Source organism: Anomaloglossus baeobatrachus, chromosome 3, assembly GCF_048569485.1.
Source record: "Anomaloglossus baeobatrachus isolate aAnoBae1 chromosome 3, aAnoBae1.hap1, whole genome shotgun sequence".
NCBI lineage: Eukaryota > Metazoa > Chordata > Amphibia > Anura > Aromobatidae > Anomaloglossus > Anomaloglossus baeobatrachus.
In genome coordinates this window covers 511,379,030-511,667,387 of record NC_134355.1, presented here as the reverse complement: position 1 = coordinate 511,667,387, position 288,358 = coordinate 511,379,030, and the positions used below count along the sequence as shown (strand labels likewise).

Genomic DNA, 288,358 nt, shown 5'->3' with positions numbered 1-288,358 from the left:
ACTCCTGCAGTTCGTAGCGTTACCTTTCGGGCTGGCACAGCCCCTCGGGTCTTCACCAAGGTCATGGCAGCAGTAGTAGCTGTCCTGCACTCGCAGGGTCACTCCGTGATCCCGTATTTGGACGATCTACTTATAAAGGCACCCTCTCAAGAGGCATGCCAACACAGTCTGGACGTGGCACTGAAGACTCTCCAGAGTTTCGGGTGGATTATCAACTTTTCAAAGTCAAATCTAACCCCGACCCAATCACTAACATATCTTGGCATGGAGTTTCATACTCTCTCAGCGATAGTGAAGCTTCCACTGGACAAGCAGTGCTCTCTGCAGACAGGGGTGCAATCTCTCCTGCAGAACCAGTCCCACTCCTTGAGGCGCCTCATGCATTTCCTAGGGAAGATGGTGGCAGCAATGGAAGCAGTCCCTTTCGCGCAGTTTCATCTGCGCCCTCTACAATGGGACATTCTCCGCCAATGGGACGGGAAGTCGACGTCCCTCGACAGGGATGTCTCCCTCTCTCAGGCAGCCAAGGACTCTCTCCGATGGTGGCTTCTTCCCACCTCATTGTCAAAAGGAAAGTCGTTCCTACCCCCATCCTGGGCGGTGGTCACGACAGATGCGAGCCTATCAGGGTGGGGAGCAGTGTTTCTTCACCACAGGGCTCAGGGTACGTGGACTCAGAGAGAGTCCACCCTTCAGATCAATGTTCTGGAAATCAGAGCAGTCTATCTTGCTCTGCGAGCCTTCCAACAGTGGCTGGAGGGCAAGCAGATCCGGATTCAGTCGGACAATTCCACAGCGGTGGCGTACATCAACCACCAAGGGGGAACACGCAGTCGGCAAGCCTTTCAAGAAGTCCGGCGGATTCTGACGTGGGTGGAAAACACAGCATCCACCATATCCGCAGTTCACATCCCAGGCGTGGAAAACTGGGAAGCAGACTTTCTCAGTCGCCAGGGCATGGACGCAGGGGAATGGTCCCTTCACCCGGACGTGTTTCAGGAGATCTGTCGCCGCTGGGGGATGCCGGACGTCGACCTGATGGCGTCACGGCACAACAACAAGGTCCCGGTTTTCATGGCACGGTCTCACGATCACCGAGCTCTGGCGGCAGACGCCTTAGTTCAGGATTGGTCGCAGTTCCGACTACCTTATGTGTTTCCACCTCTGGCATTGTTGCCCAGAGTGCTCCGCAAAATCAGGTCCGACTGCCGTTGCGCCATTCTCGTCGCTCCAGACTGGCCAAGGAGGTTGTGGTACCCGGATCTGTGGCATCTTACGGTAGGACAACCGTGGGCGCTACCAGGCCGTCCAGACTTGCTGTCTCAAGGGCCGTTTTTCCATCTGAATTCTGCGGCCCTGAACCTGACTGTGTGGCCATTGAGTCCTGGATCCTAGGGACCTCAGGTTTATCTCATGATGTTGTTGCCACCATGAGACAGGCTAGGAAACCATCCTCCGCCAAGATCTACCACAGAACGTGGAAGATATTCTTATCTTGGTGCTCTGCTCAGGGAGTTTCTCCCTGGCCATTTGCATTGCCTATTTTTCTTTCCTTCCTGCAGTCTGGGTTGGAAAAAGGTTTGTCGCTTAGCTCCCTTAAAGGACAAGTCTCTGCGCTATCCGTATTCTTTCAGAAGCGCCTGGCGCGACTTCCTAAGGTACGCACGTTCCTGCAAGGGGTTTGTCATATCGTTCCCCCTTACAAGCGGCCATTGGAACCCTGGGATCTGAACAAGGTTCTAATTGCTCTCCAGAAGCCACCTTTCGAGCCTATGAAGGAGATTTCCTTTTCTCGGCTTTCACAGAAAGTGGCTTTTCTGGTGGCGGTCACGTCTCTTCGGAGAGTGTCAGAGCTGGCGGCGTTATCTTGCAAATCTCCCTTCCTGGTGTTTCACCAAGACAAGGTAGTACTGCGTCCAATTCCAGAGTTTCTTCCCAAGGTGGTATCTTCCTTTCATCTCAATCAGGATATCACTTTACCATCTTTGTGTCCGCATCCAGTTCACCAATTTGAAAAGGGTTTGCATCTGTTGGACCTGGTGAGAGCACTCAGGATCTACATTTCCCGCACGGCGCCTCTGCGCCGTTCGGATGCACTCTTTATCCTGGTCGCTGGTCAGCATAAAGGGTCGCAAGCTTCCAAATCCACCCTTGCGCGGTGGATCAAGGAACCAATTCTTCACGCCTACCGTTCTGCTGGGCTTCCGACTTCTTCTGGACTGAAGGCCCATTCTACCAGAGCCGTGGGTGCGTCCTGGGCATTACGGCATCAGGCTACGACTCAGCAGGTGTGCCAGGCGGCTACCTGGTCGAGTCTGCACACTTTTACCAAGCATTATCAGGTGCATACCTACGCTTCGGCGGATGCCAGCCTAGGTAGACAAGTCCTGCAGGCGGCGGTGGCCCACCTGTAAGAAAGGGCTGCCTGACAGCCCGATCACGAGGTATTCTTTTACCCACCCAGGGACTGCTTTTGGACGTCCCAATTGTCTGGGTCTCCCAATTAGGAGCGAAAAAGAAGGGAATTTTGTTTACTTACCGTAAATTCCTTTTCTTCTAGCTCCAATTGGGAGACCCAGCACCCGCCCTGTTTTTTCTTAGGGTATTTGCTTTTCGGGTGCACATGTTGTTCATGTTGATAAGTTACGTTCTCCGATATTGTTATCGGATTGAATTTGTTTTTGAAACAGTTATTGGCTTTCCTCCTTCTTGCTTTTGCACTAAAACTGAGGGACCCGTGCTCCCACGGGGGGGTGTATAGCCAGAAGGGGAGGGGCCTTACACTTTTAAGTGTAGTACTTTGTGCGGCCTCCGGAGGCAGTAGCTATACACCCAATTGTCTGGGTCTCCCAATTGGAGCTAGAAGAAAAGGAATTTACGGTAAGTAAACAAAATTCCCTTCTTTTTAAAGAAAAAAAAATAACGCATAATATTATATGTAACTATATCAAATATGTATCATTAAAAGAGACGACCAATTCTGAAGAGAAAAAAAAACCCTACGAAAACTGTATAAATGGAAAATAAACAGGGTGCATTGTAGAATAAAACTGTTCAGGTAAAACACACACACACACACACACACACACACACACACACACACACACACACACACACACACACACACTTCACTATAGGCTGACGCTTCCGGTTTTCTGGAGATCCCTCCTCTGCAGCCTTCCCATCATTACAAACAGTATAAGGCGTCACCTGTATATAACCCCCGCTCGCACCATTCACAGCCGGTGGTGGTCACAGCTCATGGGAGCACTTTCTGCACATGCTCAGGGAATTTGGGTTTCCTATGGGTTATGGGAGCTGGATTACCTATTTGGTAGCTACTTCATACAAACTTGTATAAAAAAAAGTATCTGGTTTTAAGTCGTAAAAAGCATAAATGATTCTCATCTCTGAGCTTTTTCTCCTTCATAAAGAGACTCTGGCTGCCCTGACAGCCATGGTCCATGTACCTCCAAAATGTCAGTGTTGCCCCTATAGCAACTACTCATTTTGACAATGAAAGTGATGTGATTGCTGTGGTCCCAAAAAAATTTTCTGAACATTAGTTTTTTGTATATCGCGTTTGGTCATACAGGTTCTTGTTTTCTTGTAGGGTGACTGTCGCTCTTATAGCTATGTTTGTGGGATCTCCAGTAAAGACGCTCCGCACTGGGAGTCTCTCATGTACTTAGCCAGACTAATTCCTCGAATGTGCCACAACATTAACAGGTAGGTCATGTGCACCTGCTCCTCTGTGTGTGGTGGTCCGCTCTCCTCGAACACCCAATATCTTCCTTTCTGATTATTTTATTTGGGGTTAGATTAACCTGCTGTGCACATTTTTCTTTTGCAGAGTTGTATATGTGTTCGGACCACCAGTGAAAGAGCCCCCCACGGATGTCACTCCTACCTTCTTAACTACAGGAGTGCTCAGCACCTTGCGGCAGGCCGACTTTGAGGCACATAACATCCTTAGAGAGTCTGGTGAGATCCGTGTAGAAATGCAGATAACTCATTTGGTTATGTTCTTGTGTTATATTTCTGCCATATTTGCTATAGATTCCAAACATACGGGGCTGTATGCAGTTTCTAATGGAGAGGAAGATTTTTATTTTTAAGTGTAGTCAGTAGTGATGAGCGAGTCATACTAATGAGCAGATCGGATGCTCTAACAGGCTTGACTCGTGCACCAAGTATCATGGTAGTCCATGGGGAATGCTAGCATTTTTCCAGATTATCTTCTGGAAAACTACTCGAATTGCCCATTGACTTCCATTATACTTGCGTTTAGCCCGTCCGAGCTTCTGACCTGCTTGTTACGATTCCCGAGCATGGTAGTCCTCGTTCATCACTGGTAGTCTGCTTTGCTGTTATAGTTATACTGATACATAGTCTTCTAACATGTGATAAAGGGAAACTTTTTGGGTATTTGTAATAGGCTATATAATTTTTTTTTTTATTTTATTTTATTTGCCAAAGGGGTCTTTTGTGCAAATATCGATGACCTATCTTAGTAAAGGTCATCAATATCGATTTTGGTGGTAGTCCGACACCTCAGTGTTCAGCTGTTTGCTCTAGCGGTGGCAGGAGTAGGATTCGTAGTACAGTGGAACCTTGCTTAACGAGAACAATCTGTTCCGGGACTGTGCTTGTTAACCAAGCTACTCGTTCAGCAAAGAAAGATTTCCCATAGGAAATCATTGCAATGCAGACGATTCGTTCCACAACTTGTTAAATGTCCGATCCTGGTCCCCTATTCTGTCATTCCACACATGCACAAACGCACACAAACACGTACAAACACACACAAACACGCACATATTATATGCTCACCTTACCTTCCGTTGCATCGTCGGTCTGCCGGGATTTGCTGTTCTCTGGTACGGGGCCGGGCTATGTATTGGGTTACCATAACGACGAGGGAGGAACGTCTGCGGCCAGAGCGCTGACGTCAAAGGCAGAGCCGCTTGCCTCTGATTGGCCAGCGCGCTGCCTTTGAGTAGCGTCTGACAGGAAGTTCCTGCTTCGTCGCTATGGATGCTGATGCACAGCCTGGAGAGGAGCGGGGTGGCGAACTACAGGACCCAGGAGGCCGGCGATGAAACGGAAGGTACACTATATTATATGCTCACCTTACCTTCCGTTCCATCACGGGCCTCCTGGGTCATGTAGTTTGCCGCGAGCACATCACGATGTACCCGGGAACTACAAGAACCATGAGCCCAGCGGTGGAACGGAAGGTAAGGTGAGCATAATACTGTATGCTTGTGTGTGTTTGTTTGTGTGGACTGCAAGTGCGGATTAGAGCACGGTGGATGTACGGAACCGGAAGTGTGTGCGGTGAGCACAGCAGAGCTTTCTCGTAAATCGAGTTACAAATTTACAGAAAGCTTTGCTTGTTAAGCGAAATTCTCGGTAAGTGGGTTACTCGTTAAGCGAGGTTCCACTGTACTTGGCATCTCTAATGCAGCTTCGTTCAGTGTATACAACTGCCTGCCAATGGTGCTAGTAGCAGCTGATCAATGGCAGTGTCGGACCCCCACCAAGTTAATATTGATGATCCATCTGTATAGCTATGCCATTAATGTCACGGAGGGTCTTTAGCGGGGTTGTGTGTTTCTGTGTTTATTTTTATAGCTTATATATAATATAGAATTCTGCATTTTTTTTATTTTTTTTTTTTATGTAGAATCCAGAAATCCTATATAAACCTGCCTGGTGTGTCTAATTTTTCTACATCTACACTAGGCTCTGCTAGAAGGACACTTTTTTCTTCTACGTTCCTATGGGAGACCCAGACCATGGGTTTATAGCTTCTGCCACCGGAGGACACACAAAGTACTACATTAAAAAGTGTAGCCCCTCCCTCCTAGCATATACACCCCCTGGATAACCAAATATAGCCAGTTCAATGCTTTGTGTTCAGGAGGCACACATCCACACATGCATTCTCATCTGATTTTGATTTTTGGAAAGAGTTGGAAGAAAAGCGGGTCCAAGTCTGGACTCCCGGCATGTCCCTTCTCACCCCACTGTGTCGGCGGTGTTGTTAAGGTTGATTTCAGGACTAGAGCCTTACATGCCGCGCTCCTTCACCATCCCTCGGGCTCTGGCTTGAAGTGGGAGCCAGCACGGTTTTCCCTGCCTTGCAGGAGACCGGTCTCCATCCGCAGCCCTTTCAGGATCCTGCCGGATGGAGCACTCATCCCTCAGGGACCTGGCCCTGCGTCTCACAAGCTAAGTATCTGAGACGTTATTATCGGGGGTCCCTTGTACTTTATTGTTGGGGAGAGTGTGCTGTGTATCTATTGTGACATTTCCGGCCGGTTCTCTGGTTTTCACCTGAGAACCGCGCCGATGGTGCCTGCTCGCCGGCCGCATCGTTAAATTTAGGCCCCGGCTTCGCCTGAGGCCTAGTTTCATTTTCACTGCCCCTGCATGCCAATCATGCAGAGGGACAGTGCGGCTCCGCCCAGCGACCGTTCGGCACAGGGGAGGGACACTCCTCTCTGAGGTAATATTCCCTCCCCTGTATATCTCCTTGGCCCTCCGGATCCCGCTCTTAGAGTAGACCCCGTCCCCTCTCCTCGCTCCGGCGCCATTTTATCAGCGTTCTTATGCATGTCTGCATAACCACATTGTGACAGCGATTGGCGCTGGCCATCTCACTGGGGGTCCGGGCTGTGGGATCTGGAGGGCACAGAGATATCCCAATGTCAAACGGTCTGGCAAGCCACAACCTCCGGTTGTGGACCTGCTTATATACTCTGCGTATATACTCTGCTGGGGGTCATTCTGGCTCAGAGCCCCCACTTCAGCAGCATGTCTCACACGAGGAGCAAGGCTGCAAGGCTGTACTTAATATGCACTGCATGTAGGCTCATACTGCCTGTACTGAGCACATAACCACATTGTGATGCCTGCTCTAACATGGTGGTGCCTCAGCCTGGAGGCTCATCCCCAGTGGTCCCTCCGGCTGCTCCGGCTCCGGTGGCTGAACCCCCGCTTGGGTAGAATCCTTCTTTCCAGGGGACAGATGTCCCGGACACTGCTGAGCATGCATCAGCCTCCTCTCAGGGCTCTTCTGCTGCTACGGCTCGCTCAGCAAAGCTCACAGAGGATTCTTCATCTGGCTCAGACCCCGTCCTCCTAAAATGGAGACGCAGGGCTCCCTCTCCTTCCTCGTCCCGCGGCTCTGATTCACGAGCTGACTCGCAGGACAAGGAGGATGCCTTTACTGGGGGCTCGGACGCTACCTCCATGTACCCCATTGATCTGTCCGAAAGTGACGCAGATGCTAGTGATTTGATTGCGTCCATTAATTTTGTACTGGACCTCAATCCGCCTGTATCAGGGGAGCACCCCTCTCTGGCAGAAAAGCATCAGTATACCTTGCCTAAGTGAACAAGGAGTGTGTTCCTTAACCACTCCAGTTTTCAGGCCACTGTGACCAAGCCCAGAGCCTGTCCTGACAGACGCTTCCCAAAGCCTGGTTCTGATGACCGTTTTCCGTTTCCACCAGAGGTGGCCAAGGAGTGGGCTCATTCACCACAGGTAGACCCTCCGGTGTCTAGACTCGCAGCCCGGAAAGTTGTATCAGTGGCTGATGGCAACTCTCTTAAAGGGAACCAATCATCAGGATTTTCGTGTATAAGCTGCAGCCAGTGCAGTACTGGCACTATCATGCACAGTGTGTACATACCATCAGGGGGCAGCTCGGGTGTTTAGGCAGTGAAATTCATCTTTATAAAGTTTGAAATTTCGTGCACTTTTTCATTGACGTGTGCACCTCTGCAGATAATGTCCAGGCGGGTTATGCAGGAGTTCCCCTCCCCCCCACCAGCCTGTTCCTCCCTCCCTCCCTCTGGCTGTATGTAAATATCTAATCTTCAGAAACATGGCGCCGGAGTGGGCCTCTGCGCATAGCGCTTATCTCCGGCGCCATGTTTCTGAAGCCCCCGCATTACACAACTTGGTGTCTGAGAGGGCGGCGCCACAGCGATGTCCCACCGGCTGGTGTGTTGGCCCGGTGTCCTGGGGCGGCACGATACAGGAGCATAAGGTAATCGTGTCCTCCGATCACCTGTTCTGCAGTCCTGTTGTGATCGCGCTCGCTCCTGCGGTCACAACGGGATCTGAAGGAGCGAGGGCGCATGCGCCGCCCTCTAACACCAAGCTGTGTGATAGGGGTTCAGAAACATGGCGCCGGAGATAAGCGCTATGCGCAGAGGCCCACTCCGGCGCCATGTTTCTGAAGATTAGATATTTACATACAGCCAGAGGGAGGGAGGGAGGAACAGGCGGCGCGGGGGGGGCGGGGAACACGTGCTTAACCCACCCGGACATCAGGAGAGAGGGAGGAACAGGCTGGTGGGGGGGCGTTTAACTCCTGCATAACCCGCCCGGACATTATCTGCAGAGGTGCACACGTCAATCAAAAAGTGCACGAAATTTCAAACTTTATAAAGATGAATTTCACTGCCTAAACACCCGAGCTGCCCCCTGATGGTATGTACATACTGTGCATGATAGTGCCAGTACTGCACTGGCTGCAGCTTATACACAAAAATCCTGATGATTGGTTCCCTTTAAGGATTCCAACCGCCATCTGTATATGAGGCGGCAGGGGCCTCGTGCTCCCCATCTTTTGCAGCAGTGTGGGCTTTCAAAGCCATCTCTGCTTCTCTAGAGGAGATGCATTCCCTCACCAGGGACTCTATGCCCGAGATGGTTGCCTTAACTTCCAGGCTTCAGCCTTTTCATCCTATGCCATGTCTGCCATGCTGGAGGCTCCGCACTGCGGTGGCTTCGGCCAATTCTCTCGCTATCCACAGGATCTTGTAGCTTCGAGAGTGGAAGGCAGACGCTTCTTCAAAGAAGTACCTTGCTGGGCTCCCATTTGCTGGGCCCAGGCTGTTCGGCGAACAACTGGATGAAATTATTCAGGAAGCTACTGGCGGGAAGAGTACTTCCATGCCACAAACCAAATCCATCCAGGGCAGGACCAGTCGAGGTTTCGTTCCTTTCGTTCCTCCAACTGGTCGTTCTCTAAGCCCTCGGCCTCGTCCACTAACTCAACCAAGGACCAAAAACCCAACTGGCGCACGAAGCCGCGTCCTCAGAAGACGCAGGAGCTGCTGCCACTAAGGCAGCCTCCTCTTGACTATCTGGCCGCGCCAGCATCGTCCTTGGTCGGTGGCAGGCTTTCCCGCCTGGCGACATGTGGTTTCAACACGTCTCCGATCAGTGGGTGCGGAATATCATCTCCCACGGCTACAGGATAGAATTCTATCCAGCCCGCCAAACAGATTTTTTCTGTCAACTCCCCCCTGCTTCAAGGCCGCCGCCTTCTCTCAGGCCGTGGCATCCTCGCAGGCCAACGGAGTAATTGTACCGGTTCCCGCCTGGGAACGGTTCAGAGGTTTCTACTCAAATCTCTTCCTAGTCCCCTAAAGGGACGGTTCCTTCCGGCCCATCCTGGATCTCCGGCTTCTCAACAAGCATGTTCAGGTGCGGCATTTTCGCATGGAGTCTCTGCGATCAGTCATTGCCTCAATGACCCAAGGAGATTCCTTGCATCCTCGACATCAGAGATGTCTATCTGCATGTGCCAATTGCAGTTTCACGCCAGCGTTGGCTACGTTTTGCAATCAGAGAGGAACATTTCCGATTCGTGGCTCTTCCCTTCGGGTTAGCCACGGTCCCTCGAGTATTCATCAGGGTCATGGCAGCTGTGGTTGCGGTTCTGCCCCTCCAAGGGTTGGCATCTCTTTTCCTGGACGGCCTTCTAGTCAAGGCTTCATCCAGTGCAGACCGTCAGCGGAGTGCTTCGCTCACTCTCGCCACTCTAGTCCAATTCGGGTGGCTTGTCTTTTCCCAAGTCCACTCTGACTCCGACCCAAAAGCTCACGTACCTAGGGATGCAATTCGAGACTCTGCAGGCACTTGTGAAGCTGCCCTTAGTAAAACAGCAGTCCCTTCACTAGCGGTGCGCTCTTTGCTGAGGCCCCGCCGTCTTTCCATCAGGCACCTAATGCAGGTGCTGGGTCAGATGGTGGCGTCAATGGAAGCGGTTCCCTTGCCCAGTTCCATCTGCGTCCTCTGCAGCTGGACATTCTCCGCTGTTGGAACAGACTTCCTCCTTGCACTGGTTAGTGGCTCTGTCGCCACAGACCAGGGGCTCCCTTCAGTGGTGGCTTCGGCCCCTCTCTCTTCAGGGACGCTCCTTCCTGGCCCCGTCCTGGGTGATCCTCACCACGGATGCCAGTCTATCCGGCTGGGGAGCAGTATTTCTCCACCACAGAGCGCAGGGCACTTGGACTCCGTCCGAATCAGCCCTCTCGATCAATGTGCTGGAAATCAGAGCTGTGCTTCTAGCTCTCTTGGCCTTTCACCAAGTTGGCGGGCAAGCACATTCGAGTCCAGTCAGACAACGCCACTGCGGTTGCCTACATCAACCACCAGGGCGTGACACTCAGCCGCCTGGCAACGTTGGAGGTTCAACGCATCCTTCGGTGGACGGAGGATTCCAGGTCCACCACATCCGCAATCCACAACCCAGGCGTGGAAAACTGGGAGGCAGATTATCTCAGCCGTCAAACCGTGGACAGCGGCGAGTGGGCTCTGCACCCGGCAGTGTTTCGGTCAATCTGCCGCACTTGGGGCACTCTGGAAGTGGATCTTCGCTCCCACGATCCTCAGGCCTTGGCAGCAGACGCGCTGGTTCAAGATTGGTCCCAGTTTCGTCTGTCTTACGTGTTTCCCCCTCTAGCTCTTGCCCAGAGTCCTGCGCAAGATCAGAATGGAGGGCCGTCGGGTCATTCTCATTGCTCCAGACTGGCCCAGGCGAGCTTGGTACCCTGACCTGCTCCATCTGTCCGTTGAGGTGCTGTGGCATCCCCCGGACCGTCCAGACCTTCTCTCACAAGGTCCGTCTTTCCGCCAGAATTCTGCGGCTCTCAGATTGACGGCGTGGCTCTTGAGTCTTGACGACTTCTGGTATCCCTCCTGAAGTCATCTCCACTATGACTCGGGCTCGGAAGTATTCCTTGGCCAAAATCTGTCACAGGACCTGGAGAATTTTCCTGTCCTGGTGTCTCCCTTCCGGCCATGCTTCTTGGCCTTTTTCCTTGCCGACCCTCCTGTCCCTTCTACAGTCAGGTCTGCAGCTAGGACTAACCCTCAAGGGAGAGGTCTCGGCTCTGCCAGTGTTGTTCCAGCGGCGTATCGCCCGGCTGGCTCAGGTGAGCGCCTTCATACAGGGTGCATCTCACATCATGCCGCCTTCCGGCGGTCTTTGGATCCCTGGGACCTTAATCTGGTCCTCACGGCTTCCAGAAACCCCCCTTTGAGCCTCTTAGGGAGGTTTCTTTGTCTCGTCTTTCTCAGAAAGGGGTCTTTCTGGTGGCCATAACTTCCCTCGGGAGAGTCTCTGATTTGGCTGCACTCTCTTCGGAGTCACCTTTTTTGGTTTTTCATCAAAACAAGGTGGTTCTCCGTCCGACTCCGGACTTCCTCCCTAAGGTGGTGTCTCTTTTCACCTTAACCAGGACATTTCCCTGCCTTCCTTTTCTCCGGCTCCTGTTCATCGCTTTGAAAAAGCGTTGCATACTCTGGATCTGGTGCGGGCGCTCCGGATCTATGTGTCTTCCACCGCTGTTCTTAGGCGGTGCACCTCTCTTTTTGTGCTGACCACAGGTCGGCGTAAGGGCCTCTCGGCTTCTAAGCCGACCCTAGCTAGTTGGATTGGGTCGGCCATTCCCGATGCCTACCAGTGTACTCAGGTGCCTCCCCCGCCGGGGATCAAGGCACACTCGACCAGAGCTGTCGGTGCCTCTTGGGTTTCAGGCACCAGGTTACGGCTCAGCAGGTCTGTCAGACTGCCACTTGGACTAGTCTGCATGCCTTTTCGAAGCACTACCTAGTGCATGCTCATGCTTCGGCAGATGCGAGCTTGGGCAGACGCACCCTTCAGGCGGCTGTCGCCCATTTGCGAAGTTAGGTTTCGCCTACTTCTCAGTTTTCTGTTTATTCCCACCCATGGACTGCTTTGAGAAGTCCCATGGTCTTATGGTCTGGGTCTCCCATAGGAACGATGAAGAAAAAGAGATTTTTGTTTACTTACCGTAAATTCTTTTTCTTATAGTTCCGTAATGGGAGACCCAGCACCCTCCCTGTTGCCTGTTGGCAGTTTCTTGTTCCGCGTGTTATCACCGGCTGTTGTTGTAGACAGAGGCTCCGGTTGTTCTGGTTCTTGCTCTATCTCTACTTGTGGGTGGCTACTCTCCTTCAGCTTTTCCACTAAACTGGCTATATTTGGTTATCCAGGGGGTGTATATGCTCGGAGGGAGGGGCTACACTTTTTAGTGTAGTACTTTGTGTGTCCTCCGGAGGCAGAAGCTATACACCCATGGTCTGGGTCTCCCATTACGGAACTATAAGAAAAATAATTTACGGTAAGTAAACACAATTCTCTTTTTTTTTTTAGTTTTCTTGTATAGCCCTGATAATTTTGGTTTATTTTTTACACAGGTTATGCCAATAAGATAAGCCAGATGCCTGTTATATTGACACCATTACATTTCGATCGAGATCCCTTGCAAAAACAGCCGTCATGTCAGAGGTCTGTGGTTATCCGCACTTTTATTACCAGCGATTTTATGACTGGCATTGCTGCTACTCCAGGCAATGAAATTCCAGAAGAGGTACTTTTATTTTGTTTTTATCTTTACTTTTTAGCCTTTTTTTTTTCTTTTCTGTATGTTTGTCATAAATTAAGCCTAGGCCACAGTAACCTTTTGACAAATTCTATCTCCTATATGTATTGTAATGTGTATAGAGCAAAATGCCTGCACAATTTGGGTATGAACTCAACTTTAAAACACAGGATAAATCGCCCTATCACTTGGTGTGAAATGCAAACAATTAAAAAAAAAAAACACACAACTTTTTGTGTCTCCAAAAAACTGCATAGTTAGCACCGTAATTTAGATGTACCTTGAAATGATACACTTTCTAGCACATAAAACGAGGCCCCACAAAGCAAAGTCAGGAAAAAAATGTCTACTGAAACATGGTGAGTAGAGATGGGCAAACAATGAAATATTCAAGTTCAAATAACAAACCTAATGCAAGTTAGGGGGGAACCCAAGCATTTTTCTGAGAAATTTTCAAGAAAAAATGCTCGGATTCCCCATTGACTTGCATTAGGTTTTATTATTCATGACGAATATTGGAATAGTACACTGCATTCCGATAGCATAATCCTAACCCAAATACCGTATTTTTCGGATTATAAGACGCACTTTTCCTCCCAAAAATTTGGGAGGAAAATGAGGGATGCGTCTTAAAATCCAAATATAGCTTACCGGGGGGGCTGTCTGTGCGGCGACCGGGTGCATGCTTGCGGCCTGGTGCCTGTGGCTGCGTGCGAGCGGCTGGGTGCCTGTCGGTGCCAGCTGCCTCTCTGTCCTGGAGGCCGGCTGCCTCTCTGTGCGGGTGGGCGGGCGGCATGCTGGCTGCCACTCTGTGTGTGAGGGCAAGTGGCTGTGTGGACTGCGGTGGCTGTGCGGCAGGTGTCCCAGTGTCAAATGATGGCATCGGGAGTCAGCGCATGCGCAGATGGAGCCCTTAGATGAGAGCTCCATCTGCGCATGCGCCGCTCCAGGTGCCATCAATTAAACCGGAACCGCGGACAGACTGGGACACTCACCGCATCGGCCTGCTCCACCACTGACTCGCCGCTTCCACTACTGACCTGCTGCCACTACTGACCCACCACCGCTGTTGCCACTACTGACCCGTCACTGCTGACGCCACTGACTCGCTGCTGCTACCGCCACTGACCCACCGTGGCTGCCAGCACAACCTTTGCCTCCTGTGACCCAGTTTCACCACCACTGCCGCCCCCCTCCGGTAAGACAACACCAGAGTATAAGACTGACCCCATTTTTATTGTTTTTTTACCTTTTTTATCTCTAAATACGAGTGTGTCTTATAATCCGGTGCGTCTTATAAAATAAAACGACTCGCAGATGCCCTGGATCGGAAGACTGAAACCGGGTTAATAAAAAGCCCGGTTCTGGCCTGGTATTGATCCAGGATATCTGGCCGGACGCTGGTTCCCATATAATATGGGGACCAGAATTCCGCACTTAAAAATGGTGGTGGAAAGAATAGAGGGATTGGAGCGGGCGCGCTATACTTGCCTAGGTACCAGCACGGCTGTAATCCTGGCACCTCCTTCTACTTCCGGGGCTGCTCATTGGCCTCATGCATATTCACTGCTTTCCCCGCCCATCGACATCTGTGGTTGGTTGCTTTCAGACGCGCCCCCACCCTGTGTGAGCGGGTCTGACTGCTTCCAATCTCAGATGCTATGCAAGTCTAATCGAGGTATAAAAATAAATTAAAAAATGGCGTACGGCGTACGGTCCTTCCATATTATGATATCCTGCACAGATAAAGCCTACGGCTACAGGCTGCAGTCCCCAGCTGTGTACTTATCATCGTGGCTGTGTATCAAAATAAGAGGAACCGTATACTTAGCATGCTTTTTTTAATTTACTTAAGTAATTAAAAAAAAAAATATTTCCCCCCCAATTTTGATACCCAGCCAAGGCAAAGCCCAACAGCTGGGGGCTGGTATTCTTAGGCTGGGAGACCCATACTTATTCCCCCTCCACCTAAAAATAGCAGCCTGCAACCGCCCTGGATTGTCACATCCATTACAAAACTCCCACTTTTCACACCTTTGCTAACCCCAAATACACCCAGGTCTGACGTAATCCACACAAGTTCCCACCACGAATTCAGCATTGCTACATCTGAATTCACACCAAGCGGCCATAGAATGTGACTGACTGCTGTGAGGTTCAGGCAGAGACTGAGTGAGCCGCTTGATCAGCAGTGACATCACTTAGGTGATTTGCAGTCACAGGTGGAGGACCTTGGGAACCTCCAGCTGTGACCGCAAATCACAATATTTATTACCAGAGTGCCAGATCCAGATCAATCCTGGCTCGAGCCTGGCACTTTGGTACTTTTTGAATTCCTGCGAGTCTGGACTTCTTCCAGCCATCACTACCAGAGGAAGTACTAAAAAACGCTATAAAAAACGCACAAACGCCTGGCCAAAAAATGCAGAAAAACCACCAGGAGACTTCCTGCCACAAGATAAGGTTTTACTGTGAGAAAAAAAAAACCTGCAAAAATGCCCTGTGAGAACAAAGCCATAGTACACTAGGCGAATACGCAGTGGATCTTTTTTTCTGGAAAATATTTTGCATCTTACGAAAGCTCTTCCACTTGCTGAATAGAAAATCTCTACTGAATGTGACCATTGTAGATGTGAAATCTACCTCTGTCCATTTATTCTGAAGATTTCACATTTTGCAATGATAAGTTTAAATAATCTGCTTTAAATGTGCAACAGTTTTGGATGAAAATGTCCACAATTTGCAGAGTCCACCACCTATAAGGCCCTGTGCACATACCCTAAGAAACGGGAGCAGACATTTTACAACTTAGTTAATTGGTTTTGTGTTATTTGGTCATTGTCAGTCAGGTCTGTGTGTTCATTAGAGATGTAAAGTCATATGGCTGTGCTCAAATTGGTGCATATGACCTTGTCACATCGCCTGCCATACAGAAGAGAGTGGCAAAAAGGTACAGTCAACCTGAACAGTAAAAACTGTAAAAATATTGTTAGAATTTGGTTCTTGGTCCCTTGTATTTCCTCGCTTCCAGTGAACAAAGTAGCATGGTCAAACATGCATGATACAGTCCTATGGACAATGATTGGTGCCGCATTGCTCAGGCTCAACTTTGCCACAGAAGTAAAAAAAAAGGCGATCGGAACCCCTGCTGTAGTGATCAATGGATAGTTCCACTGTATTTGGTGTGTGTGTGTGTGTGTGTGTGTGTGTGTGTGGGTATGTGGGTGTGTGTGTGTGTGGGTATATGTGTATGTGTGTGTATATATGTTTATATGTATATGTGTGTGTGTGTGTATGTATATATATATATATATATATGTATATGTATATGTATATATGTGTATGTATGTTTATGTATATGTGTATATGTATGTATGTGTATGTATATATATATATATATATATATATATATATATATATATATATGTATGTATTTATTTAACCTTTTGTTTCCACTTTTTTTATTATTTTTAGGTTGTTTTGAAAATGGTGACAGAAATTAAGAAGATCCCAGGAATTTCTCGAGTAATGTATGATTTGACATCAAAGCCACCAGGAACTACTGAATGGGAGTAACAAATTGTGTTTTAATCTGGTGTATAAAGTACTGTGTGCAGCTTGAAATTCTATCAGAAACCATTCCCAGTGTTGACATGCAGTACTGTTGTTCAGTTGACCGGAGCTGCTACTGTACATGACATCTGATTCCGTTCTTCAGAGCCTGCACCGAAACTAAAGTCTTGTTGCATTCACGGTGCAGAGGACTTGTACGGGTAACAATGGCAGCAATTGCCTGAGTGCAAACAACTCATCCTGCTTTGCCTTTTGTCTTAACGGAATCCGCCTATTCTTTTTTTCCATGTTTTTCTGTTGTTGATCTTTTTGTTTTGTTTTTTTTTTTCTTTTTATTTCCTTTTGTAAAATGTACAAAAAAGCAGTTTGTTTATATACGTTTATCAATACCATTGTAATAGCCCAATAATGTACAATGAATAACTGATGTGACCAACTGCTTTTGAACAGATTTATTATAAATAAATATTTTGCCAAATGGACCCATGGACGTCTGTACATTTTTACAGCATTTTATGAAATCACCTGTGGAAATGAATGATGAAGCTAGGATTGTGTAAAACAAAACAAATTATTTTTTGAAAGACTTGTGCAATGGTAGGTGCATGAGTGAATGTCACAGAAATGTAAATTAAAAGGAACGTGTGTGCGTGGATGCACATGTATTTCAATTTGGTGTGTGTGAGATATAAAAATAATATATATGTATATGTATGTATGTGAGTGTTGTATGTAACAAAAAAATGCACTATGAACAGATTCCTACCTGTTCACACTATTGGTAGTGCTGTCAGTCTTCTCTTTTTTTATAGTTATATGGATACTAGAAGGTTGCCCGATTCTAACATATCGGGTAGTCTAGAATGTGTATGTAGGGTAGCAGATTGAATAATAATATATCAGCAAGTCTTGAATAATGATGGTTCATTTCTTGCTCATTGGTCTCCTGCTGTGCAGCACGCATCGGAGTATTTGACAGTGAGAGACCAACGATCTGAATGGGCAGGGAGCCGGCGTACACTGGTAACCATGTTACACAATTGGGTAACTATGCAAAGCGCTTTGCTTAGTTACCCGATGTGTACCATGGTTACCAGCGTACGCCGGCTCAAGCACACATGTGCCGGGGGTAAGGTGGTAACCATGGTACACATTGGGTAACGAACGAAAGCGCTTTCCATAGTTACAGGATTGTGTACCATTTGTTACCAGCGTACGTCGCTAAGCTGATAATCATGGTAGACATTGGGTAACTATGCAAAGCGACAGTGCTGGTTTATTTTTTGCTTGTTGGTCTCCTGCTTTGCAGCACGCATCGGTGTGTTTGACAGTGGGAGACCAATGATCTGAATGGGCAGAGAGCCGGGGTAAGCTAGTAACCATGGTACACATTGGGTAACTATGGAAACCACTTTGCATAGTTACCCGATGTGTACACTGGTTAACAGCGTACGCCGGCTCCGGCACACGTGTGCCGAGAGTCGGGGTAAGCTAGTAACCATGTTACACATTGGGTAACTAAGCAAAGCGGTTTCTATGGTTACCCGATGTGTACCATGGTTACCAGCGTACGCCGGCTCCGGCACACGTGTGCCGGGAGCCGGGGTAAGCTAGTGGTTTCACACATCCGGCTTTTCTTGACTTTGTCGGATGCTGCGCGCCCTAGAGAAAATATATGGGTCTTTTTAAAAATATTCTCTATATTTACTTCTCTCCAGCGATGTTGTCTCCGGCTCTGCTGCCTCCCGCTCCTTATCGCTGCTCATTATACTCACTGAATATTCAGTGCCCTGAGGAGCTGGAAGCAGGAACAGCGCTGGGGACTTCAGTGCCGGGGACCGCATCGCTGGGGGAGTGTACAGCAGAGTGTGTGTGTACATGCATGTGCGCTATGTGTGTATGCGCTTGGTGTATCCATGTGTGTGTGTGTGTGTGTGTGTGTGTATACATGCATGTGCGCTGTGTGTATGCGCTCGGTGTATCCATGTGTGTCTGCTGCGTGTGTGTGTGTATATATACATGCATGTGCGCTGTGTGTATGCGCCCAGTGTATCCATGTGTGTCTGCTATGTGTGTATATGTGCTCAGTGTGTGTGTATACATGCATGTGTGCTATGTGTGTATGCGTCGGTGTATCCATGTGTGTCTGCTATGTGTGTATATGTGCTGTGTGTGTGTGTGTGTGTGTATACATGCATGTGCGCTGTGTGTATGCGCCCAGTGTATCCATGTGTGTCTGCTATGTGTGTATATGTGCTCAGTGTGTGTGTATACATGCATGTGTGCTATGTGTGTATGCGTCGGTGTATCCGTGTGTGTGTGTGTGTGTGTAACCGTACACTGTACAGGACAGTGGCTGCGCCGCAACTTCCTGGTCACATGAAAACACGTGATCGGAGGTTGTCGCTCGGCAACTGTAGTGTACACAGTGCACGGGAGTGCGCCGGATGCGACAAAGTGGAGAAAAGGTAAGCGACAGTGCTGACGTGTGCCGGGAGCCGGGGTAAGCTAGTAACCATCTTACACATCGGTAACTAAGGAAAGCGGTTTCTATAGTTACCCGATGTGTACTATGGATACCAGCCTACGCCGGCTCCGGCACACGTGTGCTAGTGGCTTTTCTCCACTTTGTCTTGCGGTGTGGGCTTCGGGTGCTGCAGCAGTCACCTGGGTGTCGGGCGTCTCCGTGTGGGTTCGGGGAATGCGTGCGGGGGGACGGGGCCAGGGCGAGCATCCAATGCGTGAGGGGGCGGGGCCTGGCCAAGCGTCCAATGCGTGCAGGGTGCCGGGGCGAGCGGCCAATCCATGGGGGGGGGCTATATATATAATATATATATATAATATAATATAATATAATATAATATATTAGAAGGTGGCCCGATTCTAACGCATCGGGTATTCTAGAATTTACGTATTGTGTAGTTCATGTATGATTTTTATATATGATATATATAGATGTTGTTGTGTGTAGTTACCAAGTGTTTGTGTAGGGCGCTGTACATGTTCTGGGTGTGGCGGGGGGTGAGAGCGGTGTTTGTGTGTTGCGTTGTTTGTGGAGCGCTGTGTCTGTAGCGTTGTTTGTGTGGGTGTGGGGTGTGTCTGTGTGTTTTGAGGGGAGGTATGTTTTGTGCAATGTGTGTGTTGTGCGGTATGTGCGTATATTTGTGTGTGCTGCGTTGTGTGTGTGGGTGTCTGTGTAGGGCAGTGTTTGTGGAGCGCTGTGTGTGGTGTGTTGTGCAGTGTGTGTGTGTTTTTTGGGGGGAGGTGTGCACCCCCCATCGTGCTCCATCCCCCATGCTGCGCACCCCCCATCGTGCTCCATCCCCACTCCCCATTGTGCTCCACCCCCCATGCTGTGCATTCCCCATCGTGCTCCATCCCCCATGCTGCGCACTCCCTATCGTACTCCATCCCCCGTGCTGCGCACTCCCCATCGTGCTCCATCCCCCGTGCTGCACACTCCCAAACGTGCTCCATCCCCCATGCTGCACACTCCCAAACGTGCTCCATCACCCATGCTGCGCACTCCCCATCGTGCTCCACAGTCACACATCAGACAGTAAACACGCACACATCTGATCGCATACACTCACACACACACCCCACTTCTCCCTGTGCCCACCGGTGGGCGGTCCCAGCAGCTGTGCTGCACGCCGTGCTCCTCTGCCGACACTCACAGATCCGATCGCATACACTCACACTCACACACATCCGATCGCATACACTCACACACACCCGATGGCATACACTCACACACTGACGATATCGCACATACGCGCTGACACAATCACAACATCCGGAGATACCACATGCTTCCGGCCATGTGATCCTCCGGCAGGTCCTGGAAGATCACAGCACAGTATCGCCGCCGAGAAGCAAGCGATATCACGGGATGTTGTGAGTATGTGACTGCGATCTGATGTGTGTGTGAGAGTGAGGCTATGTGCGCACATTGCGTAAATACATGCAGTTACGCTGCGCTTTGTAGCGCAGCGTAACTGCATGCGTCCTGCGTCCCCTGCACAGTCTATGGAGATTGTGCAAGGGCCGTGCGCACGTGGCGTCTTAGAGCACAGCGCACCCGGTGAAAACAATGAAGATGTCATCAATGTATCGTTTATAAAACGCTATATGGTTACGGAACAGCAGATGGGTATACACAAACATAGACTCAAAGTGAGTCATATATATGTTTGCGTACGGTGGGGCGACATTTGAACCCATCGCTGTACCTTTGATCTGAAAATAAAATTGATCCTGAAAAAGGAAATAATTTTTATGAAGAACAATGGACAAAAGGTCAAGGCAGAATTCTTTTTGAACAGAAGAGAAATCGCTATATTGGTCCAAAAACCAAGTGACCGCTGAAATACCAAGGGAGTGATCAATGCTCGTGTAGAGGGAATTGACATCCAAAGTGATAGGGACGAGCCAGGTGGGAACGGACTAAGGGCCTGTAGCTGATGTAAAAAGTCCCCCGTATCACGTAAGTACGAAGGAGTTTTCGAAACCAAGGGTGATAAGATACGGTCCAACGTTATTGCTAGAGGTGATAACAAAGAGTCAATAGCAGCCACTATAGGTCGTCCAGGTGGATGCCACAAATCTTTATGTATTTTTGGCAAAGTATACAAGACTGGAGTGACAGGATTGACTTTGTTCAAATAAGTAGCCAATTTAGAATCAATAATTCCTAAAGTGGAATAACGTTGGATCATATCGAAGATATTTTTCTTAATGTTACTAGATGGATCATGTGATAATGGTAAATACGTGGATTTATCAGCCAATTGTGTTTTAATCTCAGAGACATAATAGCTCATGTCCATCACCACCAAGGACCCGCCCTTATCTGCTGGTTTTATTATAATTGCGGAATTATTCTAAAGAGACCGCAATGCTTGGGTTTCACCTGGAGTGAGATTTTTCTTAATCCGCAATTCCCCATTTTTGACAGTATGAACAAATTGATCAACGTCTGACTTGACAAAAGAAATAAAGGTCTCAGCAGGATGGTAGGTTCGCGGAGGCATGAAACTACTAGACATTGTTAAGTTAAGTTTGCTAAAGGAAAATTGAGTAACAGGCTGGGAATCTGGCAACACAGGGTTCTGATCTAGAGATCCTTGATTAAAGTGGACCTTAAGTCTTACTGATCTATAAAATTTGTTTAATTCTTGTTCAAGCAAAAAGGAATCAAAATGAGGGGTAGGACAAAAGGTTAAACCTTTTTGTAAAACCTGGGACTCTAGGGGGGACAGGGTGTAGGAGGAGATATTGAAAATGAGGTCCGTCCTACCTGTGATCTCGTTGTCATGCGATCCCCCAACAATTGATCTCCTCTGCCCCCTCCTCGTCTTCTTTGTGGAATTGCGCGACGTGGTCCTAAAAAAGGTGCTTGGTGCCATTCCATATCACTGCCAGAACTTGCAGAAGAGGAAAAACCAGTCCTGGGTTGAAAACGTCTGCGCTGAGGAGGCTCACCGCACCGCCACCTGTATACCTGACCACGTTTATAGTCCTCCTCATCACGTATAAACTTATTACGTTTCCGTTCTTGAAGAACTTTCTTGTAATCCAAAATGGTTGAGTCCATTTTGGACTTCATATTTGATAGATCAGTAGGAGAAAATGTATTCGATAGCTGTCCTTCAATGGATGATATTTGACTTGAAATAGTGTCTAGTTCTTTATGTAGATAATCAATCGTAAGAGTCATTAAGTCGTATGAACATTTGTTCAAAATATGTTCGAATGTTGTACAGAACTCCTGGTTGTCAGAAAACAATGTGGGTCGCAATGATACACGCAAACCTCGTGGTATCCTCCTGACCTTATAATATTCAGCGAGAGTAATAAGGTGGAGCTCTAGGGCTACCTGGCGTCTCAGCTCACGTTCATATTCCTTGGTCCGGGATTCTTCGCTTGGAGTAAACAAAAATTGGCCAGAGGTAGTAACTCTTGAGTGAATAGCTGATAATTCTTCTTCATTGTAAGAAAAAATATTAGAAGCCATAGTAGATATGGTACGTCAGGAGCTCAGACCAAAAAATTGTAGCAAAAAACTGAGTGAAAGTCCGGCTCACTGATTTTGAAGGTGCTCAGGGGAAATAACGTGTAATTGAAAGTAGAAAACCCCGGCACACAATGATGAAAACGTGGAATATATTGTTTTATTCAGTTTTTATTTTGACGTTTCGTGAAAAAAAATGCCTTTTTCAAAACTAAATGAAAAAAGGTGAAAACATATACAATTATAAGTACCATAAATACATAAGATATTATCAGTCATATCTATATAAATCATGGTAACATCATATGTACCTAATTCAGCCCAAGAAATTATTTTGTCTTGTGAAGAATATCTTTGGACTTCGCAAAGGTTTTTGTCTAGAACAAAGGCCCATATATTAGATACAAAGGAAAAGAAAAAAAAAAATTTTCATATGTATAAAAGAATTTTACATATATATGAATTCTCCTAAATGGAGCATACATCTGAAAAATTTCTCAATCAAAGATCTCCCCATAAAAAAGAAGATATTTTATGACGTAATATGGTGTAGTTTATCTATGGGACAAAGATGAAACTTATACATAAAAAGAAGTAGCAAAGGAATACATCTGCATATAGCGGTAAACTTATTAAATTACCTCAAATGGCACAAAAGTGGAGAATCCTAGTGAGGATGTGAGAAGCAAGTACCGCTAATAAGGTAACTGGAAGGTAAAAACATAGCGGTCAAAAGTAAGTAAAAGGAAAAAGATCCCATAAAGAGACAGAGCGCCAAACCATTACCTGTGCCTTGGGAGATCAGTGGTTGAATGGAATGAGACAGAGCCGCAGTGAAGTTTAAATACCTAATGAGGGCGGGCCAACTAATTGAATTTCCTAAGGAGGAACGCATAGTGAAACGCAAGCTTGCGCATGCGCAGTAGAGTGCGGAAGTACGCGCATGCGCAATAGCAGAAGGGAAGCACTCTACTGCGCATGCGCAAGCTTGCGTTTCACTATGCGTTCCTCCTTAGGAAATTCAATTAGTTGGCCCGCCCTCATTAGGTATTTAAACTTCACTGCGGCTCTGTCTCATTCCATTCAACCACTGATCTCCCAAGGCACAGGTAATGGTTTGGCGCTCTGTCTCTTTATGGGATCTTTTTCCTTTTACTTACTTTTGACCGCTATGTTTTTACCTTCCAGTTACCTTATTAGCGGTACTTGCTTCTCACATCCTCACTAGGATTCTCCACTTTTGTGCCATTTGAGGTAATTTAATAAGTTTACCGCTATATGCAGATGTATTCCTTTGCTACTTCTTTTTATGTATAAGTTTCATCTTTGTCCCATAGATAAACTACACCATATTATGTCATAAAATATCTTCTTTTTTATGGGGAGATCTTTGATTGAGAAATTTTTCAGATGTATGCTCCATTTAGGAGAATTCATATATATGTAAAATTCTTTTATACATATGAAAAAAAAAAATTCTCTTTTCCTTTGTATCTAATATATGGGCCTTTGTTCTAGACAAAAACCTTTGCGAAGTCCAAAGATATTCTTCACAAGACAAAATAATTTCTTGGGCTGAATTAGGTACATATGATGTTACCATGATTTATATAGATATGACTGATAATATCTTATGTATTTATGGTACTTATAATTGTATATGTTTTCACCTTTTTTCATTTAGTTTTGAAAAAGGCATTTTTTTTTGCCGAAACGTCAAAATAAAAACTGAATAAAACAATATATTCCACGTTTTCATCATTGTGTGCCGGGGTTTTCTACTTTCAATTACACGTTATTTCCCCTGAGCACCTTCAAAATCAGTGAGTCGGACTTTCACTTAGTTTTTTTTTTTTCACAACCTCAAACAGTCACACTCCAAACTCCACTATGGCGAAGACCAAAACGCTGTCGAAGGACACCAGAAACAAAATTGTAACCCTGCACCAGGCTGGGAAGACTGAATCTGGAAGAGCCAGCTTGGTGTGATGAAATCAACTCTGCGAGCAATAAAAAGAAAATGGAAGACATACAAGACCACTGATAATCTCCCTCGATTTGGGGCTCCACACAAGATCTCACCCCGTTGGGTCAAAATGATCACTAGAATGGTGAGTTAAAATCCCAGAACCACCCAAGGGACCTAGTGAATGACCTGTATAGAGCTGGAACCGCCGTAACAAAGGCTACCATCAGTAACACACTACGCCGCCTCAGATCCTGCAGTTCCAGACATGTGCCCCTGTTTAAGCCAGTACATGTCCGGGCCCATCTGAAGTTTGCTAGAGAGCATTGTATTATCCAGAAGAGTATTGGGAGAATGTGATATGGTCTGATGAAACCAAAGTAGAACTGCTTGGTAGAAACACAACTCCTCGTGTTTGGAGGAGACAGAATGTTGAGTTGCAGCCAAACACCATACCTACTGTGAAGCATGGGGGTGGCAACATCATGCTTTTGGGCTGTTTCTCTACAAAGGGACCAGGACGACTGATCCGTGTACATGAAAGAATGAATGGGGCCATAGATCGTGAGATTTTGAGTGCAAACCTCCCTCCATCAGCAAGGGCATTGAAGATATGTGGCTGGGTCTTGCAGCATGATAATGATCCCAAGCACACCACCAGGGCAACAAAGGAGTGAGTTTGTAAGAAGCATATGAAGGTCCTGGAGTAGCCTAGCCAGTCTCCAGATCTCAACCCCATTGAACTCCTTTGGAGGGAGTTGGAAGTCAGTGTTGCCCAGCGACATGCCCAAAACATCACTGCTCTTAGAGGAGATCTGCATGGAGGAATGGGCCAACATACCACCAACAGTGTGTGCCAGCCTTATGAAGATTTACAGAAAACGTTTGACCTCTGTCATTGCCACATGAACTTTTATTATTGACCAAATACTCATTTTCCACCATAATATGCAAAAAAATGTTGCCAAATCAGACAAGGTGATTTTCTGGATTTGTTTTCTCATTTCGTCTCTCATAGTTGTGGTCTACCTATGATGTCAATTACAGGCCTCTCTTTTTAAGTGGGAGAACTTGCACAATTGGTGGCTGACTAAATACTTTTTTTTTTCCCCACTGTATGTATGTACTGTATGTATGTATGTAATACAATACATTTCAAAGAGTTAAGGGTGCTTCACACGCTACGACATCGCTAACTATCTCGTTAGCAATGTAACACGCCAGATCGCACATACGATTTGCAGAGATCGCACATGTGACCAGCGCTAAAAAAATTACCGATCTCTGCAAATCTGCAAATCTTATCTGTGATCTGGCGTGTCACATCGCTAACGAGATCGCTAGCAATGTCGCAGCGTGTAAAGCACCCTTAAGTTATAAAGGGTCATCCACTACTTTTTACATTAAGGGCTTATCCTTAGGACAGGTTATCAATGTCTGATTGGCCTGGGTCCGACACAAGGCAGTCTGATCAGCTCTTTATGGTGGTGGCAGAATGACCAAGAAATGCTAATTTCCGGAACGTTCTGATGGCAGCCGGATACTGTACTTCTGCCTCCTATTGATTTGAATGGGAGGCGGATGTACAGTACTTGGCCCGAATCAGAAGACTGGGCAGCTCCAAAACTGAGCATTTCCGGCTGCTGACGCCTGCATAAAAAAAAAAAAAAAAGCTGATCACCCGGTGTGAAGGGTATCGGACCCTTGCCGATCAGACATTGATGACCTATCCTCGACAATAACAAAAGTTTGAACCTGTTCTACAAAAAATAAACTCTTATATGGCTGTGTTGACAGGAAAGTAAAGGTGTATGCCTGTTTTTAAAAACTGATTTCACTTGGATCCATTTTGTTAACATTTAAAGTCTATGGAAAATGGAACCATTAATTAACCATCTGGGGGGTTTTTTATTTGAAAAGTGGTTTTTTTTTTCTTACTGAATCAGCTTCAAACGGAAGAAAACAGATGGTAATTTACCAAATCTGTTTTCCATAGTTTTCAATGTTAAAAAAAAAACAAAAAAAAAACGATCTAGCGGAAAGTAGTTTTGTTTTTTGTTTTTTTTTAAACCGACAAATTTCTGTCTGCACAACTTTTTTTTTTTTTGTCAAAGTGTTGCTGCTGGATCTTTTGTAACAGGCCATTTTCACATGTCCAGTTATCATTTAAGGGGTACTTTGCACGTTGCGACATCGCTACTGCGATCTCGTCTGGGTCAAATCGAAAGTGACGCACATCCGGCGCCGGTAACGACGTCGCAACGTGTAAAGCCTAGAAGCACCGATAAACGATTGCAAAAATGTCGAAAATCGGTGATCTGTGTAGTGTCGGTCATTTCCATAATTTCGCTGCAGCGACAGGTACGATGTTGTTCCTCGTTCCTGCGGCAGCACACATCGCTGTGTATGAAGCCGCAGGAGCGAGGAACATATCCTTACCTGCGTCCCGCCTGCAATGAGGAAGGAAGGAGGTGGGCGGGATGTTTACGTCCCGCTCATCTCCGCCCCTCCACTTCTATTGGCTGCCGGCCGTGTGACGTGGCTGTGACATCGCACGATTCGCCCCCTTAGGAAGGAGGCGGGTCGCCGGCCAGAGCAACGTCGCAGGGCAGGTAAGTGCATTTGAAGCTGCCGTAGCGATAATGTTCACTACGGCAGCTATCACAAGATATCTTCATCTGCGACGGGGGCGGGGACTATCGTGCTCGGCATCGCTAGCATCGGCTAGCGATGTCACAGCGTGCAAAGTACCTCTTAGTCTGAGTATACTATGGAGAATGAAAGTGCCTTGTTCTTACTCTGTGGAGCGGTCAGTTCACCCCAGACCATGCTATGTATAGGCTAAATTTTTGTACTATATTATTATGTATACACATCCTGCAGGTCTTCCCCCTTTTCCATTTCTTCTGTATGAAAAGGCTTCCTGAATCCTGATCCATATAAAATAGCCTCTGTAAAGCTTGTACTGAAAAAATTAAGAATGAACAACCTCCTAATTCTGAAGATCATGGGGTGCTTTATCAGAAGGGAAATTGAGGCTTCAATTTCATCTTTAAATATTCGGCCATGTCCAAGTTCTTGTGAATCAAAACTCAGGTTATGTGTCTTTTTGGTGAATAAATCTGATGAGGATAAAGATGTGGTACAGATCCTTGTAAGGAAGATAGAATTTTTTTTTTTATATATTTTTTTTGTGTCTGAGAACACTGATGTTCTTTTGAAGGCTGGCTGTGAATATTGAGGATGATGAAAATCCAAGGCCTATTCAAGATGAAATGCATGTGGATCTCGAACCTTGAAAGCATTTTTGCGATTAATGAAAATATTTAAAAAATTTAAGATGACTTTTTACAGGGAGACGCTTGATTTAGTTCTAGTGCCTTATTATGGCAATGTGCCAGGCAGTTAAGTATAGCATGATCTACACTCATCCTTCTTCATACAGGTATAAGTTAATTTCATCTGCTGTTTTAACCCCTTTCAAGACGACATATTCACTTCCATCTCTGCAAGCTTCAATGGTATCAGTTCATTTCATTTTCCTGTGACTGTTCCTAAATGATGTAATGTTATCTCACATGCTCAATAGACCTTATAATCCATGTTGATCTGGAAGCTTTTGTCTTTTTTTTATTATTATAGCGCCATTTATTCCATGGCGCTTTACAAGTGAAAGAGGGTATACGTAAAACAATCATTACCCGTACAAAACAGACTGGTATAGGAGGAGAGAGGACCCTGCCCGCGAGGGCTCACAGTCTACAGGGAATGGGTGATGGTACAATAGGTGAGGACAGAGCTGGTTGCGCAGTGGTGTACTGGACTGAGGGTTATTGTAGGTTGTAGGCTTGTTGGAAGAGATGGGTCTTGAGGTTCCTCTTGAAGCTTTCCACGGTAGGGGAGAGTCTGATATGCCAAGGTAGAGCGTTCCAGAGTATGGGGGAGGCACGGGAGAAATCTTGTATGCGATTGTGGGAAGAGGAGATAAGAGAGGAGCAGAGAAGGAGATCTTGTGAGGATCTGAGGTTGCGTGCAGGTAGGTACCGGGAGACTAGGTCACAGATGTAGGGAGGAGACAGGTTGTGCATGGCTTTGTATGTCATGGTTAATGTTTTGAACTGGAGTCGTTGGGCGATGGGAAGCCAGTGAAAGGATTGGCAGAGTGATGAGGCTGGGGAATAGTGAGGGTAGAGGTGGATTAAGCGGGCCGCAGAGTTTAGGAGTTTCATCTTATTGCCTCCTGCTGTCTTAAGTTGGTTGACAATGGGTTAAATTAGACCTACATCTAAGCACAAACTTCCCTAGAAATTTAGACCTAGCCAGGAAAAAGTCACTTTGTGCAGGGGCACTTGTGTCAGACAGCTTGACAAGGCAGGAGACAGGTAAGCTTTGCAAGACATTGAAACAAACGTCTCAAGATCACTAGTTCTGCCAAATGTTTATACCATATTTATTTCTATTGTTTATGTTCTAGCTGCTACATTCTCTCAAATCCCTGAACTCCAACCTTACAACACAAGAGATGTTCTCACAAATCAATTGTCAAGAGGAAGACGAGAGACACCAGACCTAACAATGCAGACGAGCTGAAGGCTACTATCCAAGCAACCTGGGCTTCCATAACACCTCAGCAGTGCCACAGGCTGATCACCTCCATGCCACGCCGCATTGATGCAGTAATTCATGCAAAAGGAGCCCCAACCAAGTATTGAGTGCATTTACTATACAGACTTTTCAGTCGGCGCCAACATTTCTGAGTTTAAAATCATTTTTTCAGTTGGTTTTATATAATAATCTAATTTTCTGAGATAATGACTTTTGGGTTTTCATTGGCAGTAAGCCATAATCATCAACATTAACAGAAATAAACACTTGAAATAGATCACTCTGTGTGTAATGACTCTATGTAATGTGTTTCCTTTTTTTGCATTGAGTTAATGAAATAAATTAACTTTTTCTTGATATTCTAATTTATTGAGATGCACCTGAAGCTCAGCATTGAAACTACTATCGATTGTGGTCAAGTATCAAACACTTTTGGCTGTGAAACAACTTATCATCAGTCTCCTCCACTGAACTTGAGAGTTCCTTCAATTTCTGGATAAGTTACTCTTTTTTTTTTTTTGTTTCTTCAAGAACTATTTACACCCATCAGAGCCTCACTTTCACCTCATCGCTCCAAATCTCCCATTTCGAATCTTCTTCACTTTTTGTATTTTTTGCAAACTTGAACCAGCGTTTCTTGTGACGATATTGAAATTGAGGCTTCTGCACCTTTTTTTGGGCCACCATTCCAGACTTGTGTAATGTGTGTTGCAATGATTGCATGGACGTCTGTGATCTCCCTATTACGAAGCATATGAACCACTTCCTACCGTGTTTGTTGCTGTAGAGCTGATAGACCTTCTGATGTGGTGACCCGTTGACTCCAATAGTTTGCCTGGATATCCAACTCTTGGCTTTTAAATGGATGGATGGACTTAATTTCTTATTATTCCAACTGTCATGGTACTCACATGATGCACTTTGGCAATTTTTGTAGACCAAGAGGCCGCTATCGATGAGCTGGATGATGCTGTTCCTCTTTTCTTGGAAAATCTTCATGGCTGCTCCTTGATTCTAACCAGTGACTTTCGCTTGGTAATCAACCTAGCAACGCTCTGAACTATTAGGGAATGTGAGAGCAGGTTGTAATTTGTAGTATACAGGAAGAAAAATTTCCACCTTCAGGAGCAAAACAGGAACACTGCAGTGACTTAATAAGAATCTGCATAGCTAATCATATGTAATATAGTTGCTAGTCAAATTTATATATGAGATAGCCAAGATGATTTTCTATACAATGAAAGTAGCCTCACGGTTCAAGCTGTAGTGGCTAGTGAGATATTGGCCCTGAAATTTAAAAGTTCAAAACAATGTTACCCTTTTGCTTGCCACTATAAATAGCATCAAAGGAAAAAATATATAAATGACACAATAATTTTGTGTAAAGGGAAAATAGTATTAGGAATATAATATTGTGATAAGTTTGACAGTCACATGGTTAAAGGGGTTGTCCAGGCCTGGGACCAAAGTCTGTAAACATCATGTTACTGCAGACTTTCGAATACCTGCTATTGCGTCTGTGACCAGGTGATCACGTAAACTGAATTTGAGGGTAGCCAGGTGAGTCTAGTTTCCATGTTGCTGCAAGTATTCAGATTGCATATATAAGGCAACATTAACACCTACTCCCATATGGAAGACCGGAAAATCGACACAGTTTGTGGATGATTCGACAGTCTGCAGTCACATAGTGCTTGCAAACTTTTGCATTAGCCAAGGCAACCCCTTAAACTGCAAAAAGGGCCACAAAATCTCTTATTACAGGTCAGGAGGCTAACAGGAATTCAAACCAAAGGAGGTGTCCATGGGACTACCAAGTGTGTCATTCCTGAGCCTGGGCATCATAGGATGGGCAGATGGTCATATGTAGTCAAGTTGGACATCTCCCATTTCCTATAGGAAGGGGTGGATGAAAGAAAACAAGCCATTTAATATTCACTGTACTTGTCTCCTTATTAGCCCATGATCCAGTTAAAGACCTGCTATTTTCCTATTAAAATATAACAGAGAGTAGAGGAGAGATGGTGTTTACTTGCCGCGCCAACGGATCACTTAGACAGATGTTTAGATTAATGTCACTAATACCAAATAACATCAAATCATTTGGTATCTGATGGTCCTGATGAAGGGGGCAGAAGCTCCAGAAACGCGTCGACCTATATGAAAATAAAAGTGACATTAATCTAAACATCTGTCTAAGTGATCCGTTGGCGCGGCAAGTAAACACCATCTCTCCTCTACTCTCTGTTATCTGCTGTTTGGTGGCTGCAGCCGTGGATCGATATTACATGCTGTTATAGTAGTTGTGACTCTCACAACTACATCTGGTGAGTGTTACTCCCCCCTCCCCTCCCTATATTTTTTGGGGTAAGACCCTATTTGCGCTTTCTTTCCACAGCCTCTTCTCGCCTATTAAAATATAGACCACCCTGGAAGCTTGAACTCAGGGCTAGGCATATAAAAAGATAGATTTAACAATGGAAGGCATTCACATGATTGGGATCAGCCAAACTGAACATGATCTATAAACCTCAAGGAAACAGAAAGCCCATCATGCATGCAAATGTTTAGGCATTTCTGTTATTTCTTCTTTGGTATGTTATAACTGTTTTCCGATTTGTGTGTCACCATCTTTTTATAATCATTTTTTGAGAGCACTGTACTTTTTATATAGAAGCTTAAAACTTAAATAGGTTTGGTACTTGTATTCTCTAAAGAATCCATTGCCCGTCCTGTAGAGCATGTGGCCTTTTGACTGTCGGGCAATAGTGTATATTATGGGGGTTTATTACCCCGTTTAGGTGAGTGGTGGCAGTGTGTTGTGTGTGGACTGTGTTGGGTTGTGATTTGTGCTCACTTAACCTCCGTTGTAGACTGTAAAGTGCAAGATTATATGAGAGAAGATAGATTAACCCTTGTAGCCGCACCCCTTGTCACGTGCTGAGAAATCTGTATGTGACACTTTGTGTTACTGTTAGTCTGCTATTTTTGTGTTATACATTTGGACAATGGCATTTTGCATTTAGATCCTAGTCATTGGTTTTCTCAATTTCCTGCTGCATTAAAGTTGTTGCAATCTTTCCTATGATTGCCATAAGGGTGAGCTTCAATTCCAGCTCATTAAGTTACATAATAAAGCAATGATTTCAGCTAAATTAAGTGCAATCCCTTAAGGATATTTTAGAAATGTTATGCTAAGCATCCAATTTATTCAATTATATCCTAACAACTATTTGTTGTAATATTCAAATTAATATTTCTACATAGTTGTTAAAAAAAATCCAGACTCTCTTCACATTCCCATTGTGGCTTACATTTATGAACACGTGCTTGTCTATACATTTTTTGGGGTCCTGGATCGCGTATTATGTCAATTCCACTCTAAACTCTGAATATGTATTTTTTACTGGTCAGTCACAGAAACTGTGTGTTTTAATGTCTGAATCTGTGTGTACACAGACCTCCAGTATTGTAGTACAGCATGTTGGACACACATATAACCATATAACACTACTTCACTTGGCACAGAGGTTCACTGAACTGAGAGAATATGATGGGCCTCTATCAGGTGTGTGGGGTCAATATGTCATCGTCAATACTCACTTCTATTAAGGAAATGAGCGTTCCAAGAAAACCACCTTAAATCTTATAGTAACAGGTAACCTAATTTGTCTACGTCAAAGAGATGAATAGTGGAAAGGAGAAACGGGGTTAATGCTGCGCTGCTGGCGAAGTCATAGATTGTTGATTTAATCAGTTCTTTCTTATTTTACAGGTCTACATGTTTCAGAGGTCAAAGCCTCCTTCATCAGGATAAAGGAAGAATCAACAATGTCATCAACGACATTGTTGATTTTTCCTTTGTCCTGATGAAGGAGGCTCTGACCTCTGAAACGCGTAGACCTGTAAAATAAAGAATTGATTAAATCAACAGTCTATGACTTCAGCAGCAGCACGGCATTAACCCGTTTCTCTTCTCCAGCATTGAAGTTTAACCTATCTCAGGCTGTGGTAGCCACCATTAGCTCAGGCTTGCATAGGGGTTGTAATAAGGAGGGAAGCTCTGCGTCACTGAATTATAGGTGCTCAGGGAAAAATAACAGTCAAAAATAGAGACAATCCCGGCACACTATTACTCCCAAATAAGAAAAATCATGCAACTGTTCATATGCAAATTTCTTTTTATTGATCAAATTGTGTTGAAATTCAGGGAATATGGTTCGTCCAAACAAGTCGACGTTTCGGCTGTAGGCCTTCGTCAGACTGGACTTTATTTTATCACTGAGAGTATGATAGAATGCAATCACGCCGTAGCATGAGCCAAGAGGCAGCGGAAGACAATGCGTCAATAATGATATGCGCTGTTGAGTGTGAACTTGTAGCTCAAGGATTATTAAGTAGATATATGAAATGCATGCGTCACGTGCTACGTCAGTAAAAAGTGTCTCCCCAGGGATTAATGGTAGGTTCCTGGATCTAATGTTGAGGGTAAGAAATGAAAGAATCACCATCACTTGACCCGCTTATATTAGTCGGATTATTGTGGAATCCATATTCTGCATGTCAGTGGGAGGAGGTGTAGCTGGAGACTGCTCTGATGCAGACCAATATACGGTGGGTAATATAGATGTTTCCTAAGTTGTGGTCAATTACATGTATTATTGCCGGTGGGACCGGAAACATCAGAGAACGTCACCTGTAATATATTTGGCGGCAGAGATAGTGTTGCTGATTAGTGAGGAATATCCGGCCGTTCTAGTGTAATATCACCGGTAGGACCGGAATCAGTGGTGGCCGTTTTCACACTGGTGCTGGACGTGCGGTCTGCAAGTGGAGGAGCCTCCTCCCACTGACATGCAGAATATGGATTCCACAATAATCCGACTAATATAAGCGGGTCAAGTGATGGTGATTCTTTCATTTCTTACCCTCAACATTAGATCCAGGAACCTACCATTAATCCCTGGGGAGACACTTTTTACTGACGTAGCACATGACGCATGCATTTCATATATCTACTTAATAATCCTTGAGCTACAAGTTCACACTCAACAGCGCATATCATTATTGACGCATTGTCTTCCGCTGCCTCTTGGCTCACGCTACGGCATGATTGCATTCTATCATACTCTCAGTGATAAAATAAAGTCCAGTCTGACGAAGGCCTACAGCCGAAACGTCGACTTGTTTGGACGAACCATATTCCCTGAATTTCAACACAATTTGATCAACAAAAAGAAATTTGCATATGAACAGTTGCATGATTTTTCTTATTTGGGAGTAATAGTGTGCCGGGATTATCTCTATTTTTGCATAGGGGTTGTGACTTACACAACCTTTTTAGCTGAGTGTCTCTTTATGTACATCTCCCTATAATATCTGGTAAGACCCTATTGGCGCTCTTTTTCACTTCAGCTTTCAAAGAGATCAATGGAAGATAGCTTTTCAGGAAGGTCCACAGAGGACTCAACTGCAGCTAAAACTGCAACAATGATGAACGTAAACACTCTGACACATGGGTAATGGGAAAAGAGAAGACTTTGTACAGGGAGAAGCTGCACCCGTGCCCAACTAGTTCTTGTACAGACTAGAAAGATCCTAGCTGCACGACTGAAACACTGCCTTGGCCTGACTCCCTAAAATGTTGTTGAGGACTTTCTTGTACCTTCTGAAGAACCAGAGGGAAGGCACCAATACACTGCCAAAAAGGGGAGAGGAAGGTGTGCAGGAAAATACAAAAGCCAAGTGTGAGATAATTAAAATATGTTTATATAAGGTAAAGAGGAAAACTAAAGAGAGCTACAAATAACTGGCCAAGTAAAATCTCCCAGAAACCTAAAAGAGGTGAAAGGAAAAGGTGCTGGGAAGGGAAACAAACTGAACTCAGTGCAGGAATTAAACAGGTGCTTACGCAATAGCTAAATGGTTGGAACTGCTAAACACAAGTCCACCTAGAGGTATAGCCAGCAATGAAGTGCAGTGAAAGGTGAACATATAAAACCCAACCCAAAATATGATATTGCAGAGCAACATGGGAAAATGATAAACACCTGAAGAGGAGCAAACCAATAGGAGAGAACAAAGACAACTGGAGCCATCAGCATTTGTAAGGGAAAGACGTCACATCTCCAACAGAGTCTGCGGCTGTGATTTCTTCTCCAGCCACCTGCATTCCCACAGTGGGCAGTGGTGGTGAAAGAGGGAGTCAGTACCAGTAGCTCTGGTGAGCGTAGTCTCTGGTCATCTACCAAGCTTGGTAGGCCTGGGACTTGCATTACCACTGGCTGACTGTGGTGGTGTGTGCCTTCCAGGTGAAATTATCAGCTCCAGCCTATTGGAAGGCATCACACCCTTCTTATACTTTCAGTCTGCTGCTCCCTGTCAGATATATTCTAGTTATTACTACTTGTGTATAGTTCATGCCCTGCTCTATATATTTGTTCCTTGTGTCTAGACCTCTGCCTGTTCTCTCACAACTCTCCTGCTTGCCGTTTTTGTACTTCGCTGCCATCTGGGTGGCACGGTGGCTTAGTGGTTAGCACTGCAGCCTTGCAGCGCTGGGGTTCTGGGTTCGAATTCCACCAAGAACAGCATCTACAAGGAGTTTGTATGTTCTCACCGTGTTTGCGTGGGTTTCCTCCGGGTACCCCGGTTTCCTCCCACACTCCAAAGACATACAGATTGGGGCTCACAATCTAAATTCCCTATCGAGATAGCATTCCTGATGTATGTGAAGCGCTGCGGAATATGTTAGCGCTATATAAAGATTTATTTATTTTTTATTTTATTTATCTTCGGTTTGACCTTAGCCTGATTTCCTGACTATGCTCTTGCCTGACAATTTTGTCCCTTTTCTGTGCCTCCTGGTTTGACCCTGCCTGATGACTATTCTTCCCTGGATTGCAGCCTTCCATGGGCAGCGACTTGCTGGACCCTGTAGTAATTCCAGATCCCTGTATAGGGGTTAAATGGTTTTGGGGTTCTCGGGATCCTGCTTGGTGGGCAGCTTGCCTCTAGTCTGTCCGTGATAGCCATCCTGAGACTCTGGTCCCAGGCATACATTACAAAAGAAAAGTCAATAGCTCAGCAATCGACCATGCAGCAACACATCACTAGATCGAATCCCCAAACTGAGCCATGACAACAACATTATCTGCAGCAGCCAAACCAACTGAGGATTTGCTTCATGCATTGTATTTTCTTAAACTTGTTATTACTATCTATATGTCCTTAAATTTTGTAATGCATGATTTCAAGATTTGTTAACTACAAAACCTAATAAAATCATTTGAATAGAATAGGGAATATTGTTCCTGCTGATGGATTATGCGTAGACCCCTCTATGGTGCAGACTATACAAGGATGGATTAACCAAAAACCTTAAAAGGTGTGCAGAGATTTATGGGGTTTGCTAACTATGACAGAAAGTTAATCAATTAATTTTTTTGAATTTGTTGAACTGACTGAAAATAAATTATTGCTTCTATTTTACTTAATGGGGTGCTAATATCAACAGTCTTTGAAGACATAGCCAAAACATTAACACTTGTTAAAATCTCCCTGAATTTATCCCTGCAGGAAAAAAAAAGTGTGTGTAAGTACATGATTGACTTTAAGTAGTCCAAGAGATTCATGATTTAGTGTTAAATAGGGACTTGATAGTTTTAGGAAATTGTTGCCGATATTCATGTCAGATATGGAGGCCATCTTATCTGCAGGATACTAGGGCCTGTGAAAATATTCCTCTTGTACATGTTGGTCTCCTGTTTTTCCAGTTAGTTCTACGATTGTTACTGCTAGATGGATTGGAGAGTCCTTCCAGTACTTAACTCATTTGACAATATATGGATGGGCAAAAGAAAAGATTATAGGCTAATATGCGTGAACTTCCAAAATTTATTTCAGATTCGATGCAACACAATTAAAAGTGCTCAAATCATAAAATTCCTTTGAAAATGTGTGTATGACACTCGGGTCTCTTAAGACTTTTATCCAACCCCTTTCAATCCCTTTAATGTAAAGACTGCCTCATTAATGTTATAGTGACAGCAACATATAAGCATCAAGCGATCTGTTCAAGTTTAGCAAGATATAGGGATATGTAATAAATAGGGATGAGCAAATGTATTCGCCACTATTCGGTATCCGATGAATAAAACAGTATCCTCTCCGATACTTTCAGTTTCATTTCTGACTTCCTGGCACCTGTTTTCCAGCCATTGAACACATCTGATGTTGCTTGCCCTCACAGTAATGTCGGAGCCATCTTTGTTGTGGTGTTACTGTGATTGGTTTGGCTGCATAGCGTCATAGGGGCTATATAAGCCAGTGGGCATTAGAGAGAGAGAGAAAGAGCGAGAGAGATGTTTCTGCCTTTTCCCATCCATTTCAGCCTTTTCCTCAGTCACCACAGCTCACCGTTCGGTCCAACGTGAAATTATTCGGGTTTCCCATAGACTTACATTGGGTGTTGAATATTCGCGAATAGCAGCGATGAATTCGTTGGATATTCGGCGAAGCGGATATTTTGGTATTTGATCATCCCTAGTAATAAACTGTAATTCAGTGTTCCATTTCCAGGAATTGTCTGGTTCCTTCAAGTTGGCACACTGGAACATGGCATTTAGTGAATATTTTTTTTCTATGTTGTAACCAACTGTCTTCGAGAAAGTACAGGTTTCTCTTTAGATTCCTCACATTTATCATTGCTCATGCTGGCTTCCATACACTTACATTGAGAAGTGACTACTGGCTTGCCCATCAAACACTGGAGCAATCCAGCAGGTTACAACCAGCTGAAGATGACCTTATCAGTGTAGAGAAAAGAAGAAGATGGTAGGGGCAGAGATCATGTATTAGTAATACCACTCCAACGATAAAATTAAAAAACAGTGGTGTTGAAAAAAAGAAATAAAAAAAAAGTGTTGATATATATTTTTTTATAAATTAACAAAATGGATAGTGAATGACCAAAAGAGAAATCTAAATCTAATCAATATTTGGTGTGACTATCCTTTGTCTTCATATCTGCCTCAATTTTTCTAGGTACACTTGCACAAAATCCAGAATATCCAGCTCACCGCCACCTGACTTCACCACTTCTCAGTCTCGGACACCGGCCCTGCCCTGGCCGCAAAGCAAGAAACAGAACATTGATCCAGCTGAGGGCAAATGGTGATTTATTCGTGCATGATCAGACAGTGCACAGATAACGTTGAACGTTATCTGTGCACAGTCTGATCATGCACGAATAAATCACCATTTGCACTCACCTGGATCAATCTTCTGTTTATACACTTGCACAAAGTCAGGGATTTTGTAGGATTATAGGCAGGTGTATATGAGTTACCAATGATACAATACAGATCATTTTCATGTGTAGGTTGAAATACAGTCATTGACTGAAACATAATCCGTTGCATAAATGTTGCAGATGCACTGGTTGGCCAAGGAAACTCAATGAAGTAGATGAAAAAAACATTTTGCTTACTTCCTTTGAAAGCTGAACATGTCCAGCAGTGCCATCAACTCAGAACTGACAGCAACCAATTACCCCCATTTACTTTTTTTGATGTGTAAAATACCAATTTCTAGTTAGCCATCAGTGGTCCACATTTGTGTGAGAATTTTTTTTATATTATGGTATCCCAAAGATAATGTTATTTCTTATAGGAAACAAAATATTTTCTGACAAATTTGTTGAGGTGCACACATTAATGCTGAGCAGTGTATATTCTCTTAAAATACTAGAATATGAAATATCATTCTGCTTATAATGTTGACGTGTTTACCAAGGTGTCCCCTTGTGTTTCACTATTGGTATTAATACAATTTCACTTCGAACACATCATTTCTACATCTATACTGTGTATGTGGCTTTTTTTTTTTTTAAAAAAACATTTGTAACACTTATCCTTATGTTTAATTTAGCAAGAAAATCTCTCTGGTGAGAAGTCTGCACTTATGTCAAGAATAATTAGGACTGACAGGAAAAACTCTTGTCAGTTTGTGCATCCGTATTGGAACCTCCCAGAGGGCCTGACAACAAGCTTTTTGGACAATTAAACCTGAGTAGACAAGTGTTCTTGAGGGTATAAATGGTGGCCTTGTGTAGTAGATCTCATAAAGCTCGAAGATGTTTTCTTACATACTGCTCTTGCTGTTGTATCATGTATGTTTTTGTGAAGTAGCATTCCCCTCCTGTAAACTAGATACAAATGTAATCCCAGGCGTATTCGGCTCCGGAGATATAGTCATCGGAGGAGTCTTCCCAGTCAAAAGGTCCAGCAATGTAGATATTACAAAGTTTACCTCCAACCCGGCATCTCAAATGTGTGATGATAGGTGAGTGTTTGTATCATATGGCCAATTTTTTACTTAAGTTTGCTGAAGGACAGAAAGAACTTTACATTGTCCATATTCAAACACACATATATATTTTAATAATTGTATCTATGCGATAGAAAAATAATAAATATATATATATATATATATATATATATATATATATATATATAAAAACTATGTTTTTGAATATATATTGGCACAGGAAAACTGGAGACCACTTTGGGCCATCGTACTAAACTAGAACTAGATCTAGACTAAGCTGGGATTTTAAGAAAATGTGAGGAACAGAATTTGAGGGGAAAACTGAGAAAAGGGAAAAAAAGAAGTAAAATAAAGGTTGAATATTTAAGGATGTCAGAGAATGGAAACAGACTAGAAGATTTGGGGGAACTGTAATCCTCTTGGAAAAAGGTCTCCTCATTAGGTCATATCCTATTGAAATATTACAAAGTTGCAAACCCAAGAGTCTAAAATCTGTTTCCCTACATTTTTGGAGAATGTTATATACTCAAGTTTTAGATCATGTAGTCTGTGAAATAATAATATATTAATAATATACATATTTTTATACATATTTATCTTCAGCTTTGATTTTAGGAGCTTCCGTTGGATGAGAACGATGATCTATGCCATAGAAGAGATAAATAATAACACTCACCTCCTTCCTAACATATCAGTAGGCTATTCATTGTATGATACTTGTGATAATATAGCAGAAGTCACTAAACAAATGTTCACGCTGATCTCTGGATCCGGACCTGAAGCAAAAGGTATTCCAAATTATCAATGCCAGGAAAACTCTACATTATCTGCTGTTATTGGGGAATCAGCTTCTGTTATATCCATAGCAATGGCAAGGATATTGGGCACATACCACTATCCACAGGTAAATTTATGGTAAAATGCATGTTATATATAAATATATATATATATATATATATATATATATATATATATATATATATATATATATATATATATTTTATATATATATATATATATATATATATATATATATATATATATATATATATATATATATTTGCACAGCTGGTAAAATAAGTATTGAGCATGTCATCAATATTCTAAGGAAATATATTTCTAAAGGTGCTTGACATGAAATTCTCACCAGATGTCAGTAACAACTTATCCAATTCCACACAGGCAAAGAAACTGAACCAAAGATTTCCATAAATTAAGTTATGTGTAATAATGAGAAATTACACAAAGAAAAAGTATTGAACACATGCAGAAAGAGAGGTGCAAAAGCTATGGAAAATCATGACCCCAGCGGAAATCTATTAGAAATCTAAAGCAATCCTGCCACCTATTGAAAAATAATATCAGCTGGTTTAACTGATGGCCTATAAAAACATATCTCATTACCAAAGTGCCACAAAAGAAACATCTCATGATGTATAAAACCAATAAACTGTCTTAAGACGTTTGCAACCTTTTAAACATACTGATGGAATTAGTTGTAGAATTTCCAAACTACTGAAAGCTACCAGTGAGCACTGTTGGGGCCATAATCCGGAAGTGGAATGAACACCATTGCACCATAAACCGGCCACAATCAGGTGTTCCACTCAAAATTTCAGACAGAGGAGTGAAAATAATTATCAGAAGAGTTGTCCAAGAGCCAAGAACAACCCATGAAGAGCTACAGAAAGACCTGGAATCAGCAGGTACCATCGCTTTGTTTGTTTTTTGTTTTGTTTGTTTGTTTTGCAGTAATGCAGTAATGTATACACACCACACAAGACTCCATTGCTGAACAATAAGTATGTTTAAGTGAGTTTAAAGTTTGCGCAACAATATTAAGACAAGCCTGTGAAATGCTGGGAGAATATAGTCTGGACAGATAAAACCAAAATAAAACTCTTTGGATGCCATAATATACACCTTGTTTGGAGGCCTTTATCACCATACCAACAGTGAAGTTTGGAGGTGAGAACAACATGGTTTGAAGCTGTTTTTCAGCATATGGCACTGACAAACTTCATATAAAGGAAGGATGAATAGGCAAATGTACTGATATATTCTTGATAAAAATCTGCTGCCATCTACCAGGATGATGAAGATGTAACAAGGGTGGACATTTCAGCAAGACAGATATGTCAAACACTCAGGCAAGGAAACTCTCAATTGGTTTCAGAAGAAGAAAATAAAAATGCAAGACTGTCCCAGGCAATCACCTGGGCTAAATCCAATAGAAAATTTATGAAAGCAACTAAAGCTCAGAGTTCAGAGAAGGAGCCCCCATGTAACCTTCAGGATTTGTAGAGTGTTTGTGTGGAAGAATGGGTCAAAATTTCCAGAATCCATCCCTTTCTCAATTCTCAAACTATGAAAATGCTAGTGCATGCCCTCATAATCTTCCACCTCGATCATTGCAACATCCTCCTCTGTGGCCTCCCTGCTAACACCCTCGCATCTCTCCAGTCCATCCTTAACTCTGCTGCCCGACTGATCCACCTTTCTCCTTACTATGACCCCATGACCCCACTTCTCCCCTCTGCAAATCTCTCCATTGGCTCCTAATCCCCCACCGTATCCAATTCAACTACGAACACTGTCCTACAAAGCTGTCCATAATCTGTCTCCTCCGTATATCACTGAACTAATCTTCTGCTACACTTCAACACGTAGTCTGCATTCCTCCCAAGATCTCCTTCTCTCCTCCTCACTCATTCGCTCCTCAAGCAACTGACTCGCCCACCCCAGGGCTATGGGACACCCGGCGCCGGGCCGGACAAGTCCGGGGGTCGTCAGTGGTGGCGGGGCCCGGCTACGTGGCCCTGGTGGGTGTCAATTAATATGGCTGGTGACGTAGGGGTAATTAAAGTGTATGTTCGTGACGCCACCTGTGGTATGCGGCTCTAAAGCCGCCGCTGCTGTATGAGGCCTATGGGGTGATGGAATGGCAGCTGGTATGGTACTGCTCCCCACAGGTGGAGCGGTGCCCCGGGGCACAGTTGGTGCTCGTGAGAGTCTATGGTGTAATGGAAGTCTATGCAGGCGACAATAACTGAGACAACATCGGAGGGTGCAATTCCAAGATCTTTACTCACAATTCCTGGTAGGTGCACACTGGTGCCTTCGGACGGCTGGAACCCACTGTCAGGGACCTCCGCCGTTTCTGGGTGATTTCTGGAATGAAAGCCGGTACCCTTCTCTCTAAAGTGTCTCTGTCTTCAGCTGTCTCCTTAAGCCTAGCTCTTTTAGGATGAACCTGGCTCGGCCTCCACAACAGCCTCCGGGCTGGGAGCTTGCCTGTCGGTTACTTGCCCCCTTTCTAGAGGTTCTGCTGTGGGCTGTGGCCTGGGGAGTTTGCAACTTTCCCTGGGCCTCGGTTTTCACTGTTGGAGATGATTTTTCACTCCTTCTGTTTCTAGGGACCGTCCCCTGTTGCAGCTTGATCCCTCCACCGATGTTCCTGTGGAACAGGCCACCACAGCTCACCAGCTATCCGTGGCCCTGGAATCCCTTCGTTCCCTGCTTGGTGTCACCTGGACCCTCTGAGTCCCAGGATCTTCACCAGGAAGAGTCTCTTTCTTTCCTTAGCTCCTGTCTGACTAGAGCTTTCTTTCTGCTTCTCCTTCTCGTCTGCCTCCTGCAGACCTCCTCCTCCTTTCCCTCACTCTCATCAACTTTTTACACTTGACCTTCCTTTCTCTGACTGCACTCTGGTGGCTCCTCCCACCTCCCCAGTTGCTAAGCTGTACCCTATAGGAGCAGGGATGGGTCTTACGGCCCCTCCCAGCATGCAGCATGGGAGGGTTGCTGCCACTATCCCTGGTCCCAGTGTGTACCTAACAATGGGTGTTGTGTAGATTTGCCAGGGGACCGGCGTACACTCCTTTCCTCACCCAGAATGGGACATCACACCGCTGGATGGGGTGCAATGTCCTGTGGCGACGGAAGCCTCAGGTGCGCCACACTACCACCTCCTAGACTTCTCCCGAGCATCCCCAGTCTTCTGGAATTTGCTGCCTCAGCATGTCAAATTATCTGCTACATTTGCAAGCTTCAAACGTAACTTGAAAACTCATCTGTTCAGAGATGCCTATAATCTCCAATGACCCCACTGCCTCATCACCATGCCTGAACTGCTGCCCCACGAACACCACACCTAATGTCTCCTCCCCAATATCCTATAGAATTTAAGCCCGCAAGGGCAGGGTCCTCTTCCCTTTGTACCAGTCTGTCTATTGTAACTTGTATATGTACTCTGTATGTAACACCTTCTCTTGTAAAGCACCATAGAATCAATGGTGCTCTATAAATAAATAATAATGATAATAATAATAAAATCAAACCTGAGCAATGCATGTAGTTTCTCCATACAGAAAGAGTCTGGAAGCTGTCATCACCAACAAAGGCTTTTGTACAAAGTATTGAATAAATTTCAGCAAGCATGTTCAATACTTTTTCCCTGTGTCATTCCTCATTATTACATTATTAGACATAATTTATGGACATCTTTCTTTGATTTTTTTTCCTGTGTGGATTGGATGGATTGTTACCGACATCTAGTGATAAATTCGTATCAATAGCACCATTAGAAATATATTACTTAGAAAATTGGTGATGTGTTCAATACTTATTTAATCGGCTGTATATAAAATTGTGTAATAGTGTACAAAACTCAAATATATATATATATATATATATATATATATATATATATATATACACGGTATAGTCATAAAATGTAAGTGCCATGGCAAAATCACACTCTGTATATTGGTGAACTACTGGACTCTGTATTTTGGCTTGCACTATTAAAGTACAAGTTTAATTTCATTCTCTTATGATTCCCAGGTAAGCTATTTCTCCTCCATCAATGTCCTGAGTAATAAATATGAATTTCCTTCCTTCTTTCGGACTATTCCAAGTGACACATTTCAAACCACTGCCTTGGCGGCCATAGTTCAACGCTTTGGCTGGAAATGGGTGGGAACCCTGGCTGAAGACAATGACTATGGGAAGGTTGGAGTTCAGCTCTTCACTGAGCAGGTGGTACGAATTGGAGTCTGTATTGCGTTCTCAGAGACAATTCCCTTGGTGTATTCCAAGACCAAATACTTGCAGATTGCTGACACTATAAAACAATCCTCAGCTATTGTTATCATTGTGTTCTCGGGGGACACCAATTTATTGCCACTGGTTTGGGAAATAGCCAAGCAAAATATTACTAGTAGAACATGGCTGGCAAGTGAAGGCTGGAGCACATCTGCTTTTGTAATAGAAAAAGAGCACACCAGTTTTTTTAGTGGCACATTGGGGCTGGCAATACCCACGGGGAGAATTCCAGGCCTTAAAAATTTCCTCTTTCAGCTGAACACTCAACAGGGCCCAGCAGATATTATAACTAAATCATTTTGGGAACACACATTCGAGTGCTCCTGGCCTGATCCTACAAAAATACTAAATAATATGACGATTTGCACAGGTAATGAGGATATTACATCGGTGAACAATTCATATACAGATGTGTCACAGCTGAGAATTAGCTGTAATGTCTACAATGCGGTATATGCTATTGCACATGCGCTCAACAGCTTATGGTCTTGTCACAATGAGCCATGTACAAGAGGGCGCAGCCTGCAACCCTACCAGGTAATGGTAACTCACTGCTTTTTGTTTTATATTGTATGATTAATCATGTTAGTATTTATCATCTCAAATTTTACCATTGAAAATATAATAATATCCATTGCATGGATATTTGTTCTTCACTGTTCAGTTTTCATACATATTACACTCACAGATGACTCCTTTTTTATATTTTATAATCATTAACAGGTCTAAGAGGTCCAGTTAATGTATGCAGTTTTAATTATGATATCTGGTGAGAGTTATTCCTTGAACACCTTTATCTAAAGGATTCAGCCATCTAATGTTAAAAAGTTTCTAAGAATCATTCAAACTTAACTTTTCACCTTTTCTCCAATGACTTGTTCTCCACTCTGACTTGACTTGACTTGTGGAGAGCCAGCAGCACCAAATTATTTGATGTTCCTGTTGACCTAGTTCCCAGTAGTTCTTTTAAGTACTGATAAAGCCAAAGCTTCATACTTTTGTCTTCCTCCTCTATTTCTTGTGCTGATCCATGCTATTTGTTAGGGTATGTGCATACAATGTCTTTTTCAGGCGGGTCTACTATGAAACCGCAAAACAGTTAAAAGAAGAGGACTTGCCATTTTTCAGATGGCTTCCGCTTAGAAGCTGCTCGCTAATTTATACCTGATGCTAAAAAAAAGCAGCAAAACAAGACAGGAGAAACCAAAAAAAGGGTACTTTAGAAAAAATACTGCCTAAAAGACGTCACGTGCACATAATCTAAGAGGGGGAATTATGCAGTCAGCTTTACAGCCTATAAGTAGTTGAAGATATGCAGGAATTTTCGACAGTGCATGTGTGATCACCTTTGCTGAATGTTGAAGGCAGAAGAAGATGTACAGCACAAAACAAAAATTACTGTGGACTAATAACTGTAAGTTATTTGTACACCAAAAACTAATTTTAATACATATATATTGCACAGTGACTTTTTATAGGCTCTTTTACTGTATACATAACTATACTTCATTGGTAAGCCCCCCCTCATGAATCAAATGGAAGGACAATGTTGACATCAAATATAAAGTTAATACAGTAATACCTTGACTTAAGGTTGTCAATTTGCTGTTTTGTCAAATTTAATTTCCCCCCTTAAAATTAATTGAAATGCTATTGTTAAGGCAGGCCATAAAATTACAGTGATGCAATCTAATTGTGCATCTACCTTAACCCTGTCTGCATCCAAATCATGAGTCATTTGTTAGTAGCATGCATACTATTCTTCCATACAGACCGACCAGAGAAATGACATGGATCTGCATAGAAAATATATGACTGGTTTTAATACGGAAGTTGACAAACATTTAAAAAGAATCAGTTGGCTAGGGGCCAATAATATGTAACATGTCTCCAATTGGATAATATGAATCCATTCCAGCCCCTAGTTATGGCCCAAATCCTGGTATATGATCCCCATCTTGGTACTATATATATGATTCCCCCATCCTGGTTCATGGCTCCCATCCTGGTACAGTATATATGATCCCCTCCTGGTACATGGCCCCCATCCTGGTACATGGACCCCATCACGCCACACTTAAAAAAGTATTATACTCAGTCACCCTCCCTCTGCTTCTCCACAGCACAGCGTCCTCATCTCATGCAGGCAGCTGATCAGCTGAAGCACTCTCATACGCCGTCAGCTGCTTCCATGAGATGAGGACATCGTGCTGCGGGGGACCGGTATGAGGGTGAGTATGAGTTTCTTTTAAGTGTGCAGCATGATGCAGACAGCTGATCAGCATGTGAGTGCTGCTCTCCCACATGCTAACAGCTGTCGGTACTCACTGCTCACCACGCCCAGGATGATGGGGGCAGCAGGAAATATTCAGTTAGTTTCTTGAGCGGGCATACATGATCATGCAGCAGCTGCTCATAACTTAGATTTGTGCTCGCATCATGAAGCAAAGAAGATACAGAGCGACGAATTGTATCTTGAAAAATTTGTAAGTTGGTGCACTCGTTAATCAAGGTACTACTGTACATTACATATCATGAAAACATCTTTTCCACCATGTAGTTGCTAGATCTGTGGTGAGGAAAAACATAATTTTAGCAATGCAGGTTTTATTCCAGTTCTTCACTTAATTAAATCTATGAAATAAAGAGTAAACATGAGCATGTATAATCTATAAATATTTGGGCAGTACATGACAATGTTATCTTTGTCTAATTGAGGCCATCTATGTCATTCTTATCTGTACGTCCAGATGCATAAATGTTAACGTAATGATTATAAATTAGAACCACATTCTGGGAGTTATAGTGTCTGATGCCGCAGCACATCACGTTGCCTGTGACTGTATAAATATCTATTTGCTGTTCTTTGTTCTGTGCAGTTGGTTGAAGCTTTAAAAGCTGTCAACTTCACAGATCCAACAGGAAACTATCACTACTTTGACAAAAATGGAGATCCACTAGCAAAGTATGATATTGTCAACTGGCACATAGGAGAAAATGGCTTTCTAAGCTACAAAAAGGTTGGGAGCTACTATGGCAGCACATTTATGGACCATCAGCTAGTGATTGATGAACACAGTACCTTGTGGAACGGAGATGAGTCTCAGGTTTGGATTGTTTTTTAGCTCTTTTTCATTTTGCTTTGTCTACTATTCGAAAAAAAAATGTTTGCATTACAGTTTCCACCATTACTTTAAACTGACAAAAAATAATGTGATATCTCTTTGGATTAAGGCCGCTTTACACGCTGCAATATCGTGACCGATATCGCTAGCGTTGGTACCCGCCCCCATCGGTTGTGCGACACGGGCAAATCGCTGCCAGTGGCGCACAACATCGCGTGGACCCGTCACACTACTTACCTGCTCTGCGACGTTGCTGTGACCGGCGATCCGCCTCCTTTTTAAGGGGGCGGTTTGTTCAGCGTCACAGCGACGTCACAGCAGCGTCACTGAACCGCTGCCCAATAGAAGCGGAGGGGCAGAGATGAGCGTGACGAACATCCCGCCCACCTCCTTCTTTCCACATTGTGGGCGGGAGGCAGGTAAGGAGAGGTTCCTCGTTCCTGCGGTGTCACACGGAGCGATGTGTGCTGCCGCAGGAACGACGAACTACATCGTTACTGCGGCAGCAACGATATTCGAGAATGGACCCCCATGTCACCGATGAGCGATTTTGCACGTTTTTGCGACGATGCAAAATCGCTCATAGGTGTCACATGCAACAGCATCGCTAATGCGGCCAGATGTGCGTCACAAATTCCGTGACACCAACGAGATCGCTTGAGCGATGTCGCAGCGTGTAAAGCGGCCTTTATTGTGCACTTTGCAGTAATATTTTACTGTAATTCCTTTGTCGTAGCCTCCGCTATCAGAGTGCAATAAAAGCTGCAAGCCTGGATTTAGAAAAAGTATTTTGGAAGGACAGCCAGCCTGCTGCTTCAATTGTATTCCATGCCCAGATGGGGAAATATCCAATGGAACTGGTAGAAGACTTTTACTTTATTTTCATAGTGTCCATAATAATGTGTAGTGGGGTGGCATGTAAATTTAGGTGGGTGGAGATGTACTGCTGTAACATAAGGGGATTACTACTGAGTACCTAGTACTGAGATGTGAGAAGACCATGGTGGGGAATAGTATCAATGAGAGCAATATTATCTGTAATCTCATAATTCATTATCCCTTCTTCTCATTACCTTGTTGTTGCACCAAATCGCATAAAATATAATCAAACACCTTTCTTCAAGCATAATCCAACAAAAAAATGGAGTAACAAAATGTAAAGTGGGCGCTCACAATCCTTAATAAACAAGTCTTTATTTACTCATATTTTAAAAGTCCAGGCAAGGCAGGAGAAAAAGAGAGACACAGAGCGAATGGACTACAGCCGATTTGCGTGTCTACCATGCTTCTACTGGACCACCATGGTGGACCAGTAGAAGTGTGGTAGAAAGTTACAAACTTATGGCTCTTGGAAGTAAAGGAGGAAAAATTGAAAAAAATGGAAAAGTTCATTTACTACCTTTCTTCATGTCCCCTGTTTTTTGATCCAAACAATATTCAAATTATAAATACCCTAATATCACAGTACACCCTGTGCAGAAATATTAGGCAAATTAGTATTTTGATCACATAATTTTTAAACATGTTATCCTACTCCAAGCTGTATAGTTGAGAGCCAACTACCAATTAAGTAAATCAGGTGATGTGCATCTCTGTAATGAGGAGGGGTGCAGTGTAATGATATCAACACCCTATATAAGGTGTGCTTAATGATTAGGCAACTTCCTTTCCTTTGGCAAAATGGGTCAGAAGAGAGATTTGACGGGATCTGAAAAGTCCAAAATTGTGAGATGTCTTGCAGAGGGAGGCAGCAGTCTTGAAATTGCCAAACTTTTGAAGCGTGATCACCGAACAATCAAGCGTTTCATGGCAAATAGCCAAGAAGCGTGTTGGGCAAAAAAGGCGCAAAATAACTACTCATGAATTGAGGAAAATCAAGCGTGAAGCTGCCAAGATGCCATTTGCCACCAGTTTGGCCATATTTCAGAGCTGCATTATTACTGGAGTATCAAAAAGCACAAGGTGTGCCATACTCAGGGACATGGGCAAGGTAAGGAAGGCTGAAAAATGACCACCTTTGAACAAGAAACATACAATAAAGACTGGGCAAAGAAATATCTTAAAACTGATTTTTCAAAGGTTTTATGGACTGATGAAATGAGAGTGACTCTTGATGGGCCAGATGGATGGGCCAGAGGCTGGATCAGTAAAGGGCAGAGAGCTCCACTCCGACTCAGACGCCTGCAAGGTGGAGGTGGGTACTGGTATGGGCTGGTATCATCAAAGATGAACTTGTGGGACCTTTTCGGACAGAGGATGGAGTGAAGCTCAACTCCCAGACCTACTGCCAGTTTCTAGAAGACAACTTCTTCAAGCAGTGGTACAGGAAGAAGTCGGTATTGTTCAAGAAAAACATGATTTTCATTCAGGACAATGCTCCATCACATGCATCCAACTACTCCACAGCATGGCTGGCCAGTAAAGGTCTAAAAGATGAAAAAATAATGACATGGCACCCTTGTTCACCTGATCTGAACCCCATAGAGAACCTGTGGTCCCTCATAAGAGATGATCTACAGGGAGGGAAAACAGTACACCTCTCGGAACAGTGTCTGGGAGGCTGTGGTGGCTGCTGCACGCAATGTTGATCGTAAACAGATCAAGCAACTGACAGAATCTATGGATGGTAGGCTGTTGAGTGTCATCATAAAGAAAGGTGACTATATTGGTCACTAATTTTTTTGGGTTTGTTTTGGCATGTCAGAAATCTTTATTTCTAAATTTTGTGCAGTTATATTGGTTTACCTGGTGAAAATAAACAAAACTATCTAAAAAAAATCCACTCCAACTTCCAAAAATATTAAACTGTGATATTTATGAGTCTTTTGTCTTGATTGAGAACATAGTTGTTGATCAATAATAAAAAAAATTCTCTAAAATACAACTTGCCTTATAATTCTGCACACGGTGTATTACTTTCACCCTTTTTTAGTCTAGTTCTACCATCTTCTCTTATTAACCTTTTCAATACAACCTTGCTTACTGAATTTCAGTTTAAAAATAATATTAATGGTGAGCCTGTACTACTTAATAAAATCAATAGATTCATACTCTAGATAACAAAGAGTAAAACTGACGAGCACCTAGTAACATAATGAGATTAACGTAGAGGGGTAGCTTGCTATGACTTTATTGCTAAAGCATTGAAACAAGTAAACCGCACTCTGATTCAGTACACTAATTTTTAACTGCATTACTGCTATGTAGACTACAATTCTAAAATTGAGATTCTTAGCACACAGTTTGATCAAATGATATGGCCCATCTGTAAATTACAAAGAAATACTTGTGGATGGTAACCTGTTATGATCAGACTTACCTCTCTTGGTCCTTAACCCACAATTTAATGCTCAGGTAACATCCAGCTCTAATTATAAAGAGATTTGGACGGATGGCAGGAGTGCTCAGTCACTTGTTGCCAAATGTATATGGCAAAAAATGAAACTTGCAAACACCTATTAGCAAAATGAAATGTAGAGGAGCAAGTTGTGTCTGCATTGCTACAATATACAAACAGATACAACTGTACTCTGAGTATACTAAACTACCTGTAGTCTATATATGTGAAGCCCCTCCAGTGTTGTGTCGGTGCATTACCTTCAGGGACTCCACGCAGCTGGATCTTGTCACAGGTAGGAGATCTTCTATTTAGGATTGTCGTGACGCCACTCTCAGAATTGCGGTCAGTGGGGACCGCCACTGCAGATTAAGGGATGCCTGGGGCTGATGGTGGGTGCAGTCAGTTGTGATAGCCTCCTGAGAGTGAGGCAAGCCCCAGGGACCTGTGTAAGTGTGTGGAACCACAAGGCGCAGAATAACTCCACACAAGCAGAAGGTCTTTCAGGGGTTTTACTCACAGAAGGTGGCAGAGTGAGTAACCCGGGCGTAGCTGGGATGAACCAGGCTGGAACCAGGTGTCCTTCAGGCTGACTGATGAGGGTGACTACCGACTCGCCTTCCTTAGCCCTTCTGTGGTTTGTGGTAACCCCGACTTTTAGTCCCTATGGGGGTCACCCAGGGAAGTAGCTACTCCCCTCGTTTGTTTGCCGTTTGCTTGTCGCCTGGACCAGATCACTCCAGCTGCTTGCCTCCTGTGAACTATGGGCCCTAACTGTGGCTACGTGGCTGCGGCTTTTGGGGTGTTGTGGCGTGGGCTTTGAGGTCCCCACACCGGCAGGTTTAGCAAGGAAAGGTGGATCTATCCCCGCACCGGGATCTGCCGCCCGTTTGGGCCTGGTACTCCCTGACAGTCTCCGTACTTTCCACTACGCGGCTCTCTCTCCAGCTGTGTGTGGGGTTCAGGCAGCACTACCAGGTGACCATTCTCCCCCGTCGGTAGTCACTGCGCGGACGCTGTTAGACTGCAACAGCTCCAGGGTCTGCTCCTCACGTCTGCTCTTCCTGGACTGCACACTAAACTGGCTCACTCGTGGGACCTGCACTGCTGCTCCTGTCTGAGCTCCACTGCCATGCTCCTCACTCCTCCACACTCTGCTTCAGACTGTTTACTCCTCCCACTCTTTTCCCTTTGTGCCTGCCTACGCCACCTAGCAACCAGGCTCTCTACCACACCCCTTGAGTGGAGATGGAGGCTTCGCCCCCTCCACTCCTCAAGTGGAGGTGAAGGCTTTGCCCCCTCCTGGGATCCCCAGGGGTCCTCTCAAAGGTACATGTGTGAGACCTGATCACTATGCGCCTGTGTAGTCACACCTCGGTCAGCCTTCTGGATTACCTGTATTGTACTGTCCCCAGCATGGGTGCAGTACTCAGTGGTGCCTGACCAGGTCAGGGGCGCCACATTCCCCCTTAGTTATCACCAGCACGTCCTCGGGCTGCAAGACAACATTTAAAAATGCATAAAACATTAAAACATGGTAAAACGTTTTAAAACCACCAGGTACCATACATCACCACCCTCCACCCACAAGTCCGTTAACCCACCCTAAACCCTCTCTCGTTGGCCGCGCCTTCAGCCACTTCTGGCAGGATGTAGAGGCGGCTTTCATGGGCTGGTGGTCTTCAGGGCATACCTGGCCTGGTGAAGCCGCGCCTTCAGCCACTTCTGGCAGGATCCAGAGGCGGCCTTCACGGTTGGTGCTGACCAGGTACCCTCTTTGTGGTGGAGAGCCAGGCCCCATAAACAGGCGTGCTCCCTGGTTGCAGGCGAGCCAAGGCCCCATAAACGGACGTGCTCCCTGGTTGCAGGTGAGCCAAGCCCCTAAACAGGCTGGCTCTGGTGGTGGTACCTCTGGGGTAACTATTTACACTGCGAGAGTTTGTGGCTATAGCCAGTTCATAGCCTTAAGGTTCATGGGTTTCTCACATTAGTTCATGTGGGCACATTTCTTGAACATTAACGTTGCAAACTTTTCAAAACTTGTCAAACTGGTAACTTCTGTACTTCTTTCTTTACTTTACATAGATTCCTCCTTACCAGGGCTTGGGCCTGTAGGGCTGCGGCACCTGTTGTTTTCTTCATTTCTCTCATCATCGGAGGTAGTCTCATCAGTGGGTCCTTTATCTTTCCTTTCTTCTTCTGTATCTGTTTCTTTTTCTTGTGGTATGGAGACAACTGGGTTGCTATAGGAATCTCTGGTACATGGCGTAACGTCAAGTGCATACCATCCTCTTTCTCCCTGATGCATTGTGAATTCCACTGTATCTCCCATCTGTAAGTTCCTTCCCGGATGTCCTCTGGGCAAATGGGCTCTAACATCAATTCTATTCACAAATATGCCTTCTTTTATACCAGGAGCTACTATGAAACCATATCCACTCTTCAAACTGAAATCCTCTACTACACCACGACAAAGTGGACCTCTAACCTGGGATTTGGCCCTTCTCAGGAACCGTTTCTCTTCCAAGTCTCTGGCCATGACTTCGTCTTTCTGCTCTGGAGACTGCGGTGCAGGGGAAAGCTTGGTTCTGCTACGGCGCCGTGTCCTACGGGCTGGGTTCTGCTGGGTTGTTACTTCACTGCCTGCAGGCTCCCAGGTGAGGTTTCTAGGCAACTCTTCCTCTTCATCCCAGCGGGAATACGGCAGCATCTCTGGCTCTGGGCATGGATCCACGGCTGATGGCTCCGGGGTCAGCTCCTCAGCTTCCTGGCCTCCTCTCCCCCTTAGTTCTTTTGAGCACTCCTGTGGTGGCAGCGCCGGGGATGGGTGGTCATCAGCAGGCCCGGGCGGGGGACTCTTTGGCGTGGATGTTGCAGGAGTCGCCTTGGGGGTGTGCGGAGGGAGAAGATACCGATCCACCATCTCCTGTGGGAACTGGGCCTCTAGGTCAGCCTTCAGCTTCCAGTATTCGGGGTCCTCTCCTATCAGGGACTTCCTAGCAGGGACTTCCTTAGACTGGGGAGCGGTGTCTGCTCTGGCCTTGCAGGCCGGGGTAAACAGAGGTACATTCTTGTCTTGGCGGGCCGCGCCTGACATGGCGGCGGCCTGGTCTTGGCGGGCCGAGCAGGGCATCGCTGCGGCGGCCTGAATTGGCGTCGCAGCTGCGATGGGATCTGTGCAGGCTGGGCTGGGCGTCGCTGCAGCGATCGGAGCTTGGCGGGCCGCACCTGGCGTGGCTGCGGCCTGGTCCAGCACCTCACTTGCGGCGCGGACGGGCGTCGCTGCTGCGGTGGGGTCTTGGCGGGCCGGGCCTAGCATGGCGGCGGCCTGGGTCAGCGTCACACCTGCGGCATGGATGAGGGTCGCGGCGGCAGCCGGATCTTTGCGGGCCGGGCAGGGCATCTCTGCGGCGGCCTGGGCTTGGCGGGCCGCACCTGGTATGGCTGCGGCCTGGTTCAGCGTCGCCGCGCCGGGCATCTCATCAGGGACCGCGGGCGTGGCAGCAGGGGTCGGGGCACTCGCGCTGGCAGGGGCAACACTGGACTCACCCATCGGTGGCACCATCGGGGTCTGAGTCGTCGCCGCTCGGTCTGGCACTCGTCGCGCAGCTTTTTCCTCATAGGCCTTCACCGCGGCAGCCATCTCCAGAAGCTCCATGCGTTCCTCTCTGATCTGCTCCACGACCCGGGTCTCCAGTCGGTCGCAGAACTGGGCAAGCTCCCGATACCACCAGGCAGCGGAGCCTGGTTCTGGGTTTCTGCGTTCAGACGCCATTTCCTCTGCGCCTTCTTCTGCACGATTTCCCAGCAGTGGACTCGTCGCTGCCTCCAGTTGCAGGCTCTTCAGTTTCTGCTCTGCCTCTTCCAGCAGCAGGCTTCTGGCTCCCTTTCTGTCCCGACGTCTCTGAACGCCTCCGCTCTCATCACTTGCGAGGTCAGGACTCTGCAGGGGATCTCTGGGTAGCCACACCTCTTCGTGGGCGGTAACTTCTCCCAGCGCGGGCTGCTGTTGTTTTTCAGCGCGCTTTTCATGGTGGCAATATGGCGCCGCTTCCAATTTTCCAAGCGGACCGCCCAGGCACATGGTCACCTGTCTGAACAGGTCTAGTCCTTATCCTGTTCGTGACGCCAGATGTGAAGCCCCTCCAGTGTTGTGTCGGTGCATTACCTTCAGGGACTCCACGCAGCTGGATCTTGTCACAGGTAGGAGATCTTCTATTTAGGATTGTCGTGACGCCACTCTCAGAATTGCGGTCAGTGGGGACCGCCACTGCAGATTAAGGGATGCCTGGGGCTGATGGTGGGTGCAGTCAGTTGTGATAGCCTCCTGAGAGTGAGGCAAGCCCCAGGGCCCTGTGTAAGTGTGTGGAACCACAAGGCGCAGAATAACTCCACACAAGCAGAAGGTCTTTCAGGGGTTTTACTCACAGAAGGTGGCAGAGTGAGTAACCCGGGCGTAGCTGGGATGAACCAGGCTGGAACCAGGTGTCCTTCAGGCTGACTGATGAGGGTGACTACCGACTCGCCTTCCTTAGCCCTTCTGTGGTTTGTGGTAACCCCGACTTTTAGTCCCTATGGGGGTCACCCAGGGAAGTAGCTACTCCCCTCGTTTGTTTGCCGTTTGCTTGTCGCCTGGACCAGATCACTCCAGCTGCTTGCCTCCTGTGAACTATGGGCCCTAACTGTGGCTACGTGGCTGCGGCTTTTGGGGTGTTGTGGCGTGGGCTTTGAGGTCCCCACACCGGCAGGTTTAGCAAGGAAAGGTGGATCTATCCCCGCACCGGGATCTGCCGCCCGTTTGGGCCTGGTACTCCCTGACAGTCTCCGTACTTTCCACTACGCGGCTCTCTCTCCAGCTTTGTGTGGGGTTCAGGCAGCACTACCAGGTGACCGTTCTCCCCCGTCGGTAGTCACTGCGCGGACGCTGTTAGACTGCAACAGCTCCAGGGTCTGCTCCTCACGTCTGCTCTTCCTGGACTGCACACTAAACTGGCTCACTCGTGGGACCTGCACTGCTGCTCCTGTCTGAGCTCCACTGCCATGCTCCTCACTCCTCCACACTCTGCTTCAGACTGTTTACTCCTCCCACTCTTTTCCCTTTGTGCCTGCCTACGCCACCTAGCAACCAGGCTCTCTACCACACCCCTTGAGTGGAGATGGAGGCTTCGCCCCCTCCACTCCTCAAGTGGAGGTGAAGGCTTTGCCCCCTCCTGGGATCCCCAGGGGTCCTCTCAAAGGTACATGTGTGAGACCTGATCACTATGCGCCTGTGTAGTCACACCTCGGTCAGCCTTCTGGATTACCTGTATTGTACTGTCCCCAGCATGGGTGCAGTACTCAGTGGTGCCTGACCAGGTCAGGGGCGCCACATATATCGCGTCTTGGCCTTTTGGCTAAGATCAAGTGTAGCATCATTTCAAAAGGCGGTTTTGTAGAACCAGCCTCCTTAGTAGAATGATACATCATACACACCGGGGTTTTAGCACTTGCTAGTATGCTGGGTGGCTCAAATAGCCATCCAGTGTAAACCATGGCTCCCCCAGGATGGATGCCATTAGGATGGATAAGTTTGAAAGCCCGAGGTGCGACGTGCTCCAGGACTAGTGACCCTGAGGTGTCTTAATTCACGTCGTGTGGGAACCCACTTGAATTATGGCACTTTTGCTCAATGCACTTCAAATTTTCATTCTTATATAAGCACACACCCTTACTCTGGACTTTCTGGCAAGGAGAGGGAAATTATTCAATTCCTGGTTGAAGGTCCGGTCATCATTATCCTGAGAACACTTTCACTATTTAATTTATTTTTATCATTGTTTTGTGTGTACACATTACACGTGTGTACACATTACACGTGTGTCCTTACACTCGGATTTTTGTTACTATGTGGTCCCCTCATGGGTTACTCTCCAGACAAGGATTAGGGGAAGTATGTGGCCTATTCCACTCCCCCCTGAACCCTAGACTCTTCTCTCCCAGGAGGGGAGTCAACTGTTGGAGGTTCCCAGTTCTCACCTTGGGTGGCAGCCAGGGCAGATGCTGGGAGTACAATTGGGCCTTTGCTTGGCTTCAGCTGGGGAAGGCTATTAGTTCCTGACCCTTGCTGTGGCCTTCTGGCTCGGAGTGATGGGCAATGGTTTTGGAGACCCATTTCCTGTTGAAGAGGGTTTCAAGTAGACCTTTTTAGTGCACTCAGGTGGAAAGCACAATCTTGGGCTTTCAATAAATAAACTAAAACCCTGTAGTCTATATAGCAGCAATACAGTTCAAAATTCATGTATTCAATGTTCTATATATACTTTAGCGCACGCAGAGTGCGGTTGTATATATTTGTAGTAGGCAATACATACTATTGTATATAGATTAAAGGGGTTATCCAGGCTTGGGTTACATTCTGCAGTCACTCTGTGTGATGTCACACCTGAGAATAAGCAAACGGGTGCGTAATTGCAAGTACCCAATTTACAAACATGCAGTCACTTGCTGACTAGACGTGTGCGGTTTCGCTAAGTACAAGTGAATTGAGTGAGGCTGAACATGTCTGATCAGATTGAAGTCGCCAAAAGTATGCAAATTGCATAGTTGTGCTCACATGACCGCCTGCTCCTGGAATTGACACTGGAGATCATGACTCCGCACAATGTGTGCTGTGAGGATTCACAAATCTACAGTCAGATAATGTGACTGCAGACTCAAACCCCAAGGCTGGACAACCTCTTTAATAAATACTGTATATTGCCATAGCCTACTTTTTGACATATATTCTATTTTTATTTTTAGATTTTACAGACTGTATGAAGTGCCCACCAGACTATTGGTCTAATAGGAATAGAGATGCATGTATTCCCAAGGAGGTAGATTACCTGTCTTTTAGAGAACCACTTGGCATCACCTTCTCTACAGCTGCTGGACTTGGTATTTGTCAAACTCTTTTGGTCATAGTGGTGTTCATAAAAAATAGAAATACCCCAATTGTCAGAGCCAACAACCTAGAAATGAGCTTCCTGCTCTTAACGTCATTGACATTGTCTTTCATTGGGACCTTCACTTTCATTGGAGAACCCTCCACTTGCCTGTGCATCCTTAGACAGGTAGTGTTTGGCATAAGCTTCGTCTTAACTATATCATGTGTCCTAGTAAAGACGTTAGTTGTCATTCTAGCGTTTACAATGTCAAGGCCCAACCAGGGTGTGATGAAATATTTCCACCCTTCTCATCAGAGAATATTAGTTGGAATCACAACAATAATTCAGATTGTCATCTGCTTTGGTTTCTTATCAGCCACTTCTTCATTCACAAGGAAAAATAGAGAAGCTGTAATGACTAAGATAATTGTAGAATGCAATCGGGAGTCCGAGTTGGCATTTCTAGTTTCGTTTGGATATATTGGCCTATTGGCAGTAATTTGCTTCATCCTAGCCTTCTTGGCCAGGAACTTGCCAGACAGTTTTAATGAGGCAAAGTTCATAACATTCAGCTTATTGGTGTTTGTTATGGTGTGGGTAATCTTCATTCCTGGTTATGTGAGCACAAGTGGCAAATATGTTACTGCAGTGCAAATATTTGCTATTCTTTCTTCTGCTTCTGGATTGCTTGCTTGTATTTTCTTTCCTAAGTGTTATATTATATTGCTAAAGCCAGAGAAAAATTCTAAGAAAAACCTAACTTCACGCCCCTACCTTGGAAAAGGAATGTGAAATGGCACAAAAATACGTTCATTCATTTTCTACTAACTTGGAGGAAACTATGGTAAAAAAATTAGTTTTTTTGTTTCTTTATGGGTCAAGAGCTTTATGCGAGTCTGAAATAGTTGAAGTAAATGAGAGATCAGGAACATTTGTAAATGTACAAGTTGTACAGACCTGAAGGCAAATAGACAATACATATGTATATAAACATTGCTTTTAACTCTTCTGGATTCAGCTGGATTGTCCCAATTTGAGGGGTCAGTCCCGCTGTCCTGACACGTCAGGGATTTGTCCCGACTTCAACTCACTATAATTAACTGTTTCTATAGCCTTTCCTCCTCGGAGGCAGGGCCTTCATCTCTCTCTGCATGAACATAAATCAAATATATGTTTTCTCTTGTGATCTGGTCTACCTGATACTCAAATTCACAACCTCCAAGTTTGCATACACTAGCTCTAGCCATTAGCCATAGCCCACAACGATGAAGATATTGATGAGGATGAATCATCAATGATGAAGATATGTTGCATAGCAAAATTTGGTAATTTTGACGCTCCCTTGCAGACAGTGAACCCAGAAGCAGATTATACTAGTACATAGATCTGGACATAGTAGTGTATTTCTATGTCCCTGTATTCTAGAGGGGAAGAAAAAATCCGATTTTTTTATTCCTATAAAACTACCAATATAAAATGAAAAACAATTACAAAATTGTAATTTTTTCTTTTTTGTGAGTCTACCTGGGACTTCAATGCACAACCTACAACATTGTAGGCAATGTGGTTTTGATGTGTTTTTCTGCGTGGAGATGCAGGTTTAATGCAGATTTCTACAACAAATGTATCTGCACCTGCATCTGCTGGCAGAAAAAAAGCATCAATACGCGATGCGGTTTTGATGCGTTTTTCTGCCAGGAGATGCAGATTTGCTGCAGAAATGTCTGCACCCAAATACTTAATGTGTACTCATTACCTAATCCAGTAATCCCGCATTGAATTAAATTACTTCACCTGAGTTGAGGTCACTGAATTCACTTCAGATGGGTTCACCTGAGGTCTCAGCTGGAGTACCTTGGGAACCCCAGCTGTGAACTTGGGTGAAGTCAATGAATTCAATGATGGTTGGATTACCGGATTAGGCAATGTGGGCACAATGAGTATTTGGTGCAGACATATCTGCATCAAAAGTGCTTCTCCAAGCAAAAAAACTGCATGAAAACCATATCAAAACACATGCAGTTTTGGTGCGGTATTTTGCCAGGAGATGTTGTTTTGGTACAGAAATGTCTGCAACCAAATACTCAATGTGCAGACTTTGCCTAATCCAGCAATCCGACATTGAGTTCAATGACTTCACCTGAGGGGAGGTCACTGAATTCAATGCGCTCAACTCAGATCAGTTCACCCGAGGTCACATTTAAGGTACCATGAGAACCTCTAGCGCTGCCCTCAGGTGAACACACTGTCTTCACCGTTCACAGCTACTGCTCCGTTGGTGTGTCCCTGAAGCCACAGTGAGAGGTCATGTTTTCAAATGTGACAACGCATTGCGACCTCAAATGTAGCAGAGCCGGGATTGTCATGGGACATCGTGTAGATTATGTCGAACCTGCAGGGGTGTTTTTAGGGTTAATTGGAGAATGTTGGGAAAAAAAAGAAGAATTCTTCACTGTGTTTATTTATTTTTACCTACAGAATTAGTAATGGGCCAGTCTGAGAATACCAGCTCCCAGCTGTCTGCTTTACCTTGGCTGGGTAGCAAAATTGGGGGGGAATGCATGCCATTTTTTTAAATTATTTATTTAAATAATTTAAAAAAGCCACATGGGGTCCCTCGTATTTTGATACACTGGCTAGATATCACGCACAGCCTGTAGCTGTCTGCTTTATCTGTGCTGGGTATCAATATACACTGAAAGCAGTGTGACAGCCACATGGGAGACTTTTTAAAGTATAGCTGTCCTGCTTTGCAGCCCCCTAGCCTTTTCTATTACCATTGTAAAGCCAAATGTTCAGGTCCCCATAGACTTTATGGGGTTCGGTGTCCGGGCAGATGTTCAGGTTCAAGTCCGGTCCCGAACCCTTTCTTTTAAAGTACGGCTAGTCCCGCCGAACCCAAACATCTGCGACTTCACGCATCTCTAGTGGTGAATTTTCCTAGGAGTAGCCGACTGACCAAAATTACCCCAAGAGCACAGCGACAACTCATTAAAGATGTCACAAATTACCTCACAACAACATCCAAAGAACTGCAGACCTCACTTGCCTCAGTTAATATCCATGTTCATGACTCCACCATAAGAATGACACTGGGCAAAATGGTCTGTATGGCAAGACAAAAACCACTGCAGAGCAAAAAGAACATAAAGGCTCTTCTCAGTTTTGCCAGAAAACATCTTGGTGATCCCCAAGGATTTTTTGAGAATGCTCTGTGCACTGACAAGACAAAAGTTGAACTTTTTGAAAGATGTTTGTCCCATTACATCTGGCATAGAAGTAACACAGCATTTCAGAAAAGAAACATATTGCTAATAGTAAAATATGGTTGTGATAGTGTGAGGGTCTGGGGCTGTTTTGCTGCTTTAGGACCTGGAAAACTTGCTGTGATAAATGGAACCATGAATTCTGCTGTTTACCAAAAATTCCTGAAGGAGAATGTTCGGCCATCTGTTCATGACCTCAAGGTGAAGTACACTTGGGTTATGCAGCAGGACAATGAACCAAGATACACCAGCAACTCCAGCTTGCAGTGGGCTAGTCAAAGTCCTGACCTTAATCCAATTGAGATGCTGTGGTATGACCTTAAAAAAGGCAGTTCATACTCGGAATCCCTCCAATGTGGCTGAAATCTGCACCAAATCTGTATCTTCTGGCAGTAAAAGGAAAAAAATGTGATGCGGTTTTGAAGCATTTTTCTGCCAGGAGATGCAGTTTTGTTGCAGAAATGTAGCTGCATCTCCTGGCAGAAAAATACATCAAGACCGCATCACCTGCATCACATTTTTTTGTGCATTTTTGTGCCAGGATATGCAGATTTGGTGTAGAAATTTCTGCAGCAAATTTTTGCAACAAATTTCTCCACCAAATCTGCATCTCCTGCAAAAACATGTCAAAACCACTTTGCAAAAACACACATTTCTGTACCAAATTTGCATCTCCTACCAGAAAAATGCACCAAAAAAGCAATTTGTGTTTGACTACATGTTAACGCGTTTTTCTGTTTGCAGAAGCAAATTTCTGCACTAAAACTGCATCTGCTGGCAGAAAAATGCATCAAAACAGCATTGTGTTTTTGGTGCACTTCTCTGCCAGGAGATGCAGATTTGGTGGAGATTTCTGCAACAAATTTCTGCACCAAATCTCCATCACCTGGAAGAAAACCACATGAAAACCACATAACAGTTTTTGTGCATTCTTCTGCTAGAAGATGCAAATTTCCTGTAACCAAATACTCAACGTGCTGGTAATCCAGTATTGTGTTCATTGAGTTTACCTCAGGTGAGTTCATAGAGTTCACCTAAGGTGAGTTCACTGAGTTCATTGAGTTCACCTGAGGTCACAGCTGGGGTACTGTGGGCACAGACTGCTGTGACATCAGGTGAACTCACTGACATCAACTGTTCACAGCTGCAGCTTCATCAGTGTGTTCCTTCGGTCACAGTGATCTGTTGCATTTTCTAATGTGACCATGCACTATGACATCAGATATAGCATTGCCGGGATCATCATGGGACATTGTGGTGTGGATTACCTGCAGGGCTGTTTTGGGGGTTAATAAATTGGAGAAACTGTTTTTTTGTTTTTTTAAAGGATTTTTATCTGCGTTTTCTGTTTATTTATTTTTTTATACACGAATAGTAATGGAGGGGGGTCTCCTAGACCCCTCCCCATTACTAACCTTGGGCTTGATGATAGCTGTGATTTTTTGACAAATCACAGCTGTCATTAAACCCTTATATTACACCAATTGCTTCAGGGCAATCGGGAACGGGTACGGTTTCTCGCACCCGGCTGTCACTTCAAGGGACCCCACGTCTTTGGGGGACCCCTGTCCCCCGGAGGATAGCCACCGGTCCTGGTGGTGGCCGGGCCCCAGCCTGCTCTGCTGCGGGCCCTTCCTCCAATCTGCCTCTCCGGAGGCGGCAACGGCTTCCATCCCATGAAATTATTTACATGCCCACCAGTTCGTGGGTGGCCTGCCAGTTCTCGGCCAAGTCCATGAGTAGTCTCTCATGCAGGTGGTACAAACACACAGAGAGTCCCTCCGGGGACAACTTGCCGGCAACGGCCGGGATAATCAGGTAGACAATCAGATGAAGTTCACGGTTGATTAATGTCATTCATTTAAACTGCTGAGGGTCCCAACGGGGGACAACTGCTTGCAACAGCGGACTGCTGCCACTACTGGAGATCACCATCACCACTCGCTTTCTCCGGATCCGCCCTAGGACTGTATGGCGGAAGAGGTGACCGGGGCTGCTCGTGGTCATCATGGCTCACCCTTCTCTGGACATCCAGGGCGAACCAGCCCCTCTCTCCCCGGTGACAGGTATATGTGACCAATTCTCCCGCACAAAGGTCACGCTCCGGATGGCTCAGGGACAGCTGGCTGTGCACATCTCGTCTGGAGAAGAACGCCTCGACCCCCAGGCTTGGCTCGTGAATAAACCCCCATCCATGCCGGGGGGAAGAACTGCCGGACTTGACCTTCAAAGATCGGGCCCCGAGCTTTGGGAGAGGCTCTCCGGAGAGCGTCCTTTGCCTCTACGGTGCGGGCCAGGATAGCAGCCTTCTCTTTCTCCCGGGCCTCTGTCTCCCGGCCCATCAGGTTTGGCTGCCGCTCCCAACATGGTGGCTCCTCCAGCGCGGGGGTTGGGCCCAGCTGGTACCCCCTGATGCGGGCCACGACCGGCACCTTCTGGTTAGGGGGGCACCGCTGTGTCGCGGCCTGCTTTGCTGCCTTGCAGCAGCAACTCTCCGCAGCCTCAGCCGAGGCCTGGAGTTTGAGAGCGGTCAGCGTCACCTTCCGGGCTTGAGGCGGGCTACCCTCCACCTCTGTACTAGCCGGGCAGACTGCCGGGGCCTCTTCGGGTGCGGCCGCCTCCGAGCTGGATGGCTCCCTTTGGGGAGCGGGCACCTTCCAGGGGAGCGGGGTCGGGGCTGGCCGGGCAAGTTGTCGTTCGCGGGCAGCACCTGCAGGTGGATCTTCGCAGGCGGGAGTGATGTCATCTGTTGTCAGGTTCAGGAGCAGCGGGCCGGCCAGCGGGGTGGCGCCGACCAATATGGGCAGCGGGGAACGCAGCAGGCTGAGCAACGGGAGACCGGGCCCCTCGGCCGCAGCGACCGGTCCGTCTGGGACACAGGGGCGTGGGTCACTCACCCGCTCCTCCAATTCTGCTTTCGCCTCACGGGCCTGCACGGTCATCACCACTTCCACCATTCCAGCCTCCCATTCTTGCACCAGGAGCTGGAGCCGGGTCTGCAGCCTGCGGCTTAACTGGGCCACCCGAGCCTCCACCCACGCCGCTGTCTCGGGCGTGGGCCTGCTGGACGGGACGGACATCATACTTGCTCGGCCTCCAGGAACGGGATATCTTGCAGAGTCCTGGCGTCCCCGCTTCCTATAGCCTCGGCTACAATAGACAGACACACACCCGCCCCCCCTTGGTTCTCTTCAGCACTTCCGTTTGTTGGGGGCGGGGCTTCGCTTTCGCGCCTTCCCTGCTCGGAGAAGACGCTCGAGCGGGAGATTTTCGTGCCAAGATGGCGGCGCTTCAAAATTTTCGGCTGGACACCGCCGGCGGAGATCACAAGGCGCACTTCTACTGGTAAGTAGAGGGGTTCAATCCTGTTCATGACGCCAAGTAGTCGCGGGCAGGGAGGATGCCGCCGCTGCTGCGCGCTCGCTAACGCTGGGTCCGGCGCTGCTGCGACTGCTCGGTGGCTCGAGCGGTGGGCCGGATCCGGGGACTCGAGCGGCGCTCCTCGCCCATGAGTGAAAGGGGTGGTTGGTTTGGGGGATTTTGTCCATGACGCCAACCACGGGTTGTGGTGAAGATGGGCACCACCGCTGCTGGTGACGGGGATCCCGGGAGCGTTGGTGGGGAGCAGCTGGGATGTTGTTTTCCCCCTCCGTGGGTAGGGGTCGGTGGTCCCGGTAATGTGACGGGGAGGCTGGATGGCTGGGATGCAGGGTTGCAGGGGCAGCGCGGCGCGGTGCCGGATGGCACTGGTGTACTCACTCAGGCAGTCAATCACAGAGTCTCTGGTAAACCAAACGGCTGGATGGACGGGTCCCGCAGCCGGCTGCAGTGTCTCTCCCCGGACAGGTGACAGGCTGTCTTTCCCTGCACCTTGATGTTCTCAGTTGACTACTATGGATCCCCAACGGTAGTCCACTCCCCGGTGGATGGATGCCGTAGAGCCCGTTTGCCCGCAGGCGCTGGCCCTTGGGTCTCTAGCCTTAGGCGGTAGCTGTATACCCTCACGGTGTGGGCGGTTGCCTTCTATCGGGTCTTTGGTTGTTAGGAAACCCCTGGGGTTCTGGTCACATTCGGATTTGACTATTGTCGGCGGCTCCAAGCCTGGTCGGGGTCCGATGGCCCTGCCTGTGTGTGCTAGCTTCACTTCGCTCCCCAATCGGTACCGGCGGGGCAACGCCTGACCCCGGTCCTACGGTTCCGCGTTGCTTCACCACTCCTGCAGACGGCCACCACCATCTGCCAACCTTGCTGTCAGTGTCTGGGCCACAAACCCAGACACCCAAGTGCTTGCTCCTCTCACTTCAAACTCCAACACTGAACTGTCACTTTTCCCGCCTCCAGGCCTGTGAACTCCTCTGTGGGTGGGGCAACCGCTTGGCTCCGCCCCACCTGGTGTGGACATCAGACACTGGAGGGAGGCAACAAGGGTTTTTGTTTGGCTGGTGTCCCTGTCTAATGGGGGTGGGGGTGTTTGAGTGTTATCTGTGATGACCTGGCTAGTCCAGGGCGCCACATATGTCTTTGGAGTGTGGGAGGAAACCCACGCAAACATGGGGAAAACATACAAACTCCTTGCAGATGGTGTCCTTGGTGGGATTTGAACACAGGACTCCAGCTCTGCAAGACTGCAGTGCTAACCACTGAGCCACCGTGCCGCCCGTGCACAGACACTAAGTAAATTAATAAACTATTGTAAAGATCTTAATAAATTTGTCTTTTGATATAATTCAACAATATTTTATGGTGTTGCAGACTATGTTTGTTCTATGCTAGTTTCATCATGTCTCATGAAATGAAATGGATAACACGAGTCTTATTACCTACCCACCTATGCAGGTAAATGACTGTATAAAGATCTGCTGTCTAGTTCTATCATGGACTATTTTGCAGGAATTTAAAGCCCCCGGCACACAGCGAGATTGCTAGCGAGATTGCTGAAATGTCACAGGTTTTGTGACGTATCAGCGACCTTGCCAGCGATATCGCTGTGTGTGACAAGCAGCAGCGACCGGGCCCCTGCTGCGAGGTCGCTGATCGTTACAAAACGATCAGGACCATTTTTTGCTCGTTGGTCTCCCGCTGTGCAGCACGCATCGGCGTGTTTGACGGTGTTTAACGATCTGAATGTGCAGGGAACCGGCGGTATGCTAGTAATCATGGTACACTTCAGGTAACTATGCAAAGCGGTTTGCATAGTTATCCGATGTGTACCATGGTTACCAGCATACTGCCGGTTACAGGCTGCCAGACGCCACCTCCCTGCACACGTAGCCAGGGTACACATCGGGTAACTATGCAAAGCACTTTGCATAGGTACCCGATGTGTACCCTGGCTAGCAAGCACAGCGTCGTTACAGCGTTGCTAAGTGTGATGGTACCTTTAGGGTTCCATCATGTTCCAGCAATACCACCAGTGATCCAACCTGGCAGGGATCGCTGGAGCATCGCTACATGGTCGCTGGTGAGCTGTCAAACAGGCAGATCTCCACAGCGATCAGAGATCAGCCACCAGCCACCAGCGACCTGTGTAACGACGCTGTGCTTGGTAACCATAGTACACATCAGGTTACTAAGCAAAGCGCTTTGCTTAGTAACCCGATGTGTACCTTGGCTACGTGTGCAGGGAGCCGGCTTCTAGAAGCTGCGGACGCTAGTAACCAAGGTACATTTCGGGTAACCAAGCAAAGCCTTTGCTTGGTTACCCGATGTGTACCTTGGTTACCAGCGTCCACAGAAGCCGGCTCCCTGCTCCCTGCACATTCAGATCGTTGCTCTCTCGCTGTCAAACACAGCGATGTGTGCTTCACAGCAGGAGAGCAACGATCAAAAAAGGGTCCAGGACATTCAGCAATGACCGGCGACCTCACAGCAGGGGCCAGGTCGTTGCTGGATGTCACACACAGCGACATCGCTAGCAAGATCGCTGTTGTGTCACAAAAAACGTGACTCAGCAGCGATGTCGCTAGCGATGTCGCTTAGTGAGACATGGCCTTAAGGCTACTTTCACACATCAGTTTTTTGGCATCAGGCACAATTAGAAAAAGATCTGATAAAGGAGGGGGTAGCTAGATAACAATTTGTATAAATTGCTTAAAGGAGATCCAGTGGAGACAATTAAAAGGGAAATAGAAGTTGTTCTACAAAAAGGGGTAGAGATAGGTGCTATTGACATGAATATGAAAAAATTGTTAATCAATAATAAACCCAGAACTAAGATACATAAAAGTTTAAGAGACCTCTTGGTAGGCCTATAGTATCTGGGGTTAAAGCGGGATTTACACACTGCGATTTCGCTAGCGAGATCGCAAGCGATCGTACCCGCCCCTGTCGGTTGTGCGACATGGGCAAATCGCTGCCCGTGCCGCACAACCTCGCTTACCCCCGTCACACACACTTACCTGCCCTGCGACGTCACTCTGGCCGATGAACCGCCTCCTTTCTAAGGGTGCGGTTCGTGCGGCGTCACAGCGACGTCACACGGCAGGCGTTCAATAGAAGCGGAGGGGCGGAGATGAGCGGGACGCAACATCCCACCCACCTCCTTCCTTCCACATTGCCGGTGGAGGCAGGTAAGGAGATGTTCGTCGCTCCTGCGGTGTCACACATAGCGATGTGTGGTGCCGCAGGAACGAGGAACAACATCGCTAATAAGCAGAAAACGATTTTTAGTTTCAGGACGACCTCTCCGCGGCAAACGATTTTGACTGCTTTTGCGATCGTTTAAGGTCGCTCATAAGTGTCACACACTGCGATATCGTTAATGACGCCGTATGTGCGTCACAAACACCGTGACTCCGACGATAATTCATTAACGATATCATAGCGTGTAAACCCCGCTTTAGTCTGTATTCCAGCAGATTGCTATTTACATTGATAATTTTTTTTACAAAACATTATGTAGAAGCTTCTTAACTGCCTTAGGGATACAAATGATTTTCTGATGAGATTGGAGAAAATTAATCTAGCACATGTTAAATTCTTGTTCACATTTGATGTGTCTAGACATAGCACGAATATACCTAAACACAAAGGGATGATCAATTAACAGGAGGATCTGGAGATAAGCAATGCTCAAATCTACTTCATTCTGTCCCTCCTAGAGATTATTCTAGAAATGAGCTACCGCAGATTTGGGGATGATTTTTACCTTCAGCTTCAGGGGACTTCGATTGTATCCCCTGCAGCCCCAGGTTTTACAAATATTTTCATGGTGGATTTGAAAAAAGATTTATTCTCTCCAGCAACTTTGTGCAATTCGTTGTAACATGGGTCCGTTATATGGACGACGTTTTTGTATTATGGTCAGGGTCAGAGGAACAAATCCTATAATTTAATGAATACATCTATTCTCTATGGAAAAGAATAAAAAAGAACTTAAGTTCCTTGACGTCATGGTTACTGAGGATAAAGGTGTTTAAAACTAATGTTTATAGGAAAGACACAGATGAAAATAGTTTATTGCACAAACAAAGTCATTTTGACTCACAGGATTTTAAGGGGATCCCAAAAGGGCAATTCTCTAGGCTGCTTAGAATCTGTTCGGAGGATAGGGACTATCATGAGAATAAAGAAATATTGATAGGTAGGCTTGTGCAGAAAAAGTATAATTGGGAAATGTTGACAAAAGTGGGGAATGAAGTTGGTCTGAAAACAAGGGATGTTATAAGGCAGAAAAAAATATAAATGTGACGCCCTGGCGCCGCCAGGTGGTCACAGAAGAATAATTCACCTGACATAACACCATCCCACACTAGGTACCATCTGCCACAAAATCCTAGCCACCCCCCCTCAGGGTAGGAAGGACACACCAGGGAGCAGGACCAGGTGGATTGGGAGCGCCCACCTAGGGGTCTTGAGGATCCGGGGGCGGGAACACAGTAGTAGTTTCTAGCTTGGAGTTGAAGGTGGAGGTCAAGTGGAGCGGAGTCTTTGATAGTGACAGACTGTGCAGGTCAAGGCTGAGTCTAGTGGAGGGTAGCCAGGGTAGTGGCCCTGGTCTACTGGCTAGGTGGCAGGCAGTGGACCGTGTACAAAGGTGACGGGAGTCCGGTCGCAGGAAATCCAAAGTGGACCGGGACAGGGTTGGAGCCCGCCGGTACCGACAGCGGAGATCCGGTCCGGAAACCGTGCACAGGCGGGGTACCTGGACCCTAGTTAGAAGACGGTTGCAAGCCCCTTCTCTAATTCATCAGGCCGGTAGCAAGGTTTCAGACATTGGTCCAGAAGTGTTAGCCCAGATAGAGCGAAACGGCACCCCACCACGGGGGATAGGTTATCCGCAAACACCCACTGAGATCCCAAGGGTCAGTTTTCGTGGGCACGTCTCCCAACCAGACCATACCGGGAGCGGACTTCCCCGTTCCATACGGAGTTGTGCAGAAGTGAGGAAAATTACAGAGTGCCGGAGGAAGGGACATCGGTACACCTGCCGGGTGTGGGACCCGAGTACACCCGGACGCGGCAGCCGGCCACTGACACCTTGGTCTACCAACAGACCCGTGTGCAATTATTCAACATTGAGTACACCAACATTCCCAGGTCCGGCCCGGCGCGCCACCTCCGGTCTATATCACTTCCCGTGTCCTGGACATTGAGCCCCGGGGCATCCACCCCCACCCACGGAGGGGTTAAACAACCAGCTGCCACCCCATCGCCCCCGGATGCTTACCAACAGCAGCGGTGGTACTCCATATTACCACACACCAGGGGTGGCGTCACGAAGTATCTATTCTATAGCAATCCCCATACATATATGTCCCCTTTTATTTGAGTGTCCGCGCGACCCCCTGGTCCGGAAACCCCTCGAGCCACTGCGGATCCGGATCCCAGCAGCCCGACTGCTGGCGTGGTGGCGGCACATAAATAAAAGATGAGAGTTGTGCTTTTATATCAGTCTATGACCAACACTCAGATCTCATTAAAAAGACAATTAATAAGTGGAATGACCCTAAATATGGCCTTCTCTTTAAAGATATGTCACTATTTATTTATACGAAGGAGAAAACCCTGGCTAATAATCTGGTGGGATCAGACATTAATTCCCATGAACGTGTTTGTGTAATTATCCATGAACATTTGGACATGATGAAGCTATCTGCAAAGTGGGCCCCCAAATGTTTGGCAACAGATCAGAGAAGCATGCGAGTGAAAACTTCCCGGTCCATTTTTCGGTGTTTCCGGACTGATCAGAACTGATCAGAACTGATCAGAACTGCGGCTTATATATGAACTATACTAAGATTTGTATTTTCATGAAGAAAAGTATTAATGGAGTGTCAGTTTACATGGAATATCCAGTCTTATTTGAATACACTGGAATGAATCGGGTATTATAGACTGTGAAAGGATTATCCTGTTTTGTCCCTCGAATGCTATACTTATTATTATTTTTAAATGTATCACATAAAATGAAAAATATAAAAGATAGATATAAAAAAATATTTTTGTCTTTGGAATACCGTTTTTTTTTTTTTGGACTTCATGTCTGCAGTATTGGAAAAACAGCAGTTGAACAATTTAATACAATGCAATTAATTATTTAATATGTAGATGTGAGAACCAATTATACTATTTTTACTATCTGTAGGGCTATTTGCAAGTCATCATACTATTTGCAAGGCAATATGGGCAGTCATAATACTGTTTGGGGGCTATAGTACTATTTGGAGGGCCATGGGGGCATTATTTTATTTGGAGGTCTATCATTCTATTTGGGGCTATTGTTAAGGAAAAATTCCAGTTTTGGGAAATGTCCTTCTTAACAGTGAATGCCTGCTAAATCTCAAATTGAAGGTCACTGAGAACCGGCAGAGAAATTCAGACCACACAAATACTGCTGGTATAAATTTCTTTCTCTGTGAAGGTACACATGTGACCTGCTTTATTGTTACAAAGCCTTTTTATAGAGCAGTAATGGGTTAATATTTTAACAAAATTCCAAAGTATGCCATTGGTTATATTAAAAGCATATGCAGAAAGCTGTGATTTTTTTCCATTTTGGGACTTCCTCTCCAGCCCCTCCTGTTTTCCGACTCACCATAACTTGCAAAGTCTTTGTCACGTAACTCACAGTCATAAATTTGGAAAAATAAAAACAAAAATCAGCCAGCTTACCGTAAATGGTGTCCGTTGGATATGCTGCTATTTCTGTAGAAAGGCTCAGCGTCGGATTAGATGGCAGGAGCTCATGCCAACATTCAATATAGAGGAAAGAAACAAAATCCAGCCAGCTCCAAGATTGGTGAAAAAGTATAACAAAAATTTGGTTTTATTCCATATGAGCTAAAATCTCAAAAAGCAGCATATGTCAAATTATTCAGGCAGAGGTGAAAATAATTCCTGCCTTTATCACTGTCATGATATGTTTCTTTAGTCATAAATTTGGACTTGCGCAGATGCAGCCGGCCAATGTTATCAACATCTTCATTCTGTTCCCTTGTCTCATGAAATCAGCTGCTCACCTTGGTGTACACATGCTTACAGGCTCTATCTTTTTATATAGAAAAAAGCTTAGTTATAGAGAAGGCCTATAGAAAATGATATTGTATTCTCACAGTAGAAAAGCACATACAAAAATATATTGTATTCTCACACTATCATACTATTTGGAGGGCTTTTTTGGGGTCATCATATTATTTGGGGGCCATCTTGCTGTTTGGAGGGCTATTTTTGGGATTATCCTGTAGTAATGTGCTCCAGCCTGGTCTCCTTCTTGTAGTAATGTGCCCAATCCTGGTCCCCATCTTGTAGTAATGTGTCTATCTTTGTCCCCTGTAAGAATGTTTCCATCCTTGTCCCCATCCTGTAGTAATGTGCCCATCCAGGTCCTCTTGTAGTAAGGTGCCCATCCTTGTCCCTATCTTGTAGTAATATGCCCATCGCGGTCTCCTTCTTGTAGTCATGTGCCCATCCCGGTCCCCATCTTCTAGCAATGTGCCCACCTTTGTCCCCATCCTGTTGTAATGTGCCCATCCTGGTGCCCTTCTTGTAGTAATGTTCCCATCCTTGTCCCCATCCTGTAGTAATGTGACCATCATTGTCCACATCCTGTAGTAATATGCCCCATCCTGGTACCCTTCTTGTAGTAATGTTTCCATCTTTGTCCTCATCCTGTAGTAATGTACCCATCCTGGTCCCCTTGTAGTAATGTGCCCATCCGTGTCCGCATCCTGTAGTAATGTGCATATCTTTGTCCCCATCCTGTAGTAATGTGCTCCATCCTGGTCCCTTTCTTGTAGTAATGTGCCCCATCTTTGTTCCCATCCTGTAGTAATATGCCTATTCTTGTCTCCTTATAGTAATATGCTTATCCTTGTCCTCTGTAGTAATGTGCCCATCCTTGTCCCCTTGTAGCAATGTGCCCTATCCTGTAGTAATGTTCCCATCCTTGTCCTCTTGTAGTAATGTCCCCATCGTGTAGTATTGTGACCATCCTGGTCTCCTTGTAATAATGTCCCCATCCTGTAGTAGTAATTTCCCCTTATATGCCGTTCTTCATATATACATAAAAAAAGATTCTTCTCACCTGTCCTCCATTCTCTCTGTGACTTTTTTCTGCTTCTTGTGGCCCGCAGGACCTTGGACTCCGTGATGACCGGGTCCGGTGCCCACAGTAATCAGCGCTTCATTTCATTTTAATGAACTGCTGGCCCTGTGCAAAGCTCTCTACAGCCTCAATCCAATGGCAGTCACCGGCCAGAATCCAGCGCTTGACGTTATATCACTACGTCAGCTGATGGTCTGTGATCGGCTGACGACTGCCTTAGATATGGTTCTGCAGAGAGCTCTGCGTGCAGTGTGCAGCGTCAGCAGTCCACTCAAATGAAATAAAGCCGTGACTACTGCAGCTCGCGGCACCTGCTGCAATTGTCACGGGGTCAACGGGCCTGCAGGCCACAAGAAGAAGCCTGAGGAGCTGCATTCGGCACGCAGGCCGCGTGTTTGAGACCAAGAAAAGAGTACTTCTTTGTTATCAACGTGTGATGCCCTGGCAAAGCCAGGTAGTCACACAATAGGCCCCCGCATAACACCATCCCTCACCTAGGTTACATACAGCCGACCTGAAACCCTAGTCACCCCCCCTTAGGGCAAGACAGGCAACCCAGTGGGCGGGACCAGGCGGTTAGGGAACGCCCACCTAGGGGTCTAGACAGCCCGGGGTGGGAAAACAAGCAGTTCGAGTTTGTAGTTCAAGTTGAGAGGAGTGTGGGCTTGAGCTAGGTGTAGCTCCAGCAGAGGAGAAGTTCAAGTTGAACGGTACCAGGGTCAGAGCCCTGGTACTTTGGCTAGGTTGCAGACGGTGGTCTCCGTCAGCAGGAGACGGGAAGACGACTCGGCAGATCTGAGGAGGAGTGGAGCAGGGTTGGAGCCCGCCGGTACCGACATCGGAGACCCGACCGGAAACCGTTCACAGAGGGGGTACTCGGACCATGAAGCCAGGACCGGAACCAATGGCCTAGCTAATCAACCGATTCAGGGCAGGATTACAGGTCCTGTCCCAACCAAAGTCCCAAAAGCAGACAACCACCCACAGATAGGGATAGGGCAACGCCAGGGCCCATAGATCCCACGGGCCAGCGTCACCGGGCACGGCTCCTCAGGCACACAGAAAGCCAGGAGCGGACTCCCATGTTCCACACCGGGAAGTCCAAACACACAACCACAACCAGTGCAGAGTAAGAGACGGCGATCACCAGGGTGGGGGACCAGAGTACAACCGGCCGTGGCGGCTGGCCACCAGCACCTTGGTTTACCAAAAGACTCGTGTGATTCATTTACTTGTGAGTAACCAAACATCCCCTGCTACGTCCGGGCGCGCAAGCCCCTGCCACCACCATACCCTGTACAGAGACACTGGGTCCCAGGGCAACCATCCCTACCCACGGAGGGGTTAACATCCGGCTGCCATTACATCTCCCCCGGGCATCCCACAGCAGCAGTGGTGGTGTCCCACTTCACCACACACCGTGGGTGGCGTCACGAACTAAATACGGTCAAGGCCGTACAACTATGTCCCCCTTTTCATTTGGCGTGTCCGCATGACCCCCGAGTCTGGAGGGTCCCTCGAGCCACGCAGCGAGTCCGGATACAAGCAGCGCCGGCTGCTGGCACAGGGGCAGCTATATTTAGGTAAAAGACTATGTTTTAAGAACTGGCAGACTCCTTCTGTGCTTATGTTAACATCTGATCCTGGCCAGTCAATGCCATTGGCAGCATGCTGTCTGCATGGGTGAATCATCCTCATGACACATATTCACACACTCAGTTGTAATGACCCAGTAGGGGCCATTACAAAAGTTTGCGCATTCGTAGGAGAATAATTTATGATTTGATGTATTGCCTCGTGCCATTGTCAAATTAAATGTAAGTTGTTGCTCTGTAATATCACTGGCGACCAGCAGGTAGTATGTGTTGGCAAGTGACTGTATTGGAGGATATCTGATCAATATCCTCTATAGCCTGGTCACTATGGTAACCAGGGAGCATTGACAGTTGGCAGTTAAGAGAAGCTGGGCTTGAGGTGATGAGCAGTTTTCAAGAGCTTCTAATGTCCTGCACTTCACCAGACAGTATTTTCAGAGGCCATTGCAGCAAGGCCAAACCGCAGATATAGATTTGCCATTACAGAGCACCAGTCCAGTTGCCATCCAACCAAAGCCTGTATGGAAATGCAATGTCGCAGCTAAATGCTCCAGAAGATGGGAAGCATCAGTGTTACCCAGTAAAGAGTTTGAACTGTTCATACCAAGGTGCACTCTGCTATATTGCTACCTACCTACCTCATACAGATGTACCCTGGGAATGCATACCTCCCAACTTTTGAAGAAAGGAAAGAGGGATAAAGCATGCAGTGCGCCCAACGTGTGCAGCGCGCCACGGCTAATTTTGACCACGCCCCTAGCCACACCCATTTGGCAGTAAGGGTCATTCAGCAGATGCCCCGGACTGTTCATTTATAGTCATAGCAGCCAGAATTCTCGTATATTTATATGTGTCACTACATGACATGTTGCTTATTTGTGCCTATAAGGCCGTGGTCACACGTTGCATAAATTCTGTTTCTTTTTGTTTCTGTCTGCACCAAACTACACAATAACAATCTTCTCTGGTTTTTCCATTTTTTGCTGCATTTTTTCTGGCTTTTCTGCATTATTTAATGCGTTTTTGGTTCAGATGTCAATGTGCATTTTAAAGTGTTTTTATTGTACAGAGAAGCTTTTTCCTGCATTTTTTTAAGCTCCACATAGAAACCTCCAGAGAAATAAAAAAGCAACAATACTGCAGAGTTCAGTGGCGTTTTCTCATAGAATCCACTTTACTTGGACAATTAAACACAGCAAAATATCTGTGCAAAAGAACAGCAGAAACAAATGCAGCATTTACACCACATGTGAACACGGACTAATTGTCCAAGCAAAGTGGATGAGACGTAATGAAATCTCCGCCCCTTTTGCGTCTAAAGTCACTGCTGAACCGTGCAGATTTGGTGTTTTTTTCTTTAGAAGCTTCAGGATTCACATCTGCTCCAAACATGTATCAAATAAGGGGGACAATGCACAAAAAATACCGCAAACACGCAATAATCAGAGAAGAATGTTATCGCGCTTGTGGTGAGGACAGCGGCAGAAAAAAACGCAGCATTTACGCTACGTGTGAACACGGCCTCAATAATACATTTTTATTACATTTTTTATGGGTTTTAATAAAGAAAAATAATAAATTGCGCCATTTTTTTCCACCATTTACCGATCCCCATAAATAACCTGATCGCTGTGTTGTTCGGGTCGTTACGATTACAGGGACACCAAATATGTCCATGTTATTTGCTTATTTGTGATATTTATTATTTTATAAAAAAGTGTAATAAAATTACATTATTCTATTTTTTTTATTATTTTTAGTAATTTTATTGGAAGAAAAAAAAACAAACCCTCTTTTCCTCTCCCTCTAGAATATAGGAGATAGAGACGCTGCTTTATACAATGAAGCTCTGTGTGTTCTGTGTAATCAGAGGCTGCATTGTGGGTTTATTCATATAAAATCCTCCTGCTGACATCATCAATTCCTAATGGCTCACTAGCCAGAGCAGCTAAAAAAGCTAGGATGCTGCTCAGCACATGTTTGAAAGTTACTGGTTTGAATCCAAGGTGGTGAAAAAAAAATTGTATTTGTATTTCTTTTGCTCATTTCTTTATAGTAGTTTTATGGGAAGAAATGAATCTGACTCTTTCCTTCACCTACAAAGAGATACAGTATTCATCTATCTATCCCTCTATCTATCTATCTATCATCTATCTATCCTCTATCTATCTATTTATCTATCCTCTATCCTCTATCTATTCTCTATCCTCTATCTATCCTCTATCCTTCTATCTAATCTATCCTTCTATCTAATCTATCCTCTATCCTTCTATCTAATCTATCCTCTATCCTCTATCTTCTATCCTTCTATCTAATCTATCATCTATCCTTCATCCTCTATCCTTCTATCTAATCTATCATCTATCCTCTATCTTCTATCCTATGTAATCTATCCTCTATCCTTCATCCTCTATCTTCTATCCTTCTATCTAATCTATCCTCAATCCTTCATCCTCTATCTATCTATCTATCCTCTATCCATCTATCCTCTATCTATCTATCCTCTATCCTTCTATCTAATCTAGCCTCTATCCTTGTATCTAATCCATCCTCTATCCTTCATCCTCTATCCTTCTATCTAATCTATTCTCTATCCTCTATCCTTTTATCTAATCTATCCTCTATCCTTCTATCTAATCTATCCTCTATCCTTCTATCTAATCTATCCTCTATCCTTCTATCTAATCTATCCTCTATCTTCTATCCTTCTATCTAATCTATCCTCTATCCATCCATCTATCTAATCTATCCTCCATCCATCCATCTATCTAATCTATCATCCATCCATCCCTCCATCCCTCCCTACCTCCCTCCCTCCATAAATCCCTCCCTCCCTCCATCCATCCATCTTTGCAGCAAGATAATCTGCTTCTGATTTCTCTATTGCAATTTAGAGGTCAAGATTACCAAATTTTCCTTTATTTTTCAATACGGGCAGTGGCTCAATGGTAGAGCTGCTGCCTGTGGAACAATGCGATTTCACAGTTTGCGGTTTTGAGTACCGGGAGCCCCGATAATCTAAACCCAATGAGAAATTAATTTATTCACTGCACTGAGGGGAAGAGTTGGGACATCAGCTGTGAGCCGCGGGAGTGCGGGACACACCTCTAAAATCGGGACAGTCCCGCAGAATCTGGGACGGTTGGGAGGTATGAGTATGGTATGGTATGGTTTGGAGTGCCAGGAACCAGGTAGCACCATGACACCACAAACTGCACAACACCGCTTGGCACCTACAGTTGGGCCTAATAGTGCCTCCTGCACCTACTACCTGGGTGTGACGTAGTTGCACAGCCAGGACCACCTCATCTTTCCTGTGACTTGCTGGGACGCGAGAGAACAGCAGCTCGTCCATGACTACTGCCGTGTGTCACGCTACAAGCTGATAGCAATATAAATATTACTGTATACTTTTAACATGTGTGCAGTGATTAGTAGATACTTGGCCCTGAATTAATAAGTTTTCTTTGCCAAAAGTATGTCAATGTAATGACAATGTAAATTAAAGAAGCAATATACATTGACTGCATTTGCTTTACGAGCGCCCTCTACTGGTACTGATCTGACAAAGTGATACTGAAAATAAGGAGCTGGTAGAATATGCTTGCAATTGTGAATATTGTTAATAACCAGGAAATTTATACCTGAACAAAGCACGCAAAAATCACACATTACAAAGATATATATAATGCAACTGTTAAATATTTAATTAGGATTTTCATTCAAAACAGCCATAAATTGTAGCCAATTTGATAATTAGATTCTCTATAAATGTTATTTTTCTGTTGGGGCAGAATTGAGAACAGTGCAATCATTTTCTTAGAACAACATTGGTTGTCACTTTTGAAATAGCATCTTAGCGATTAGATCTTAGAGTAAGGGGTACTTTACACACTGCGACATTGCTAGCATTTGCTGGCGATGTCGAGTACGACAGCACCCGCCCCCGTCGTACGGTCGATATGTGGTGATCGCTGCCGTAGCGAACATTATCGCTGCGGCAGTGTCACACACACATACCTGCACTGTGACGTCGCTGTGACCGGTGAACCGCCTCTTTTCCAAGGGGGCGATTCGTTAGCGTCACAGCGACGTCACAGCAGCGTCACTAAACCACCGCCCAGTAGAAAAGGAGGGAAGGAGATCAGCGGCCGGAACATGCCGCCCACCTCCTTCCTTCCTTCTTTTCCGGTGGACGGAAAGGTGATGGTTGTCGTTCCTGCGGTGTCACACACAGCGATGTGTGGTGCCGCAGAAGCGACGAACCACATCGCTACTGAGCAGAAAACGATATTTTGATTTAAAATTACCTCTTCATGACCACCGATTTTTCCCTCTTTTGCGATCGTTTATGGTCGCTCAGAGGAGTCACACGCTGCAATCTCGCTAACGACGCCGAATGTGCGTCACAACCACCGTGACCCCGACGATATCTCCTTAGCGATATCGCAGCATGTAAAGACCCCTTAAAATTGAGAAAATGACAGATCAAAGACAATCTGTCATCAGGGTTTACACACCAAACTAATAACATGTAATTGAACGTTAATGTTGCTTAAATCTTTACCTTTCTTGTATTGATGTAAATACTCATAAAATCCTGATCTTTAAGATTCGTTCACACTGGTGTATAACATGGCAGAGTGCAATCCAATGTCTTATCGCAGGGGTGGGGAACCTTTTTTCTGCCGTGGCCATTTGGACTTTTCTACCAACCTTCGGGGGCCGCAGAAATTATCAGGTTGAAAATTACCCTAATATATTTGGTCAAACAATTAATAAACTCACCCTTACTGTGGTGGCTGTAGCTGCTTCTCTTTGCGGCGGCTGTGATGTTCGGTGATATTGATCATGTTGCTTCTCACCACTGCTTTTCCAGGTTTGTCTCGGTCTGGAGCGCAAATACAAATACATCACATAGGAGACACTGGTGGTAACTACATCACAGGAGGGGCTGGGGGCATATATACATCACAGGAGGGGCTTGGGACCTAGACATCACTGGAGAGGCAGAGGCGGAGTCCTGCTTCCCGCAGAGGAGCAAGAATCGGACCGCTTACCACAGGGGACCTCTGCCTGCCTTGAGCGAGAACTAGCAAGGTTCTGTGTCCGGGTGCGAGCTCAGTCGCTGCAACAAGTGCTAGATTGGAAAGCGGAGATCCGGAGAATGGTGGCCGTGGTGTGGGCCCACGAGAGTCGAGCCACCCAGACGGCGCCGCATTGGGAGAGAGGAACAGAGACCCTCCCAGCCTCGCTGACCTGTCCGGAGCCGGAGCCCGTTCCCAGCATGGCCGAGGTGCGCCGGCCGACACAGCTACCAGAAGTAACAGCACTACCACCTCCGTTCCCGATGGAAGTCCAGAGCTCCGGAATGTACTGTGGCTGGTCCAGGGATGCTGTTCCCAGAGTGCTGAGTGAGTCGTACGGCCCTATGCAGCAGTGGTAGCAGAACCCATAAGTCTACCCCTAGAAGTTACAAGTTACCAGTTACAAGTTGTGAGTTGACTGTTTAAAGAACCCACCACCCTTGTTGACTGTCCTCATGTTCCGGAGGAGGCCATCTGCGCAGCAGGTGGAGGCTGGCAGGGCAGTTGAAAAGTTGACAGTTGGAGCTCTATTCTTGTTGAACGTCTTCCCCCTGCTTGTTGAAGTGAAGATGCCATCAGGGGTCGGAGCCCCTGGTGGAGGATGGAGCCAGATCTGGAGGAGCAGCTGTATCCGCACCATTGGCAGCAGGAAGAAGGAGTTCCAAGACAGTGCAGCACCGTGAGTGAAAGTGGCATTTTAATCCGTGTTGTCCGAGCGGTGGTCTTGTGGGAAAGCTGCAGAAGGAGGCTGCATCGGCAGCAGTATGTAAATGTTTTAAATGACTACCTTCTTGTTACACACCGTCCATTCTCTGGAGAGGCAGATTGGAGAAAGGGCCTGCGGTAGAGTAGGCCGAGGCCCAGTCGCCACTGCAACCGGTGACAAACCTCAAGGCCAGGGGTCCCCTGGACTTGGGGCCCTTGAGATGGACTGCCGGGTAAGGAACTTTTTACCCGGCCCGTGTGGGTGTCACCCGGACCCATTCCTGGACTTGGGCAAAGGGGTGTGCACCAGTGCTTAGTGGTGGCACCAGGGAACAGGTTGTTTTGGGAGGGTGCAATGAGAAGGTGGTCCGTTCCGTCCTGTTCCGTTTGCAACGTTTAAGATATGTGCCTCCCGTAAAGGGAAGAAATTGTAAAAATGTTAGTATACTTGTATTCCTGTTTTCTACTTTTTTCTAGTTCCAGTAAAAATAAACGTTGGTGGTCGGACAGCCCGCGAACGGTCTGTATTAAACCAAGGGGAATGTGACGCCCTGGCAAAACCAGGTAGTCACACAGATAGGCCCCCGCATAACACCTTCCCACACAGGGTTACATACAGCCGACCTGAAATCCTAGCCACCCCCCTTTGGGTAGTATGGACACACCAGTGGGCCGGACCAGGTGGATGAGAAACACCCACCTAGGGGTCTGGAGAACCGGAGGGCAGGAAAGCAGTTCAGTTCAGTTTGAGTTCAGTGGAGTTTGGAGTTGGAGTTGAGTGGAGGAGTTTTGAGGTGCTAGTTGACAGGCGTCGGGGTTGGAGCCCTGGCGTACTGGCTAGGTGGCAGACAGTGGCCAGTGTCAGCAGGAGACGGGAAGACGGCTGCCGGAGATCTGAGGTGCACTGGGGCAGGGTTGTAGCCCGCCGGTACCGACACCGGAGAAACGACCCGTAAACCGTACACACAAGGGGGTACTTGGACCCTGAAGCCAGGACTGAAACCAACGGCCTAGCTAATTAACCAATTGAGGGCAGCCCCAACCTAAGTCCCGAAAAGAGACAACCGCCCACCAAGAGGGATAGGGCATCTGCCAGGACCCGGTAGATCCCAAGGGTCAGCGTCAGCGGGCAAGGCTCCCAACCAAAGGACTGGGAGAGGACCCCCGTGTTTCACACCGGGAGGTCCAACACATAACACAAAGCGTGCAGAGGAAAGAGACATTGACTACTAGCCCGGGTGTGGGATCAGATACATCACTCCGCGGCCGGCCACCAACACCTTGATTTACCAAAAGGACTTTGTGTTTATTGACTCCACACATCAGTGCAACTTCATCCAGCACCAGGACAACCGAACTGTAAGTTTACTGGTCCCTGCAACCCTGCACAACCCTGGGCCCCGGGGCATCCATCCCTACCCACGGAGGGGTTAATATCCAGCTGCCATCCCATCGCCCCCTGGTACCCCATAACAGCAGCGGTGGTGCCACATCTCACCACACACCGTGGGTGGCGTCACAGACTAATTACAGCGAATCCCGTACAAATAACTCCCCCTTTTATTTGAAGTGTCCGCGCGACCCCCGGGTCCGGTAGAGTCCCTTGAGCCATATCGCAGATCCGGATCCGAGCAGCACAGCTACTGGCACGGGGTTGGCACATATACATCTTTTTTCACAATATCAATGCACTAGTATTTTTTTTCCCATTTTCCAGTACATGATATGGTAAACTGAATGGTGTCATTCCAATCTACTACTTATGTCACAAAAACCAAGCCCTCACACAGCTATATCGACTGAAAAGATAAAAAGTTTTCTTCTTGGAAGAAGGGAAGGAAAGTGCAAAAGTGTGCGTGTCACAATTTTTTTTACATGTCTGTTTTACTAGCTAAATTTTACATGCATATTCTCTACACTAATACAGCAGACTGTTGCAGGTGATGGCTTTGTGGTTGCTCACTTTGGGTCAGATGGTTGTATTATGTTGAAAAAGAAATAGACATCTATATATATTTGTTTTTTCGCACCTGTTTTAATAGTCAAATTTGTCAACCATACAAGCGACACCTATACTGTGAGTCATTTTGCTTTCTGTACATGGACCTAAATACATGTGTACTGCCCCAGTGCGAGCAGCCGGGTTGTTGGCGCCGCTCGAATCCGGATCAGCGGTGGCTCGAGGGGTCTCCGGACCTGGGGGTCGCGCGGCCACTCGATTAAAAGAAGGGGGGAGATATGTACAGGGGGATTTTGGAAAGTTCGTGACGCCACCCACGGTGCGTGGTAATGTGAGGGACCATTGCTGCCGTTGGGGAGCCCGGTGCCGATGGTGCGGCAGCCTGATGTTTAACCCCTCCGTGGGTAGGGGATTTGTGTCCCGGGTCCCGTTGGTGATGGATGGTGTTTGGGTGCCATTGAGGGATAGGTGCAGGGGGTTTCCAATGTACTCAGTCCCAGAATAAAAACACCGACAGCTTGTAAACCAAAGTTCTGAGCACCACGGTAGTCTGCGGGAGCACGCCTAGATTCGTGCCCCTGGTTTTGTTGTTGGTCTGTGGCCCTATCCCTGGCACCTAAGTCTCGAATGGACCCATTGGTATGAAACTCTCCGGGTCACCCGTATGGCTAACGGAGTGAGCTTGCTCTCAGGGTTAACGCGTAGGATTTCTTTGGACTGTAGGGGGAAAGTCCTATCCCATCGGTGCGCTAGTACCCCGGTTTTGGAACGGGTTGGGGATGACACTTGAAGTATTGACCCCCGTTGGGTAAATTACCAGAACGCATGAAGCTACTTTATGGCCTGTCGTGCCCTGGCCCCTGCCCTTTGATAGCTCAAGGCCGCCGGCTTCCCTTCTCAGCAGTCCGTGCCCCTTGACACTGTCCCCTGCGAACGGGGCTCCAGCTCCTACCAGGCCCAGACCAACGTCTGCCACCTAGTATACAGGAGCTCTCTTCCGTGGCCTCTCCTCACGAGAGCCACTTCACCTCCTCTCTCCTTCACTCTCAACTCTCAACTCTCAACTGTCACTGTCTTCACTTTCTCCTCACCAACCCCCCATGTGGGCGGCCCTATTCCCTTCAGGCCCCCCAATGGTGGGTCTGGTAGGTTCAAGTGGGAACTGTTCCTAGGATTTTAATTGGTCTAGCTGTTAACAACACCGGAGGACTGGGATCCGTTAACCAAGGAGGGTGGATACTGTGCAGAAGGACAGATTGCACAATACCCTGTGACGACCTGATAGGCCAGGGCGTCACACATACTGTAGCATTTCTTTTTCCATCCTTTTTAGCAAGGTTTGAATAACTGGAATTGAAATGTTTGTCAGAAATTAATTATAGTATTATATGAGACCTTTCAATCACCTCTAGTGGCGCTGAAAAGAGCTGGCCTTAGGGACTAGTCCCTCGTCTCCCTGTGGTCCTCGGACAGCGTTTCAGAGAATAATATACCTGACTTTAATTGTCCAGCCAGTTGCGAGTCATGATGATCATGGTTTCGGCAGCCTGAATCACGTGACTGGTTCTCATTAAGTGACATTAATAGCCACCACACTGCAGGTAACATGACAGCTGCTTTTTTGAGGCTTTTTGCCATTTTTTATATCTCTGCTCTGGTATCCACATCAACAAAATCATCCTGCGTTTTTTAGGTAATGGGGAATAGTTTAATGTAATTTAATGTAATTTTACAAATGACGTTTTCATGATTTTTGAGGCTGTTTATCACTATGAATGGATTATAACATTTCTATGGAAACCATTTACAACACATGCAAGAGTTACTGCATCACATTCAGCATGTGCCGTGTTAATAACAGGAACATATAATTTATCCGCTATTATCTCCGTCCCCTGACAAACAAAACATTAGCATCGCTGGCAGGTTCAGGTGTTCTCTGTTGCTGGAAGGGAAAGAAACAAGTAATAACAAGTGAGCCTTATAGCATAAACCAGCACAACGTGGTCAAATGGCACATTCTGGTAATACCTTTATCTATAAGCAAAACTACAAGACACATAAAACAGAGATGAACATATAAAAAATGTGTTACAACTAGATCATGAGAATAGACCTAATGTAGAAATAGACCCAATCAATATTCCATACTTATGGATCTCCTCATTTTCCCATTTCTGACATTTTGGCATACTCACACATCAGTTAGTGAAACATAAGTTATCTGAGATAAAATACATGTAAACATGCTATGATGAATACATTACACGTATTGCTCTGAATGAAATAATTGGAGGACAAGAAGATCCCTGATGAATACAAATGCACTATGTACCACATAGCCTGAAGCTCCAGAAGCAAGGACTAGGGGAAACTATAAGCAGATGGGTAATCAATTGGCTAAAAGATAGGAAACAAAGAGTCGTCATAATTTGTACATTCTCTAAATGGGTTATAGTAAAGCGTGGGGTAACGCAGGGATCTGTGCTAGGACCAATTTTTTACTAATCTCTTTATTAATGACCTTGTGGATTTGATTGAGAGTAAAGTGTCAGTCTTTGCTGACGACACCAAACTATGTAGAATATTAAAAACTGACCTTGTAGCCCTGCTCCACCACCGCTGCCACCCCCTTCTGGTAGAATAACACCGGAGTATAAGACGAACCCCATTTTTTTTCTTTTTTTACCTTTTTTATCTCTAAATTTGGGGTGCATCTTATAATCCGCGGAGTCTTATAAAACAAAAAATACGGTAATTCTCCTAGGAACGAGTAATATTATTGCTGTATATACAATAAATTGAAGTAAACTCGGACTACAGAACAGGAGAAAGATTTGGGTATTTTGGTTACAAGTAAGCTGATCAGCAGCACTCAATGTCAAGCAGCAGCTGCAAAAGCAAACAAGATTTTAGGGTGTACAAAAAGAGAAATTAGATCCCGTGATCCCAACGTATTGTTACCCCTCTATGAATCACTTGTAAGGCTACATCTAGAATATGGGATCCAGTTTTGGGCTGCACATTTTAAAAAGGACATTCAGAATTTAGAGTCAAAGGCAGGCAATTTATTAGAAGTGTTGGAAGGCCTCCCATATGATGAAGGGTTGGAAAAGTTGAGATTATTTAGCTTAGAATAAAGACGCCTCAGAGAAGATCTCATTTAGGCCTGTTTCACACGTCAGTGAAAAACACAGACATTTTCACTGATGTATAAAAAACGCATATGTCCCTCCGTGTGCTGTGATTCACGGCACACATGGATTGTCCATGTGCAATCCGTGATACGTTATCCATTATTGCACATGGACGTGTACTCACCTGTGCCCGCTCCTGCTGTCCGTGGTGCTGAAGTCTCTGGCTCTGCAGCATCCGGCCGTCGCTGTGACTCACCTCTGCATGCCATAATCAGCCGGCTAGGAAGAAGCTGAGAGCAGCTGCCGAACACAGCATCACTGGAGAAGGTGAGTTGAAAATGCTTTTTATTTTTAATATACGTTTTTTTTCTGGTACGTGTTTTACGAACCACACCCTACTGTGGTCCGTGGGACATCAGTGATGCCAGAAAAAAATGGACATGTCTCCGTGTGGAGCAAACAGACACGCGTGAACACAGCATGGAAACATGGTCAGTGAAAAATCACTGATGTGTGTGCAGACTCATTGATTATAATGGGTCTGTGTATGTCCGTGATTCTGGTACGTATGAAAACTAGCACATACGTACCACAATCACTGACGTCTGAAGCAGGCCTTATATGTATAAAGAAATAAATGCAAACTTCCAACACATTGCTAATATCTCTGCCTCCAGAGTGATTAACACCTGATACTACATGGAGAATCCTAGGTGTGGATTCCAAAAGTTCAAATGAAATAGAAATTTTTTTTCCAGCGGATCACAGGCATGGCAAGAATAAAAACTTACATCTTTATTTTCACAGTTTTAAAATCCACTTCACAGGTGGTATCCACAGTACAGTAACATAGAAATCAATTCATTCACATGATTTCTATGTTATTGTACTGTGGATACCACCTGCAAAGTGGATTTTAAAACTGCGAAAATAAATATGTAAGTTTTTATTCTTACTGTGCCTGTGATACGCTGGAATTTTTTTTCTATTTTATATGTATAAATACATGTGTCGTCAATATAAAGGACTGTCACAAGACTTATTCCTTCCAAAGACATTACTAAGGACCAGGGGCACTCATTAAAGGTGGAGGAAAGGCTAATCCAGCAGCTAAATAGGAAAGGGTTCTTTACAGTTAGAGCAGTCAGACTGTGGAATGCCGACCACAAGAGGTAGTAATGGCAGATACTATAGCAGCTTTTGAAAAATGGCTGGATGATTTCCTCAGTACACACAATATTGTTGGTTATAGATAATTTAGTAATAATAATAATGCATTATATTGGTGGAGGAAGGTTTAACTAGATGGACCTAGGTCTTTTTTCAACTTATGCAACTATGTAAGAGAGCAGTATCCTTGAGCCTGATAAAGCAGAGGAGGAACTGGTGGGCCACAGTGTCAGATACTGCAGAGATCCAGGAGAATCACCAGGAAGTGGTGAACATTAGAGTTAGCTGTTAGCAGATTGTTAGAGACTACAGCAAAAACAAAGCAAACATCTCCAGCACTCACTTCAATTGCTCCAGGAAATATGTCCATGTGCCTTCCACTTGTGACCACAGGTAAACCATGAAAAAAAGTGTATAGGATAGGCACCAGGATAAAAGAATAAAGTTTATTTTCACAAAAATTAATATCAAAACATTTTAAAAAAGCATGCTGGTACTCTCTTCTCGTGCGCTGTTAGTTATAGATGATAGAGACTTTAGTAAGGGCAGTTTCTGTAGAGTGTAAAGAGGCGAAACCAAATTATAAAGGGTCAAGAAGAGAGTTGTCTGAAAGATAGTGGATTAGGCTAGAGAGGAACAAGTGTTCCATGAATTTAGAGATAGAGTGTTATGTTCACAGGACGAGCATACGGTTAGTGGGTCCACGGGACCAAAGGTACCAATCACTGGTCTGGAGGAGCGAACTGGATCAGCCACCAAATCTTCACTAAAGCCAATATAAGTGGCGATAGGCATACATGCTGGTAGGCAGCCAACATAGGATAGCCTGAGTGGATTAACAGTGCTTTGGCAGCTGGCGTCACAGATACAATACATCTCTGGATGTGTTGCGAGTGAAGGACAGACCACAGCAGGGGGGCTGCTCAGGACGCGCGGATCTGGGCGGTTGCTGTGGCTCGAGTGGCAGCTGGACCCGGGCTCGCGCAGCAGTCCGTCGCCCACAACTGAGAAAAGGGGGTATTTACAGGGGAGAGTTTGTCAGTGACGCCACCCGTGGGTTGCGGTGATTGTTGGTGACACCGCCGCTGCCTTGGTATGGGGTGCCCGGGGCTGATGGAGCGGGGCAGCAGGATGGTATTGTGGCGCCCTAGGACCTGGTCGCCACAGCAGCATTGCCCTCCCAAAGGGTTAATGCTGAGCCTGGAGGTAATTGGGAGATCCATTGGCCAGCAGGTTTAACACCCAACACAGTTCTCCCTCCGGCCAGCAGGGGGAGCTCTGAACCTGGAATTCCAGGGAGCCTTCCTCTACCTGACCAGAGGGAGGAAGTGCAGCCAGTCTGTAGGGAGTAGTGGAAGTGAACAGACGCAGAGTGAGCTGTCCTGTGAATCTGGGGCCTAGAGCTGGAGCAGCTTGGCCCAGAGAAGCAGGAATAGCTGAGAGGCAGCAGAGAGACTCAGACATCGGAGTCTGTGGTTGCCAGGGTATAAAATCCGCCCCTGGTAGCCGAGTCCGAAGGGCAGGAGAGCTGCAAGCCCCTGGCCCAGAAACATCCAAGGTACAGCTGCAGCATCAGGGCCCGGTGTGGACTCCAGCGGAGAAGCACCAGAGAGAGGGTCTGCGCAGCCACCTACAGAAAGAAGGGACGTGCCATCGGTCCCAGCAGCAAAGAGGGCCATTGCTGGATTCAGAGAAGCAGGGTCCTATCATCACAAAGCAAAGTACAGGAGTAGGCCTCATACTCAGCTGGCCAGAAAGATCATCCCAAGTACTTCCAGGCCGACCGGATCCCCATCACCACCTGTAACGGTCTCCCAGGACTGGACTGTTCCCAGAGTAAAAGAGGAGAAGGTAAAGAGACTGTTGTTTGTGCCTGGTTCTTTCCTCGCCTGTCGGCCCTGCACCGTGTTAGCCACACAACACCATAGACTTTCACGGGCACCAACTGTATCCCGGGGCATCGCTCCACCTGTGGGGAGCAGTAACATCATAGCTGCCATAACATCACCCCGGAGTTCTCCCATAGCAGCGGCGGCTTAATAGCCGCATACCACAGGTGGCGTCACGAACATTAACTTCAACTCATCAGCCACATATTCAACTGACACCCACCAGGGCCACGGAGCCGGGCCCGGCCACCACTGACTACCACCGGACTAGTCCGGCCCGGCACCGGGTGTCCCCTAGCCCTGGGGTGGGCGAGTCAACATTTGGCGTCACGAACAGGATTTCGTGCCCGGTTCCACCGGGTACTGTGCGCCTGAATAATTGCGCTTTAAAGACTGTATTACTGCGTGTTTCACTGTTTGAAAACTGCCGCCGCCATTATCCTCACTGAGCGCAGGAAGAAGGGGGGCGTGCCTGACAAAGAGCGCGAAGGGAGCGCGCCATCAGAGCAGAGCGCTGTTAACCCCGCGCGACCCGGAAGGAAATTTGAAAAGTGAACGGAGCCTGGTAAGGTTCACTAAGGGGGAGGAAGATGTCCGACGCAGAGGGAGGGCAGGTGGCTGCCATAGCCCGAGACGCCGCAGCGCCCGCCGAAGCGATCCCTGTCGCCGTCGCCCCATCCCCCGCTGTAGCGCCGGTAATGCCGATCACCATGCCGTACATACCGGGCGCAGAATGGCTGCCGCAGTACTCCGGGGAGTCCCATACCTTGAGCGACTTCAGAGAAAGCCTGCACAGCTTATTCCGGGTGTATCCGCTGACTGAGAGCCAGAAGGTGGGCATATTAATGGGACAGCTAGCCGGCGCAGCCCAGCGTGAAGTGAAGTCCTGGCCTGATACAGATAAAGGGACAGTAACCCAGATACTGGCCAAGCTAAAGAGTATTTATTAGAATGTAAATAGTTATGTGAAAAGTCTGTAATGTCGTGTACAAAAATGTTTTTTTTTGTGATTGCGAAAATGGACAATTGGGCCACTGGACTATGGGTGGCCAACACCTAAATTGTTTATAGTTAGCACCAGTGTGCTCAACACCCCTGAAGAAAAACCCGTCCGGCGTGCATAGAGTGGGGTCATCAATGCTCTGACGCACGCCCAGAGCCTACGTTGGGGGTTTGATCGCGGCGGGTCCCCCATGGAGCAGTGTAATGGACACCCGGCAGGGAGCCACACTGGACTCTTATAGTACTGTCTGAAGTTGTAACGTTAAAAATAATGTGCCTCCCATATTGGGATGAAATGTATGACATGTTATGTTTTGTTTCCACAGTCCGGGAGTACTGAATTTAACTAAGGGGGAGTGTGGCGCCCTAGGACCTGGTCGCCACAGCAGCATTGCCCTCCCAAAGGGTTAATGCTGAGCCTGGAGGTAATTGGGAGATCCATTGGCCAGCAGGTTTAACACCCAACACAGTTCTCCCTCCGGCCAGCAGGGGGAGCTCTGAACCTGGAATTCCAGGGAGCCTTCCTCTACCTGACCAGAGGGAGGAAGTGCAGCCAGTCTGTAGGGAGTAGTGGAAGTGAACAGACGCAGAGTGAGCTGTCCTGTGAATCTGGGGCCTAGAGCTGGAGCAGCTTGGCCCAGAGAAGCAGGAATAGCTGAGAGGCAGCAGAGAGACTCAGACATCGGAGTCTGTGGTTGCCAGGGTATAAAATCCGCCCCTGGTAGCCGAGTCCGAAGGGCAGGAGAGCTGCAAGCCCCTGGCCCAGAAACATCCAAGGTACAGCTGCAGCATCAGGGCCCGGTGTGGACTCCAGCGGAGAAGCACCAGAGAGAGGGTCTGCGCAGCCACCTACAGAAAGAAGGGACGTGCCATCGGTCCCAGCAGCAAAGAGGGCCATTGCTGGATTCAGAGAAGCAGGGTCCTATCATCACAAAGCAAAGTACAGGAGTAGGCCTCATACTCAGCTGGCCAGAAAGATCATCCCAAGTACTTCCAGGCCGACCGGATCCCCATCACCACCTGTAACGGTCTCCCAGGACTGGACTGTTCCCAGAGTAAAAGAGGAGAAGGTAAAGAGACTGTTGTTTGTGCCTGGTTCTTTCCTCGCCTGTCGGCCCTGCACCGTGTTAGCCACACAACACCATAGACTTTCACGGGCACCAACTGTATCCCGGGGCATCGCTCCACCTGTGGGGAGCAGTAACATCATAGCTGCCATAACATCACCCCGGAGTTCTCCCATAGCAGCGGCGGCTTAATAGCCGCATACCACAGGTGGCGTCACGAACATTAACTTCAACTCATCAGCCACATATTCAACTGACACCCACCAGGGCCACGGAGCCGGGCCCGGCCACCACTGACTACCACCGGACTAGTCCGGCCCGGCACCGGGTGTCCCCTAGCCCTGGGGTGGGCGAGTCAGTATCCCCTCCACGGGTATGGGAGGTGTATTCCCGGGGCCCAGGTGTAGGTGGAGTGCTGGGACGCAGTCTGCAGGGCTGGACCAGATGATACTGGTGTACTCACTATTTTGAATAAAGTCACACAGAGTCCAGATAGTAAACCAAGTGCCGGAAACCAGTAGCCTCCGGAGGGGTGTGCTCAGGTCCCGAACACCGGTAGGCAGGCCAGGGGCCCTTCCTCCTGCACTTCTGTGTTGCTGTCTTGTGTATTGACTAGTCCGTATGAATCGGGGAAAGTCTACTCCCGGTGACTTTTCTGTGGGAGCTGTGGCAAGCGAGATCTGACCCTTGGGATTTTAACAGGCATTTGCAGACGCCCTATACCCCACGTTGGGCATACCGTCTCGCTCTATCTGGGCTGCTAGTGGGACAAGACTTGGAATGTTGTCCCCTGCTGGTTAATTGGAAAGGTGTAAATATATGAGGTATTGGTAGGTAATATGGCCATGGTACAGAAAGCCCACAATCCACATCACGGATCCTCATTTTTGTGAGTCCCTACACTATTCTACCCTACACTTCCCAAGGAAGCACCGAAACGCGAGCGTCAGGGGAAGGCATCACAACCCACAGCCTGGTGTCTGGTGTCCCTGTAACATCTAGGTAAATACACTTTACTATTGTTTATACTTAAAGCGCCAGCACCTTAACGGCGCCAGCACTGATCACTCCTGTGATCAGATGTTTGTATGCATTTACATTCAGCTAGCAACCTCATTACTTATGGTGATTTAATCTCCTGCTACACATGACACTTTACATTATTCCTTTCTTTCTTTATGGTAATACAATGGTTTTCCATTACTATTGTGTAATGCATTATATTATTTATTGATTAGCACTTTACTCCATACAGATGTATATATAAAATACACTATATTCTATATTGAGAATTACTTATTATATATTTTTTATATATTTTTTTTTATATACATACCTTGGTTCACTATGTATACGCCATAAATACTTTGTCATACAGCACAGTTTTATGAAAATATATTTATGATCTCATATATTACTCTGTGCATGAATTTGGCTATTGTTGTGACGACTTGTTTCATTCCAGTTTATGGCTGGTGTCTTATGAGAATTTTTATGTATTTTATATTTAATAAAGGTTGTTATTATTATAGATCTTTTTTCGGTCTCCCCCCTTTTTTGGTAATAATGTTCCCTGTTGTGGATTCCATGATGAGCAGATCTTTCTTCTGTTTCCTTCGCCTATGGTGAAGGAAACAGGTGGCCCAATGTAGTGACATCATTGCGGCATCTGTGATGGGACTCTGATGTGGGCTGCTACTGGGGACCACTAAAAGGCCTGGATCTTGAAACTGTAATGTGTTACACTGTGTTAATGTGAACCTAGCCTTAAATTCTCCAGAAGTCCAAAGCACTAGAGGAATTCATGAAAAAGCTTAGTCTAATTTAGTCCATAAAAAAAGACTTTGCAATATTTCGACCAAAATGGCCTTTATCAAGCAAAAACTGGCAAAAACAAATACAGCACATTTTTTGCTTCAAGTGCAGTGGGGTTTTTTTTCTTGTCCATTTTTACCTAATAAAGACCATTTAGGCCAAAATGTTGCAATGCGATTTGTTTGTTTTTTTTTGTTTTTAATTAATTAAGAAAACACCTAAGTGTTTTTTTTTTCAAAACCTCTGGTGCCTTTTACTTCGGGAGAATAAATGTTAGTTTGACTTGTTACGGAAAAAAAAGGAAAATCAAGGAAAGTTCACACAGGGGTTCACTGAGTCACTGTTCTGTCAAGTTTTAGAGCAGTTATTCTATTAGTAAGGCCATTCTTGATACCTAAGACCTTAATACACAATAAAAAAAGCTAACATTTTAGGGATCCTCTGGTATTACACTATTATGTGGGTCCCTTACATGTACTTTGATCCTATTCAACCAATTATTTAAAAAAAAAAAAAAGGCATAATGAGGAATGAAAAAGGGGTGCAAGGACCTTAAAGTTAAAAGGGTTGTCCACTACTTGGACACCACCTTCCCAATCTGAGTGTTTCCACTGTTAAAGTAAAAATGTTTATACCCACCTCCGGTTCCGGGCACCATTCCATTGGTATCGGCAATCGATCTCCCGGGGCTCACATGACGTTGTTACGTCATGCGAGCCCTGGGTCCAATTAGTGCTGGCTTCACTCTCCCCACCTTTGGATGAATCCAACATCAAGAAGAAGTTAGAGCTGTGGGCCACTCACTTTCTAATGATGATTGATATGTCCAAAGGCGGGGAGAGTGAAGCCAGTGCTGAATGGGTGCGGGGCTCACGTGATGTAACAACCTCACGTGAACCCTGGGAGAACAAGTGCTGCACTGCCAGAACGGTGCCAGCACCGGAGGTGTATATAAGCATTTTTATTTTAAGGAGAGCAAACACTCAGCTTGAGAAGGGGTTGTCCAAGTTGGGGACAAACCCTTTAACACTAGAAGTCCCAGAGAGGGGTCATTTGACATTTCTACCATTGGAACCCTATGGAGCTCGAAATTCCTGGGACTTCTAGTGTTAAAGAAGATGTCTTGGGCTAAACAATTGATGACCAAAACATTGGTTGGATGTGACATCGGGCACCCCTATGATCAGCTGAAATCTACTCTTGTGGTTGGTGGATATACAATAAGCCATGTAGGTGACGGAATACTTCAGCCATAACATTGTATAGCGGCTATTGAGGAGTACTGCATTTTGCATTTTATCTCCTATTTATTTAAATTAGGTAATCAGAGATCAGATGTCCGACACACACCAATCTCCTGTGGATAGGCCATCAATTGTTTTGTCACGGACTATATTTTCAGTAAAATATTAACCCACCTAAAGTATCCTTGGCCATTACACTTTATAATATTTCATTCACAATGAAGATCCCTTCTCAGATACAACCTGGTCCATCCCTCAGCTAAAAGTCTCAATGCTAAGTCTCTTGGTAATAACCCTATTGTGACAACCCCTATATGACGTGAACATGAAGCTCACATATAAATCCACTTAATATTATATTAGGAAAGTACATCCTGAGCAATTTGCAAATGTAATATTATTATTGAAATGTGGGTCTTTACAAGCCTGCCTGTGTGACTCCAACAATAGTATTATATTGCGTAGCTGCAAGGATTGATATAACATATGCTTGGTAACATCTGATACTTGAAACCTTTCATTCATGACTTACGGTTCTTACCAATCCAGAAAGCAGAGGAATCCCTTAAGAATACTTGTAGGTGTATTTAACATAATGAACAGTGAAGCATCGAGATCACTACCTGCTGACAGCTGTTTCTCTCAAGACTGACAAATGTGCCATGTTCTGCGTGAGGAAGCTTCAGGCCTTCTTATCCCCAGGGTCACCATATTATTTCCAAACAGGTCAACAGCTGTAAAAGTGTCTTTATTGCGAAGCTCAATTTTAACTGAGAGCCTCTGATATTGATCACAGCAGTGGGTTTTTTACCATATTCCTCATCATCATGAAGAGAAAGTTGAGGAATCAGAATCTGCTCCCTGTAGTAGTGGCTTTGGTCATAAGTCTACAGAAACAACATTTGGTGTGTGGTCAAGAGTGCAGGCTGATAGGAAAATTTGACTTACATGGATTTGTAGAATCTAAGAATCATGAACTCATTATTGGCGGCATGTTTCCCTTCCACTGCAGGACCATCTTGAATAATGACACCGATATGGAAGAACCCAAATCCCCGAAATGTGAAGGGTAAGTACTTTTGTCACTATTTAGCAGAAGCGACTTAGAATAAATCATCAATATCATTAAGGAGATCGGGTAGTAGCCACTCTTTGTATTCTTATCTGATGTATAGAAATTGTGTCTTTAGGTAATATGCTTTACCAGTTATTCACCAAGGTGAAGAAACATAGGAGGGTTTCAATAAAAGTTAAATAATTTAATGATTTGATAATGATTTGGAACTTGAATCTCACGTTTAATACCTTTGCTGACTGGTAGAGTATAGGCGGTTAGGTTGGGGATGCTACTGGTAAATAGCATCTTCAGGGAGTTAATAGCTGTTTTTCCCATTTGCTGTGTAAGAGCTCGCTCACAATGTCATATTTTGTGTCTGAGTGCGATCCGACAAAACATCGAATCACACTCCAACCAATGATAGCCTTTGAAGACATTCACATGTCAGCTTTTCCGAGTAAAAGCATGCTCGAGTTTGTTCTGCTATTCAGACCACACTCTGCCATTCAAGTCTATTGGTGCATTAGACTGCACTCGGATGACATCTGAGTGCAGTCCGGTTTCTGTGCTGTTGATGATTTTTTGGATTTGCATTTCAGCACCAATTAACTAATAAATGTTACTTGTATTGTTACTTGTATTTTGTTATTGCAATTTTTGTGTTTTTTTAACATGCTCTTATATAGCTTGTTTTTTTCCCGCTGCGCATTGTCTTTGTTTTTTGGCATGCTGTCGTATTTCAAATAAATTAATGTTTTAAAAACTTCCTTTTTGCTGAGCTACTTAGCTTTAAAAACTCTTATTAGTAAAGATATGTACAAACTGCTTGCATTTTCCCAGCATTATATATATATATATATATATATATATATATATATACATATATTATATATTAGTGCCAATTCGCATCCTATCTATCAGTATAATCTGCAGGACCCTCATAGCAGAAAATATTGCTTTTTTGTTGGTCGGCTTTGCTGTGTTTAAGGTATGGCAGATTTTAGTGCAGTTTATTTTTAACCAAAGCCAAGAGACTATCTTAAACTAAGCCTGGGTTAAGACGGCAACATTGAAAATTAGACTATTTGTGAATGCAACTTGTCCACATTGCAGGCTGGTGCAGTCTTTCGATTGAATGTATTATTCTGGTCCAGGTCCATGAAATGGGCCAAAGTTGTGCATGCTGCAGTTCTTTTTCTACCAATGGTCTATATGGAAAATCGACTATGTGCTCTGACACACTGGCTATAATGGATCCGTGTGCTCTGTGTATGCAGTATGTAGCGCACATGGACAGCACAAGAACTAATTATATGATCGTCATAAAAGTCAAGCAAGACTTCTCTTTTCTTTTGGGTCCAATCTTTGATTTGGCCAATAAGAAGATGCAACTAAAAGTCCCAGCCCAAAATTCATGGACAGATCAGTGTCCATAGATCTTTTATGGGTCAATACTAGCTTTAGGCCTTACTACTAATACTTACTACTAATACTTAATACTAGCCTTACAGGCTTCGTTGTATTTTGCATTATGATGGCGCATGCCTTTTTTCTTTTTGTTTACATTGCATTGAGTATGATGAAAAAAGCCTTCGGTATGGGGCATATAGGCGTTCAATAGAGATATAAGGATACAGTCCACTGCAAAATCCATTGGATACATAAGACATTGTTGCATTAGTCAAATACTCTAGAACTGTAGAAGTCTCCCAAAATTTCTAATTGATTCTTTAAAACTTTTTGTAATTTTTTTTTCTTTTAACTTTCTGTTTTTATTCAGCTTTTCTTCTAAAACCTCATGTCTATTAACAATTAATTTATAATCAAATCCATGGACGGCTTGCATGGTCACATGGTTCTGAATAGCAACTTGGTTGCATAGTATCCACTCTGTCACAACTAAATAGGACCATAGCCTAAGTGGGTAATACTTCTAATCCCCCTTATGATAATTGTTTGCGTTCCTCATTCGTTTGTGTTGTCCCATTTGCTTTGTCTCCATTGTTGTCTCTTATTTGAATTGTGTGCCTATTCACCTTGTTGTTAAGGGATGTAAGGGCGATGTACATGAAAATGCTGCCAGAGATAGGTGGTATATACCAAGGCTTAATAGCAACTTTTCGAGAATTTATGCTGGTGGAAAGACTGAGGGACATTAAGGATATGAGCAGACAATGTCTTTCTCAGGCAGATTTTACCTTATATCGCCCTGAAAAAGTTCTTAAAATATGCTAAAAAGACTGAATATATGCATAGCAATGGAAAAACTACTTCCTATGCATATATTTAGTCTTTTGAGCTTCCTCTAACTACATCAGGCTTTGAAAGCCGTGAAGTTACTACAAGCAGTGACATTAGGTGACTTCACTTTGGAATAAACTCACTAGTTTCTATATACAGTTAAAAAAATAGTTGCTGGCACCAAAGCCACTGCAAAAATGGCTATAAAGATGCCAAAGAATATGCTTCAGGGAAAACACTGTTTTCCTGACGCGTCTTCTGCTTAAAAAACTCAGCAAGTACATCAGCCTGTAAAGATGTTGTGTGCACAAACTCTAAAGGGGGCTTTACACGCTATGATATCGCTAGCGATATCACTAGCAAGCGTACCTGTCCCCGTCGTTTGTGCGTCACGGGCAAATTGCTGCCCGTGGCGCACAATATTGCTAACGCCCGTCACACATACTTACCTTCCCTAGCGACGTCGCTGTGGGCGGCGAACAACCTCTTTGTTAAGGGGGAGGTGCGTGCACCGTCACAGCGACGTCACACAGCAGCCGACCAATAGAAGCAGAGGGGCGGAGACCAGCCGCATTATCGACACACCCACCTCGTTGCCGGAGGACGCAGGTAAGCTGTTGTTCGTCATTCCCGGGGTGTTACACATAGCGATGTGAGCTGTCTCAGGAACGATGAACAACCTACGTCCACAATGACCAACGAGATTTTGAAAATGAACAACGTGTCAAAGATCGACGATTAGGTGAGTATTTTTGATCATTAACACTCGCTCAGAGCTGTTACACGCAACGACGCCGCTAACGACGCCAGATGTGCTTCACGAATTCCGTGACCCCGACGACATATCGTTAGCGATATCATTGTGTGTAAATGGTCCTTAAGGCTATGTGCGCACGTCCATGCTGAAATTTCTGCAGCGATTTGGCAGCATATGAGCGCTTCAAATTGCTGCAGAAACACTGCATAATGGATGCAGTGTGTTTGCAGCTTAGATGCTGATTTCACGTGCTCGGGATGCTGCCTCTGCCATAGAAAGAGTGGGAGCAGCATCCATAGCGCACGAAAGAAGTGACATGCTGCATTTTTAAACGCAGTGATTTTGTCACATTTTTGACACTCAAATTGCTGCGTTCAAAAAAACATCGTGCGCATGGATTATGCACAATCTTCATAAATTGTGCAGGGGATGAAGGACGCATGCATTTATGCTGCAGTGCAATACGCACGCAGCATAAATGCATGAAATTACGCTACGTGCACACATAGCCTAAGAGGTATCGCCTGGTCAATGTGGGCTTTGACTGGCCTCAAAGCCTGTGGAGAGATTATTTTTCCAATTCTGTCATATTTAAGGCCTTTATTGTGACTATTAAACTTTGAGGACATCTCAACCGAACTTAGATTATTGACATACAGTTCTGTGGTGATGTAAGTTTGGTTCAGCAGAACTTACAACCACAAGACTTTAGAATGCTGGCATACTACAGATACTTTCCAGGACATACAATGGGTCAGAAGAATACGTTCACACACCTCTACTTGGTTCTTACGATATTGGCAGCCAAGCCTTGGCTACTCACATGCTAAGGCTGGAGTCACACTTGCGAGGGACTCACGTGAGTCTCGCATCACATCACCCAGCACGACCTGCTGCTTTCAGGACACGAGCGTGCAGCTGCATAGAAATTCATGCAGCCGACCCGCTCCCATCAGGAGAGTGTGCAGCCGTGCTGGGTGATGTGATGCGAGACTCACGTGAGTCCCTCACAAGTGTGACTCCAGGCTAAAATCTAAAACGTAGCTGAGTGCTTCTCTCCACAGGGCCTTTAAATGGTCTCATAGACTTTCTGTTGATCCAGCCTTCAGACTCTGACGAGAGCAGCATCCGACTAAGCACTTCTGCCCCTTTGGTTTTAGCTATTGGTGGGTGCCTTTGCACCTTTTCCTCCTCCATTAAAAGCTTTTGACAAGACATATAAAAAAAGTGCAGGTTAACCACTAGGACCTGACTTCAAATCTTTATCTGTGTGTTGAAACAAGTATCACATTTTAACATTGAATTTTTTTTTTTTTAGCTATATTACTTTCTCTGCAGAGATTACAATATGTGACAATTTTTACGAAACTTCAGATTTCCCTGTACTACATTTTTATATTAATTTTTGCAACCTCTGCACCCATTATTACCCTTAATATGCAAAGACTATGGCCGGAGTCACACTTGTGAGTGTGTGTCGCCCTGGGCAAGCCAGGGGTCACAGGTCACAACACCACCACACCCCACACTCCAGGTAGGCACATCACAGCTAACCAGAAATCCTTGTTGCCTTCCTCCAGAGGCTGATGATTCACACCAGGGGGTGGGCCAGGCGGTTGGCTCCGCCCACCAAGGAGATCACAGTTCTGGAGGCGGGAGAAACCAGGCAGTCCAGTGAGGGACATGAACGAGTGAACAGCAGAGTAGCCCGGGGAGGGCAAGAGTAAACAACAAAGAAGTAAAAGTGAAGGAAAGAAAAGTGGAAAAGGAGGAAAGCAAGAAGTGGTGACAGAGCAGAGAGTGTGCAAAGCCTGAAGGGTCCAGCTTTGTGGAGGGCCAGAACAGCAAGGTCAGCGACGGCGGTGACTGTCTGGAGGGGGACCATTTGGAAGTTCCTGGAAGGACCCCGTTGGCTGTGTGCCCGGTGGTCTGGAGCAGTGTTCCGAAGGACAGTCAGCACCAGGGCAGGGGCCTCTCGGACCCCGGCAAGGCTAGGAGTCGCCAAATTTGCCGAATCCGTCAGTGAAGGGGACGTAGATCCCCCAGCAACCAAGTCCCGATTGACGGCAACAGCCCAACCTGAAGCAGAGAGACACCGCCACCGCCAAGGCACCAGTTTCTCAGGGCCAGCGCCTGCGGGCAAAGTGTAGAGCTCCTCCGGCCCAGATTGCAGTCGGGGAGCGGGTAACCGGAGGGAATCCACCGCTACCATCAGTCAAACTTAGGTGCAAGGAAGAGGGACATCACCGTCACCTACCGGGAGTGCAGGTGCAGCCGTCTGTGGGACCGTCCTACCAGCCGTTTGGTTTACCGTACAAACTGTGTCCATGTCTCAGGCTGAGTGAGTACCACAGTGCCGCAAGGCACAGCGCTGCCCCCGCGTCCCTGCGCCCACCAGGCCCCGCACCTCACCACCCATCACCGGGCCCCGGGATCACCAACCCCTACCCACGGAGGGGCAACACAACACCTGGCTGCTCCCCATCACCATCCCCAGGATCCCCACCCAGAGCAGCGGTGGTGCAATCACCACAACCGTGGGTGGCGTCACGAACTATAACAATCCCCCACACCCAACCACAAATCCCCTTTCACTCACGGGCGAGGAGTGTCGCTCGAGGAACCCTGGGATCCGGCCCACGGCTCGAGCCACCACTGAGCAGCTGCCGGACCTGAGCAGAAGGGGTGAGCGTAGTGTGCCGACACCCTCCTCCCCGCCCGCGACAACTGCCTCGCGTGTAACTCGCGCGAGTCTCTCATTGAATCACCCGGCATGGCCCCACACTCTGCTGACAGGAGCGGGTCAGTTGCATGTATCTCTATGCAGCTGAGACGCTCCTGTCCGGAGAGTGTGCAGCCATGCCGCGTGATTCAATGAGAGACTCGCACGAGTTACACGCGAGGCACTCACACGGGTGACTCTAGCCTATGAAATATCTTACCAACACATTTTACCATCATCGTTGATGACGTCAGATTTACCCACAGTAGTGTGATCTGAACCTGGTATATATAATACAGCACGATATTAGGAAGGGAAAAATATCAGTAGCAAGTTCCAAAAACTGCACTGTTAGTCACAATATGTCCATGTATTAGCAGTTTCTTATTTATTAGCCTAGATTGAAGTCTTTAATTTTTATTTGATTTGCATGAAAGAAAATTGGACCAGATGGTTAAATAGGTTTAGTGTTATTGACAGGCAGAGTAACAGCAGCGACAGCTGTGAAATTCAGGTGAGACGTGATCCTAATAACCCCAGCTCTATAATCAGGAAGGATAACCCGCAATTAAAAGGTGGGATTAGGCACTTCCACTATCCTTGTCTATAAAAAGTCTACCATATCCTTCATCCCTGAAAGTAATTCAGGTGAGACAATTTTGATGAGCCACATGTTGTCATATTTGTTATGATTTTACTATTTCATCAGTTAAAGGGGTTTTCCCATAATGGATACTTATCTTCTAAAAAATGAATAGTTAAAAAATGTTAGACTGCTCGGATCCACAGTAATCACTAGCATGGGGCGCTCAGGACCCCCGAATGATCACAGTGGTGAGACGTTTGGTGCTGTAATCAGATGTCTTCTGTGCTTCTCCATGCTAAAGGCCCGAGCAATCAAACACTTTACAACTATCATGCGAAAAGTTTATATTTGTCCATTGTTGGACAACTCCTTTAATGTTGAAAACTCATTAGGATCTATTCACACGTAGAACAAAAAAATCCACCTCACCGCAATCTTTATCCAGGATACTTGGAGCACAGAGTCGTCTATGCTCAGACGTGAAAATCCAAAGGTAAGGAAAGGTGATCCAGCTTCACAAGTAAAATTTCCTTTATTGTAGATGTATTAAAAAGTCCAAAAGAATTACAAAGATTACAAATCAATTAATGTCCATGGCACTCTTGACGCGTTTCAGGTGTGTGAACACCCTTAATTGATTTTAATCTTCGTAATCCTTTTGGAATTTTTAATACATCTACAATAAAGGAAATGTTACTCGTGAAGCTGGATCACTTTTCCTTACCTTTATACTCCCACGTACAGGCTTCTGCCCCAGTGAAAATTCTAATTTTCATAGCAAAATGATTGGGATTTATAAAAACGCAAAAACATAGGGGGACATCTACATAATGCAGTTGTCCCATGTTCATTAATGTCATTAATGGTTATTGTTACAAATGGCCTAAAAACACAAGCAAATTTGGATTAGCTTCCTATTAAAAATCCTCTTCATTCTTAAGAACGGACAGATTTTTAATTCTATAGTCTATCAGAGATGGCCAGTTTCTTGGCAAGTGATCCAGCTCTACTTACAGGCTGCAATCACAAAGCTGCCATTGGAGTGGACAAGAGTCAGGCCAGCAGCGTGACGATGCGGTTGGTCTAAAAAGTCACTCTTCGGCAGAGATCAGCGCACACAAGTTTCAGACCGGCCATAGAGTACTGTGTGCCAGAAAAGAAAATAGCAAAGTCACGGTCTATAAAAAAACAATGCACACCAAAGTTTATCAACTTCGCATGGAAACCAAATTTTTTAAAATAATTTTATTTATCTAACACCAATAAATTCATAAGAAATATGGGCACGGAAAAATATAAAAACACCTAAAAAAATATCCAAACAAATGCGAGACATCGATTATGTGGTAGGGGTTATAACAAACCCTCCACAAATACACACAAAACATCACAACCACCCATAGCCAAGTAAGCTGGACAGGACTCACTGAAACCAAAAAATAATGATAAATGGAAAGAAACCTTAATAAGTTATAAAATATATTAAGGGGAGAAAAAAAGGTAAAGCAATAGTTATAATATGTACTTAGTGTTACTTGAGGATGGACGAGGGTGTGAAGGACCCCACATGTATCACGGGTAACAGAACAGCTTCCTTAGGGGTTTTTGCATTTTTATTCTTGTATGTGTCTTCTAATGAGTATTATCTGCACTCCTGTATGATATTGTGATTGTGACATTCTTTTTTTCACTTTATATTGAACAGAAAATTTGGTTTACCTGCTACACTCAATTCACATGCTCCAATGTAGAATCAGTAATAAGCAATGATTGTTATTAAAGAATAATTCAGTCAATCATAAATTACAAAAACATGAATCAATATTCACATATAAAATAAAAAGGGGTCTGTTTCTTCCCCGGTGCATGCTGACTGTCTGCAATAGTCAACAGTGCACCAACTATTCTGAAATCTGCATGTACATATCTGATTGGCTGTAACTGGGAGGTGGAAGGAATATATAAAAAAAAGAGATGGGAGAAGATGGGGAGAGAGAAGACAAAATCAGAAATAAGTCTAAGGCGGGCTTTGGGGTCAAATCGAAAGTGACGCACATCCGGCGTCGCTGTCGATATCGTAGTGTGCAAATCCTTTTACATACGATTAACAAGCACAAAAGCGTCATTATCGTATGATCGGTGTAGGGTCCGACATTTCCATCATTTAGCAGCAGCGACAGGTACGATGTTGTTCCTCGTTCCAGCAGGCAGCACACATCGCTGTGTATGAAGCCGCAGGAGCGAGGAACATCTCCTACCTGCATCCCGGCTGCAATGCGGAAGGAAGGAGGTGGCCGAGATGTTTACGTCCCGCTCATCTCCGCCTCTCCTCTCCTATTGGCCGCCTGCCGTGTGTGACGTCGCTGTGACGCCGCACGACCCGCCCTCTTAGGAAGGAGGCGGTTCGCCGGCCAGAGCGACGTCGCAGGGCAGGTGAGTGCATGTGAAGCTGCCATAGCGATAATGTTCGCTACGGCAGCAATCACAAGATATTGCTGCTGCGAAGGGGGCATGGACTATCGCACTCAGCATCGCAAGCATCGGCTTGCGATGTTGTAGTGTGCAAAGTACCCCTAAGGCGGGCTTTGCACACAACGACATTGCAAGCCGATGCTTGCGATGCCGAGCAAGATAGTCCCCGCCCTCGTCGCAGCAGCAATCTCTTGTGATAGCAGCCGTAGTGAACATTATCATTAACGGCAGCTTCACATGGACTCACCTGCCTTGCGACGTCGATCTGGCCGGCGACCCGCCTCCTTATTAAGGGGGCGGGTCGTGCGGCGTCATAGCGACGTCACACGGCAGGCGGCCAATAGAAGCGGAGGGGCGGAGATGAGCGGGACGTAAACATCCCGCCCACCTCCGTCCTTCCGCATTGCCGGCATGAGCCGCAGGACGCAGGTAGGAGATGTTCCGCGTTCCTGCGGCTTCACACACAGCGATGTGTGCTGCCGCAGGAACGAGGAACAACATCGTACCTGTCGCAGTCACGTAATTATGGAATTCCCGGACACTACACCGATGATACGATTACGACGATTTTGCGCTCGTTAATCGTATCATCTGGGATTTACACACTACGATGTCGAGTGCGACGCCGGAAGTGCGTCACTTTCGACATGACCCCTCCGACATCGCACCTGCGATGTCGTAGTGTGCATAGTGCCCCTAAGGCTATATGCGCACTAGAAAATGGACTTTTTTTTTAAGAAAAATCCGCACCCTCTGGCAGAATACCGCACCCGCGGCAAAAATCACACTCGCGGTTTTGCCGCGATTTGAAGCGTTTTTGCCGCGGATTTGCAGCAGGTTGGTCCCGACGGTTTTTTACCATTATCTATGGCAAAAACCGCAGGTACTAGCAGAAAAGAAGTGACATGCACATTAATTCCGCAGCAGAAATTCCGCCGGTAAATCTGCAGGTATAAAAAAACGCAGTGTGCGCACAGCATTTTGTTTATACCCATGGGTTTTGCTGGGGAATGACTGCAGAAATGATAGACACACTTTCTTCAGCAAATCCATGGTAAAATCCGCAGTAAAATCTGCTGTAAAATCCGCGGTAAAACAGCGTGCGCATATAGCCTAAGGCCAGATTCACGTCAGGTTTTTTTTTCATACATGAAAAATGGTGGGTTTTTTTCAGTGTCTGCAGAATCCACTTTTGAGTAATGTGCACACTGCAATTTATTCAACGCTAGTGCCGCTGCCAACTTTTCCTAGGCAAAGCTACTTCAGGAAACCACCGGCGGACATTCTCCTGAAGCGGCGTCACCAGCGGTCCTGCTGTTGTGCCAAAGAAAAATGAGCATGTCACATCTTTTTACCACTTCAGGGTTTGTGATCTTTGAAGCAGTTGAGAGAAGTGACATCAGACATTGCTGGGCATTATGATCATTTTATTAAGTGCTCCTCCGTTGTTTTTTCAGGGGGGTTCTAAAAAGAATCTGCCTGAAAAAAATGTGCTGTGTGCACATAGCCTTGGTCTGTGTGTCAATCTGTTGCATCCGACTCATTCACATGTCTGTGTTGCATGTACATGTTGTATCATTTTTTCATGGATGCAATATATACCCAATATAATATAATCTATGTTGCTATTCACATGTCTGTGTTTTTTCGCTGACTCTATGACCAAACACACATGTCCGTTTTTTTCGGTATCATGGATGAAAAATGCCAATAAAAGTCTATGAGTCCGTGCAAATCACGTACATGGATAACATGAGTGTACAATCCATGGGCTGTCCATGCTGAGCATTGCAAAGGATAGGAGAAGCTTTGTAATTCATTTATTTCTTTATCCATGTGTAAAAAACCCTAATGACACGCTGACAAAAACGTAGGACGTCTCCATTTATTTTTTTCAGTCAATCAATCTGCAAAAAAAAGCACATGTGAAAAGGCACATTCATTATAACACCAAAAAAATCAAAACGCACACAACATATATAAAAAAGAGAGCAGTGAACATTCATGTAATATGCAAAATATAAGACTCTTTATTAAATGCAATTGTACAGACCAAACAAGACAAACATCAATATAAATTAAAAACAGATAAAAACAGTCATGAATGCATAGGATAAAAGACAAATAGTCTGTGTCCAAGCAAAACGTCCTCCACCTTAAAAGCAGATACTCCAGCAATATATGCATGTCACGGGGTTCTTCTCCCATATCACACAATCAACAGAGCGAGAAATGGCGGTACAATCCAAAGAGCATTTATTCCAAGCAAATCAAAACGGTCCATAAAATTATCCACAAAACAGAGGGTAAAATTAATCCAGTAGCACAAATATAGTCCGGTAAGCGATAAATGTCCAGGTCTCTCTCTGAGAAGTCTCAGCTTCTACCAGAGGATCAATCTTCCTGCTTCATTCTTGAAGTGCTCCGACAGACTGCCTGAATCTCCCAGCTAAGCAGAGAGTTTAGTTGAATCACTGGACCCTTCCCCCAGACCTAGGGACGGAAACACTGTAGGGGGTGATTATCTACAGACAATAGAATGTACACATAAGCAGTACAAATAATGGATAGTGAACCACGCCTAAATATGAACCCACATAAAATGGTACATGACCCACAATATCCCACCATCACAATGCAAATAAGGGAAAATGGGATCATCCAAAACTTCCATAGGACAGCATCACACCACTATCATCAAGTGCTGTCCAGGCACACAGATGTGCCAAAATTAGGACAATATTTAGTCCAAATAGAAGACAGATTTTAACAGCATTATAAGAATTCCTTTAGTCTTCCATCTTAATTTGAGGTTGACAGCATCATCTCAATTCCAACAAACAAATAGGGTTTTTGTTGGCATAACCTATATGTATGTTGGGGTTGAAACATTGCTGCCTGCCTGTACTTCTGACAACTGTAGGTAAGAGGCACCGGAAAGCCTGTAAACATCACTCAGCGTAGACTTAAGGCCCCGTTACACGCAACAACACCACTTACGAGATGTCGTTTGGGGCACGGAATTCGTGACGCACATCCGGCCTCGTTAGCGATGTCATTGCGTGTGACACATACGAGCAACCGCTAATGATGCAAAATACTCACCAATTCGTTGATTGTTGACACGTCGTCCATTTCCCAAATGTCGTTGCTGCTTCTGGACGCAGGTTGTTTGCCGTTCCTGAGGCAGCACACATCGTTACGTGTGACACCCCAGGAACGACGAACAACACCGTACCTGCGTCCTCCGGCAACGACGGGGGCGTGTCTTTCATGCGGCTGCTCTCCGCCCCTCCGCTTCTATTGGACGTCTGCCGTGTGACGTCGCTGTGACGCCGCACAAACCGCCCTCTTAGAAAAGAGGCTGTTCGCTGGCCACAACGACGTCGCTTGGAAGGTAAGTATGTGTGACGGGTATTAGCAATATTGTGCGCCATGGGCAGCGATTTGCCTGTGACGCACAATCGACGGGGGCGATTGCTTTCACGAGCAACATCGCTAGCGATGACGCTGCGTATAAAACCCCCTTAATATGTACGACACTCACCAAAATATGTTAATTCATTAAAATCCATCTATTAGGGTACAAAGTGCAAGATAAGGTATAGTCCAGGACCCAAGTGTAAAAGAAGAATAGCCTGTAAGGATGGATGCACACGATCCACAAACACTGAGTCCTGGATGCAGCTTGTCTTCTCCTGCGAAGACATGAGTGTTCTCAATAGGAGAGCACAGCAGTCTGTTCCCACAATTAGGGTTTGGAGCACCGCAAATTTTTGCTGTGTTCTCCCCATTGAGAACACTTGTGTTTCCGCAAGCATAAATTGACATGCTGTAGCTCGTAAAGCTGCGCCACATGTCAGTTTATGCTGCGAAGATTAGAAGCACAGTGAGCATGGAATTTCTATAAATCCCATCCAATGTGCTTTTACTGTACAATACAGCATTTTGGATACAGCAAAATCCCTCTGCGTCCAAAACGCTGCTATTCCTGATAATATCACCCACCCTAATAGGATATCTGCAAAGGAACTCATTACTGACAACCTTGAAGCTGATTCCTCTGGATCATGATATACTGACCCAAACAACTACTCAGTAATCTCATAGATATATATTAGATTTTCTGGACATTCAGGACAGAGATATAGACCATTTCAATCTATTGTGGCCAGTTATGGTGCGTGCAGTGTATTTTGACTGAATTCCTCACACTAAATTAGAAATTTTACCGGGAACATGATCTTACAAGGCTTAAGCGGGCTTTACACACAGAAACATCGCTAGCAATGTGGCTGGTGAAAGCACCCGCACTCGTCGGTTGTGCGTCAGGGGCAAATCACTGCCCATGGCTCACAACATTGCTAACACCCATCACACGGACTTACCTGCCTAGCGACATCGTTGTGGCCGGCGAACCGCCTACTTTCTAAGGGGGAGGTTCATTCGGCGTCACAGCGGCGTCACTAACCGGCCGCCCAATAGAAGCGGAGGGGCGAAGATGAGCAGGCCGAACATCCCGCCCACCTTCTTCCTTCCTCATTGCGTGCGGCCGCAGGTACGGGGATGTTCCTTGTTCCTGCAGTGTCACACATAGCGATGTGTGCTGCCGCAGGAACGACGAACAACCTGCGTCCTGCAACAGCAACGATAATCGGGATTAGAACGACCGGTCAACGATCAACGATTAGGTGAGTAATTTTGACCGTTAACGGTCGTTCGTGCGTTTCACACGCAACGACGTCGCTAACGAGGCCGGATGTGCGTCACGAATTCCGTGACCCCAACGACATCTCGTTAGCGATGTCGTTGCATGTGAAGCCCGCTTTAGTCATAGTTTTAAATTACAGCATGTCTTATTCTACGTTGATTGGCATCATTTTACTGCTCATGGTCCTGGTCCTTGAAAAATATTAATTAAGACAATGATATAACAAATCATACACAGCAACATTATTTCATATTCCTCATATTTAGTACACACCGAGTACCTTCACTTGATGTTATATTTTTACCTGCCTCAAGTCTATAAATCTTTTGCATTGTGAGATTTTGGAAGTCAAACATAATCTTTATTACAATATTCATGTACTGTTTTTTATTTTATTATAATTATTATTATTTTACTTTTGGAAACTTTATTGTTGTATTTTTTTATATATATATAGTAGACCCAGCCATAAGGGAAACAACTACAAGGGACGCAGCCTTGATAATTTAACCTACAGGGTAGACGCAACAGCTTTCTCAAGTGAACTGTCTCTTAGGGTCCCGTTACATGTAGCGACGTTCCAACAATCCCGACAACGATACGAACTGGTCAAGATCGCTGGTACGTCGCTACATGGTCGCTAGTGAGCTGTCAAATAGGCAGATCTAAGTAACGATGCAGCAGCTACACGGCAATCCTTGGCAGTCGTTGGGACCCTGTCACACAGCAGCTATTCTGACGGGCGTTGAAAAGACAAAGCAAAAACGCAGCGATGCATGCTGCCCAGTGGGACACCAATGATCAAAATATGAACCATGTCGTTCAGGTACAATCGGCGATATTGCAGCGGAGGGGGGGTGGTCGCTGCTATGTGTCACACATAGTGAGATCGCTAGCGAGGTCTCTATTGCATCACAAAACCTGTGAAATTTCAGCAATCTCGCTAACGACATCGCTATGTGTGATGGGGGCTTAAGTCATTTCTGGCTGCTCCTCTATTGTATAAGTAGTGCTATTTTAAAAAGGTATTGCACATTTATGTATGGTAGATGCAGATCTCATGAATGAAACTCACATTCATCATAAATGTTTTGTACATGCCTTGGATTTGCCATAGGTGTATGAGGTGGGAATGATTCTTCAGCATAATTCTGTCAACAACCTTTTCACCCCTCCCCCCCAAAAAAAACAAACAAAAATTTAACAACAATCTGTGCAGGTAGTTTTTTTAAAGACCAGTCCAGCAATACCTCTACATGGCCAGTTTTTTCCTATGTTAATGAAAAATCAATGTTTGAATTGATAAAAGAAGCTGATGTATTATTTGTACATCTGAAGCCACTGTCACTCCAGCTCTATTGCCTGGCCAGCGCCTCTTACTTGGTTAACAGCCTGTATGCCCTGGCAAAAAAGTCATCAGTCAAACAGGAATAGGTGGCGCTAGGTGGTAAATAGAGATGGAGTGACAGAGGCTTCAGAGCTACAGCTTCTTTTGCATATTTTACCAAATATCCATCTGGAATGCATTTTTACCATTATATCACATGTATATGTCGCGCTCAGGGAAGGGGGTACTCGATCCCGGGCGGTTGCGAACGGGGATGTCACTCTGGTGGCCGTTGCCCGGTCCTGTGCCCTGGGGCTTCTTTTGTAAAAGGGGGTATTTACATAGGAGATAAGAGTTAATGTTCATGACGCCACCTGTGGGTTGCGGTTAATGATGGAGAACCGCTGCTGCTAAATGTGGGTACTCCCGGAGCTGGTGGTAGTTGCAGCAATGATGTTAGGCCCTCCGCAGGTAGGGCCGTGCCTGGGAGATGTAACGGAGTAAATAACGGAGACCACACCAGGTTGTCTTGAACAGTCTCTACTCACTCAAACCCTTGGATTACTGGTTCAGGTCCCTTGGAGTATCAGTGCCAATGTAGTGACCCAGGTTGCTCTATCCCCGGGACTCTCTGTTGGTTGGGTCCCCACAGCGTGGAGTGTTTGGGGCCCGACTGTCCCTTTTGGGGTACAGTCTCCTTCTCCGTACAGCGGGCAGTGCGGACCCTGTGGGAAGGTAAGTGTCCGAACCTGAACCTAGTTTACTGCTGATGCCCCCGGATTATTTGGTTCGGTGAAGTCCATGAAGGTGTCTTCACCGGGCAGGTATTTATCAAGCCATGTAGAACTTGTGCCTGATCTAAGGCCCTGTGCCCGGTGCGTGCTCCGGTCCCAGCAGTATCTCCGGTACCCGACCTGGCGACCTCTCTCCCATGCCTCGGGGTCACTGCTGCACTGACCCAGCTCCAGCACGTCTGCACACCTCTCTGTATGCCTCACTTTTCTAGACTGACTCCTTACCCCTCCCACCAGACTGGCTAATCCTTGGACTCGTTCCTTTCCATGGCGACCATCCCCTTACATGGTTAACCCTCTATGCCCGGTGTGGAGTGGAGAACTAGGATTATGGTTGTGCTTTGGTGGTATCGGCACTGGTACTCCGGGTCCCAGGGGGTAGGTCCTGCATCCCCAAGAGGATGCAGTTCCTTGTAGTGCCCTGAGTGGCTCAGGGGCGTTACATATATACAAAGAAATATATTTTTTTTATAAGATAACTTGCTGATTGTTGTGGACTTCCCTGATGGAACTCCCATTCATCCTGTTAAAGGAGGAATTCTCAAGTTATAAAATTGGTACAGTTGTTTAACCAGCATGAAAATAAGTAAGTTTTCAATTGACATGCTTTTTATATCTGCTATGGGAGTGTTATCTTACATAGTGCACAGCTTGTTTCCAACAGATCAACCTCCAGAGCCAAACCCATTATGCGCAGTAGTTATATTTAAGGCAGAGAAGTCAACTCCTCAGATTCCAGTCAACTCTCCCCATCCATCTGATTTATGTGTAGTATTTAGCTGTCACCTCCCTTCTTTTCCGTCACTGCTTCCGAGCTAAAAATTATTAGTCTTGAAAAATCACAAAACCCCCAGCCCCTAACATCAGCAGTTTTCAGAGCAATTCTCCCATTCCCTGCTCTCTTGAGCAAATATAATACATAATTGAGCAAATATAGTAATAATTGTGTAGACTTATTAAAAATAGATGGATATAACCTGAGTGAGTCACAGTAGCAAGATGAGCTCAGTAGAACGATAAAAATACCAGAACTGTCACTCAGGTGACATCAAAGAAGTGGAGAGATAAGAGAGCTGTGCTCACCTGAAGGTACATGTCGAGAATATCCCTTTAATTTGGCTCCACAGTTCCCTGTTTGAGTACAACAACGGTCCAGTATGGACACCACTGCTTCAATCGCTGAGTACGAGACTGTTGTAGATAGCGACACACTGTCCCATTGAGCTGTAGAAATAGAACCAGAAAGAGAATTATAAATACTGTATGTATTTTAAAAATTATTAGCAAAGTGTACTATATACCTTTAGATGAAATAATATTATATGTCAAATTATCCCTTGATTACCATAGAGCACCCTAGATAATGAAATAAGTTACTTTAAGTTTACCAACCTAAACTATCTGAAACAGTAGGTTTTAAAGAATATGAAATACTATTCCTGTTCTGTATGATCAGTGTGGGTGCAACCTCTAACTGATCCTGACAGTGAAAGGGGCTCAGTGCTGTCTTGTCTATACTATTAATGTATTACCTTCATTCTCAAGAATAGTGTGGCTACGACCTTATAAATACAGCAAGTGATATAAGTATTGAACACGTCACCACTTTCTAAATACAGTGGAACTTCGCTTAACGAGTAACCCAGTTAGCAAGAATTTCACTGAACGAGTAAAGCTTGCTGTAAATTTGTAACTCAGTTTACGAGAAAGCTTTGCTGTGCGAGCAAAATCCTCACCGCACACACTTCCGGTTCCGTAAATCCACCGCGCTCTGACCCGCTCTTGCAGTCCACACAAACGCACACAAACAAACACCCACGCACACACATACAGTATTATGCTCACCTTACCTTCCGTTCCATCGCCGGCCTCATGGTTCTTGTAGTTCGCCGGTACATTGGGACGAGGGAGGAATCCTTGTGGCGAACTGCAAGATCCAGGAGGCCGCGATGGAATGGAAGGTAGGGTGAGCATAATATGTGTACTGTACCTTCCGTTCCATCGCCGACCTCCTGGGTCCTGTAGTTCGCCAGTATAGGCTGTGTATCGGCAAGCATCGCGACGAGGCAGGAACTTCCCCTGTAAGCCGCTACTCAAAGGCAGCGCACTGGCCAATCAGAAGCAAGCGGCTCATGCCTTTGACGTCAGCGTTCTGGCAGCGGAAGTTCCTCCCTCGTCGTGATGGTTACCCGATACACATCCTGTACCGGCGAACAGTAAGTTCCAGCAGGCCGGCGATGGAATGGAAGGTAAGGTGAGCATAATATGTGTGTGGGCGTGCATGCTTGTGTGTTTGTGCATGTTTGTGCGTGTTTGTGCGTGTTTGTGTGTGTTTGTGCGTGTTTGTGTGTGTTTGTGTGTGTTTGTACGTATGTAGAATGACACAATAGGGGACCAGAATGGGACATTTAACAAGTTGTTGAATGAATTGTCTGCATTGCAATGATTTCCTATGGGAAATCTTGCTTTGCTGAATGAGTAACTTGGTTAACAAGCACACTTCCAGAACGGATTGTTCTCGTTAACCAACGTTCCACTGTAAGTATATTTCTAAAGGTGCTATTGACATGATTTTCTCAACAGATGTCAGTATCAACCCATCCAATCCACACAGGCAAATAAATCAAACTATATATGTCCATAAATTATGTTTAATAAATATGCAAAAATGACACAGGGAAAAGTATTGAACACTTGAAGAAAGAAAGAGAGGTGCAAAAAAACGTGGAAGTCATGACACTACCTGAAATATATCAGTAAATAGAAAGTAATCCTGCAACTTAGTGAAAAATTATATCAGCTGGTCCACTGATGGCCTAAATAATTGACATGCTGCATTTTTGTGGTCACCACAAAAACGCAGCTACAAAAAAACGCTGTGTGCGGACAGCACTTCTGAAAACCCATAGACATTGCTGGGGAAGCAATGTCACTGCGTTTTCAGCACAAAAACGCGGTAAAAAACGCCGCTAAAAACGCAGCAAAAACTCCTAGTGCGCACAAGGCCTAAGAGGTGTCTCATTACCAAGATGCCACACAAGAAATATCTCCTGATGGGTAAAACAATTGAGGTGTCCCAAGACCTTTGCAGCCTTATTGTTGCAAATCATACTGATAGCGTTGGTTACAGAAGAATTTCTGAACTATTGAAGGTTAGTTGAGCATTATTGGGGCCATAATTCGGATGTGGAAAGAACATAATTTCAGCATAAACAATCCACGACCAGGTGCTCCCTGTAACATTTCAGACAGAGGAGAAAAAAGAATTATCGATAAATTGATTAAGAGCCAAAAACCACTTCACGTGTGGAGAGCTACTGTGTTCCTCTCACTTCCTCTGCTAGACTCTTTCTGTTTTGTTCCCTCCCCTGACACCTCAGGACACCTAGGTGGGCGTCACCATCTGCCTGGCCTGTCCACTGGTGTGTCCCCAGGGCCGGCTCCAGGTTTTTGTGGGCCCCGGGCGGAAGAGTCCCAGTGGGCCCCATAAACACGCAGACACACACACATACACAGATACATACACATACATATACATATTTAAAGACAAACTCACAAAAATACATATAAACAGACAAATCTATACAGTCATATACACTGACATACATAGATACACATCATACATGCATACATACAGAGACACACACTGCTATGCTGCATACATACATATAGACAGACACACACATACTGCTCTGCTACATACATACATACATACATACAGACACACACATACTGCTCTGCATGCATACATACATATAGACAGACACACACACACTGCTCTGCTACATACATACATATAGACAGACACACACATACTGCTCTGCTGCATGCATACACACATACACACACACACACTGCTCTGCTGCAGACATACATATAGACAGACACACACACACACTGCTCTGCTGCATACATACATACAGACAGACACACATATACTGCTCTGCTGCATGCATACATACATACAGACACATACTGCTCTGCTGCATACATATATATAGACAGACAGACACATACTGCTCTACATGCATACATACATGCATACATACATACAGACACGCATACTGCTCTGCTGCATACATACATGCATATATACATACAGACAGACACACATACTGCTCTGCTGCATACATACAGACACGCATACTGCTCTGCTGCATACATACATGCATACATACAGACACGTAAACTGCTCTGCTGCATACATACAGACACGCATACTGCTCTGCTGCATACATACAGACACGCATACTGCTCTGCTGCATACATACATGCATACACGCATACTGCTTAGCATGCATACATACAGACACGCATACTGCTCTGCTGCATACATACATGCATACATACAGACAGACACGCATATTGCTCTGCTGCATATATATATACATACATACAGACACGCATACTGCTCTGCTGCATATATACATACATACATACAGACACGCATACTGCTCTGCTGCATATATACATACATACATACAGACACGCATACTGCTCTGCTGCATATATACATACATATAGACACGCATACTGCTCTGCTGCATATATACATACATATAGACACGCATACTGCTCTGCTGCATATATATACATACATAGAGACACGCATACTGCTCTGCTGCATATATATATACATACATACAGACACGCATACTGCTCTGCTGCATATATATATACATACATACAGACACGCATACTGCTCTGCTGCATATATATATACATACATATAGACACGCATACTGCTCTGCTGCATATATACATATAGACATACAGACACGCATACTGCTCTGCTGCATATATACATACATATAGACACGCATACTGCTCTGCTGCATATATATACATACATATAGACACGCATACTGCTCTGCTGCATATATATATACATACATACAGACACGCATACTGCTCTGCTGCATATATACATATAGACATACAGACACGCATACTGCTCTGCTGCATATATACATACATACATACAGACACGCATACTGCTCTGCTGCATATATACATACATACAGACACGCATACTGCTCTGCTGCATATATACATACATACATACATACAGACACGCATACTGCTCTGCTGCATATATATATATACATACATACAGACACGCATACTGCTCTGCTGCATATATACATATAGACTTACAGACATGCATACTGCTCTGCTGCCTATATACATATATACATACAGACACGCATACTGCTCTGCTGCATATATACATACATACAGACACGCATACTGCTCTGCTGCATATATACATACATATAGACACGCATACTGCTCTGCTGCATGCATACATACATACAAACACACACCTTGCTCTGCGGGGCTCACACACACGGCTCTGCGGGGCCCACACACGCGGCTCCGGGGGCCACACACGCGGCTCTGCGGGGCCCACACACGCGGCTCCGGGGGCCACACACGCGGCTCCGGGGGCCACACACGCGGCTCCGGGGGCCACACACGCGGCTCCGGGGGCCACACACGCGGCTCTGCGGGGCCCACACAAGCGGCTCTGCGGGGCCCACACATGTGGCTCAGCGGGGCCCACACACACACGGGGGATAGGGAGGGGCGGGGAGGGAGTGATGTCCCACATACTGATCAGGTCACGGTGCAGATGGGGCCCACACAGCGCTGGAGGGAAGCGATGTGCTGGGGGTCGCTGGCTGGCACTGTGACTCCTTCATCTGTGTGACCGAGCAGGATGCCGGGCGGAAGCTCTGCCCACAGATGATGCTCAATGCAGGAGAACACAGTGAACGCTGTGGTCTGCGGGCCTTAAAGGGCCGGCAGCCACAGTTTCCAGTGCCAAGGACTGCTGTCCCCGGAACTCGGCCCGGGGGCAGCAGAACTGACGAGGCCGAGTGGGCCCCCCCAGCTCTCCAGGGCCCCGGCATTTGCCCGGGTATGCCGCGTGCTGACGCCGGCCCTGTGTGTCCCTATTGTCCTTGGGGGGGGGGTGACTAGGCTTTTGTGGCTGATGTTTGTACCTGTGTGTGGGGTTGTGTTGGTAGGACAAGGAGGAGAGAGTCCTGCATCTGCAAGATGGATGCACTCTCCTGTGACAACCTGATTTTGTCAGGGCATCACACTTGCTCTTGTTTTCCTCCTGAATCTCTTATTGTCTTATGTGTGTGCATACTAGGTGATAGAGTTTTGGTTTTTCCCTTATCTGTCTTTTTCTGTGGTTTCTACACACTCCTGTCCCAGCCCTCTCTGGGGCAGCGGGAGGGGGAATTAGATCAGGACTGGTCAGGAGCAGGGCCAGGAAGGAGACTCAGGCTTCTCCACAATTAGGAGTGTTCCCTATGTTAGGGATAGCGTAGGGTTCCTTAGCTTGAGAGACAGCTCAGGAGCCATAGTTCCCCGCTATCCCAAAGTCACTGTGACATCAATATTAAATACCCACAAGGGATGAGTTTTAGATATGATACTTTATACATTTATTAATATATACAATTAGTGCTTATGGTGTTTTATGTACATAATCGAGAATAATAATTATTTATAATACTATTGCTGAATCTTGCTTTCTGTATGCACGTGATTATATCCATTATATATTATATTCTTTCCAATGATTGGTTATTTTATGTTTTCCCATGACTCAGTTCTTCATTCAGTGATTAAGGACGAAAATGCCAGAAATGCTTTGAGTGGTTTCACGTTGCCATTATGGAAATTTTTGTATAACTATTATATCCTAATAAAGTTTGAAGATTTTATTCACTGACCCCGTTCCTCTGTAAATGGAGCTATTCTAGGAAAATCTGTGCTCCAAAAATCAAATAGTCCTTCTTCCCTCCTGAGCCCTGTAGGGTGGCCAAACAGTACTACACAGTCACATGTGAAGTATTGCCACATTCAGGAGAAATTGTGTAACAGCTATGTGGTCTTTCTTACCTATTCCCCTTCTGAAAAGTTGAAATCTGGAGTTAAGAACAACATTTTAGTGGTAAAAATGTAATTATTTTTTATTGACCGCCCAATTAAAATTTTGTGATACACCTGTAGTGTCAATATGCTCACTGCACTTCTGGATGAATTCATTGGGGGGTGCAGTTTGTAAAATGGGGTCAGGGCCGGCTCCAGGTTTTTGTGGGCCCTGGGCGAAAAAGTCTCAGTGGGCCCCATGCGCACACATAGACGCACATAAACAGATACGACAGATACGTACACATACAGGCATACATATGCTGTATATACATATTTGAAGATAAATTCCCTAAAATACATATAAAATGAAAAAATATACACAGTCATATACAGTGACATACATTGATATACACATCATACATGCACACACCATAGATACATTTGAGATATTATTAATATGGGGAAGCTGGCAGCAGCCTCACTCACCTCCCCGCTTGTCTTCGTCCAGCTCCTCCTGTGCATAGGGCCGTGCAGGCTGCGCTACATGACAAAAATTACTTTAACAGAGATGGCCACGCACAGTGAGACTGCTGTATATACATCCCCGGGGAGGCTGGGGGCTACAGTATATAAATCACAGGGGAGGCTGGGAGCTACAGTATATACATCACAGGGGAGTGTGATAGTGGAATACGGGGGGTTGTGTATAATTTTGTTCCAATATTTGAGAAGCAAAAATGCACTCACCGATTGCACTCACCCGTAGAAGCATCGGCAATCGGTGCGAAACGGCCGTAGTTTCTGTGCACGCCATCCCAATACCCTCCCCCTATGCCTGAATAAAGGATACATCTGATTTTTCTGCAATCGGTGAGTGCTTTTTTGCTTCTCAAATATTGGAATTTTCTGTTACTAAAACTTTGGATTTCACCCTGAGCAACAGATCCAAGTTCAGGCTGCACGCTAAATGTTCACACAGGTTTGAGATAGATTTTGTTCATTTTTTCACAAGTAAAAATAGTGCCCAGTGTTCCTTCTATATTTCTGGATGTGTATAATTTTGTGTTAGAGATGAGCCACACCTCTAGTGTTCCAGTTCGGTTCGGTTAGTCGAACGGCGGGTGTGTTCGGCGAACGTTCGACGAACACCTTCAAACCCCATTGAAAACAATGGCAGGCAAACACAAACACATACAAACACATAGGAAACACCTTTTAAGGTGTCCAAAAGGTGACAAACAACTCACAAGACACCACAAACACATGCAAACGTGACAAGTACATATACTCATGCGAAAATAAAAGAGCTGGACGAGTAAAAGGAGGAGAAGACACAGATATAGGCATGTCATGCCTTTCTAAAATCATATAAAACACAGCAAGTGGACTCCAACCAGAGTCTCCATTTTTTTCAAAAATTGGGCCACAGACACCACTTAAGTGGCATCAATTGTCCCCCCGTTGCAAACTTGACATGTTGATTTTCATGAAGCACATTCAAAAATCCACAAGCCTTTAGTCTCCCCAGGATGACACAGGGGTAGAAAAGTCCTTGCGGATCCATGAATTGTTTATCTTGATGAGCGTTAGTCTGTCCACATTGTCACTGGACAGACGCGTGCACTTATCTGTCAGCACACCCCCAGCAGCACTGAAGACACGTTTCGAGAGAACGCTGGCTGCGGGACACGACAAGATCTCCAAGGCGTAAGTGGCGAGCTCAGGCCATTTTTCCTGATTGGAAGCCCAAAATGAGCAAGGCTCCAGTTGCAGAGTCATGACATCGATATTCACTTGGAGATACTCCTGTATCATCCTCTCCAGGCGTTGACTATGTGTCAGACTTCTTGTGTCTTGTGGCCTTGCAAAGGATGGTCTAAAAAATTCATGAAACGATTACATAAAATTGTTGTTACCACCAGATACGGTGTTGCTGGTACGGTTTGACTGATAATGACTCGACAGTCCCATGGTTGGCAAGTTAGAACTGTGAGATTCACTCTGTGCACCACTGGTGTTTAGTGGAAAAGCCAAGCTAAGATTGCATAACAGCTTCTGCTGATTCTCCTGCATATGTGCGTCCCTTTCTAAGGCTGGAATTATTTCGCCAAATTTTGACTCGTACCGGGGATCTAAGAATGTGGCAACCCAGTAGTCAGCATTACTTCTAATTCTGACAATCCGAGGGTCATGTTGTAGGTAGTGCAGCAAGAAGGCACTCATGTGTCTTGTGCATCCAGGAGGGCCAAGTCCTTGCTGTGTTGGTGGCGGCGAGATGAGAATCATGCTTCCTTCCTCTGACCTCTCCCCCCAACCACGAACAACAGAAATGTGATCAAGGTCTCCCTCATCTGCAGAGTCTTCCATGCCCATCGCCAGTTCGTCCTCCATTTCTTCCTCGGCTCCCGCACCTTCCTCAACAGTTTGGTTGCTACCATGCACCCTTGTTAATCCCTCTCCCCCACCGTCCCATGCCTGCCGCCTTGGTGATGCTGACCGTCAGGACCTTGTAGATTTTGGTATCCCTTCCGCGTATGAATCCTCCTGTACTTCCTCTCCTTCCTCTTGTCCCACTACCTGACTCCGAATACTGTTTAGAGTGTGCTCCAGCATGCTCCACAGAGTGTGCCCTGTGCAGAAGCCCATCTAGGCTGGGATAGTGGGTTAAAAATTGCTGGACAACAAGGTTCAACACTTGACCCATACAAGGCATGTGTGTCACCTTGCCCCGGCGAAGGGCCGCACCCAGGTTTGCAGCATTGTCGCACACGGCCTTCCCTGGCTGCAGGTTGAGTGGAGACAACCATTGACAAAACTCGGTCTCCAGAGATGACCACAACTGGTCAGCTGTCTGACTCACATTTCCCAGACATTTCAACTTAAAGACCGCCTGATGCCGTTGAGCTCTGCTGCCAGCATAGTAAGGAAGTGTGCGGGATTCCTTGTGCGCAGTTACAACGCAGGTGGCCTGACCAGACAGGCTTTGGGCGGAGGTGGAGGACCCAGACGAGGTGGAAGAGGCAGAAGCAGTTGAGGGACTTTTACATACAGAGGATTGACGCACAACGGGCGGCAAAACCTGTTCAACAGACCCTTCTCCATCTCTCACCATAGTTACCCAGTGCCCAGTCAGCGACATGTAATGCCCCTGTCCATGCTTACTGGTCCAAGTATCTGTGGTGAAATGCACCCTGTCACACACAGAGTTTCTCAAGGAAGCGGTGATGTTGTGTGCGACATGCTGGTGTAGCGCAGGCACACCTTTCTTGGAGAAGTAGTGGCGACTGGGCATCTGGTATTAAGGCACTGCGATGGACATAAGGTCTCAAAAATCCTCTGTGTCCACCATGCAGAAAGGCATCATTTCTGTAGCTAACAGCTTGCAGATGTTGAAAGTCAATCTCTTAGCTTTGTCATGGCTAGGAGGAAATGGTATTTTACTTGTCCACATCTGAGGGACCGAGGGCTGGCTGCTGTGCTGAGACGGCGTTGAGTACAGTGTCCCTGGAAAACTGCTGGTCTGTGAGGAAAGTGCAGGCGGAGACATAATGCTGCCTTCATCCAAAGGTGGTGCTCTCGATGTCTGAGAGAGCTCAACATCAGCAGCGGTTTCCACTTCTAAAACAACTGACGACCTGCCAATCACACTGCCTGTTGCGGTTAAAGAGGTGGAAGGTCTGCGTCCAAAAGCATGTGTGACTGCTGTCCCCACAGTCATAGAGGATGAAGAGCGCGCGGATGCACTTGAAGGGGCAGATGGTGGTTGGCCCACTCTGCTAGGCCGTATTGTAGCGCAGTGAGCTTCCCACTGAGACTTATGCTTCATATCCATGTGACGGTTCATGGACGAAGTAGTCAAGCTATTGAGGTTTTGGCCTCTACTTAGAGATTGGTGACAAATCTTACAGATGACATGAGTTGGGAGATCCTTTGCGATGTCAAAAAAGGACCAGGCTAGGCAAGGCTTAGAGCCCATGCGACCTACAGAGCCACCCCGACTTGTGCTCAGAGGCAAAGTTGTGGCTGAGGATGCAGTTGTTGACGTGCTTCCAGTACTCCATCTGTGTCCAGGAAGGCGCAAGCTAACCTCCTCGTCAGTCGCATCCTCCTCCACCGCCTCTGCTGACCTCATTGAGTGCCTGACTGTGGGTTGACAGTAAGTGGGATCTACAACCTCATCATCACCCTGTGTGTTTGCACTCCCCTCGTCCTCAGAGCCAACCTCTTCCTGCCCTGACCGAATAGTTAAGTTGTCGTTCCAATCAGGTATCTGAGTCTCATCATCATCAGCATGTTCCTCATTGTCACCACCAAGAGGAGTGAGTTACAGTTTGGGAATGAGGGTCTACATTATGCTCAGAACCTTCTTCATCTGGGCCTGAATCTGACTCACAAAGCTTCTGGGCATCACTGCAGATCATTTCCTTGTCTGGACTCACTGTAGCTTTGGAGCAGACCTCTGATTCCCAGGCTATAGTGTGACTGAACAGCTCTGCACACTCAACCATCTCTGTTACCCCATACTCTGCAGGGCGGGTGGAGACTTGAGAGCTGGTAGAAAGCAAGTGCGATTGGGGTGACAACTCAGAAGACTGGAGTCTTTGGGATGTTGAAGTAGAGGTGGAGGAGAAGCCACTTGATGGAGCACTTGAGATCCATTCAAGCATCTGCTGTTTTTGTGCCTCATCTACCTTTGGTAGCAATGGTCATTTCTGTAACAAAGGCATCATATCAGATTGTCCACGGAAAGTAGTAGACATCTTACTTTTGCTGGAAGATGGTCTTTCTTCAGCAAATGTTACGTTGCTTTACCACCAACCCCACGGACACAAACTTTTTTTCCCTTTCCAACACGCCTGTTCCCCTTTCCACCAGCATCTGGCCTTTTGCCACTCATTTTGTTTGTGAACAAATTGGACACTGTTTGTTGCACTTAAAGTTGCGTAGCAGAAATGGAGCGGTGGTGTAGAATGCAGAGGTGGTGTAGTTTTGTTGTCAGCAGAAGAACGTCACTGACTATCCCAGACAATGATACTATGCCCCAAGGAACTGCCTGCACTTATTGCACTTAAAATGGTGTAGCAAAAATGGAGAGGTGGTGTACAATGCAGAGGTGGTATAGCTTTCTTGTCAGCAGAGGGACCCTCACTGACTAACTATCCCAGACAATGAAACTATGCCACTAAAACTTCCTGCACTTTTTGCACTTAAAATTGCGTAGCAAAAATGGAGAGGTGGTGTACAATGCAGAGGTGGTCTAGCTTACTTGTCAGCAGAAACCCTCACTGACTATCCCAGACAATGAAAATATGCCCCAAGGAACCTCCTGCACTTTTTGCACTTAAAATGGCGTAGCAAAAATGGAGAGGTGGTGTACAATGCAGAGGTAGTCTAGCTTTCTTGTCATCAAAGGAACCCTCACTTACTAACCCAGACAATGAAACTATGCCCCAAGGAACTGCCTGCACTTTTTGCACTTAAAATGGCGTAGCAAAAATGGAGAGGTGGTGTACAATGCAGAGGTGGTCTAGCTTTCCTGTCAGCAGAGGAACCCTCACTGACTATCCCAGACAATGAAACTATGCCCCAAGGAACTGCCTGCATTTTTGCACTTAATATGGCGTAGTAAAAATGGAGAGGTAGTGTACAATGCAGAGGTGGTCTAGCTTTCTTGTCAGCAGAGGAACTGTGCTGCCCCCGTGCCAGCAGCCGAGCTGCTCAGATCCGGATCCGCAGTGTGGCTTGAGGGATTCTACCGGACTCGGGGGTCGCGCGGACACTTCAGATAAAAGGGGACGTATTTGTACGGGATTTGCTGTAATCAGTCTGTGACGCCACCCACGGTGTGTGGTGAAGTGTTGCACCACCGCTGCTGTTGTGGGGCACCCGGGGGCGATGGGATGGCAACTGGATGTTAACCCCTCCGTGGGTAGGGATGGATGCCCCGGGGCCCAGTGTCTCTGTGCTGAGGGTGGTGATTGCAGGGGTCGGCGTGCCTGGTCAGACCGGGGAATGTTAGTTTACTCATGATTGAATGAATTACACAAGTCCAATGGTAAACCAAGGTGCTAGTGGCCGGCATGCTGCGGCCGGGTGTATTCTGGTCCCACACCTGGGCTGATGGTCTGTGTCACTTTCCTCTGCACTGTGTTTTTGGTGTGGCGATGTGAAACACAGGAGTCCGCTCCCGGTACTTTGGTTGGGAGCCGTGCCCGCTGAAGCTGGCCCTTGGGATCAACCGGGCCCTGGCAGATGGCCTATCCCCTGCGGTGGGCTGTTGTCTGCTTTTGGGACTTTGGTTGGGACAGGACCTAGAATCCTGCCCTCAATTGGTTAATTAGCTAGGCCGTTGGTTCAGGTCCTGGCTTCAGGGTCCAAGTACCCCCTCTGTGCGGTTTCCGGGTTGGTTCTCCGGTATCGGTACCAGTGGGCTCCAACCCTGCCCCAGTCCACCTCGGATCTCCGGCAGCCGTCTTCCCATCTCCTGACAGACACAGACCACCGTCTGACACCTAGCCAGTACGCCGGGGCTCCAACCACGACGCCTTTCCTTTCTGACTCCGCACTTCACTTTCTCCTCTAAATTCCTGTCTCCTTGAACTCCAACTTCAGCTACTGCCTTTCAACTACTGCTTTTTCCTGCCCCGGGTTCTCCAGACCCCTAGGTGGGCGTTCTCCATCCGCCTGGTCCCGCCCACTGGTGTGCCTTTCCTACCCTGGGGGGGTGACTAGGGTTTTGTTGACTGTGTGTAACCCTGTGTGGGAAGGTGTTATGCAGAGGCCTATTCTGTGTGACCACCTGGCGGTACCAGGGCATCACGGAACCGTCACTGACTAACTATCCCAGACAATGAAACTATGCCACTAAAACTGCCTGCACTTTTTGCACTTTAAACGGCGTAGCAAAAATGGAGAGGTGGTGTACAATGCAGAGGTGGTCTAGCTTTCTTGTCAGCAGAGGAACCCTCACTGATTAACTATCCCAGACAATGAAACTATGCCCCAAGGAACTGCCTGCACTTTTTGCACTTAAAATGGCGTAGCAAAAATGGAGAGGTGGTGTACAATGCAGAGGTGGTATAGCTTTCTTGTCAGCAGAGGAACCCTTACTGACTATCCCAGACAAGGAAACTATGTCCCAAGGAACTGCCTGAGCTGATTTAGGCAGACGCTGTGATAAACCCTTGCACAGCGCTGGCACAGACCTGCCTAGCAAAAATGGCTATGAACTGCTGTAATGTAGCCCTGAAAAGGGCTGAAATCACAAGAAGTCCCTAATCCCTAAACCGATATGTAGATTGCACTGCATAAGGCCCGTTTCACACGTCAGTGAAAAACAGTGACGTTTTTCACTGGCGTGTAAAACACGCACATGTCCCTGCGTGTGCCGTGATTCACGGCACACGTGGGTTGTCTAAGTGCAATCCGGGCTCCGTTCTCTGTGGCCTGTGATTGCACTTAGAAAACAACTCACCTGTGCGCGCTCCCGCGATGCAGCATCCGGCCGGCGCTGACCCCCGCAGCAGCTGCTTCCGGGTCGGCTGTGTCACGCATAATGAATATGCGCGACAGTAATGAGCCGGCTCAGAAGCAGCAGGGAAAACGGGCTGCAGAGGACATCGCTGGACGCCGGGTGAGTAAAAATGATTTTTATTTTAAAAGCACGTTTTTTTCTAGCACGTGTTTCACGGATCACACCACTGCGTGGTCCGTGGAACATCAGTGATGCCAGAAAAAAATGGACATGTCTCCGTGAGGCAATCACGCACACGCGGGTACGCCGCACGGAGACACGTGCAGTGAAAAATCACTGACGTGTGAGCAGACCCATTCATTATATGGGTCTGCGTATGTCAGTGATTCTGGTACGTTTTAAAAAAAAGCACAAACGTCCCAGAATCACTGACGTGTGAAAGGGGCCTAAGTGTATAACGCACACAGCAGCAGCAGCAGCGGGAGCGGTGACTGTCACCCACCCGCAGCAGAGATATAATGGCGGTGATGGGGAAAATGGCCGGATCTTATAGGGCAAAGGCATGTGACATGCACAGCCAATGACACATGCCCTTGCTTGTTTGGTAAAATCCACTTTGCTGTGTGTGTGTCTGTGATTGGCTGACAGCCTGGCCCGCCCCACTGTACGCGCAGTTAGGAAAAAAAAAATGGCGATCGCCATTCTTTCAGCACTCAGCAGCACTGATCTAAACCACCCCCCCACACACATTATACGCTGAATTTTGATAATATCATTAGTAACAGTGACTGACAGTGTTACAGTTGAAAAGCCAGCTAGTAACTAGCTACGCTTTTGGTGATCGAACCGTCATCGAACGGTAACTTGAACGGCCGAACTTGAAGCAAATCGTTCGAGTTCATTGAATGACTCGAACACCGCCCAAAATAACTCAAATTTGAAATTTGCGAACGGTTTGAATCGAACATCGCTTATCTCTATTTTGTGTAGGTTCATATTTTAGGAGCCATACTCCATTCATTCTGTTTATTTCTTATCTTGTCTGCAAGTTAATTAACTTAGCTCAGTTACCATTTGCTTTCTTTTTGTTAAACCCCCATTTCTTGACTGTCCATTTTTTACTCCCCAGCTCTCCAAATACTGGGGCTCACCCTCTACAGTATTTCTGTCCCTAAGTTTGGGGGAGGGGGGCCTGGAATCCAACCAAACTCTCTGTTTTGCCTGGAGATTATTCAGTCTGTTTGAGAAAGATAATGATTGATCCTCTGGGGAACAAGCTGCAGCTACAGTCAGCACCCCAGAGAGCCGTTGAGAAACCCCGATTTCCCTGGAAAAGGACTGCTGGAGGACATTTATCCCATTACTGGACTATTTTCCCTTTGTGTGGTGGATTTTTTGATGGACATTCTGGATTACATGGAATAAATATTTTTTGGATTGTTCAATTATCTCTCACTCTGTTGATTATATGATATCGGAGAAGGACCCCGTGACAGGGAGGCTGAGGGCTACAGTATATACATCACAGAGGAGGCTAGGGCTACAGAATATACATCACAGGAGGGGCTGGGGGCTGCAGTATAAACATCACAGGGGAGGCTGGGGCTTACAGTATATACATCAAAGGAGGGGCTGGGGCTACAGTATATACATCACAAGGGAGGCTGGTGGCTACAGTATATACATCCCAGAAGGGGCTGGGACTACAGTATATACATCACAGGAGGAGCTCGTGCTACAGTATATACATCACAGGAGGGGCTGAGGCTGCAGGATATACATCACTTGGAGAGGCTTGGGCATGGACAATACTGGAGGGGGCATACACATTACTGCGGAGAGGCATACACGTTACTGAGGGGCATACATGTTACCAAAGGGCATACACATTACTAGGTGGAAATACATTAAGATTGTGTAACAGCTTCTGCTGATACTCCTGCATACGTGCGTCCCTTTCTATGGCAGAGATTATTTTGCCAAATTTGGCCACAGACACCACTTAAGTTGCATCAATTTTCCCACAGTTGCAAACTGAAAATGGTTATTTTCATGAAGCACATTCAAAAATCCACAAGCCTTTAGTCTCCCCAGGATGACACAGGGGTAGAAAAGACCTTGCGGATCCATGACTTGTTCATCTTGATGAACGTTAGTCTGTCCACATTGTCACTGGACAGACACGTGCGCTTATCTGTCAGCACACCCCCAGCAGCACTGAATACACGTTACGAGAGAACGCTGGCTGCGTGACACGTCAAGATCTCCAAGGCGTAAGTGGCGAGCTCAGGCCATTTTTCCTGATTGGAAGCCCAAAATGAGCAAGGCTCCAGTTGCACTGTCATGGCATCGATATTCACTTGGAGATACTCCTGTATCATCCTCTCCAGGCGTTGACTATGTGTCAGACTTCTTGTGTCTTGTGTAGAGTTGAGCGATGTTCGAGTCGAACGGTTCACCAATTTCACGCTCGAATGATTTTGGGGGGTGTTCGAGTCGTTCGACAAACTCAAACGATTTGCTTAAAGTTCGGCAGTCCGAGTTACTTACGTTCGAGAATGGTTCGATCACCAAAAGCGTGGCTTTTCACAGTAATGCTATGGTGCGCATGTTGCGTATCTGCATGCGTGCTGCGTCCCCAGCACAATCCCTCTCTCTTTCCTACTCACCGATCACGGGCGCCTCGCTGCACGTCTGTCACAAATCTCCGGCGGCTTTTCCTCTTTTAAAAATGGCTGCCGCTTCATTATTCAATCAGGTATTCCCTGCCTTCCCCGCCCACCGGCGCCCATGATTGCTTGCAGTCAGACATGCCCCCACGATGAGTGACAGCTGTCTCACTGCAACCAATCACAGCCGCCGGCAGGCAGGTCTATATCGTGCAGTAAAATAAATAAATAAATTATTAAAAAAAAAAAACCTGTGGTCCCCCCCAAATTTGATACCAGCCAGGATAAAGCCACACGGCTGGAGGCTGGTATTGTCAGGATGGGGAGCTCCACATTATGGGGAGCCCACCACCCTAACAATATCACCCAGCAGCCGCCCTGAATTGCCGCATTCATTAGAACACGAGCGCTTTGTGTCCTCTCCACGCAGCACCTAAAGTGAGCCGCACTGTCACCGGAGATTTCCCTCTGCATTGCAGAGGTCAAGATAGCCAAATCTTCTTATGCTTCTCATTAGAGGCAGTGGCACAATAATTAGAGCTACTGCCTAAGGAGCATTACTTCACGAGTTCAAGTCCCGGCTGTCCTGGTAAAGAATTTAATTTATTTTTAATTTTAAATTATAATTATTGGTTATTTATAATTATAATTTAATTTAATTTAATTTAATTATGCACTGAGGGGAGGAGTCGGACATCAGCTGTGACCCGCGGGACACACCTCTAAAATCACGAGTTCACGAGTTCAAGTCCCGGCCGTCCTGGTAAAGAATTTAATTTATTTTTAATTTTAAATTATAATTCTTGTTTATTTATAATTATAATTTAATTCAATTTAATTATGCACTGAGGGGAGGAGTCGGACATCAGCTGTGACCCGCGGGACACACCTCTAAAATCGGAGCAGTTGAAGGAATGAGGCTTCATTGCTCTCTCCTCTCTCTTTCTCTCTCTCTTCTCTATCTCTTTTCTCTCTCTCCTCTCTCTCCTCTGTCTCCTCTCTCTCTCTCCTCTCTCATCTCTCTCTCTCTTTTTCTCTCTCTCTTTTTCTCTCTTTTTATCTCTCTCTTTTTCCCTCTATTCTCTCTTTGTCTCTCTTTCTCCCTCTCTCTCTCTTTTCTCTCTCTTTGCTCGCTCTTTTCTCTCTCTCAGACCTGGCGATAATCAGCTGATGCAGTCACCTGACGGAATCAGCTGACACTATAAGTCGAGCGGTGAGGCCGGCTTTTTAACTATCAACTGCTGTTCTCGGACAGGAGTCTGCACAGAAGTGTGTAGTTTTTTTTTTTGCACTGATGCATCAGCTGATTGTATAAAAGCCGTTTATAAAATCAGCTGCTGTGCCATGTGATTCAGGCCCTTGAACCTGACACATAATCTGATCACTTTGCCTTCCAGTAAACCGATCAGATGATATTGGATCCAGATTGGACGGCTCGGGACACTTGGCCCATGATTATTGCGGAGGGGGATTCTTTATTTCAATAAAGATGGAGTCACTAATTGTGTTGTGTTTTATTTCTAATAAAAATATTTTTCTGCAGCTGCTGTCTGCTCTCCTGCATACACTAGTGAATGGAGCGTGCTGAGCCTTGTAGTTCTGCAGCTGCTGTCTGCTGTCTGTATGTATGGAGGAGAGCAGACAGCAGCTGCAAAACTACAAGGCTCAGCATGCTCAATTCACTAGTGTATGCAGGAGAGCAGACAGCAGCTGCAGAACTACAAGGCTCAGCACGCTCCATTCACTAGTGTATGCAGGAGAGCAGACAGCAGCTGCAGAACTACAAGGCTCAGCATACTCCATCCAGGACTGTATGCAGGAGTTTTTGCCCCCCAAAAAAATGGCGTGGGCTTTGCCATATTTTTGTATGCTAGCCAGTTGCAGCAGGCAGGTTCGGCTGCCCCCAACCCCCAGCTGCCTATCTGTATCCGGCTGGGAACTAAAAAATTAGGGAAGCCCTTTTTTTAATTATTTCATGAATTTCATGAAATAATGAAAAAAAAATCAACATGGGCTCCGCCCCATTTTGTGTCCAGCCAGGTACAACTAGGCAGCTGGAGATTGGAATCCGCAGAACAGGTTGGCCTGAGCTTTCTGGGCCCCTCTGCTGCGAATTGCAGTCCGCAGCCACCCCAGAAAATGGCGCTTTCATAGAAGTGCCATCATTTGGCGCTGTATCCAACTCTTCCAGCAGCCCTGAAGCCGGGTGGCTTGCTGGGTAATAATGGGTTAATACTAGCTTTGTTTTACTAGCTAGTATTAAGCCAGAGATTCTTAATGTCAGGCAAGTTTGATGCAGCCATGAAGAATCTCCAATAAAGGGTTAAACAAAAGACACCACACAGAGAAAAAATACTTTAATAGAAATAAATACACAGACACACTTAGAGACTCCATGTTTATTACTCCCTCTCACCCTTCCACGATCCTGGTCTTCTGTCTTCTGTCTCCTTCAACCCATGCAGCTCTGCTACATCAGACAGCACTGCATGGGATGAAGACGCTGCTGCTCCCTGTTTAGTCTAATCCCTCAGTGAGAGTGAGCAGAGGCTGCAGGCTGTAAACGGTAACAGGCGGTTACTATAGCAACAGTGCTCCGATCACTTGATTTACGGTGCCGCAATTCACCGGCTGTGGCAGTCAGTCCTTGCATGTGGCTGACTCTGTAAAGAGCGCCCACATGCAGGAATGGGGAAGCCGACCATGTGCCAGAGCATCTCGCCGGTACACGGATATGCACAAACGAGCACCGCGTACCGGAGAGATGCACTGACAGGACCTAGCATGACGTCTAGCCATGTGACCAGTCTGTAGCCAATGAGATAATACACACGTGACTGGTCACATGCTATTTTGACGTCACGGAAGGTCCTATCATCAGTGCTGATTATCGGGAGGACGCAGCGATTATCGGAAGGAAAAACGGCGGGAGACAGAGTGCAGGACGCGTCGCGGGGACCTGTAAGTGTAATGGCAATGTTTATTAACTGTATGTGTATATGTAAAATGTGTTTTTATGTGGTTCTGTTTTCCTGCCATTGTCTTCAATGGGGTTCGAAGGGGTTCGTCAAACGTTCGACGAACGTTCACCGAACGGAGCCTCCGTTCGACGAACCGAACCGAACTCGAACTCTAGGGGGGTGGCTCATCTCTAGTCTTGTGGCCTTGCAAATGATGGTCTGAAAAATTCATTAAACGGTTCCATAAAATTGCTGTTACCACCTGATACGGTGTGGCTAGTACGGTTTCAGTGATGATGACTCCACAGTCCCATGGTTGGCAAGTTAGAAATGTGAGATTCACTCTGTGCAGCACTGGTGTTTAGTGGAAAAGCCGCTCTAACATTGCGTAACAGCTTCTGCTGATAGTCCTGCATACGTGCGTCCCTTTCTATGGCAGGACTTATTTTGCCAAATTTAGTCTTGTACCGGGGATCTAAGAGTGTGGCAACCCAGTAGTCTGCATTACTTCTAATACTGACAATCCGAGGGTCATGTTGTAGGTAGTGCAGCAAGAAGGCACTCATGTGTCTTGCACATCCAGGAGGAACAAGTCCTTGCTGTGTTGTTGGCGGCAAGGTGAAAATCAGGCTTTCTTCCTCTGCGCCCTTTCAACCCAACCTCTCACAACAGAAATGTGATCAAGGTCTCCCTCATCTGCTGAGTCTTCCATGCCCATCGCCAGTTCGTCCTCCATTTCTTCCTGGGCTCCTGCACCTTTCTCAACAGTTTGGCTGCTACCATGCGCCCTTGAAAATCTCTCTCCCCCACCGTCACATGCCTGCCGCCTTGGTGCTGCTGACCATCTGGACCTTGGAGATTTTGATATCCCTTCCGCATATGACTCCTCCTGTACTTCCTCCCCTTCCTCTTGTCCCACCACCTGACTCTGAATAATGTTTAGAGTGTGCTCCAGCATGTAGATGACCGGAATTGTCATGCTGATAATGGCATCGTCAGCGCTAAACATCTTTGTCGCCATTTCGAAACTGTGAAGAAGAGTGCATAGGTTCTTGATCTGGGACCACTCCAGCAGTGTGATCTGCCCCACCTCTGGATCTCGTTAGCCCAGGCTATACGTCATAACATATTTCACCAGTGCTCGGCGGTGCCGCCACAGTCGTTGCAACATGAGCAGAATCAAATTCCTGCCTGTCGGCACATCGCATTTCAGGTGGTGAACCGGCAGGCTGAAAGACTTCTGGAGCGATGCAAGTCATTGAGCTGCGGGGTATGAACGGCGGAAGTGAGCACATAGCGAGCGTGCCCTCTGCAGAAGCCCATGTAGGTCGGGATAGTGGTTTAAAAATTGCTGGACAACCAGGTTCAACACATGAGCCATACAAGGCACGTGTATCACTTTGCCCTGGCACAGGGCCTCACCCACATTTGCAGCATTGTCGCACACGGGTGTTACGTCACCACCGGAGTCTGCTCCAGCGACTTCTACTCCGATCGTCAGGTGACGCCGTGTTACTTTTGTGGATAGTGCTCGTGATGGGAGAGGAGTCGATGCCAGCGGCGCCGGTGGGCGCAGGCTCCGCTCATCCACTGGGCTGGGTTACCTTGGGATCTGCAGTACCACTAGCTGACTGTAGGTGGTGGGTGTCTCACAGCTGAAGTACAATCATTCAGCTACAACCAATGGGAAGACACCACACCCTTTTTTAATGCCTCTCCTGTCTGCTGACCACTGCCAGAGATAGTTCTGAACTTCTGGTTCCTGTTCCGCCCTGTTCTGTTTTGTGATTTTGTATGCTGACTACCGCTTGTTTCCTGACTATGTCTCCTGCCTGCTGTTTATATACCTCGCTGCCCGATCCAGATTTGCCACCGCTTGTTTCTTGACTACATCTCCTGCCTGCTGTTTATGTACCTCGTTGCCCAATCCGCATTTGACCTCTGCTTGTTTTCCGATTACGTCCTTGCTGGCCGATTCTCTCCCTGTTCCGCAATTCCTGGTTTGACCCTGCCTGACTATTACTCTCTCGGACTGCAGCCTTCCACAGGTAGTGATCACCTTGGGCCCTGTGTAATTCAAAATCCCTGTATAGGGGTTAAAGGGTTTCAGGGTTCTAGGGGTCCTGCATGGTGAGTGGCTTCCCTCTAGCCTATCCTTTACAGCCCGTCTGAGTCTGTGGATCCAGGCAGGCGTTACACCGTGCCCTCTGCAGAAGCCCATGTAGGCTGGGGTCAGTGGTTTAAAAATTGCTGGACAACCAGGTTCAACACGTGAGCCATACAAGGCAAGTGTGTCACATTGTCCTCGCGAAGAGCCGCACCCAGGTTTGCAGCATTGTCGCACACGGCCTTCCCTGGCTGCAGGGTGAGTGTAGACAACCATTGATGACACTCGGTCTCCAGAGCTAACCGTCCACAACTCCTCAGCGGTGTGACTCACATTTCCCATACATTTCAAAGTAAAGAGTCGACTGCATGATGCCGTTGAGCTCTGCTCCCAGCATAGTAAGGAGGTGTGCGGGATTCCTTGTGCACAGTAAAGCTTGCTTTACACGTTACCATTAATCGTGCGATCGCATTTGCGATCGCACCCGCCCCCATCGTTTGTGCGGCACGTGCAATTTGTTGCCCGTGTCGCACAATGCTGTAAGCCCCCGACACACGTACTTACCTTCCAAACGACCTCGCTGTGGGCGGCGAACATCCACTTCCTGAAGGGGGAGGGATGTTCGGCGTCACAGCGACGTCACACAGCGGCCGGCCAATAGAAGCGGAGGGGAGGAGATGAGCGGGACATAAACATCCCGCCCACCTCCTCCCTTCAGCATTGCCGGCGGGACGCAGGTAAGCTGTGTTTATCATTCCCGGGGTGTCACACAGAGCGACGTGTGCTGCCTCGGGAACATTGAACAACCGGACGTTTGATTTTTAGAAAATGAGCGACGTGTCAATGATGAATGAGAAGGTGAGTATTTCTGCTCGTTCATAGCTGTCACACGCTACGATATCACTAACGATGCCGGATGTGCGTCGTGACCCCGCCGACATCTCATTAGATATATTGTAGCGTGTAAAGCCCGCTTTTCAACGCGGGTGTCCTTACCAGACAGGATTTGGGCGGAGGTGGAGGACCAAGACGAGGTTGGGGAGGCAGAAGCAGTGGAGGAACTTCTACATACAAAGGATTGACACACAACTCATGGGAAAGGCAAGACTTTTACAGCAGACCCTTCTCTATCTCTCACCATAGTTACCCAGTGCCCAGTCAGCGACATGTAACGCCCCTGTCCATGCTTAGTGGTCCAAGTATCTGTGGTGAATTTCACCCTGTCACACACAGAGTTTCTCAAGGAAGCTGTGATGTTGTCTGCAACATGCTGGTGTAGCACAGGCACACCTTTCTTGGAGAAGTAGTGGCGACTGGGCATCTGCTCTTGGGGCACTGCGATGGACATAAGGTCTCAAAAATCCTCTGTGTCCACCGGGTGGAAAGGCAGCATTTCTGTAGCCAACAGCTTGCAGATGCTGAAAGTCAACCTCTTAGGCATGTCATGCCCTTCTAAAATCATGTAAAACTCAGCAAGGGGACTCCAACAAGACTCTCCATTTTTTTCCAAAAATTTGGCCACAGACACCACTTAAGTGACATCAATTGTCCCACAGTTTCAAATTTAAACTGGTTATTTGCATGACGCACATTCAAAAATCCACAAGCCTTTAGTCTTCTCAGGATGACACAGAGGTAGAAAAGTCCTTGCGGATCCATGACTTGTTCATCTTGATGAACGATTACCTAAAACACAGCAAGGGGACTCCAACAAGAGTCTCCATTTTTTCAAAAAATTTGGCCACAGACACCACTTAAGTGACATCAATTTTCCCACAGTTGCAAACTTAAAATGTTGATTTGCAGTAAGGCGTAAGTGGCGAGCTCAGGTAATTTTTCCAGATCTGAAGCCCAAAATGAGCAAGGCTCAAGCTGCACAGTAATGTCATCGATGTTTACTTGCAGATACTCCAATATCTGTATCTCCTCCTCCTTTTACTCATCCAGCTATTTTCTTTCAGCATGAGTAAATGTACTTGTTTCTTTTCCATGTGTTTGTGGTATCTTGTGAGTTGTTTGTCACCTTTTGGACACCTTAGAAGGTGTGTTCTATGTGTTTGTATGTGTTTGTGTTTGCCTGCAATTGTTTTCAATGGGGTTCGAAGGTGTTCGTAGAACGTTCGTCGAACGTTCGCCGAACACACCCGCCGTCCGACGAACCGAACCGAACTCGAACACTAGGGTGGTGGCTCATCTCTAATAGTGAGCTGGCAGTCTGTTTTGATAGTTAACTGTCAGTCTGTCTTGATAGTGAGCTGGTAGTGCATCTTGATAGTGAGCTGGCAGGTCATCTTGATAGTGAGTTGTCAGGCCATCATAATAGTGAACAGGAAGTCCATCTTGATACTGAGCTGGCAGTCCATCTTGATAGTGAGCTGGCAGGCCGTCTTGATAATGAGCTCAGGCCGTCATGCTAGTGAGCTGGCAGGCCGTCTTCATAGTGAGCTGTTAGGCTGTCTTGATGGTGAGTTGGTAGTCTGTCTTGATAGTGAGCTGGCAGGTCATCTTGATAGTGAGCTGGCAGGCCATCTTCATAGTGAGCTGCAGTCTGTCCTGGTAGTGAGCTGGCAGTCTGTCTTGATAGAGAGCTGGCAGGCCGTCTGGATAATGAGCTAGCAGTCTTTCTTGATAGAGAGCTGGCAGTCCATATTGACAGTGAGTTGTCAGGCCGTCTTGATAGTGAACTGGCATTCCGTCTTGATAGTGAGCTGGCAGGTCATCTTTATAGAGAGCTGGCAGTCCATATTGACAGTGAGTTGTCAGGCCGTCTTGATAGTGAACTGGCATTCCGTCTTGATAGTGAGCTGGCAGGTCATCTTTATAGTGAGCTGGCAGGCCATCTTCATAATGAGCTGCAGTCTGTCTTGATAGTGAGCTGGCAGGTCATCTTGATAGAGAGCTGTCAGGCCATGATAATGAAGTGGCATTCTGTCTTGATAGTGAAATGGCAGACTGTATTGATAATGAGCTGGTAGTGCGTCTTGATAGTGAACTGGCAGTGCGTCTTGATAGTGAGCTTTCAGGCCATTTTGATAGTAAGCTGCAAAGCTGTCTTGATAATGAGCTATCAGGCCGTCTTCATAGTGAGCTGGCAGGCCATGTTGATAGTGAGCTGGCAGGCAGTCTTGATAGTGAGCTAGCAGTCTGTCTTGATAGTGAGCTGGCAGTCCCTCTTGACAGTGAGGTGTCAGGCCGTATTGATAGTGAACTGGCATTCCGTCTTCATAGTGAGCTGGCAGGTCATCTTGATAGAGAGCTGTCAGGCCATCTTGATAATGAAGTGGCATTCCATCTTGATAGTGAGCTGGCATTCTATTTTAATAATGAGCAGGCAGGCAGTCTTGATAGTGAGCTGGCAATCCATCTTAATAGTGAGCTGTCAGGCCATCTTGATAGTGAACTGGCATTCCATATTCATAGTGAGCTGGCAGTCTGTCTTGATAGTGAGCTGGCAATCCGTTTTGAAAGTGAGCTGTCAGGCAGTCTTGATAGTTAACTGGCATTCCATCTTCTTAGTGAGCTGTCAAGCTGTCTTGATAGTGAGCTGGCAAGCCGTCTAGATAGTGAGCTGGCAGGCCGTCTAGATAGTGAGCTGGCAGGCTGTCTTGATAGTGAGTTGGCAGTCCATCTTGATAATGAGCTTTCAGGCCATCTCGATAGTGAGCTGTCAGGCTATCTTGATAGTGAGCTGGCAGTCCGTTTTGATAGTGAGCTGGCAGGCCATTTTGATAGTGAGCTACACTCAGTCCTGGTAGTAAGCTGGCAGTCTGTCTTGATAGAGAGCTGGCAGGCCATCTTGATTATGAGCTGGCAGTCTGCCTTGATAGTGAGCTGGCAGGTCATTTTGATAGGGAGCTGTCAGGCCATCTTAATAATAAACTGGCATTCCGTGTTGATAGTGAGCTGTCAGGCTGTGTTGATAATGAGCTGACAGTGCGTCTTGATAGGGAGCTGTCAGGCCATCTTGACAGTGACAGTGAACTGGCATTCCGTCTTGATAGTGAGCTGGCAGGATGTCTTGAAAGTGAACTGGCAGGCCATTTTGACAGTGAGCTGTCAGTCTGTCTTGAAAGTGAACTGGCAGGCCATTTTGACAGTGAGCTGTCAGTCTGTTTTGATAGTGAGATGTCCGGACATCTTGAAAATGAGTTGGCAGTCCATTTTGATAGTAAACTGGCAGTCCATTTTGATAGTAAGATGGCAGTCTGTCTTGATAGGGAGCTGGCAGTCCATCTTGATAGTTAACTGTCAGTGTAATGCCCCTGTAGCTTGGTCGTTACAGGTTATTAATTAATATCCTTCCCGAGCAGGATGAGGCACCCTGGTAAGGTTTCACACGCACACCAGCAGCCACCAGGAAGGAGTTAATACTTTTCCAGCACCTAGCTTAGGTTTGCATAACACATCCTGTCTCCTAAATGAGCAGGAAGCAGGTGCCTTCACACAGACAGGTCCCCATGACAACGTGGTGAATTCTTGTGAGGGAGGGGGCCTGAGCTAGGATACAGTGCAGAGCAGACAGGAAATCTGGTTAGAACCAGCTAAGATGTGAAAGAGCACAGACCTCTGCAGGGACAGCTCCTGCAGAGGGGAACCGGCCAGACCAGGGCTAGTAACACCCGGAGGAAGGGAACACGGACAGGTACTGAGGATCGTGGAGAATGTACCTGGTGGTGCCTGTAGGTCTCAGGGGAGCTACCGGAGTAGAAGGGAGAGAGAGAAAGGGGTCGAATCCCCAAGAAGCTCCATGCCATGGGGACCGCACAATACGCACACGAAAGGAAGACCCTCAGGTTACCCTACAGACCCTGCCTCTGACCGGCCCGGGACCGACCAGAGACTACAACAGTGAGGGCCAGCACCCGGGTGCGATATTGGAACAGACCAGTGAATAAAAGAACCTGGAACCCGCACCCGGGGACTTTTGTGAGTAAATGCCACCGCCCTGTGCCGTGGTGCTCCCGTGAACTGCCACCCCCAGTTCTCATTACCTTCCCGGGGCTTACCTGCTCCACCCGTAACACCTGCCCTGGAGAGAGACTGTGCAGCGTCGGCTAAATACCTGACCACATACCACGGGTGGTGCTGCTAGCAAACCCCGTTCCCGTCCCATACTGTTCCTAAGGGAGAGAGGAGTTGCAGGGGGAGGTGGTCCACGGCAGAGGAGACCGAGACTCCAGTCGTCGCTGCAACTGGTGACATGCTCCCCTGGAACCCCGTCACCCTCCTTCCATTACCCCTTTATCACTCTGGACTATCGCACTTTCTTTTATTGAAACCCACCGGGGTCACGGAAGCCGGGTCGGGCCACTCACAGCTTGACCCCGACCACTACCGGCCCGGTCACCGTGTCAGCCCTGCAGGCTCCAGCGTGGGCGTTTCATCAGTCCATCTTGATAGTGAGCTGGCAAGCCATCTTGATAGTGAGTTGTCAGGCCATCATGATAGTGAACTGGCAGTCCGTCTTGATACCGAGCTGGCAGTCCATCTTGATAGTGAGCTGGCATACTGTCTTGATAGTGAGACGTCAGGCTGTCTTGCTAGTGAGCTGTCAGGCTATCTTGATAGTGAGCTAGCAGGCTATCTTCATAGTAAGCTGGCAGGCTGTCTTGATAGTGAGCTGCAGTCTGTCCTGGTAGTGAGCTGGCAGTCTGTCTTGATAGAGAGCTGGCACGCCGTCTTGATAATGAGCTGGCACTCTGTCTTAATAGTTAGCTGACAGGTCATCTTGATAGGGAGCTGGCAGACCGTCTAGATAGTGAACTGGCAGGCATACTAGATAGTGAACTGGCAGGCCGTTTTGATAGTGAGCTGGCAGTCCATCTTGATAATGAGCTGGCAGGCCATCTCAATAGTGAGCTGGCAGGCCATCTTCAAAGTTAGCTGGCAGGCCGTCTTGATAGTGAGCTGACGTCTGTCCAGGTAGTGAACTAGCAGTCTGTCTTGATAGTGAGCTGACAGTCCATCTTGATAATGAGCTGGCAGGCTGTCCTGGTAGTGAGCTGGCAGTCTGTCTTGATAGAGAGCTGGCAGGCCATCTTGATAATGTGCTGCCAGTGTATCTTGATAGTGAACGGACAGTCTGTCTTGATAGTGAGCTGTCAGGCCATCTTCATAGTGAACTGGCATTCCGTCTTGATAGTGAGCTGCAGTCTGTCTTTGTAGTGAGCTGGCAGTCTGTCTTGATAGAGAGCTGGCAGGCCAACTTGATAAGGAGCTGGCAGTCTGTCTTGATAGTGAACTGGCAGTCTATCTTGATAGTGAGCTGGCAGGTCATCTTGATAGGGAGCTGTCAGGCCGTCTTGATAGTGAACTGGCACTCCATTTTGATTATGAGCAGGCAAGCCGTCTTGATAGTGAGCTGGCAGGCAATCTTGATATTGAGCTTTCAGGCCGTCTTGACAGTAAGCTATCAAGCTGTCTTGATAGTAAACTGGCAGGTCATCTTGGTAGTTAGCTGGAAGTCTGTCTTGATAGTGAGCTGGCAGTCCATCTTCATAATGAGCTGGCAGGCTATCTTGATAGTGAACTGGCATTCTGTCTTCATAATGGACTGGCAGTCCATCTTGATAATGAGCTGGGAGGCCGTTTTGATAGTGAGCTGCCTGCCGTCTTGATAGTGAGCTAGCAGGCCAGTTTGATAGTGAGCTGTCAGACCGTCTTGATACTAAGCTGGCAGGCCGTCATGTATTAAGGAACATGGTGTTTAGCAGTTCTTCATAGTGAATGATGAGTTTAGAAGTCAGCAGAAACAAAAAGTTGGTCAAAGGTGCGTTGAGAATAAAACCATTATCATTCATTATACTGTGGATTTTTTGCATATCTTTTATTCTATAACGACCAGCAGTGTATTGAATGAAAGATTTCTATGTACATATTATTCTATATATTACAAAAATTCTTATGCTTACCTGTAATATTGAGTATTGCAAAGTGTTTGGAAGCATCAATGAAACATCAATGATGACTGACATTAGTGTGACGCCCTGGGCTAGCCAGGTAGTCACAGACATTACACCACAACAAACACCCCCTTCCCTAGACAGTCACAACAGTCAAACAAAAACTCTTGTTGCCTCCCTCCAGGGTCTGATGTCCACACCAGGTGGGGCGGAGACGGCCGGTTGGCCCCACCCACCGATGAGTTCACAGGCCTGGAGGCGGGAAAAGTGTCAGATTCGTTTTGGAGGTGAAAGTGTGAGAAGTAGAAACTGCAAGTGTCTGGGTCGGAGCCCAGGCACTGACAGCAAGGTTGGCAGACGGTTGTGGCCATCTGCAGGAGTTAGTGGATCTTTGCAGAACCGTAGGACCGGGGTCGGGCGGTGGCCCGCCGGTACCGAACGGGGAGTGGAGTGAAGCTAAGCACATAGGCAGGGCCATCGGACCCCGACTAGGCTTAGAGCTGCCGACAATGGTCAAATCCGAGTGTGACCGGAACCCCAGGGGTTTCCCAACAACCAAGACCCGACAGAAGGAAACAGTCCACACCGTGAGGATACACAGCCACTGCCATAGGCTAGAGATCCAAGGGCCAGCACCTGCGGTCAAAACGGGCTCCTTCGGTATCTATACACCGGGGAGCGGACTACCAGTGGGCAACCACAGGAGTCAGAACATTCTAACAAGGTGCAGGGAAAGAAAGCCACCATCACACTGTCCGGGGAGAGCACAAAAGCACTGCAGCCGGCTGCGGTACCCGTCCATCCAGCCGTTTGGTTTACCAGAGACTCTGTCATTGACTGCCTCAGTGAGTATACCAGTGCCATCCGGCACCGCGCCGCGCTGCCCCTGCAACCCTGAACCCCAGCCATCCAGCCTCCCCGTTACACCACCGGGCCCCAAGATCACCAACCCCTACCCACGGAGGGGACAACATCCTAGCTGCTCCCTACCATCGCTCCCGGGATCCCCGTCACCAGCAGCAGTGGTGCCCTTTATCACCACGGCCCGTGGGTGGCGTCACGAACTATCTCCCTAAACAAACCACCCCCTTTTCACTCGTGGACGAGGAGCACTGCTCGAGTCCCCGGGTCCGGCCCACCGCTCCAGCCACCAAGCAGCAGCAGAAGCCCCGGACCCGAGCGTGGTGAGCGCGTCCCCTCCGCCGGCGACATTAGCGTAACTAGAGTCCGAAGGCCCCTGGTGCAAACTGTGGACATCCACCCTGGTTGCACCCTTGATGACAGATCAACACCTACCTTTTTTTATCTGCATGAAACAATGTAACTTTATAACAGTTAGGGGCACTTTGCACACTACGACATCGCAGGTGCGATGTCGGTGGGGTCAAATTGAAAGTGACGCACATCCGGCGTTGCAGGCGATATTGTAGTTTTTTAAAGCCTTTTTGATACGATTAACGAGCACAAAATCGTCATAATCGTATCATCGGTGTAGCGTCGGTCATTTCCATAATTTGGAAATGACCGATGTTACGATGTTGTTCCTCGTTCCAGCGGCATCACACATCGCTGTGTGTGAAGCCGCAGGAGTGAGGAACATCTCCTACCTGCGTCCTGCGGCTCACGCCAGCTATGCGGAAGGAAGGAGGTGGGCGGGATGTTTATGTCACGGGCGGAGGAGGGGACGCTGCGCTCACCCACTGCTCGGGTCCGGCTGCTGCTGCTGCTCGGTGGTGGCTCGAGCGGTGGGCCGGATCCCGGGGACTCGAGCGGCGTTCCTCGCCCGTGAGTGAAAAGGGGGTTTGGTTTTGGGGATTTATTGTCCGTGACGCCACCCACGGTTGTGGTGAGATTGGTGACACCACCGCTGCTCTGGACGGGGATCCCGGAAGCGATGACAGGGAGCAGCTTGGATGTTGGTTCTTCCCTCCGTGGGTAGGGGGTTGGTTGTCCCAGGGCCCGGTGATGGGGTAGGGATGGATGGCAGGCGGGTTACGGGGCCTGGTGAGGTGCAGGGTCGCGGGGGCAGCGCTGTGCCGCATGGCACGGTGGTACTCACTCAGCCAATCATGAACACAAAGTCTCCGGTAAAACAAACGGCTGGATGGACGGGTCCCACAGACGGCTGCGGTGTTTCTCCTCCCGGCAGGTTGATGGTGACTGCCTTTCCCTGCACCTGTGTAGTGTAGACGGTTCCAATGGGTTCCCACTGGTAACCCGCTCCCCAGCTTGGATATGTGCTGAAGGAGCCCCTTTTGCCCGCAGGCTCTGGCCCTGGGAACTGTAGCCTTGGCGGTGACTGTGTTTCCCTCTAACGGTTGGATTGTTGCCTTCTATCGGGACTTGGCTGCTGGGAAACCCCGGAGGTTCCCTTCGCTAACGGATTTGACAATTTCAGCGGCGACTCCTAGCCTTGTCGGGGTCCGTAAGCCCTGCCGGTTGGTGCTGGCTTCTCTTTGCGTACCGGTCCGGTACCACCGGGCCACCGCCCGTCCACGGTCCTTACGGCTAGCTCCAATAGGCCTCTCCTGCAGACGGTCACCACCGTCTGCCAACCTTGCTGTTCCGTCCGGGCCACATACCCGGACCAACTTCAGACTGCTCTTTTACCACCTCACTTCTCCACTTCCAAACTAATCTGCTCTGCTTTTCCCGCCTCCAAGACTGTGAACTCCTCGGTGGGTGGGACCAACCACCTGCCCCCCCCCCTGGTGTAAACATCAGCCCCTGGAGGGAGGCAACAAGGATTTTTGTTTGACTTAGGTGCGCCTGACCGGGGTGTGGGGTGTGTTGGTGTAGTACCTATGACGTCCTGGCTTGTCCAGGGCGGCACATTCCCCCTTAGTAAAATGCAGACCGTCCGCGGGCTGCTCGTCCATCACCGGTTTTATTTTCACAACTGAAAAGAGATAAAACGGTAACATATAATACAAGTGTATTAACTTTTCCCACATCGGGAGGCACATTTCTTAAACGTTGCTAACGGTAACGGCTTCCGCTCTCTCCCACCCAAGCAACCTGGCCCTGATGCTGCCCCTAAGCAAATGGGCAGCACCCCTTGACCCCAGTCCAGCACAAGTTACCCGAGCGGGTTCTGTCCTTTTCAGGGGACCCACGTCCATGGGGAACCCCTGAAATCCCCGGAGGATCACCATTGGTTGCGGCAGTGGCGGGCCTGGGCCATCCCTTTCCTCCAGGCCCATCCTCCAAATCAGCCTCTCCGGAGGCGGTAATGGTAAAGCCATAAAAACATATCTATTTACACACCACAAGTTCGTGGTTGCCCTGCCAGTTCTCGGGCTTGTCCGTAGCAGTTTCTACGCATTGGGTTGTAAACAGTCCCCACGGGGACAACAGTTGCCGGCAACGACCGGTTCAAATCAGGGTTGGTCAATCAGGTAACATCTTTGGTTAATCATTTTCACTTATCATTCACAAACTTTCAAAACGGTACTTTCAACACACAAAGTCCCCCTCTACAGAGGAGTTTCCCTGTACCTAAGTGGGGGTCTACCTAGGTTGGGACGAGTGGACCTTCGAGTTCCAGTATCAGTGGTGACAGGCAATGGGAGAACAACCAGTTCCTCCTTCCCACTATCATGGGGGGCAGGCGGAGGCGTAGGGGAGCTGGGTACAGGTTCATCCCCGGACACTGGTTCATGGTCGATCACTTCCATTACTCTCTCATCCACGGGTTGTGGGATTAGTATCACTGGAAGAATCACCGCGCCATTCTGCGTAGGCCAGTCTGCCGGGAAATCACCCATCATGGTATGGATTACCTCCTTTCTTTCCGGTCTGGGAACTGGAGTTTCAGCCGCTACCCTCAATGCTGGTGGGCACCTCTTTAGATGGTCTCGGGAAACCGTGGTCAAGGTTCCTCCTTGGTCACGGCTGATCTGGTAAGCCTTCCCATCTTCCCATCCTGTGGGTTGTATTACATACGGGGTTCGTTCCCATTGATCATCCAGCTTGTGGGTCCTCCTTTTTCGCTTCAGCACTACATCTCCAGGCTGGAAGGGACCAGCTGACGCCTTCTTGTTGAAGCACTGCTCCTGTTGTCCCCGACTCCAACACAAGTTCTTTTCAACATACTCCTGGACCTGTCGGTACTGCGCCCTCCGCTGAGTGTCCCAGTCAGCCGTTGAAGGGAGAGCTTCCGGGGCTTCCAACCCTATTTCTAAATCCACGGGTAGCCGGCCGGGGCGAGCCCTCATCAGGTATGCTGGAGTGCATTTCGTCGAGCTGGAAGGGATGTTGTTATACATATCGACCAAGTCAGGTAGCTTCTCTGGCCACAGGTTCCGCTCTTCCAGCGGCAATGTTTTAAGGAGGTTCAGGACCAGGTGGTTCATCTTTTCACACATGCCATTGGTTTGTGCATGGTAAGACGTGGTCCGGATTTTCTTGCAGCCGTACAACTGGCAGAACTCTTGGAAAACTTCTTCTTCGAAGGCCGGGCCTTGGTCGGTAAGCACCTTCTCGGGGTACCCATGTGGTCGGCAGAAATAAGCCTGAAATGCTCTGGCGGCGGTACGGCCGGTTAGGTCTTTAACTGGGACAACCACCATGAACCTTGAATAGTGGTCTATAATGGTTAGAGCGTAAATGTACCCACTTCGGCTGGGAGTGAGCTTTACATGGTCAAGGGCAACCAGCTCCAGCGGTTGATGCGTAACAATCGGGTGTAGGGGTGCCTTCTGGCTTGCCTCATCCTTCCTTCTCAACACGCAAGGGCCACATTCTCTGCACCAGGCCTCTACAGATTCCCGCATTCCACTCCAATAGAACCGCTCTCTCAACAACATCTCCAGCTTCTTCCACCCGAAATGCCCAGCACCATCATGGTATGCTTGCAGGATGGTGGGCACGTTAGCCTGGGGGATCACCAGCTGGCGGACCTTCTCATGGGTTTTCGGATTAATCAGCTCACGATACAACTTTCCCTGGTGGAGGTACAGCCGGGTCCGTTCTCGCCACAGGCATTGGGCTTCGGCAGGGGCGGCAGGGTCTATCCCAGCAGAGCCCTGTTCCACCAGGGTCTTGACCAGGCGGACAGCAGGTGCCTGGTCCTGAGCTTCCTGCCACTCCTGACTGGGCAGCGGGTCCAGGTTCAACCGTTGTTGATGGACATACACCTTCTCAGTCAACGGCCGGTGAAATGCAGGCAACTCGATCTCTTCGAGGTCATCGTCCTCCGGCCCTTCTTCCGACAGGTGGGGCAACCGGGAGAGTGCATCGGCATTGACGTTGGTACGGCCGGCCCGGTACTTGATAGTGAAATCATAGTTGGCTAACCTGGCCACCCACCGCTGCTCCAATGCGCCCAGCTTGGCCGTATCTAGATGGGTCAGCGGATTATTATCTGTATATGCGGTGAACATGGCTGCTGCCAGGTAATGACGGAACCGCTCGGTGATAGCCCACACCAGAGCCAAGAGCTCCAGCTTGAAGGAGCTGTAGTTCTCAGGGTTTCTCTCAGTCGGTCGGAGTTTTCGGCTAGCATAAGCTATTACCTTTTCCTTTCCGTCTTGGACCTGGGATAGAACAGCCCCCAAGCCCACATTGCTGGCATCCGTGTAACAATGGACAAATGGGCGGTTGTAGTCAGGGTACGCTAGGATTTCCTCCCCGGTCAGGGCCGTCTTCAGCTGACGGAATAATTCCTCATGCTTATCTTCCCACACCAATGGAGCTCCTAGGGGTCTACCACCCTTGGTCTATCCCACGAGGAGGTCTTGCATGGGGGCAGCCATCTTCGTGTACCCCTTAATGAAGCGACGGTAATATCCCACCAGGCCCAGAAACTGCCTCACTTCCCTCACCGTGGTCGGTCTCGTCCAGTCCTGGATGGCGGTAATCTTCTCGGGGTCAGGGGCGACACCTTCTGCACCAACCACATGCCCTCAGTACTGCACTCTGGGTTTCAGCAGATGACAATTTGAGGGCTTCAACTTCATCCCATATTTAGCAAGGGACGCGAACACCTCGGCTAGGTGCTCCAGGTGGACTTCATACGTCTGGGAGTACACAATCACATCATCCAGGTACAGCAAGATGGTCTTGAAATTTAGATGCCCCAGACAGCATTCCATCAGCCGTTGGAAGGTTCCAGGGGCATTGCACAGCCCGAACGGCATGCTATTGAACTCGCAGAGTCCCGTAGGGGTGGCAAATGAAGTCTTCTCTCGGTCTTCTGGCGCCACAGCCACCTGCCAGTACCCACTGGTGAGGTCAAGGGTGGAAAAGTAGTTAGCGGTTCTCAGCGCAGCCAGGGACTTCTCAATGCGGGGCAGAGGGTAAGCGTCCTTATGCGTTATCTGGTTAATTTTTCGGTAATCCACACACATCCGCATGGTGCCATCCTTCTTCTTAACCAGTAACAAGGGGGCGGCCCAGGGACTACAGCTGTCCCTAATAACCCCTGCCTCCTTCATGTTCCTCAACATGTCCTTGGCACATTGGTAGTGTGCAGGGGGAATAGGCCTGTACCTCTCTTTAATAGGGGGGTGCTCACCGGTGGGGATATGGTGTTGGACCCCTTTAATCTGCCCAAAGTTTAGGGGATGTTTGCTAAAAACTCGCTCGTACTCCCGTACCACCCGGTATACCCCTTCTTTGTGATGTGCAGGGGTATCGTCAGTGCCTACGTGTAGCTCTCGGCACCACTCATCTAACTCCCCCTGGGATGGGTGAGTGCTGGCAGTAGGCGGTGAGGTGGGGGGAACGGCCTCATGGATGGTGTGGGGATCCAGAGTGAGCAACTTGGCAAGGGTAGCGTACCGGGGAAGCCTGACTTCTTCCTCCCCGCAGTTCAGCACCCTCACGGGCACTCTCCTCTTCTTTACGTCTACCACCCCTCGGGCGGCCATTACTGTGGGCCAGTGTTCAGAGGGCATGGGTTCTATCATGGCGGGGTAGTCACGCCCCTGGGGCCCCACCGTTGCCCTACACCAAATCATCATCTCGCTCCTGGGAGGTACAATCAAAGGGGCAACATCCGTCACTCTCACCCCACCAATCTCTACTCCTGTCGAGTTCACATGTTGGCGGTACATCAGGGCTCGGATCTCACGCTGCACAGCTCTCTGTCGGCTCCCCACCGCCGTGGCGGCCAGCTGCTGCAGTAGGGTCAGCACGTCACTCATACAGTGCTCCATCACGTTAGTCCCTAGCACTACCTTCGGGTTATGATCACTGGATTCATTCATTATCACAATCATACCCTAGTGTTGCAGTTCAGCTCGTCCCATAGTCATGGCCACTTGTTTGTACCCCACTTGGGTCAATGGGAGTCCATCAGCAGCAATCAGTGTCATACTGGCGTCTGGGGGAGCCAGTTCGTCTTTTCCCCAATACCGTTGATACAGTGTGTATGGTATGGTGGTTACCTGTGATCCAGTGTCCAGAAGAGCCATTAGCGGGATACCGTCCACTGCCACGGGGATGATGGGTCGGGCTCCAATGTACCGGTCCCGCCAGTCTGGGGGGCCATGGGGTTCTACTCCTGAGGATTGGCCCGTGGCCCCAGGGGTTGCTCGTTTAACGGACACCGTCGAGAGTAGTGGCCAGGCTTGCTGCACCTGTAACAAATAGGGGGCCCATACCGTGGGTCATTGGCCCTTCTCCGCTGCATCCAGGGGACGTCCTCGGGGCTGTCAGCGAGCTGCATCTTTGCCGGGGGCTGGGACCTGGTTGGAGGCTGGAGTGAGGCAAGGATTTTGGCGAGGTCCCCATTTATGCGGCGGACTTTGGCAGCCAGCTCTTCCATCATGCCGCTTGGGGTTGCAGGTACTGAAGGTGTTGGGAGGACAGGGGCCACCACGACGGGAGCCGTCTCAGCTGGCCATGGGGCTGCCTCAGGGACTTCCGCTGCTGGAGGCTGCAGGGCTTTAATGGCCCGTTCCTTTAACACGACAAAGCCAACATCAGGGTGTTCTAAGGCCCAGAGCCGAAGTTGCTTGCGGTCCTCCGAGGACCTTATCCCTTGTACAAACTGTTCCACCAGCATTTTGTTGCTGTCCGCATCGTTGATGGGGTCTACCCGCTTCAGTGTGCGGAGGGCGGTTTGTAGACGCAAGGCGTAGTCCCGAATGCTATCCGCAGGCCGTTGCCGGCATTGGTAAAACTGCATCCGCAGCTCAGCTTCGGTACGGGTCTCAAAGGCAGCCTGTAACTTCTCAAAGATGGTGGCTACAGAGAACCGGTCCCCCTCAGCCCAGGTCTCCGCCTCCTGCTCAGCCGTGCCGGTTAGCTGCCCCAGCACTACCTCTACACGTTGCTTATCGGTTAGGGGGTACAACTCTAGTAGCGGGCTAATCTTCTTCCGGAAGACCTGCAACGCATCAGGTTTCCCATCGTACTGCGGCAGCCAGGTAGCTCCGGGCACATAGGGCAAGGAAAACGGCATCACCTGAGCGAGCGCTGGGGCCACAGCACCTCCCGCCAGCGCGGCCGGCACCTAGGCGGGCCCATTCCCATCTGCGGGTGCCGCCGCGGCTGCGTCCGCCGCTCCTCCAGCGGCTCCGTCGGGCGCAGACATCTTGTTTCCGTCCCCCTTAGTCTTTTCCCGACTCCTCCTCTACAGGGGCGGGGTTTTGATTTTCGCGCCTCCACTGCTCGAGGAAACGCTCGAGCGGGGACTTTTCGCGCCCAAGATGGCGGCTTCTCAAATTTTTCGGCTGGGCACCTCCGGCAGTCACAAGGCGCACCTCTACCAGACGGCAGAGCGGTAAGATCCTGTTCGTGACGCCAAGTTGTCGCGGGCGGAGGAGGGGACGCTGCGCTCACCCACTGCTCGGGTCCGGCTGCTGCTGCTCGGTGGTGGCTCGAGCGGTGGGCCGGATCCCGGGGACTCGAGCGGTGTTCCTCGCCCGTGAGTGAAAAGGGGGTTTGGTTTTGGGGATTTATTGTCCGTGACGCCACCCACGGTTGTGGTGAGATTGGTGACACCACCGCTGCTCTGGACGGGGATCCCGGGAGCGATGACAGGGAGCAGCTTGGATGTTGGTTCTCCCCTCCGTGGGTAGGGGGTTGGTTGTCCCGGGGCCCGGTGATGGGGTAGGGATGGATGGCAGGCGGGTTACGGGGCCTGGTGAGGTGCAGGGTCGCGGGGGCAGCGCTGTGCCGCACGGCACGGTAGTACTCACTCAGCCAATCATGAACACAAAGTCTCCGGTAAAACAAACGGCTGGATGGACGCGTCCCACAGACGGCTGCGGTGTTTCTCCTCCCGGCAGGTTGATGGTGACTGCCTTTCCCTGCACCTGTGTAGTGTAGACAGTTCCAATGGGTTCCCACCGGTAACCCGCTCCCCAGCTTGGATATGTGCTGAAGGAGCCCCTTTTGCCTGCAGGCTCTGGCCCTGGGAACTGTAGCCTTGGCGGTGACTGTGTTTCCCTCTAACGGTTGGACTGTTGCCTTCTATCGGGACTTGGCTGCTGGGAAACCCCGGAGGTTCCCTTCGCTAACGGATTTGACAATTTCAGCGGCGACTCCTAGCCTTGTCGGGGTCCGTAAGCCCTGCCGGTTGGTGCTGGCTTCTCTTTGCGTACCGGTCCGGTACCGCCGGGCCACCGCCCGTCCACGGTCCTTACGGCTAGCTCCAATAGGCCTCTCCTGCAGACGGTCACCACCGTCTGCCAACCTTGCTGTTCCGTCCGGGCCACATACCCGGACCAACGTCAGACTGCTCTTTTACCACCTCACTTCTCCACTTCCAAACTAATCTGCTCTGCTGTTCCCACCTCCAGGACTGTGAACTCCTCGGTGGGCGGGACCAACCACCTGGCCCACCCCCTGGTGTGAACATCAGCCCCTGGAGGGAGGCAACAAGGATTTTTGTTTGACTTAGGTGTGCCTGACCGGGGTGTGGGGTGTGTTGGTGTAGTACCTGTGACGTCCTGGCTTGTCCAGGGCGCCACATTTACGTCCCGCTCATCTCAGCTCCTCCGCTTCTATTGGCCGCCTGCTGTGTGACGTCGCTATGACGCCGCACGACCCGCCCCCTTAATAAGGAGGCGGGTCGCCGGCCAGAGCGACGTCGCAGGGCAGGTGAGTACATGTGAAGCTGGCGTAGCGATAATGTTCGCTACGCCACCTATCACCATGATATCGCAGCTGCGACGGGGGCGGGGACTATCGCGCTCGGCATCGCAAGCATCGGCTTGCAATGTCGTAGTGTACAAAGTGCCCCTTACAGTACATGGAATTTGACACAAGATGTTACGGAAAATAATATATTGGTATCAATTACAAGCATGAAAAAGCTAAGCGCAGGTCTTACTAGAAAATACAATAACTGCTATGGGGAACCGAGGAAAGCTGAAGTGAAATATATGAATAGTAACATTAAAGTCTACTATGGAGGACTGATCCTTTTGACTTTCTATGTTGTTTCATAATGCATATATAGCAGTCTAAACATCTTGAACATTTACTTTGCTTTCTACCATTATAACTAACTAAAGAAAGATATATATTTTTTCCATATGCAGGTTCAATTTTCGGGCATTACGTTGGACCAGAGCCATGATGTTTGCTATTGATGAGATTAATAAAAGAAAAGACATTCTACCAAAAATTACTTTGGGTTACCAAATTTTTGATACGTGCTTTACTATCTCCAAATCTGTTGAAGCGACCTTAACATTTCTTACTGGACAGAATGAAACCCACCCGAACTTCCGTTGCAGTGCAGGAGCACCATTAGCGGCAGTGATTGGAGCAGGAGGATCAGCCTTGTCCATTGCTACTGCCAGAATACTGGGGCTCTATTATTTTCCACAGGTAAATTCTTAATTTACTTTAAATGTATATTATGGAAATTGAAAAATAGAGCTAATTAAATGGTGTCCATCACCCCCAAAATACATATTAAATGGGCTATACAGTGTTGTAGGGACTTAACCCCTATAACAACCATACTAGCCCTGTACCTAGCACTGGTACAGTGCCTGAGAAAATATCTTTTAATTCATATACAAATGAGGAGGTTTTGGCACACCCTTGGTGTGGCCAAGAGTTTGGTCCTCTTATGATTGACAGTATTCTCTTTCTAGAGCGAGCACTGTCTCAACGCTGCCGACATGTGTGTGACCACGCTCGCATACTGTGGCTGGGTATGTTCTTCTACCTGTCTTCCTACTTTTGATGATGTTAGCAGCAGTTCCTGGTGTTTTAGTGTAGAAGCAGGCAAAAAGAAAGAAGAAGCAAGCTCGGTCAAACATAAGCGGAGAAAGGGCCCCAATATGCAAATGAGGAGGCTTAATGGTGCACCAATATCTTGGCCATGTGTGATGCCCTGGGCAAGCCAGGGGTCACAGGTCATAACACCACACGCACCCCACATTCCCTGCAGGTACACACTAAGTCAAAACTAAAATCCTTGTTGCCTTCCTCCAGGGGCTGGTGTCCACACCAGGGGGTGGGCCAGGCGGTTGGCTCCGCCCACCGAGGAGTTCACAGCCCTGGAGGCGGGAAAACCAGGCAGATTAGCTTGAGAGTTGAAAGTGTGAGGAGTAAACAGTGAAGTGGAAGGAGGAAAAGTAGAGAAAGTGAAGAAAGTGACAGCAAAAAGCCTGAAGTTGGTCCGGGTGTGTGCCCCGGACTGAGACAGCAAGGTTGGCAGACGGCGGTGACCGTCTGCAGGCGAGACTGATTGGAGGTTGCCGAAAGGACCGTGGACGGGTGGTGACCCGGCGGTACCGGAGCGGTATACGAAGATTAGTCAGCACCAGGGCAGGGGCCTTTCGGATCCCGGCAAGGCTAGGAGTCGCCATAATTTGCCAAATCCGTCAGTGAAGGGGACGACTGTCTCCCAACAACCAAGTCCCGATTGAAGGCAACAGTACAACCGTTAAGGGGAGACATCGCCACCGCCAAGGCACCAGTTTCCCAGGGCCAGCGCCTGCGGGCAAGAGTGGAGCTCCTGCGGTTCATATCCAAGCTGGGGAGCGGGTTACCGGTGGGAACCCATCGCTACCAAAGAACAACACATAGGTGCAGGGAAGAGACCGTCACCGTCAACTGCAGGGGACATCGGCAACGTAACCGTCTGAGGGACCCGTCCAACCAGCCGTTTGTTTACCGAGAACTGTGTCGTGTTTACTGGCTGAGTGAGTACCTCCGTGCCGTGCGGCACAGCGCTGCCCCTGCGCCCCTGCACCTCCACAGGCCCCCTAGCCCGCCTGTCCACCATCCCAACTCCATCACTGGGCCCCGGGATCACCAACCCCTACCCACGGAGGGGCAACACAACAACTGGCTGCTCCATACCATCACTCCCGGGATCCCCAGCCAGAGCAGCGGTGGTGTACACTCAATTACCACAACCGTGGGTGGCGTCACGGACAATAAACAATCCCCACACCCAAACCCCCTTTCACTCACGGGCGAGGAGCGCCACTAGAGTCCCCGGGATCCGGCCCATCGCTCGAGCCACCGAGCAGCAGCAGGCCGCAGCAGCCGCGGCAGCCGGACCCGAGCAGTGGGAGAGCGCGGCGTCCCCTCCTCCGCCCGCGACAACTTGGCGTCACGAACAGGATCTTACCGCTCTGCCGTCTGGTAGAGGTGCGCCTTGTTACCGCCGGAGGTGTCCGGCCAGAAAATTTCAGAAGCCGCCATCTTTGGCGCGAAGAGTTCCCGCTCGAGCGTCTTCTCGAGTAGCAGAGGCGCGAAGGCCAAAACCCCGCCCCGAGAGAGGAGGGGCCGGAAAGAAGCTAAGGGGGACGCGATGGCGGCTGGCTTCATGTAAACGCAGCTATAAAAACAGGGACACGAATGGAGAGATGGCGGCGTCCTCGAATTGGAGCGCGGGAATCCCCGCAACCGGAGCACCCAAGCTCTGGGGGAAATAAGGAGGAGTAGCCTTTGAAGACTGCGGCCCGGGTGAGCTCCCCGCCGGGACCGCTGAGTGGCTGGAGCGGGAGTTGGGTCGGTTCTGCTTGAAGGTGAGGGCGCAGAGCTTGCAGCAGTTGATGGATTGGAAGGCGGAGATGCGAAGGATGGTTGCCGTAGTGGGGGCCCGTGAGCAAGGGGCCGCTGCAGCCGTGCCGCGTCGCGATCAGTCCACCCAAACCCCAGAACCGGCCCTAATTGAGTGGGAGACGGACATCAGTACCGCGGCCGGGGGTCCGGAGAGAATGTCGTTGATGGAGGAAGAGGTCCCAAGTATGCCGCCTCCGCCGCCATTCCTAACGGCTGTCAGTGATTCGGGGTTGAACTGCCAGTGGAAGGAAAACCCCATGTACCGCTCGGTCCCGGAGTGGGCCGACCCCCTGCGGTGGTAGCCGCCTCAAGGTCAGCGGATTCCCGCTGCAGTAGTCCCCGTTGGGACCACCACTCTGTTTGTTTGCAAGTTATAAAATGATGATAAGCAAGATGATTACCGAACAGTTACCTGATTAACCGTGATTGGAAAAAACGGCCGTTGCCGGCACCGTTGTCCCCGTGGGGACCGTTTAAAAAGTTGCATAAGGGACTCCTTATGGACAAGCCCGTGAACTTGCAGGGCAACCACAAACATTAGTGGGATGTAAATAAAAATCTGTTGTTGCAGCTACCGTTACCGCCTCCGGAGAGGCAGGTTGGAGGGAGGGCCCACAGTAGAGCCGGCTGGGGCCCAGCCACCACAGGAACCGGTGGCTACCCTCTGGAGGGGAAGGACAGATCCCGCTCGGGTAACTTGTGCTGGACTGGGGTCAAGGGGTGCTGCCTGGGTTTTAGGGGCAGCATCAGGGCCAGGTTACTTGGGTGGGAGAGAGCGGAGCCGCAACCGTTAAAATGTTTGCAACGTTTAAGTACCGAACCTCCCGATGTGGGATGATGTCATAAGTTGTATTATGTTTACCGTTTTTCTATTTTCACAGAAAACAAAAAGGAAAATAAAACTGGTGTTGGACGGGCAGCCCGAGGACGGTCTGCGTTTTGCTAAGGGGGAATGTGACGCCCTGGGCAAGCCAGGGGTCACAGGTCATAACACCACACGCACCCCACATTCCCTGCAGGTACACACTAAGTCAAAACTAAAATCCTTGTTGCCTTCCTTCAGGGGCTGGTGTCCACACCAGGGGGTGGGCCAGGCAGTTGGCTCCGCCCACCGAGGAGTTCACAGCCCTGGAGGCGGGAAAACCAGGCAGATTAGCTTGAGAGTTGAAAGTGTGAGGAGTAAACAGTGAAGTGGAAGGAGGAAAAGTAGAGAAAGTGAAGAAAGTGACAGCAAGAAGCCTGAAGTTGGTCCGGGTGTGTGCCCCGGACTGAGACAGGAAGGTTGGCAGACGGCGGTGACCGTCTGCAGGCGAGACTGATTGGAGGTTGCCGAAAGGACCATGGACGGGTGGTGACCCGGCGGTACTGGAGCGGTATACGAAGATTAGTCAGCACCAGGGCAGGGGCCTTTCGGATCCCGGCAAGGCTAGGAGTCGCCATAATTTGCCAAATCCGTCAGTTATGGGGACGACTGTCTCCCAACAACCAAGTTCCGATTGAAGGCAACAGTCCAACCGTTAAGGGGAGACATCGCCACCGCCAAGGCACCAGTTTCCCAGGGCCAGCGCCTGCGGGCAAGAGTGGAGCTCCTCCGGTTCATATCCAAGCTGGGGAGCGGGTTACCAGTGGGAACCCATCGCTACCAAACAACAACACATAGGTGCAGGGAAGAGACCGTCACCGTCAACTGCAGGGGACATCGGCAACGTAACCGTCTGAGGGACCCGTCCAACCAGCCGTTTGTTTACCGAGAACTGTGTCGTGTTTACTGGCTGAGTGAGTACCTCTGTGCCGTGCGGCACAGCGCTGCCCCTGCGCCCCTGCACCTCCACAGGCCCCCTAGCCTGCCTGTCCACCATCCCAACTCCATCACTGGGCCCCGGGATCACCAACCCCTACCCACGGAGGGGCAACACAACAACTGGCTGCTCCATACCATCATTCCCGGGATCCCCAGCCAGAGCAGCGGTGGTGTACACTCAATCACCACAACCGTGGGTGGCGTCACGGACAATAAACAATCCCCACACCCAAACCCCCTTTCACTCACGGGCGAGGAGCGCCGCTAGAGTCCCCGGGATCCGGCCCATCGCTCGAGCCACCGAGCAGCAGCAGGCCGCAGCAGCCGCGGCAGCCGGACCCGAGCAGTGGGAGAGCGCGGCGTCCCCTCCTCCGCCCGCGACACATGCAAAAGGTTCACTGAAGGCTCCTCATTTGCATCTGAATTAAAAGTTATTTTCTTATGCATTTTGGGGTGTAATAGACACCCTTGACCAGTATATGACATTGCAGTAGAGTTAACATCATGTGTTTGTGACCTAGTGTGATCTAGATATGTGAAACACTTGCCAGCTCCTGACTAGAGATGAGCCACCCCCCCTAGCATTCGAGTTCGGTTCGGTTCGTCGAACGGAGGATCCGTTCGACGAACGTTCGACGAATCGTTCGACGAACCACTCGAACCCCACTGAAAACAATGGCAGGCAAACACAAACACATAAAAACACATAGAAAACACCTTCCAAGGTGTCCAAAAGGTGACAAACAACTCCCAAGACACCACAAACACATGGGAAAGTGACAAGGACATATATTCATGCGAAAACAAAAGAGCTGCATGAGTAAAAAGAGGAGGAGACTCAGATATCGGAGTATCTGCAAGTGAACATCGATGCCATTACTGTGCAACTTGAGTCTTGCTCATTTTGGGCTTCCAATCTGGATAAATTGCCTGAGCTCGCCACTTACACCTTGGGGATCTTGTTGTGTCCCGCAGCCAGCGTTCTCTCGGAACGTGTCTTCAGTGCTGCTGCGTGTGTGCTGACAGATAAGCGCACGCATCTGTCCAGTGACAATGTGGACAGACGAACATTCATCAAGATGCACAAGTCATGGATCACAGAGGACTTTTCTACCCCTGTGTCATCCAGGGGAGGTCAAAGGTTGGTGTATTTTTGAGAGTGCTTCATGCAAAGCATCTTTTTAAGATTGCAACTGGGGGACAACTGATGCCAGTGAAGTGGGTGGTGTGTGTGTGGCCCAATTTTCGGAAACGAGGGAGACTGTGGTTGGAGTTCCCTTGCTGTGTTGTACATGATTTTAGAAGGGTATGTCATGCCTAAAAGGTTGACTTTCAGTATCTGCAAGCTGTTGGCTACAGAAATGCTGCCTTTCCACCCTTTTTACACAGAGGATTTTCGAGACCTTATGCCCATCGCAGTGCCCCAAGAGCCGATGTCCAGTCGCCACTCCTTTTCCAAGAAAGGCGTGCCCGCGCTACACCAGCATGTCGCACACAACATCACTGCTTCCTTGAGAAACTCTGTGTGTGACAGGGTGCATTTCACCACAGATAGTTGGACCAGTAAGCATGGACAGTGGCGTTACATGTCACTGACTGGGCAATGGGTTACTATGGGGAGAGATGGAGAAGGGTCTGTTGTACAAGTCTTGCCATCCCCACGAGTTGTGTGTCAATCCTTCCTCTGTATGTAGTAGTTCCTACACTGCTTCTGCCTCCTCAACCTCGTCTAGGTCCTCAACCTCTGCTCAAAACCTGTCTGGTAAGGCCACCCGCGTTGTAACTGTGCACAAGGAATCCCGCACACCTCCTTACTATGCTGGCAGCAGAGCTCAATGCCATTTAGTGGTCACATTTTTACTTTGAAATGTATGGTAAATGTGAGTCACACCGCTGAGGAGTTGTAGACGGTTAGCTCTGGAGACCGAGTTTCATCAATGGTTGTCTCCACTTATCCAGCAGCCAAGGAAGGCCGTGTGCGACAATGATGCAAACCTGGGTGCGGCCCTTCGCCGGGACAATGTGACACACGTGCCTTTTATGGCTCACGTGTTGAACCTGGTTGTCCAGCAATTTTTAAACCACTATCCTGGCCTACATGGCCTTCTGCAGAGGGCACGCTCGCTATGTGCTCACTTCCACCGTTCACACCCAGCAGATGAACAACTTGCATCGCTCCAAAAGTCTTTCGGTCTGCCTTTTCACAATCGTGCGATTTGCCGACACGCAGGAAGTTGAATCTGCACATGTTGCAGAGGGCACGGTGAAACGCCTGCCTGGATCCACACACTCATACATGCTGTAAAGGATAGCCTAGAGGGAAGCCACTCAACAAGCTGCACCCCTAGAACCCTGAAACCCTTTAACTCCTATATAGGGATTTATAATTACACAGGGCCAAAGGTGATCAATACCTGTGGAAGGCTGCAGTCTGAGAGAGTAGTAGTCAGGCAGGGTCAAACCATGAATTGAGGAACAGGAACAGAATCGGACGGCCAGGACTAAAGCAGGCTTTACACGCTACGACATCGCTCAAGTGATCTCGTTGGGGTCACGGAATTTGTGACGCACATCCAGTCACTTTAGCGATGCCGTTGCGTGTGACACCTATGAGCGATTTTTCATCGTCACAAAAACATGAAAAATCGCTCATCGGTGACATGGGGGTCCATTCTCAAATATCGTTACTGCAGCAGTAACGAAGTTGTTCCTCGTTAATGCGGCAGCACACATCGCTCCGTGTGACACCACAGGAACGAGGAACCTCACCTTACCCGCGTCCCGGCCACAATGCGGAAGGAAGAAGGTGGGCTGGATGTTACGTCCCGCTCATCTCCGCCCCTCCGCTTCTATTGGGCGGCGGTTCAGTGACGCTGCTGTGACGTCGCTGTGACGCTGAACGAACCGCTCCCTTAGAAAGGAGGCGGTTCGCCGGTCACAGCGTCGTCGCAGGGAAGGTAAGTCCGTGTGACGGGTCCGGGCGATGTTGTGCGACACGGGCAGCGATTGGCCCGTGTCGCACAACCGATGGGGGCGGGCACGCACGCTGGCGATATCGGTACCGGTATCGGAATGTGTAAAGCGGCCTTTAATCAGAAAACAAGCAGAGGTCTAATGCGGATCGGGCAACGAGGTACAGCAGGCAGGAGACGTAGTCCGGAAACAAGCGGTAGTCAGCACACAAAATCACAAAACAGAACTGGGCGGAACAGGAACCAGAAGTTCAGAACTATGTCTGGCAGTGGTCAGCAGAAAGGAGAGGCCTAAAAAGGGTGTGGTGTCTTCCCATTGGTTGTGGCTGAATGATGTTACTTCAGCTGTGAGACAACAACCACCTACAGTCAGCCATTTGTACTGCATATCTCAAGGTAACCCTGTCCAGTGGCTATGCAGAACCTGCGGCCACCGGTGCCGCTGTCATCGACTCCTCTTCCATTAACAGCACTATCTACGAAAGGAACACGGTGTCACCTGGCGATTGGAGTACAAGTTGCTGGAGCGGACTCCGGTGGTAACGTAACAGCCGTGTGCGACAATGATGCAAACCTGAGTGCGGCCCTTCGCCAAGGCAATGTGAGACACGTGCCTTGTATGGCTGACGTGTTCAACCTGGTTGTCCAGCAATTTTTAAACCACTATCCCGGCCTACATGGCCTTCTGCAGAGGGTACGCTCGCTATGTGCTCACTTCCACCGTTCACACCCAGTAGATGAACAACTTGCATCGCTCCAGAAGTCTTTCGGTCTGCCTTTTCACAATTGTGCGATTTGCCGACATGCAGGAAGTTGAATCTGCACATGTTGCAGCGCCTATGGCAGCACCGGCGAGCCCTGCTACAATACGTTATGACTATGCAATACAATAGCCTGGGCTAACGAGATCCACATGTGGGGCAGATCACGCTGCTGGAGTGGTCTCAGATCAAGTACCTATGCACCCTTCTTCACAGTTTACAAATGGCGACGAAGATGTTAAGCGCTGACGATGCCATTATCATTATGACAATTACGGTCATCTACATGCTGGAGCACACTCTAAACATTATTCAGAGTCAGGTGGTGGGACAAGAGCAAGGGGAGGAAGTACAGTAGGAGTCATATGCGGAAGGGATAACAAGATCTACAAGGTCCACATGTTCAGCAGCACCAAGGCGGCAAGCATGGGACGGGCGGGGGGGGGGAGGGATTAACAAGGGTGCATAGTATCAGCCAAACTGTTGAAGAAGGTGCAGGAGCCCAGGAAGAAATGGAGGACGAACTGGCGATGGGCATTTGAAGACTCAGTAGATGAGGGAGACAGCTTGATCATATTTCTATTGTGCGAGATTGGGCGGAGAGGGCAGAGGAAGGAAGCATGATTCTCAGCTCTCCGCCACCAACACAGCAAGGACTCCTGGATGCGCAAGACACATGAGCGCCTTCTTGCTGCACTACCTAAAACATGACCCTCTGATCGTCCGAATTCGAAGGAATGCTAACTACTGGGTGGCCACACTCTTAGATCCCCGGTACAAGACAAAATTTGGCAAAATAAGTCCTGTCATAGAAAGGGACGCACGTATGCAGGAGTATCAGCAGAAGCTGGTACGCAATCTTAGATCGGCTTCTCCACTAAACACCAGTGCTGCACACAGTGAATCTCAATGCTTTGTCATGGCTAGGAGGAAATGGTCTTTCACTTCTCCACATCTGAGGGACTGAGGGGTGGATGCTGTGCTGAGACGGCGTTGAATAGGGTGTCCCTGCAGAGTTGCAAATTTGGTTATATACAAAATGAATGGATAAAGGCCATATGCTAGTGGAAAGGGGAACAGGTGTGTTGTAAAGGGGTAAAAAGTTTGTGTCCGTAGGTTTGGTGGTTAAGCAACAGTAACATCTGCTGAACAAACACCATCTGTTACGGGGGACTGGCAGATTTGGATAAGGTCGTATATATCCCAATCGCCAGTCAGGGTCTATCGTGCTCCTACATGGAAAAGGAGATGCTGGCAACCCGAAGGTTAGGCGGAGGATACTGAGCTGGGTGGCTCTGAAACAAATAGTAGCCTGAACCGAGTTAGACGACACTCGGATCTGGAGACTGGGAACCCTGTTAGCGTCACAGGGTCCACACACCCACCCAGCCCAGCCCAGGAACTCCCTGTTAACAACACAGGGGTACAACACAGAGTACGCTGTCCGTATGTGTAGGAAGCACACCTGTGGACAGCAGGCGTAGCAGCAGCAGCCCAGTTAATGTCACTGTGCTGCAGTAGTAGGACTGGTAGAACAGGAGCTGGTCGTAACCGTTCTGCGTTACCAAGTGTAGTGGCGTCCTGCACCGACGCCCTATCCCTGTCTACCTCTGGCCTAAAGCCGCAATGGGTTCAACACATGGAGGTGTGCTCTTTCTGAGCATAATAGAAGACTGCGCACCTCCTTGTTGTCTCCAGCCGCTTTTCTAACCTGGATCCGCCCCAACCCAGGGTGGACCACAATACAGCTCCATGAGCCAAAAGCAGAGTGCCACGTCATCAGTGACATAACTAGCGGCCTATCCGGAACCGCCACTTCTATGATGACCTCATGGCAGCCACGCCCCAAACACCTCACCAGTCATCGTCTGACGAACAATGATGAGGTGCCAAATCATAGGGGCGGGCCTCTGCGAGCCAGTCCAGAGTGGCCACATCATCGAGACACCTGATGCCCTCTGGACTATCATGGAATGAGACCTCACGGACATCGCCGTAGAGTTCCTTTATGGACCTAGCCTCAGATGCAGTAAGTGCCTGAGCATGCTCATTTGCCTGAAAACAGTCTCAGAAAACAGACTATCAGCTTCTGCATGCTCTGTAGGCCCAACACAGGACTTAGACATGGCACGGAGTCCAAGTACCTGTGCAAAGAGGCTTTTCGCACTAAGTGTGGGAGAATGCACAGTAGCACAAACTGAGGACTAAAGCCTGCTTTACACGCTGCAATGTATCTTACAATGTGTCGGCGGGGTCACGTCATAAGTGACGCACATCCGGCATCGTAAGTTACATTGCAGTGTGTGACAGATACGTGCGATTGCGATTGAACGTTAAAACGTTCATCGCATACACATCGTACCTTTCTCTAAAATTGCACATCAGATTGTTCATCGTACCCGGGGTAGTACACATTGCAGTGTGTGACACCCTGGGAACGATGAACAGATCTTACCTACGTCCTGCGGCTCCCGGCCCACAATGTGGAAGGAAGGAGGTGGGCGGGATGTTTACGTCCCGCTCAGCTCCGCCCCTCCACTTCTATTGGCCGGCTGACGCGTGACGTCGATGTGACGCCGAAAGTCCCTCCCACTCCAGGAAGTGGACGTTCGCCGCCCACATCGAGGTCGTATGGAAGGTAAGTTCGTGTGACGGGGGTTAATCGTTTGTGTGGCACGTTCAACAAATTGAACGTGCTGCACATACGATGGGGGCGTTGCAAATCGCATACGATATCGTATGCGAAATTGCAACGTGTAAAGCAGGCTTTAGCCTCAGGAATGGCACAGTCATACTGAGCATGCTCACTAGGCTAAACACTGTACTTAGCCTGTGGTAAATCGGCACACGCATGCACACTAGCCGTCTCTCCACACTTAGACGTGGATGAGGAAGCAGCCAGCTGGACGACCCGAGGGACGGACAAAAATGGCAGCTGACGCCTGGGTGCAACTTGAATCACAGCTGGCTGCTTGCGTCTACGGCGGCACCGATTCGTAACACCAACTACCAGCCAAAATAAGAGGTGTACTTCTTCCCTTGAATAATCTGATATGATCCCTTTTTTAAGGGACACGACCATCGCTACCAAATGTAGATGAGGCAACAAAAAAGCAGGTGCTTCAATGGATTTCCAGTGCTCCATCAAGTGGCCTCTCCTCCACCTCAACTTCAATATCCCAAATACTCCATTCCTCTGTGGCGTCAACCCAATCGCACTTGCTTCCAAACAGCTCACAAGTTTCCACCAGCCCTGTTGAGTATCGGGTAACAGAGATGGTTGAGTCAGCAGAGCTGTTCAGTCACACAATAGCCTGGGAATCAGAGGTCTGCTACAAAGCTGCAGTGAGTACATACAAGGAAATGATCTGCACTGATGCCCAGAAGCTTTGTAAGTCGGATCCAGAACCCGATGAAGAAGGTGCTGATCATAATGTACACCCTCATTCCCAAACTGTAAATCATCCTGGTGGAGACAATGGGGAACATGCTGAGGAGACTCAGATACCTGATTGGAACGACAACTTTACTATTCTGTCAGGGCAGGAAGAGGTTGGCTCAGAGGAGTCAGGACAAGGGGAGTGAAAACACACAGGGTGATGATGAGATTGGAGACCCCACTTACTTTCAAACCAAAGTCAGCCAGTCGATGAGGTCAGCATAGGAGGTGGAGGAGGATGCTACTGACGACGAGGTTACATTGCGTCTTCCTGGACAGAGACAAAGTACTATAAGCACGTCAACAATTGAATCCTCAGCGACAACTCTGCCTCTGAGCAGAAGTCGTGATGGCTCTGCAGGTCGCATGGGCTGTAAGCCATGCCTAGCCTGGGGCTTTTTATACATCGCAAAAGATCACCCAAGTCATGTCATCTGTAAGATTTGTCACCAATCTCTAAGTAGAGTCCAAAAACTCACTATTTTGAGTACTTCGTCCATGAACTGTCACACGGATATGAAGTGATAGCGTGAGGGTGTATTGATGAGCTTTAACCACTATGAATGCAACATGCTTATTTGCCGTTCATTGCATGCATTGTTGCAGACTACCCACAAGGGGATGCTGTTTTTTTTCATCTGCCTTTGACTGTTTGGTCACTATAGCAATAGCAAAACGGTCTTTGGCTGTGGACTTGGAGAGCGGAGGAGGTGCTGTCTGTGAAGTGAAGGAAAAGCTAAAGGTGTGAGTTACAGCAAGGAGCCACCAAGGAAACACTTTGGTGAATTGTGAGGGGATTCGTGTTGGAGTTTGGTGAGGAGGACCGTAACGCCTGTGAGCAGCATCCTCTGCCAGAGACTGACATTCTTCCGGTGCTGTCTATACTGTTTACCAGGAGAGGATCGTAAACTCTATCTTGATGGCAACTGGACACCACGGTACCCGGGTATTGTAGGCTGGGAGCAGACAGTAATGCGTGCACGCAACACTTTGTTTTCTTAGCAAAACACATATCTGTTCTGTTTAGGCCGACTATATAGACAATAAGACTCGATGCCTCTGCTCTGTCAATTTGTCAGTTACAGTTAAAATCATAGAGGGACAGCGACACATGTTTGCATTGATTGTTGATTTACAAGATTTCCAGGACTCTTTTGCTGAGCTGTGTGGTTTGCCTTCACACTGTTATCATCTGCCTTATCTGTGAGGCTTCAACTAACAAGGGTATTCAGGGGGGGGTAATGGGTTTTGTCTATGTTTAGGTAGATAAGTTGTAAACTCTTGTGTTGCGACACTGGTAAGTCGTGTTCGCACACACACACACAATTACTCCTGCTACGCAGAGGGATTACCAGGTAGTAGGCAACTGTTTAGACAGTCCCTTGGTTAGGCAAAAGTTGGTGAGCAGGGGGTATAAATCGCCATTACTAGTGTCGCAGCATAGGGGTGTAGGCTTTTGGAATTAAGAATAGATACTTCTATTCTTTCAGTTTTATGCATGGTTCTTATTGTTTGTTTTTGGAAAGTTAAACAATCGTTTATCAACCCAACTGACTAGAGTCCTTTTCCTAGTATGTGGTTTTGCTGTATACTGGGGAGCCCACCCTGTACACTACTTTAAATGAATCATAAGTCGCAATGGGATGTTCACTGTGCTACAATGCGGCCTAGTGGGGCTGTGCAAGCACAATCTGCCTCATCAAGTGCATCTGCATGCTCTTTATCCTCTGTGACTGTGGGGACAGCAGACACACGTTTTTTGACGCAGACCATCCACCCCTTTACCCGCTACAGGCAGTGTGATTGGCAGGTCGTCAGTTGTTTTTGAAGTGGAAACAGCTGCTGGTGTTGAGCTCTCTCAGACATCAAGAGAACCACCTTTGGATGAAGGCAACATTATATCCACGCCTGCACCGTCGACATCGTCACATATTGCCTGGACTACCTGCAGTTAAAAATTGCATAGCAGAAATGGATAGGAGTGTAGAATGCACATGTGGTGTACCTTGCTTGACAGGACAGGAACCCAAAGGTAGTATCTCTGACAATTTTACTATGCCCCTAAAAGTGACAGCACTTTTTAAAATTAAAATTGCGTTGCAGAAATGGGCAGGTGTGTAGAATGCAGAGGTGGTGTACCTTGCGTGGCACCAGTGGAACACTAAGTTAGTATCCCTGACACGTTTAGTATGCCACTAAGTGTCAGCACTGTTTGCTATATAAATTGCGTAGCAAAAATGGGCAGGTGTGTAGTATGCAGAGGTGGTGTACCTTGCGTGGCACCAGAGGAACACTAAGTTAGTATCCCAGCCACTTTTAGCATGCCACTAAGTGTCAGCACATTTTGCTATAAAAATAGCGTAGCAAAAATGGGCAGGTGTGTCGAATGCAGAGGTGGTGTACCTTGTGTAGCACCAGAGGAACACTAAGTTAGTATCCCAAACACTTTTAGCATTCCACTAAGTGACAGCACTGTTTTCTATAAAAATTGCATAGCAAAAATGGGCAGGTGTGTAGAATGCAGAGGTGGTGTACCTTGCATGGCACCAGAGGAACACTAAGTTAGTATCCCAGACACTTTTAGTATGCCACTAAGTGTCAGCACTGTTTGCTATAAAAATTGTGTAGAAAAAATGGGCAGCGGTGTAGAATGCAGAGGTGGTGTACCTTGCGTGGCAGCAGAGGAACACTATGTTAGTATCCCAGACACTTTTAGTATGCCACTAAGTGTCAGCACTGTTTGCTATAAAAATTGCGTAGCAAAAATGGGCAGGTGTGTAGAATGCAGAGGTGCTGTAGGTAGCAGGACAGCAAAGGAAGCCTCACTTTCTATCCCTGCCAATGAAAAAATGCAGCAAGGAATTGCCTGAGCTGATATAGCCAGACGCTGTTATCTAAATCCCTGAACAGCGTTGGCACGGACCTGCCTAGCAACAATGCCTATGAACGGCTGTAATGCAGCCCTGAAAAGGGCTGAAATTACAAGTAGTTCCTAATCCATAAAGTACTGTGTAGATTGCACTGTATGTCTATAGTGCACACAACAGCAGCAGCAGCGGGAGCAGGAGCAGTGACTGTCACCCACCCGCAGCAGAGAGATAATGGCGGCGACAGGGAAAATGGCTGGATCTTATAGAGCAAAGACATGTAACATGCACAGGCTATGACACATGCCCTTGCTTGTCTGGCAAAAATCCACTTTGTTGTATGTGTGTCTGTGATTGGCTGACAGCCTGGCCCGCCCCACTGTACACGCGGTTAGAAAAAAAAAATGTCGATTGGCATTCTTTCAGCACTCAGTAGCAGCACTGATCTAAACCCCGTCCCCCCCGCACACTATACGCTGAATTTTGATAATATCATGATTCACAGTGACTCACACTATTACAGTGAGAAGCCAGCTAGTAACTAGCTTCGCTTTTTGTTGATCGAACCGTTCTCGAACGTAACTTGAACTACCGAACTTTTACCAAATCGTTCAAGTTCGTCGAACGACTCGAACACACCCCAAAATCACTCTAACATGAAATGGCAAACATCGAACCTCAAACATCGCTCATCTCTACTCCTGACCCAATTCAATAGATGGCAAGAATGCTTGGAATGGCTAGTAGGCTATATGCTTTAAATCTAAAGGCTGCTTTACACCAGAAGATCTATCGTGCGATAGATCGTCGGGGTCACGGTCTGTGTGACACCTCCTAGCGACGCAGTATCGCTCACAAATCGTGAGTCGTGTACTGCTCGTTAGGTTTCATAATATCGTTTAATTTAATTGTTCATCGCTCCCGGGGTAGCACACGCCGCTCCGTGTGACACCCCGGGAACGATGAACATCGATTACCTGCGACCCACGGCTCTCGCCGTCTATGTGGAAGGAAGGAGGTGGGCGGGATGTTTACATCCCGCTCATCTCCGCCCCTCCACTTCTATTGGCCGGCGGCCGTGTGACGTCGCTGTGATGCCGAACGTCCTTCCCACTCCAGGAAGTGGACGTTCGCCGCCCACAGCGAGGTCAGACGGGAGGTAAGTATGTGTGACGGGGGGTTACCGACTTTGTGCGCCACGGGCAGCGATTTGCCCGTGACGCAAAAAGGACGGGGGCGGGTACGATCGATTGAGAAATTGCACAATCGGTCGTACCGTGTAAAGCAGCCTTAAGTCCCCTGGCGCTAGTCACCCTCTGGTGTCTTCATCTTCAATCACTGCTGCTCCCAGTGATCTTCTCCAGTTTGTGACCTGCCGGCTGCTCCAGTGTTTCATGCAGCAAACCGGAGGTCACAACTCAATACAAGTCTTTGAGGGCCTCGTTCTGGCTCTGATAGACTGATATTGAGATCTTGTGATATAACTTCTGACTTATGGCCAGTTAGAAGTTGCAATCACAAGATGGCGCCTTAGGACCAGAGCGACGAAAACAGGTGAAAATGCCGGAGGGTGAGTATAAGACAGGGGCAGGGATTTTAGATTAAAATTTCCATACCAAAGCTGAAAAACAAAACAAAATGCTGGAGTGATATTTTAATTAATTGAGTGACATAGAAAAGAAAATACACATAAAAAGGGGAGCCAGAAGAAAATATAATGATAGATGGTAGTCACCATGACTAGATAGATCAGGTCTAGCTTCTGCCATTCTGACAAGATAAACAGTTTTAGGACAGAATGTGTGATAATGTTTTTACAGTTAATGTGTGAAGGATTAGCTCAAATGCTATGTTTATTATATTCATTGTAAATGATACATCATAGTCTTACTTTTCTTGCTTGGATATAATACTGCATAGTGTATAACACTGGACACCTATATGTATTGTACTATGTCTATGCATTTCTTGTACCCAGGGGTGGGATACAAATTTTTACCTACATGTTACCCATATGTGTTAGGAAACTACGCCCATTTTTAAAATACCATACCCATTTTGTTAATCACACCCATTTTCACGCACTTTCCTCAACCACAAAGAAAAACAAAAACAAGTGATGGCAGCTAAAAGTATAAGTTTTTTACTCTTATATCCTACTTATACCATTATTTATACTCTCATTTTCTTCTATCAGGTTTACGTTGTTCCAGTCACCATCAGTCACTTTGTAGTATGGTGAATAGTATTAAAGGGTTTTCTACAAGTTTTTGAAATTAGTACTAAAGAAACTTTGCTTAAATTAGAAAGGATGACCCCTTGTCCATCTACCACCTCAACTGTCTGCTCCACCTAATTTCTGGTCTCTGCAACCACAGGTCAAATATCTGCGATATGCTGCCACAGTGTGACCAGACCACATATTACCGCAACATAGTGACAAGATAATACCACATACAAGGTACAAATACTACCGTACCACACCATGACCAGACTACATAGTGTGGTAGTCTGTTTGTATCTATGTTTATAGGGTATAGGGTGTAGTGTATAGGTAACCCAGTGTTCACTAGTGACATTATACACAGCAGCTCTTTATATAGTGTATTGTGTACAGGTCATACAGAGATCACCAGTGACATTATACATAGGAGCTCTGTATATAGTATACAGGTAATACAGGGATCACCAATACACCAGTTACACAGGAGCTCTGCAAATAGGGTATAATACACAGGAATACAGAGATCACCAGTGACATTATACACAGCAGCTCTGTATATAGTGTATTGTGTACAGGTCATACAGAGATCACCAGTGACATTATACATAGGAGCTCTGTATATAGTATACAGGTAATACAGGGATCACCAATACACCAGTTACACAGGAGCTCTGCAAATAGGGTATAATACACAGGAATACAGAGATCACCAGTGACATTATAAACAACAGCTCTGTATATAGTGTATAGTGTACAGGTAATACAGGGATCCCCGGTGACATTATACACAGGAGTTCTGTATATACTATGTAATGTATAGGTTAAGTGTACTGGTAATACACAAACTATATACTACATCTGTAGTTGAAGTCATTCATCTTCACTTTTTCTCATCATCTGGCACAGACCACTTTTGCTTCTTCCTGCTACAACCCAACTCTGCAGAAAATAACAGTCCTCTATAAATGATTGCTTCTAAAACACATTACCACTTTTTTCCTGACTTTTACACCCCACCAGATGAAGAAAAACAAAGCAACATAGTCACCTTGCACAATAACAGGACCTCCCTTTTTATTTTCCTCATGGAAAACAATATTTTCAAAAGTAAAATATGTTACAGCAGTAATAATGTCCCCTAATTGGCCCCTATAGTAATTATGTTCCCCAATTTCCACCATAAAGCAATCATCTATCATTGTAGCCTCCATCTAGTAATTATGTCACCTATGCTAACATTTTTCTTTAGTAAATTCCTTTGTCCTGTCCCTCTTCTGTGATAATGTCCTCCATCCTGTAATAATTTCCTCCATTCTGGCCCCTTCCTATAATAATGCCCTGAATCCTGGTCCCCTTCCTATAATAATGTCATCCATTCTGGACCCCTTCCTTTACTGTCCCCCATCCTGACCCATGACCCCTTTCTGTAATAATGTACCCCATTCTGGTTCCCATATATTCTCCATTCTGACCTCCAGAAAATCTCCCATCTTGGTCCCCATCTGATCCCCATATGTTCCTTATCCTAGTCCTCATATGTCCCTCCTATGTCATATATATAATATTGAGGACATGATTTTCATTTGACAAGTTTTCTTATCGTTATTACCTGTCTTTTCTTCTATTTAAATGGTATCACTGATTATAGGGATCGCATTATGATTAAATACTTCCGTATTTGAAACGTGTAACGTTCCTGACATGACACCATAATTGTCATAACGCCATGTTTTTAACAAGATTTTTTCGTCTCCTGATGCTGGTTACTCACTGTTCTTCTGATTACTGCCGACACACCTACCACGGGAGCCCCTTCCATCTTCTTAGACTGTGAGATGGAAAACATTTTCTCTTAATAGTCCATTGGTGTATTAATGCTGATAGTATTGTTGAGTGAAAAAGGTAAAAAATAGACCTTGAGTCAGGTCCTTCAAAGTTTAAATACAGATTCTTTAAAAAAAATTAACATAGATTTGAAATTCCTATTTATGTGGTCATAGAAGTTTTCAGGGTTTCTTCACTTCTCGCTTTGTCACAGACTATATAGAACTAAATATTTGTTACATTCCAGTGAGTAATTGCAATTGTCTAGAAATATTTAACTTTCATAATTTATATAAATTCCACATTAAATTAATTTTAAAATGTGTAATGGTCAAGATAAAGTATAAATGTCATGATTGACTCCTGGCTCAGCTGGAGCTGAGCCTTTTTTTAGTTTCACTTCTGATGCTGGTCACGTTAGGGGTTAATCCTTCCTGCCTCGTTCTGGAGGTCAGGCTGCTTTATTAGGCCCTGTGCGCACTTACCGGATTTTGCCGCGGATTTTCGGCGGATTTGCTGCATATTTCGCTGCAGAAAATGTTCATAACATCTCTGCAGTGAATCACCAGCAAAACCTATGGGAAAAAAAAATCCTGTGCGCACTAGGCGGATTTTGACAGCTGCATGTTTTGCTGCGGGATTCCCGCAGCAAAAACAATTGCATGTCAATTCTTTTCCGCACATCGCTGCGGGATTTCACTCCATTGACTCCAATGTAATTGTGAAATCCCGCAGGGAATAACTCAGGCAGCAAATTCTGTGCAGTTCATTGCGTTTTCCTGCGTTATTCCCTGCGGTATTTCGTGGTTTACCTCCGGTAATGTACATCGCTTGCCTGCGTTTTGCAGGGAAGTGATGTCATTACAGGAAGAGGAAGCGAAGCAGAGAGTAAACACACACAGATCACACTCACACACAGACATCACAGACATAGAACACACACACAGACATATAGAACACACATAGAAAGTAAACGGAAATATAGAAAACAAAACACGTGGGCTCCGCTGTATATTTACCGTACAGCCAAGGTAAGCACACAGTGGCGGCCCAGTATTCTCAGGCTGGGGAGGGAGAGGGGCAGGGTTAATGTCCCCCACCTCACTCCCCCTCCCGCAGCCGAGAATATCAGCCGCAGCTGCCCCGGCACTGTCGCATGCATTATGTGGCAGTACCGGAGTGTCCCCGGCTCTTCTTGCTGCCGTGTAGCAGTGGCAGTCAAGGTAATACAAGGGGTTAATGGTAGCGGATCACCGCCATTAACTCCAGGCTTGATCATGGCAGCGTCTATGTGACAGCTGACATGATCAACCCGTAAGTGAAGTGAAAAAACACAGACACCGAAAAATCCTTTATTTTAAATAAAACACAAATAAGCCTCGTTCACCCTTTTATTAACCCCTCCCGAAACAAAGCTCTGACGTAATCCACCACTCCGGCGTAATCCACAGGTCCTGCACTGCTTACATCCAGCCGCGACTGACACTGTCACAGCGCTGAATGCAGGCTCGCAGCGAGACAGCAGAGGTAATTACCGGTCATTTCCCACGGCCGGTAATGTGAACTCACTACCGACTGTGAGAAATACAGAGTGTGCTCACAGGGACTCTATCTATCCCTCTATCTATCTATCTATCCCTCTGTCTGTCTATCTATCTATTCTTCTGTCTATTTCTCTATGTCAGAATGAAATGATTTTTTTTTTTTTTCAATGTGCTTTATTGCATTCAATGCAATATAGCACATACCAACCTGCACGCAGCAAAACCGCGGCAATACCGCGAACAATGCCGCGGTAAAACCGCGGCAAACCGCATGCGGTTTTCGGGTGCGGTTTGCCGCGTTTTTTTACCGGGTGCGGTAATCTTTGAATACCTGCGGAACTTTCTTGAGAAAATTCCATTTTCCAGTGCGCACAGGGCCTTAGGGCACTGTTTCTCTTGGACTTCGCCAGTGATATTTCTGGCTCTGCTGTGTTCTGCTCTTGAGTGACCTGTTGTCTGCCCTGCCCCCTCCTGACCTCCGTGTTCACCTGACCTGTTAACCTCCTCTGTTGTCTGTTTCCATCAGTGTCTCCCCCGCTGTCTCCCTGTTCGTTCCTTATCCGTTTACCTTAATTCTGTCTTGTCTTCCCACTCCCCCTCGCTTCTAGGCTCTGATTTCCCGGCTACTGACTATTTGCTTCCCTCTGACTACGTTTAGACTTTTTTACCTTGTGTATTTACAAGACCTCATGTTGTGACATGGCTTTCTGACGATTCTACTGCCATCTGGTGGGCTTGACTAGTATTACCTCTGCTAGGGAATTCCCTGCTCATACGTTTCCTCCACTTTTACGCCCTCTAGTGGATTACCAGCTAACTACCTTCTCAGATAGTTTCAGGAATCCTCTCAGTCCCACATTACTGCGCTGTACTGCTATTGTACAACTTAGAGTACAGCGTGACAATAAAGTAGTTAAATCGCTTATTTCAAGAGAACTAAATGAGGCTAATACATAGAATTTTTTTAATTATACATATTTTTCTTCTTAATCTACAGGTGGGATATGCATCTTCTTGCTCAGTTCTCAGTGACAAGTTTCAGTTTCCATCTTTTATCCGCACGATCCCTAGTGACCAATACCAGTCCAAAGGCTTTGCTGATCTAGTCACATATTTTGGTTGGACGTGGGTTGGAACAATTGCAGCAGATGATGATTATGGGAAATATGGCATCAAAGTTTTCAAAGAAGAGGTTGAAAAAAATGGTGTATGCATTGCTTTCTCTGAAACACTGCCTAGGATTTATAACAAAGAGGCTATAGATAACATTGTGAAGGTCATCCGTGGGTCGAATGCCAATGTTATTATCATCTTCTCATCAGACATTGACCTTAGTCCATTAATGGAAGCTCTGGCAGCGACTAATATTACTGGTAAAACCTATATATCCAGTGAAGCCTGGACAACATCCGCTCTGATAGCCAAGCCAGAGTACTTCTCCTTCCTTGGAGGCACCATTGGGTTTGCTATTCGTAGAGCAGAGATACCAGGTTTTAAGGACTTTCTCCTTGACATTCACCCTGAACATGGGACTGATGATCTGGTCTATGAGTTCTGGGAAGAAGCCTTCAATTGTACTTGGCCAACACAAAGAGCCGCTTTTTATACCAATATAAGCATAGAAGCAATTGTAGCAGGGCGGAGAAGAAACATATCTCCCCGGCTTTGCACTGGAAAAGAGCAATTTAAGGATATACTGAATACTTACACTGATGTGTCTGAACTGCGCATCACCTACAGCGTTTACAAGTCTATTTACACCATTGCTACTGCTCTTCATGATTTGGATGCATGTGTCGCAGGACAAGGGCCCTTTCCCAGCGATGCTTGTGCAAATTTACTTGATTTTGAACCGTGGCAAGTAAGTATTTACCAAGGAGTTGTGAATGTGCAAAAAGGCATAGTTTACTATGACATATATAGTTTAAATAAAGCTATTTGTTTAGCTTTATATATTTTTAGTAATTTATACTTCCATTCTTGAATATAAAAATATTTCAAGTGAATGTGAGAAGAAATATTAGGACTAATTATTCAAGTTGTTGACCACCGTGCGCTTATTTTAGGGTATGTGCATGCAGGCTCGGTCTGGCCCACCGGGGTACTGGGAAATCCCCCGATAGGCCCCGGGCCCTCAGTGGGCCCCTGTGCCTTACAGAGTGCGTGGTGCCGCCGGTTTCTCGGGGCCGGCGTTATATGTAGGCAGGGCCCCCACGCTCTGATGGGCCCCCCCTCCCACGCCAGGGCCCCAGCCTTTTAATCACAAACTGCAGCGATAGCACAAGTTCCGTTCTATCGCTGTAGTTTGCGCGGCTGCAGAAGGACCTGCGGTGACATCACAGTCATGTGATATCACCGTAGATCCTGCACTGCGGAAGTCCCAGACCGCGCCACTATTCAAATGTACGCGCATCTTTCAGATGCGCGTACATGTGAACAGTGCGGCCGGTGACAGGACTGAGGCGGAGGAGGTGCTCAGCCCCGCACCGACACAGCGGCCGCCATCACACTGCCGCTGGAGCAGCAGAGGAGAGAACGCGCAGGGCTGCAGAGAAAAGGTAAGCGCTCAGAAGGAGCCGATGACAAAAAAAATGTATATTCTCACCTGTTCTCCTCTGTTCCCGCGCTGACCGCAGGACACAGCTCCGGCTGTGTGCTCCCGGGCACGTCCCATCGCTGCAGGAGCTGCCGGTAATCACCTGACGCATCAGCTGATCATAAGTCTTGCGGTGACGCCGGCTTAAACGATCAGCTGATGCCGTCAGGAGACTGCATCACTGATTACCGGCAGCTGCTGCAGCCATCACACGGGAGTATTGGGGTTTTTTTTGCACTGATGCATCAGCTGATTGTATAAAATGCTTTTATACAATCAGCTGCTGTGTCACCCAATACACATCCTTGAACCTGACACATCATGTGATCGCTTTGCCTTCCAGCAAACCGATTAGATAATATTGGATCCGGATTGGACGGCGTGGGACCCTTAACCCAGGATTACTGCGGAGGAGGGGGGTTCTTTATTTCAATAAAGATGGAGTCACTAATTGTGTTGTGTTTTACTTCTAATAAAAATATTTTTCTGTGTGTTTTTTTTTTTTTATCTGTACTAGAAATTCATGGTGGCCATGTCTAATATTGGCATGACACCATAAATTTCGGGGGCTTAGCGCTAGCTGATAATACACAGCTAGCCCCAACCCCATTATTACCCAGCGAGCCACCCGTCACCAGGGCAGCTGGAAGAGTTGGATACAGCGCCAGAAGATGGCGCTTCTATGAAAGTGCCATTTTCTGGGGTGGCTGCGGACTGCAATTCGCAGCGGGGGTGCCCAGAAAGCTTGGGCACTCTGCTCTGCGGATTCCAATCCCCAGCTGCCTAGTTGTACCTGGCTGGACTCGAAAATTGGGCGAAGCCCACATTATTTTATTTTTTTTCATTATTTCATGAAATTCATGAAATTAAAAAAAAAAAAAAAGGGCTTCCCTATATTTTTGGTTCCCAGCTGGGTACAAATAGGCATCTGGGGGTTGGAGGAAGCCTGTAGCTGTCTGCTGTACCTGGCTAGCATACAAAAATATGGCAAAACCCACGTCATTTTTTTGGGGGCAAAAAACTCCTGCATTTGATCACATGTTTGGTTCAGCCCTTTTTAAACAGTTCTGTGACTAGATGGTTTAGAGACTGAATAAGAACTGGATGTTCGAAACGCGTCCTCTCTGACATGGGCTTACCATTGTAGCATGGACTTTTTAATGATAAGAAAATAAAGAAGTTTTTATTTTAAAGTACAATACGCCTGGAGTTTTGTGCTGGTGAAATCCTTCAACCACTTTCTATGCACATGGACTGGCTCTCCAAACTCTTCTCCGTGCACAGCCCAGGATTACTGGCTTCCATTGCACAGGTGAGCTGGGCAAAAAACCTGTTTTACTATTGGATGGAGTATGCTGAGCCTTGTAGTTCTGCTCCCCCTGTCTCTCCCTCCAGCATACAGTCCTGGATGGAGCATGCTGAGCCTTGTAGTTCTGCAGCTGCTGTCTGCTCTCCTGCATACACTAAGTAGTGGAGAATGAAGAACATATTGAAGAAGGAAATGACATCAGACCTTTTTTTCTTCAACAATCTTTAATGGCATTGTTCACTGATTAAAAAACGCAATGAGCAAAAACGCAGCGTTGTATTGTATAATGGGCATATAAGTGTCCTGTCAGGGATAAAAGTTCCCCAATCTTCCGGTCGGTGCGGTTTCCACTGGTCTGGTTCCACCGATCAATAAGTTATCACCAACCTAACCTGTGGATCGGTGATAACTTGTCACCAAAGATCCCATTACTGCAAACTACTTTAATTGTACAGAGTTATTGTGTGTGCACAGGAGATGTGCAGGAGCCGCCTGTGCTTTATAGTCAGCGCTAAACTATAACGGGCATAGCAGCTAATAGATATTTGCATGTAGCTATAGGGTGGTGGACCCCTAGAGTTATTTCCCCTGGTAGGCCCCAGACACCCCAGTCCGACCCTGTGTGCACGACATCTTTTTCAGACGAGTCTGCTCATTATTAGAGATGAGCGAACCGGTCGCGGTTCGGCTCGAGTTCGGTTCGCCGAACGGGCGTCTCGTTCGAGTTCAGTTCGGCGAACGTTCAATGAACCGAACTCGAACTGCATAGGAAACAATAAGAGGCAATCACAAACACATAAAAACACATTATAAATGTACACATACAGTTAATAAACATTGCCATAACACTTACCGGTCCCCGCGATCCCTCCTGCACTCTGTCTCCTGCCGCTATTCCATCCGATGATCGCTGAATCCTCCCGGTAACCAACACTGCCAGCAGTGATGCAGGACCTATTGTGACGTGAAAAATAGCCATGTGACCAGTCACGTGCCTGTTATCTCATTGGTTACAGACTGGTCACATGACTATGACGCGTCATGTAGGACCTGTCATTGCATCTCTGTTACACGGTGCACGTTTGTGTATCGCCGTGTACCGGCAACACGCTCTAGCTTGACTCCCCGCTCTGCTTCCCCGTTCCCTTAAGGTACCGTCACACTAAGCGACGCTCCAGCGATCCCACCAGCAACCTGACCTGGCAGGGATCGCTGGAGCGTCGCTGCACGGGTTGCTGGTGAGCTGTCACACAGGCAGATCTCACCAGCAACCAGTGACCACAGCCCCCAGCCAGCAGCACACGTGGAAGCGATGCTGCGCTTGGTAACTAAGGTAAATATCGGGTAACCAACCCGATATTTACCTTGGTTACCAGCGCACACCGCTTAGTGCTGGCTCCCTGCACTCCTAGTTACAGTACACAGCGGGTTAATTTAACCCGATGTGTAGTCTGGCTATGTGTGCAGGGGGCTGGCACTGGCAGCGTGAGAGTGGCGGACGCTGGTAACTACGGTAAACATCGGGTAACCAAGGAAAGGGCTTCTGGGTTACCCGATGTTTACCGTAGTTACCAGTGTCCGCAGAAGCCGGCTCCTGACCGGCTGACACAGCCGGTCAATCACGGAGATCACTGTTGCCATAGCAACGCGCTTGGTAGCAGTGACGGGGACGTTCCGCTACCAGCACGCAGTGGCACCGGAATCACGTGATCGGAGCAGCGTTGCTACCGCTTACAGCCGGGAGCCTGTTGTCACTCTCACTGAGTGATTTCTGCACGGAGCACAGCGTCTTCCCCCATGCAGCTGTGCTGTCTGATGGAGCAGAGCTGCATGTGTTGAAGGGGAAAGAAGACAGAAGAGCAGGATCGTGGAGGGGTGACAGGGGGTAATAAAGATGGAGTCTCTAATGTGTCTGTGTATTTATTTCTATTAAAGTATTTTTTTCTCTGTGTGGTGTTTTTTTTAACCCTTTATTGGAGATTCTTAATGGCCGGGTCAAACATGCCTGACATTAAGAATCTCTGGCTTAATACTGGCTAGTAAAACAAAGCCATGATTAACTCATGATTACCCAACAAGCCACCCGGCTCCAGGGCTGTTGGAAGAGTTGGATACAGCTCCAGATGATGGCGCTTCTATGAGAGCGCCATTTTCTGGGGCGGCTGCAGACTGCAATTCGCAGCAGAGGGGCCCAGAAACCTCGGGCTAACCTGTGCTGTGGATTCCAATCCCCAGCTGCCTAGTTGTACCCGGCTGGACACAAAAATGGGGCGAAGCCTACGTCGTTTTTTTTTTTTCGTTTTTTTTTTATTATTTCATAAAATTCATGAATTAATTAAAAAAAGGGCTTCCCTATATTTTTAGTTCCCAGCCGGGTACAAATAGGCAGCTGGGGGTTGGGGGCAGCCCGTACCTGCCTACTGTACCTGGCTAGCATACAAAAATATGGCGAAGCGCACGTCATTTTTTTTGGAGTTTTTTGGCAAAAAAAATAAAAAATGCTTCCCTGGATTTTCCATTGCCAGTGAAGGTAACACCAAGCAGTGGGGGTTAGCAGCCAGTAGCTGCTTGGATTACCCTTAGCTAGCAATACAAAAAATGCAGCGGGAGCCCATATATTTTTTTTTATTTATTTAAATAACTAAAAACAAAAAGGGCTTCCCTGTATTTTGATTGCCTGACATGACAGTGCTGTAAAAATAAATCTTTAAAAAAAATGACGTAGCGCTCCGCGGTATTTTTGATTCTCAGTGCAGATAAAGCAGACAGCTACGAGTTGCCACCCCCATCTGCCTGGCGTTACCTTGGCTGGCAATCAAAATACAGGGAAGCCCATTAATTTTTTTTATTTAAAAAATAGTTAAAAAAAAAAATGATGTTGGGTCCCCCCATTTTTTATAGCCAGCTAGGGTAAAGCAGACGGCTGTAGCCTGAAAACCACAGCTGGCAGCTTTACCGTGGTTGGGGATCCAATGTGGAGGTCACCCCAGGCTCTTTTTTTATAATTATTTTATAAATAATAATAATTACAAAAAAAAAGTAGGGTCCCCCCCAAATTGGATCACCAGCCAAGGTAAAGCGGACAGCTGTGGTCTGGTATTCTCAGGGTGGGAAGGTCCATAGCTATTGGGCCTTCACAGCCTAAAAATAGCAGGCCGCAGGCACCCCAGACGTGGCGCATCCACTAGATGCGCCACTCCTGGCGCTTCACCCCAGCTCATCCCGTGCCCTGGTGCAGTGGCAAACGGGGTAATAAATGGGGTTGATACTAGTTGTAAACTCACCTGACATCAAGCCCATCAGTTTGTGATGTCATGGCGTCTATCAGATACCCGATATCACAAACTGTCAGTACTAACAAAAAAAATCGACAAAAAAAATGTATTTGAAAGAAAACTCCCCAAAACATTCCCTCTTTCACAAATTTATTGTAAGGAAAAAACGGGAACGTATCCCCCATTTTTTAGGAGTGCAGACCCTCCATGTGAGGAGTGTGGGTGCAATGAATCAGCACCCACTCTCCCCGGGTCCACAGCAGCAGAGTCCATGTCGTAATGGTTGACAGTGACATGACAGTGTCGGTAAAAAATTATTTATCCCAGGACTTCAGCGCTGCAAGACTGCAGTGCTAACCACTGAGCCACCGTGCCGCCCATTTAGCTTACACATGCATAACCACCACTCACTGTGTCTGAACACAGGAACTTGAGCTGACAGCCGCTCTGTGCATGCGACAGCGTCTATTGTGAAGGAGAGGGCCGCGGGGGATCAACGCTGCACAGGTACCGTGGGACACCGGGGAACACCGGTGGGGTTATAGGGGGTGACCTGGCAGGGCCTGGGGAGGAGTTTTCTGTCGCATGTGTCATGGCACATGTGACAGAAATCAGAGGAGTAGGGTGAATACGGCCGGCGCGCTGCTGTGCGCGCGGCCATCTTGGATTTCTGGGAGGGCATCAGGGGGGGCACTTTGGCGACACCGGGGGACCGGAGGGGACCGGGTAGGAGATTTATCATGTTTGTTCATGCCAGATGGGAGATAAATAATTTTTTACCGACACTGTCATTTACTGTAACGTGATCATCGGTGTACGGTGTATACCTGTGATCACGTGAGCGGGGACCGGAAAAACCGTCCTGAATAGAGATGAGCGAACCGGTCGCGGTTCGGCTCGAGGTCGGCTCGCCGAACGGGGGTCCCGTTCGAGTTCGGTTCGTCGAACGTTCGACGAACCGAACTCGAGCAAATAGGCTATAATGGGAGGCAATCACAAACACATAAAAATGCATGATAAATGTACACAAACAGTTAATAAACATTGCCATAACACTTACCGGTCCTCGCGATCCCTTCTGCACTCTGTCTCCTACCGCTATTCCATCCGATGATCGCTGAATCCTCCCGTGACCGGCACTGCAAGCAGTGATGCAGGACCTGTCGTGACGTCAAAATAGCCATGTGACCAGTCACGTGGCTATTATCTCATTGGCTACAGACTGGTCACATGACTATGACACGTCATGTAGGACCTGCGAGTGCATCTCTCCGGTACACGGTGCACATATGTGTATCGCCGTGTACCGGCGACATGCTCTAGCACACGGTCGACTCCCCGTTCCGTTAGGGACCGGCTGACACAGCCGGTCATTAACGGAGATCACCGTTGCCATAGCAACGCAGTTAGCGGTGACGTCACCGCTAACCGCAGCTCCGAGAGCACCATTGCTATGGTAACGCATCTGTCAGCGTTACCGCTGTTACCGCTGACAGCCAGCACTGATCACTCACGGAGTGAAGGCTACACGCTGCTTCCCGATTGTAGTGAGGATTGTACTGAGGATGAGGTTCCCCAGCCCCAAGTGATGGGCTAGTGAACCTCATCCTCACTACAATCGTCACTACTACTACACTAGAAAGAAAGAAGACAGAAGAGCAGGATCGTGGAGGGCTGACAGGGGGTAATAAAGATGGAGTCTCTAATGTGTCTGTGTATTTATTTCTATTAAAGTATTTTTTCTCTGTGTGGTGTCTTTTTTTTAACCCTTTATTGGAGATTCTTAATGGCCGGGTCAAACGTGCCTGACATTAAGAATCTCTGGCTTAATACTGGCTAGTAAAACAAAGCCAGTATTAACTCATGATTACCCAACAAGCCACCCGGCTCCAGGGCTGTTGGAAGAGTTGGATACAGCGCCAGATGATGGCGCTTCTATGAGAGCGCCATTTTCTGGGATGGCTGCGGACTGAAATCTGCAGCAGAGGCGCCCAGAAACCTCGGGCTAACCTGTGCTGCGGATTCCAATCCCCAGCTGCCTAGTTGTACCCGGCTGGACACAAAAATGGGGCGAAGCCCACGTCATTTGTTTTTTAATTATTTCATGAAATAAGTGAAATAATTAAAAAAAATGGGCTTCCCTATATTTTTGGTTCCCAGCCGGGTACAAATTGGCAACTGGGGGTTGGAGGCAGCCCGTGGCTGCCTGCTGTACCTGGCTAGCATACGAAAATATGGCGAAGCCCACGTCATTTTTTTGGTGGGCAAAAAACTTCTGCATACAGTCCTGGATGGAGTATGCTGAGACTTGTAGTTCTGCAGCTGCTGTCTGCTCTTCTCCATACAGACAGACAGCAGTTGCAGAACTACAAGGCTCAGCATACTCCATCCAGGACTGTATGCAGATGTTTTTTGCCCCCTGAAAAAATTATGTGGGCTTCGCCATATTTTTGTATGCTAGCCAGGTACAGCAGGCAGGTACGGCTGCCCCCAACCCCCAGTTGCCTATTTGTACCCGGCTGGGAACCAAAAATAAAGGGAAGCCCTTTTGTTTATTATTTCATGAATTTCATGAAATAATTAGAAAACAAATGACGTAGGCTTCGCCCCATTTTTGTGTCCAGCCAGGTACAACTAGGCAGCTGGGGATTGGAATCCACAGCACAGGTTGGCCTGAGCTTTCTGGGCCCCACTGCTGCGAATTGCAGTCTGCAGCCGCCTCAGAAAATGGCACTTTCATAGAAGCGCCATCTTCTGGCGCTGTATCCAACTCTTCCAGCACCTGCCTGCTGTACCTGGCTAGCATACAAAAATATGGCGAAGCTCACGTCCTTTTTTTGTAGTTTTTTGGCAAAAAAAATAAAAAATGCTTCCCTGGATTTTCCATTGCCAGTGAAGGTAACACCAAGCAGTGGGGGTTAGCAGCCAGTAGCTGCTTGGATTACCCTTAGCTAGCAATACAAAAAATGCAGCGGGAGCCCATATATATTTTTTTTAATTATTTATTTAAATAACTAAAAATAAAATGGGCTTCCCTGTATTTTGATTGCTGGACATCACAGTGCTGTAAAAATAAATCTTTAAAAAAATGACGTAGCGCTCCGCGGTATTTTTGATTCTCAGCAGATAAAGCAGACAGCTATGGGTTGCCACCCCCATCTGCCTGCCGTTACCTTGGTTGGCAATCAAAATACAGGGAAGCCCATTAATTTTTTCTATTTAAAAAATAGTTAAAAAAAAAAATGACGTTGGGTCCCCCCATTTTTGATAGCCAGCTAGGGTAAAGCAGACGGCTGTAGCCTGAAAACCACAGCTGGCAGCTTTACCGTGGTTGGGGATCCAATGTGGAGGTCCCCTCAGGCTCTTTTTTATAATTATTTTATAAATATTAATAATTACACAATAAAAGTAGGGTCCCCCCCAAATTGGATCACCAGCCAAGGTAAAGCGGACAGCTGTGGTCTGGTATTCTCAGGGTGGGAAGGTCCATAGTTATTGGGCCTTCACAGCCTAAAAATAGCAGGCCGCAGGCACCCCAGACGTGGCGCATCCACTAGATGCGCCAATCCTGGCGCTTCACCCCAGCTCATCCCGTGCCCTGGTGCAGTGGCAAACGGGGTAATAAATCGGGTTGATACTAGCTGTAAAGTCACCTGAGATCAAGCCCAGCAGTTTGTGATGTCATGGCGTCTATTAGATACCCAACATCATAAACTGTCAGTACTAACAAAAAAAAAAAAATCGACAAAAGAAATTTATTTGAAAAAACAGTCCCCAAAACATTCCCTCTTTCACCAATTTATTGTAAGAAAAAAAATAAAGGGGTCCCACGACGACTCTGGACCGTCTAGAATATCGGGGGGGGAGACACTCAGGGAACGTATCCCCCATTTTCTAGGAGTGCGGACCCTTCATGTGAGGAGTGTGGGTGCAATGAATCTGCACTCACTCTCCCCGGGTCCACAGCAGCAGAGTCCATGTCGTAATGGTTGCTACCAAAGCTGCAATGCCCTGCTCATGAGGTAAGGGCATGCCTAATCAGGAGAACTACTGTAGAGGAAGCTCTGCTCACTGGTATATAGGTGCTCAGAGGTAATAATAGATAAAATTAGTGAGTAACCTCGGCACTCTAAATCTCCCAGACTAAGTCAGTAAGTCACAACGGATAGTAATGCAAAATCACTCTTTATTGGTCCGTATTAAGAAAAAAAAATTTTCATAAGCATATATGTTTTTGTCCAAAACAAGTTACAAATGACGTTTCGGCCTGAGCCTTCGTCAGATTGGACTTATCTGCTTGTAATCATGAAAAATGACAACAATCAGTATCACATAAGAGTGAGAGAACAATAACATAAACTCGAACAATGTAGAGGTACAATTGGGATGCAGCAAAAAAATTGCAACACAGCAAGAAATGAAACACATGATACAAATGTCATAATACAGTACAAGGACAATATAGTAATGACAAATATGGGGTCAGACTAGGCTTAGACAGCTCTGGTATGAAAGAGATGTCAATCATAAAGTAACATGTGCAGTAGGTGTAGAGCTACAGTATGCATGGCAGAGCTAATGGGTAGACTGACCATAGAAAAAGAACGGATAAAAAGTGGAGAAAAAGTGGAGAAAAAGTGGAGAAAAAGTGGAGAAAAAAATGGAGAAAAAGTGGAGAAAAAGTGGAGAAAAAGTAGAGAAAAAATGGAGAAAAAGTGGAGAAAAAGTGGAGAAAAAGTGGAGAAAAAGTGGAGAAAAAGTGGAGAAAAAGAGGAGAATAAGTGGAGAAAAAATGGAGAAAAAAATGGAGAAAAAGTGGAGAAAAAATGTAGAAAAAGTGGAGAAAAAGTGGAGAAAAAAATGGAGAAAAAGTGGAGAAAAAGTGGAGAAAAAGTGGAGAAAAAAATGGAGAAAAAGTGGAGAAAAAATGTAGAAAAAGTGGAGAAAAAGTGGAGAAAAAAATGGAGAAAAAGTGGAGAAAAAGTGGAGAAAAAAATGGAGAAAAAGTGGAGAAAAAGTGGAGAAAAAATGGAGAAAAAGTGGAGAAAAAGTGGAGAAAAAGTGGAGAAAAAATGGAGAACAAAATGGAGAAAAAGTGGAGAAAAAGTGGAGAAAAAGTGGAGAAAAAGTGGAGAAAAAGTGGAGAAAAAGTGGAGAATAAGTGGAGAATAAGTGGAGAATAAGTGGAGTAAAAGTGGAGAAAAAGTGGAGAATAAGTGGAGAAAAAATGGAGAATAAGTGGAGAAAAAAAGGAGAAAAAAATGTAGAAAAAGTGGAGAAAAAATGTAGAAAAAGTGGAGAAAAAGTGGAGAAAAAATGGAGAAAAAAATGGAGAAAAAGTGGAGAAAAAATGTAGAAAAAGTGGAGAAAAAATGGAGAAAAAGTGGAGAAAAAGTGGAGCACCCTTTGGTGCCTTTCATGTGGCACTAAGGGGTGCTTAGCTTTGTATTTAGCCAAAAAATGAAAAAAAAATGACTTAGGGTTCCCCCTAGTTTTGTAGCCAGCTAGGGTAAAGCAGACGGCTGCAGCCTGCAGACCACAGCTGGCAACCTCACCTTGGCTGGTAATCCAAAACTGAGGGCATCCCACGCTGTTATTTTAAATTAAATAAATAATTTAAAAAAAAAAACCACGTAGGGGTCCCCCAAAATTGGATCACCAGCCAAGGTAAAGCAGACAGCTGGGGCCTGATATTCTCAGACTAGGGAGGTCCATGGTTATTGGACTCTCCCCAGCCTAAAAATATCAGGCCGCAGCCGCCCCAGAAGTGGCGCATCCATTAGATGCGCCAATCCTGGTGCTTCGCCCCAGCTCATCCCGCGCTCTGGTGCGGTGGCAAACGGGGTAATATATGGGGTTAATACCAGATGTGTAATGTCACCTGGCATCAAGCCCTGGGGTTGGTGAGGTCAGGCGTCTATCAGATACCCGACATCACCAACCCAGTCAGTAATAAAAAAAAAATAGACGACAAACACATTTTTATTTGAAAAAACACTCCCCAAAACATTCCCTCTTTAACCAATTTATTAGAATGAAAAACAAATCCAGGTCTGGTGTAATCCAAGGGGTTGCCATGACGATCCACACTGTCCCAGTCAATGAAGAGCAGGATGTTCCCCATTGGCTGGGAGATCAGTGCAGTGACCTGAGCTAACATCAATGGGTCAGCCCAGGTCACTGCAGGGCATGACAAGTGCTGCTGTCAGCGAGGTACATTACCTGCGCTGATCTCCAGCACACTGACAGCCCCTGTCACTGAGTTCAATGACCGGCGTCTTCACACCAAGTATCGCGAGAGGTCCGTGACGTCACCGCTAGTCAGTCTCGGGTCGGAAGCGAGAGGTGATGTGACAAGCGGCGGCCATGGAGGACAGTGACAGCGCTGAGGTCGGGATAGCGGGACTTCATCACCGCAGGTAAGCCGAGCGGGACCATGTGTGTGTGTGTGTGTGTGTGTGTGTGTGTGCGTGTGTATGTGAGTGTGTGTGTGTGTGTGTACGTGTGTACATGCCGCGGGCAGGAGGGGGCGGAGTGAGCTGAGCGGGGAAGTGTGGGCTTCCTGCACGTAACTAGGATAAACATCGGGTTACTAACCAAAGCGCTTTGCTTGGATACCCGATGTTTATCTTGGTTACCAGCTTCTGGCAGGCTGCCAGCGATGGCTCCTGCACACTGTAGGTGTAAAAAGCCCTGCTTTTTGCTGCTAGAACCGTTCTCGAACGTATCTAGAACTATCGAGCTTTTGCAAAAAGCTCGAGTTCTAGTTCGATCTCGAACAGCCCCCAAAATCACTCGAGCTTAGAACTGGAGAACCACGAACCGCGAACCGCGCTCAACTCTAGTCCTGAATCAGGATCTCCAGGGTCTCAGCTAGCCCTGAAACCCCGGAGATTTTCTGACGCTGGGGGGCGCTATTCACTTATTTCTGCCTGCTGTTTATAAACGGCAGATCAGAATAAGGCTACATTAACACGACCGATCCATTTTTGCAGTCTGCAAAAAACAGTCCGTTTTTTTTCACGGGTGCATCCGTGTGGCATCCGTTTCCGTTCCGTAGACGGTCCGTATGTCATCTGTTTGTCATCCATGTGCCTTCCGTTTTTTTTGTGTACTGCAAAAAAACTGAAGGAGGGAAAATACATAAATTTACCCAGGATCCATAGCTTCAACCTACATGAGGCGGTCACATGTTCACTCCAGTGCCATTTTCTACTGCTTTTCACAGCGTAGAGCGCTCTGGTGATTTTCTTGTGCTTGTACACTTCATATCAGTCTTTTCTGTCATTATAATGGCAGAAGGACATAATGTCCCACTCTCCTGCATTTTGTAATTTTGCACCCTTTGGTGCGTTTCATGTGGCACTTGCGGTGCTTAGCTTTGTATTTAGCCAAAAAAATGAAGAAAAAGAAATGACGTAGGGTTCCCCCTATTTTTGTAGCCAGCTAGGGTAAAGCAGACGGCTGCAGCCTGCAGACCACAGCTAGCAGCCTCACCTTGGCTGGTAATCCAAAACTGAGGCACCCCACGCTGTTATTTTAAATTAAATAAATAATTAAAAAAAAAAAAACACGTAGGGGTCCCCCCAAAATTGGATCACCAGCCAAGGTAGAGCAGACAGCTGGGGTCTGATATTCTCAGACTAGGGAGATCCATGGTTATTGGACTCTCCCCAGCCTAAAAATAGCAGTCGGCAGCTGCCCCAGAAGTGGCACATCCATTCGATGCGCCAATCTTGGTGCTTCGCCCCAGCTCATCCCGTGCCCTGGTGCGGTGGCAAACGGGGTAATATATGGGGTTAATACCAGATGTGTAATGCCACCTGGCACCAAGCCCTGGGGTTGGTGAGGTCAGGCGTCTATCAGATACCCGACATCACCAACCCAGTCAGTAATAAAAAAAAATAGACGACAAACACATTTTTATTTGAAAAAACACTCCCCAATACATTCCCTTTTTAACCAATTTATTAGAAAGAAAAACAAATCCAGGTCTGGTGTAATCCAAGGGGTTTCCATGATGATCCACACTGTCCCAGTCAATGAAGAGCAGGATGTTCCCCATTGGCTGGGAGAGCAGTGCAGTGACCTGAGCTAACATCAATGGGTCAGCCCAGGTCACTGCAGGGGATGACAAGTGCTGCTGTCAGCGAGGTACATTACCTGCGCTGATCTCCTGCACAGCAGTGCTGACAGCACCTGTCACTGAGTTCAATGACCTTCACAGCCAAGTATCGCGAGAGGCCCGTGACGTCACCGCTAGTCAGTCTCGGGTCGGAAGCGAGAGAAGGTGATGTGACAAGCGGCGGCCATGGAGGATAGTGACAGCACTGAGGTCGGGACTTCATCACCGCAGGTAAGCCGAGCGGGACCATGTGTGCAGAGTGCCAGGTGGGCGGAGCCTAGCGGGGTAATGTGTGCAGAGTGCCAGGTGGGCGGAGCCTAGCGGGGTAATGTGTGCAGAGTGCCAGATGGGTGGAGCCTAGCAGTGCCATGTGTGCAGGGTGCCAGGTGGGTGGAGCCTAGCGTGGTAATGTGTGCAGAGTGTCAGGTGGGCGGAGCCTAGCGGGACCATGTGTGCAGAGTGTCAGGTGGGCGGAGCCGAGCGGGACCATGTGTGCAGAGTGCCAGGTGGGCGGAGCCTAGCGGGGTAATGTGTGCAGAGTGCCAGGTGGGCGGAGCCTAGCGGGGTAATGTGTGCAGAGTGCCAGGTGGGCGGAGCCTAGCAGTGCCATGTGTGCAGAGTGCCAGGTGGGTGGAGCCTAGCGTGGTAATGTGTGCAGAGTGCTAGGTGGGCGGAGCCTAGCGGGGTAATGTGTGCAGAGTGCCAGGTGGGCGGAGCCTAGCAGTGCCATGTGTGCAGAGTGTCAGGTGGGCGGAGCCTAGCGGGACCATGTGTGCAGAGTGTCAGGTTGGCGGAGCCTAGCGGGACCATGTGTGCAGAGTGTCAAGTGGGTGGAGCCTAGCGGGACCATGTGTGCAGAGTGCCAGGTGGGCGGAGCCTAGCGAGGTAATGTGTGCAGAGTGCCAGGTGGGCGGAGCCTAGCAGTGCCATGTGTGCAGAGTGCCAGGTGGGCGGAGCCTAGCAGGGTAATGTGTGCAGAGTGCCAGGTGGGCGGAGCCTAGCGGGACCATGTGTGCAGAGTGTCAGGTGGGCGGAGCCTAGCGGGACCATGTGTGCAGAGTGTCAGGTGGGCGGAGCCTAGCGGGACCATGGGTGCAGTGTCAGGTGGGCGGAGCCTAGCGCGACCATGTGTGCAGAGTGCCAGGTGGGCGGAGCCTAGCGGGGTAATGTGTGCAGAGTGCCAGGTGGGTGGAGCCTAGCGGGACCATGTGTGCAGAGTGTCAGGTGGGCGGAGCCTAGCGGGACCATGTGTGCAGAGTGTCAGGTGGGCGGAGCCTAGCGGGACCATGTGTGCAGAGTGCCAGGTGGGCGGAGACTAGCGGGACCATGTGTGCAGAGTGCCAGGTGGGTGGAGCCTAGCGGGACCATGTGTGCAGTGTGTCAGGTGGGCGGAGCCTAGCGGGACCATGTGTGCAGAGTGTCAGGTGGGCGGAGCCTAGCGGGACCATGTGTGCAGAGTGTCAGGTGGGCGGAGCCTAGCGGGACCATGTGTGCAGAGTGCCAGGTGGGCGGAGCCTAGCGGGGTAATGTGTGCAGAGTGCCAGGTGGGTGGAGCCTAGCAGTGCCATGTGTGCAGAGTTCCAGGTGGCCGGAGCCTAGCGGGGTAATGTGTGCAGAGTGCCAGGTGGGCGGAGCCTAGCGGGACCATGTGTGCAGAGTGTCAGGTGGGCGGAGCCTAGCGGGACCATGTGTGCAGAGTGTCAGGTGGGCGGAGCCTAGCGGGACCATGTGTGCAGAGTGCCAGGTGGGCGGAGCCATGTGTGCTGGCGGCGGAGTGCGAAGTGGGTGGAGCCTAGCAGGGTCATGTGGCGCTGAGGATGTCAGTGTCGTGGACTGCATGGCTGGGGACAGGTGAGTGTGAGTATGTGTGTGTGTGTATGTATGTGTACATGCCGCATGCAGGAGGGGGCGGAGCGAGCTGAGCGGGGAACTGTCGGCTTCTTGCACACGTAACTAGGATAAATATCGGGTTACTAACCAAAGCACTTTGATGGCTCCTGCACACTGTAGCTGTAAAAAGCCCTGCTTTTTGCTGCTAGAACCGTTCTCGAACGTAACTAGAACTATCGAACTTTAGCAAAAAGCTCGAGTTCTAGTTCGATCCAGAACAGCCCTCAAAATCACTCGAGCCGCGAACTGGAGAACCTCGAACCGCGCTCAACTCTACTCATTATTGTATTCTCAATGTAGAAAAATAAATAAATGCTGTCTTAAAAATCAACTTATAATACAACAAAAAAGAAACTTCAAGAATACCCCCAACACTTCTGAAGCATTTTCTATGTCTAAAAAACTTAGGTAGCAGTTCGAATGCAGAGAAGAGTTGTAAAAAAATTAGGCCAGCATAATTCACCAACAGTTTTGAAATGTAGCCTAAGGCTATGTCCGCACGTTGCGTCGGAGTACCTGCAGTTTATTCTGCACGTTTTCCTTCCCTTGGTTTTTGACCAAATGGCTTTTGACCATTTTTTAGCGCTAAAAACGCATGCATTTTTACTGCGTTTTTAGTGCGTTTTCAGCGCTTTTTACCTGCGTTTTCACCTGCGTTTCTGCAGATGCGTTTTGGAGATCAAGACACTGAGAAATAAAGTTGGAATAGTCAAATATAATGAAAAAAGAGAAAAAAAGTATAAAATTAACTTATATTAAAACCATATGGAAAATTATCAATTTTAATGAAATAATAGCGGTTATGTACATATTAACAGAAAAATAGGTAAAGTTTATTATTTTATAACATTTAAATTTTCGGTTATTGTGTGTGTGTAAAGGAACATTATAACCCTTTAATTTTATGCCAGAAAAGCATGCGTTTTTGAAGGCAAAAACGCAGTGGAAAAGCAGGTAAAAAGCATGAAAAACGCAGGAAAGTTGATTTTGGTTGCGTTTTGCCATTTCTCATTGACTCTAATGTTAAGGAAACGCTGCAGAAATGGCAAAAACAACTGACATGCTGCTTCTTTTTCAGCATGGTTTTTTACCACAAATATGCAAATTAAACGCTGCAGAAAAAAAAGCAAAGTGCAGACAGGATTTCATCTTTTCCCATAGACTTTGCTGGAAAACAAAAACGCATGCGTTTTAGCGCAAAAACGCTGCTGCTAAAAACGCTGCAGAAACGCGGGAAAAAACGCAACGTGCGAACATAGCCTTAAAGGGTTTATCCACTAGTGGACAACCCCATGTCGGGCTTCCTCCATGTGTTGCGGATACACTGAACCTAGGCAAAACTAATGACATGAACCATAGTATAAGTTATGCACCAGAGCTGCCACCAGGAATTTCAAGGCCCCAACCTAGCAAAATTTTCGCTCCCCCTTGAGACTCGACACAAGCTCCACCCTTTAAAGAGAATATATCAATACATTTTTTAAACTAATTGAAACCAGAGTGTGATTTTTCTTATATTCTGTATTTCTGATTGCAGATTATTGTATTCTGGTTTCTGTACATTTATGTAACCTGCTGCCTTGCCTGTTTGGAGATATGTAGATTGCACAAAAGCATGTATAGATTTCATAAGACACTATAGGGGACTCTATTTCCTTGTGAGAGTTTTCTATACATATTCTCAAGTTTAGTGACATGCAGATGTCATTGTGCAGGGAGGGGGAAGAGGTGAGCTGTGACACTGCCTACTGTGAGAGGATGGGTGAGTGAACGCACCTCATTACTTTCGGACCATCAACTCCTGCATATAAAGTGCCACAAAGGCCCAGGGCATGCTGTCAGCTTTAGAACAGAGGGCATCTGATGTCAGATGAGGCCAACACCCTTTGTTGCAGCCATACATATAAGTAGCTGCGGCTCTGATTGGGGCCAGTGGCATAACTAGAGTCTGATGGGTTCCAATGCTAAATTGGACCTGGCCTCCTCCCTGCTTGTTGGTCAGATGTATGGGCTCTTGTAGCATTCTAAATCCTATAATGACATACAAGTTGTCCCTCATCCCCATTCATTATATAGTAATGTCTACCATCCTGTACTAATGTCCCACCTCCTGGGCCACTTCCTGTTAATTATGTCCCCATTCTGGTATATATGTCTCCCTTCCTGGTGTATATGTCCCCCATCCTAGTATATATATCCCCATTCTGATATACATGTCCCTATGCTAGTATATATGTCCCCATCCATGGTGTATGACTTCACTGTCATGCGCCGCCCCCAGTTTCGGTACCACCGACGTCAGCTGCCCACCACTATTTGGCCAGCAAGGGGTACTGCAGGACAAAGACCTAATGGGTCTCAGTGCTGCAATGCATTTCAGCTGGATGTGCGCCCTTGGACACACATCCAGCTGAAGTAGGTGCTGGGGCTAGAGGGTCCCCTGCACCCCCAGACTCCATAACCCAGTATTCACAGTAATGCCCTTATGGGGTTCCTGACTTGCACTTCATAAAAGCACGTTCCCACTGTGGCCATTTCATATACAAAGATGAATCAAATAAGCATATACCCTGCTGTAAAAAAAAAAGAAGAAACAATAGTACATAAAAATAACATGGGTTACGTAATACACAATTTTTGATTAAATAAAGCATAAAGCCTTCCGACTATGACAAGGTGTTACCCAACTGGGTAAAATCTCACCCTGCATCAAACAGCATCAATGTAAATAGGGCAGAAAATGACCAGAACCTGACTGCACAGACAAGCCGCCATGGGAAGCTACACACTGCTTATAAAAAAGCAGAAAGACATCCTACTGCAATACCCAATCAGGACAGCTCCAAATCTGCTACCAACTACCATATATTATTTATGTGTACTATGACCTTTTACTTATTTTTTACAGTAGAGCAGAGTATATGCTATTTTGTTTCAATCTTAGGTTTTGTCTTTGAAATGGCCACAGTGTGAACATGTTTCTATTCAGGGCACATACACCCACTTCTACTCTGGGTTATGTCTTTGGATTTGCATTGATTTTTTTTTGTGCTATGTGCAAACAAGGACATGGCCCCTCCATCCTTGGGCTGAATATTTGTAGATTCCCATAGTGGGGTGTCCGTGCAGTTGGGCCCCAGTCCTCCCTTCCCTGCCCCATCTACATTGATGTTGTTTGACGCAAGGTCAGGTTTTAATATTGGAGGTCTTGGGACCATCACTTTTGGGGTACACCTAGTTGGGTGAGGATGGTTTTATGCTTTTTTTGAACAAAAATATGCTTTAATCCGTTTTGGGATGCTTTTAGCTAAAAAGATGCACATGATTGGTTAAAATGTAGCAAATTTTGCACCAAAATTACAGGCATCTTTAAATTGACTTTTATGTGTGTGGTTGACTGGAGTACAATTGTGAGAAAGATTGCCACTTCATAACGGTCACAAATGATGAATCAGGTGGATGCATATAGAAACCTAAAGGGGGCTTTACACGCTGCGACATCGCTAATGCAATGTCGTTGGGGTTACGGAATTTGTGACGCACATCTGGCCGCATTAGCGATGTTGCTGCGTGTGACACCGATGAGCGATTTTGCATCGTTGCAAAAACGTGCAAAATCGCTCATCGGTGACATGGGGGTCCATTCTTGATTATCGTTACTGCAGCAGTAACGATGTAGTTCGTCGCTCCTGCGGCAGCACACATCGCTATGTGTGACGCCGCAGGAACGAGGAAGCTCTCCTTACCTGCCTCCCGGCCGCTATGAGGAAGGAAGGAGGTGGGCGGGATGTTACGTCCCGCTCATCTCCGCCCCTCCGCTGCTATTAGGCAGCAGCTCAGTGACGTCGCTGTGACGCCGCACGGACCGCCCCCTTAGAAAGGAGGCGGTTCGCCGGTCACAGCTACGTCGCCGGGCAGGTAAGTATGTGTGACGGGTCTGGGCGATGTTGTGCGGCACGGGCAGCGATTTGCCCGTGTCGCGCAACAGATGGGGGCGGGTACCAACACTAGCGATATCGGGACCGATATCGCAGTGTGTAAAGTAGCCTTAAGGCTGCTTTCACACATCCGGTTTTAGCAGAGCCGACCAATGCGGCTCTAAAACCTATGCAACGGATGCGGCGACAATACCGCATCCTTTGCATACGTTTTTGACATGCGGCCCGTCCGTTTTTTTCCGCTTGCGGCAGGCTACTGAGCATGCGCAGTGGAAAAAAATGCATGCGGTGGCCGGATGCGGTGTTTGCCGCAGGACGCCGCATGCGGCATCCATAGGCATGCATTGCAAATCGCGCCGCATCGGCCGGATGCGGCGCAATGCGGTTTTTTTTTGCGGACAAAAAAACGTGCCAAGCAGCGTTCCATCCGGCCGCCGCATCGGCTAAATCTGCCGCATGCGGCAAAAACCGGACCAAAAGCAAGCCCATGCGGCACAATCCGGCACTAATGAAAGTCTATGCAAAAAAACCGCAACCGGCGGCAAAAAAAACGGTTGCGGTTTTTCTGCAAAGCGCCGGATTGTGCCGCACAGGAAAAACCGGAGGTGTGAAAGCAGCCTAAACGAACAGATGAGCACATAAAAAGTGACTTTAAAAAGGCGCAAGCAGAAAAAGAAATATCGATCAAAGAAAAAATAACAAAATGCTATAGTTTGGGATTGTAGCAAAAAGCCACATTACTGTGGCAACATGGGAATTTCCATAACTCCTTAAAGGGAATCTGTCACCAGGTTTTTGCTCCCCCATCTGAGAGTAGCATAATGTAGGGACAGAGACCATGATTCCAGTGATGTGTCACTTACTGAGTTGTGTGCTGTCATTTTGAGAAAATCAATGTTTTCTCTGCTTGCAGATCTAGCAGTTAGGCCTCAGTTCCAATTGAGTTTTACACAGTTAAGTGCGATCAGATAAAACATCGGATTGCACTCGCACCAGTATAAACCTATGGGCAGTGCTCATCTGTGATTGGTTTCTCATGCTATATTGGTATGAGAAATGAATCGCAGCATGCTGCGTTTGGCAGCGATTCTTGGCTCACATACACCCATACAAGTCTATGGATGCATGTGAAACAATGCACTGCACTCACATGTCATCCGACCGCAGTGTGATGTACACAGAGACAGGCAGTGGAGAAGAGGGAGAAAGTGCTCCATCCCCCTCTCCTCCGCAGCTGTGATCTAATCGCAAGATCGCATCACAGTCGCATGACATGATTCCCCAGGTCAGTACAAATATGTCGATATCAAATATATATAGTTTTATTTTTATATAATTAGTTAAAAAATAATATAATTGGTTATACATAAATATATTTTGCTTTTGTCGCCATTTTCAAAGACCCATAATGTCATTTTTTAGAATCTGGTGCTGTATGATGCTTATTGTTTGTGCCCTGAACTGACGTTTTTGCTTATACCATTGTGGGGTAGATACTGTATCATGTTTTGATCGCCTCTTATTGCATTTTATGTCAATGTTGTGGCGTGAAAAAATTTGTAATTCTGACAACCCATTGGCTCCCCGCAATGACATCACGGATGTGCCGAGGGGAGCCAGGTGTGACGCGCTCCCCACTGGCGTGTTAAATCCCACTGTCAGAGTTTTACAGCGGGATATAACTGGTTAACAGCTGCGAGCGGATCTCCGATCCAACTACTTTGTACACTTAGTGCTTGCAACGTGAGTATTCACAAGTTTGCTGTCACATATAGTGATACATAAAGTGACTGCAGACTTGTGGCTGTAGATCGGACAACCCCTTTATCAGGATTACAACGCCATTACAGCCATATCTTTACATTACAAATTTGTGCTGACAGGTTCTCCTTAAAGCGAACGTGTCAGGTCCAATACGCACCCAGAACTACAAGCAGTTCTGGCTGCATATTAGGCCTCTTTCACACGTCCATGAAAATCACGCACGTTTTTCACAGACATGTCAAACGTGCGTATTGCCCTCTGTGTGCCATGTTTATGGCACACATGTGTTCTTCGTGTGCCATCCATGATAACACACGGAGAACAGGAAATTTCTGCTCACCTGTCACTGGTGTTGCTGTCCATGGTGCTGATCTACGGTCTCCGGTCCTGCCGACTCCCCGCTGCTGCTGCTTCCGGGCCACATTGGCATGAATCTGCGATGAGCATAATGAGCGGGGATCGAAAGCAAAGTTCCAGCAGCAGCAGAGACAGCAGCGCTGGAGAAGGTGAGTATAGAAATTCCTTTTAATTCACAGACACGTGTGCTTTCTCCTGTGCGTGTCACACGGATCACATCTGTGCGGTCCATGTGCAGTCCATGTGACACCCGTGATGCCAGAGAAAAGCAGACATGTCTACGTGTGAGCACACGTATGCTCCACACGGACACACGGTCCATGGCAAAACAAAAATGTGAGTGCAGACCCATTGATTTTAATGCGTGTACGTGTGCCCGTGTCTCCGGCACATGAGGAAACGGACTAAACACGTATCGGAGACATGGACGTGTGAAGGAGGCCTTAGTGATTCCTGCCTAGCAGTCTCTGTATACACTAGTGTACCGCCCTGAGAGGGGCCCGGCCGCTTCTTCCGCTTGCTCGGGCCGAGCCGCTTTAGGTCCGGGCTCGGGTTGTCGGTGGCACAAGCGCCTCCGGACCGCGGGGTCTATGTCGCTCTGTTAGAGGGGAGAGGTAGCGGGGTGGTGGTGTTGTGGGACGAGGCGCGCAGCCGGGGAGGGCCGCGTTGCCGTTCTACGGGTCGTGACGCCACCCACGGGTTGTGGTGACGGGATGCACCACCGCTGCGGCTGGAGTGGAAGCGGGCTCGTCCGGGATCGGTGTTGCGGCCGCAGCTCAGATGTCAGCCCCTCCGTGGGTAGGGGCGTTGTGTCCCGGGGCCCGGCTTGGGGGGCTGCAAGCGCTGATGTTGTTGTCGGGGTGCAGGGTGCCGTGCCGCAGTGTAGTGTCATGCCCGGATGGCACTGGTGTACTCACGATTAATTTCACACTCAGAGTCACTGGTAAACCAAAGTTCGGATGTTGCGGTCCCCGCGGCCGGCTGCTGATGTCCCCTGTGGGGTTGATGGTGGCCCCTTTCCCGTGCACCTCTGGTAGTTGTGTTTTGGCTCCCCTGCCTGAGCAGTGGTAGCACGCTCCCTGGCGTTGAGCTGCCGGAGGAGCCCTTGGTTGCCCGCAGGCGCTGGCCCATCGGGTGTTTGGCCCTTGGCGGTGACGCTCACCCGGTCTCGGTGGGCTTTTGCCTTCTTTCGGGACTTTGGGTGTGGATGAACCCATGAGGTCCAGCCAGCAATCAGTCAATTTGCCTATACTCAGTGGCTTCTAAGCAAGGACAGGGTCTGAGTACCCGGTTTCTGGTGCTCCGGTACACGGTTGACTCCCCGGTTCAGGACCTGCGGGCTCCAACCCAGGCCCGGTCCGTACGGTTCCGCCGGTTGCTGTACCGGTACTCCGGCAGGCGGGCACCATTGTCTGCCTGCCTGACGTTTCAAGGGTCCCAGGCTCCTACCTGGGTCCCTGACAACTGCCCCACTACCATTCACTGTCACTGTACAAACTAAACTCCTTGAACTTCCTGCCTCAGAACAGTAGTCTCCTCGGTGGGCGTGTCTTTCTGCCTGACTCCGCCCACCTGGTGTGCTCTACTGGCCCTGAGGGAGGCATCAGGTCTCCCTTTCGGGTGACGTGTGTGTGACCTCACCGTGGGTGTGGGGGGTGTGAATGTGGTAGGTGTTATTACCTGTGACCCCTGGGGTCCAATGCGTCACACTAGCATAAACAAATCGTTAGAAAAAGTATTTATAAAGATCGTTTCTCATATGCTAATGAGGCCAGCAACTAGTCGCAAGGGCGTTACGTCCCTTGGCTAGTCGGCCCACATAGCATGTTAGCAAGCCCCTGTGGGCGTACTAACATGCTAATGAATGGGTAGTGACGCCGCATATACCTCACTTTTTATAGCGGTCAGCGGAGGATGGAAGCACTCTGCACGTTATCTGGAGTCCCTGGGACTTCTGATCATGTGCACTAAACTGATGCTAGGTGTAAGCTTTCCGGCTTCAGTGAGGTATAGTGCGCATGACCGGAAGTGCTTGATATTCCGGATCATGCACAGTGCGTATCCATCCTCCGCCAGCTAGCATGAACAGTGAGGTATGTGCGGCGTCGCTGCATATTCATTAGCATGTTAGTACGCCCACAGGGGCTTGCTAACATGCTATGTGAGTCGACTAGCCAAAGGAAGTAACCCCCATGTCGCTGGCATCATTAGCATATAATAAACAATCTTTATAAATAATTTTTCTAAAGATCTGTTTATGTATGCTAATGTACAGGGACTGTTCGGCAGGGATTACTAATATGCACCCAGAACTGTTCCTGGTTCTAGATGCATATGGGACCTGACAGGTTCCCTTTAAGGCCCTCATACACATAGGGTGAGAAGTCTACTGAACTTGTCGATTTTCAGGTGGGATCTCTTGATGTGTAAATGAAAGAAGGAACGGATATTTGGAATTTTAACACCAGATCCCGTTTTTCCAATGATCAGCTGATAGTAGAAAAGTTTGGCAACAGTTTTCTCCTCTCTCCCCATTAAAAATATGTACCGCCCCCACGCCAGTGGTCAATCCGCTCAGATCCGGAGCCGCAGTGGCTCAAGGGGTGTCCAGATCCGGGGGTTCTGCGCGGACACTCGAATTAAAAAGGGGGATATGTACAGGGGTTTTTTTGGAAAGTTCGTGACGCCACCTACGGTGTGTGGTAATGTGAGAGACCACCGCTGCCGTTGGGGAGCCCGGTGACGGTGGTACGGCAGCCTGATGTTTAACCCCTCCGTGGGTAGGGGGTTTGTGTCCCGGGGCCCGTTGGTGTTGGATGCTGTTCTGGTGCCGTTGGGGAATAGGTGCAGGGGGTTTCCACTGTACTCACTCAGTCTCAGAATAACCACACCGATGGCTTGTAAACCAAATTTCTGATCACCACCGTAGCCTGTGGGGAGCACGCCTGGATCCGTGCCCCTGGTGTTGTTGTTGGTCTGTGGCCCTATTCCTGGCACCTTAGTCTCTATTGGACCCGTCGGTATGAAACTCTCCGGGTCCCGCTCACCCGTATGGCTAACGGAGTGAGCTTGCTCTCAGGGTTCACGCGTAGGATTTCTTTGGACTGTAGTGGGAAAGTCCTATCCCATCGGTGCGCTAGTACTCCGATTTTGGAGCGGGTTGGGGATGACACTTGAAGTCTTCATCCCCGTCGGGTAAATTACCGGAACGCGTGAAGCTACTTTCCGGCCTCTGGTCCACGTACCCAGTTGTGCCCTGGCCCCTGCCCGATTACAGCTCAAGGCCGCCGGCTGCCCTCCTCGGCAGTCCATGCCCCTTGACAATGTCCCCCGGCAACCGGGTTACAGCTCCCACCAGGCCCAGACCAACGTCTGCCACCTAGTATACAGGAGCTCTCCTCCGTGGCCTCTCCGCATGAGAGCCACTTCACCTCCTCTCTCCTTCACTCTCAACTGTCACTGTCCTCACTTTCTCCTCACCAACCCCCCCATGTGGGCGGCCCTATTCTCTTCAGGCCCCCAATGGTGTGTCTGGTAGGTTCAAGTGGGAAGTGTTCCTAGGATTTTAATTGGACTAGCTGTTAACAACACCAGTGGACTGGGATCCGTTAACCAAGGAGGGTGGATATGTGTTGCCCGCTACCAAGTCCCATTACCTTCAGGTGCAGGGCGCCTCAGGGACTTCAGGAGCGGCACGTGTTGGAGATTTCTTCTGGTCATGGGTAAGTTGATTTGTATTGGGATTCGTGACGCCACTCTCGGTATTGCGGGCAGGGTGACCACCACTGCAGATTAGGGGACGCCTGGGGCTGATGGTGGGTGCAGTCAGTTGTAGTGGCCTCCCGAGAGTGAGGCAGGCCCCAGGGCCCTGTGTAGGTGTGTGGAACCACAGGTCGCAGAATGACTCACACGTACAGCAAGGTTGTCTTTCAGGGTTTTTACTCACGTTGGATGGCAGAAGGTGAGTAACCCGGGCGAAGCTGTGATGACCAGGGTGAACCAGGAATTCCTTCACGCTGACTTGTGAGGTTGGCTACTGACTCGCCTTCTCTAGCCCTTGTGTTGTTGGGGTGACCCCGACTTGAAGTCCCTACGGGGGTCACCCAGGGAAGTTGCATCTTCCTGTTCTTCCCTCTTTCAGCCCGCTTGCTTGTAGCCTGGACCAGGTCACTCCGGCTGCTTGCCTCCTGTGAACTATGGGCCCTCTCGTTGCTACGTGGCTGCAGACTCTGTGGTGTTATGGTGAGGGTCTGAAGTGCCCCATCCAGCAGGTTGAGCAGGCCAACTGAATGGGCCCCTGCTCTGGGAACCTGTAACCCGTACGGGCCTGGTACCTCCCTGGCAGTCCCTGTAGTCAGCCACCGCTTTGCCTCCAGCCTCAGGTGGTTTTCAAGTGGCACTACCAGGTGACCGTTTTTCCCTGTCAGTAACCACTACACGTGCGTTGTCAGGATCGTGACACCCTGCAGGGTCTGCTTCTTGCGACTGCTCTCCCTGAGCTGCACTAACTTACTGGCTCACTACTCCCTCCCCTCTGTGCCTGCCTACACCACCTAGCAACCAGAGTCTCTACCACACCCCTTGAGTGGAGATGGAGGCCACGCCCCCTCCTGGATTCCCCAGGGGTCACTTCAAAGGTCCATGTGGGAGACCTGGTTACTATGCACCTGTGTAACCACACCTCGGTCAGCCTTCTGGATTACCTGTTTTGTACTGCCCCCAGCATGGGTGCAGTACTCAGTGGTGCCTGACCAGGTCAGGGGCGCCACAGATACTGTGCCGGAGGGCAGATTGCACAATACCCTGTGACGACCTGATAGGCCAGGGCGTCACAAATACATGAATGCTTTACTGTTACAGGAAAGGCCTTTCTACCCACTTGATATGCCATGAATGTCTATAACTCAAAACCCCCTGTAATGAATGACCTTATAACATGGAAATGACCTTTTACCATGCATACTGAACCTGTTGTATTGCTTATATGGAATGCTAATAAGATTTCTTTATTTCAACAGCTTATGTACTATTTGAAGCAAGCAAAAATCACAGTTTTCACAAATGAAACTATCAAATTTGATAGTTCAGGAGATGTAGATGGATATTATGACATCTTAAATTGGCAATGGTTTTCAAATAATACTCTGTCTTTTACAAAAATTGGACACTATAAATCACATGGAACTGGAGCAAATTATGAACTTAAAATAGACAACAGCTCAATATACTGGAACACCCGAAATGGAGTGGTAGGTGCCGAATGTAGAATATTGATTGTAATATTTACTGAGCCACGAAGCGAGAAACATTATACGTTTATTTCAGTTTAAAGTGTATTGATAAAAAATTGTGCTGATACAGTCATGAGATAAAGTAAGTACTCTTTTAATTCTTTGCTTTATCTATCTGGACATAATAAATTAAACCATAGAAAAAAGCAAATAGATTTTCAGCTCACCGATCAGCTGTTCCACCGGTCTCTGTAACGGTACTGCGCACGGAGAGACAGGGCAACCTTGAAATCCGAGGAAAAGAAAAGAAAGTCCAGCGCAGACCTCAGAAAATTAAAAGGTCCATGTTTATTGATGATCCATTAAAAAGTGTAAATCCGTTATACAGCAATAGATGTCACAAAAATTATTCGTACAGCAATAGCATGGGACTATGCGTTTCAACTGTCCGTCTTAATCATGTTCTTTTCCTCAGATAATAAATTAAACATCTATTCCTTAGAAGGTCCTAAAATTAGAAAAATTACAACCTCAGATGAACACATGACCAGTGCCATACCACCAATGGCAGGAAACCACGCTGCCCCTATGGAGTCCATGAGTCGGGGTGGTGGTGCCAGCGACGACCTCGGGCAGGACCTGATCAGCATCGCACTTTCTACTGTAACAGCATAGCAGATGTCAATACAGTTAAAAGCAATGATGAAAGAGGGAGGAGAGCTTGGCTCCCTCCTCCATCATTCTTCTGCTACATCTAAGATCAGCATTATACTATGTGGAAGACTAAGGGGGTGCACAATACTATATGTAGAACTATGGGCGTGCATTATACTATATGGAGGACTATGGGGGGTGCATTATATATGGAGGACTATGGATGGTGTGTGACGCCCTGCACTAGTCAGGTCGTCCCAGGTAGTCACACACAACACCACACCCCCTCCCGGTTAGGTGACATCAGTCAAACTAAAAATCCTCGTGACCACCCTCCAGGTTTGATGTCCACACCAGGGGGGCGGAGCCAGGCGGTTGTCTCCGCCCACCGAGGAGTTCACAGGCCTGGAGGCGGGAAAACACAGAGTCGGGTTCAAGTTGAGGAAGAGAGTAGTCTAGAGGAGGTAGAGGGCAGTCAAGTTCACGGGCAGTCCTGTGTCCAGGCCTGCCAAGAGACTACCAGGTGGCTGGGTCGGAGCCCAGTCACCATTGGCAAGGAGGCAGACGGTGGTGGCCACCTGCAGGAGCTGGGATTACAGCCGATGGAACCGTAGGGACCAGGGTCGGGCGGTGGCCCGCCGGTACCGAACCAGGGAACCGATTGGAAACCGGAGCACCAGGAGGGGTACTCAGACCCATTACAAAGCCCTGAACCGACAGGGCCAAGTCAAATCAACTGATTGCGGACTGGACTTAAGGACCTATCCCACACAAGCCCCGTTAGAAGACAACAGCCCAACCGTACAGGGTAGAGCCACCGCCAAGGCATAGAGACCCAAAGGGCCAGTGTCTGTGGGCAAACGGGCTCCTACGGCATATACAAGTCGGGGAGCGGACTATCGGTGTCAAGGCATAGGAGTCAAACATTTACACACAGAGGTGCAGGAGAAAGGCGAAAACCACCAACCTATTCTGGGAGGAGCTGCAGCCGGCTGCAGGCCCCGTTCATCACCCCGTTTGGTTTACCAGAGACTCCAGTGTCTTGTGTCATAGTGAGTACACCAGTGCCTTCGGGCCACGCACCGCACCGCAGCACTTCACCCTGCACCCTGGCCCTCACCAACCGGGCCCCGGGACCACACCCCCTACCCACGGAGGGGTCAACACCTAGCTGCGCCATTACACCGCTCCCGGGAGCCCCCTTACCTTCACCGCAGTGGTGGTGTCTACAATCACCACAACCCGTGGGTGGCGTCACAAACTTACATCCCAAACCAAACCACCGCAGCCCCGGCCGTGGAACTCCTCACCCAAGTCCCCGCGTGTAGCGCCAACTCCCTTGCAGAGCGACGTGACCCCTGGGTCCGTGAGAGGCTCGAGCCATTATTAGCCATTATACTGTTTGGAGGGCTAGTGGGAGCTTTTATACAAACTGTACTTGGGTAGAGGCTATTATACTGTATGTAGGCCCATTATACTACAGGATGGACATATTTAGGGACTATAGTGTGTTGTTGAGGTCACCATACTTTGCTGTGGTAGTTGAGGGTAGGTACAGTGGGGTCTTCACACTGTGCGTGTGGAGGGTACTATGGAGGAATTCACTATGGGGTATGATACATTGTGTTTGTGAGGCACTTTTATTGGTGTCATACTTTATGGGTGCAATAACAGGGAAATCTTGGGGCTTCAGTGGGAAGAAAATTACTTTGAAAGGACTGAAAAGTTGTGACCTATGCTATTATGTGACCCAGCCGAGTATTATTATTTTTTGGGAGGAGGAGGGCAAATAGAACTTCTGCTATGGGGCCCCATGATTTCTATGTATGCCACTGCACATGTCAAATTATATTTTACAGTATATCACAAAAGTGAATATACATCTCATATTTGTGTAAATTATTTATTATATATTTTTATGGAACTATACTGAAGATATGACACTTTAATACAATGTAAGTAGTCAGTGTACATCTTGTCATCAGTGTCAATTTGGTTTGGCCTCTAAATAACTCAACACACAGCCAGTAATGTTAAAACTGCTAATGTGAGTAAATCCCTAAGTGAAAATGGCCAAATTTTGCCCAAATAGCCATTTTCCATCCCCGGTGTCATGTGACTTATTAGTGTTACAAGGTCTCAGGTGTTAATGGGGAGCAGTGTGTAATATTTGCTGTTATCGCTCACACACTCTCTCATACTGGTCACTGGAAGTTCAACATGGCTCCTCATGGCAAAGAATTCTCTGAGGAGTCGAAAAAAAAAAATGTTATTCTGCGCAAAGATGGCCTAGTCTATAACAAGATTGCCAACACCCTGAAGCTGAACTACAGCTTGGTGGCCAAGACTGTACAGTGTTTCAAAAAACAGATTCCACTCAGAACAGGCTTGCATATGGTTTACGAAAGCATCATATCCAAAGGTTGTCTTTTCAGAGTAGACGTATGAGTGCTAACGGCATTGCTGCAGAGGCTACAGAGGTAGGGGGTCAGCCTGTCAGTGCTCAGACCATAGGCCGCACACTGTATCAAATTGGTTTGCATGGCTGTGTTACGCTCTCCGAGGGGCAGCGAGCGTCCGGGGGTTGACCCACTGGACCATGCATCGGACTCCCCTGACCAGCAGTGAACCCCTATACACGGACTGTGCAGCGCTTCCAACAGAAGGCCTAAATGCACAACTGCCAGTGACCAGAGGGGGCAGTCTTTTGCGGGCGCATACAGTCACAATGTCCAGTACAAAATGAATATGAATATAGCGGCACCAAGGTGGAGGCTGAGATTAGACAGCACTGAGGTGTAGGTCCAGATGAGACAGCACTGTGGTGAAGGCTCAGGTGCGGTGACAGTCTGGTGATGGCTCAGACGGACAGCACTGTGGTAAAGGCTCTGACATGATGGCACACAGACAATGGAGGTGAGCAGGCTCGAGGACGAGACAGTGGTTAGTAACAAGAGACTGGCACTGGGAATAGATACAATAACAAACAGGGACCTGGGAACTAGCAACGCACTATAGGGAGGGGAGGCGGACTTAAATATCTTTAAGGTAATAGGTGACTTCAGGAACAGCTTCCGGGTAATGAGAAACAGACCCGTTAAGAGAGGGGGTGTGGCCGTGCGTGCACCCTGGGAACAGACAGAAGTGTAGCACCCAGGGGGCAAGGGGTGTCAGGCACGGGGTGTCTCGTACCTGAGTTACTTGTCACCGAGCTGGTGTGATGATCTGGGATGTCGCGGTGGCCTGCCCTACTTCATGCCTGAGACTTACACCAATAAGGAGGGAAGATGATGGGGGTAGTAGTAGGATAAATTGTCGTGATGCCACCTGTGGTATGTGTGATGCCCTGGCAAAACCAGGATGTCACAGAGCCTGCAGAAATCCAGCAAAGTGCAGGCCATTCTCCTCCTTGGCACCAACCCAGTCCTCACACAGATGCACACCAACCAATCAGGCGCTACTCACCCCCTCCTCAGGAAAATGAGAGGGATTAGAAAGCACTGAGGAAGTGTTAGAGCAGAGTTTAGTCAGTCTGTGCTGAGGTCAGTGAAAAGCTGACAGGGGAGGCTTGCAGCTCCCCGGAGAAAGTGGTAGCCGGGGTTGGGGCCCTGGACTACCGGACTAGGTGACTGTAAGGGCCCTTGCTGTGCATCCGTGTGCGGGACCCGAGCACACCCCTGCAGAGGCTACCAGCATCCGGCCTTGGTTCACTATAAGGACTCTGTGTGACTTTCATCTGAATAGTGAGTACACCAGTACACTCAGGCACAGCGCTGCGCTACATTGCCCTGCCCTGCACCCCTGCCCGAGCGGACCCCGGGACTCACACCCCCTACCCACGGAGGGGTCAACACCTAGCTGCGCCACAACACCGCCACCCGGGATCCCCCACCATCATCAGCAGCGGTGGTGCCAACAATCACCACGACCCGTGGGTGGCGTCACGAACAATCTCCATAGTGGTCCCGGCCGCACACCCACCCGATCACCAACCCAATCCCCATTTTCACTCGTGGGCGAGGAGCGCTGCCCGAGCCCCGGGTCCGGCCCACTCGAGCCACCAAGGAGAAGGTACCGGACCCGAGCGTGATCTCCCCGGGCAGCCCCCGCGACGGGGGACTGGCCCCCGCCCGCGACAACTTGGCGTCACTAACAGGATAGAACCAGTCTACTTACCGGTCGACGTGTGCCTTGTGGTTCTCGTCAGTGGCGTCCCGCTGAAAAATCTGAAGATCTGCCATCTTGGGCGCGAAAAAAATTCCCGCCTTCACCATATTCCCCGAGAGAAAAGGCGCGAAAAAGAGGCTCCGCCCCCTGGGAACGCGGGCGGAAGTGAAGCTCCGGAGGACCGGAAGCGAAAGGAAAACTTTAAAAAAAGTTGCTAGAAGGAGTGCGGTTGAAAAACCAAGGGGGAGCAGATGGGGAGTGTCTGCTCCCAAGCCTGATGCCAGCCCCCGCTCTGGCCACAGGAGCAGCGGACCCCGAAGTTCCGGTGGTGACTCCCCGTGTAGCAGCTGGCGGTGACTCGCTTGCCACAGAAAGGATGTCGGCTCCGGCAGTCCGCCCGGCCGTAACAGGAGCGGCAATCAACTTAGATGACGTCGGCTCCGGCGGTCCGCCCGGCCGCAACGGTAGCAATGCCCTGTAGTTAACCCCCGAAGTTGAAGTTAAAGAGTTTTATAGAACCCGTTCCTGCTAAAATACCTGCTTCCTTTGTTGAATGCCCCCATGTTCCCGTGGGACGCCATCCGGTACGCCGGGTGGAAGGAGCCGGACCCTGCCAGACTTGTTGAACGCCGCCGGGGTCGGAACCTCGATGGGTGCCATCAGGGGTCGGAGCCCCTGGTGGAGGATGGCAGGGAGTTAGAGGAGCGAGGACAGCTCTACAAATTGAGCCCAGTCTACTCCACCCGCACCGCAGGCAGTGAAAAACGGGGTCTTTATGGACAGTGCCACCGTGAGCGAGCGTGGCATTGGGGACCCGTGCTGCCCTGTGGTGGACAGGGGAAAGTGACTGGAAGAGGCTGCATCGGCAGCAGAGTTACCGTGCTTCAAAGGAACGACTTTCCATTACGCGGTCTCCAGAGAGGCGGATTGGAGGATGGGCCTGCGGGAAAATGATGTCCGAGGTCCGCCACTACTGTAACCAGTGGCGATCCTCCGGGGCCAGGGGTCCCCTGGACATGGGGCCTCTGAGAGACTGCTGGGTGTGGAACACCATACCCGGCCCACGTGGCCCGTTCCTGGACTGGGGAAGAGGGGTGCTGCCCGCTTCTTAGGGGCAGCATCAAGGTTCAGGTTGCTTGGGTGGGCGAGCGGAAAGACCCGTTCCCGGTTAATGCAATTGTCTCATTGTTAGTATGCTTGTAAACCTGTTTTTTTTTTCTTTTTCAGTCCAGTTACAATAAATGTCGGTGCCGGACAGCCCGAGGACGGGCTGTGTTTTACTAAGGGGGTGTGTGACGCCCTGGCAAAACCAGGGTGTCACAAAGCTTGCTGAAATCCAGCAAAGTGCAGGCTATTCTCCTCCTTGGCACCAACCCTGCCCTCACACAGATGCACACCGACCAATCAGGCCCTACTCACCCCCTCCTCAGGAAAATGGGAGGGATTAGAAAACACTGAGGAAGTGTTAGAGCAGAGTTTAGTCAGTCTGTGCTGAGGTCAGTGAAAAGATGACCCACCATCATCAGCAGCGGTGGTGCCAACAATCACCACGACCCGTGGGTGGCGTCACGAACAATCTTCATAGTGGCCCCGGCCGCGCACCCACCCGATCACCAACCCAATCCCCATTTTCACTCGTGGGCGAGAAGCACTGCCCAAGCCCCGGGTCCGGCCCACTCGAGCCACCAAGGAAAAGGTACCGGACCCGAGCGTGATCTCCCCGGGCAGCCCCCGCGACGGGGGACTGGCCCCCGCCCGCGACATATGCGGCCAGGAATTAGCCACCGCTGCTGTCGCTGTCCTCCGGGGTGGATGGTAATAGCAGCTGAAGATGGTATCACTCCCCACAGGTGGATCGGGTCCCGGAGAGGATGATGAGAAGAGTAGTAATGGCAATGGCCTTTGGCGCCGAGGTGCGGGGCAGCGGTGCCGGTAATATGAGTCCTAGTCAGTGGCAGGTGTTTTTACTCACTCTTTGTGCCACTCGATAGTAATGGTCACCCGCTGTGAAGGGCCCCGTCGACCCAGGATAAGTTATAAGAAGTCAACAGTGTTTGAAAGAAGAAAGTCCTTATTCAGAGTTGTCCTTCCTGCCGGGGGGAACCTGGGCTGGGCGCTCCGCTCCAAGCCGCAGGCCTCGTGAAGAGAAGAAAGTGGTGCTGGTGTCGTGTCCCAGAAATGATGTGTGACGCCCTGGACTAGCCAGGTAGTCACAGGTAGACCCCCTGCACAAACACCAGCCCCTAAAAAGGTGTAACCAGCCAACCTAAAAACCCTGAGTCACCCCTCTCAGGTCTTGACGTTCACACCAGGGGGCGGAGCCAGGCGGTTGGCCATGCCTTCCGAGGAGTTTGGATAGCCTGAGGCGGGAAAAGCAAGCAGATTACTTTTGGAGGTGGAGAGGAGATTAGTTGTGGAGGTGAAGGAGAGTAGTGGCAGTGTGTAAACGTCTGTCAGGGATCTGGGTAGGAGCCCAGATACCCTGTGACCAGGAGGCAGACGGTGGTTGCCGCCTGCTGGAGCCAGGAAGATGGCTGGTGGAACCGTAAGGGACCGGGACAGGGTAGTGGCCCACCGGTACCAAACCGGGGAACCAACTGGAAACCGGAGCACCAGGAAGGTTACTCAGACTCAGAACGAGGTCCAGAAGCCACTGGACCACGTCGAATTCACTGATTGAGGTCTGGACCTTAGGTCCTTTCCCGTCCCAAGACCCGAAAGACGGCAACAGCCCACCGAGGGGGATAGAAAGCCACCGCACAGGCAGAGAGATCCCACGGGCCAGCGCCTGCGGGCAAATGGGTTCCCCGACACATATAAAGCCGGGGAGCGAACTACCGTTGCTGAAGCATAGGCAGTCAATTTCTACCACACAGGTGCAGGAGAAATGCGGGAACCACCAACCTGAGTAAGGGGAAAAGCACAGCCGGCTGCGGGCACCGACTACCATCCTTTTTGGTTTACCAGAGACTCCGGTGTATCTGTCATAGTGAATACAACAGTGCCCTCTGGCCGCGCACCGCACCGCACCATCCCGCCCGCACCTCACAACCACCGGGCCCCGGGACCAGCACCCCCTGCCCATGGTGGGGATAACACCTGGCTGCATAACACCGTCCCCGTCAACGGCAGCGGTGGTGTCCACATTCACCACAACCCATTGATGGCATCACGAACTTACATCCCTAAACGCCACAGCCCTGGCCGTGAACCTTCCCCACCGAAGTCCCTACACGTAGCGCCAGCTTCCCTTCAGAGCGACGTGACCCCCGGGTCCGGGAGGACCTCGAGCCACCCACCGACGAGCACGGATCCGAGCGACTCGGCAGCCGGTCAAGCCCCGGGGCGGTACAGATGTTCTGGGTAGACTGGCTAACGATTGTGTGAGTTTGCTCCTATTTCTACCCCAAGTGGAACCCGCCCCCCCAGGTGGTTGTCCTAGTGCCTGGGACAGTCCCAAGCTTTGTGTTGGCCAACCCCCTGCCTACCCTAGTCCAGCCCCCCTGTGAGAAGGCTCCTAAGCTTTATGTAAGGTGTGAATGTGGAACACCGTGATTAACCCCCTCCTTACCCAAGGCGAATATCGCACCTAAAATAATGTGCAATACTCTGTGGCGACTGAAGCCTCAGGGGTGCCACAGATACAGAGTGTGCGGCCTGGGAGTGTGAGAAGGCTGCGTCAGGGCCCGGAGCAGGAGAGGAAGCTATGGAGCTGTGGGGCAGGAGAGGGGGTGGATTGCCCCGCTAGAGACTAGGAGAGAGGGTGCAAATGGAGACCATGCTGGGACTGGGTAGGTGAGAGGAGGGGCACCCCTGCTGGGGCCTTGAAGTGGGGATGGGTGATACAGGCTGTTATTCTAGAAGGAAGACCCTTCTAAAGATGATGCACAAAAAAGTGCGCAAACTGTATGCAGAAGGCAAGCAGACAAAGGACATGAATTACTGGAACCATGTCCTGTGGTCTGATGGGATCAAGATAAACTTATTTTGTTCACATGGTATCAACTGGGTGTGGTCCACGGCGAATCAGCTCTGGTACATCCCTGTCCTGTCACAGCGAGGGGCCATACTCGCATGACTGCCAGCTGTGAGTGCAGACAGAGCCCCAGCGATCAGAATGAACTGGGGTGAACCTCTGATGTCACAGCTACAGGTCCCGCATTACGGCATGTGTCGCAGTAGTGACGTCATGGGTTCACTGCTGTGAGGGTCAGACTGCTACTGAAGTATACTGTACAATGTAGACATGCCCACCGGCGGCTGTGATTGTTTGCAGTCAGACAGCTGTCACTCAGTATGGGGGCACCTCTGACTGCTACCAATCACAGAAGGGTGAAGGAGTGAATATGTATGAGGCTAATGAGCGGGTCCGGAAGAAGATGAGAGGCCGCTGGAGCAGTGTGACAGCCGGTGATCAGTGAGTAGTGCTTGGAGAGAGAAAGAAGAGAGAGAGAGAGAGACACCGACACAGACATGCCAAAATCACTCCAGCACTGATTTTGTCATTCTGGAACTAAGTTGGTGAGCTGTATATTTGTTGACAAAACCTCGGGTAAAACGCATGCAAAATGCAAACAATTTGATAGCATGCGTTTTTCCTTGCATTTTTGATGCCCGCATTGATTTCAATGGGTGACAAGTGTTGACGAAAATGCAAAAAAGAATGAACATGCTGCTTCTTTTTTGTCGCAAACTTTTGTCAAAAAAAACGCAGACAATGAAAACTGCAAGGTGCGCACAGCAAATCTGACTTCCATAGACTTTGCTGGGAAGTCAAATGTTAGAAAGTTCTGACAACAAAACTGCACCAAAAAACGTGACAAAATCGCAACAAAAAGCACAGCGTGCGCATGTAGCCTTAGGGACTAGCTACTAGGCGGCAAAGATAGTGAGGCTATGTGCGCACGTTGCGTAATTTCATGCGTTTACGCTGCGTATTGCACTGCAGCATAAACGCATGCTTCCTGCATCCCCAGCATAATCTATGAAGATTGTGCATAATCCATCCGCATGTTGCTTTTTTAAACGCAGCATTTTGGATGCTAAATATTTGACAAAATCGATGCGTTTAAAAAAGCAACATGTCACTTATTTTGTGCGCTTTGGATGCTGCTCCCGATCGGTCTATGGGAGAGGCAGCATCCAGAGCGCATGAAATTGGCATCTATTCTGCAGACACACTGCATCCATTACATAGTGTTTCTGCAGTGATTTGAAGCGCACATGCACTGCCAAATCGCTGCAGATTTCTCAGCAAGGACATGATGCAACGTGCGCACATAGCCTGAGGACTCTTTTAGGAACATCAGAGGAGCTTAGGCGACATACGCAGGTTACTGTCAGGAGGTGTCCAACCCTTGCTCCCTTCCTCTCCCTTACTTCTTCCTCTACCTTACTATCCCCATTGATTCCTGTATGTTTTGCTGCACGCCGGACACTCGTTGGTCCGAGTCCGTCTGTCACACCTTGCACTGGACATTCACCAGTCCAGCTCATATTTTTTAGAGACAGTATGGCTCAGGCTGTGGCTTTGGCACACCTGATGCAGAGTATATCGCAAGAAGTGACAGATCTCAGGTGGTGCAACAGCTGCAGCAAATCGTGGGTCTTCAGGTCTCGGCTCACTCCCATACTCAGCTGGACCTAAGTTAGCCCTCCCAGACAGGTTTTCTGGAACAAATTTATGGTGTTAGGGTATGTGCGCACGTTGCTTTTTACCTGCTTTTTACCTGCTTTTTTGCTGCTTTTTCTTCTGCGCTGTTTAATGCCAAAATGGATGTGTTCTAGTGATGAGCGAGTACTAAAAAGCTCGGGTGCTCGAAGCTCGGGCCGAGCCTCCCAAGATACTCGTGTACTCGGCCCGAGCAACGAGCCCAATGTTATCCTATGGGAGACCCGAGTATTTTTGTGAAATGACCTCCCGGCAGCATGGAGAAACCCTAAAAATGGCACAAAAGTCTCAGAAGAGTGCTCAAATGACATGGCAACAGCATGGGGAAGACCCCTTGAAGCATTTATCACTCAAAAGTCACAGCTGTGAACAATTTTGTCCGCGTTTTACGCCATTTTTACGGACTCACCAGAAAACCTTCCAAAATGACCCCAAAATGATTTTTCATGGCGGAAATGTTAAGGGCACATACCCAATAGTGAGATAGATCTGGTGTATGTTACTTTTTGAGATTAATACATGAAAGATTTTAAGTGAAAACATTGTGTGGCACTCCGATGTCCCTGAGAAGAGACGTACATGAAGGCCTCTTGAGTCTAATGTGCCCATTTTGAGGAAGTGAGTCTTTGTAGTATTTTCCTTTGCCAGGGCAGTCCAAAATTGTGAGGTTCACCAATGCCCCTGCATACAGACGTGCATGAGGGCCTCAAAACATTAAGTGTCCATTGTCAGGAAGTGGGTGTATTATAGTATAGCCCTTAGGCAGGGCAGCCAAAAATTGTGAGGCTCCACATTGTCCCTGGATAGAGACGTGCATGATGGCCTTTAAACCTGAAGTGCCCATTGTAAGGAAGTGGGTCTATTTCAGTATAGCCCTTTGCCAGGGCAGCCAAAAATTGGGAGGCTCCACGTTGTCCCTGGGTAGAGACGTGCATGATGGCCTCAAAACATTAAGTGTCCATTTTAAGGAAGTGGGTGTATTTCAGTATAGCCCTTAGGCAGGGCAGCCAAAAATTGGGAGGCTCCACATTGTCCCTGGGTAGAGACGTGCATGAGGGCCTCAAAACATTAAGTGTCCATTTTAAGGAAGTGGGTGTATTTCAGTATAGCCCTTTGCCAGGGCGGCCAAAAATTGGGAGGCTCCACATTGTCCCTGGGTAGAGACGTGCATGATGGCCTCAAAACATTAAGTGTCCATTTTAAGGAAGTGGGTGTATTTCAGTATAGCCCTTAGGCAGGGCAGCCAAAAATTGGGAGGCTCCACATTGTCCCTGGGTAGAGACGTGCATGAGGGCCTCAAAACATTAAGTGTCCATTTTAAGGAAGTGGGTCTATTTCAGTATAGCCCTTAGGCAGGGCAGCCAAAAATTGGGAGGCTCCACATTGTCCCTGGGTAGAGACGTGCATGAGGGCCTCAAAACATTAAGTGTCCATTTTAAGGAAGTGGGTGTATTTCAGTATAGCCCTTAGGCAGGGCAGCCAAAAATTGGGAGGCTCCACGTTGTCCCTGGGTAGAGACGTGCATGATGGCCTCAAAACATTAAGTGTCCATTTTAAGGAAGTGGGTGTATTTCAGTATAGCCCTTAGGCAGGGCAGCCAAAAATTGGGAGGCTCCACATTGTCCCTGGGTAGAGACGTGCATGAGGGCCTCAAAACATTAAGTGTCCATTTTAAGGAAGTGGGTGTATTTCAGTATAGCCCTTTGCCAGGGCAGCCAAAAATTGGGAGGCTCCACATTGTCCCTGGGTAGAGACGTGCATGATGGCCTCAAAACATTAAGTGTCCATTTTAAGGAAGTGGGTGTATTTCAGTATAGCCCTTAGGCAGGGCAGCCAAAAATTGGGAGGCTCCACATTGTCCCTGGGTAGAGACGTGCATGAGGGCCTCAAAACATTAAGTGTCCATTTTAAGGAAGTGGGTCTATTTCAGTATAGCCCTTAGGCAGGGCAGCCAAAAATTGGGAGGCTCCACATTGTCCCTGGGTAGAGACGTGCATGAGGGCCTCAAAACATTAAGTGTCCATTTTAAGGAAGTGGGTGTATTTCAGTATAGCCCTTAGGCAGGGCAGCCAAAAATTGGGAGGCTCCACGTTGTCCCTGGGTAGAGACGTGCATGAGGGCCTCAAAACATTGTTCCCATTGCAAAGGAGCGGGTCTCCTGTCGTTGTAATGTCCATTCTGCAAAGAATGGGCGAAAAAATTTACCACTGGGGGTATACCTGAAACAAAGACCTAACTATTGTAACGGTCATCATGATGGCGCATGAGGAGAAGGAGGAGCAGTCCAGCGATTATCCAAAGTCGAGAAGTGTACCCATGGGTGAGTGGAGGTACATGGCAAACTTTAAATTCCGCTCTCATTTGCTGGTGGTGTGGTGAAGTCTGGCCCAATCCAACCCTTGTTCATCTTTATCAGAGTCAGCCTGTCAGCATTTTCAGTTGACAGGCGGGTGCGTTTATCTGTAATGATTCCACCTGCGGCACTAAAAACACGCTCTGACAAAACGCTAGCAGCAGGGCAGGCCAGGACTTCCAAGGCGTAGAGAGCCAATTCATGCCACGTGTCCAGCTTGGATACCCAATAATTGTAAGGCACAGAGGAATGTCGGAGTACAGTTGTTCGATCTGCAAGGTACTCCTTCAGCATCTGGGCAAACTTAGGATTTCTTGTGGCACTACCCCGCACCTCAGGGGCTGTGGTACGTGAGGGGCTGAGAAAACTGTCCCACATCTTAAAGACTGTTCCCCTACCTCTGGCGGATTGGACTTGTGCCTCTCTCGGCTGTACGCCTCGGTTGTCCACTGATTCCTGACCTATGCCGCTAGCGTTTTGTGAGGGGAATGCTTTGCCTACTTCCGTGAGTATGGCCTTCCGAAACTGCTGCATTTTGGTTGACCTCTCCTCCACGGGAATAAGAGACAAAAAGTTCTCCTTGTAGCGTGGGTCTAACAGTGTTACCAACCAGTAATGATTGTCGGCCAAGATGTTCTTAACGCGAGGGTCACGAGACAGGCAGCTTACCATAAAGTCAGCCATGTGCGCCAGACTCTTAACAGCCAGGACTTCAGTAGCCTGACCAACAAGATGACTGAACATGCTGTCCTCCTCCTCCTCCTCCTCCTCCTCCTCCTCATCTACCCTGTCCTCTGGCCAGCCACGCTGAATCGAGGATATGACTGGTGTGCATGTCATATCCTCAATTTGGCCGGAGAGTTGCTCCATGTCTTCATCCTCCTCCTCGTCATAGTCCTCCACTGCACGTTGTGATGAGACGAGGCTGGGCTGTGTGTTATCACCCACACCCACTACTGTTTCTTGCTGCAACTCATCGCGCTCCGCCTGCAATGCATCATGTTTGTTTTTCAGCAGGGACCGTTTTAGAAGGCAGAGTAGCGGTATGGTGACGCTAATAATGGCGTCATCACCACTCACCATCTTGGTGGAGTCCTCAAAGTTTTGGAGGATGGTACATAGGTCTGACATCCATCTCCACTCCTCAGGTGTTATGTGTGGAGTTTGACCCATTTCCCGACGGCTTAGGTGATGCAGGTACTCAACAACTGCCCTCTTCTGCTCACATATCCTGACCAACATGTGCAGAGTTGAATTCCAACGCGTGGGGACATCACACACCAGTCTGTGAGCCGGAAGATGCAAACGGCGCTGAAAGCCGGCAAGGCCGGCTGAAGCAGTAGGTGACTTTCGAAAATGTGCAGACAGGCGGCGAACTTTTACCAGCAGATCAGACAGCTCTGGGTATGACTTTATAAACCGCTGAACCACGAGGTTGAGCACATGGGCCACGCATGGAACATGTGTCAGCTGGCCTCGCCTCAAAGCCGCCACCAGGTTCCGGCCATTGTCACAAACGACCTTTCCTGGCTTTAGGTTCAGAGGTGTGAGCCAGTGATCTGCCTGCTGTTTCAGAGCTGTCCACAGCTCTTCTGCATTGTGGGGTTTGTCACCTATGCAGATTAGCTTCAGCACAGCCTGTTGCCGCTTCGCCGAGGCAGTGCTGCAGTGCTTCCAGCTTGTGACTGGTGTGGAGGGCACAGTGGATGAGGACGCGCAGGAGGAGGAGGAGGCTGAAGAGCATGACATTCCGGAGCTGTAGAGTGTGGGTGAAACACTGACTGAGGTAGGGCCTGCAAACCTTGGTGTGGGAAGGACGTGTTCCGTCCCTCGCTCAGACTGGGTCCCAGCTTCCACAATATTAACCCAGTGTGCCGTCAACGAGATGTAGCGGCCTTGCCCACAAGCACTTGTCCACGTGTCTGTGGTTAGGTGGACCTTGGGTGAAACAGCGTTGTTCAGGGCACGTGTGATGTTTTGTGACACGTGGTTATGCAACGCGGGGACGGCACACCGGGAGAAATAGTGGCGGCTGGGGACCGAGTAACGTGGGACAGCTGCCGCCATCAGGTCACGGAATGCTTCTGTCTCCACCAGCCTAAAAGGCAACATTTCCAGCGCAAGCAGTCGCGAAATGTTAGCATTTAGAACTGTGGCATGTGGGGTGTTGGCAGTGTATTTGCGCCTGCGTTCAAAGGTTTGCTGAATGGATAACTGAACGCTGCGCTGGGACAAGGACGTGCTTGATGATGGTGTTCTTTCTGCGTAGGCAACTGCAGGTGCAGGAGTGGAGGAGGCTTGTTCGCAGGCAGCATGGACAGAGGATTGGCTCGCATGCACAACCAGCGAAGACGTAGCAGTGACATCAGCAAGCACTGCTCCTCGACTCTGTTGTACTTCCCACAAAGTCGGGTGCTTGGCTGACATGTGCCTGATCATGCTGGTGGTGGTCAGGCTGCTAGTTTTGGTACCCCTGCTGATGCTGGCACGGCAGGTGTTGCAAATGGCCTTTTTTGAATCATCTGGATCCAACTTAAAAAACTGCCAGACTCGTGAAGACCTAACATTTGTACAGGCACCTTGTGTCGTCGTGTTGTTCCGGGGAACGGTTGCCTGACTTCTGCCTGGGGCCACCACCCTGCTTCTTACTGCCTGTTGTGATGCTACGCCTCCCTCCCCCTGTGCACTGCTGTCCTCGCTCTGCATATCCTCCTGCCAGGTTGGGTCAGTTACTGGATCATCCACCACGTCGTCTTCCTCTTCCGCACCCTGCTCCTCCTCCTGACTTGCTGACAATTGTGTCTCATCATCGTCCACCACTTGTTGAGACACGTTGCCAACTTCGTGAGAACGTGGCTGCTCAAATATTTGGCCATCTGTACAGACGATCTCCTCATGACCCACTTCAATATGAGCTGGCGAGAGGCCAGAATGTGTGAATGGAAACGTGAACAGCTCTTCCGAGTGTCCAAGTGTGGGATCATTAATGTCCGAGGAGGACGTGTACTCAGCCTGGTGGTAGGAAGGAGGATCAGGTTCAGAAATGTGCGGTGCAGTATCACGGCTACTGACACTTGACCGTGTGGAAGACAGAGTGTTTGTGGTGGTGCCAATCTGACTGGAAGCATTATCCGCTATCCAACTAACAACCTGTTGACACTGGTCTTGGTTCAAGAGCGGTGTACTGCTGCGGTCCCCAAGAATTTGGGACAGGACGTGCGAGCGACTAGATGTGGCCCTTTGTTGTGGCGAAATTAGAGCTTGCCCACGACCTCGGCCTCTGCCTGCACCACCATCACGTCCACTTCCTTGTTCCTTGCCAATGCCCTTGCGCATTTTGCAATGCTGTGCACTGCTGACGTGTATATTCACTACTTGTGCGTTATATCAAAGTTTCTGGAAATTGCACACAAGTGCACCTGTACGCTGCCACCGACAGGCACACACGTGCGGTTTTTAAATGCAAGCACGGACGCACTAAGAACCTAACACAGGTTTTAGGAGCAAAAATTAAGAACTCTGACACTATCAGCCACTGCTGACTGACGTGTATTATACACTACACTTGTGCGTTATATAATAGTTTGGTAAAAACGCACACCAGTGCACCTGTACGCTGCCACCAACAGGCACACACGTGCGGTTTTAAAAACCAAGCACGGACGCAATAATAACCTAACACAGGTTTTAGGAGCAAAAATTAAGAACTCTGACACTATCAGCCACTGCTGACTGACGTGTATTATACACTACACTTGTGCGTTATATAATAGTTTGGTAAAAACGCACACCAGTGCACCTGTACGCTGCCACCAACAGGCACACACGTGCGGTTTTAAAAACCAAGCACGGACGCAATAATAACCTAACACAGGTTTTAGGAGCAAAAATTAAGAACTCTGACACTATCAGCCACTGCTGACTGACGTGTATTATACACTACACTTGTGCGTTATATAATAGTTTGGTAAAAACGCACACCAGTGCACCTGTACGCTGCCACCAACAGGCACACACGTGCGGTTTTAAAAACCAAGCACGGACGCAATAATAACCTAACACAGGTTTTAGGAGCAAAAATTAAGAACTCTGACACTATCAGCCACTGCTGACTGACGTGTATTATACACTACACTTGTGCGTTATATAATAGTTTGGTAAAAACGCACACCAGTGCACCTGTACGCTGCCACCAACAGGCACACACGTGCGGTTTTAAAAACCAAGCACGGACGCAATAATAACCTAACACAGGTTTTAGGAGCAAAAATTAAGAACTCTGACACTATCAGCCACTGCTGACTGACGTGTATTATACACTACACTTGTGCGTTATATAATAGTTTGGTAAAAACGCACACCAGTGCACCTGTACGCTGCCACCAACAGGCACACACGTGCGGTTTTAAAAACCAAGCACGGACGCAATAATAACCTAACACAGGTTTTAGGAGCAAAAATTAAGAACTCTGACACTATCAGCCACTGCTGACTGACGTGTATTATACACTACACTTGTGCGTTATATAATAGTTTGGTAAAAACGCACACCAGTGCACCTGTACGCTGCCACCAACAGGCACACACGTGCGGTTTTAAAAACCAAGCACGGACGCAATAATAACCTAACAGGTTTTTTTGGGGAGCGACAATTACAGTACAGACAAGTCAGACACTATCTGGACTGTTTTACACTGTGTACACCAGCCCCAGATATGAAGGCTGGTATACGGTCACCACTACCCTGCCTGCCTGCCTGCCTGTATACTGCTACAATAGTCCTGACAAGGACTCTTTTGGTCACTAGCCTGTATTCAGACCTGGCTATACCCTGCCTGTATATAGCAACAATAGTCCTGAGAAGGACTCTGCTACTGTACGCCGACCTGGCTATACCCTGCCTGCCTGTATACAACTAGAATAGTCCTGAGAAGGACTTTTGGTCACACTGTTTGCAGCCCTGCAACTGAAAAAGCTATAAAGGGCCGCAAAGCTTTCCCTGAATCAGCGACACTCTCCCTACACTCACTGTCAGAATAGCTGTGAGCAGAGCACAGCGCGCCGGCCTATATAAAGGCTCGGTGACGCTGTGCAGGCCGGCCAATCACTGCAATTCCACAACTAACAGGGCTGTGGCATTGCAGTGGTCTGCCAGCCAATCCCTGCATGAGGGCTGGCTCTCAAAAGAGCGCCAACATGCAGAAATGAAGACCACGAGTAAAGCACGAGTATCGCGAGATTACTCGGTCCCCGCCGAGCAGCCCGAGTACAGTGATACTCGTGCGAGTACCGAGTAGTGACAAGCATGCTCGCTCATCACTAATGTGTTCTTCTATTCAAGCAAAGTCTATGGGAATTTGGGTTTCTTGTTCACACTATGTTGTTCAAAATGCTGCCTTTTTGTGGCAGAACTTTAGTCAAAAACTCAGCTTTTCAAAGAAGCAACATGTCAATTGTTTTTGCTATTTGGGTTTTGCATTGCAAAGCTGAGTTTTTGACCAAAGTTCTGCCTCAAAAAGGCAGCATTTTGAACAACATAGTGTGAACAAGAAACCCAAATTCCCATAGACTTTGCTTGAATAGAAGAACACATCCATTTTGGCATTAAACAGCGCAGAAGAAAAAGCAGCAAAAAAGCAGGTAAAAAGCAGGTAAAAAGCAACGTGCGCACATACCCTGAAGGGAGGCTTGTACATTATATTTCAAGCTTTGCTCTTGTTCCTCAGGGAGTAAGGAACAACGAGTTGGGATTGTAGCCTCTCTTTTACAGGGAAATTCCCAGGAAGATCCCCAGTCCTGGACCGACCAACTCACAGACACAGGTTGGTGGATGAATTTATTGCGACTTTGGCCCTTGTTTACAGGGACCCTGATGGTGTCTCCCTTGTGGAGTTTGTTCCCACTGAGTGTCCTGTTTCTGAGGGCAAGGTTTGCCAGGCTTCCCTGCAGCTCTCCACGTGGGTCTTCCCTGCTTCCTGCTATCGGGGAGTGTGCACGTCACACAGATCCTCCAGGAGTGCACCTAGGGCATGCACGCGCCCTGCCGCCCATCTCCTAAAGGGCCAGGGCATCATTTCCTAGGAGTGGGTTCTTATGACACTCTCCAACTAGGAGGGGGGCCTGATCAACGTGGTTAGTGATCCGTGCCCTAGCTAGCTAGCTGTTAGTGTGACGCCCTGGGCAAGCCAGGGGTCACAGGTCATGACACCACCACACCCTACACCCCAGATAGGTACACCAAAGCTACACAAAAATCCTTGTTGCCTTCCTCCAGGGGCTGATGTCCACACCAGGGGGTGGGCCAGGCGGTTGGCTCCGCCCACCGAGGAGTTCACAGCCCTGGAGGCGGGAAAACCAGGCAGATAGAGTTAGAAGTTAAGCTAGGGAAGTGAAGGAGTGAAGAGATCAGATTAAGTTGAGAGTTCAAAGTGAGAGGAAGGAGAAGGAGGACAGTGAGAGCAGTGACAGAGAAAGTGACAGTTGAGGAAGCCTGAAGTTGGTCCGGGTGTGTGCCCCGGACTGAGACAGCAAGGTCAGCAGACGGCGGTGACCGTCTGCAGGAGAGGCTGCTTGTAGGTTGCCGAAAGGACCGTGGACGGGTGGTGGCCCGGCGGTACCGGAGCGGTATACGAAGAGCAGTCAGCACCATTGGCAGGGGCCTTTCGGATCCCGGCAAGGCTAGGAGTTGCCGTGAATTTGCCAAATCCGTCAGTGAAGGGGACCTCTGGGTCTCCCAACAACCAAGTCCCGATTGAAGGCAACAGTCCAGCCATTAGAGAGAGACACCGCCACCGCCAAGGCACCAGTTTCTCAGGGCCAGCGCCTGCGGGCAAAGAGGGGCTCCTCCGGCCCATATCCAAGCCGGGAAGCGGGTTACCGGTGGGAAACCATCGCTACCAACATCATCTTAGGTGCAGGAAAAGGGACCGTCACCATCAACTAGTGGGGAAAAGCAACAGCAGCCGTCCGTGGGAACCGTCTTTCCAGCCGTGTGTTTTACCGAGAACTGTGTCCCCGTCTCAGGCTGAGTGAGTACCACAGTGCCGAGAGGCACAGCGCTGCCCCCGCGTCCCTGCACCCCACCAAGCCCTGCACCGGCCCCGCCATCCCTCATCACCCACCTCATCACTGGGCCCCGGGACAACTACCCCCTACCCACGGAGGGGAGAACCAACAACTTTGCTGCTCCCTGTCACTGCTCCCGGGATCCCCATACAGAGCAGCGGTGGTGTCCACACAATCACCACAACCGTGGGTGGCGTCACGGACAATAAACAATCCCAAAAACCAATCCCTTTTCACTCACGGGCAAGGAGCGCCGCTCGAGCCCCCGGGTTCCGGTCCATCGCTCGAGCCACTGAGCAGCAGCAGGCCGCAGCAGCAGCGGCAGTTGGACCCGGGCAGTGGGAGAGCGCAGCGTCCCCTCCTCCGCCCGCGACAACTTGGCATCACGAACAGGATCTTACCGCTCTGCCATTCGGTAGAGGTGCGCCTTGTGACCGCTGGAGGTGTCCGGCCGGAAAATTTCGGAAGTCGCCATCTTTGGCGCGAAAAGTTCCCACTCGAGCGTCTTCTCGAGTAGTGGAAGCGCGAAGGCCAAAACCCCGTCCTATAGAGGAGGGGCCGGAAAGAGGCTAAGGGGGACGAAATGGCGACTGGTTGTATGTAGCTGCGGCTATACCGATAGGAACGCCGGGACCCCACGATCCGCTGACCCCTGCAAAGAATGTCCGCTCCACCTAGCTATGCGGAGGCTACCGAGCTGGTGCCCGGAACAGCGGCATGGCTGAGGGCCCGAATGGCGGGGATCTGCCGACACTACCGGAGCCAGATCTGCCAGCTGATGGAACAGTGGACCGCGGAGGGGGAGGATGCAGCTGCAGTTGCACGAGTGTATGGAATGGAGGCCATGATGGAGGAGCTGGTGAGTGACCCACGCCCCTATGTCCCCGAGGGACCGGCCGCTGCGGCTGAGGGACCCGGTCCACCCCTGGCCCCCATGCCACCTCTGTCCTCCTTGCCCGTGCACCGCACTGCGCCTGGCCCGTCGGGCGTGAATTCCCCCGTGACGGGGGCGGAGAAAGTGACAAGCCTGGAAGCTGCGGCAGCTGGCGGCAACCCGCCTGGCGCAGAGACGGTTGATAGTGATTACGGGCCTGACACTGAGCCCGTTTCGGAGGAAGATGAAAGACTCGTCGCTCTGCAGGGCACGGAGGCCACTTACATCCCCCAGAGTGGGAACAACGGGTATCGGGCGGCCCTTCCTCGCCGCGCTTGCTATGCGCTGGAGGGGCTGGTGCCCGTGTTCTTCCACCCAGAGCCGGGTGAGGAGGACGAAAGTGCACAGTAAGGGCAGCGGAGCACTGTTGCACCGTCCCCGTTGGGACCAAAAGTATGTGTGTTTAAAAGTTTGAAAAGTTGTGAAAATGAGAATAATAACCGAAGATTGACCTGATTAGGCATGTGATTGAAACCGGTCGTTGCCGGCACCGTTGTCCCCGTGGGGACCATCTAGCTGCATAGAAACTTCATTGGACAAGCCCGAGAACTTGCAGGGCAACCACAAACGTTAAGTGGCTTGTAAATAAAATCTGTTGTTGCAGCTAACCGTTACCGCCTCCGGAGAGGCAGGTTGGAGGGAGGGCCCGCAGTGGAGCAGGCTGGGGCCCAGCCACCACCGGAACCGGTGGCTACCCTCTGGAGGGGAAGGACAGATCCCGCTCGGGTAACTGGTTCAGGACTGGGGTCAAGGGGTGCTGCCTGGGTTTTAGGGGCAGCATCAGGGCCAGGTTACTTGGGTGGGAGAGAGCGGCAGCCGCAACCGTTTGAAATGTTACGTAACGTTTAAGAAATGAACCTCCCGATGTGGGATGAAGTTATTTTATTTGTATGTAATGTTTTTTATATCTTTTCAGAAAATAAAACCGGTGTTGGACGGGCAGCCCGCGGACGGTCTGCATTTTGCTAAGGGGGAATGTGACGCCCTGGGCAAGCCAGGGGTCACAGGTCATGACACCACCACACCCTACACCCCAGATAGGTACACCAAAGCTACACAAAAATCCTTGTTGCCTTCCTCCAGGGGCTGATGTCCACACCAGGGGGTGGGCCAGGCAGTTGGCTCCGCCCACCGAGAAGTTCACAGCCCTGGAGGCGGGAAAACCAGGCAGATAGAGTTAGAAGTTAAGCTAGGGAAGTGAAGGAGTGAAGAGATCAGATTAAGTTGAGAGTTCAAAGTGAGAGGAAGGAGAAGGAGGACAGTGAGAGTAGTGACAGAGAAAGTGACAGTTGAGGAAGCCTGAAGTTGGTCCGGGTGTGTGCCCCGGACTGAGACAGCAAGGTCAGCAGACGGCGGTGACCATCTGCAGGAGAGGCTGCTTGGAGGTTGCCGAAAGGACCGTGGACGGGTGGTGGCCCAGCGGCACCGGAGCGGTATACGAAGAGCAGTCAGCACCATTGGCAGGGGCCTTTCGGATCCCGGCAAGGCTATGAGTCGCCGTGAATTTGCCAAATCTGTCAGTGAAGGGGACCTCTGGGTCTCCCAACAACCAAGTCCCGATTGAAGGCAACAGTCCAGCCATTAGAGAGAGACACCGCCACCGCCAAGGCACCAGTTTCTCAGGGCCAGCGCCTGCGGGCAAAGAGGGGCTCCTCCGGCCCATATCCAAGCCGGGGAGCGGGTTACCGGTGGGAACCCATCGCTACCAACATCATCTTAGGTGCAGGAAAAGGGACCGTCACCGTCAACTACTGGGGAAAAGCAACAGCAGCCGTCCGTGGGAACCGTCTTTCCAGCCGTGTGTTTTACCGAGAACTGTGTCCCCGTCTCAGGCTGAGTGGGTACCACAGTGCCGAGAGGCACAGCGCTGCCCCCGCGTCCCTGCACCCCACCAAGCCCTGCACCGGCCCCGCCATCCCTCATCACCCACCTCATCACTGAGCCCCGGGACAACTACCCCCTACCCACGGAGGGGAGAACCAACAACTTTGCTGCTCCCTGTCACCGCTCCCGGGATCCCCATACAGAGCAGCGGTGGTGTCCACACAATCACCACAACCGTGGGTGGCGTCACGGACAATAAACAATCCCAAAAAACAATCCCTTTTCACTCACGGGCGAGGAGCGCCGCTCAAGTCCCCGGGATCCAGACCATCGCTCGAGCCACCGAGCAGCAGCAGGCCGCAGCAGCAGCGTCAGCCGGACCCGGGCAGTGGGAGAGCGCAGCGTCCCCTCCTCCGCCCGCGACATTAGTTCCCCCTGTCCACTATACGTCCCAGTTTCTGTGTGCATTACCTTTCCTTGTCCCCATGTCCTGGCTGCACCCACTACACTAGTGACTCTATCTGTCCAGGCTGGCTGTACTATGTGCCTCAGCCATTCCAACTGCACCTGCTACACTAGTGACTCTCTCTGTCTTTTCTGGCCTTACTATCTTCTTCAGACATCCCGGTGGTCTCTGTCTACACTAGAGACTCAGCCTGTCTGCACCTGTGTCCATCCATGCTCTGGAGGTCAGCTGCCACAGTAGCGATCCCTGCACTGGGAGTGGCACCTAGTGTCTGCCTCATGGTGGCGCTTAGTCAAGCCTCTCCCAGTAAACGGTAATCCTGGGTTCCCCCTGTGGTCCAGTGGGTCCACTTCTGCTCGCCATCTTACCATCTCCAGTGGCGAGCGTTACAGTGTCTCAGGAGCCGACATTATTACCACCATCACAGATTTGCGTTATTGATAACCTTTTGAAGGTCCGATGGTATCTGGACAAGTCCAGTCTCAATGGTCCAGAAGCCCCTCATAAAAAGGGGGGTATTGTCATAAGTGTAACACCCCGGGGTCGAGGGGTTTTCACCCGACACATCGTCGAGCCGGGAGTGCAGATCCACTGCATCGTCACGGGCTGGCCTTACCCGGTTTCGTGACCCCGAGACATACACGAGGGGAAGGAAGGTGGAGGATGGGAGGCAGAATGGAGTATGAGGGGATGGTAGTGACAGTTTAGGAACGTCTTTTATGATCGTGACGCCACCTGTGGTACGTGGCCAGGGATTGGCCGCTGCTGCGGGAGCTGCTCTCCGGGGCTGATGGTAATGGTCGCAGCTGGTATGGTGTTGCTCCCCACAGGCAGAGCGGGATTACCCTGGGGAGAATGATGGAGGACAGACAGGGTGGTGGTAGTCCCTGTTGGTGCCGCAGCACTGGGCGACGGTGCCAGCAAAGGAGAGGCAGAGGCAGGGGCTGCGGTTCCAGGGCTTTTACTAACAGGTAGTTCAGGCACTGCCCCAGAGTACCGGTCTCAGCCACGATTGGTTTCTGCCGATCCCGGATAGTCGGCGGTCACCGCCAGGTGCCCGTGAAAGTCTTTCTAGTGAAGTGTCCCTTGGTTGCTATCTGGCACCCCAGGCTGAGCCTCCAGCTCCAAGCCACGGGCCCAAGTAGAGAGAGGAACGCTTAACTCCTTTTGTCTGTGCTGAATGTTATCCCAAGCTGTGCCCGGGATAGTCTGCTCTAGTGTGATGGTTGCTCCTACTTCAACCCCATGTGGTGCCCACCCCCAGTGGTTATCCTAGCGACTGGGAAAGTCCCATGCTTCATGATGGCTAACTATCTTGTTTGCCCTAGTCCAACCCCCTGTGGGAAGGCCCATTGCTGTTGTATGTGTGTGTTTTGTGAAGGTACCAGCAGGTTAACATCCTCCTAACCCAGGATAGATATTACCCTTGAAAGTGGTGTAATACCCTGTGGCGCCTGAAGCCCCGAAGCGCCACAGAAGTATTTTAAACAGGTTTGCTTTCTCTTGGTGCAGCAAGGTTTTAATGTAATTTTCTTTGCCAGCAGCTTTTGGTTAGTTCTCCTCAGGTGCAGCAGGTTTGTGACCACTTTCTTCTCCTTTAAATAGTCACATATTCCATGACATGATACCGGTAATAGCATTTTTTCTTGACTAACCACTGAGGAGAAAGGAAACACTCCTAGCCAAAGGGAGTCCTGCTGCTGGTGACTTGCTTTTGTAGTTCTGCTGGGGAAGCCTTTCTGCTTTCAGCCCTGGTGCTTGGCTGCCACTGTTTAAGTTGGTGTAAATCCTTTTGTTTATGTCCCCCTCTGTTATATTACCATAGTGGTGACATCTATTGCACTCACCAGACTTATAGGGTGAGTGCAGTGACAGTTAGGGCCAAGGCACATGATGATGATGAGGGGAAGGACTCTTTTAGAGACGTTAGGGGATAGACAAAGGTTAGTGACAGTAAGTGTCCCAACCTCCACTGTCTATCATCAGGGTCTTCTTCTCCCTTACTGCCCCTGTTAATTCCCATGTGTTTCTCCACGTGCTGGACAGTCATCTGTCCATTTGTGTCTGTCACTTCGTGCGCCGGATATTCGCCAGTCCGAGTGTGACACATGATCTGACCTTGAGGTAAATTGATTAGATTGTCCAGCTCTGTGAAGATTACCAACTGTCTTGACTGTTTTCATGATGTAAATAATTTTCCGCCTTATACAAGGATGATCTCCAATTTGTTTGAAAATAATTATTGCTGATAACTTTCCTCCTTAGCATTAGCATGTGTTAACGCACATCTAAATACTCTAGACCAGAAAATTGTCTAAAACTTCTGCTGTTATAGAAGTGGTCACACTTGGGGATTAACAACTAATCAAGAGCATTTGATTAGCAGCACCTTGTTGCTATATTCCATCCTATGGAAACAGTTATGCGGGAGTCACACGAGACGAAATATCGTGCGATATGTCACCGAGGTCACGTCGTATGTGACGCATATCCGGCATCGTTTGATATATCGTAGCGTGTGACAGCTATGAACACGAGCATACTCGTTCACCTTCTCGTTCATCGCTGACACGTCGCTCATTTTCTAAAAATCGCAAGTCCTGTTGTTCATCGTTCCCGGGGCAGCACACATCGCTCCCTGTGACACCCCGGGAACGATGAACACAGCTTACCTGCGTCCCGCCGGCAATGCTGAAGGAAGGAGGTGGGCGGGATGTTTACGTCCCGCTCATCTCCGCCTCTCCGCTTCTATTGGCCGGCCGCTGTGTGACGTCGCTGTGACGCCGAACATCCCTCCCCCTTCAGGAAGTTGATGTTCGCCGCCCACAGCGACGTCACTCAGCAGGTAAGTGCGTGTGATGGGGGTTTAACGACTTTTTGCTCCACGGGCAACTAATTGCCCGTGACGCACAAACGACGGGGACGGGTACGATCACTCGTGCGATCGCACGATAGATCGTATCGTGTAACGCCTGCTTAAGGATGTACATAATCTAAATTTTTTTTACACACTCCTGAATTTTGGCCCAGTTTTTGGAAAATAAATAATGACATGGTGTAACATGTAATTTGTTCCTGTTCATCCAATCTTTTTGTTTTGTTTTATTACACTCCTCTTGATTAGAAATGAGCGGACCCGAGGATTTTTGGATTCACCAGTTTGGTCTGGATACTCAGACTTTACCCAAACTCAATCCCGAATGTGAACCCCATATAAATCAATAGGGACTCAAACTTAAGTGCTATAAATTGGTCTTAGTAAGAGCTAGGGGGCTGCAAAAGGAAACAAATATGGATACAAGCAGGACAATTATACATAATGTGTTTCCCAGAAGATAAGACAGCATTCAGACTGCTGTACTGGCCTGCTGTTTAAACAAAATGCATAATCCCTGCTTCTCCTGCCTACCACCAGTGCCAGTGTCTGTGATTGGTTACCATCAAACTGCTACACATGACCCCACTATTTAAGCAAAATGAATATTCACCCATTCCCCTGTCCACCCTCTGTGCTGGCGTATGTGATTGGTTGCAGTTCGTCTGCTAATTCCTGCAATCCTCACACTGGCTGTCGGCTCTCCTAACCCTAGAGTGACTGCTACAAGTGTAGTGTAAAAATAAATAAATAATTTTAAAAATTGATGTGAGGCCATCATTTTGTTGCTAACCAACCAAGGTAAAGCAGACAGCCCATGGCTGATATCAGGTTTGGAAGGGGCCGATACTCATGCCTGATAATATCAGCCTCCAGCTGACTGCTTTACCTTGGCTATTTAGCAAAAACAGAGGAGACCCCACATCTTAAATAAATAACTTTAAAAAATGGCTTGGGGTCCTACCTGTTTTTGATAACCTGGCAAGGTAAAGCAGACAGCTGAGGGCTATATTATCAGAGTGGCAAGCACCATGGATATTGGTGCCTTCTCAGACTGATATCAGCCCCCAGTTGTTGGCTTTACCTGTGCTGGTTATCAAAATAGGGCTGACCACATGTCATTTATAAAAAAAAAAAAAATAAATTAAGAACTGGGTAGGGCAGGGAAATCAGTGAAATGTAGGAAACAATGGTCATATAAATGGAGACAGTAAAGAACATTTGCTGGGTACTGACTGCACCATACATCAGAGTCGTGGCATCTCACTAAGCGCAGTGTTGAGCCACGGCTATGAAGAGAGTTGTAGTCAGAGTTGTAGTCAGTACACGGAATATGTGAATAGCGTGTTCTTTACTGTTCCCATTGATTTTAGCACTTCTTCCTATCATTTCACTGATTTTCCTGCCCTCCCCAGCCCCTAATAATAATTAGAAAAACTGTTCAGCCTCTGAACTTGAACATGGAGTTCTCTGAAAAGTTTGAGACACGGACAGTAGGTGTCCGGTATGAATGCCGAACTTTACAGTTCAGATTCGCTCATCAACTCTTCATTGAAATAGGAACACCAAGAAGGAAAAAATGTTGAATTATGAAAATCACATGATCTAAAGGAATGTTCAATTCAACTCAATTTATTCAGTATTGAGTATGAGCACAACATGCAGAAATACACACACTTATGTGACGCCCTGGCCTATTAGGTCGTCACAGGGTATTGTGCAATCTGCCCTTCTGCACAGTATCCACCCTCCTTGGTTAACGGATCCCAGTCCTTTTGTGTTGTTAACAGCATGTCCAATCAAAATCCTAGGAACACTTCCCACTTGAACCTACCAGACACACCATTGCCTGAAGGGAATAGGGCCGCCCACATGGAGGGTTGGTGAGGAGAAAGTGAGGATAGTGACAGTTGAGAGGCGAGAGTGAAGGAGGTGAAGTGGCTCTCATGAGGAAAGGCCACAGAGGAGAGCTCCTGTATACTAGGTAGCAGACGTTGGTCTGGGCCTGGTGGGAGCAGGAACCTGGTCGCAGGGGACTGTGTCAAGGGGCACGGACTGCCGAGGAGGGCAGCCGGCGGCCTTGAGCTATCACCGGGCAGGGGCCAGGGCACAACGGGGTACGTGGACCCCAGGCCGAAAAGTAGCTTCACGCGTTCCGGTAATTTACCTGACAGGGGTGAAGACTTCAAGTGTCATCCCCAACCCGCTCCAAAATCAGGGTACTAACGCCCCAATGGGATAGGACTTTCCCACTACAGTCCAAAGAAATCCTACACGTGAACCCTGAGAGCAAGCTCACTCCATTAGCCATATGGGTGAGCAGGGCCCAGAGAGTTTCATACCAACGGGTTCAATCGAGACTAAGGTGCCAGGCATAGGGCCACAGACCAACAACAACACCAAGGGCACTGATCCAGGCATGCTCCCCGCAGACTACCGTGGTGCTCAGAACTTTGGTTTAAAAGCTGTTGGTGTGGTTATTCTGGGACTGAGTGTGTGTCGCCCTGGGCAAGCCAGGGGACACAGGTCACACACCACCACACCCTACATCCCAGGTAGGAACACCTAAGCTAACCAAAAATCCTTGTTGCCTTCCTCCAGAGGCTGATGATTCACACCAGGGGGTGGGCCAGGCGGTTGGCTCCGCCCACCGAGGAGTTCACAGCTCTGGAGGCAGGAAGTACCAGGCAGTTCAGCCAGGGAGGAGGAAGTGGAAGGAAGTGAAGTGTAGTGGAGCTGAAGAAGAAAGCTGAAGTGACAGAGAAGTGAAAGTAGAGAAAGTGCAAAGTGGCAGTTTAGTACAGCCTGAAGTGGTCTGAGGCTGTGTGCCTGGACAGAGACAGCAAGGTCAGCAACGGCGGTGACTGTCTGAAGGGGGACCGTTTGGAGGTTCCTGGAAGGACCCCGTAGGCTGTGTGCCCGGTGGTCTGGAGCAGTGATCCGAAGGACAGTCAGCACCAGGGCAGGGGCCTCTCGGACCCCGGCAAGGCTTGGAGTCGCCATAATTTGCCGAATCCGTCAGTGAAGGGGACGTAGATCCCCCAACAACCAAGTCCCGATTGAAGGCAACAGCCCAGCCAGTGTAAGAGAGACACCGCCACCGCCAAGGCACCAGTTTCTTAGGGCCAGCGCCTGCGGGCAAAGAGTAGAGCTCCCCCGGTCCAGCTTGAAGCCGGGGAGCGGGTTACCGGTGGGGACCCATTGCAACCAACAAGTACACCAAGGTGCTAGGAAAAGGGACATCACCGTCACCTACCGGGAGAGCAAGTGCAGCCGTCCGTGGGACCGTCTTACCAGCCGTTTGGTTTACCGTAAAAACTGTGTCAACGTCTCAGGCTGAGTGAGTACCACAGTGCCGCAAGGCACAGCGCTGCCCCCGCGTCCCTGCGCCCACCAGGCCCTGCACCTCCCAAGCCATCACCGGTCCCCGGGAGCACCAACCCCTACCCACGGAGGGGCAACACAACACCTGGCTGCTCCGCAACACCATCCCCGGGATCCCCATATTGAGCAGCGGTGGTGAAATCACCACAACCGTGGGTGGCGTCACGGACAATAAACAATTCCCACACCCAACAAACCCCTTTCACTCACGGGCGAGGAGTGCCGCTCGAGAAACCCCCGGGATCCGGCCCACCGCTCGAGCCACCACTGAGCAGCAACCGCCGGACCCGAGCAGAAGGGGTGAGCGTAGTGTGCTGACACCCTCCTCCCCGCCCGCGACAAGTGAGTACATTGGAAACCCCTGCACCTATCCACCAACGGCACCCAAACACCATCCATCATCAGCGGGCCCCGGGACACAAACCCCCTACCCACGGAGGGGTTAAACATCAGGCTGCCACACCATCATCACCGGGCTCCCCAACAGCAGCGGTGGTCCCTCACATTACCATGCACCGTGGGTGGCGTCACGAACTTTCCAAAATCCCCCTGTACATATCTCCCCCTTATTTTAATCGAGTGGTGTCACGCTCCCCGGGTCCTCGGCTCCCCTCCCCGGGTCCTCTGCTCCCCTCCCCGGGTCCTCTGCTCCGCTCCCCGGGTCCTCAGCTCCGCTCCCCGGCTCACCTGCCCTGCTCCCCGCTCTCCAACCTCCGGTGCCCGTCCTTCCCAGGCCCCCTGGTCTCCGCTCCCGGCGCCCGACGGCTTCCCAGGTCCTGGCCGGCTCCCCTGCGTCCTCCTCTCAGCTTCCTTCCCTGGCTTCTGGCACCCGCGCCGCGCGCATGCGCATTAGGGCGCGCGCGCGGTCACTGACCCTTTCTTAAAGGGCCAGTGTCAATTTACAGGAAATGATGCACATAGGTACAGGGTATATAGGGGGTTAATGTCCAAGGGAGCGGGGCCTGTTCTTCGTGTTTTCCCAAGCTAGGAGTCAGGTCTCCTTGTGTTTTGTGAGATACTTACCTCTCTATCTTCTAGAGCCGATCCTGCATCGCCATCCGGTTCTGCGGTACCTCGAACCCCGAACGCTGTCCATCTGCCATCCTGACAGTCCGTACCATCTCGGATCCCTGCGGTGACCCGTCATCTCGCTCCAACGGTTCCGGACCCCGCCTGACACCATCACGGCTTCCGAACCTGAGCTCCGTCACCCGGACCACCATCAGTGACCTCGTGGTCCCAGGGACTTCTCCATTTTCTCCCAGTGCACGGACTGTCCTGCTACCTACAGTGCTCCGGCTACCGGACTCCTTTCCCTCATCCGGGAGTTCGGCCCAGTGGATCCACCTCCAGGGTCTACCCGTCCATCTGGCCCTAACAGTAAGAACAGGCCATGGATCCCGCCGAAGCACTAGCGGCCTTGCATGAGGAACTCCAACGCCAGCGTGAAGTTCAGACCCGCATGCTGAACTTTATGACTTCCGTGGACACCCGCCTGACCACGCTACAAGCGGCAGTCACGTCTTCAACATCCCGAGCCTCCACTAGTCAAGCCACGACCCCCGCTCCCGTGGCTGCCTCTTCGGATGCTTCCAGACTGCGTTTGGCCACACCACCCCGGTACGCCGGAGATCCCAAGACCTGCAGGGGGTTTATAAACCAATGCTCCCTCCATTTCACGCAGCTGCCACATCTGTTTGCCTCCGACCAAGCCAAGGTCGCCTTCATCATGTCTCACCTAGAGGGCGAGGCACTGGCGTGGATGAACCCCTTGTGGGAGAAGGAGGAACCTATGACCAAGAACCTCCAGGAGTTCCTGCAGGCCTTTCGCAGCACCTTTGACGAACCCGGACGCGCCTCCGCGTCTGCGTCATCACTTCTCCGGTTACGTCAGGGAACACTGACGGTGGGTCAATACGCCATCCGTTTCCGCACCTTGGCTTCAGAACTCGGGTGGAATAACGAGGCCCTAACCGCCGCCTTCTGGGAAGGACTATCGGGTCGAATCAAAGATGAGCTGGCTGGACGTGATGTACCGTCCACCCTGGACGCCCTGATTACCCTAGCGACTCGAGTGGACATACGCTTTCAGGAGCGGTCCAAAGAGGTATCCCGTGAGAGACGTCCGGTACGGCATTCCTCTCCTCCACGGAAGCCCGCCGTACTCCAGTCAACGGCCTCTGGTGTCTCCGTCCATGAGCCCATGCAGATCAACCGTGTGCGACAGTCTGAACAACGTCGAGCAGAGCGGCTCGCCAAGGGTCTCTGCTTTTACTGCGGAGAGGGCACACACCTGCTACGCGCCTGTCCAGAGAGGCCGGGAAACTCCAAAGCCTAGGGTTGGTAGGAGAGGCCACCCTAGGTGCTGGGACTCTCTCAGACCCAGTCACATGGACTGTGCAAGTAACAACGGGAGAGACGCGGTTTACGGCTGAGGCGTACCTCGATTCTGGGGCAGCAGGCAATTTCATCCAGCAGGCCACGGTGGACAAGTACCAGGTGCCTGTTACTCCACTCGACAAGCCCCTCGTGATTGCCTCTGTGGATGGGAGACCTCTCTCTGACACCATCTCCTGGATCACCAAGCCGCTTGAACTGCGTATCGGTGCTCTGCACACCGAGAACATCGCTCTCTACGTCCTCCCACATATGTCACATCAAATTCTGCTGGGTCTTCCCTGGTTGCGGACACACGAGCCTTCAGTCAGCTGGGGCACTGGTGATATTACTCGATGGGGGCCTTCTTGCCATGAGAGGTGTCTGAAGACCATACAACCCATCCGGCGACCTCCGGTTCCCGAGTCCCTACCGGGACTGCCCTCAGCCTATTGGTCCTTCGTGGACGTCTTTGACAAGAAGGAGTCCGAAGTACTTCCGCCACATCGTCCTTACGATTGTGCCATTGACCTGCTCCCGGGAACTACACCACCTCGAGGACGGATATATCCACTGTCTCCAGCCGAAACAAGGGCCATGTCTACGTACATCACAGAGAGCCTGGCTAAGGGATTCATCCGGAGATCCTCCTCTCCTGCTGGAGCAGGCTTCTTCTTCGTAAAGAAGAAAGAGGGTGACCTACGCCCATGTATAGACTACCGGGGATTGAACCTAATCACCGTGAAAAACAAGTACCCCCTGCCGCTCATCCCCGAATTGTTTGATCGGCTCAGGGGAGCTCGTGTGTTCACCAAGTTGGATCTTCGGGGTGCCTACAACCTGGTCCGTATCCGCTCAGGGGATGAATGGAAGACCGCGTTCAACACTCGCGATGGGCACTATGAATACTGCGTGATGCCCTTCGGCCTGTGTAACGCACCAGCTGTCTTCCAAGAATTAGTGAACGATGTGTTTCGGGACCTTCTCTACGTCTGTGTGGTGGTACATCTGGACGACATCCTTGTCTTCTCTCCGGACCTCCAGACCCACCGAGAGAACGTGCAACTGGTTCTACAACGACTGAGAGAGAATCGTCTGTACGCCAAGTACGAGAAGTGCGTCTTCGAACAGTCTTCTCTCCCCTTCCTGGGGTACCTCATCACCGATACCGGACTGCAGATGGATCCCAAGAAGGTCTCCTCCATTCTCAACTGGCCTCCTCCTTCTGGACTGAAGGCAATCCAACGCTTTCTCGGATTCGCTAACTATTACCGCCAGTTCATTCCTCACTTCTCGGCTCTGACTGCTCCTCTCTCCGCTTTGACCAAGAAGGGGGCTAATCCAAAGGACTGGTCACCTGCGGCCGACGCCGCGTTTGGCGCTCTAAAGCGAGCCTTTGCCTCCTCTCCTGTACTCCACCGTCCGGAGTTAAACCGCCAGTTCACCTTGGAGGTGGATGCCTCCTCCTCGGGAGCCGGAGCAGTGCTCATGCAGAAGTCCTCCTCCGGGAAGATGGTGACGTGCGGTTTCTTCTCCAAGAGCTTCTCCGCGCCTGAACGCAATTACACCATCGGTGACCGAGAGCTATTGGCGGTCAAACTGGCTCTGGAGGAATGGCGCTATCTTCTGGAAGGAGCAGTGTACCCTGTCATTGTTTACACGGACCACAAAAACCTGGAATACCTGCGGACTGCTCAGCGACTGAACCCACGGCAAGCCAGGTGGTCCTTGTTCTTTGCCCGGTTCGACTTCCAGCTTCATTTCCGACCCGCAAACAAGAATGTACGCGCTGATGCCTTGTCTAGGTCTTTCGTGCCCATGGAACAGGAGGAAGAGACATCTCAACCCATCATCTGTCCAAGCAAGATTATTCCGGTGGCTCCTGTCACCCTGGCCCAGATACCGCCCGGGAAGACCTATGTCTCTGAGACAGACAGGCAAAAAGTGTTACACTGGGGCCATGCCTCGAAAATAGCCGGTCATGCAGGTCAGAAGAAAACGGAGCGCTATTGTACGTCATTACTGGTGGCCATCCTTGCGCACGGACGTCGCCTCTTTTGTCTCTGCCTGCTCCTCCTGTGCCAGGAACAAGACACCCAAACACCTGCCATACGGCCGTCTTCTGCCTCTGCCCATACCCTCAGTTCCCTGGCAGCACATAGCGATGGACTTTATTACGGACTTGCCATTGTCCTCCGGACACACAGTCATATGGGTCGTGGTGGATCGATTCTCTAAAATGGCCCATTTCGTTCCTATGGCTGGACTGCCCTCTGCTCAGGAACTCGCGGACGCCTATATACATCACATCTTCCACTTGCATGGCTTTCCATCACACATAGTGTCCGACAGAGGAACTCAGTTCACCTCCCGCTTCTGGAGGGCTCTCTGCAAACATCTGGGAGTGACTCTAGACTTTTCATCTGCCTACCATCCTCAGTCTAATGGCCAAGTGGAGAGGGTCAATCAGATATTGACCTCTTTCTTACGCCACTACGTGAACGCCCATCATGACGATTGGTCCACGCTTCTTCCTTGGGCAGAATTCTCCCATAATCACCACGTCAGTGAGTCCTCCTCCAGTTCTCCCTTCCATGTCGTCTACGGACTTCAGCCGTCTGTCCCATTGCCTGTATCCTCGTCCTCGGACATCCCTGCTGCTGATGCAGTACTCCGTGACTTTACTACCATTTGGGACTCAGTTAAGGCGTCCCTTGCACGGGCAACCCTGCGGATGAAGAGACACGCGGACAAGAGACACCTAGATCCTCCGTGTTTCTCTCCGGGAGATCTCGTCTGGCTTGCTTCCAAGTACATCCGACTGAAGATACCATCCTACAAGCTGGGACCTCGCTACATCGGGCCGTTTAAAGTCCTCGGCAAGATCAATGAGGTTTCCTACAAACTACAGCTCCCGGCCACAATGAGAATACCCAACTCCTTCCACGTCTCTCTGCTCAAGCCGGTTGTCCTTGGTCCCTTCTCCGCTGCCGCCAGCCCGGCTCCTCCTCCTATTGCTGAGGACGACATCTATGCGGTAAGGGATATCTTGGCCATGAAGACCGTACGTGGTCGGCAGTTCTTCCTGGTGGACTGGGAGGGGTATGGTCCTGAGGATAGGTCCTGGGAGCCCAGGGAGAACGTGGGCACTCCTCTGATCCGTGCCTTCATGTCCCGGTTGCGGGGAGGGGGGCGTGGGGGGGGGTACTGTCACGCTCCCCGGGTCCTCTGCTCCGCTCCCCGGGTCCTCTGCTCCGCTCCCCGGGTCCTCAGCTCCGCTCCCCGGCTCACCTGCCCTGCTCCCCGCTCTCCAACCTCCGGTGCCCGTCCTTCCCAGGCCCCCTGGTCTCCGCTCCCGGCGCCCGACGGCTTCCCAGGTCCTGGCCGGCTCCCCTGCGTCCTCCTCTCAGCTTCCTTCCCTGGCTTCTGGCACCCGCGCCGCGCGCATGCGCATTAGAGCGCGCGCGCGGTCACTGACCCTTTCTTAAAGGGCCAGTGTCAAATTACAGGAAATGATGCACATAGGTACAGGGTATATAGGGGGTTAATGTCCAAGGGAGCGGGGCCTGTTCTTCGTGTTTTCCCAAGCTAGGAGTCAGGTCTCCTTGTGTTTTGTGAGATACTTACCTCTCTATCTTCTAGAGCCGATCCTGCATCGCCATCCGGTTCTGCGGTACCTCGAACCCCGAACGCTGTCCATCTGCCATCCTGACAGTCCGTACCATCTCGGATCCCTGCGGTGACCCGTCATCTCGCTCCAACGGTTCCGGACCCCGCCTGACACCATCACGGCTTCCGAACCTGAGCTCCGTCACCCGGACCACCATCAGTGACCTCGTGGTCCCAGGGACTTCTCCATTTTCTCCCAGTGCACGGACTGTCCTGCTACCTACAGTGCTCCGGCTACCGGACTCCTTTCCCTCATCCGGGAGTTCGGCCCAGTGGATCCACCTCCAGGGTCTACCCGTCCATCTGGCCCTAACAAGTGGCCGTGCGACCCCCGGGTCTGGAGACCCCTGGAGCCACTGCGGATCTGGATCCGAGCGGCGGCAGCAACCCGGCTGCTTGCACGGGGGCGGTACACTTACACGCCTTATTATGTTCTCAGTGAAGTTATTAATGGTTGTCTTAGGAATGTTTTGTTATGTTGAATACACTTGGGCAGCTGCCTTTGTACTTGCCAACCAATGACCAAATGCCATCATTGCATCCAACATAAAAGCAAGTCTTATTGCAATGTTGGGGAGTGTATGTCCTGATATCTAAACCATAGATTTTAAAGAGGGTGTACATTTTCACTTTTTCTCATGACTGCATGTTAAATTACACACTATTGTGGATGGTCTACAAACTTCTTCAAAGGTATCCCTAGTTAGCTAACCATTTTTACAATTAATTGATAAATAACAGACTTTTATGGAACAGCATGAAATATTTTTACAGCATTTAGTGAATCAGATATTTTGGTACTGCCTATTAATATCAGCTGGGAGCAAGTGTTATCTACTGTAAATAATAGGTAAAAAGAACTGTATTTCAATACCACTAAAAGTGAATTATAAAATGCCATAACTTTTAATATTTACTACTAATATGCTTTGTTAAGTTAATTCAAATGTTTTTCACCTTCGCTCCAGTCTCCAGTATCGGTTTGCAGTACTAGTTGTGTTCCAGGTACTAGAAAAGGCATAAGACAAGGAGAACCAGTGTGCTGCTTTGATTGTATTTCATGTGCAGATGGAGAAATTACCAATGAAACAGGTAAAATATTTCCTGAATTGTTATGTGTTTTACTGTTTGAATTAAAAGGGTTGTCTTATTAGAGGTAAAGAGGTGGTATTGCCTCTTGGAGAGGTCTCACAGTTTCACATGGTGGCCACTCAAATCACGGTTTGTTCCCTCAAGATCAGGACTTGTTTTTTCATATAAGGCTATGTGCCCACGGGGAAAGTGTCCTGCGGATATATCCGCACGACATTCCGCAGGTGCTCCCAGGAAACAGCACCACAACTTTTGTCTGTTTCCATGCTGCGGAATGTCGTGCGGATATGCTGCAGGCATTCTGCATTGAGGATACAGTGCCATGGCTTCGGCACTACATCCTCAATGCAGAACAAGTGCTGCAGTGATCGGGGTGCTCATACTTACCTCCATCATGCAGCACCTCGCTTTCCGGCGGCCGGGTCCCTGTCAGGCAGCGTCTGGTTCACTGTGCTGGAGGTGGGCGGGCCTAAACTAGCTCCGGCTGTCACATGACCGGAGCTCGTGCAGGCTCCGCCCACCTCGTCCTTCCTGTACCTGGCTGGATCCACCGCGCTGCTGCCGCTGCCGCTACACCGGACGGAGAAGTGACTCGGGTCTCTATCAAGGCAGGTAAGTATATGGGACCCTGCGGAGAAATCCGCTACAATAATTGACATGCTGCTGATTTTTCCGCACGGAAATCCGCACGATTTCCGCTGCGGAAAAATCCGCAGCGTGGGCACAGCATTTCCCAAATGCCATAGAAATGGCTGGGGAGTAGCTGTGCTGCAGATTTTCGGAAAATCCGCGGCTTTTCCACGAGAAATCCGCAGCAAAATCCGCGCATTTTCCGCAGCGTGGGCACATAGCCTAAAGCCATTTGCTTTGGCTCCTAGAGAGGGATCCTTATAAAGACCCACATGATGCTGATATATTCACTGAAAGGTCACAAGGACACAGTTTATTTTAAGAAAAACATCCGGCTAAACTGATACGCATGCTTATTGAAGCATGGTACTAGACACAAGGGCTCCAAGTCGACCAGAAAAAAACCCAAAACATTGTCATGCGCTACCTATCTTCTTCCTGACCATAGTTTAGGTATCACGCATTATTTTTGCTTTAACATAAAACAAATATTTCTTACTTATACCATCTAATTTCACCCACATCTTATAGTCATTTGGTATTTTATAAACCGTTTAGTCTAAATATAAAGGTTAAATAGTGAAAAATTGTGCTGGAAGCCACATCATCAGTGAAAATGCTTGTGATTAGACATGAGCGGACACCTAGAAGTTCGGGTTTGCTGAGTTCAGACGGACATTAGATAAGGTTCAGTTCGGGACACCGGCTTAACTTGAAATTGGTCCCGGAGGCAGGACCCCATTGTAAGTCAATGATTCGGCAGTTCGGCTCTCTGGCCACATACAGCCAGCCATAAATAGAGTACTGCCAGGGGAATCAGGGGGGTTTTTTTGGACACTACATCCAAAAACGTTGTTTTTACTCCCAGTGAGAGCCATTCAGAGACTGCCATCAGCTCACACTGGGCCAAGCACCAATGTACCCGAGCACACAGAAACTCAATCTAGTGGTTAGCATATGTAAAGCACCCGAACTCTGAACTGGGACACTGAGGGTTTTTTAAAAAAGTTTGTGTTTTTGTACGAACCTCAAACTTTACAGTGCGGGTTTGCTCATCTCTACTTATGATATTTTCTATGAGATACAAGTGCATCTCAATAAATTAGAATATCGTCAAACATTTTATTTATTTCAGAAACTCAATATAAAAAGGGAAACACATATTATATAGTCATTACGGAGTGATCTATTTCAAGTGTTTATTTCTGTTTATGTTGATGATTATGGCTTACAGCCAATGAAAACCCAAAAGTCATTATCTCAGAAAATTAGAATATTATATAAGACCAACTAAAAAAATTATTTTCATCTCAGAAATGGTGGCCTACTGAAAAGTATGTACAGTAAATGCACTTAATACTTGGTCGGGGCTCCTTTAGCATGAATTACTGCATCAATGCGGCGTGACATGGAGGCCATCAGCCTGTGGCACTGCTGAGGTGTTATGGAAGCACAGGTTGCTTTCATAGCAGCCTTCAGCTCATCTGTATTATTGTTGTCTCTCACCTTCCTCTTGACAATTCCCCATAGATTGTCCATTGGGTTTAGGTCAGGCGAGTTTGCTGGCCAATCAAACACAATGAAACTCTAGGTATTAAACCAGGTATTGGTACTTTTGGCTGTGTGGACAGGTGCCAAGTCCTGCTGGAAAATGAAATTTTCATCTTCAGAAAGCTTGTTGGCAGAAGGAAGCATGATTTGCTCTAAAATTTCCTGGTAAACGTCTGCGCTGACTTTGGTCTTGATAAAACACAGTGGACCTACAACAGCAGATTACATGGCTCCCGAAACCATCACTAGACCTCAAGCAACTTGGATTGTGGCCTCTCCACTCTTCCTCCACACTCTGATTTCCAAATTAAATCTTAAAACAAGACCTTGTACCACTGAGTAACAGTCCAGTTCTTTTTCTCCTTGGCTTCTGGTGTTGTCTATTGGTCATGAGTGGCTTGAAACAAGGAATGCGACAGTTGTAGCCCATGTCCTTGATACGTCTGTGTGTGGTGGCTCTTGAAGCACTGACTCCAGCAGTAGTCCACACCTTGTGAATCTCCTCCAAATTTTTGAATAGCCTTTTCTTAACAATCCTATCAAGGCTGCGATTATCCCGGTTTCTTGTGCACCTTTTTCTACCACACTTTTTCTTTCCACTCAACTGTCCATTAATATGCTTTGATACAGCACTGTGAACAGCCAGCTTCTTTAGCAGTGACCTTTTGTAGCTAACCCTCCTTGTGGAGTGTGTCAACGACTGCCTTATGGACATCTGTCAGCAGTCTTCCCCATGATTATGTAGCCTACTGAACCAGACTAAGGGACCATTTTAAATGCTTAGGTATTTTGTGGTAATTATTTAATTTTTCTGAGATAATGACTTTTGGGTTTTCATTGGCTGTAAGCCATAATCATCAACATTAACAGAAATAAACACTTGAAATAGATCACTCTGTGTGTAATGACTCTATATAATATATGAGTTTCCCTTTTTATATTGAATACTGAAATAAATTAACTTTTTGAAGATATTCTAATTTATCGAGATGCACCTGTAGATCTGAATCATGATCAGATAATTTTGTCTCTACTTCAATTAATTGACAAGTGTTTCCAGAAAAAAAAGTTGTTAGAAATATTATTTATATACTAAGCTATAATTGATAAACTTTTTTGTGTGTATTTGTTATATGTGGGCATGATGGACTAGGATATGATCCAGCTATGTTTAGGAATGTAATTATTTAACTCATTGCCCTGGCTGTTTTTCAGATGCTAGAGAATGTATTGCATGTTCATCGGACTTCTGGTCCAATGCCTACAGGAATGAGTGTGTGCTGAAAGAAGTGGAATTTCTTGCTACTGATGAAGCTTTGGGAATAACTCTGATATTTCTTGCTGTTTTTGGTGCTTCCTTGGTTATTGCTTTTACCATTATTTACATCATGTATAGAGAAACTGCACTTGTCAAAGCTAATGACCGCAGCTTGAGTTTTCTTATTCAAGTCTCACTGGTCTGTACTTTCATGACGTCAATTATTTTTGTTGGGAAACCAGAGGCATGGTCATGTATGGCACGACAAACTACACTAGCCTTAGGGTTTTCTTTGTGCCTTTCCTGCATACTTGGTAAAACAATTGTTTTGATGTTAGCAAAGAGAGCTACCAAATCAAAAATGGCTGAAAAATCTATACCAATAGATTTCAAACCTTTGTATCAGAAAATTGTTGCCGTCACTGGTTTAACAATTGAAGTTGGGATATGTACAGCTTACCTAATTCTGACTCCTCCTTGGGTTTACAAAAACATGGAGTCCCAAAATATCAAGATAATTCTTGAATGTAATGAAGGATCCATTGAATTCTTGTGCTCCATGTTTGGGTTTGATGTCTTCCTGGCTATACTGTGCTTTATAACGGCTTTTGTAGCTCGAAAACTTCCGGACAATTTCAACGAAGCTAAATTTATCACATTTGGCATGCTGGTCTTCTTCATTGTTTGGATATCCTTTGTTCCTGCTTATTTGAGCACAAGAGGGAAATTCAAAGTAGCTGTTGAAATATTTGCCATTTTGGCATCAAGCTTCGGTTTACTTGGTTGTATTTATGTCCCTAAAGGATATATCATTTTAATAAAACCAGAGAGAAACACTGAAGAAATTGTTGGTGGCAAAGCTGCCACTAATGACAAAAGTGCTCCAGCGACATCAGCCTCTATTACTAGTGAGATTAACAGTACAACAGTATCCACCGTTGTGCTCGATGATTAATGTTTATGTAGTTTTACCAAAGGCTATGTCTTGGCGTTAAGAGTATATAAATATTACATTAAAAGGAATGCAAAATGTTTTTTATTTTTGCTAAAACTGTGATTGGATCCAAAAGATGGAAGAAGTAGAAGAACTTAAGAAGAAAACAAGATAGCAATATTACCGCATATGCGCTTTATGAATCTGACCTAATTCTATTGGGGAAGTGCAGTTTTCAGAAATGTTCCTAGTTTATTTCATAAATGTTTTAATGATACAGCATACATATGTATAGAAGAAATAAATATAATAATGTGCATACAAAAATATCAAGCACATATTGTCTGCCATGTACCTTGTGTAAGGTCCTGTTCACACTGTGTTTCTGTAGTGCATTTGGGGAGGTTGTCTGAATCCTGTTTTTCAAAAGTTAGTCAGTAACATTTCTCTGCCTGTTTAAAATGACAGACATTTTCAGAAAAAAGGAAAAATAGAGTTCTTTTGAAACCTGTGTCTTCATTTGTGTCATAGCTGCCTATTGGGGTTTGTCTGAATTCTGCATTTAGAGGGATTCAGATAAAACACGAAGACGGACAGCAGAAATGCAGTGTGAACAGGGAATACCAACAATCAGAGGTCAATCACATAAGAAAATGTAAACCGTCTACATTTTATTAGTGGGAGGATGGGTGTATGGCAGCACATAAATACAGATTTTTCATTTGCTTGAATAGATGGTTAGTCTGGAGATAACATGAATTACATGAATTAAGAGTTACGCTTTTAAGAAAATTTCCAATGTGATTGTTTTTTAAGTGCAAAATGTTTTGTTTTTTAATTTTAAAATGAGTAAAATTGACAGTCTTTAAAGGATGAACAACTAGTTAAATATACTTTTCTTTAAATTAAACATTGACTCAGTACTTAACATCTTTGTTACTTAATAAATGTTCTTTTCTAAAAAATGTTGCTTTACTTTTTTTCCCCTCAAACTGTGGTCTGATTCATATTTTTAAGATATTCCATGGTTTACAATGCAATTAATTTTTAATGTAGGAATGTTAAGATGAATGAGTGGAGTGGAGAATGGTGAGAAAAAGCTTCCCTCACTCTGGAGGACCTAACAATTCTACGCATTACATAGATGCTCATTGGTTCCAACACAAACTGATTAACTACTGTGTTTCCCCGAAAATAAGACAGTGCGTTATTTAATTTTTGGATCCCAAAAGTGCACTAGGGCTCATTTTTGGGGGATGTCTTATATTTTGTATTTGTGTCTGTGATTGGGTCGCCAGTTAATGAAAAATGAATATTCACCCCTTCCCTGCCCATATTATATGTGTTGCTGTAAGCCCTGGAAGTTTATAGTCACATGCTGGCTAGTTAGTGAATGAATATTCACCCCTCTTCCAGCTTATAATCCTGCACACCCTTCTTCTAGCATCAGTGATTGGAACTTGTATAATGAAATAATGAATTTTCACCCACTACCCCGTCCACCCCTCTGTTTTGGGTGTCAGTGATTCACTCACTGTCATCGCAGGATCACAGCTCAATGCTTGCACTGGCCGGCACCTCTTCTCACACAAGCGTGTCAGTGTGTATTTCTATGCAGCTGTGATACTCAGGTGAGAAGAGCCGCCGCATAGTGCGAACATTGCTGGACGTGGGTGGGTGGGATTATAGGCCAGAAGAGGGGTAAATATTCATTCTATTAACAAGCTGACATATGACTATAAACTTCCAGAGCTTACAGCAACATACACCAATAAAAGTTACACATCCTGAAAGAACTGCCCAAGCCCAATATGATGATCTGCAACTAGGGCTTATTTTTGGAGTAGGGCTTGTATTTTAAGCATACTTCAATATGGGCGAAAAATCTTGCTAGGGCTTATTTTTAGGGTAGGTCTTATTTTTGGGGAAACAGGATATTTTACCCTGTTGTGGTTCAGTGGTTAGAACTGTTGCTTTGCAGTGCTGGCGTCCCGGGTTCAAATCCTACTAAGAACAACATCTGCAAGAAGATTGTATCGGTTTCCTATGGGTACGCCGGTTTCCACCTACACTCCAAAGACACAATGGTAGGGGATTTAGGGAGTTTAGATTGTGAGCCCCAATGGGGAAAGTGATGATGATGTGTATGAACCGCTGTGGAATTAATGGCTCTATAAAAAAAGAGAAAAATCTGCAGGGATTTAACACATGCTGCTGAGTTACTCCATAGATTGCAAGTGTTCTGAGGGTGTCATAATAGTAAACACCCTGTTATTAGCAAAAAGGAAATATGCAGTTGTATCATTGTATTGCTTCATAGGATCTGTAACTTCATAAAATTCCCTATAGTATATAAGTATTAGCCCTATATGTAAATCCTTACTAGATAGGAATTTCAAATGTTTCTTCCTTCTGGTAAATAAATGTAAATTAATGGTTATAGAGCGCCAGATGTTCTCCATATAATCTCAGTTTTCTCATAGATATAATTACATTTAATAACCTGCCAGAAAAGTATATTGACAATATATTTGTGTTATTTTTTTCTGTAGTACATCTTTCTAGAGAAGCATTTTATAATATACTGTACAAAGCGAGATGATGTGTCGCGGGCGGGGAGGAGGGTGTCAGCACACCGCGCTCACCCCTTCTGCTCGGGTCCGGCTGCTCAGTGGTGGCTCGAGCCGTAGGCCGGATCCCGGGGGTTTTCCTCGAGCGGCACTCCTCGCCCGTGAGTGAAAGGGGGGTTGTTTGGGATGTTGGGATAATGTCCGTGACGCCACCCACGGTTGTGGTGATGTGTAGCACCACCGCTGCTCAATGCGGGGCTCCCGGGGATGGTGATGGGGAGCAGCCAGGTGTTGTGTTGCCCCTCCGTGGGTAGGGGTTGGTGATCCCGGGGCCCGGTGATGGCTTGTGAGGTGCAGGGCCTGGTGGGCACAGGGACGCGGGGGCAGCGCTGTGCCTTGCGGCACTATGGTACTCACTCAGCCTGAGACTTGGACACAGTTTGTACGGTAAACCAAACGGCTGGTAGGACGGTCCCACAGACGGCTGCTTTGCTTCCCCGGTAGGTGACGGTGATGTCCCTCTTCCTTGCACCTGTATGTACGGATGGTTGCGATGGGTCCCCACCGGTAACCCGCTCCCCGGCTTCAAGCTGGGCCGGAGGAGCACTACACTTTGCCCGCAGGTGCTGGCCCTCAGAGACTGGTGCCCTGGCGGTGGCGGAGCCTCTGTTGTACAGGTTGGACTGTTGCCTTCTATCGGGACTTGGTTGTTGGGGGAATCTACGTCCCCTTCACTGACGGATTCGGCAAATTTGGCGACTCCTAGCCTTGCCGGGGTCCGAGAGGCCCCTGCCCTGGTGCTGACTGTCTTTCGGAACACTGCTCCAGACCACCGGGCACACAGCCAACTGGGTCCTTCCAGGAACTTCCAAACGGTTTCCCTCCGGACAGTCACCGCCGTCGCTGACCTTGCTGTTCTGGCCCTGCACAAAGCTGGACCTTCAGGCTCTCCTTCCTTCTTGTCACCTCACTTGCTTTCCTCCTTTACCACTTCTTTCTCTCCTCACTTTCACTTGGTTGTTTACACTTGCCCTCCCTGGGCTCTAACTCCATGTTTACTCAAGCCCTGCCTGGGCTAATCTGCCTGGTTTTCCCGCCTCCAGAGTTGTGAGCTCCTTGGTGGGCGGAGCCAACCGCCTGGCCCACCCCCTGGTGTGCATCAACAGACTCCTGGAGGAAGGCAACAAGGATTTCTGGTTAGCAGATGTGCCTACCTGGAGTGTGGGGTGTGGTGGTGTTGTGACCTGTGTCCCCTGGCTTGCCCAGGGCGACACATTCCCCCTTAGCAAAATGCAGACCGTCCGCGGGCTGCCGTCCTACACCGGTTTTATTTTTCTGTAAAAAGGGGATAACAGGGTTAAACAAACATAAGCATAACATTTTTAAATAACTTCTTCCCAAGACGGGAGGCACATTTTACTTTTAACGTTTCCACGGTATACGGTCACGGTTTCCGCTCTCTCCCACCCAAGTAACCTGGCCCTGATGCTGCCCCTAAAACCCAGGCAGCACCCCTTGACCCACAGTCCAGCACACGGTACCCGAGCGGGATCTGTCCTTGCCCTCCAGAGGGTAGCCACCGGTTCCTTTGGTGGCTGGGCCCTGGCCTGCTCTGCTCAGGGCCCTCCCTCCAACCTGCCTCTCCGGAGGCGGCATTGCGGAAACGGTAACGGTACCCAACATATTTACAAGCCACTAACGTTTGTGGTTGCCCTGCAAAGTTCACGGGCTTGTCCATGGCTAGTTCCCATGCATAAACTTTTAAACGGTCCCCATGGGGACAACGGTGCCGGCTCCAGCCGGTTGCAAATCACAGCAGACAATCAGGTGAAAACTCGGATAATCATCTTTCTTATTATTGCAGAACTTTCAAAACTTTTCAAACAAACAACTGTGGTAGTCCCAACGGGGACGGTGCTGCGGGCCTCCATTGCCCTACTCCAGTTCCTCTACTAAGGCGGACCCATCCTCTGCCACCAACACATCAAACATGCACTGACATGCCTGCTGCGACAGAGGTACCCGGTACCCATTTCCACCGGTACGCGGGGTATGATAAACCACAGGGCCCCCCACATAGCGGGAACGCTCAATTGCTCCTTCAGCCGCAACAGCGGGCCCGGAGCTGGGGCAGGAGTCGTCATTTCTTGTTTCTGCGTCAGGCGGGTCGCCACCAGCTGCCGCAGCCTCCTGGCCTCCAGCATCCAACACTTCAGATCCTTCGGCAGTAGCACGGAATAGCAGACCAGGCGAGTCTACACTGAGGCGCCCCATAAGTAGCGGCAAGGGTGATGCATAGGCCGAGACTAGGCCGAGCCCCTCAGCCGCAGCGGCCGGTCCTGGGAGGACATAGGGACGTGGGTCACCAGTCGACTCTGCTACATCGGTTCCCTCTCCGTACATCGGGACAGCTGCAATCAACATCTCCACCTCGTTGGTCCACTGCTCCATCATCCGGAGGAGTTGTCCCTGCTGACGCCGGTGGAACTGGATCACCCGGGCCTTCATCCAAGCCACGGTCCCAGGCTCAGGGTCTGGCACAGTCTCTACTGGGACTTCAGGCACCACGCTGTTAAGGGGCCGTGGTTCTAGCGGTTCCCCTTGGTGCATTTCAGGGCCGTCCTGGACGTCTGCAGCTGGCTGGTCCGCCGGAGCGGCTGGGCAGGGTATCGCTACTGGTTGGGCAGGTAGCGGGCCTAATGGCGGGGCGGCAGCCGCTATTACGGATAGCGGGGAGAGAGGCAGGGTGAGCGGAAGCCGGCCGGGCCCCTCAGCCGCAGCGGCCGATCCTTCAGGAATACAGGGGCGTGGGTCGCTTACCCGCTCCTCCAAATCCTCTTCTGCCTCGCGTCTCCACATAGCAGCCACTACGTCCGCCATGTCGGTCTCCCACTCCTCCAGGAGGAGTTGCATCTGGGCCTGCAGACGGTTACTCAGCGGGACGGTCCGGTCCCTCAACCACGTCGCCGTGCCGGGCGCGGGGGCTTCCTCGTTGCGGGTAGGATCTTGCATCTTGGTAACGAGGTTTTTCCAGGAACCCAATATCGCTGCAGAGTCCTGGCGTCCCTGCTTTTATAGCCGCAGCTACATGCGGCCGTCCGCCATCGCGTCCCCCTTAGCTCTTTCCGGCCCCTCCTCTCTCGGGGCGGGGTTTTGGCCTTCGCGCCTCTACTGCTCGAGAAGACGCTCGAGCGGGAACTTTTCGCGCCAAAGATGGCGGCTTCTGAAATTTTTCTGCCGGATACCTCCGGCGGTAACAAGGCGCACCTCTACCAGACGGCAGAGCGGTAAGATCCTGTTCGTGACGCCAAGTTGTCGCGGGCGGGGAGGAGGGTGTCAGCACACCGCGCTCACCCCTTCTGCTCGGGTCCGGCTGCTCAGTGGTGGCTCGAGCCGTAGGCCGGATCCCGGGGGTTTTCCTCGAGCGGCACTCCTCGCCCGTGAGTGAAAGGGGGGTTGTTTGGGATGTTGGGATAATGTCCGTGACGCCACCCACGGTTGTGGTGATGTGTAGCACCACCGCTGCTCAATGCGGGGCTCCCGGGGATGGTGATGGGGAGCAGCCAGGTGTTGTGTTGCCCCTCCGTGGGTAGGGGTTGGTGATCCCGGGGCCCGGTGATGGCTTGTGAGGTGCAGGGCCTGGTGGGCACAGGGACGCGGGGGCAGCGCTGTGCCTTGCGGCACTATGGTACTCACTCAGCCTGAGACTTGGACACAGTTTGTACGGTAAACCAAACGGCTGGTAGGACGGTCCCACAGACGGCTGCTTTGCTTCCCCGGTAGGTGACGGTGATGTCCCTCTTCCTTGCACCTGTATGTACGGATGGTTGCGATGGGTCCCCACCGGTAACCCGCTCCCCGGCTTCAAGCTGGGCCGGAGGAGCACTACACTTTGCCCGCAGGCGCTGGCCCTCAGAGACTGGTGCCCTGGCGGTGGCGGTGCCTCTGTTGTACAGGTTGGACTGTTGCCTTCTATCGGGACTTGGTTGTTGGGGGAATCTACGTCCCCTTCACTGACGGATTCGGCAAATTTGGCGACTCCTAGCCTTGCCGGGGTCCGAGAGGCCCCTGCCCTGGTGCTGACTGTCTTTCGGAACACTGCTCCAGACCACCGGGCACACAGCCAACGGGGTCCTTCCAGGAACTTCCAAACGGTCCCCCTCCGGACAGTCACCGCCGTCGCTGACCTTGCTGTTCTGGCCCTGCACAAAGCTGGACCTTCAGGCTCTCCTTCCTTCTTGTCACCTCACTTGCTTTCCTCCTTTACCACTTCTTTCTCTCCTCACTTTCACTTGGTTGTTTACACTTGCCCTCCCTGGGCTCTAACTCCATGTTTACTCAAGCCCTGCCTGGGCTAATCTGCCTGGTTTTCCCGCCTCCAGAGTTGTGAGCTCCTTGGTGGGCGGAGCCAACCGCCTGGCCCACCCCCTGGTGTGCATCAACAGACTCCTTGAGGAAGGCAACAAGGATTTCTGGTTAGCAGATGTGCCTACCTGGAGTGTGGGGTGTGGTGGTGTTGTGACCTGTGTCCCCTGGCTTGCCCAGGGCGACACAGATGCAGTTTGTGAGACTAATAAAATATATGTAAAATATAAAGTCTGATCATGATTGATTTTGATTAGTGATGATGAAGGAGCACTACAATGCTCTAGTGCTTATTACTTGGATCGAACCTGTCGGATGCTCAGTAATGAGTATAATGGAAGTCAATGGAAAACTCAAGCATTTTTCAAGAAGACCCCCGCCCCTCAAAGGAGAGCTGGGGGGGCAGAAAAATTGCTCAATTGGATGGACACCGCACTCAAATGGAATGGGAACAGCATGGGAAGATACTTGGACACATCTCTGACTCCCAGGTCGCTGCTGGGAACAATGTTGTCAGAGTATTGCGCCATTTTTATGGACTAAAGTGGGCTTTACACGCTACGACATCGCTAATGCGGAGTCGTTGGGGTCACGGAATTCGTGACGCACATCCGGCCGCATTAGCGATGCCGTTGCGTGTGACATCGATTAGCGATTTTGCATCGTTGCAAAACAGTGAAAAATCGCTAATCGGCGACACGGGGGTCCATTCCCAATTATCGTTACTTCAGCAGTAACGAGGTTGTTCCTCGTTCCTGCGGCAGCACACATCGCTGCGTGTGACGCCGCAGGAGCGAGGAAGCTCTCCCTACCTGCCTCCCGGCCGCTATGCGGAAGGAAGGAGGTGGGCGGGATGTTACGTCCCGCTCATCTCCGCCCCTCCACTGCGATTGGGCGGCGGTTCAGTGACGTTTCAGTGACGTCGCTGTGACGCCGCATGGACCGCCCCCTTAGAAAGGAGGCGGTTCGCCCGTCACAGCGACGTCGCCGGACAGGTAAGTATGTGTGACGGCTCTGGGCGATGTTGTGCGGCACGGGCAGCGATATGCCCGTGTCGCGCAACAGATGGGGGCGGGTACCCACACTAGCGATATCGGGACCGATATCGCAGTGTGTAAAGTAGCCTTTACAATAAATTATACAAAACCGAAGATAAAATGGGTTTTACAGGGAAAATGTAAAGAAACATTATTTCCTGTTTAATGACTTGAATATAAGGCAAAATTAAATAAGTGGAGAATAGCACCTTCACCCCTTAGGCTATGTTTGCATAAAGGGTTTTTACACTTGCTTGTTGCTTTCAATGTTGATAAAACACTGCAAAAACGCTGAAAGAATTGACATGCTGCTTTACGCAATGCCCACGCAATTGCCAGTGAGAGCTCGGCTTACATGACAGCCGTGCCCCGGCTATCACAGCCAGGGATGGCCCCCATGCCGTCTTTGGCTGTTCAACCCTCTAAATGCTGCGATTGATATCAATCTCAGCATTTAGGTGGCTGGGAGAGGGAGTACCCGATCAGTTCTTCCGCAACATCATTGCTAGAGTCCAATTGTTACCATGGTGATCCAAGGTAGTCATCACAACCTCTGGGTAACCCAGTTAAGGAAAGCCTTTGAGATCATGCCAGGAGCATGATCCCAGGGGCTTCTGTCAGCGCAGCACTGACAGCTATAATGTATTGCAATGCTGGTGCATTGCAATACATTATAATAATAATAATTTTTTCATTTATATAGCGCTATTAATTCCATAGCACTTTACATACATTGGCAACACTGTCACCATTGGGGCTCACAATCTAAGGTCCCTAAATGTATGTTTTTGGAGTGTGGGAGGAAACTGGAGTACCCGGAGGAAACCCACGCAAACACGGGGAGAGCATACAAACTCCTTGCAGATGGTGTCCTTGGTGGGAATTGAACCCAGGACCCCAGCGCTGCAAGACTGCAGTGCTAACCACTGAGCCACCGTGCCGCCCTTATATTAGCAATCACGGCAATAAAAGGTAATGTCACATATAGGGACTATGTAAAAAAAGTTAAAAAAAAAATGTAAAATCAGAAATTAAAGAAAAAAATATGCAAATCTAATATATAAAGCTCAGTGTATGTATGTGTGTGTATGTGTGTATGTCCACTAAAGGAATCCACACCGTCGCAGTTACAATCATGAAATTTTGCACAGACGCCCCATGTGACCCAGGGAACGTCATAGGCTATGTTTTGATGGGAAAAATTAACCCCGCGCTTTACAGTTACTTTTAAAAATCCTGCCTCCATTAATCTGAATGGAGCTGGGAGATACGGGCTATTAATAGCAACTGTCAATGGTTGCTATAGGAACAAAATAAACTTTTAGTATAAGAAGCTTATATGTGAGTGAGAGACAGGAAAAGACAGACAGACAGAGACACAGACAGAGACAGATGGGGAAAGAGACAGACCTGGAAAGAGACAGACCTGGAAAGAGACAGCCGGGCAAAGAGACAGCCTTGGACAGAGACAGACGGACAAAGAGACAGCATTGGAAAGAGACAACCAGGCAAAGAGACAGCCGGGCAAAGAGACAGCCGGGCAAAGAGACAGGCCTGGAAAGAAACAGACCTGTAAAGAGACAGACCTGGAAAGAGACAGCCCTGGAAAGAAACAGACGGGGAAAGAGACAGCCCTGTAAAGAGACAGATGGTGAAAGAGACAGCCCTGGAAAGAGACAGCCCTGAAAGAGACAGCCGGGCAAAGAGACAGCCCTGGAAAGAGGCAGATGGTGAAAGAGACCGCCCTGGAAAGAGACAGCCCTGGAAAAAAACAGACAGGCAAAGAGGCAGCCAGGCAAAGAGACAGACCTGGAAAGAGACAAACCTGGAAAGAGACAGCCGGGCAAAGAGACAGCCAGGCAAAGAGACAGACGGGCAAAGAGACAGACGGGAAAAGAGACGGGGAAAGAGACAGACGGGGAAAGAGACAGATGGGGAAAGAGACAGACCTGTAAAGAGACAGTCGTGCAAAGAGACAGCCACGCAAAGAGACAGCCGCGCAAAGAGACAGCCACGCAAAGAGACAGCCGGGCAAAGAGACAACTGGGCAAAGAGACAACCGGGCAAAGAGACAACCGGGCAAAAAGACAGCCCTGGAAAGAGACAACCAGGCAAAGAGACAGCCCTGGAAAGAGACAGCCCTGGAAAGAGACAGACCTGGAAAGAGACAGACCTGGAAAGAGACAGACGGCGAAAGGAGACAGACGGGGAACGAGACAGACAGAGACAGACAGACACAGAGAAAGAGAGAGACACAGAGATAGAGACAGACAGAGATGCTGATACGGAGACAGACAGAGAAACTGATACAGACAGAGACAGACCCACAGAGACAGACAGAAACTTGAAGAGAGATAGTTACTATCCCGGGCAACGCCCGGGTACTACAGCTAGTCCAATATATAAAGCTGAATATGTGTGTGTGTATGTATGTATGTCCGGGATTGGCATCTGCACCGTCGCAGCTATAGCCACAAAATTTTGCACACTCACACGTCTGGACCCCAAGAGCGTCATAGGCTATGTTGTGAGGTGAAATTTTAACCCCGCGCATTCCAATTTACCAATCAATTTTGCCCCTATCTACATAATAGGGAAAAAGTGAAATGAAAAGTGTATCCGCACAGTCGCATTTACAATCACGAAATTTTGCACAGACACCTCATGTTACCCAGGGAATGTCGTAGACTATGATTTGACAGGAAAATTTAACGCTGCGCTTTACAGTTACTCTCCAAAAAACATGCCTCCATTAAAGTAAATGGTGTCTGGAACTACAGGTTATTAGTAGGAGCTGTGATTGGTTGCTATAGAAACAAAAGACATTCATAGTATAAGAAGCTTATATGTGAGGTAATAAGATGTCGGTGGGGAGACGGATAGAGAGAGACAAACAGAGACAGACAGAGAGACAGACAGGGAAAGAGACAGAGAGATAGAGACGGACAGAAAAAGAAACAGACAGAGACAGATGGTGAAAGAGACAGACAGAGAAAGACGGTGAAAGAGACAGACAGAGACAGACGGTGAAAGAGACAGACAGAGACAGACGGGGAAAGAGACCGACCTGGAAAGAGACTGACCTGGAAAGAGACTGACCTGGAAAGAGACAGACCTGGAAAGAGACAGATGGGGAAAGAGACAGATGGGGAAAGAGACAGACAGGCATGAAGACAGGGACAGAGACAGGCAGACAGGGAAGGAGGAGACAGCCAGGGAGACAGACCAATATAGATGGGGAAAGACACAGACCTTGATAGAGACAGATGGGGAAAGAGACAGAGAAAAAGACACAGACAAGGAAAGAGACAGACAGAGACAGGTAGACAGGGAAAGAGACAGACAGGAAAAGACACAGACAAAGAGATGGGAAGACAGACTGGGAAAGAGACAGACCTAGAAAGAGACAGATGGGGAAAGAAACAGAGAGATAGAGACAGACAAAAAAAGAGACAGAGACAGGCAGATAGGGAAAGACATAGACAGGGAAAGAGACAGACGGGGAAAGAGACAGACCTGGAAAGAGACAGACCTTGAAAGAGACAGACGGAGCACATTACTTGGCCAATTTAGTTAAATCTGTGTGGAATATCTGTGGTGTTGAAATATATGTTGTGAAATGCTTCTATTAGCTTAGTTTTTGCCTTTTAATAATTACATTACTATCTATTTGTATTGTGGTTTTTGTGTGCAGAATACATTTTTGTTAATACATTCTATTTTGTTAACAACAGTTATTAACCCGGGCGAAGCCGGGTAGTACAGCTAGTAAATATATATATATATATATATATATATATATATATATATATATATATATATAAAATGTTAAAAAGTACACATATTTGGTATCGCCACATTTGAAACAACCCGATCTATAAAACTGTCATACCAGTCAACCGTTTCAGTGAACACTGTAATAAAATAAAACAAAAAACATAGCAAAACTATGTCTTTTCATCATACAGCTGACAAAGAAAGTGGAATAAAATGCGACCAAAAAGGCACATGTAAATAAAAATTGTGTCTCAGAGAACATCATTTAATCCCATAAAAAACAAGCCACCATACAACTTTCTCAGCTAAAAAATAAAAAGTTATATCTCTCAGAATACTACAATGTAAAAACTATTCTTTTTCTAGAAAATTGTTTTTATGGTCTAAAAGCTGCAAAACATAACAAAAGCAATATAAATGTGGCATTGCTGAAATCGTACTGACCCGAAGAATAAAGCTGTCTTATCACTTTTACTACATGGTGAACGGCGAAAAAGCTCCCCCCCAAAAAACAATTCCTAAATTGCTGTTTATTATTGATTCTTCCTCACAAAAAGTGGAATAGAAAGCGAGTAAAAAAAAAATATGTGGCCCAAAATGGTGCCAAGTAAAACTCCAACTCATCCTACAACCCACATCAACTCAAGCATTAATATTTCAAAACATCTATTGAAATCTTTATACAAAGTAAGAACAAAAGAAAGCAAAGGAAAGTCACAAGAGAGATATAGCGGTAAGAAAGGGGAATGATATACATAAGGAATGGAAAGGTGGAGAAGGGAAGAAATAGGGGAGGCCTCCTTCTCATGTGTCCTTAAATAACTCTTGGAACCCTGCAGAGTCTAGAAACAAAATTCATGGCTCCCAAGTTTATATGAACTTATCATTCAAGCCATTTACCTCTCCAGTAAGGTCCTCCATTCTGTTTAGATGGTCCATCTTGCTCAACCAATCCGTCAGAGTTGGGTACCAAGTCGATTTTCAATATCTTGGAATAAATGTATGGGCAGCCATTAGCCGGAATCTTAGTAAATCCTTCTTTTGAGATTTTATGGTATGTGCTCATTTTTTTACACATCTTTTTACGAATGCACAAAAGCGCAGCAAACCACAGTTTTGTGCACCTTTGAAAGGATGGACATCGCTGGACAGAGGGCAAATGGGGTCTGGAGTAACTTTGTTGCCTCATTTTAGTGAATGGATTTATTGGGGTTTCACGACAGGAGATGTAGATGGAAACTCTAATGTAAGTGCTCAGCATAGAGCACAAATAAAATGTGAACTGATCCAAAATGTTCTGTACCCTAAATTGTAACAAAATGGCATTCAACTAAACCCACAAAAACTCAAGTCCCCACTCAGGCCCGTCATCTGTTAACATAAATATTAGTAAACCAAGAGAAATGACAAATGGGGTATTACATCTATTAAAACCCAACAAAGAACCCCATAAAATCCAATATTTTATTAATCAAAACCAAAACAAAGTGCAAATTAAAACCAATATCATTCGGATTGCATATTGAGGTCACAGGGATGATTCTGGGCAATTCCCTACTCTCTCCCTTCCTGACCGCGGGGGTTGGCACCCTATTATAATATACGCAATGGCGCCCCCGCTCGACGTGGACTGACCCTACAGGCCCTGACCTGGCAGTCTTATAAAGTGCTACTGAACACTGTGGGCCTCAGTATCTTATCTCAGTGAGAATCTCATACATCCATTCAGACACTTTCAAGAGCCCTAGGTTAGATAGATATTCCAGGTTTTACCCTTATCTATACTTGGATTCACTGTTATAAACAGCACATAATCAGATTTTTAGCCTAGAGACACAGTCCATGTCGCCTATGCATCAGAATTAGTAGATGTCAATCAAGAATGATGTAGCCAGATGACCACTGCTTCGCTCCTACGCGTAGCTCACTGCCCGACGCGTTTCTCCTCCCGGACCATGGATCGACCGGAGGTTCATCAGGGGCTGTCCATAGCGTAATCACATCGATGGCAGAATTACTATTATGCCACAAAATTGATCCTCCAATGAGGTGCAGTACCCGGAAATTTCACTGTCCACATGTATACATCTTATTAGTGTCACAGAATGTAGAACGGATCCTTCAGATAACGTGCTGTAATCAGTCAGATGTCTTCACAGGCAGGACGCATGCCGATGGTATGGAGTATAATGGCGCCATTATACTCCATACCATCGGCATGCGTCCTGCCTGTGAAGACATCTGACTGATTACAGCACGTTATCTGAAGGATCCGTTCTACATTCTGTGACACTAATAAGATGTATACATGTGGACAGTGAAATTTCCGGGTACTGCACCTCATTGGAGGATCAATTTTGTGGCATAATAGTAATTCTGCCATCGATGCGATTATGCTATGGACAGCCCCTGATGAACCTCCGGTCGATCCATGGTCCGGGAGGAGAAACGCGTCGGGCAGTGAGCTACGCGTAGGAGCGAAGCAGTGGTCATCTGGCTACATCATTCTTGATTGACATCTACTAATTCTGATGCATAGGCGACATGGACTGTGTCTCTAGGCTAAAAATCTGATTATGTGCTGTTTATAACAGTGAATCCAAGTATAGATAAGGGTAAAACCTGGAATATCTATCTAACCTAGGGCTCTTGAAAGTGTCTGAATGGATGTATGAGATTCTCACTGAGATAAGATACTGAGGCCCACAGTGTTCAGTAGCACTTTATAAGACTGCCAGGTCAGGGCCTGTAGGGTCAGTCCACGTCGAGCGGGGGCGCCATTGCGTATATTATAATAGGGTGCCAACCCCCGCGGTCAGGAAGGGAGAGAGTAGGGAATTGCCCAGAATCATCCCTGTGACCTCAATATGCAATCCGAATGATATTGGTTTTAATTTGCACTTTGTTTTGGTTTTGATTAATAAAATATTGGATTTTATGGGGTTCTTTGTTGGGTTTTAACATAAATATTAGAGCTTCCACGTTACTGGTAGCACAAATGTGACGCCCTGGACTAGCCAGGTAGTCACAGACATAACACCATACACACCCCCTGCCCTAGACAGTCACAACAGTCAAACAAAAACCCTTGTTGCCTCCCTCCAGGGTCTGATGTCCACACCAGGTGGGGCGGAGCCAGACGGTTGGCCCCACCCACCGAGGAGTTCACAGGTCTGGAGGCGGGAAAAGACAGATTCATTTTGGAGGTGAAAGTGTGAGGAGTAGAAACTGTCGGTGTCTGGGTAGGGGCCCAGGCACAAACAGCAAGGTTGGCAGACGGTGGTGGCCGTCTGCAGGAGTTAGTGGACCTCTGCAGAACCGTAGGACCGGGGTCGGGCGGTGGCCCGCCGGTACCGAACTGGGGAGTGGAGTGAAGCTAAGCACACAGGCAGGGCCATCGGACCCCGACTAGGCTTGGAGCCGCCGACAACGGTCAAATCCGAGTGTGACCGGAACCCCAGGGGTTTCCCAACAACCAAGACCCGATAGAAGGCAACAGTCCACACCGAGAGGATATACAGCCACCGCCACAGGCTAGAGATCCAAGGGCCAGCGCCTGCGGGCAAAACGAGCTGCTACGGCACCCATACACCAGGGAGTGGACTACCGGTGGGCAACCACAGGAGTCAGAACATTCTAACAGGTGCAGGGAAAGACAGCCACCATCACAGTGTCCAGGGAGAGCACAACACTACAGTCGGCTGCGGGACCCGTCCATCCAGCCGTTTGGTTTACCAGAGACTCTGTCATTGACTGTCTGAGTGAGTACACCAGTGCCATCTGGCACCGCGCCGCGCTGTCCCTGCAACCCTGCACCCCCAGCCATCCAGCCTCCCCGTATCACCACCGGGCCCCGAGATCACCAACCCCTACCCACGGAGGGGACAACATCCTAGCTGCTCCCTACCATCCTTCCCGGGATCCCCGTCACCAGCAGCGGTGGTGCTAATAATCACCACGACCCGTGGTTGGCGTCACAAACTATCTCCCTAAACAAACCACCCCCTTTTCACTCGTGGACGAGGAGCGCTGCTCGAGCCCCTGGGTCCGGCCAACCGCTCGAGCCACCGAGCAGCAGCAGAAGCCCCGGACCCAAGCGTGGCGAGCGCGTCCCCTCCGCCCGCGACACAAAGTCTCTGGAAAAGCATTTTGGCTCCCCTTCAAAAAAGAAATCCAGCCAAACCTACGCTCCTAAATCCATATGCCTCCCTCCCTTCTCAGCCCCACAGTGTGCCTAAACCAGAGTTAATGTCCATATCTTTGGCATTGTTGTTGTGAGGAAGCCTGCTTAATTAAGAGGTGTGTATCTCCATTAGCACAAGTTGGGCCCAATGTATGGGCACTACAATGTACCAGTCACTACAAGGGCTTATTTTCGATTTTTAATTCTGCAACATTTACTGCATTTGACTCCACGTGTGTTTTCTAGAGACTAAATTATCACCATACCTGTAGATGAACTCCCAGAGGGGTACATTTTCTAAAAATGTTCTCACTTGAAGGAGTTTATGCTGTTCTGTCACTTAGGGACTCTGCAAATGGAGTCCGCAAATTATTCTAGGAAAGTCTGTGCTCCAAAATGGCACTCCTTCCCTCACGAGCCCTGTGGTGCTGCCATGGCTGTCACCAGGAATTTCAGGGCCCAATACTGGCAAAATGTTCAGGCCCCCTTGAGACTCCGCCCAGGCTCCACTCCAGCCCTGCCACTACCCAGCTCCACCTCCCCACCTCAAACCTTTCACAGTCCCACTATCCACTCTAGAAAAACTCCACTTCCGTACTCCATTTTCTCCCCAAAGGGATCTGAGTAGTTATTATATGACCAATCATTCATATGCAATTTTGCACGTGATGAGATGCTCTTCCTAATTCTCTCAATGTTCAGTGAAAAATAGAGCGGCAAGAAGAAAAGCTGTAACATGACCATAAGTATGAAAATCGAATATGAGTGGAGTGGCCATGTGACGACTTCTGGAACCAGCAAGTGGAGCTGAATCCTGACAGTGAGTATATTACACACTGTTAGGATTGGGCTACTGGGCTTAATTTTATCATTAAAAGGGTTTGTCCAGTTTGAGATGAACGTCTGCAGTCACTTTAGGTGACTGCAGGCCTCTGAATTCTCACTGTGCATGCACTGCACACTTTTAGGATTCTCTGGTGCCAATGGTGAGATTGGACAGTCATTTGAGCACACGTATGAGATTTGTATACTTCAGGCCACATTCTGACTAGATGTGTCCGGCCTCATTCAATTCTTTTTCATTGATCAAGGCAATGCATGTCTAGTCGGTACGTGACTGCATGTATGTAAATTAAATACTTATGGTTTTGTGACCTCCCACTATTACCGCCGGCACCAAGGAATACTGGCAGTGTGCACTGTGCGCGCAGTGAGATCTCAGAAATCTGTAGTCACTTAGAGTAATACATAGATAGACTGCAGGTTCATCACAAACTTGGGATAACCCCTTGACAGATGGCACAATTATTTATTAACATAGTCCTGTATAATGTAATCTTACAAGTTTTGAACTGTTACATTTGTACAGGATCAGGACTTATAACAGCACAGGAATAAATCAACCTAGAACTACCAGAGGTACAGAAATACATCACTAGAGCAACCATCAGTACAGAAATGTATCACCAGAAACACAATAGGTGCAGAAACAAAGTATCAGAATGCTCATCAGTATAGAAATTCATCATCAGAACCACAAGTAGTACAGAAATACATCCATATAGCCATAATCAGTGGAGAAACAGCATCAAAATTCTCATCAGTACAGGATTACATCAAAAGAATCAGTACATGGTACATCAATTGTAATGTCAGGTCAGCCCTGTATACGTATATATACTGTATATCACATGAAACTACAACTTCCAGTATGTCTTTATACTGGGTGTTGTAGTTATCAGTCATTTCAGACCATACAGGAACCACAGTACTGATTAAAATTAGTTAGTATCACAAATAAACATTTTCATCCAGGTACCTTTTAGTTGACATTGTCTCTGATCAGAGTTGTTCTTTTTCTTTTCTTTATCTTGTCCAGATGCCATGATGACTTTTCATAGCCACAGCTCATCTCTGCAGACTCCCATCTTCTCCACTTTTCTGCTAACATCCCGACACAATGCCTGAAACAAAAGAGTGTAATTATAACATCCCTGAATAAAAACATCTGCCCTACACTGTGCTCCTGAATAAATAATTGCCCCTCACTGTGTTCCCTGCACAAAATATGACACACACACACACACACACACACACACACATTCCCTCTTATGGTATCTGCCCTCCACACTGCCCTCTCGTTTCCATACTTGGAACTATGTTCACACTGTCCCCTACACTGTGTCCCCTATATTGCCCAGTCTCTATACTGTTCCCTCTCATCTCACTCCCCCTCCTCTCCATACTGTCCCCTCCTTGCTATAGCCTCACACTATCCCCCAATGTGAAGCCCCTTATACATAACGCACCCACCCACACTACCCAGTTGTGTCTGCATCCATCCCGCCCCTACCCTGTCCAGTGTTTATTATGAGTGTCGCGGGCGGAGGAGGGGATGCTGCGCTCTCCCACTGCTCGGGTCTGGCTGCCGCTGCTGCTGCGGCCTGCTGCTGCTCGGTGGCTCGAGCGATGGGCCGGATCCCGGGGACTCGAGCGGCGCTCCTCGCCCGTGAGTGAAAGGGGATTGGTTTTTGGGAATGTTTATTGTCCGTGACGCCACCCACGGTTGTGGTGATTGTATGGACACCACCGCTGCTCTGTATGGGGATCCCGGGAGCGGTGACAGGGAGCAGCAAAGTTGTTGGTTCTCCCCTCCGTGGGTAGGGGGTGTTCGTCCCGGGGCCCAGTGATGAGTTGGGGGATGAGGGATGGCGGGGCCGGTGCAGGGCTTGGTGGGGTGCAGGGACGCGGGGGCAGCGCTGTGCCTCACGGCACTGTTGTACTCAGTCAGCCTGAGACGGGGACACAGTTCTCGGTAAAACACACGGCTGGAAAGACGGTTCCCATGGACGGCTGCTGTTGCTTTTCCCCAGTAGTTGACGGTGACGGTCCCTTTTCCTGCACCTAAGTCTATGTTGGTAGCGATGGGTTCCCACCGGTAACCTGCTCCCCGGCCTGGATATGTGCCGGAGGAGCCCCTCTTTGCCCGCAGGCGCTGGCCCTGAGAAACTGGTGCCTTGGCGGTGTCTCTCTCTAACGGTTGGACTGTTGCCTTCAATCGGGACTTGGTTGCTGGGAGACCCAGAGGTCCCCTTCACTGACGGATTTGGCAAATTCACAGCGACTCCTAGCCTTGCCGGGATCCGAAAGGCCCCTGCCAATGGTGCTGGCTTCTCTTCGTATACCGCTCCGGTACCGCCGGGCCACCACCCGTCCACGGTCCTTTCGGCAACCTCCAAGCAGCCTCTCCTTCAGACGGTCACCGCCGTCTGCCGACCTTGCTGTCTCAGTCCGGGGCACACACCCGGACCAACTTCAGGCCTCCTCAACTGTCACTTTCTCTTCCACCTTTACTCCTCTCTCTTGCTCCTCTACCACTTCACTCTAAACTCTCTCTCTCCCTAAACTGATCTGCCTGGTTTTCCCACCTCCAGGGCTGTGAACTCCTCGGTGGGCGGAGCCAACCGCCTGGCCCACCCCCTGGTGTGGACATCAGCTCCTGGAGGAAGGCAACAAGGATTTTTGTGTAGCTTTGGTGTACCTATCCGGGGTGTAGGGTGTGGTGGTGTCATGACCTGTGACCCCTGGCTTGCCCAGGGCTTCACATTCCCCCTTAGCAAAATGCAGACCGTCCGCGGGCTGCCCGTCTAACACCGGTTTTATTTTTCTGAAAAAAAAGATAAAAACATAACAAGTATAATAACTTCATCCCACAGCGGGAGGCACTTTTCTTAAACATTACGGTAACATTTTAACGGTTGCTGCTGCCGCTCTCTCCCACCCAAGTAACCTGGCCCTGATGCTGCCCCTAAGAAACAGGCAGCTCCCCTTGACCCCAGTCCTGAACCAGTTACCCGAGCGGGATCTGTCCTTCCCCTCCAGAGGGTAGCCACCGGTTCCGGTGGTGGCTGGGCCCCAGCCTGCTCCACTGCGGGCCCTCCCTCCAACCTGCCTCTCCGGAGGCGGTAACGGTTGCTGCAACAAAACATTTTTATTTACATGCCACTAACGTTTGTGGTTGCCCTGCAAGTTCTCGGGCCTGTTCATAGAGAGTTCCCTATGCAACTTTTTGAAGGGTCCCCACGGGGACAACAATGCCAGCAACGGCCGGTTCCAAATCACAGTAATCAGGTAAATCCTCGGTTTAATCACTTATCATCTTTTGCAAAACTTTCAACTTTTAAACACACACAGTTGCTCTCCCCCCGCCCTTTTAAAGACCGGTTTCCCTGTACCTAAGTGGGGGCCTACCTAGGTTGGGACGGGTGGACCTCCGGGGTCCGGTGTACGTGGGGCTAGGCAGTGGGGCAGAGGGAACAATCAGTTCCTCCTCCCTGCTATCGTGTGGGGCAGGCGGAGGCATAGGGGAGCTGGGTACAGGTTCATCCCTTGGCACTGGCACTGACTCACGGTTGACCGCCTCCGTCACTTCTTCATCCACGGGTTGTGGGAACAGTATCACTGGAAGAATCACCGCGCCGTTCTGTGTAGGCCAGTCTGCTGGGAAGTCACCCATCACAGTGTGGATCACCTCTTTTGCCTTCTCTGCTGGTGGGGGAACCGGTACTTCAGCCGTCGCCCTTAAGGCTGGTGGGCACCTTTTCAGATGGTCCCGGGAAACCGTGGCCAAAGTGCCCCCTTGGTCACGACTGATTTGGTAGGCCTTCCCATCTTCCCATCCTGTGGGCTGTATGACGTACGGGGTTTGTTCCCATTGATCATCCAGCTTGTGGGTTCTCCTCTTCCGCTTCAGTACGACATCTCCGGGCTGAAAAGGGCCAGCAGACGCCTTTTGATTGAAGCGCTGCTCCTGCAGTTCCCGACTCCGACTCAAGTTCTTCTCAACATATTCCTGAATCTGCCGGTATTGTACCCTCCGCCGAGTTTCCCATTCAGCTGTCGAAGGGAGTGCTTCTGGGGCCTCCAATCCCATTTCCAGGTCCACCGGCAGTCGGCCGGGGCGAGCCCTCATCAGATATGCTGGGGTGCACTTCGTTGAGCTGGACGGGATGTTGTTGTACATATCGACCAAGTCGGGTAGCTTCTCTGGCCACAGGTTCCGCTCTTCCAGCGGTAACGTCTTGAGGAGTCCCAGGACCAAGTGGTTCATCTTCTCACACATGCCATGGTCTGGGCATGGTAAGGGGTGGTCCGGATCTTCTTGCAGCCGTACAACTGGCAGAACTCATGGAACACCTCTGCTTCAAAAGCCGGGCCTTGGTCAGTAAGCACTTTCTCTGGGTATCCATGTGGTCGGCAGAAATAAGCCTGGAACGCTCTAGCGGCAGTACGACCAGTTAGGTCCTTGACTGGGACAACCACTATGAACCTCGAATAGTGGTCTACTATGGTCAACGCGTAGGCGTACCCACTTCGGCTGGGGGTGAGCTTGACATGGTCCAGGGCGACCAGTTCCAGCGGCTGATGTGTAATGATCGGGTGTAGGGGCGCCTTCTAACTGGCCTCGTCCTTCCTCCTCAGCGTGCAAGGACCGCACTCTCGGCACCAGGCCTCTACAGACTCCCGCATCCCACTCCAATAGAACCGCTCTCTCAACAGCTTCTTCCATCTGAAGTGTCCGGCACCATCATGGTATGCCTGCAAAACAGTGGGCACATCAGCTTGGGGAACAACCAACTGGAGGATTTTCTCATGAGTCTTCGGGTTGATCAGCTCACGGTACAGCTTCCCTTGATGTAGATACAGCCGGTTCCGTTCCTTCCACAAGCATTGGGCTTCAGCTGGGGCGGCAGGGTCCATCCCAACAGCGCCTCGTTCCACCAGGGACTTGACTAGGCGGACAGCGGGCGCCTGGTTTTGAGCTTCCTGCCACTCTTGACTGGGCAGTGGATCCAGGTTCACCCGTTGTTGGTGGACATGTACCTTCTCAGTTGGTGGCTGGTGAAATGCAGGAAACTCGATCTCTTCGAGGTCGTCATCCTCGCACCCTTCTTCTGACAAGTGGGGCATCCGAGAGAGTGCATCAGCATTAATGTTGACAAGACCAGCCCTGTATTTGATTGTGAAGTCATAGTTGGCTAGCCTGGCCACCCACCGCTGCTCCAACGCGCCCAACTTGGCCGTGTCCAGGTGAGTCAACAGATTGTTATCCGTGAAAGCGGTGAATTTTGCTGCGGCCAAGTAGTGGCGGAACCGCTCGGTGATAGCCCATACCAGTGCCAGGAGCTCGAGCTTGAAGGAGCTGTAGTTCTCAGGGTTCTTTTCAGTTGGCCGGAGCTTTCGGCTAGCATAAGCAATCACTTTTTCCTTCCCGTCCTGGACCTGGGACAGGACTGCCCCCAATCCCACATTGCTGGCGTCTGTGTAGAGGATGAATGGGCATCCGTAGTCAGGGTACGCTAGGACCTCTTCTCCGGTCAAGGCCGCTTTCAGCTGGCGGAAGGATTCCTCATGCCTTTCTTAACACACCAGTGGGGCTCCGATGGGTCTACCACCTTTGGTCTGCCCCACGAGGAGATCTTGCATGGGGGCAGCCATCTTCGTGTACCCCTTGATAAAGCGTCGGTAGTACCCCACCAGACCCAGAAACTGCCTTACTTCCCTCACTGTGGTTGGTCTTGGCCAGCCTTGGATGGCAGTGATCTTCTCAGGGTCGGGGGCGACACCTTCTGCACTCACTACATGCCCCAGGTACTGCACTCTGGGTTTCAGCAGGTGACACTTAGAGGGCTTCAACTTCATCCCGTATTTGGCAAGAGACGCGAACACCTCGGCCAGGTGCTCCAGATGGGCTTCATACGTCTGGGAGTACACAATCACATCATCCAAGTATAACAGGACGGTCTCGAAGTTTAGATGTCCTAGACAGCACTCCATCAGCCGTTGGAAGGTTCCAGGGGCATTGCACAGCCCGAACGGCATACTATTGAATTCACAGAGCCCCATTGGGGCGGTGAAGGCGGTTTTCTGCCGGTCCTCCGGTGCCACTGCCACTTGCCAGTACCAACTGGTGAGGTCAAGGGTAGAGAAGTAATTTGCAGTTCTCAGTGCGGCCAAAGACTCTTCGATACGGGGCAGTGGATAAGCATCTTTATGCGTTATCTGGTTAATCTTCCGGTAGTCCACACACATCCGCATGGTGCCATCCTTCTTCTTGACCAGCACCAACGGGGCGGCCCAGGGACTACAGCTGTCCCGAATAACCCCTGCCTCTTTCATGTTCCTCAACATATCTTTGGCGCATTGGAAATGCGCAGGGGGAATAGGCCTGTACCTCTCTTTGATAGGGGGGTGCTCACCGGTGGGGATGTGGTGTTGGACCCCTTTGATCTGCCCAAAGTCTAATGGATGTTTGCTGAAAACTTGCTCATACTCCCGCACCACCCTGTATACCTCTTCTTTGTGATGTGTAGGGGTATCGTCAGTGCCCACGCGTAGCTGTTGGTGCCACTCATTTAACTCCCCTTGGGGCGGGTGAGTGCTGGTAGTAGGTGGGGAGACTGGGGGAGCTGCCTCGTGGATGGTGTGGGGATCCAGGGTGAGCAACTTGGCAAGGGTGGCATACCGGGGAAGCCTGACTTCTTGCTCCCCACAGTTCAGCACCCTCATGGGCACTCTCCCCTTCTTTACATCTACCACCCCTCGGGCGGCCATTACGGTGGGCCAGTGTTCGAAGGCCATGGGCTCTATCATGGCAGGGTAGTCACGCCCCTGAGGCCCTACCGTTGCTCTAAACCAAATCATCATCTCACTCCTAGGGGGTACAATCAACGGAGCAGCATCCATCACTCTCACTCCACCAATCTCTCCTCCTGTTGAGTTTACATGCTGGCGGTACATCAAGGCTCGGATCTCACGCTGCACAGCTCTCTGTCAGATCCCCGCCGCCGTGGCGGCCAGCTGCTGCAGTAGGGCCAACACATCACCCATACAGTGCTCCATCACATTGGTTCCTAGCACTATCTTCGGGTTATGGTCACTGGGTTCATTCATGATCACAATCATACCCTGGTGTTGCAGTTCAGCTCGCCCCACTGTCATAGCCACTTGTTTATACCCCACTTGGGTCAATGGGAGTCCATCAGCAGCAATCAGTGTTATACTAGTATCTGGGGGTGCCAGCTCGTCTGTCCCCCAATACCGCTGGTATAATGTGTATGGTATGGTGGTTACCTGTGATCCAGTGTCCAAGAGAGCCATCACCGGTATGCCGTCCACAGCCACGGGGATGATGGGCCGGGCCCCGATATACCGGTCCCGCCAGTCTGGGGGGCCACGGGGTTCTACTCCTGAGGATTGGCCCGTGGCCCCAGGGGTTGCTCGTTTAACGGGCACTGTCGGAAGTAATGGCCAAGCTTGCTGCACTTGCAGCAGGTTGGAGGTCTGTTCTGTGAGTTGTTAGCACTTCTCTGCTGCATCCAGGGAACATCCTCAGGGCTGTCGGCGAGCTGTATCCTGGTTGGAGGCTGGGATCTGGTCAAAGGTTGGAGTGCAGCGAGAATCTTGGCGAGGTCTCCGTCCATGCGGCGGACCTGGGCTGCCAGTTCTTCCATTGTACTGCTGGGAGCTGTAGGCATTGGAGAGGCTGGTGGGGCAGGGGCCACCACGACGGGGGCCGTCTCAATTGGCCACGGGGCTGGCTCCGAGATTTCTGAAGCTGGGGGTTGCAGTACTTCAATGGCCCGTTCCTTTAACACAGCAAAGTCCACATCAGAGTGTTCCAAGGCCCACAGCCGGAGCTGTTTGCGATCCTCAGAGGACCTCATCCCCTGCACAAATTGCTCTACTAACATCTTGTTGCTGTCCGCCTCATTGATAGTGTCTACCCGCTTTAGGGTGCGAAGGGCGGTTTGCAGACGTAAAGCGTAGTCCCGAATGCTATCCACAGACCGTTGCCAGCACTGGTAAAACTGCATCCTCAGCTCAGCTTCGGTACGGGTCTCAAAGGCAGTCTGTAGCTTCTCAAAGATGGTGGATACAGAGAACCGGTCCCCCTTGGCCCAGGTCTCCGCTTCCTGCTCAGCCGCGCCGGTTAGCTGGCCCAGCACTACCACTGCACGTTGCTTATCGGTCAGGGGGTACAATTCCAGAAGCGGGTTAAGCTTTTTCCGGAAGACCTGTAAAGCATCAGGTTTCCCGTCATACTGCGGTAGCCAGGTAGCTCCGGGTACATAGGGCAAGGAGAACGGCATCACCTGAGCGAGAGCGGGGGCCGCGGCACCTCCTGCCAGCACGGCCGGGACCTGGGCAGGCCCATTCCCATCCATGGGTGCCACTGCGGCTGCGACCACCGCTCCTCCAGCGGCTCCGTCGGGCGCAGACATCTTGTTTCTGTCCCCCTTAGCCTCTTTCCGGCCCCTCCTCTATCAGGGCGGGGTTTTGGCCTTCGCGCCTCCGCTACTCGAGAAGACGCTCGAGCGGGAACTCTTTGCGCCAAAGATGGCGACTTCTGAAATTTTCCGGCCAGACACCTCCGGCGGTCACAAGGCGCACCTCTACCCAACGGCAGAGCGGTAAGATCATGTTCGTGACGCCAAGTTGTCGCGGGTGGAGGAGGGGACGCTGTGCTCTCCCACTGCTCGGGTCCTGCTGCCGCTGCTGCTGCGGCCTGCTGCTGCTCGGTGGCTCGAGCGATGGGCCGGATCCCGGGGACTCGAGCGGCGCTCCTCGCCCGTGAGTGAAAGGGGATTGGTTTTTGGGAATGTTTATTGTCCGTGACGCCACCCACGGTTGTGGTGATTGTATGGACACCACCGCTGCTCTGTATGGGGATCCCGGGAGCGGTGACAGGGAGCAGCAAAGTTGTTGGTTCTCCCCTCCGTGGGTAGGGGGTGGTCGTCCCGGGGCCCAGTGATGAGTTGAGGGATAAGGGATGGCGGGGCCGATGCAGGGCTCGGTGGGGTGCAGGGACGCGGGGGCAGCGCTGTGCCTCACGGCACTGTGGTACTCACTCAGCCTGAGACGGGGACACAGTTCTCGGTAAAACACACGGCTGGAAAGATGGTTGCCACGGACGGCTGCTGTTGCTTTTCCCCAGTAGTTGACGGTGGCAGTCCCTTTTCCTGCACCTAAGTCTATGTTGGTAGCGATGGGTTCCCACCGGTAACCCGCTCCCCGGCCTGGATATGTGCCGGAGGAGCCCCTCTTTGCCCGCAGGCGCTGGCCCTGAGAAACTGGTGCCTTGGCGGTGGCGGTGTCTCTCTCTAACGGTTGGACTGTTGCCTTCAATCGGGACTTGGTTGCTGGGAGACCCAGAGGTCCCCTTCACTGACGGATTTGGCAAATTCACGGCGACTCCTAGCCTTGCTGGGATCCGAAAGGCCCCTGCCAATGGTGCTGTCTTCTCTTCGTATACCGCTCAGGTACCGCCGGGCCACCACCCGTCCATGGTCCTTTCGGCAACCTCCAAGCAGCCTCTCCTTCAGACGGTCACCGCCATCTGCCAACCTTGCTGTCTCAGTCCGGGGCACACACCCGGACCAACTTCAGGCCTCCTCAACTGTCACTTTATCTTCCACCTTTACTCCTCTCTCTTGCTCCTCTACCACTTCACTCTAAACTCTCTCTCTCCCTAAACTGATCTGCCTGGTTTTCCCGCCTCCAGGGCTATGAACTCCTCGGTGGGCGGAGCCAACCGCCTGGCCCACCCCCTGGTGTGGACATCAGCCCCTGGAGGAAGGCAACAAGGATTTTTGTGTAGCTTTGGTGTACCTATCCGGGGTGTAGGGTGTGGTGGTGTCATGACCTGTGACCCCTGGCTTGCCCAGGGCGTCACATGAGCCACCTCACATTTTTCTCACCCAGGATGGTCTCATAATGATCTCCATAGTCAACACCCCCTTGCTCCCCATACTATGATATCACTCATCCCCCTCCTCATAATGTGTCTGCACTCACTCCCCCTCTCCTTATACTGTGTCCACACCCATCCCCCACTCTTCATACTGTGTCCGTACCTATTCCCCCTTCCCATACTATGTCTGCACCCATCCACCCCTCCGCCTCATACTGTATCAGTACCCATCTCCCCTCACTCCTCATACTGTGTCTGCACCCATTCCCCCCTCAGTCCTCATACTGTGTCCACACTCATCCCTCACTTACTCTTCATACTGTGTCAATATCCATCCCCTTACTCCTCATACTGTGTCTGAACCCATCTCCCCTTGCTCCTCATACTGTGTCAACACCTTTCCCCCTTTCCACACTATGTCAGTACCCATCCATCCCTGACTCCTCATACTGTGTCAGTACCCATCCCCTCTCACTCCTTACACTGTGTCAGTACCCAACACCCCCTCACTCCTCATACTGTGTCCACAACCATTCTCCTTCACTTCGCATATGGTGTCTGGTCCGCATCTTCATGCTCATCATACTGTGTCTTTAAATTAAGCCCATGGCTCCCCATACTCCTCCTACATTCAGTCCCCAAACTGTGTCTGCACTGATCAACCCCTTGCTCTCAATTCTTGGTTCCCAAATGGCCCCCATTTGCTTTACATACACACCCCTCCCCCCTTTCACTGTCCCCTAATTACAATCAATCTTCGGTGTCTTCAGCTCCATTGGAGCATTTTCCACCAGGTCTGTGCTCCCCTATGCTGCACCGAGGAGTGACGTCAGCAGCGAAATCACCTGACCGGATCACACTGCTGATGCCGCCAGGTGAGCACTTCAATTATAGTGGCGTCTAATAGACACTAGTACAGTTGATCCCGGGGAGCCGGCGCTGCAGCTTCTCAGAGCTGCTGTCAGCTTGTATATACCCCAAAATAATATTGACAAAAACATCAGCTCTGGGGGCAAAAAACCCTCACACAGCCCCATATCCCAAAAATGTAATTTTTTTTCCACCACTTTAAAGAAAACAAAAACTATACATGTTTGGTATCTAAGTAACAGTACGGACCTGGAGAGTCATACTGCCATGGCATTTTTATGGTAAAATGCAAACTGTAAATAAAGAAATCGAAAAAACAATTGGAGAATTTCATTCACTTCTTTTGCTATTTAGCCACACTTGGAATTTTTTTTACTATTACATCCTACTAAAAAATAAATGGTGTCATTCAAAAGTACAACTCATCCCACAAGAAGCAAGTCCTCAGATAGCTATATTGATGGAAAAATAAACACATTATGGCTCTAGGAATAAGGGTAGAAAAAAAAGAAGGCTCAAAATTGAAAATGGCCTGGTCCTTAAGGGATTAATGCAAACTACTGTAATTGTACATTGCAGTTATGGTGTGGGCACAGTACATGAGCAAACCGTCTGTGTTTTACAGTTATTGCTCAACTATAATGGGGATAACAGCTAACAGGTATTTGAATATAGCGGTAAGGTGGGCCCCTACAGTCAGTCCCTCCTGTGGGCCCCAGACACCCCAGTCTGACCCTCTTGTAGGGCTTATGCACTATAAATGTTATGATCCAGCATTTATAATGCCAGGAATATGCAGGCAAACGCGGTACATAAACATCCACCCTTTGTGTACCAGTGGGAACAAACCCCCATGAGACATGACCCTTTGAGACAGAATAACACCTGACTTCTAAAATAACACGCTGGATGACGCTTTGTCTTTCTAGCACTGCCCCATACTAATAACAGAATATTTGTTCAGCATAAAAAGATTAAAAGCAAACTTCATAATTCACAAATTGATGATAAACCGAAAGAATGTATTTACAACAGTGAGAAAAGTTACAATATGAAGAATGTATGGCATACAGCTAAAAAAAAGCCCTAATAGCATACCTCCCAACCGTCCCGGATACAGCGGGACAGTCCCGATTTTATACTTCAGTCCCGTTCTCACGCCCGGGAAGCTCTCTGTCCCGCAGTGCAGTGAGACACAGCTGCCACGCCCCCGCACTCTGCCGACCACGCCCCCTCCTGATGCCTGCCACACTCTCTGGATGCCTCCCTTGGCATCTATACTGCTGGCCACGCCCCTTTGCGGTCGTCTACGCCCCCTCTCTATGCTGGACACACACACTCCTCGGATGCCTTCCTTGTCCCCTCCTGCTGCTCTCGAAGCTGGCCACGCCCCCTCTGCCTGCCCCCTCTACCCAGGATGCTCACATGTGACCAACTCATCTGCACAGTGGCTGCTTTAAAACCGTCAGTTCTGCAACTGAGGTAAGTGCACCAGCAGCAGGGAGAGTGCAGAGTGCCTGCAGGAGGGGAGAGCAGTGTACCTGCAAGAGGGGAGAGCAGTGTGCCTGCAGGAGGGGAGAGCAGTGTGCCTGCAGGAGGGAGAGAGTAGTGTGCCTGCAGGAGGGAGAGAGCAGTGTGCTTGCAGGAGGGAGAGAGCAGTGTGCTTGAAGGAGGGAGAGAGCAGTGTGCGTGCAGCAGGGAAAGAGCAGAGTGCCTGCAGGAGGGAGAGAGCAGTGTGCTTGCAACAGGGAGAGAGCAGTGTGCTTGCAGGAGGGAGAGAGCAGTGTGCGTGCAGCAGGGAGAGTGCAGAGTGCCTGCAGGAGGGAGAGAGCAGTGTGCTTACAGCAGGGAGAGAGCAGTGTGCTTGCAGCAGGGAGAGAGCAGTGTGCTTGCAGGAGGGAGAGAGCAGTGTGCTTGCAGGAGGGAGAGAGCAGTGTGCTTGCAGGAGGGAGAAAGCAGTGTGCTTGCAGCAGGGAGAGAGCAGAGTGCTTGCAGCAGAGAGAGAGCAGTGTGCTTGCAGCAGGGAGAGAGCAGTGTGCCTGCAGCAGGGAGAGAGATGTGCCTGCAGCAGGGGAGAGCAGTGTGCCTGCAGGAGGGGAGAGCAGTGTGCCTGCAGGAGGGGAGAGCAGTGTGCCTGCAGGAGGGGGGAGCAGTGTGCTTGCGGCAGGGAGAGAGCAGTGTGCCTGCAGGAGGGGGAGCAGTGTGCTTGCAGGAGGGGGGAGCAGTGTGCTTGCAGGAGGGGGGAGCAGTGTGCTTGCAGGAGGGGAGAGCAGTGTGCTTGCAGGAGGGGAGAGCAGTGTGCTTGCAGGAGGGGAGAGCAGGGAGAGTCCAGCACTTGTCTTCTCAGGTCCCCCTGTACCTGCAATAGAAAAAGCAAACAAACAGGGGACTCAGAGAAAGCAGCCAGAGGAGCTCTCAGGCTCTGGTGCTGCAATGCTGCCAGCCTGTGCTCTCAGCGCCCCGCCAGCCTGTGCCCTCAGTGCCCCCCCCCCCAGTGCTGCCAACCTGTGCCCTCAGCGCCCCACCAGCCTGTGTCCTCAGTGCCCCCCAGTGCTGCCAGCCTGTGCCCTCAGCGCCCCACCAGCCTGTGCCCTTAGTGCCCCACCAGCCTGTGCCCTTAGTGCCCCCAGTGCTGCTAGCCTGTGCCCTCAGCGCCCCGCCAGCCTGTGCCCTCAGTGCCCCCCACAGTGCTGCCAGCATGTGCCCTCAGTGCCCCCCGCAGTGCTGCCAGCATGTGCCCTCAGCGCTCCCCCGCAGTGCTGCCAGCTTATGCCTTAAGCACCCTCCAGTGCTGCCAGCTTGGGCCCTCAGCGTCTTCCACCACTGCCAGCCTGTGCGCTAAGCATCCCTAGGGCCAGTATGTATGCCCCACAGGCCACCACTGTCAGTGTGTAGGCTCCACAGGCCCCAGTAATGTGTATTTATAGGAAATCATTGCAATGCAGACAATTCGTTCCACAACTTGTTAAATGTCCCATCCTGGTCCCCTGTTGTGCCATTCCACACATGCACAAACACACACAAACACACGCACATATTATATGCTCACCTTACCTTCCGTTCCATCGCCGGCCTGCTGGGACTTCCTGTTCGCTAGCATGGGCTGTGTATCAGGTAACCATGACGACGAGGGAGGAACTTCCGCATCCAAAGCGCTGACGTCAAAGGCAGGAGCCTCTGATTGGTCAGCGCGCTGTGTTTGAGTAGCGTCTGACAGCGGAAGTTCCTGCTTCGTCGCCGATGATTAACCGATACACAGCCTGGAGCGGTGAACTACAGGACCCAGGAGGCCGGCGATGGAACGGAAGGTACACGTTATGCTCACCTTACCTTCCGTTCCATCGCCGGCCTCCTGGGTCTTGTAGTTCGCCGCAAGGATTCCTTCCTCGTCGCGATGCATCGGCGAACTACAACTATGTGCGCACGTTGCATTTTTTCCCTGCGTTATCGCTGCGTTTTGAACTGCAGCATTTCAGTGCCAAATTGCATGTTTTCTGCTTCCCCAGCAAAGTCTATGAGAAGTTCGAAAATTCAATGCGCACGCTACATTTGTAAACGCAGCGTTTTGGATGCCAAAAATCGCTGCGTTAAAAAAGCAGCATGTCACTTCTTTTGTGCGTTGTAGCTGCGTTCTCCACCCATTGAAATCAATGATGTAAGTCAAAACGCAACCAAAATGCACTTGGACTGCATTTTTGTTGCGTTCCGCATGCTTTTTTGACAAACAAAACACAGGTCTTTTCAGTCTCTCTCTATCATCAAAAGGGAACTGGAGAAAAACAGGCTTTTGCCGCGCTGAAGACCACGAACATCAGTGTCATACAAACAATTCTTTTATTTCATTCCTACGCGTTTCGGAGACCCCAACTGTCTCGTTCTTTAGGATGTCGGTCGGTTGGTCTCTTTTTCTGTCAGTTGGTAGCTCTGTCTGTCACTCTCTGACCATCGGTCGGTCTCTCTCTCTGTCTCTATCTCTATGTCTCTCTGTCCATCGGTCAGTCTCTCCCCCTCTCTCATACTCACCGATCACGGGCGAGGCGCTGCACAGCTGTCACACTGCTCTAGCGGTTTTTCCTCTTTTGAAAATGCCGGCCGCTCATTATTGCATCTCATATTCCCTGCTTTCCCCGCCCACCGGCGCCTAAGATTGGTTGCAGTTAGACACACCCCCACACTAAGTGACAGCTGTGTCACTGCAACCAATCACAGCCATCAGTTGGCGGGTCTATATCATGCAGTAAAATAAATAAATAAATAACCTTAAAAAAACTGTCCCCCCCCCAATTTTGATACCAGCCAGGGTAAAGCCACATGGCTGAAGGCTGGTATTCTCAGGATGGGTAGCTCCACAATATGGGGAGCCCCCCAGCCTAACAATATCAGCCAGCAGCCACTCGGAATTGCCGCATCCATTAGATGCGACAGTCCTGGGACTCTACCCGGCTCATCCCGAATTGCTATGGTGTGGTGGCAAATGGGGTAATAAGGAATTAATGGCAGCTCATAGCTGCCACTAAGTCCTAGGTTAATCATGGCAGTCGTCTCCCCGAGATATCTACCATGATTAACCTGTAAGTTAATGAAAATAAACACATACACCCAAAAATCCTTTATTTGGAATAAAAGACAAAATAACCCCTCTTTCACCATTTTATTAAACCCCCAAGTACCCCTCCAGGTCCGACGTAATCCACATGAGGTCCCGCGACGCATCCAGCTCTGCTACATGAAGCTGACAGGAGCGGCCACAGACCACGATTGCTCTCTGTCAGCTCCACGCAGCAACTGAAGTGAGCCGCACGATCAGCGATGACATCACTCAGGTTACCCGCGGCCACTGCTGGATCCTCCAACTGTGACAGCAAGTCGCCCGAGTAACTGAAGTGAGCTGCGCGATCAGCGATGACATCACAGGTGAGTTGCGGTCTCAGGTGGAGGACTCCAGCTGGCCGCAGGTAACCTGAGTGACAGCACCGCTGATGGCGCTGCTCACTTCAGTCACTCAGGGAATTTGCAGTCACCGGTGCGTCCTTCAAGGGTGATCGCTAACCAGGACGCAATACACAGACAGAGCCGCGGGATGACAATGAAGTCGGGTGAAGTTCATCTGAGTTCATTCTCATCTCGCAACTTTGTCTGTGTCTGCTGTCAGCGGGCATGTAGCAGAGCTGAATTGACGGGGGAACGCACTGTCAAAAATGCATCCAAAACGCATGCAAAACGCATGGAAAATGCATCCAAAATGCATGAGTTTTGGGTGCATTTTTTTTTTTACAAACGCAGTGTCCAGTCTGCCAGAGGGTGTGTTTTTTTCCGCATTGCACAGAACGCAACGTGCGCATATACCAAGCTGAGGTCACACTGGCATATCACATGTGATGCAATATGCTAATGACCCTCGGCTCCTGCTGTGCTGTGAGCGTGAGCCATTACACTGTGATCTGATCCTGCCGTCGGATCACAGCTGAGGAGGAGAGGGAGGGATTAAGGATGTCAGGCGTTCAGTTGGGATGAGCCCTGGGCCATGCTGTCTTTCTAAAGGCGGCCGGATCAGCGGACGAGAGCACCCACTGACCCGTGTCTCCACAGGAGAGCACCCACTGACCCCCGTGTCTCCACAATTGGAACAATCAGAACAGTAAGTCGCCCGTATTCACTAATTCATTAACCAAAAGCACAGTATTATTACAGATATTTTATCTAATAGAGCGGATCTGTCATGAAGTCTGCAGTTTTGTACATGGGGCAGATTTAGGGGACAGATCTGCTTTAAAACAGAATTTTGTGGTTTAAAATATTCTAGTTTAAAAGTAACACGGCCAAGTTTACATTTATATTTTAATTTACTACTTAGAAATAAATCTATGTACCGTATTTTTCGTTTTATAAGGCGCACTGGATTATAAGACGCACCCCAAATTTAGAGCTAAAAAAAGGTAAAAAAAAAAAATGGGGTCCGTCTTATAATCCGGTGTTCTCTTACCGGAGGGGACCAGCAGTGGTGGTGAAGCAGGGCCACAGGAGGCAGAGGTTGTGCTGGCAGCTGCGGCGGGTTAGTAGCGTCAGCCGCAGCGGGTCCGTGGTGACAGCGGCGTCCGTGGTGGGAGCCGCGGTGGCGTCCGTGGTGGGAGCCGTGGTGGCGGGTGACAGGTGGAGCAGGCAGGTGAAGTAAGTGTCTCAGTGTGTCCGCGGTGCCGCTTCAAATGATGGCGCCTGGAGCGGCGCATGCGCAGATGGAGCGCTCATCCAAGAGATCCATCTGAGCACGCGCTGACTCCCGGCGCCAACATTTGAAACTGGGACCGTGGACACACTGGGATACCTGCCGCACAGCTGCCCGGCATGCACGGAGAGCCAGCCGGGACCAACGGGCACCCGGCTGCTCGCCCGCACACACGTACAGAGAGGCAGCCGGCACCGACGGGCACCCGGCTGCCCGCACGCACGTACAGAGATGCAACCGGCACCTACGGGCACCCGGCTGCCCGCCCGCTCACACGCACATCCGCCCGCCCGCACATACAGAGAGGCAGCCGGCAGCAACGGGCATCCGGCTGCTTGTGTAATAACCTTCAGGTAACGGGATACGCAAGGACTGCACGGAACCACGGGGGTTAATCAATGCAAATTTAATAATGTATTGCACAACACAGGTGGAGGAAAAGTGAGGGAAGGGAGCACAGCAGTAGAGATAATGCAATATACATACAACTACTTTGAATAAATTGTCAAAGATAGGAAGCCTCAGATTGTACTCCCAAAAGCAAAACACAGAAATCCTTATTAAACAAAAAAACGCAGAGTCCTTGTTATCTTACTTGTATAACACAGTGCAGAGTCTTTTCCTATCTGTCCCTAACTAAAAGTAGTGTGCACACTTAACTGCAGGTTTCAGCGTGGGGTACCTCGTCACCGTTGGGGCCCGTATTCCGCCGGCAGACACCTCTAAAGTTCAGTCTTTGTCCCGGATCTGTAACTCGCACGTGCTGCCTGGCTCCTCGCTCTCCACATCCAGCCTCTTTGGATCGGTAATTTGCACGTGCTGTCTGGCCCCTCGCTCCATATCCAGCCTCTTTGGATCTGTGTCTTGGGGGGGACACCATGCAACACTCTAAGGTACTTGGACCTCGGAAAACAGGGCAGACTGAGGCCTTCTATCTTACAGCCCACTCGAGCACACTCCACTCTGCAAAACACAGCCACAAGTCGACTCCTCCTCCTCCTGTTCCAGACTGAACCAGTCGCTCGAGCACTAGGACTTTTTGCCCGCTGTTCCCTGTTTTGACAGCAGGTGGCAGCATAACACAAGGAAGTCCACCAAACAGTCTTTTAACCTATATATATATATAAATGTTAACAGGTCTTACATTTACCCCCCTCTTTAACCTCGGCCGTCCCGGCCGATACACTCTTGAGGCACTCTGCAAAGGGGCACACGGTGGCAACTCCTGCCCTGCTTCACAACCTGTTGCTTGGGAGCCAATGTCGTAAAACAGGATTCAGTGACAGAACACACAAATTCATCTGCCAAGTACCGATCAGGGGGAATACCAGCATTAGCCCGCTCAGTCCGGCGTGGCACCACAGCTAACTCACCAGACGTCGGCGCCGTATCAGGGAGTACAGTATTCCCGTCCCCATCTCTGGAGATTAGTGACTCCTGCTCTGCAGGGGTGGCACCTGTGTCTTGAAAGGATGGGGGTGTGGATCTCTCCCAGTCTGCTGGGTTGGTCGGGGCCCGCCACCATTCTTCATCGTCAGAGCCCTCTTCGAAGGTAACAGGAACAGGCACGGGCACCGTCTCCGAGGTACTTTGTCTGGTCCTGTCTTCTGAATAGCAGGGCCTCAGCATATTACGATGCAGGATGAGGGTGTCGCCTCTTCGCTCACCTCTCACTTCGTATACTGATCCGTGGGGAGAGATTCTTCTAATCACAATGTACGGCTCTGTTTTCCAGCGCTCACTCAACTTGTGTCTCGGGTGTTTCTCTGCAACTAGTACTCGGTCTCCTGGCAAGAACGGGGCTTCACACACAGGTTTCCGCTGCGGGTGTGTCTTTTCTTGCAACCGCTTGGTGACAATTCGATGGATAGTCTCCAGCCGCCGACGGTGACAGTCAACCCAGGAACCTACGCTCTGACCTTCACTGATCTCGGGGGGAGCCAGGTTGAGCTCTTCTATGCCTCTTCCGGCTCTTCCAAACAGTAGTACGTATGGGGTGTACCCAGTGGTGGAGTGGACACGATTATTGTACGCCCACACGAGTTCTGCGAGATAGCCGGGCCAGTGATTCTTACGATCATCCTCCAACGTGCGTAGCATTTGTAGGAGGGTCCGGTTAAATCTCTCGCAGGCTCCGTTGCCCTGTGGATGATAAGGCGTAGTCCTTGACTTCTGCATTCCGTAAATCCTTTGCAGCTCTCTCATGACACCGCCTTGAAAGCAAGCCCCTTGGTCGGAATGTATTCTTTTGGGGCAGCCGTACACCCGGATAAAGTCATCACTGATGGCTCGAGCAGCTGATTCAGCTGTCTGATCTCTGGTGGGCGTCACCACCGCAAATTTGGAGAAGTGATCTGTCATCACAAGGCAGAACTGATAGCCCCGGTGGGAGTGGCCAATCTTCAGATAATCGATCATGAGTACTTCCAACGGCTCTTTGGTTACAATAGTCTGTACTGGTGCTTGCTGTGGGGGAGCCTTACTTAACTCGCAGGAACGGCACAGTTTACAGGCCTTCTCTACCGCCCGAAGCATCTGAGGACAGTATACTATTCTTTGCAACCACTGGTAAGTCTTGTCCGGTCCGAAATGGGCTCCCTTCTCATGCGCCTCTCGGGCCAGTGGTACTGCCATCTTCTGGGGTATCACTACTTGCCACCGTACTTCCAACTCTGTAGCTAGGTGCACTTTCCGATACAGCATCCCTTCTTGCACCGACAGCTTATCCCACTGGCTGAGAATCTGGAGGGCCACGTGCGACAGCGTGGCCCGTATTTCCTTTCTAGGCTTGCGCTGCTGGATCACCCACTCTTTCACTTGAAGCAGTTCTGGGTCAGATGACTGAATTTTCACCCATTCCTCTCTGGTTTGGCCAAGCAGGCGTGATGTCGTGCCCGACGTAATTTCAAGCATACGAGCCTCTACCACTTGAGCGGTGAATTTACTGAAGTCCGGAATTTCGTCTTCCTCCAACTGTTCATCTCTCTCCCCCACTGGGGCTTCGGTGGTAACACGAGAAAGGGCATCCGCATTCTGATTTTCATGCTTAGAGCGGTATTGCACATGATAATTGTATCTGGAGAGTCGTGCCAGCCACCTCTGTTCCATTGCTCCCAGTTTGGCGGTGGAGATGTGAGCCAGGGGGTTATTATCCGTATAGACTTCAATTTTAGCTCCCGTGAGATATTCCGAGAACCTTTCGGTTATCGCCCATACTAGTGCCAGTAACTCCAGCCGAAAGGAACTGTAATTCTCGGGATTGCGCTCGGCTTCTCGCAACGTCCGACTTCCATATGCAATCACCCGTTCAGTACCATTCTGTACCTGGGCCAGTACTGCACCCAGGCCGTAGAGGCTCGCGTCTGTATACAACCGAAAGGGGAGGTTATAGTCTGCATAGGCAAGCACAGGGGCGCTAACCAAGGCCTCTTTCAATCGGTTGTAAGGCTTTTGCTTGTCTTGGTCCCCAGCAAATTTTCTGTGCTTTTGGTCCTTTCGCAGTACCTCGGAGCAATTCGTGCAAAGGTTCTGCCTCCTTCGCGAAATCTTTGATAAAGCGACGGTAATATCCGGCTAGCCCCAGGAAAGCTCGAACCTCCCGCACTGTGCTGGGTGTGGGCCATTGTAGCACTGCTCTCACTTTCCCATCGGAGGGCTGTACGCCGGCTTCCGACACCTTGTGTCCGAGATATTCAATCTCTTCCTGAAAGATCCGGCATTTTTTTGGTTTTAGTTTAAGCCCATGGGCCCGTAACCGCTGAAACACTTGGCCCAGGTTTTCTAGATGTTTCTCAAAGGTTGCAGAATACACTACTATGTCGTCCAGGTAAATCAATGTGGCCTCGAAGTTCATGTCTCCAAGGCAACTTTCCATGAGACGCTGAAAAGTTCCTGGGGCATTATTTAGTCCAAACGGCATGCGATTGAACTCGAAGAGTCCCATGGGTACAATAAATTCGGTCTTGGCCTTGTCTTTCTCTGCCACAGGGACCTGCCAATATCCGCTGGCCAGATCGAGGGAGGAGAAGTAACGTGCCTTTCCCAACGCCGACAGGGACTCCTCTATCCGGGGCAGAGGGTAGGAATCACGAACCGTGCATCCATTAAGCTTGCGGTAGTCAACACAGAAGCGGGTAGACCCATCCTTTTTCTTGACCAGCACGATTGGGGCAGCCCATGGACTCTGACTTTCTCTTACCACCCCGCTCTTCAGCATCTGCGCCAAAAGCTCTTTTACCTCTTGGTAGTACTTTGGGGGTATTTGCCTGTACCTTTCCCTGATCGGTGGGGCATCTCCCGTGGGTATTTCGTGCTGAATCTTGTCAGTACAGCCGAAATCTTCTGCGTGACGGGAGAACGTGGCTTGATTCTCCCAAATAAAGTCCTCTATGGCTTGGGCTTGCTCCGAAGCGAAGGGGCTCAGGTCCACTCCCATCTGCCCTAAGATGACGCGACTGTTCCATTGATCAGTGGGGTTTCTCTTTTCTTTCCATAGAAAGAGCCCAAGTCCAGGCTTCCCCTGCCATGGGCTGCAATTCAATCGATTCTGCGGCCGCCACCTCTTCAGGCGCCAGGTAGACATGGGCCAGAACAACTCCCGAGGTCAAGGTGTAGGCCTGTTCACCGGTGTTCACGCAACGGAAAGGGACCCTTCCATTTCTTACTGTTGCTAAAGTGCGAGCCACCAACGGTTCGTCTCCGTTCTCTTCACCACGATAAGGCTCCACCAACACCTCCATCCCCTCGAGTGTATGGTGGGGCCCGACTGGCAAGGTGAGGACTGTCTCACTATTTGGAGGTAGAGTAATTGTTGTCTGTCTTGGGACTCGAACCCTCCCCACCGGGTAGCGGCTCCCACCATTCCTCCACAGTCCTCGGGCACGGATAAGGTGTTGGAAGACCTTTTGGGCAGGCCGGTTAGCAACTGTCGTCTTCCAGTAATCACAGCCCCCCGTGTCGAAGAGCAACTGGTCTAATTCTTTCAAGATGTTCATGCCCACGATAGCTGGCACCTCTCTGTCGTACCGGCCCTCCGTTAACACAATCCCTTTTTTGCCTAAGTTCTGGCCACAGGCACGTATGTTCATCCACACGACCCCTACAACCGGAATGGGAAGATTGTTTGCAGCCCTCAGTTTGATATGTGCCCCTCTGTCAATGGATACAGTTTGTCCAAAATGTTGGTAGAAGAACTGTTCTGGCATGGTGGTCACTTGGGACCCAGTATCCATCAGGCATCTTACTTCTTTCCCTTCAAATTCGGCCATGATCGTCGGCGTGCTGGCTGCTATATCTTCAGGGCGTCGGTTTTCTCTAAGCTCAGTTGGTCTCCCCGCCATGTGCCCATCCATGGAGGGAGGCACTAGTTTAACGGCGGTCTTTCTTGAGACGTCTTCCTCTCCGGACAGTGTCGGAATAAATGGTTCCGATTTCCACAGTTCCAACACTGGTAGTCTCCAGCGGGTCTCGGTCGTCTCTGCTCGATCTGTCCCCTCTCTTCTTGATAGGTATGCGTGCGGGTATTTGGCCGCGGTGCTGTAGTTCCTACTTCTGACGCCGGGGCTTGCATATTCTTCAGCAACTCTTGTAGAGCAGTAACAGTCTCTTGTAACTGATCCACTTTAGCCTCAAGCTGGCTCGGTTCTCGGTTTTTCTCACCCGGGACTACCTTATGCATACAAACTTCACCCCAGGCGTTCTGCGGGTCGCAATTTTCAGTTTGTGTGCGGGAGACTGCTTCTTCCAATATCTCCTGGAAAGTTAGTTTTTTTTCTACCCTGAGCCGTTCACGGAGGGCACCTTTGATCTTGGGGTTATGTAACCCACGGAGGAATTGATCTCGTAGGGTACGGTCAGCATAACCGGGGGTTTGTGCTAGCTCTGGCTCTGCTGTAAGCATTTGTCTCATTATTCTCTGGAGTGCATTTGCATACTGTGGCAGACCTTCTTCTTCACCCTGCAGCCTGTAGAACAGTTGCGCCTGTAAATCTCCTGCTTCTGGTTTCCCGCCATACACTCTCTCAAGAATCTTCACCACCTGCTCTAACGTCTTTCGTTCACTCTCAGGGCGCAATAAAATGGTCTCTTGAGCATGGCCTTCAAGGGCAATCAACAATATCTCCCCTTGATTTTCTGCAGTCACTCCTGCTACTCTCAACATGCCCCTTACTCTCTGCGCCCAGTCATGGAGAGGTACATTGTTGCCAGTAAATTTTGGTATATGGGTCAGCATAGCCCCCAGGGACAGTTGCCTTGCTGGTATTCCCCCATCAGGTTGTATTAGAACACCTCCATCAGCGACACCCCCCTGTCCGTCCATTGTTCCGTACCAGCCTGCGTATCCTGCCGACTACGCCAAATGTAATAACCTTCAGGTAACGGGATACGCAAGGACTGCACGGAACCACGGGGGTTAATCAATGCAAATTTAATAATGTATTGCACAACACAGGTGGAGGAAAAGTGAGGGAAGGGAGCACAGCAGTAGAGATAATGCAATATACATACAACTACTTTGAATAAATTGTCAAAGATAGGAAGCCTCAGATTGTACTCCCAAAAGCAAAACACAGAAATCCTTATTAAACAAAAAAACGCAGAGTCCTTGTTATCTTACTTGTATAACACAGTGCAGAGTCTTTTCCTATCTGTCCCTAACTAAAAGTAGTGTGCACACTTAACTGCAGGTTTCAGCGTGGGGTACCTCGTCACCGTTGGGGCCCGTATTCCGCCGGCAGACACCTCTAAAGTTCAGTCTTTGTCCCGGATCTGTAACTCGCACGTGCTGCCTGGCTCCTCGCTCTCCACATCCAGCCTCTTTGGATCGGTAATTTGCACGTGCTGTCTGGCCCCTCGCTCCATATCCAGCCTCTTTGGATCTGTGTCTTGGGGGGGACACCATGCAACACTCTAAGGTACTTGGACCTCGGAAAACAGGGCAGACTGAGGCCTTCTATCTTACAGCCCACTCGAGTACACTCCACTCTGCAAAACACAGCCACAAGTCGACTCCTCCTCCTCCTGTTCCAGACTGAACCAGTCGCTCGAGCACTAGGACTTTTTGCCCGCTGTTCCCTGTTTTGACAGCAGGTGGCAGCATAACACAAGGAAGTCCACCAAACAGTCTTTTAACCTATATATATATATAAATGTTAACAGGTCTTACACCTGCATGCAGCCACAGGCACCCGGCCACCAGAACGCACCCGGTCGCAGCACAAACAGCACCCCGGTAAGCTGTATTCGGATCTTAAGACGCACCCCTCATTTGCCTCCCAAATTTTTGGGAGGAAAAGTGCGTATTATAATCCGAAAAATACGGTATATTTTTTTAATTATTGTTTCTAAAACAATGGTTGTCATTGCTGACTGGGTGTGGTAAGAGGCGTGGCCATGGGCGTGGGCTAAAAAATTTGCCGCGGTGCGCAGAGCGCGCCGCAAACTTTGTCCCTCTTTCCGTTCTTTAAAAGTTAGGAGGTATGCTAATAGGCAATTCGTCTAAGTGGATCTAAGTGAATCTGCATGGTGGATTTCCTCTGGGTATTCTGGATTCCTCCCACACTCTTAAGACATAGTCACAGGGAATTTAGATTACAATCCCCAATGGGATGGTGATGTCAGTAAATGATAGCTGTATATAAACGAGTAAAGCTCCCTTCACAAGTACGTATTTCCGGCACATGTAGCATCCATTTTCACACGTACAGGAGATACATTCACAAGCATACTAATTACAATCTATGTTGATCTTTACACCTTGGTGTTCTCACACGGACACATGATCCACAGGGAAACATGTCTGTTTTTCCCCGTCAGCATGGGTCCAGCACACACGTGACATGCGTATAACATCTGCGTGCATTAAATGCATTCCAGAAAATAATGATTTTTATGTATACAATATGTGTAAAGATAATAGCTAGCTAGATAGATGATAGATAGATAGATAGATAGATAGATAGATAGATAGATAGATAGGAGAGGAAACTCCGCATCCTACTGGAGGAAGAGGAATCAATGGTGGAGATCGCTGCCCAATATGTCTCCACTTGTCATAAGATGAGGGGTACTAAAGACCTCCAAATGGGCCATCACTCCCTAAATTGTGGCCCCAACACCCCATCCCCACAACCCTAACCCACTCCCCTTTCACACTTCTTTTTTTGCTATGGCAATGCTAATAGTTTTTTGGTCCTGCCAATAAAGCCTATTTGATTTGATTTGATTTGATAGATAGATAGAGGGATAGATAGAGGGATAGATAGAGGGAAATGTGGCGCCCCTGACCTGGTCAGGCACCACAGAGTATTGCACCCATGCGGGGACAATGCTTCCAGGTAATTTCCAAAGGCCAGGATGAGGTGCACACACAAACACATAGTGACCAGGTCTCCCACACCACTAGAAGGGACCCTTGGGTAGCCAGTAGGGGTTAACTTTCAATTCCCAGCTAGGGGTGTGTTCAGAGGCTGGTTGCTAGGAAGCAGGAGAGAGGAAGTGAAGAAGGAGTCTGGAGTTTGAAGGGTGTGGAAGGAAGCAGAGAGGGGGCTCTGGTGTCGGCCAGGTCCTGAGGAGTGCAGTAGCTGGAAGCGGGGGAGAAAGGGTACCGTGGGTCGGCCTGAAAGACATCCAGAGAGAGGGGTGGCTGAGTACGGAGATCCTGGTATCCGAGCACGCAAGGGGAAACAGATCCCCAGTACAGGCAGCAAATCATCCAGAGCTGCTTAACCTACAGGTGGGGGTACTTCATGCCCTCACCACTACTACACCGAGCTCGAGCCAAGCAGCAATCACCAGGCCCATAAGGGGACAGGGCCCGAAGCCATCCCACCAAGGCCACGCTGCCGGCAGACGGGCCAGAGAGAGGGGAGCAGGGTAGTAACAGCTTCCCTGGAGGAGTCCTACCACGCTTCAAGCAAGGGATCCTCCCAAACAAAAAAAGAGTGCAAGGAGGGCGAGTGGACAGCTACCCTCAGAACGGCCTCCTGGAATTCCTGGTTCCACCTGGTTATCACAGTGCCGCCCGGGCATCTCACCGTGACCTCCAAACAGTGAGTAAACACGTTAAAAGACTTCTTGGACTGTGTTTGAGTCATTCTGCGACCTGTGGTCCCACACACGTACACAGGGACCTGGGGCTTGCCTTACTCTCAGGAGGCTATTACAACCGACTGCACCCACCATCAGCCCCAGGCATCCCTTAACCTGCAGTGGCGGTCCTCACTGACCGCAATTCTGAGAGTGGCGTCACGACGAATCCCAAAACGAAGGTTCCCTACCTGTGACCAGACCGTCCCATCCCGTGGAGTCCCTAAGGGTAATACACTGCTGCACCGCACCTGTAGGGCTTCACATATCTGGCGTCACGAACAGGATGTGGACTAGACCTGTTCAGACAGGTGACCGTGCGCCTCAGAGGTCCGACCGCAAAAATTGAACCGCCGCCATATTGCCATCTTCAGAAGCGCGCGCTGCAGCCCGCGCGAGGGAAAAGAGCACCGCCCACAAAGAGGTGTGGCCGCCCCAGAATCCCCACAATTCGGAGAGCGTTCTGACCCAGGAAGTGGAAAGGGAGCGCGCAGATTTTTGGTTTTTTTTTTTTTTGAAGAAAAATGGACGCTGCAGGAGGTAATGCCCCTGGTCAGGGCGATGCAGCCCAAGCGATGCCCGCCCCCGTCGCGCTGGACGCAGCAGCGCCCGGTGCCGGTGCCGCGGTCGCAGCCGCGCCGGCCGAAGTCTCCCCCATAATGCCAGTTTCCTTACTGTATGTCCCAGGAGCGCAATGGCTGCCCCAATACGCCGGTAAAATAGACACGCTGACCGGGTTTAAGAAGAAGATCAACACCCTGCTAGACATGCACGCGATGACTGGTAAGCAGAGGGCCGCTGTGGTGCTGGGACAATTGACTGAAGCAGCAGAGTTGGAGGCTGAGTCCTGGACCAATGATGACCGGGGCTCTGTTGAGACCATCTTTGCCAAACTAGCAGCTGCTTTTGAACACCGCACAGAGGGAGAGCTGAGGACGGACTTCTATAACTGCCGTCAGAAGCCCCAAGATAGCATAAGAGACTATGCCCTCAGGCTGCAGGCTGCACTACGGGCTCTCAAGCTGGTGGACCCTGTCAGTGATCAGGAAGGAAACCGGATGATGAAGGAACAATTCTTGCGGGGCCTGCGCTCTCCTGAGGATGGGAAGCAGATGAAGCTGTGGTCCCTGGAACACCCTGACGTGGACTTTGCCATTCTGAAAGACAGGGCAGTGAAAGCACTCCAACCTCCTGTGGACACAGACCCCGTCGCACCCGCATGGCCTGCCAGTTCCACGGCTGCAGGAGCGGAATCCTCCTCGCAGTCCCTGGTAACTGCAAAAGGACTCAACGCGCCAGCAGAGACTATAAATACACTATCCTCCCAGGTGCAACAGCTCACTAAGGATGTCGCACAAATCCTGAAAGCAATGCAGTTGCCCTCAGAAACCAAAGTCCCTCATCGGATCCTGCTAGCTGACAGCCCAGAGGACGTCCCTTGGATGCGGAGGAGAAGAGGTCCTACAACCCGAGGCAGGAGCAGTGATCGCTATGACTCATCTGGACAACCCATCTGTCGTCGTTGCCAGGAGGCAGGTCACTATGCAAGGGCTTGCCCTTTAAACGAGCCAAACCTGGGGCCGAGGGCCAGTCCTCAGGATTAAGAAGATCAGGCCCAGGTCGCTGCCGTGATCAGTACGTGGGTGGACGTCCTGTCCTGTCCATCGTCCTGGATGGGATCCCTACCCCGGCATTATTGGACACCGGCTCTCAGGTAACCACGATCCCGTATGTCCTGTATCGTAGGTTTTGGTCGGACGACGATCTCCGACCACCGGACCCCTCCCTCACCATCTATGCTGCCAACGGACAACCTATAGACCAGATTGGGGTCAAGGAGGTAACCATAAAGGTGGGAAGGCAGGAAATGAAGGGACAAGGACTGATTGTTGTGGACACTGATATTAGAGAAAGGAACCCGCAAATGATTTTAGGTACTAATGTCATAGAAAATTGCCTAGGGGAAGTGTTGTTGTTGCTTCACCAGATTGTTGAAGGTGCTGAGGGCGGGTCGCAAAGAGCCTTGCAAAAGGAGATCCGAATCATCCTGAGGAAGCAACAGGTAAAACAGACTGGCGGTGAGATTGGTAGTGTGCGGGTGATGGATGCTAACCCCATTGTGATACCCCCACGGAGTGAAATGATGATGTGGTGTAGAGCAGCGGTAGGTCTCAGAGGACAGGATTACCAGGCTGTACTAGAGCCCACTCATTCAGACCACTGGCCCACGATTCTGACAGCCAGGGGGGTAGTTGATGTACACAAGGGACGAGTGCCTGTACGAGTGTTGAACTGTGGGGAGGAGGAAGCCAGACTGCCAAGGTACGCTACCATAGCCAAACTGTTTACATGCTCAAATGACGCTATAACACCTGTAGGTCCCCTGACACAAGCTGACTCAAAAGAGGGCGAGACCTCCCAAAAGCAGTTAGAGGGCTGGTGCCAGAAACTCCACGTGGGGACCGACTCTACACCCGTCTACCAGAAACATGGGGTTTACAGGGTCGTGCAGGAATACGAGCAGGTCTTTAGTAAGAACCCACTAGACTTTGGTAGGATCAAAGGGGTGCAACATCACATACCCACAGGCAGTCATCCTCCCATTAAGGAAAGACATAGGCCTATTCCACCAGCCCATTACCAGCGCACAAAGGACATGCTGAAGGACATGAAGGAGGCAGGAGTCATAAGGGAGAGTTGCAGCCCCTGGGCAGCTCCCCTGGTCCTGGTGAGGAAGAAGGATGGCACGATGAGGATGTGTGTGGATTACAGACGGATAAATCAGATAACACACAAGGATGCCTACCCTTTGCCAAGGATAGAGGAATCCCTCGCTGCCTTGAAAACCTCTAACTACTTTTCTACCCTAGATCTTACTAGTGGCTACTGGCAAGTATCTGTAGCAGAAGAAGATCGGGAGAAGACGGCCTTCACCACCCCAATGGGCCTCTGTGAGTTCAACAGCATGCCATTTGGACTCTGCAATGCCCCCGGGACCTTCCAGAGGCTTATGGAATGTTGCCTAGGGCACCTCAACTTTGAAACCGTCCTGCTCTACCTGGATGATGTCATCGTGTACTCCAAGACCTACGAGGACCACCTGAAACACCTGGCTGAAGTCTTTGAAGCGCTATCCCGATATGGAATGATGCTGAAACCATCCAAGTGCCATTTACTGAAGCCAAAGGTCCAGTACCTAGGTCACGTGGTCAGTGCAGAAGGAGTAGCACCGGACCCAGAGAAGGTCACAGTCATCCAGGAATGGCCCACACCTACTACCGTCCGGGAGGTACGCCAGTTCCTTGGCTTGGTAGGCTACTACAGAAGGTTCATCAAGGGCTACACGAAAATGGCAGCGCCTTTGCAAGAGCTCCTGGTAGGCCACCCAAAGAAGAAAGGAAAGACCTCCGGCCCGCCATTTCACTGGGGAGAAGCAGAAGAACACTCCTTCAGACAAATGAAAGGGGCCTTGACGGGTGAAGAGATCCTAGCCTACCCTGACTACAGTCTACCATTTGTACTGTATACAGATGCCAGTAATGTGGGACTGGGAGCAGTGCTTTCACAGGTGCAGGAAGGCAAAGAGCGTGTGATTGCTTACGCCAGCAGGAAGCTCAGGCCTACTGAAAGAAACCCAGAAAATTATAGCTCATTTAAGCTAGAGTTCCTGGCCATGGTATGGGCTATCACAGAGCGGTTCAAGCACTACCTGGCAGCCACCAAATTCACTGTCTTCACGGACAACAACCCCCTGACCCACTTGGACACTGCTAAATTGGGTGCCATGGAGCAGCGTTGGGTAGCCCGGCTGGCGAATTATGACTTTACTGTCAAGTATCGAGCTGGCCGCAAGAACGGCAATGCAGATGCTCTGTCCAGGATGCCTCACCTAGCAGACGAGGGTAAAGATGTAGATGATCTTGAAGAAATTGAGCTGCCAGCGTTCCATCGCCATGGAGCAAAACAGTGCCGGCAGTTGCGTGCCAACCGCCAAGAGGTGACCCTGAACCCACTACCTCACTACAACTGGAAGGAGACCCAGGAAAATGATCCAGCGGTAGGCTTGGTAAAGAAACTGATCAACCAGCCTGGCGCCAGCCTTGACAAAGGAGCCCCATCTGAGGCACAGTACCTATGGAAGGAGAGGGGTCGATTATTCATCTATCAAGACAAACTTTACAGGAGCATCATTGACCCGAGGACGCATGAGAAGGTGTGGCAAGTGATTGTACCACAGAAGGATACGAGGATGGTGCTAGAAGCCTATCACAATGGTGCAGGCCACTTTGGTTGGAAGAAACTGGAGGCCCTACTGAAAGTAAGATTCTACTGGGTGGGCATGAGATCTGCCCTAGAGAAGTGGTGTCGAAACTGCGGGCCCTGCAATCTTAGAAGAAAAGACCAGCACAGCCAGAGAGCACCACTCCAGCCAATCCAAACTAAACGGCCCCTGGAGATCGTGGCCCTGGACCATGTAAAGTTGGCACCCAGCAGACAAGGCTACAACTACGCTCTCACTATGGTTGACCACTACTCCAGATTCCTGGTGGTAGTACCAGTCAAGGACTTGACCGGTCAGACTGCAGCCAAAGCTTTCCAGACACATTTCTGTCGACCACATGGCTACCCAGATCAAGTGCTCACTGACCAAGGACCAGCCTTTGAAGCTGAAGTGTTTAAGGAGTTTTGCAACCTTTACGGCTGCAGGAAGATCCGTACCACGCCTTACCATCCTCAGACCAATGGCATGTGTGAGAAGATGAACCACATCATTCTCGACCTTCTGAAGACTCTCCCACTAGAAGAACGAAGTCAGTGGCCAGAAAAACTGCCCGATCTAGTGGACATGTATAACAACATCCCTGTGAGTTCCACGAACTGCACACCGGCATACCTGATGAGGGCCAGACCAGGGAGATTGCCAGTAGATCTGGAAATGGGAGTTGAGACCCCTGAAGACCATCTACAAGGTGCTGATTGGGATTCCAACCGCCAAGCCCAATACAAGAAAGTACAAGAGTGTGTGGAGCGAAGCCTGACTCAGCAGCGTGAGAAACAAGAAAAAGCCTACAATCGAAAAGCACCTGCTGTTCCTTTGATGCCAGGAGATATAGTTCTCAAGAGAAAGAGAAGACATCATAAACTTGACAATCACTGGGAAGAAGAACCCTATACTGTGTTACCATCGATGCTTAGCAGTGAAAAGACATGCCTTATCAGCAAAGATGGAGGAAAAACAACAGCTGTCGTTTCTAGAGATCGCCTAAAGAAATGTCCTGAACAACTAAGAACCCCTGAAGAAATTCCCAACCCTTTGCCAGTTCAAGAACCAAAAGAAAAGATGATCCATACTGTACTTGGAGATTTCCCAGCAAGTTGGCCTCAATACAATGGAGCAGTAGTTATTCCAGTCATTACATTCCCTCAATCTAGAGAAGTAAGAGAACCAGAAGAACCTGTTCAGAACCTGGAAGAGCCAAATGTAGCTGAAGCAGAAGACCATGCACTGGTATCAATACCCAGTACACCCATTATTCACATTGAGACACATACATCGGGTGGGAGGACACAACCTCAGACAGATGACAGTATAGTACTGCGTAGATCAACCCGCAGCAACTTTGGTCAGCTCCCATTACGCTATAGAGAAAGTACAGTTTAGTTCAAAGTGACGGTATGAAATGTAATGTTTCACCTGTTTACAGTTAAGTAACGTTTAAGTGAAATGTGCCCACAAGGACTATTGTGAGACTTCTTTAAAATGTTTTCTTTGCACTAGTTTACGTGCACTTTAAAAATGGACCATCGGTTATGAACTGGCTTTAACCACAAACTCTTGCATTGTAAAAAGTTACCTCCTTGGTACCAACCACAGGGTCTGCCTGTTGAGGGGCATGGCTCTGCACCAACCAGGGGCACGCCTGTTTATGGGGCCTGCCCTCCAACACTCGGAAGCGGGTACGCCTGTTTATGGGGCCTACCTTACACCACTCTCCTCAGGAGAGGAAGATTGGAGGAAAGGTCTGGGGAATGTGATGGCCCAGACCTGGTCACCAAAAGGACCGGCGACCTACCTCCTGGAGTTTTTTGGGTGGGTTTCGGACATGTGGGTAGTTGGTGGTGAAATGGTACCTGGTATGTTTAAATGTAAATGATTGCCCCTGTGTGGGAAAAGTTTGTATTTACCTTTTTTTCTCTTGTCTTTGCAGCCCGAGGACGTGCTGATGATAACTAAGGGGGAATGTGGCGCCCCTGACCTGGTCAGGCACCACAGAGTATTGCATCCATGCGGGGACAATGCTTCCAGGTAATTTCCAAAGGCCAGGATGAGGTGCACACACAAACACATAGTGACCAGGTCTCCCACACCACTAGAAGGGACCCTTGGGTAGCCAGTAGGGGTTAACTTTCAATTCCCAGCTAGGGGTGTGTTCAGAGGCTGGTTGCTAGGAAGCAGGAGAGAGGAAGTGAAGAAGGAGTCTGGAGTTTGAAGGGTGTGGAAGGAAGCAGAGAGGGGGCTCTGGTGTCGGCCAGGTCCTGAGGAGTGCAGTAGCTGGAAGCGGGGGAGAAAGGGTACCGTGGGTCGGCCTGAAAGACATCCAGAGAGAGGGGTGGCTGAGTATGGAGATCCTGGTATCCGAGCACGCAAGGGGAAACAGATCCCCAGTACAGGCAGCAAATCATCCAGAGCTGCTTAACCTACAGGTGGGGGTACTTCATGCCCTCACCACTACTACACCGAGCTCGAGCCAAGCAGCAATCACCAGGCCCATAAGGGGACAGGGCCCGAAGCCATCCCACCAAGGCCACGCTGCCGGCAGACGGGCCAGAGAGGGGAGCAGGGTAGTAACAGCTT

General features: G+C 48.7%; 3 protein-coding genes and 1 non-coding gene across 4 annotated transcripts in view; all 4 read left to right on the top strand.

Moving 5' to 3' along the window:
- The window catches only part of GMPS (guanine monophosphate synthase), a 102,717-nt gene extending 85,946 nt beyond the window's left edge, over positions 1 to 16,771 (top strand). The window contains exons 13-16 of the mRNA XM_075340712.1: positions 3,614 to 3,729; positions 3,854 to 3,984; positions 12,532 to 12,704; positions 16,191 to 16,771. Coding sequence (XP_075196827.1) covers positions 3,614 to 3,729; positions 3,854 to 3,984; positions 12,532 to 12,704; positions 16,191 to 16,292 — 522 coding nt within the window. The 3' untranslated portion in view covers positions 16,293 to 16,771. The remainder of the gene's footprint in view (positions 1 to 3,613; positions 3,730 to 3,853; positions 3,985 to 12,531; positions 12,705 to 16,190) is intronic.
- A 10,477-nt stretch (positions 16,772 to 27,248) lies between these two features.
- Positions 27,249 to 58,467, top strand: LOC142297289 (extracellular calcium-sensing receptor-like). Its single transcript, XM_075341537.1, has 8 exons — positions 27,249 to 27,422; positions 34,289 to 34,392; positions 37,919 to 38,047; positions 39,806 to 40,106; positions 44,048 to 44,845; positions 47,188 to 47,415; positions 48,170 to 48,293; positions 57,551 to 58,467. Exons 1-8 carry the CDS (start codon positions 27,249 to 27,251, stop codon positions 58,465 to 58,467), a joined length of 2,775 nt encoding a protein of 924 aa, XP_075197652.1.
- On the top strand, positions 56,144 to 56,325 carry LOC142298205 (U2 spliceosomal RNA). The gene has a single exon (XR_012752416.1). It is a non-coding gene; the product is annotated as a U2 spliceosomal RNA (small nuclear RNA).
- Positions 58,468 to 93,984: 35,517 nt separating the features above from the next.
- On the top strand, positions 93,985 to 238,658 carry LOC142295479 (vomeronasal type-2 receptor 1-like). Its single transcript, XM_075338577.1, has 6 exons — positions 93,985 to 94,226; positions 149,327 to 149,618; positions 170,247 to 171,110; positions 197,522 to 197,752; positions 234,141 to 234,264; positions 237,661 to 238,658. Exons 1-6 carry the CDS (start codon positions 93,985 to 93,987, stop codon positions 238,656 to 238,658), a joined length of 2,751 nt encoding a protein of 916 aa, XP_075194692.1.
- Positions 238,659 to 288,358: the final 49,700 nt, after the last annotated feature.

Coding starts and splice junctions, on each gene's coding strand:
- LOC142297289 (XM_075341537.1), top strand. CDS start 27,249: ATGAACAACCTCCTAATTCTGAAGATCATGGGGTGCTTTATCAGAAGG. Junction 44,846..47,187: donor GCAGCCTGCAACCCTACCAG/GTAATGGTAACT, acceptor TGTTCTGTGCAG/TTGGTTGAAGCTTTAAAAGC. Junction 47,416..48,169: donor GGAACGGAGATGAGTCTCAG/GTTTGGATTGTT, acceptor CCTTTGTCGTAG/CCTCCGCTATCAGAGTGCAA.
- LOC142295479 (XM_075338577.1), top strand. CDS start 93,985: ATGAAGAGAAAGTTGAGGAATCAGAATCTGCTCCCTGTAGTAGTGGCT. Junction 94,227..149,326: donor AAATCCCCGAAATGTGAAGG/GTAAGTACTTTT, acceptor TTCCATATGCAG/GTTCAATTTTCGGGCATTAC. Junction 149,619..170,246: donor GGCTCTATTATTTTCCACAG/GTAAATTCTTAA, acceptor CTTAATCTACAG/GTGGGATATGCATCTTCTTG.